The 288,358-nt window shown below is 42.8% G+C and overlaps 4 protein-coding genes and 1 long non-coding RNA gene across 10 annotated transcripts; 2 read left to right on the plus strand and 3 right to left on the minus strand.

Annotated features, from left to right (window-relative positions):
* Positions 1 to 26,320: 26,320 nt before the first annotated feature.
* On the minus strand, positions 26,321 to 44,676 carry PTPN9 (protein tyrosine phosphatase non-receptor type 9). Its single transcript, XM_075208266.1, has 13 exons — positions 44,396 to 44,676; positions 41,832 to 41,975; positions 40,390 to 40,479; positions 39,143 to 39,279; positions 35,708 to 35,813; positions 35,029 to 35,139; positions 32,892 to 33,214; positions 31,731 to 31,821; positions 30,628 to 30,697; positions 29,545 to 29,623; positions 29,316 to 29,466; positions 28,338 to 28,545; positions 26,321 to 28,157 (listed from the first exon to the last, which is right to left on the minus strand). The coding sequence occupies exons 1-13, from the start codon at positions 44,426 to 44,428 to the stop codon at positions 27,991 to 27,993; spliced, it is 1,710 nt and encodes a 569-aa protein (XP_075064367.1). The 5' UTR covers positions 44,429 to 44,676; the 3' UTR covers positions 26,321 to 27,990.
* A 31,872-nt stretch (positions 44,677 to 76,548) lies between these two features.
* SNUPN (snurportin 1) lies at positions 76,549 to 88,993 on the minus strand. 6 transcript variants are annotated; one of them, XM_075208274.1, is made up of 9 exons: positions 88,892 to 88,993; positions 85,785 to 85,943; positions 83,170 to 83,341; positions 82,961 to 83,065; positions 82,387 to 82,483; positions 79,790 to 79,887; positions 79,471 to 79,548; positions 79,309 to 79,389; positions 76,549 to 77,095 (listed from the first exon to the last, which is right to left on the minus strand). In XM_075208274.1, the coding sequence occupies exons 2-9, from the start codon at positions 85,940 to 85,942 to the stop codon at positions 76,841 to 76,843; spliced, it is 1,044 nt and encodes a 347-aa protein (XP_075064375.1). In that variant the 5' UTR covers position 85,943; positions 88,892 to 88,993; the 3' UTR covers positions 76,549 to 76,840. The 6 variants fall into 6 exon arrangements, with proteins under 6 accessions (XP_075064375.1, XP_075064379.1, XP_075064378.1 ...); XM_075208278.1 differs by lacking the exon at positions 88,892 to 88,993 and adding an exon at positions 88,832 to 88,877; XM_075208277.1 differs by lacking the exon at positions 88,892 to 88,993 and adding an exon at positions 88,645 to 88,825.
* Positions 88,994 to 121,276: 32,283 nt separating this feature from the next.
* Positions 121,277 to 136,861, plus strand: SNX33 (sorting nexin 33). The gene is made up of 4 exons (XM_075208273.1): positions 121,277 to 122,029; positions 130,367 to 131,063; positions 132,119 to 132,831; positions 134,005 to 136,861. Exons 2-4 carry the CDS (start codon positions 130,381 to 130,383, stop codon positions 134,256 to 134,258), a joined length of 1,650 nt encoding a protein of 549 aa, XP_075064374.1. The 5' UTR covers positions 121,277 to 122,029; positions 130,367 to 130,380; the 3' UTR covers positions 134,259 to 136,861.
* A 6,169-nt stretch (positions 136,862 to 143,030) lies between these two features.
* Positions 143,031 to 146,073, plus strand: LOC142152055 (uncharacterized). Its single transcript, XR_012691290.1, has 2 exons — positions 143,031 to 143,112; positions 143,148 to 146,073. It is a non-coding gene; the product is annotated as an uncharacterized LOC142152055 (long non-coding RNA).
* On the minus strand, positions 143,357 to 241,713 carry CSPG4 (chondroitin sulfate proteoglycan 4). Its single transcript, XM_075208267.1, has 10 exons — positions 241,632 to 241,713; positions 201,466 to 201,617; positions 195,663 to 199,229; positions 192,500 to 192,964; positions 190,677 to 190,853; positions 150,043 to 150,238; positions 148,682 to 148,813; positions 148,432 to 148,598; positions 148,163 to 148,346; positions 143,357 to 145,482 (listed from the first exon to the last, which is right to left on the minus strand). Exons 1-10 carry the CDS (start codon positions 241,702 to 241,704, stop codon positions 143,387 to 143,389), a joined length of 7,209 nt encoding a protein of 2,402 aa, XP_075064368.1. The 5' UTR covers positions 241,705 to 241,713; the 3' UTR covers positions 143,357 to 143,386.
* Between the last annotated feature and the right edge of the window lie 46,645 nt (positions 241,714 to 288,358).

Below are 288,358 nucleotides of genomic sequence, written 5' to 3' on the forward strand. Positions count from 1 at the left end.
TGAAAAATTTTGTTCACATGCTGTGTTTCATTAACCATTCACTGATTTTTAATCCTTTTCTATAGTTTGTGGTTTTATCCTTTACAATAGTTTTTGGTTGGTACTAAGTGATCTAATAATAAGGCCAACTGTTCGGTAGCATTTTCTACCTAACTCCCCCAACGTACATTTCGCTAAGCTTTATCTAGACGACAGCGAAATGTCTTTGGAACAATAAATATATCATTCTCTTCTTTAATACTGCTGCGGACTGAAAAAATATCATGAATAAATTACATAATATCTCTAACATACGAAGGTGAAATTCGTGGGGAAGACAGCATGTAAAGGGAAACTATATTTTGTCAAACATACATGTCTTTGATCTCGGAGGGACTTATCAGTCCCTGTAGGAAGAGGATCTTGTTATCTAGCAGGAGAACAATTTTGTCTTACCTGGAGGGCGAAATGAGTGAACACTAGGGCCACAGGGAATTTTTCGGAAGAAAAGAACTCTTCCCCCCTGTGGATGAGTTTGTCCAGCCCAGGACAGAACAAAACCTCCCCTGAGAAGGGTACGGAGGAGTCATTTTGGGCTTTGCATCTTCCTGCCAGACCTGCAGTAAGATGGTTTTGTGCGCGGCTACTGTGAAGGTAGACAAGTATACAGAACTGGATATGTTCCACTAAGGTAAGCAAATCCACCCTGGGTGTTTCCTTCTGCTCTTACCACCTCTCCACCTTATTTACTGAGGCCGCAGCTAAGTTGGGTATGAGGGAGGCCCCAGCGGCCAAAAAGATAGATTTCAGAGGAACCTCAAGATTTCAATCTGTGCTATCATTAAGGGTAGCAGTGTTAGGGATAAGGACTGTGGTGGTCTTGGACAGACGAGCCACAGTAACATATAAATGAGGGAGAGTTTCCAATTTCACCATGTCAGCACAAGGGAGTGAATACAGGAGCTATAAGTAAAGTGAAACCTGCAATCCATTTTTTCCTTACACAAAAGATTCTCCAACTGACGTGATGAGGGGAAATAAACAAACTGTCTCTTTAATCTCTTGAACAGCGAATAACCCGGGTTCACCAGCTCCACACTGTCCTGAATATTTTGTATCTTACGGGACTACACGCACTAAAGGCTCTACTCCCTGCATACTATCGGGATCACCTTCAGTGAACAAAGAGGCTTCTGGATCAGAATCCCCCACTTCCTCTTTCTATTAGGAGGAAAGGTCCAAACCAGAATTTTTCCAAGAGTGTCACGGGAACTAGGAGTTTTACCCAGAATTCACCAGGTGGAATTTCACTTTACCAGAGGCGCGGAGTCTATGAATATACGGAACTGTACAACTGAATAGGAAAGAGAATGTCAATGATATAAATGCAGAGTCTCTGAACAATGAAAACAATGGTAACATGGTAGACTGATGAGCAGTAATAAAAGGAGGAGAAAGTTCCAAAGTGCATTAGCACACAGGTAGCATACAGCAGACCAATATATGACAACTGGATAAAGTCTATGGAAGGACCAATCAATAATCCAGCAGGAGGGTCAGCGACTCGCAGCTATACTTCAGAGGCACTATAGGCTTTAGTCCTAATAGGTACCATGCAAAATAGTAGGGTAAGCTGCTCCTGACATATGTTCCCGCTGGTAAGTGTAAAGACTTGTGCAGATGCTGGTATAATACTAGATAGTGTGGAGCGGTCTGTGACCGGTAAGTCTCACCACTGATATGGAGAGACGACTTGTCCAGATGCAGGTATGTTACCAGGTAGCGTAGGGTGGTCTGCGACTAGCAAGTTGTACCACTGATATGGAGAGACGACTTGTCCAGGTGCAGGTATGTTACCAGGTAGCGTAGGGTGGTCTGCGACTAGCAAGTTGTACCACTGATATGGAGAGAAGGCTTGTCCAGGTGCAGGTATGTTCCACAGCAAACAGAGAGCACGAGTAGAAACCGGAAACGCCTCGGAGTCACAAGGGAATGAGAACCAAGGACTAGGGATGTGCACCGGCGACTTTTGAGGTCTCGTGTTTTGTGTTTTGGATCCGGATTTTCATTATTTTTGGGGTTCGGATTTGTCTCGCAAAACACTTGACGAAAGGTCTCGGTTCGGATTTAAGGTTTTGGATTCGGATTTTTTTTGAAAAAAACATAAAAAGTTTAAAAATCAAGTTTTTGGGCTTATTTTCACTCCTACGCTATTATTACCCTCAATAACATTCAATAACAAGCATTTCCACTAATTTACAGTGTATTCTGAACACCTCAAAATATAGTTATTAGTCCAAAACGTTGCAACGAGGTATCTTTCTGGACTGCGTAGAGGAGTGGGTCACCACAATATATATAATAAGAAAACCATCAACTTGTATGATTCGCAGCAATAAATGTACCTGGACTGCGTAGAGGAGTGGGTCACCACAATATATATAATAAGAAAACCATCAACTTGTATGATTCGCACCAATAAATGTATCTGGACTGCGTAGAGGAGTGGGTCACCACAATATATATAACAAGAAAACCATCAACTTGTATGATTCGCACCAATAAATGTACCTGGACTGCGTAGAGGAGTGGGTCACCACAATATATATTAAAAACCCTGAACTTGTATGATTCGCACCAATAAATGTACCTGGACTGCGTAGAGGAGTGGGTCACCACAATATATATTAAAAACCCTGAACTTGTATGATTCGCACCAATAAATGTACCTGGACTGCGTAGAGGAGTGGGTCACCACAATATATATTAAAAACCCTGAACTTTTATGATTCGCACCAATAAATGTACCTGGACTGCGTAGAGGAGTGGGTCACCACAATATATATTAAAAACCCTGAACTTGTATGATTCGCACCAATAAATGTACCTGGACTGCGTAGAGGAGTGGGTCACCACAATATATATTAAAAACCCTGAACTTTTATGATTCGCACCAATAAATGTACCTGGACTGCGTAGAGGAGTGGGTCACCACAATATATATTAAAAACCCTGAACTTGTATGATTCGCACCAATAAATGTACCTGGACTGCGTAGAGGAGTGGGTCACCACAATATATATTAAAAACCCTGAACTTGTATGATTCGCACCAATAAATGTACCTGGACTGCGTAGAGGAGTGGGTCACCACAATATATATTAAAAACCCTGAACTTGTATGATTCACACCAATAAATGTACCTGGACTGCGTAGAGGAGTGGGTCACCACAATATATATTAAAAACCCTGAACTTGTATGATTCGCACCAATAAATGTACCTGGACTGCGTAGAGGAGTGGGTCACCACAATATTATTAAAAAACCCTACACAGGTCTGAATTCCACCCGAAAAGTTTATGGACTGCGTAGTGTAGTGTTCCCCACAATATTATTTAAAATTTTTGCAGCAACAGTCAACGTTGTTTAATATCTGATACACCTCTATCTGGACTGCATAGTGGAGTGGCCCCGGTACCCAATTTGGTACCGGGGCCACAATACCTCCTCCAAACATGGTACAGACCATTCGTCATTGAGATCCCATCAAGTATGTTAAAGACAGACAGGGTCGAAGTGTTATTGGTTGACTTTGTAAACCAAAAAACTGTCCCTCTTGCACATAGTCGTGCAATGAAGACTGACTTTTTCATTTAAAGGCACCATCTTTCAAGTGTAGTGTTTGTAAGTCTAAATCATATTATACTTTTGGTAAAATTGGTTTATTTTGTTCCTCTTTATGGTAACTACTAATAGAATTAAAGTATTAAATAGAAGCGGCAGTTCCTCTTTATGGGAATTAGTAATAGAATTAAAGTATTAAATAGAATTAAAATATTAAATAGAGTGGTATAGAGTTGTAGTGTGGTATAGATAGAGTGGTCCCCACAATATAATAATAAAACCCTCAACTGGTCTGAATTCCACCAAACAAGTATCTGGACTGCGTAGTGGGGTGGCCCCGGTACCCAATTCGATACAGGGGCCACAATAAAATAAATACACCCTCAACTGGTCTGAATTCCACCAAACAAGTATCTGGACTGCGTAGTGGGGTGGCCCCGGTACCCAATTTGATACCGGGGCCACAATACCTCCTCCAATTTCCAAGTGTAGTGTTTATAACATCTTAACACTACACTAATTCTAGCACGTCAAAACTTCTTGTTTTAAATAATGACAGGACATTTAACTTTTGATTTAATTTATTGAATTTGTTGGCATTTTCTTTTACTTTTTGAACATGGCAAACGACTGTTGAATGGTCACATAATGCCAAAAAAAAAGTTGCAAGATGGAATTGTCCTTGGGCCCTCCCACCCACCCTTATGTTGTTGAAATAGGACATGCACACTTTAACAAACCAATCATTTCAGCGACAGGGCCTACCAAACAACTGTGGCTGAAATGATTGGTTTGTTTGGGCCCCCACACCAATAAAACAATTCATCTCTCCCTGTACAAACTAAACAGGCTCTACTGAGGAAAGATGTCGTCCTTATCCTCAACCTCTGATTCCTCTCCCCCTACAGTGTGTACTTCCTCCTCCTCACACATTATCAATTCGTCCCCGCTGGACTCCACAACCACAGTCCCTCTGTACTGTCTGGAGGGCAGTGCTGTACTTCATTGAGGAATTGATTATTCATTTTTATAAACATCATTTTTTCAACGTTGTGAGGAAGCAACCTCCTTCGCCGCTCACTGACCAGGTTCCCCGCTGCACTAAAAACTCTTTCCGAGTACACACTGGAGGGGGGACAACTCAGTTAAAAAATAGAGCCAGTTTGTACAGGGGCTTCCAAACTGCCTTTTGGAGTTCTACCACGTCACTACCTCTAGTTAATTTAGATTGCAAGGCTTGTAAATATAAATACTTTGAAGATAAAAAAAAGCAGGCTGCACAGACTGTGGAGCTAGAAAGTGAAATTAAATGGACCACGTTACTTTGGTGGCTATCTATGCCCCCCCCCCCCCCCCCGCCCTACACTTGTAGTTGAATATAAATAAAGCAGCCTGCATAGACTGTAGAACTAGAAATTCAAATATACAAAGAAATGGACAAAGGCAGTTTGGTATCTGTCTGCATCAGATCCCCTCTCCACTAGGAGTAAAACAGAAAACTTTTCAGCCGTTATATAATCTAGAATATAAATAGAAATTGAGAAAGGCAATTTGGTATCTGTCTGCATCATAATCATCAACATCCTCCTCAGCGCCAGCTACATCAATATCCTCCTCCCAGTGTACAACATTCACACCTTCATTAGCCAAATCTGTAACTGGACTGTGGGTGATCCTTCCAGCATATGCAGAGGGCGTGCTGCAAATGCTGGATGGAGTCACCTCTTCCCGTACAGTGATGGGAAGGTCAGGGTTCACAACCAACAACACCCTTGGACTCGCCTTGGGGATTTGTGATGTCATCTGTTTAGAAGGCAGAGTTCTTTGCTGTTTTGTTGTTGTTGCTGACAGCATAACTCTCTTACATTTTTTGTAGGGGGGGGGAGGAGGGCTTTGATCCTTAGATGAAGCTGGACCACTAGTCATGAACACGGGCCAGGGCCTAAGCCGTTCCTTGCCACTACGTGTCGTAAATGGCATATTGCCAACTTTACGTTTCTCCTCAGATGATTTTAAGTTTCTCTTTTTGCTATTTTTTGAGAACTTGGGCTTTTTAGATTTTACATGCCCTGTACTAGGAGATTGGGCATCGGGCTTGCCAGACGACGTTGATGGCATTTCATCGTCTATGTCATGACTAGTGGCAGCAGCTTCAGCATTAGGAGGAAGTGGGTCTTGATCTTTCCCTACTTTATCCTCCAAATTTTGGTTTTCCATTATATGTAGCACAAGAGAGCGTACCCCTAAGCCACACACACTCGGCAAAGCCTTTAAAAATTATATGCGGCACAGGAGAGTACCACTGGACTTTTACTGCTGAATGTGTGAACTTGGTAATATTGCAGTACCAATGGGCTTATATACTGCTGGATTGGCTTTGCAAATTTGGTTATAATTATTTTTTTTTAAAATTTTTTATTTTAATTTTTTTTATAACTTTTTTTTTATTTTTTAAAAACTTGGGAATAATGGGGAAATAACTATGCCCTTAGAAGCACAGAGCACAGGACACAGCACCACTGGACTGAACAGGACACAGCGCAGGACCCAGCAGCACTACTGAACTCAGCAGGACAGAGCACAGGACACAGCACCACTGGACTGATACTCCAGAATGTGTGAACTTTGTAATATTGCAGAACCACTGGACTTTTACTGCTGAATGTGTGAACTTGGTAATATTGCAGTACCAATGGGCTTATACTGCAGGACTGGTTGTGCAAATTTTGTTGTAATTAAAAAAAAAAAATGTAATTATTTTTTTGTATTTTTTTTAAATAACTTTTTTTTATTTTTTTAAACACTTTGGAATATTGGGGAAATAACTATGCCCTTAGAAGCACAGAGCACAGGACACAGCACCACTGGACTGAACAGGACACAGCACAGGACCCAGCAGCACCACTGACCTCAGAAGGACAGAGCACAGGACACAGCACCACTGGACTGAGCACAGCACAGCACTGCACAGAACTTAACTGAACAGCACAGAACTTAACTGAACAGCACGAGATATAGCAGGACAGAGGACCACCTAACACACCCTCCCTCTACCCTGATCAATGCCCGAGTGAAGATGGCGGCGACTAGCGGGGGAATTTATAGGATCCGAGTATCGCGAGATCCGACAACGGGATTATGAGTCAGAGCCTCAGTTTCAGATTTGAATTTGGCGCCAATACCCGGATCTGTCTCGGATCCGACTCGGATCGGCAACGTTCGGGTGGGCTCGGATTTCATAAATCCGAGTGCGCTCATCTCTACCAAGGACAGGCAACGGTAATAGAGTAACAGGTGCCTCAAGTAGTGAGAGGTGATTGATTGACCAATGAGACTATGAGCAAGGTTTTAACAGTCCGTGGTTTCTACACATGCGCAATCCTTGGTCAAGATGGCTGACGGCCGCGGCGTAGAACAGGCGCCGGCAAGAGAGAGACCCATGTCCCAAACCAGAGGCACTCACCGTCCGTTGAGTGACAGTACCCCCCCTTTTAAAGGTGGGCACAGAACACTTGGAACCGGGTTTGCCCGGATATTTGGTATAAAACTTTTTTAGAAGAGCTGGAGCATTAAGGTCATCCGCACGGATCCAAGAGCGCTCCTCCGGACCAAAGCCTTTCCAATACACCAAAAAACGAAGACCTCCTCTAGATATTTTAGAATCAAGTCAAAATCTGGAGACAAACTGTACTCCTCTATCCGAAACAATTTCAGACGGACATCCATGAATTCGAAAAATTTCTTTGATAAAATGATCAGCCACTGTAGAGGAAGAAGGTAACCCTATCAAAGGGACAAAATGAGCCATCTTAGAGAATCTATCGACTACCACCCAAATGGTATTACATTTTTTGCTGAGAGGAAGATCAGTAACAAAACCCATACTTATATGGGTCCATGGTTTGGAAGGAATAGGTAGTGGTTGAAGTAATCCCGCCGGTGTTCTACGGGAAGACTTAAATTGGGAACAAACATCACAAGTGGCCACAAACTCCTTGACATCTTTCCTAATAGATGGCCACCAGTAACTCCGAGAGAGAATCTCTAATGTTTTTCGTACTCCAGAATGCCCAGCAAAACGAGAGGAATGATACCATGACAGAATCTTCTTTCGAAGAAGTGGTGGCACAAAGGTTTTTCCAAACGGTAGAACATTGGTGGAAGAAGCAGATAAACTCACACATTTAGGATCAAGTATAGGACGATCAAAACAATCTTCAATATCGGAGGAAGGAACAACCGCCCGAGACAATGCATCCCCTTTTTTATTCTTGGAAGCAGGTTAGAAGGTTATAATTAAATCAAAGCGAGAGAAAAAAAGTGACCATCTTGCTTGTCGGGGGTTCATACATTGAGCTGACTGCAGATAGAGAAGATTTTTGTGGTCAGTAAATATAGTCAAGGGGTGACGAGCACCCTCCAGCAGGTATCTCCATTCCTCTAAAGCCACTTTAATGGCCAATAGCTCCTTATCCCTGATAGTATAATTCTTCTCAGCAGGTAATAGACTTCGAGAATAAAAAGCACAAGGATGGAATTTCTTTTGTACCGATCTCTGAGATAGAATGGTCCCTAGTCCAACATTAGAGGCATCCACCTTCAGGAAGAATGGAAGAGTCACATCAGGTTGTCGAAGAATAGGAGCAGTTGAGAACGCCTTCTTGAGGAACTGAAATGCTTAAAGAGCCTCAGGAGGCCATTGCTTGGTATTAGCACCCTTACGGGGAAGAGCCACTATAGAAGAGACAATGGAAGAAAATCCTTGAATGAAACGTCGATAATAGTTAGCAAATCCTAAAAAGCGTTGAAAAGCTCTGAGTGTAGTTGGCTGGGGCCAATGTAAAACTGCATTCACTTTCTCCAGATCCATTTCTAGGCCTACTCCTGACACAATATATCCTAAGAAAGGAATCTGGGATAATTCAAAGGAACATTTCTCCAACTTACAAAATAGTAAATTTATACGAAGTCTAGAAAGAACCTCTGCCACGTGCTGTCGATGAGATGAAATATCTTGAGAAAATAACAATATGTCATCTAGGTAGACAACAACACAAACATATAACAAGTCCCGGAAAATCTCATTCACAAATCCCTGGAAGACAGCTGGGGCATTACATAACCCAAATGGCATGACAAGATATTTATAGTGTCCATCCCTGGTGTTAAAAGCTGTCTTCTATTCATCTCCGGCCTTAATCCAAATTAAGTTATAAGCACCACGAAGATCCAGCTTGGTGAATATCCGAGCTCCCTTGATGCGGTCAAAAAGTTCAGTAATTAACGGAATAGGGTAACGATTTTTGATGGTTATGGCATTGAGACTTCGATAATCTATACAAGGCCTTAATGAACCGTCCTTCTTCTTAACGAAAAAGAAACCCGCTCCAGCGGGGAAAATGGACGGCTGAATAAACCCACAATGGAGATTTTCCTTGACATAGTCGGACATCGCTTGAGTCTCTGGTAACGAGAGAGGGTAAACACGACCCTTTGGAGGATTCTTACCAGGTTGTAAGTCTATTGGACAATCCCAAGCCCGATGAGGCGGAAGACGTTCTGACTGGGCTTTATCAAATACATCAGCAAATGAAGCATACTGTGGAGGAAGACCAGGCAAACAAGGTGCTATAGAGGATTTATTTATTTTCACGGGAACAACTTGAGTCAGACATCTATGATGACAAGCTGGAACCCAGGAAATCACTTGCGGAATGTTCCAATCAATTTGTGGAGAATGGAGTTGAAGCCACGGAAGGCCAAGTACAATAGGACTAGTGGTAACAGGGAGAATCAAAAAATAAATTTGCTCTTGGTGTAAGACCCCGATTTGAAGGGTTAAAGGAATAGTACGTTGAGTAATAATTCCATTGATAATTCGTGAACCATCTATGGCCATGACGGCAATAGCTGTTTTTAAAGGAGTCACTGGTAAGGACCACTGACACACTAGGGAACTTGAAATAAAACTCCCAGCAGCTCCAGAGTCCAGAAGTGCTTGAGTTGTAAAAGACCTAGTGGAAGTAGAAACAGTAACAGCAAATAAACAAGTTTTAGAATCCAAATGACATGGAGAGGATTCCAGGGACCCCAACCTTACCTCTCCAGAACAGGTTAGGGCCTCGCGTTTCCTGACTTTTTAGGACAAAAGTTCAGCATATGATTAGGATCAGCACAATAGATAGAGTTTATTCTTTAATCGTCGTTCCCTCTCCTCTGGAGTCAATCTAGAACGTCCCACCTCCATGGGTTCTATTGGTGGTGAGGAATGATGAAATCTGGATGCCAAGCGGACAGGTATTTTAGATAAAGACTCCCTTTCAGAATTTCTTTCTCGGAATCTCATGTCCACTCGGTTACACACAGATATCAAAGCATCCAAAGAAGAAGGTAACTCTTGTGAGGCCTATACGTCTTTAATCTTGTCAGCAAGACCCTGCCAGAAGGCAGCGATCAATGCCTCATTGTTCCATTGGAGTTCAGAGGCAAGTGTGCGGAATTGGATTACATACTGTGCTACTGAACGAGATCCTTGGCGTAATCGAAGAATGCTAGAGGCAGCAGATATAACACGACCAGGTTCTTAAAAAATTCTTCGGAAAGTGGAAATAAACATGGCACTATCCTCCAATAGAGGGTCATCTCTTTCCCACAGAGGGGAGGCCCATGCCAGAGCCTGTCCAGAAAACAAAGAAATTAGATAGGCCACTTTAGAGCGATGAGTAGGGAAATTTTGAGGTTGGAGCTCGAAATGAATGGAGCACTGATTGAGAAAGCCCCTACAAGCTTTCGGGTCTCCATCAAATTTTGAAGGAGTAGGCAGGTGTAGAGCAGAAGCAGTAGACGCCTGGGATGGCACTGGGAGCGAAGAAGACACTGGAGGATTAACAGTAGAGGATACATTTTGCACAGGGTCTCCCCGAGAAACTAGAGTCTGGAAACATTGAAGTAATTGTTGCTGACAAACATCTTGTTGTTCAATCCGAGTAACCAGGTGCTGCAACATGTCCTTAGCTGTTGGTTCTGATCCTGGGTCTGTCATGGCCTGTTCTTACTGTCACGGGCACTAGGAGTTTTACCCAGAATTCACCAGGTGGAATTTCACTTTACCAGAGGCGCGGAGTCTAACACAGTGACTGGTCTTCTCTAAGAACTCCCGCAAGAGAGTATGGTTTTAGCGGCTGCCACTGTGCAGGTCGCGGCCCTCTGGGAAGTGTGGTGAATATACGGAACTGTACAACCAAATAGGAAAGAGAATGTCAATGATATAAATGCAGAGTCTCTGAACAATGGAAGCAATGGTAACACGGTAGACTGATGAGCAGTAATAAAAGGAGGAGAAAGTTCCAAAGTGCATTAGCACACAGGTAGCATACAGCAGACCAATATATGACAACTGGATAAAGTCTATGGAAGGACCAATCAATAATGCAGCAGGAGAGTCAGCGACTCGCAGCTATACTTCAGAGGCACTATAGGCTTTAGTCCTAATAACAGGTACCATGCAAAATAGTAGGGTAAGCTGCTCCTGACATATGTTCCCGCTGGTAAGTATAAAGACTTGTGCAGATGCTGGTGTAATACTAGATAGCGTGGAGCAGTCTGTGACCGGTAAGTCTCACCACTGATGTGGAGAGAAGACTTGTCCAGGTGCAGGTATATTACCAGGTAGCATAGAGTGGTCTGCGGCTGGCAAGTTGTACCACTGATATGGAGAGAAGACTTGTCCGGGTGCAGGTATGTTACAAGGTAGCGTGAAGTGGTCTGCGGCTAGCAAGTTGTACCACTGATATGGAGAGAAAACTTGTCCAGGTGCAGGTATGTTATCAGGTAGCGTAGAGTGGTCTGCAACTAGCAAGTTGTACCACTGATATGGAGAGACGACTTGTCCAGGAGCAGGTATGTTACCAGGTAGCGTAGAGTGATCTGCGACTAGCAAGTTGTACCACTGATATGGAGAGACGACTTGTCCAGGTGCAGGTATGTTACCAGGTAGCGTAGGGTGGTCTGCGACTAGCAAGTTGTACCACTGATATGGAGAGAAGGCTTGTCCAGGCGCAGGTATGTTCCACAGCAAACAGAGAGCATGAGTAGAAACCGGAAACGCCTCGGAGTCACAAGGGAATGAGAACCAAGAACAGGCAACGGTAATAGAGTAACAGGTGCCTTAAGTAGTGAGAGGTGATTGATTGACCAATGAGACTATGAGCAAGGTTTTAACAGTCCGTGGTTTCTGCACATGCGCAATCCTTGGTCAAGATGGCGGACAGGCGCCGACAAGAGAGAGAGAGACCCATGTCCCAAACCAGAGGCACTAACCGTCCGGTGAGTGACAAGGAGCAGTCGGAAGCTGATGCTTCTGTGTTTCTGATGGGAATCCAGAATCCAAAATCCTTTCCAAGTATGAGACCTGCAGCAGATTCTTAGTCAATGCTGGTGTGTCAGATACAGCAAATGGAGGAACTAAAAGATCCCTGCAGGAGATCCATAAGAAACAAAAAATTTTTCAGTGATCCCAGGAGCAAAAGCGGGAGAGAGAGAGCGAAGGTGGGAGAGAGAGCGTGGAAGAGTCGAAGAGAGAGAGAGAAAGCGAGAGCAGAAGAGAGAGAGAAAGTGAACGGAAGAAAGAGAAAGAGAGTGGAAGAGAGAAAGCTAGCGGAAAAGAGAGTGAGAGCGAGTGAGAGAAAGTGAGCGAGAGAGTGGAAGAGAGAGAGAGAGAGTGTGAGTGGAAGAGAGAAGAGAAGAAAAACTAAAACAGATTTTTTATAAGTTAAGAGGTTTTGAAAATGCCATGAACTGTTTTCACACTATACTGTCTAAAATATGCAAAAAATTATGTATTTAAACTGTATTATCTCCTTTACGTGTCCGGGAACTATGGAAACCTTCCAAGGTCCAAAATATTTTCCACATGCATTAGCTTTGTTGGCATTGAAATAAAGCATTGCCCAGAAATTGATAAAAAGTATTTGAATAACAATAACAAAGCTTAGCATTCACTCAAAGCACTATAGAGAAAGTAGAAGCTGCTCAAGTTTTGCTGAATAGTTTGAGAGTAGAGAGCGGGAAAGAGAGTGGAAGAATGGAAGAGAGAGAGAGAGAAAGCGGAAGAGAGAGAGCAGAAGAGAGAGAGAATGCAGGCGGAAGAGAGTGAGAAAAGGAGAGGAAGAGAGAGAGAGCGTGAGAGAGAGCTAGAGCGCAAGAGAGAGTGGAAGAGAGAGAGAGCGTGGAAGAGAGAGATAGTGTGAAGAGAGAGAGAGAGAAGAAAAACTAAAACATATTTTCTATGGTAAGAGGTTTTGAAAATGCCATGAACTGTTTTCACACTGTACTAAAATATGTAAAAAATTATGTATTCAAACTGTATTTTCTCCTTTACATGTCCGGGAACTATGGAAACCTTCCAAGGTTGCCTGTTACACAATTTCACACAAGACAACTACCCCCGGACCAACATTATTGTGTGACAGGATCATTTAGCTTATGAGTCACCCTACCTTTGCAGTCTGGCTGGGCCAAGATGCAAAATGTATACTTAACCTCATGTGTCAATCTCCCATTGTCCCATAGATTGTAAGCTTGCGAGCAGGGCCTTCTCACCTCTTTGTCTGTTTTACCCAGTTTGTTTATTAGTTTATTACATTTGTCCCCAATTGTAAAGCGCTACGGAATATGTTGGCGCTATATAAATAACTGATGATGATAACTGATGATGAAGGTCCAAAATATTTTCCACATGAATTACCTTTGACTGCATTCAAATAAAGCGTTGCTCAGAAATTGCTAAAAAATTATTTTAATAATAATAACAAAGCTTAGCCTTCACTCAATGCGCTACAGAGGAAGTAGAAGCCCAAGTTTTCTGAAGAGTTTGAGAGTAGAGAATATATATATATATATATATATATATATATATATAAATGCCTAGTGGCGTGTATGAAAAAAAAAAAAAACAAGCTGCAGCGCCACCTGCTAGGCAGAGTTATACACTGACCTATATATTTCTTGAAGGAGAAGTGACAGTTGGGAGTGGTTGGTGGTTGCCGGGGGTGACAGTGGGGAGTTTTTAAACACCTTAAGTAGCTTGATGAAGGATGTGGCGATGAAGATGAAGGATGAGGTGATGGAGAAAAATGATGAGGTGGTGACATGTGGACAAAACCACGTTAAAAAAGGGCGCTTGCGTCGGGAAGTAACGCTCTTCCCGAGGAGGCCCGGGCTAGGTCCAAATGCATGACAAGAACCTTTTTAACACCTTAAGTAGCTTGATTTGACTAGAATGCATGAGTATCATGCACGGGTTAACATATATATATATATATATATATATATATATATATATATATTATATTTTTATCAGTTTCACCAATGGATAAAATCTTTCCAATAATGATATAAATTAGCATACCGTGAATGTTGGACTACACCTTTACTATGTTTTTTGCTTACTGTGAACACAAGCATGCAAAGACATAGCTACCAACTTTCTATTGTTGTCCTCCGGGAGATCCTGGAGGGTGGGAGGTGTGTGGTGGGAGGGAGGAGCAGGGCAAGACAAATCGCTGCATTTTGGCTCCACCCCTGCAACAAAACCTTCATTTTGTCGCAGGGTGGGGCCAATGTGTCGCGATTTGCAACAAATCGCGTCATTTAGGTTCCCAAAGGGCAGATTGCGGTAGAATTGCCTGTTCTCTTGGGAGCATGTAGTTAAAATAAGATGCAAAGGTTACCCTTATACTCATGAATCTGGTTCCTATGACTTTTTTTGTACAGTGAGGGAACTCACCATGTGATAAGCTTTCTTACCAATTTACCATTTTGTGAGTCACCTTCGACCTACAGGACATTAACAATTGGCATGGTTATAATTTAATAATACTATGGTTATGATCAATAATTGCTGCTATTTGTCATAGTGTATAAAGTAAACACACACAAATCACATACTAATCACATACAAAATAAAACACGGTGCCTCATTTATCAAACAAAAATAGGCACACCTGCAGTGCACCTACTTTTGAGGGATTGCCGATCCTGCTAGAAATGCGCATGGTAGAAAGTGTAAAAAACATAATTTCAAATTCTTGCCCATCAACACTTTAGCGCCAAACCAATAGTAAATTCCTTTTTACATTTTTCTACTACAGTACGATTCTTTCCAGCCTCATTTATCTTGTGAGTGAGGGGACATCAGAACTGTCTTTATTACATGTGTGATGATCATACATTTGAATGTTTATTACAGTAGCTAAAATATGCCGATAAAGCATTTTTCTCTACATCTGGAAGGTGCAAATGATTCCCAATAAAGGTATATGTCGGCACAATCTCAGCCACCTCTTAAGACATGTAAAAATCAAGTTCTGAATCACTTAAATCCATTTTCATTTACTTAATTGCCCATCAGGACAATTTCTCATTTTTGTATGTGTCTGGTGTTGCAGCCACATGTCTACCTAGCCTTTGTTTAGCAAAGAAAGCCCTCTATTCGCCCAGCTCCTCCCAGTAAAATTTTGCAGATACTGCTATTTTGGTACACACTATAAAAATAGGCGCATGATGTCACAAAAAGAGGATTTTTGTACTCACTGTAAAATCCATTGCTCTGAATCCATTTGGGGGACACTGCTTGGGTATAGAAGGTGTTGTCAAGCCTTCTCCCTCTCACCAATGCCCCCTATATGGAGACCTATCATTTTTTTAAACTAACAAAGCCCTAAGTATTAGACTGGAGTAACAATCAAACAAGAACCACACAACCAAACAACAGAACAGACAAAGGTGAGAGCGCAGTGTTCAACAAATGAATTCAGAAAAATGGATTTTACAGCGAGTACAAAAATCCTCTTTTCTCATTCTTATCATTTGGTGGACACTGCTTATCATCAAGGGGTTCCAAAACTGCCCCTTGGAGTGGGTACACTCAGACACTGCTGCGTACAAAACCTTCTCACCAAAGCTGGTGTCTTTTGAAACAAAGACGTTGAACCTGTAGAATCTGGTTAAGGTGTCGATGGAGGACCAGGCTGCTGCCTGACAGTATCAACCGAGGCTCCATTACTCGCCACCCAGGAGGCACTCACCAATCTGGTAGAGTAAGCTGTAATATCTCATGAACTGGGGTTCCCACTAAGATATAAACCTGATGGATGGTAGCTTTGATCCACCTTGCAAATGTCTGTTTCATTGCCGGCCATTTTCTCTTGTGTGCGTTGTACAGGACAATGAGGCTATTTGTTCTGCTCAAATAGGCCAATCAGTCCACCTAGACCTGCAATGCCGTAACCACATCCAACAGGAGCAGCAAGTCTTCCCTTCTGGATGTCAAATTAAAAGGAAGATGAGACGAAACTCTATAATCTTAGCACTTATGTTTTAACAAAGGAGTAAGATGCATTACTGAGATGGGGGCTTAAGTTCTTCCCCACTAATACTGTTGAATCATTTCAGCTGTTTGTTGATGTGCAGAAGTTTTTGAGAAAGCTTGCACTCAAAAAATTTTTGGTAAGTAAAGATGATACAACTGATGTAAGAGAACAACCACCTAAAAGGAGTACCTTCCGTAAGAAATCTATGTTAATTCCTACCTACTGTCACGGGCACTAGGAGTCTTTGCCCAGGATATCACCAGATGATGGACTTACCAGAGTAATATAGTTGGTACTATGGTTCTCTGGTAGCAGGGTGACAACGGAACAGTAGAAACAGCAGATGGTGAGAGAATGCTCGAGGAAAGTCTATGACTAGCAGCAACTGGTAATGAGTAGATGAATGTACACGAGGAACCAGATGGACAAGGAAACGTGAGGAAAGTCAGTGGTCTGCGTATAGCAAGTTGTACCGCTGTCTATAGTGAAGGAATGGAATCCAGGTGAAAGTAGGTAACGGGGAAGTCAGTGGTCTGCGTATAGCAAGTTGTACCACTGCTTATGTGAGAGGATACTTGAAACTGGTGTCACAGGGAACAGGAGTCAGTGGTCTGTGTCAGCAAGTTGTACCACTGCTATATATATATATATGTGAGGAGGGGCACGAGGAGATGAATGTAAAGCAGAGTATACACGGGGCACACAGAACTGGATCCCACGATGATATCCACAGTACAACGATAACTGACCAGCGCTGCTTGAAGTATACAAAGTCACAATAGCTATCCAGGCAATAGGAAACAAAGTCAATGATAACAATAGCTTCAGTGGATAGGAGGCTCCGGAGGAGAACACAACTCAGTCCAGATGGATATGCAATACAACAGCAAAGTCAATGGAAAGTATGCATACCGCGGTTCAGGAGAGCAGGCTGTCAGAGAGACGTGCAGGGATACCTGAACGACTGAAGGCCGGCAGGAGGAGAGACCACTGGAGGGTGGAAGCGGTAATCAGGTTGGTGCAGCGCACGGCAGGTAATCCAGAATCAATGAAGCAATACTCAGGAAGCAGTAGTAAGTGGAACTGGAAACATGAAGAACACGGGAGAGTTGAGGCTGTCTGGTATCCAGTAGTAGTGGTGGAGGCAGCGGAGAGAAGGCACGCTGAACACGGGAGAGTAGAGGCGGTCTGGAACCCTGTAGTAGTAACGGAAGCAGCGGAGAGCTGACACGATAAACACAGGAGCGTTGAGACGATCAGGAACTCTGTTGTAGTAACGGAGGCATCGGATAGGAATCAGCTGAGTGCAGGCACGATGAACACAGGAGAGTTGAAGTGGTCTGGAAACCACAATAGCAGTAAACAGGAATCAGCAGGAGCTGAATACACGAGGAACACAGGAACACCTTCAGAGGCTCATGGGGAATGAGACTCCAAGATCAGGCAACCAGGTAATGATCACAGGTGGTTTAAATAGGGAGGGTTGCCTGATCATCCAATCAATTAAAAGCAACAGGTACTGAAGGTTTGATAAGGGCTGCACATGCGCAGACCCTCAGGATGGCGGACGGCCACGGTTCCTGAACACAGGAGAAATAGCACTCACAGTCCGGTGAGTGACACCTACCTTAAAAAGGCCCATATGGAAGTCTTTGGAAATTTGGTGATGGATGAGATTAATTCTTCGGAGAGCAATAATAGGAAATTATATAACCTTACCAAGGAAGAGAGGTCAGCTATCAAATCCTTAAAAAATAACAATAATATTGTCATCAAACCCACTGATAAAGGCAGGTCTATAGTTATCATGAACAGATTGGTGTCAGGCGCCGCTCTCACACCATGTCAGGTGTCGGGAGCGGACGCCTGTCTTCCCCGTCGGGTCCCCGTCCAGTTGCCTAGCAACGGGGCGTACTTCCGGTTCGCGGTGCGCATGCACAGTGCGCGGGTCCCGTTGCTAGGCAATGTGTATCTGTCGGTGTGTATTTTTGTAAGGGAATTTAGACTGTAAGCCCCAATGGGGCAGGGACTGATGTGAGTGAGTTCTCTGTACAGCGCTGCGGAATTAGTGGCGCTATATAAATAAATGATGATGATGATAGGTGCACAGAACTGCTCTGTCATTTGAAAGACCAGAAATGGCAGACAATTAAGACAATTCTCGCAGATGCCAAAAAAAACCCCAAAAAAAACACAAAAACAAAACAAAAAGCACCTTCCAGATAAGAAATGTGAAATAAAAACATTCCAGAGGTTCGAAAGGCAGCATCTTTACCACCAAAAGGACAAAGTTCAGACAAAAAAAGGACAAACTGCCAAGACACTACCGGTGAAATAAGGGGTCAATTGCTCATGAAGAGCCCCCTGAAGTTCAGGTAAAGTAGCCATTTTTTATGGAAGAAGATGGATAGCGCCGATACCTGAATTCTGTGTCCAGGCCATCCTGTAAGAATGACAAGAAGCGAGTCAATCTAAAAGAAGAGTTGGGAGCACCTGCTTTCACACCAGCCTGTAAGTTTGACACACTGGTCATTTTTCGAAGAGAACGGTTTTCTGGCCTTCTTACATTAGTTCATAGCCTTAACCGCCAGCTGTGCCAATTCCTCGACTTGAGGTAATCTCCATGGTGGTTCTGCCACCATGCTTAGAAGATCGGCATACCATACCATCTTCTCGGCCAGTGCGGTGCCACCAAAATTACTGGCACTCCCTCCCTCTTGACCTTTTTCAGTACCAGATGTAGCATGGAGAGCGGAGGGAAAAGATACACTAGCCGGTACCACCAGGGATCAAAGCCCCTTTAGTCAGAGGTCCAGTGTCTCAGCACCCCAGGCGTGCAGGCTGGCATCCTTAGTCATGATAATCCAGTCCCACACCGGGAAGGGTCGTCGCCCTGACTGAGATTCCTCACAGAAGGGACTGACGTGTCTATGTTGACAATTTGAAAAACTGTGCTGCCAAATGAGGATTGGACCGCCACCACCTGGCTAGAATCTTGTTTTTGAATATTTGGGAGTGGAAGCGAACTACACCATCCTCCCCATAAGCTTCATGCAATGGAGGATGAAAACTTTTCTGAGAGACAAGGCCTACACCTGTGTCCAGAATACTCTCCTCTTGTAAAAACACCCTCTTACACCTAGTGTGGAAGAGGAGACCCAGAAATATCATGGGCTGGGCTGGGCTTGGCAGGACAAGACTGGGCTTTTGTTGGTTTATGACCCATCTGTGCAATACCAGCATTTCCGCCATTTTATCCTTAAGAGAGTTGCTATGACTGCCATAACTTTTGAAAATACACTTGGTGCTGTAGCCAGACCAAACGGTAGTGCCCTGAATTGGCAATGGGATGTGTTTACCACTGTAAATCCCATATTGGTATGTGAAGATACGCATCCTTAATATCCAAGGAGGCGATAAATTCATACCATTTCATGGCATAGATCATGGAGAGTACTGACTCTATCCTGAATTTGGCAACCCTCAAGTGTAAGTTTAGGGACATCTTGTGCAGAAACTGGACATGCTGCTCCTTCTGGACCAGGACAATCACCCAACCGATGACAACAGGGGCTGAATGGCCCCATGAAGAGCCAATCTACTAGCTCTGTTTCTGTCAGGATCTGCCTGCAAGCCCTTGCAGTGCATGCGGCTTTGCCTGGCATCTCCTGCCTCCTGGACTATCAGACTTTACTATTGTGTGTTTGCAGCAGTACCTCTATCCTCCAGAGGTGCTGCTATTGTGCCTTTCTTGTAGCATCAGGGGTTAACCTGTTCACCTATTATCCCATGCACCTGGCTGTGTTTCATTTATACCTGTTACTCCCAGCATATATTGCTGGTTATTGATGTTACACTCTGTGGTCACATCCTGTTATTTATTGTTGTTACCTCCTCCTGCTGTGCTCCTGGGTTTATGCTGCTTGCAATCTCTATATACATTCTGCTTACCTGTATTATCTGTGAACCTGGTATTTTCCTCTGCATTTCCCTGCACTTGCTGCCTGGAATCTTTCCATACCTCCTGTTTACCTACAACTGCCGTATACCTGGTAATTACTGCAAAGCTCATTATTACGTCTTCTGTTCATACTCTTCAGCAAATAAATATTGAATGTTTTTCACCTTATTCGTGGCTCCTTAACTGTATTCCTGCATTGATTCGTGACAGGTTCTTGGAAAGGAAATAGAAAATAAACCCTTTGAAGGTTGTCCCCAAGAGGTCCAGAATGTTTCCATTATGCCTATCACTCATGCATCTGAAGAACGGATCCACTGGTCCCAAAAGTGCAGGAGATAGGCTCCTATCTTGGAACATCTTGGGTGGCGAAGGGGACGGTCATTTGAATTGTTTGTCAACTGACTTGGAACCAGGGTGTCTGTCCATCCAAGTCTACCTCCCCTTTGAGGAGCCCCACGTTGTGCAAAGGACTGGCCCCTCTTGGAAGTCCCCTTGTTTTACAAACGAAGTGAAAGAACCAAATCTCTCTCTAGTCTTTGGTGTATTAACAGGAACAAAGGAGCTCTCTCTCTCCCCCCCCCCATGACCTGACCAATAATCTTGTCCAGTTCTAGGGCAAAAAGACCAGTCCCCTCAAAAGGTACGGCCTCCAAAGTCTGCTTAAACTCTGCATCTGCCTTCCAGGATCAGAGCCATAGAGTACATCTGGCTGCTACTGCTAAGGCAGAGGGTCTGGATAGACCCAGACCTGAATCAATGATAGCATCAAAGTACTTGGACACCTCCTTTATATGGTCCGCCAAAGGTGTCAACTCCAATCTAGGCATCCCAGAATGTATGCTCTCACTGAGTGTTCCAGCCCATTTTTCTATCGCTTTGATTACGCAAGTGGCTGCAACAATGGATCTGTACGAAGAGGCTGATGCAACATAAATTAATTTTAAAATCCCCTCGCATCTACTATCCATGCTTTCTTTTAAGGAAGCAGCATTTGGAATAGGAATGGTAGTGGATTTAGCAAGATGGGCAATGGGAGCATCCACTTTTGATGAAATCTCACATTTCTCTATGTCTGCTTCAGAGAAGAGGTAGGTAAACCTTCTCAGAAATTGAATCCTCTGCCAAGCCTCACCCAAGAGATTGGATAACTGTGTACTTCTTTTTCCTTTTCAATAGGGAAACTTTAAGAGCCACTGGTTACACATCCTAACGAGGGTCTGTGTGATCACTAACATTAAAACGTCAACCCCGTCATTTGGATGAATCTTCCTCCCAAGCAGTCAGGTCCTCATAATCTGAGGCTCATTGGCTGTTACTGTCTTCGTTGAGAGGAATGTTCTGATTCGTTTTCTTCTAACAAATGGACCTGGGGTGACCCTGATTCTTAAGAGGCTTGTTGTATGACAAAGTCTCTAACAGTTCATCCAGAGAGGAAGACACCTTAACCAGCCACTGAACCGACCTTTCCAGGTTACAGATCCAGAGAGGCTCCTACGCTACTGCAACTGGGTCCAGGACTTGTTGAGACACCTCTCCCTGAGAAGGGATATCAACAGAGCCCCCTAGGGAAAGAATAAGAAGAACAATGTACGTACTTCCAAAGGACACGCTGCATTTTTTTTCAGCTCCACAATGGACTGAGCCAGCGGCTTGGTCCAGATTGGCTCCATCATTTCTGGTGCGTCCCCTGCCAGACATACGTGGTCACTGGTCCTCGAACTCTTAAGTCACGCATCGGGCTTCTGGGTCCCAACGTTCAGTGGATAACTTTACCTGACATTTTGAACAGGTGAAGTTTAGTACAGATCTTCCCCCAGTAGCCTTGCATCTAGAAGTAGACAGGAGAAGAAATAAAAGGAAGAAACAATAGAATAGAATTTTGGACAAAGATTGATTTAGTATAAATATATATAGCACAAGTGTTTTATTTGAATAAAACAGCTAAATAAAATCAGTATTCAATCACAAGCAGGAGGAGTACATAGACAAACCCAAACAATTATATACTGCATATAAGCCAGAGAGAGTACAGTGACACAAACAGTGGTAAATGGGTCAGTACTCAATGTGCAAAAGCAGAGTGTACAGTGACACAGGTTGGAAAGTCAGTACTCAAGAGATAAAGCAATAGAGTACAGTGACAGCAAACAGGTATGACAAAGCTGCATAAAAAGCACAATACCCTGCAGTAAAAAACTTCCCACATTCAAAGAAGCGACCAGGCACTGCAGAAGCTATGGACAAGTAAGGAAAGGCGGGCTTCGTGCCCAGAAACCTGCTAACGGGGAGATGCTACCATTGGGGAAGAAAGTACCTCCTCCCTCAGCACCAGTCAAAGTATGGCGGCTCCTTACCATGCTATAATGGTCCATGATGTGGACTTTAATTACCACAGCCCCCTACCAGACTATTTCCCCGACGGCGCAATCCCACCTCTCATCTGCAGTGTTCTCCAAGAGAGCAACGCTAGTAAAAGTCAGAAAATAAACAAAAGAAAACCTAAAAAAAAAGTGCCCTACTCTGTGAGCACCAAGATTAAAACTCATGGGTCTCTGTACATAGAGGGGAGGAAGCAGGCCAGACAAGTTATTGTATTAGTGCCTTACTCACAGCACAGCACCCTCTATACCCCCACTGTAAGCAGTGTCCCCTAAATGGTGTGAATGACAAAATGTCATTATCTCTGCAGGCCTGCACTTTTGCACTTAAGTAAATGACCTTTACTGATGGGAACAACATTTTCCAAGGGGAGAGAATCTGAATACAAACCCCAAACAAATCAAAAGAAGATATACATAAGGTCAGATACATGAAAAACTTGCCTCAACACTTCAAAAAGCAAAATATAAAAACTTATGCATTTTTGTTTGTACAAATCTCAACAAACATAAGGACACAAAATAACATAAAACAGTTTAGAAGACACTGTCACAGGGCACTGAAACACAGATGCATTCAGGGTTAATCAGCTGAATGAGGGGTACACAGAGCTACTGAATGTCTTGTTAAAATACACTTGTTTTAGAAAATCCAAAATAAAATAATTGGAAAGGGAATATGGAAACTGGGGGGGATAGGCAATATGGTTCCGAGCTTTACAGAAGTGGAAAATGACCCAGCAACTGCATAGTGTACTTGTAATGGAGTAGCTGATGAAACTAGTGAATCTGAAAGATATTCTCCCACTTACTTTCCGGAGGGTATGATTCAAGAAAGCAAAACACAGGACAACAGTGTAGGACCTTAGGATGCAATGTGAACTGAAGCTTACTTACAACTGTATCCTGACCCAATATAGCAGAGATGGGGAAGGACAAAGACTACTTTAAAATAAACCTGCCTCCCAAGCAAAGAAATGGTCAGGAGCGGAGATCAGACAGATTGGTAAAGGAACAGAGAAGTGGTGGTCCAGGTAAATAAACAGAGTAACCTGAAAACAATTGGGGGCAATCAAGGCTTCTATAAAGTCAGTAGACAGGCAAGGTGGGAAACATAAATGACCAGGATAGAAGGAGGCATCAAATGCAAGAAGGCAATCCCAATTAGTTTAACATGACCACAAGGTAAGCTGAAATAAGCCATACAGATTTCTCCAACATGAAAAGACAAAATCACAATGGGGGACTTTCATGAATCCTGATAACCAGCAAAAGGTGATGTAACACAGAAAAAACATAATCTGTTATTACAAAGTTTGCTTAAAAAATATATACAAAATCCAATTGGTTGATATTACCTCTGTACCACTTTTTATAATAAAAAGTATACCAAAGGCATATTGTTGTTATACTTGACTACATGGCAAATCAATTCTATGGTTAGGAATTAAGGCCATAGTGTCCAACTCTGAAGGCAGAAAAAGGACAAGTTGTCAACTTTTTATTTATTTCTTTGGGGTATGTTATAAATTCTATGTTAACTTTAAGGCTTCATATTCTAGAATTTTATATATATATTTTTTTTCACTACTTACACTTCTTGGGTTAAAATGGAAGAATCTTAAAATGTTCCTATACAGGTCTTACTATAAAGATCCGTACGATATTGTTAAAAAGTTTATATAATGTAAAAATGTATTTTTATTCTTGTAATATAAGACTTGGAAAATGTTCAGCGCCAATGTTATCAAATATAAATTGATTATATGTAAACTTTAAATGTAATGTAATCTCAGATGAAAGACAACTTGGAATTCCCTTGTTCTTCCTTCACTGATCTGTAGTAGTCATGAAAAAAAATAAAAAAGAAACAGAGAAAACCGTTGTGCAACCTATTTAAGTACTAGTAAAACCAAATTATCAAATTAAAATTAAGTGATAATAATCAATCCAAAAGTGTTCTAATCTTTGTGAAATAAGAGTTTACTTGAAGCTCTATTATCAACCATCTTTAAAATTGGTGCATGTGAGGGTGTTTTTATCCCACGTATGCCACTTGTTGTCAAACACTAGAGGTGTTCATGAATAAACCTTTCAAATAATTTCTCATATGTGCCACTCAGGAACTTTTCATCATTGGAAATGTTACTTCAGAGTTCTTATTCATGGTATATCCAAAAAATAGATAAAGAGAGGATACTAGCGTAATATTGTTTTTAAAAGCTGAATTTATTACAATCTAGTAAACACTCACATAAAAAGATAAATATAAAACTGAAGATACATATGGATACTACTACCAGTGAAACAGATCAGATGAGCACAGTACAAGCAGTAAGTTTGATGTATTTATCCTGGGAAATAGGATTTTTACTCACTGTAAAATCTATTTCTCCGACTCCATTGGGGGACACTGCGGTACATTGGGGTATAGTAGGTGGACTAGTTTAGACACTTATAAACTTGTAAAATCCACACTCCTCCCCTACTATGCCCCTCCTCTGTCACAGTAAGCTCAGTTTTGAATAATCAAGCCAAGAGGAAAAGCCAACAAGGCAATAACCAAACAAATTAACAAAAATAGAACAGAACCATTTTCAGAGCAAAGGAAGTGTGCGCAGTGTCCCCCAATGGAGTCAGAGAAACAGATTTTACAGTGAGTAAAAATCCTATTTCCTCTTTCCTACTATAGGGGGACACTGCGGTACATTGCTGCCCCCTAAGGGAGGGATTGCTCTGGAAGGCTGTGCGTAGGACTTTGCGGCCAAAACACGCATCCGCGGATGCAAAGCCCTGCAACCTATAGAATTTTAAAAAGGTGTGGACAGACGACCACATTGCCGCTCGGCACAGCTGCTCCACCGAGGCACCATGATACGCAGCCATAATGCACCTACAGCCCTGGTGAAATGCACACTAAAGGATTTCAGCACAGGGTCAGATGCACGGACATAAGCAAAGTGAATGGTGGAAGTGATCCAGAGAGCAATGGACTGCTTCGAGGCAGGCTAACCACTCTTCTGTGCATCAAAGAGGACAAAAAGTTTGTCTTTCGAACAGAAGATGTACGATCAACGTAACACCGAAGGGCACGAACATCATCCAATAAAGGTAGAGTCTCATCTAAAGATGCTGAAAAAGGACGGTATGCTGATTCAAGTTAAACCGAGACACAACCTTCGGAAAAAAAATGATTGTTTAGTGCGGAGGACCGCCCTATCCTCATGGGAAACTAGGAATGGAGAATTGCAATAAAGTGCTCCCAGCTCTGACACCCACCTATCCGAAGCAATAGCTAGGAGGAATACTGTCTTCCAAGTAATATGACGTAGGTCTACTGAATCCAAAGGCTCAAAGGGAGGTCTAATTAGAGCCCGCAGCATGAGATTGAGGTCCCATGGTTCCATGGGATGAACAAAGGGTGGCTGAATGTGTAATATACCCTGAAGGGGAAGGAGTGTGGATTCTACAAGTTTATAAGTGCCTAAACTCCTAGTCCACCTACTATACCCCAATTTATTGCAGTGTCCCCCCAATGGTAGGAAAGAGAAACTGTGCGTATAGTATCCCATCAGTTTTCTCTCAAAGTTGTCCTGCACACTTAAAGCTCACTCGACACGTTTCAACTGTAGTGCAATCCTTTTCAAGGTAAGCTTAGCTTATTAACATTTTCCAAATCTTATATTATTACATTTGTGGTGCTAGATTTGTGTATGATCTAGAGGGAAAAGTGCTTGGCTGTCTTTTAATAGTGGAGCGCTGAAGACATCTTACAATTTTATGGTTAATTATTTTTATTCTTGAATCTATGAGAATATATCTTTTAAAAAAAAATCTATTGTGTGCAAGGCAAGTTAAGGAAACAAATGTACAACACATTTTAATAGAATGTGATATAAAATTGCACAGACATTCAAATATATATTTTTTTACGTTTTCAGATTCCTCCATCTTTTCGAGAATATAAAGAGACCTACGTAACAAAATATCCATCCAATTAAAAAAATAAACTCAGATATTTTTTTAATCTGTACAAAGCATAAAAGTACTTTACACATGAAGCTTTTTGACATACCATTATACACAATATTGATGACATGCTGTGGAGAAAGATTTCAATGTTAGAGATGACAATGCTGGTGCTGAGCATTCTGGTCCAGGTGGTTAGGTGTTGGGATGAGTGACATATTTGGTCCCCCTTTCTTTCTTTGCTGTCCCAATACCAGCTGAAGCTACATTTAGCATGACAAAGAGGTAACTTTACTGTTTCACAACGATTGCAACATATAGATATGCCAGGTGAACGTTATACAGACCATACTGTCATCTACTGATGAGCATGGAAAAAGAAGGGCACTGCTGAGCCAATATAGATTATATCACATATTCGGCTCCTGGAATTGGTCCATGCAATAAAATACTTTTTATTTTCTTCTAAATTACTGCACCATGGAATTTTGTACTTCATTCACATAATTTGCTGTGTGAACAAAGTGAAATAAGTTGATTTCACATTTTTAATAAGGTTTAAAATATAACTGCAATGAACACATACAATCAGTTGTCAGAGTTCATCTTTTTGGGGAATGTACTTTTTGGTGTTTTAACGATCATAGGAATATGTTGGTCTGTTACATTCAGAAAAAGAGATATTTGCCCCTTTCCAATTAAAAAAAATGGCACATAGATTATTATGTGCAGATAGATAGATAGAGAAACAAGTTTAGATGCCTGTACATTTATATACAAGTATTAGGACTAATGAGGACTGTAGACTGCAACAGGATAGCACAAATCCTGTTACAAATCAACCGAATTGTCTCAGTCGTCCTTCCTTACTTTATATTTGCATCTTCCACATGAGTATTTCTCATGGATGGGTCATCTCATTGGCCCAAGACACATGAACTATACCAATACAGGAGTAAATACAATCTATAGCTTTTATGATTTGTATGATCTAATCATAACCAATACAAAACATCATATGCACTGTATGCAATTATGCTCTTAGCGAGAGTAGTTTTATGTCCTCGTATATATTACAGTAGGTAATAGTTGGTTTGGGGGTAATGTGGAATGATTGACTGCAAAAACTAGTTAGGACATATCCTTATGACTAGCTGTATTTAACATGGATTAATATGGATTTCTAACTCATCCTTCTGGAGAATATACCATGTCTGTACAGTGAAGACTGAGTATGTAGCACTGTTGCCTTTCACTCTGTATGACAGTTTTAGGGCAATAATACATTTATAGGTTGGATATAGTAGGTGTGTGATGAATATACTCTATATTGTTGCCTTATTGTAATTGGGATGGCTATATACTGTCCAAGTTTATCTTGTGTGTTTGTACACATGCATATATTTAAACAGCTGTATAATATCCCTATGTTAATTGAGTATATATTGGGTATGTTTTGGCTGTATCCCGTTGTGGGTTACTTGTATAGTGGTTATGTGAAAGGTGCATAGACTATAATGCTGCTGTGCAATTCCTAGTTACAGTCAGATAGTATAATATTATTGCTTTTTCATTAGAATCATCAACTGGGATGTCTTTCTGCTTTTGCAGTACCCAGAGATAATGAAGGCTCCTGCAGCCCCTTATGTTGGTCCTCTGTTCCTTCGTGCAGGAAGTGGCACTTTTGGGCACGCCAAGGTACAAGTGTCAGCTAGCAAAGTGCTCTAAGACGGCCATGTGACAGAAGTAGTACTGCTCTGGAGTCTGTATACTCAGTGCTCTCTGCTTGCGCATGCTTCTGACGGTCTGCTGGATGTTCAGGTTTTCTACATCTTCTATCTGGGATAAACAGATATCCAGAGTACAGAAAGTACCTGCAGGGAAAACAAGATTCGTTATTATTTTTATTACTTTTGCAGTATTGTGTTTGCAGTTATATTTTATCGTACTTAAGCACCCATAACCGTCCACTACCATGTATTGTTTTACAAGATTCCTTTCCATTTCATGCTTCCATCATCCAGACACTGTGGTGTTAGTCCCAGCTAACGTACCTGTCCTTCCAATGCCTGCACTGCAATGCACCACAATGGGAGGGCCACCTGCAGGACCTTTCCATTTGTTTCCGAGCTCAAGCACCAATCTTCTCTGCTCCTTCTTCACAGCATCTCTAAAATTAATAAGAGCAGCTGCAGAACTGGGAACCCCAAAATCTGGCCAGCTCAGGAACTGCAAATGGCTGATCTTCCGTGTTTCCCGACCCTGGAAAATGGGACAGAGATGTGAGCAGTTGGGTGTGTTACAAAGATGATGGGAGAAGACAATCTGGGGAAAAAAAGTGATAGGGAAGTAGTAATTGTGGATTTTAAACAATTCATGATTTTATTTATTTACTCCCTTCATTTTAAAAGGGTCAAGCACAGAGTACAGAAATGCGTGTACAGCTGGAACAACCTTATTTTCCTTTAGTTTTTATTGTTAAGTTAAAAATAAATATAATTCATAGGGGGGTATTCAATTGTTAGCGAGTTCGCTAAAATACTCGCGCTCGAAAATTACCGTTAATACAGTAATATCTTGCTGGATTTCAGCTCGCAGCTCCCTGAGCTGCGAGCTGAAATCCAGCGAGTAAATTGCCGTATTAACAGTATTTACGTGCAGATTACCGTATTACCTGTAATATTTTTCGAGCGCGAGTATTTTAGCGAACTCGCTAACAATTGAATACCCCCCATAGAATCCAATGGAACAGAGTCCATATTACAAAAATGAGCAGAAGAGAATACACATAAATAAAGAGGCTTTAAAATGTGTTATGTCTGATTTAGAAATTATTCTAAATAGAGCATTAAGAACAACCTTATTTTGAAGCATACAGTGGAAATGCCTCATATACCCGGGGGCGAGACCATAGTCCAGATCACATGAAAAAAATGTAATCATTAAATATACATATATATTTTGGGTATTGTTTTTAGAATCTTACGATGGTCTATATAACATACAGACACACAAACACAAGGTAGCAATACCTGGCGGATGCTGAGCTCCAGAGTGCTTTTTCTGAAGTGCTGATGGTTCTCGGTGGCTTTGTTTGTGACAGTCACAGAGCCATATAAAGCTACAGACCCAGGAGAAAGAGGCCAATACTGACCACACTTTCGATGGCTGCCCTCTTCAACTCTGCACAGGAAAAGATTATTAACAAGCAGAACCCAAGATCATGCAAAGCTCTTAAAGATATTATCCCAATTAACTCACCGTGTTGTCATCACAATAACCAACACATTCTGTTCCCAAACCATTTGCCAGAAATCTTGGAATGTATTCTCCATAGGCCCTGGGCAGAAGAACAGATTATAATATTCAGATTATAACAGTAATGAAAATATAAATATAAAATATATTACATATGATTCACCTCCATGTCTCCAATAACACAGAACTCAACACCACTACCATCACCACACTGCACACCCATGCTGCTCCCCCCACATTACCAAACCAACCCATGCTGCCCCTCTACCCGTCGTCACACAGCACACCCATGCTGCCCCTCTACATGTCGTCACACAGCACACCCATGCTGCCCCTCTACCCGTCGTCACACAGCACACCCATGCTGCCCCTCTACATGTCGTCACACAGCACACCCATGCTGCCCCTCTACCCGTCGTCACACAGCACACCCATGCTGCCCCTCTACCCGTCGTCACAGCACACCCATGCTGCCCCTCTACCCGTCGTCACACAGCACACCCATGCTGCCCCTCTACCCGTCGTCACACAGCACACCCATGCTGCCCCTCTACATGTCGTCACACAGCACACCCATGCTGCCCCTCTACCCGTCGTCACACAGCACACCCATGCTGCCCCTCTACCCGTCGTCACACAGCACACCCATGCTGCCCCTCTACCCGTCGTCACACAGCACACCCATGCTGCCCCTCTACCCGTCGTCACACAGCACACCCATGCTGCCCCTCTACCCGTCGTCACACAGCACACCCATGCTGCCCCTCTACCCGTCGTCACACAGCACACCCATGCTGCCCCTCTACCCGTCGTCACACAGCACACCCATGCTGCCCCTCTACCCGTCGTCACACAGCACACCCATGCTGCCCCTCTACCCGTCGTCACACAGCACACCCATGCTGCCCCTCTACCCGTCGTCACACAGCACACCCATGCTGCCCCTCTACCCGTCGTCACACAGCACACCCATGCTGCCCCTCTACCCGTCGTCACACAGCACACCCATGCTGCCCCTCTACCCGTCGTCACACAGCGCAGCTGTTCCAAATTATATGACATATATGTAGGCGTACTTCAAATTACCTTGTGTACCAATGTACATATCCTTCTGTAGATATCCGTCCATAAAACTGGCGTTTATATAGTCTGAGCGCTAAGGGATAAAGGCAGAGCTATAACTCACTTGGTACAGAATACTCAGATATGTTTACACATTGTTTTTCTAGATCAACTTGACGTCTTAATGAGATTATTGTTGCAATGTACCATATATTGGTCCAGCAATTTTATCACTTTAGACAGGAATTAAAGCAAACTCGTCCAACATTTCTGTGAAAGATAATTAAAAGGGACAATCCGCCCTTTCTAAAGTACTGAGCATTGACTTCATATAAATTGGATTCACATTTCTCAAAATGTTCAAAGGCAAAACTATTTTTAAAACATAGCAGATAAACACTGGATAAAGATGTCAAGTCCCTAGAAATATTTATCCATAGGAAGTCTGCATATTTTTATATTTATACATTTATGTACTGCACCTCACAAAACAAATACAGGTATTGGATATTTTGTCCAGAAATGTGCAAGGAAAAAAAAAAGGTAAGCAATGCTACTGTTCAGTAATAAAGTACATACATACAACATTTTAGATAGACATGATCCTCAGGTGCCACCTTTAATGTCTGTGATCAGTCATTCTGTACACTTTACACATGGTGCACTGAATTGCTGAATAAAAACCAAGCAGTCTAGAGAATTCCATACATGAATACATTAAAGCATTGTTTGCAGGGAATGTGCATCTTTGATACAACTAATGAGGCATTGAAATCATGACAAATGAACACTAAGCCTGCACTTTTAAGGCTCAACCCTTGCCATTCTTAAGGAAGATTTAATAAAGGTATATATTGCTTTAATATTTTATTTTATTTCTAAAAAAGAGCCAAAAATCCAAAATCTGAGTTATGCTGTACTCATAAAAAAGGGACACAGACATATTATTTTGTTAGATTAACTTTTAAAATCCATACAGTAAAAGAATATAAATTTAGTCTCTGTCATAACCAGAGCCCAACAAGCAGCTCACTATGTTCATCTGTCTACATAAAATACAGATCACAAGTGTGTTACTTAAAAAGAAAAAAAAAAAAATATATATATATACACATATATATATTTACATCATGCCAGTTGACACGTTTTAATTTGACCCGTGTTTGGTCCAGGCATGGGACATCCCCATAACGATTTCGATCACGGTTCACAGCAGCTCTTAACAGAGGTGAGAGAGAAAGGTTATGGTTATTGCAAGAAACACAACGTTTTCTAATATGGCCAAGAACTAAAATGATAAAATATTGGTACATGTGCTCATTTTCTTGAATAAGTTGGTTAAATATAGCATACAAGTAGCTTCCAAAATAATCATCCTGATAAGATCAGCCTATAACCACAGAAAACATGGAAGCATTCGCAACACATTAACGGTGCATGGCCATTGAACAATCAGACCTGTTCAAAAAACCTGTCCATCATCGTAATTTATTTATATAGCGCCAGAGAATATTTGTCATTTACATCAGTCGGACCCCTTGGAACTTACAGGCTAAATTTCCTAACACACAGACAAGGGTTAATTTTGTAAGCAGTCAATTAACCTAACAGTATAGTGTTTCGGAGGTACCCAGGCACCCGGAGGAAACCCACACAAACACAGGGAGTACAAACATACTCCCTGTAATCTAGAGGACCAGCAATTGGATCAGTGTGTGTTGTTTGCTCACTTTTGAACAATCTAATAACTGTGTTTGTGACTGGTATCCACAGATAAGATTTTACTCTTCCAATTGGTCAAAATAGAATATGTATTTGCCAGGGATCAGATTGGTTGGTTAGTGATCTGTCTGATCAAACTGGTTATGAATTTTACCCTTTCAACATACAACTGGTCTGTGGTTGTGTGCTCATATTCTGTAACCAACCATTTGGGGGGGGGGAATTCAATTGGCCGCGTTACTTGAAAAAGTAACGTGGCCTGCGCACTATTACCCTTATTACGGTAATAGTGTGCGTAAATACTGTTATTACGGTAGTTTTAACGCCGGCTTTTTGTTCGCAGTTCCCTGAGTAATAGTTTTTACGTAGCGGTACTTCGGGGGGGAATTGAATTCCCCCCTATATGTTGTTTTTCTTCAGACTAAAAAGTCTTCTGTGTGTACCTCCAGAAACTCAGATAAATCCTCAAATATGTCAAATAGAATACCATACAATGACATGTACACACATCATCAATAAAACACATTCAATCTGCTTCTCCAACATCTATACTCTTGCACACTTACAGCGACACCGTGAAAGACCCCTCTGGTTCCTCATTTCTTATTGCTTCGTACTCCTCACACACTCCGCGTTTCCCTAAAGAGCCAATGTGTTCCTTCAATTGAGCCAATGTCATGCTCCCAGGTAAAGGCCTATGCATGCTCCCTCTCTGTCCTTTTTCTAGCACCAGTACCACCTCATCCAGGGGATCCGGTTTCCCTGCACGGCCAGGGAGGAGAAGGCAGTTCCAGGAGCCAGGGTCCCATGGAAGTAATCCCCCTAGAGACTCAGGAAGACACTGTGGAGGTAAGTGCTGGAGAAGTTCACTCATGCTCACCATATGTACCTGCAGAGATAGAAAAAGGTTGCAGACAGTACATATACTAGAATAAGGGGCATTTTAAAGTATGTATTATTTTAATACAATAACTTGTTAAATTTTTCCATTCCAGAAATGATAATTATCATGTAATTATGACTCTGTAAACAAGGCAAGGGAATGTTTCTGTTTTCAGAATAACAGATTAGGTGTAGAACGGCACAGGGGATCAAACCTCCAAATGCAAAATATTGTGCTAAGCAATGTTTCATATTAAACACATACACTCACATGTAGTCGACAAACATTAGTCACTTAGTAGGACACTAGGCCACCAGGTGCAGCTAATATGCATCATAGCATTGAGTCAGGAGGGATGTAGCATCATTCTTCCACAACAGTTACTCAAATGACTACTGGGCGACGGTGGTGGAAAACATTGTCTGAGGAATTGTTCCAGGATATCCCATAAATACTCGATTGGGTTCAGATCTGGTCACTGAAAATGCCATGACACCTACTCATCAAATCATTGGGTAACCGCTAATGTTCTGCGGATGGGGGATTGTTATCCAGGAAGACACCCATTCCATCAAGAAGAAATGCTGTAACATGGGGTGAACTACCATTAAGTAGAGAAGAGCACTTTGCTTCCTCTCTTGCACCCAAACCATGCCGGGAAATTTCACCCCATAACATTATGACACAGGCAGAATTCTATATTGTTGTAAACAGGCACTCAAGGCAATAGAGTTCTTTAGGGTGATGCCACACATACACTTATCGAGAACAAGGCGAAGGATGATTTATTCAACCATGCCACCTTCCTCCACCCTACAGTAGTCCATTGCTTGTGCACTGACAAGTGTGTTAAGCGGTTTATGCACTACAACCTGTGGAGTTGTTTTTATCATACTGGTTGCCCACACTACAGCTTGAAATTTGCAGTCAATCTGCAGTTGCTCACTGGTTTTGCACTTCAAGTTAATGAACAGATATCACTATTCCGTAGTGTCCGCTCCCACCCACTGTTGCCCTTGGTGAAGATGCTTTACATGCTGACATGACCTTAGAGACAGTTACTTGAAAAACAGTTGAGACGTCTTAGCCACTGAAGTTCTTGCCAAATGTACCCCAACAATCACTAATCTCTCAAAATCACTGATAGCCATGCTATACTTAACTATAGGCAACCAAGACAGTACAGCACCTTTATACATTACTCGGACCATGTTTGGTTGTCAATTGCTTTCAACATACTTTGGTGTCCTTCTTTTATCCACATATTTCCACTTTTTGTACTCTACCAGTATATACTGAAATGTATAGTGGGTGCAGGAAAGTTATTAGAACACTTATAAATCCTTTATGCAATATTCACTCCATGATCATCACTGCATAGAATATATTTTACTTACTTCACACTTAAAGCCATGGGTATTTTGACAACTTATATTTGTTAAAAGATGTCAAACAGAGCTAAGTTATCTGATGCACTCTGCAATTCATTGATTTTATCTGTGACTAATGCGAGGTTTGGGTTCCCAATCATTGTCTCTCCTAGCAGTCTGTATTCTTGGGATTGTGAAATATGTAGTTTCCATTAAATTACACGGCTTCTAAGATTTCCACTTTGTTCAAACTGGATCCATATAATAAATAACAACTTATTCAATATTTTACAAACTTACCTATGCTCCTGGGAGCTGCCCAGAAAAAATTAAAACGTGTAGTCCGTAGGTAGAGTGAGCCATGGTAAATATATCAGCGACGCATAGCAGTGCTTTCTAGATATCGGACATTACAGATTAGTTAGGCTAACAACAGTACAGTGCACTTACCCTCTCTCTTAGCTTCTCCTTCAGTAGTAAACTGATAATGGAATAGGGGACTCTGAACCAGACCGGAGGGGAAACGATGTATACTTTCTTTAGACGGGCAGGAAATGCTCCCTAACATAAAAACACAGATATTGCTCACGTACAGATAACAGGGGAAGCAATCTCAGCAGGTGGGGCAATGGTGTTCAGTAAGCTTATGTCAGGCTGAGTAGGAGTTTGCCAGTATCCTGAAGACCACGGTGCAGAAAAGTAAAGTACAAGATGTGAGGTGCAACAGGGGATGGAAGTAATGCAACTTCCTCTCAGTCTGTCAGGAAATTCAATGTCTTGTTTACAGGGTTAATGTGGACAATGTGATATGTACAGTCAGATGAAGTGAAGCTTGAAGTAGGACAATTTAGTTTCTAAAAATCAGGAAGTTGGAACGCCCACAAAACAAAAACGTTTCCCTGGCCATAAATACCACCCCAGAGTTGCAATTACAGAAATGTATTTCCACTATTCCTAATAGTGCAAGTGCACCAGGTGTCCTAAAGAAAATTAATATTTTTAATTAAGGATCGACTGTGGCAAAAACAATGACTTTCCTGGGAAAACTGGGCCACCCAGGAGCCCTAGTTCGGTGTTGGATTAATGGGATGTTCAGCAGGGCAAATGGATGAATGGAGAATACACTCACCCTCAGCAGGCTCAAGATCTTCTTGCTTAATTCCAGCTCAAAGTTGCTGTACTGACTGCCCCCCATATCATAGATAAACACCAGGCCATTTCTCTGTGTGTCGACACTGCAGCGAGAGTGCACTATGCTAGTCTAGAACTGAACACATACTGCTTGCTCGGATATTGACACACTAATCACTCACATCCCCAAGCTGACAATTCTGAGAGGACATTTTAGAATTACATGCTGGTATGGGAGTCCAATAGTTTAATATGTACAGGTAACTATGAAAATAAAGGAAACACTTTCATTACAAGAATATTGAAAACAAGTTTTATCACAGATGATTATGGTCCAATTGTGCTTAGGGTCATGTATATGCAGTGCAGCCCAGTTGCCTAATAATTTGTCTGCCATGACCAGAGGAAAGGAGTAAATGTTTGGCAAGAACTATGGTAATGAAGACTTACTAAACTTACTAACGTTTCATAAGGGATAGTGGCCAAGTTGAAATTGGCATGGAAGACTGAAGGAAAGACATTACAGGGTAGGTAGAGGATGAAAGGGATTTGGCACAAGTAGAGGGAAAGTATAATGTTCACATCCCTCCAATAAAGTCCTAGACATTTAAGCAAAGGGACACTGAAGACGCTCTGGGGGGGTTATTGTGGCCCACTAGCCTAAAAGACACTTTAGGTTTCCTTTATTTTGGTAGTTACCCGTCAGCCCATTCTCCAGCCTTAGTAGCCATACTTTGTAGCATGCCCTCATGAATACATCATGTTACTAAGAAGTCGGCGAGGCCAACAGAAGCTTGCATACATTATAAAGTGGACACAGATACCAAAATATAGTTTAGTATGTAAACAAAACAGACACATTTTTTTTACTTTGTATCCCATTTTTCTTCCAGCAGAACAGGGTTCTTCCTAATGTTGCATCCAAATTATTGTGGAGCATGGCACCAGTTACTGCGCATTATCCAGACAGGGCAGTTTGGAGACGCACTCCTCACACTGGGCTAGAAGCAAGGAAACTTACATGTGACACTCAGGTCATCACAAACCTAAGACAGGTCAACAGGGACCGTTGGGTACACGTGGTGTAACTCGATTAGTGGGTCCTGGCTGCTCATTCCTCCACACCTCTATAGTTTGCTATGCCTATGCATCTTGGGAGTTTGCAAGGGGCTCAAATCTACTCTACAGTATATCAATGTGAAGGTCAGACAATGCTTACAAATGTCAAATCCGTAGTTTGTTTAGGACTGTAATGGTATTATAAGAAAATAAATATTATCAATGGTAACGGAGTCCCTGAGATATTTGTCTAATGCCGAATACGTGTTTGGTTTTCACTTTGTGTTAAACTTGTTTAATGCTCATATTAATATTAGAAAAATTACATATTAACAACAGCATAAATAAATGTATTCTCCTGTTATTAGTACGTGTTCATTGTCTCAACACTTAAAAAGTCTACTGAGAGAAGTGCTTACATCCAAACAGCACTGCCCAGTGAATGCAGAGGCCAAAATGTCATGCTCATTAAAGGTCATTGCACATAAGCACTTTATATGTAGAGCTTTACCAGCCAACAAAACACTCTTGGTAATTGTTTTAACATTTAAATATCTGTTTAAACAACTTGCATGGTGTCATGTGGCCTATTTCTACTCTTCGCTTTAAAAAAATTAAAATAAATAATAATAATAATAATAATAATAATAATAAATAAAAATAAATCGCTGCATGCAGCCTTTACAGCCTCCAAGTGAAGTTCTTCAAGTATTTCTCCTGCCACACAAGTAAATAACTGCTGCTCAAATACGGCACAGATATTATTTGTATGTGTCTCCATGTTAGCAAGGAACAATATAGAGTACTTTTCCCTGGCTGTTTCTGGAACACCAGCCCTAAACAAAGCATCATATCTCTACTAACACCACTACTACAGTGGGAAGACACCACTGCTGTGCTGATTATTTTAATATGAATTAATATACCACCTCTTTAATATGACTGCTCTTCTGACCATTATGTGAATGGGATAGGGAATGTATTTGCTGCATCTGAATAACTGGCCTTACACAGCAAATAAAAATGCCATTTATAAAATCATTGTATTACTGACTAATAATAATTTAAGGGTTATAAATAAATATGTTTGTCATGCTTTCTGTTCTCACTGTGCACACGTTGCTACAGGCAGGTAGTGACTCACAGGTTTGACCAGACACCTTATATCACAGCAGCTCCAACGACTGCACTCAGCTATTTGATCCAACTCAGACCCCATTAGGACACTCTCCTAAATATGTGGGAGGTTTTATCTCTCTGTTTTATATTGTGGGGGTAATAGTTTCTAACAAAGTTGCAGTGGAATATCAGGTGTCACCGAATACTGTGGATCATGTATGTAAATTTCAATTTTGGGGTCCAACAGCGTTTAAGACATCTCTAAGGTGTGTACTGAGTGCACCAATAAAGCAATTCAGGTGAAAAAAATAAATAAAAATACAACTATAGGATCTCTAAGGAACATATATGGTGGTCTCATACGCTGCTAAATCAGCAGCCTGGAGTGATTTCTAATATCAGGATAATTGCTACAAGTTAATCTCATTAAACACAAAGATCCACTAAGGTTTTAATCTAGAAAACTATAAAAGGTGCCAATTAATTGTTGTTATTTGTCTGGGTGAGCTATATGGGTTTCCTGTTCTGTATACAGGGGGTACTGCTTTTGTGTATAGTGACTTATAATTATAGTTGGTCTTCTATTACGGTATAAATTTATGTGCAAATATAAATACTGTTCTAGACACAGTCTTCCAGAAATTAGAACCCATGTATATTCTAGTAGTCCATGTAGCTTTGGATTGGTATTTTAGTTACACAAAAGAAATCTTTACTGATTCTTAAAACCTTAACATGATTTGAAGGGGCCAACCGATTGACATTAAATTATTTTACGACTTTTACTATTGAAAGGGCCACTAAACCTAAAATGCGTAGGGTAAAGACGTTTTTCAGAATCACGCTAGTTTTCTTGTCAGTAAGGCTAGTGGAGGTCATTGCGTCTCTGAGCCTACAATGACCGATAACCAGAACTCATTCTGTGGCAGATGGGATACAATACAAATACAAGTGCTTCAGTTCCCTACACACAGTGCAAGTCCCGGTTTGTGGGATGAACAGATATTTTGAGAACGCAGCCTATAAGTTATCTAGGACCCAATACGTCATTCCATCACTAGTTCCTAATGAATGTATATGCCACATTCCCATGTATATTGGATCAGCCGACTCCACTGTGTAGAACCGAGGTGCTTATGGAAACTGTATTATTTATATTTGTCAATGGGTTTGCATATTAGATGTATTTGTATTTCAGACTTGTGGTCCTTTAATATATCTACTATAGAACACGCAGTGTACAATCTGCTCTCACCTCTCCACCGCGCGGTCCAGGAGGTAGAAGAGGGCCTGCAGTACCGTGTGCTGCACCTCTCTACTGTTCTTTCTTGCTGGGTGGTGAAGCTTGGCAGTGAAAATGGCAATGGAGGCTCCAGATGGGGCACGTACACTCTGGGGAAGTAGAGAGGAATTGAGATATTACTGGATAAATAAAACGTATTGGTGATTGCAACATGAACAATTTTGTGATCCTTGTCATTGTAGGTTTCCAATATGCAATACATTGTGGCGTATAAACCGCTTCAGGGCGAAGGACAAGTGAGACTCATACTTAGCACACAAAGGATTCAAAAGAAGTTTAAACTATACTTTGCCGTTAACCACAGCTATTTTCTGTTGGTGGTCAATGAGGAAGGGGGAGGAGCTTAACAACATTGCTGTGATTATGTCATTAAACCCCATCTCCTTACACACCGCCTACAGAAAAATAATGAAGAGCCAGGGGACTCCCCTCTTTCAAGTAAGGAACCCCCTTATCAGTTATTGTCTGGTGATCACAAAAATACCCTACACTACACAAAGCTTTAATAAGTTCAGAGAGGGGGCTATTATGCAGATCATTCAAGACTGTGGAAACTAGCAAAAAACAACAACATAGTTTTCAAATAAAATCTGCACTAGAAGAAAATGTGCAGAATTCTGCTTTTTGGAAAGATAAGTTGATGCCAAGGTAAGAACCACAAAATATTTCTTGGTGGTTCACATCCTTATCAAAGGGCATATTGTGAAATAAATCACCAAATAGAAGTTGGTTCTTGAGGCACTCCAGTCCACTAGTAATGTATAATGTAATGTAAAAACAATTTTATTAAATAATATATTTAAAACAATTGTTGTCTAACCAGAACTCAAAGGTTGGCGAACATTTTAAAATCCAAATATGTGAAAAGGTATGAAAAATAAGTGTAGATAGAAATTTCTTTTTTTATTTTTTTTTTGTTTATATTGGGTCACATCCGTGCAATATAATTTTTTTTAAAAAAAAAACCACATCTTTTTGGCCAGTGTGGTAACCATTTTTTTTTATTTTTTTGCAGCAACAAGAGGTATATGCAAACTAATGGTATTTATGATAGTCTTCTGGGGAAAAAAAACAAGGTTAATTTGTGTGGGTGCCACACAAACAAACTACCGATATTGATGTTGGAATGTGACCAATCTAAAAAGTGCCAAAACAGGCTGAGCTGAGTGAAGTGGGTAAACTATAAATACACCTCTCACCAGCACAGTAAACTTGCCACTCAACAGCTCAGACAGCAATGGTTCCTGCAGGGGATTCAGCTGGACAATCCCTTCTCTCTGGCGCGTCTCCTAGCAGACAGACATATACATAGTAGTTGGCAAAAGTAAACCACAAGTAGGTAATACAAGCATACTATAAAAATAGCTAAAAAAAAAATAAAAATGTATTATGCTATACAGAGTATATGTTCTACAGCAATGTTGTTATATACGCAACATCTACACAAAACAAATAACACTAACATTAAGGGGGGTATTCAATTGACGGCGTGATCGCCGAAAATCGAGCGCTCTAAAAATATTACCGTTAATACGGTAATTACTCGCAATATTACCGTATTAACGGTAATATTTTTCGGGCGTGAGTATTTTAGCGATCTCGCTCACAACTGAATACCCCCCTAAGAGTTTTACTTTTGAATCATGGTTAAATTCATGCAGAAGATCACCTTGAAAATGTTTCATCATTTGCAAAGACCCTTAAAGTGTGCATGTAATAGAGAGGGCAGCAACTGTGTATTGAACCAATATTTATGGGAGTTAATTCAACAGTAAATTCTAACATCACAGAGGCACCAGTTCCTAGGGAATTGGCATACTGCATATCTATTAATACTGGGTCAGAAAACAAAAGGGCCGTCATCTGCCAGCATATGAGTGAAATGCAATAAATGTGCTCTCATTAGAGCATCCATACCAAAACCATGCAGCTTCTGAACAACATGTATCTCAGTAAAAATTACAAGTAACATGCATTAAGTTGTTCTCTTCTACCTCACATATGCTCATCAACACTTTTTGATTTAATACCTGTATAAAAAATTACATGCATGCCTCTGCCAGGTCAACAATAACATATGACTCCCGTTTATGAAATGCAATCTTTCATTCAACATTCCAAGAGTCACTAGTCTGGGTTAAGCAGAGTAGGTAACGCGTGCTTACTCAACACAAAGGCATTCTTTAATGTATGGGAAAGGTAACACACCTTAATGAGGCTTATGTAATAAGGAACTACAATGTGCACAAATGTCATGTGACCTATAGCAACCAATTAGATTATAACTGCAGTTTTGTAGAAAATGAAAGCGAACATCGTCCTGGTTGCTACAGGTTACAGTAAACATGTACATATTGAACTATGTTATTAAATAAGCCCTAATGTGTACATTTGCCTCATCACAGCCAGTGCTCTGTGCAGGAAACTACAACAGTGACTTCCACAAATTACACCATCAGCCTGAGAAAAGTGGCAGCAAACACAACACCCAAAATTGTGACATGAATATTAATTTTGTTCTCAATCTGTGAGAAATAATTTAAAATTCTTTGGAATGTATCACAACTTATTAGGGAGATGTATATACATACAGCATATAGCAAAGTATAAGTAAGGCAACTGTGACAGTATCGCTCCTTACTCTGTATGAGTGGAACAGTTCAATTGCTCGCACAACATCAAATTTTCTTGCCATCAGAAATTTCACTGCAACATCCCAGGGGAGAGGGGACACGGAGTGGAAGGAAGTCCAGGAATTCATCTCCTGCAGGAACCGCTGGGTGGCCTGAAAGCAGGGATAAGTAAAAATATCACAGACTGGAAAGGCCAAGGAATGACACAGCAGAGTAAATTAAATGAGGAGACAGGAGAATGGATGTACAATTGCAGAACTGAAAGTATGAGGAAAAACAATTGGAAGTTGTGAATATCTTACTTGTTAACCTTTCCAGCCCTACCAAGTGAAGCTGGATGAGCCATGATTACATGTAGACAGACAGAGCCCTTTGCACATGCGTAAATAGTCAGATTTTGCAAACATACGCATTTTTTATGATGGGTAAATATTCCCACTTTAGGTTTTATGCACAAATATAAATGCAATATAATGTAATATGCATGTTTATTTTTAATACATGTCTTTTTAAAGGTAGGATTTGGGCACATGCCACACAGGATTTGAACATTTTGCATTTAAATTTAGATATGCACATCAAACTATTGAAACATACTTCATGCATATTTATAAAACACGGACTTTAGGATAAACCTGCATTTTCACGGTCCTAGGGTTACGAGTTTGACTTCCAAACAAGGCCTTATCTGTGTGGAGTTTTTGGGCTAGATTTACTAAGCTGCGGGTTTGAAAAAGTGGGGATGTTGCCTATAGCAACCAATCAGATTCTAGCTTTCATTTATTTAGTACCTTCTACAAAATGAAAGCTAGAATCTGATTGGTTGCTATAGGCAACATCCCCACTTTTTCAAACCCGCAGCTTTTCTCGCCACTTTTGTCTGGATTTCCTCCCACACTCCAAAACATACTGGTAGGTTAATTGGCTTCTGACAAACACTAGTGTGTGTTTGTTGTAAAGAATTTAGAATGTAAGCTTTAATGGGGCAGCGACTGATGAACATACATTTTCTCTCTACGGACCTGCCTGATTGGTGGCACTACATAAATGAGAATGATAAGAATAATGATTTATATACATGTGAATGAGCTAGGAGATGGCAATGGCATGTACAAAAAGCATAACTTTCCCATGAAGGATAGATAGGCTTGGATGTGCCTGCAGGGAGAAAGAGCAAGAGAATAAAACACATTCTAAAGATTAACATATTGGTTGATTACTGCCCAGTGGGAAACTATAAGATTTAGCAGATTGTATACACACATGGTGGCTAAATCGTCTCAATTGCTGCAGTCTGTCTTAGTTGCAAGTCACTTCTTTTTGGTTGCCAATGACCTTGGTACACATGCTGATGTGTGTCACTGGACGGCTGGATATTCTTTTATTATAATTCATTTGACTATTAATAGTTTGGGGTGGGTTTCAACTGGATAGAATAGTTGGGAGACTGGCCAAAATATATATTATACATGACAACTTGCAAAACTTCTCCCGGTGAGAGAAAAGTCATGTGACAGGGGTTAAGAGGGGGCGTGGTGACTTCACTATAGCACCCATTGTAAAATGCTGAAATTCACGGCAGTAAATAACGTGGGCAGGGCTTAATGACACAATTAAGCCCCGTCCTCACCATTTAATGCCGTGACCTTCGGCAAATCCAGGTTTGCCGCCCGGACTCCCCGAAATTCGGGGAATTCCCGGGAGAGTAGGCAAGTATGAGATGTATGAGATTTATTAATCTAAATAATATACATGAAATAAGTGAAATATTGATTCTTAAATGTATTGCAATCACAATCTCTTAATCCTCTGCAGCATGTTATGAAGGAGGGGATTCTCTGACAGATAGCAGAGCAGCTTTGCATAAATGAACTGTGTGGATTGGTGGATTCATAAGCCAGTGAGTTCATAACAGCTACAAGTGCAGTCTAATCATTTTTATCTCTATCAGATCCTGTCAGGAAACAGTCTTAACCATCCATGGTGGAGAGGCTTTATATATCTAACGGAGTAGGAAGGTAATATTTCTACTTTTTTAATAGCGCTGCAGTGGAAAGTTAGGCTAACGTTGAACAATATCATTTATCTTCATGGCACGTATTTGAGGATTTGGTGTTTTTCTGCTATTTTTGTGTTTTTATTTAAGGGTTACAGTGTTCTCTGAAGGTTATTTAATAACAATCTGCAACTGTGTAGTAGACCATTGCAGACAATAAGCAGTTGCAATAACTGATTTAAATAAATAAATAAAAAAGCAATTAGCTGACTGCACTTTTTAATGCATTGCATGCTGTAACTTTGGTCAGGACAACACTAAAATGAATTTTCTAAAGCAAAAACACTTCTTTCTGCCACTTAAAATGTAGAGACAGCTTGGATTATATTGTTAGGAGACTGTCTAGGAATAATGAGTTAATTGCATTAGAAATAACATGTTTCAGATCTTGCATGGACAGTAGTACATGGAAATTTTATTTATTATATCTAAACTCATCACGTTCTAAACAAGACCAGTTTTACATTCTATGTAACCCTCTACATGCTACAATGTAACAGATGCACCGGATATTACCTGCTCCTCTTCTTGAGTCAGAGCTTCCGCCATGGCTACTGCTCTTACTGCACAGCTCCTACTACAGGCTGGGGATCCTGCGAGGCCTGCCTTGTGACTAGGCCTGGCTGGCAAACATATACAGTGGTCACAGATGAGAAAGCAAATGATTTGCGGGTAGGCTGCAGTAAGTACACCCCCACAAGAAAATAAGGAAGGAAAGCTCAAGCAGAAACTATAATATCAACGGGACATTTTCTGCCCAGGGGTGGGGGAAAAGGAAGCGGTCATAAAAAATAGGGAGAGATGCAAAAGAAAGCCACAGGCGCCCTCTAGTGGCAGCCGGTAATACTGCAAGAGAAAGAAAAGTTCCATATTTTAACCTCCTTGTTGTCACCACAATGTAAACGTAAAGTATCAGAATTTACAAAATGTCTGACGAAGAAATGGGAAATACATTTTTTGCCTTTGAATGTTACTGAAAATGTTAATGTGTGACCTAAATCAATTATTCACCGGATTCTTACATTTTACACAAAGTGAGAGACATCTTGAAATGATAAATGGGCAATATATTTTAACCTAAATCAGTTCTAGAGTCAGGATTTTTTTTCAGTGTGGCAGCTGACATGATGTTCTCTCTCAAAGGAAGATATTGTGTTGTGTGTGAGAACATCCCATAATTATAGTGATGCTGGTTGTCTTTACATGTTTTTAATTGATATAAACAAACAAAAAGTAGTTAAAAAGTTTGCTGTAGTGTAAGTGACTGCTGTCAGTTTATTTGTTCTTCAACACAATGAGGCCAGTTCAATTCGGCTGTGTTATTCTAGGAATAACGCGGCCTGCACACTATTACTACTAGTATGATAAAAGTGCGCAGTATTACCATTAGTACAGTAATTTCAAAGCTGATTTTTGCTCGCATCTCTCGGGCCAAAAGTAAAAATCTGGGTTAAAATTTCTATATTAAAGGTAATAGCTCAGTGATTATATATATATATATATATATATATATATATATATATATATATATATATATATATATATATATATATAATCACTGAGCTGACTAATATACATGATGTAAATGGCATTTTTAAACTAACTGTATCCAGTATGCTCTCTTCACTGCTTTGCAGCAGGTTACCATGTTAGGATAGAGGTGTTTATCTACCTAAACTGCTTAGACCAGTGGTCAGGGAACAGGGGTAAATTACCCCAAATGGGGTAAACATGAAATTCCTGGGGGTAATGCTGCCGATTCACATGCTGTCAGTTGGATTGTAGACCCCTTTAAATGTGAAATTGCTGTTGTACCAGAAGAGCCTCAAGGGTTGGCAGAGGCATTTCTTGAGCTTCGATGCAATAATGAAGTACGTATTGCATTTGAAAACAAAGCAGATCTGTCATATTTTTGGATGTCAACAGCTGCAAAGGCATCAAAATTGCACATGAGGAGGCAGTCAAAAAGGTGCTGCCTTTTGCAACAACCTACCTTTGTGAACAAGGATTTTCCACTCTAACAAACATAAAAACAAAGCAGAGAAATCGATTGGACGCTAAAGACTGTATCCAAATTGCTCTGACATCAAAATGCCCCAATATTGATGATCTCGTATCAAAAATGAAGCAACATCATTTCTCCAAAACCTGAAGTTTTGAAGTTGAAGCTTTCAAAGAAATTTTGAATAGATTCAATAAAATTTTGAATTCCAATAATTAATAATATATGATTTCCTTCCTTTCAAATCAAGGGGGTAACGTCGGTGTATCTAAATATATTTTGGGGTAAAAGGTAAAAAAAAGTTCCCTGACTCAGTGGCGGTTCAGTAAACTTGCTTTGCAGATTTGCACAGTGTGGATTGGTTGATACATATACAGGGGCAAGGCCACTGATGTCAGAGAAACTCTGTCTCAGCACATTTACCTGATGTCAGATGCCATTAGGACACTGTCCTAAAAATGTGAGAAGGGCTTTAACTGACTGTAAAAAAGTGAAAAAAATACTTAAAAACAATTTATTGATCCCCCCCCCCCCCTTTATGGAAGCATGTAACAAAAAAATACTCAGTTGCCACTTTATTAGATACACCTTCCTATTAGTCCCCTTTGTCCCCATTCTGATGTTAAGTTAGAACAACTACTGAAATTCTTGACCATGTCTGCATACTTTTATGAATTCAGTTGCTGCCACATAATTGGCTGATTAGATACCAAGTATACCCAATGAAGTAGTCAGAGTGTATATAATAAATTCATATTCTAATGAGTATAAGCCTGCACATCAATAGGTTGTACAGAGAGTCATTTACAGAAGATCTTTAAGTTTTGGTTCACAACTCATTTGATTCCTTGTATTGCATTCTTTTTACACTTTTATAACATTGAGAGTCTATTAATTGCAGTTTGTAGGGAATGATTGGGAGCCACACAGGTATTAGAAGCCTCCATCATATTTAAGATAATTGGGGGGTCGTGGTGGAAATTTTTCATACCAAATTGTGTGGTGAAAACCTTTCTAAGCTTGTTCTTTAGTGGAAGGGGGTCAATGAAGCTCTTCCACATCTCAGAGAAGTTTTGTGTCTGCTTTTTTTTTTTTTTTTGTAGTGATGCTTCCAGCCAATCCATTCTAAAGACAGTAAAAAAAACCTTCTCTTTAAATAATGAAATAGCTGGAGGGATGTTTTGAACCCATATTTGGAGCACACTCTTCTTTGCAGCTGCAGAAACTGCCAAAAATAGTTGTTGTTTTTTTTACCACATTTAGAAACTTTTGTGCATGTTAGGATATTTTGGGCATGAGTGGTACTCCACCACCCCAATAATGTATCAGAGCGGGTACACGTATGCTCTGTGATATTCAAGAACAGTTCCACATATGTAGCTGCTGGGAGAAGTTTAAATAAGTCCTATAGTGACAGAAGGAAAGTTTTCATCGAGAATGATGGTAAGTTTTCCTTCCTCTGTACCATCCAGTGTTTCTATGTTATCATGTAAGAATGTATACTGGAGAGAGATAGTCTTATGTGTTGGTGGTTTGTTCAAAAGCAGCAAGTCTAATGGATTGGTCCAAGGCTCATGAGATAGGATTTTTGAGACAATGGGCGTTAATCCAACCATGGAACTCTAGTGTCTATGCCGTTCTCTTGGCAATGCGCCCTTAGCAAAGTTAGAGTCTTGATTAAGTGATCATCCAGGTCTGGCATAATCATCAGCCCTCTGGAACTCAGCTGAACAGCCATGAATGCCATAATTTTTGTGAACACCTGTGGAACTGTAAACATAGGATTTGATGGCAGGTAAGAACCACTTGGCCCACCTAGTCTGCATATCTTTTAACCTATAGTAACCTCAAACCGTTTATGATCCTTAAGCTGGGTACACACTACACTGTTTTCGTCCAATAATCGGCTGAAACAGCCGACATACGACCGCTCGTTCAAAAGTCGGGTCAGTGTGTACAGTTACACGATGGTCGAAAGTCTGCCCAAATGGACGATTATCGCCTCATTTGGTTGGTCGTATCGTTTAATATTTTCGTTCCAATCTCGTTTCCGCTGTGTAGTGTGTATAAACTTCCGACCGATCCACAACAGTGAGTACGAAATTACAGTCATTGCTCACGACAACATGGCTGTAAAAAGTCGCTAAAGGGACGTCCGCTCTTCCCTTTATCGTCCTAGACAAGGCTAGTGTGTATGCAGTCCATGGACCGAGCGATAGAATCATCGATCGCATGTAAAATCGCTCGGCATAAAAAGTTGGTCGAAATTTCTGTAGTGTGTACCCAGCTTTAGTGCTATATTTACTAAGTGGATCCTTGGTGCTTTGCAGTCGTTTTTTAAAATGGCAATTTAATTAAAGACAAAGGCAATCGGGTTTGTCAGATGAAGCCCCGCCAGTCCCTTTCTCCAGCATATTAGGAAAATAAAGGCAAATACAGAGTACACAGTATGAAAAGGGAAGCAAGTACAGACAGACACAGAGCCCAGCATAAAAATATGCAGAATAGCTAGAGTTACTTCCCTGTAACTGGGGAAACATAGGAGAGCAGAAGCTGCTGGACAGTATCTTTGTAGACTGAATTTCTGCTGCGTAGCTGAAATCAATCGGGAGAGGCATCATGCGCCTCCTTCCCAGGGCCCCAGCACATTGGCAGCCACCATCCTGGAGGACAGCCCCCTTGTGCGGCAGCAGTGCCTAGTCCTTCCTCCTGGTCTCTCTAGTGCTGCTGCACCCACCCGATGGCATAGTGACAACTCAGGGCCCCGGTCACTACCTGTCCTGCTCCAGTAGTAAAGGGGGCCCCTTTGGAGACATCCAACAGCAGGAGCTGCATGGCAGCTAAAGGAACCCTCCACTGCCAACTCCAGTTCTCCAGCAGCCTAATACACACCATGTGCTTTGGTCACTCCAAAATAAAATTGTTCTACAGGATGGGAATATGGAGGAGCGCAATACATTTGGAATATTTAAAGTGCTAATGTCCTTGAGGAGACTAGATCACCCTGGTCCAATGACGACCATAGGATGAGAGAGAAAACTAGCCTAGTATATTCTACAGGATCATTATTATCAAATGGCTGTTATAGGTCTGTGTGTTAAGCATTCTTGCAACAGCTAATAAGCCCCAGTAATGCCAGAAGGGTTACCTGCTGTTTCGCTAAATCACAAAATCTTATCCAATTTGCTCAACCACCTATGTGGCCAAATTAGACCATGATCTTGTCGCTTGTCTCTCGCCCCAAGCAGGGAGTTGGGAAGCTTTGTGTCCAGCTTTAGGCTAACCAAACAAAGCAATTTGTGGAAATCTGGTGTTCAGCCCAATCTCCAAACAACTGGATCTATACCTATAGGGCAGATCATTAATACCGCTTTCATACTGCCGCCCCGGCAATATCCCGGGTTTTTCAAGCCGGGTTTTTGCCGGGGCTCGGAGCGTCCCAGCTCAGAAACACCATTCATACTGCACCTTAGACCCGGGAATTTCCCGGGTTGACTCCATTCATACTGCACAAGTCTGTGCCCTGGCAATTTGTGGGAGTCATCACCAGAGCAGTTTTCATTGGCTGAAAAATGATGATGTCATTGAAAGGTGACTGGTTTTTTTTCTCTTCCTCCATCCAGTGTGTCATAATTAGGGATGTGCACCGGCGACTTTTGAGGTCTCGTGTTTTGGATCCGGATTTTCGTTATTTTTGAGGTTCGGATTTGTCTCGCAAAACACTTGACGAAAGGTCTCGGTTCGGATTTAAGGTTTTGGATTCGGATTTTTTTTGAAAAAAACATAAAAAGTTTAAAAATCAAGTTTTTGGCCTATTTTCACTCCTAGGCTATTATTAACCTCAATAACATTCAATAACAAGCATTTCCACTAATTTACAGTGTATTCTGAACACCTCACAATATAGTTATTAGTCCAAAACGTTGCAACAAGGTATCTTTCTGGACTGCGTAGAGGAGTGGGTCACCACAATATATATTAAAAACCCTGAACTTTTATGATTCGCACCAATAAATGTACCTGGACTGCGTAGAGGAGTGGGTCACCACAATATATATTAAAAACCCTGAACTTTTATGATTCGCACCAATAAATGTACCTGGACTGCGTAGAGGAGTGGGTCACCACAATATATTAAAAACCCTGAACTTTTATGAATCGCACCAATAATTGTACCTGGACTGCGTAGAGGAGTGGGTCACCACAATATATATTAAAAACCCTGAACTTTTATGATTCGCACCAATAAATGTACCTGGACTGCGTAGAGGAGTGGGTCACCACAATATCTTAAAAACCCCGAACTTTTATGAATCGCACCAATAAATGTACCTGGACTGCGTAGAGGAGTGGGTCACCACAATATCTTAAAAACCCTGAACTTTTATGATTCGCACCAATAAATGTACCTGGACTGCGTAGAGGAGTGGGTCACCACAATATCTTAAAAACCCCGAACTTTTATGATTCGCACCAATAAATGTACCTGGACTGCGTAGAGGAGTGGGTCACCACAATATCTTAAAAACCCCGAACTTTTATGACTCGCACCAATAAATGTACCTGGACTGCGTAGAGGAGTGGGTCACCACAATATCTTAAAAACCCTGAACTTTTATGAATCGCACCAATAAATGTACCTGGACTGCGTAGAGGAGTGGGTCACCACAATATCTTAAAAACCCCGAACTTTTATGAATCGCACCAATAAATGTACCTGGACTGCGTAGAGGAGTGGGTCACCACAATATATTAAAAACCCTGAACTTTTATGATTCGCACCAATAATTGTACCTGGACTGCGTAGAGGAGTGGGTCACCACAATATATTAAAAACCCTGAACTTTTATGATTCGCACCAATAATTGTACCTGGACTGCGTAGAGGAGTGGGTCACCACAATATATTAAAAACCCTGAACTTTTATGATTCGCACCAATAAATGTACCTGGACTGAGTAGAGGAGTGGGTCACCACAATATATATTAAAAACCCTGAACTTTTATGATTCGCACCAATAAATGTACCTGGACTGCGTAGAGGAGTGGGTCACCACAATATATTAAAAACCCTGAACTTTTATGATTCGCACCAATAAATGTACCTGGACTGAGTAGAGGAGTGGGTCACCACAATATATTAAAAACCCTGAACTTTTATGATTCGCACCAATAAATGTACCTGGACTGCGTAGAGGAGTGGGCACTGGGCACCACAATAAAATATATAAAAAACCTTCAACAGATCTGCATTACACTACACATACGGCTGCTCCTCCATCCTCTCCATCATATACATGTTGGAGTTTTAGCGTGTGACAACCTCTTGTTTTTGATAATGTCAGTGCATTTTGAATATTTTTCAATTTGCCCCACACCACTGAATGTACTTTATCTATGATACGCAATACGCATCTATCTATCTTGACTGCGTAGTGTGGTGGCCCCGGTACACAATTTGGTACCGAGGCCACAATATAATTAAAAAACCCTCCACGTGTCAGAATTCCACCAAACAAGTATCTGGACTGCATAGTGGGGTGGCCCCGGTACCCAATTTGATACCGGGGCCACAATACCTCCTCCAAACATGGTACAGACAATTCGTCATTGAGATCCCAGACAGACAGGGTCAAAGTGTTATTGTTTGACTTTGTAGACCCAAAAAACTGTCCCTGTTGCACATAGTCGTGCAATGAAGACTGACTTTTTCATTTAAAGGCACGATCTTTCAAGTGTAGTGTTTGTAAGTCTAAGTCATATTATACTTTAGGTAAAATTGGTTTATTTTGTTCCTCTTTATGGTAATTAGTAATAGAATTAAAGTATGAAATAGAATTAAAGTATGAAATAGAATTAAAGTATGAAATAGAATTAAAGTATTAAATAGAATTAAAGTATGAAATAGAATTAAAGTATGAAATAGAGTGGTATATAGAGTTGTAGTGTGGTATAGATAGAGTGGTCCACACAATATAATAATAATAAAACCCTCAACTGGTCTGAATTCCACCAAACAAGTATCTGGACTGCATAGTGGGGTGGCCCCGGTACACAATTTGGTACCGAGGCCACAATATATTTAAAAAATTGGGCATCAACTGTCACCGTTGTTTAATATCTGATACACCTAAATATGGACTGCACAGTGGAGTGGCCCCGGTAGTAAATTTGGTGCCGGGGCCACAATACCTCCATCAACCCTCTAAATCCCACTCCACTGATGGCGGACACCGGGCGCACGTCTAACACCAACATTGCAGTTACAGCCGCAGTTATACGCTTTGCAATAGGGTGACTACTATCGTATTTTGTGGTCATGGCAAACGACTGTTGGACGGTCAATTGTTTTGTGAAAGACTTAGCGGTCTTACGACTTCCCCTCTGGGAAGATGACCGACTAACAGCAGCAACAGCAGCAGTGGCAGTAGTAGGCGTACCGCTGCAGGATTCCTCGGATGAATCCCGTATTGAGGAGGACTGTCACGGGCACTAGGAGTCTTTACCCAGGGATCACCAGGTGTTAGGCTTACCAGAGCAATGTAGATGGTAATAGAGTACTCTGGTAGCAGGGTGATCACGGAACAGGCAATGGTAGATGATGAGATGCTCAGGAAAGTCTATGACTAGCAGCACTGGTAATAGGGAGGTATTAATACACGAGGAACTGTATGGACAAGGACACGTGAAGGTAGTCAGTGGTCTGCAATAGCAAGTTGTACCACTGCTATAGTGAGGAGGAATATCCAACAGCAACGAGGAGGTGATGAGAGTCAGCGGTCTGCGGATAGCAAGTGGTACCGCTGTCTGAGTGAAGGAATGGAATCCAAGTGGAGGTATCCGGGTAGTCAGTGGTCTGCGATAGCAAGTTGTACCACTGCTATGTGAGAGGATACTGGAACAGGTGATACAGGAAACAGGGATCAGTGGTCTGCCCTCAGCAAGTTGTACCACTGAATATATATGTGAGGAGGTGTACGGGGAGAGACTGCAACACAGGATGTACACGGGCACCTTAAACACGAGCCACAATAATATGCACAATATATATAAATGACTGCACAGGTCTGCAAATATAGAAAGTCTCTTGAAGTAATCCAGCACAAGATAACACAGTCAATGATGGCAATAGACTCAGCGGATAGCAGACTCCAGAGGAGAACCAACACAGTCCAGCAAGGTATGCAATAAACCAGCACAGTCAATGAGAAGTATGCATACCGTGGTTCAGAAGTAGGCAGTCAGATAGGAGTGCAGCGATACCTGAGCGGCAGGAGGCCGGCAGGATGAGAAGTCCCTGGATGGATGAGGAAGGGTCTAGTGGGTGCAGCGCACAGGTAAGCAGACCAACAGGGACACGAATCCACAGGAATCAGCAACGTGGAACTGGACTCATGGAGGACCCAGGAGAATGGAGATGATCTAGCAGAGGAGTAGCTGATGAGATACGAATCCAATGCTGACAGGAGGGTAGAGACCAGCGGGACACAGGAAGGCGTGGAGAGCGGATCAGCAGCGGATGGACGATAGCGCTGACAGCAGCAGCAGGACTCTGCGGACACACGGAGGTAACCAGTAGCAACCAACAGGTACCAATAGCGATGGAACACGGGAGAGCAGAGTAGACCAGGAGCTGTTGATCACGAAGAGAAGCAGATGGTAAATAATAGCAGCAGTCTCGAGGAAACACGGGAGAGATGAGATAAGGCTGAGGTGCACAGGAGCAGCGGATAGAAATCAGCTAACAGTCACGATGGTGAACACAGGCGAGTTGCAAGCTGGAGACTGTAGTGCACGGAGGCAGCGGATAGGAATCAGCTAACAGTCACGATGATGAACACAGGCGAGTTGCAAGCTGGAGACTGTAGTGCACGGAGGCAGCGGATAGGAATCAGCTCACAGACTTGATGATGAACAGGTGAGTGGATGTGGAGAGAAGGCTGTAGTGCACAGAGGCAGCGGATAGGAATCAGCAAACAGTCACAATGGAATATGATAGCGTTGAAGTGGTATAGAAGACTGTAGTGCACGGAGGCAGCGGATAGGAATCAGCAAACAGTCACGATGATACAGTTGATGGTAGAAGTGGTATGGGAACCACAGTAGTAGAAGTGGTTTGGAAACCACAGAGGTAGAAGTGGTTTGGAAACCACAGGAATCAGCAGCGCTGAATACACGAGGAAACATAGGAACACCTTCAGAGACTCATGGGGAATGAGACTCCAAGATCAGGCAACGTGGTGTTGACCACAGGTGCTTAATATAGGGAGTGTTGCCTGATCTGCCAATTGAGTTAAAGGGACATACACTGAAGTATAGGAAAGGGCTGCGCATGCGCAGACCCTCAGGATGGAGGACGGCCACGGTTCCTAAATGTCCGGGAAGAAGCACTCACAGTCCGGTGAGTGACAAGGACTCAGTCTGGCTGCTGACTTGGGCTGCAGGACTGAATCTGATGGAGATTGTGGAGGAAGTTGACGAGGAGGGTGTTGCTGGTGTGTATCCAACTGGACCACGGGATTTAGGTGTCCCTGTACCGATGAGGGTCCTAGCCCCAGTTCCTGAACTAACCACTGAACTATGAAGGTTATTCAGGTGACGTATAAGGGAGGATGTTCCTAGGTGGGCAAGATCCTTACCCCTGCTTATTTGAGCTTTACATAAGCTACATATGGCCATACATTGGTTGTCTGGATTTGGATAAAAATAACTCCAGACCGAAGAGGTGCATTTTTTGGTCTTCTGACCAGGCATGACGATGGGCTTTTTCATCCCATGGACATCAGCTGTTTCCCCCCCTGGTGCCTCATTTACAATAACCACATCACCATCCTCATCATCAAGTTCCTCCACAGCGCCAGCTACATCATCAATAGCCTCCTCCCGAGCCACCTCTTCCCGTACAGTGATGGGAAGGTCAGGCTTGACAACCACCAACACCCTTGGACCCGCCTTGGGGATTTGTGATAATTTCTCTTTAGAAGGCAGAGTTGTTTGCTGTTTTGTTGCTGACAGCATAACTCTCTTCAATTTTTTGTAGGGGGGGGAGGAGGAGGAGGGCTAAGATCCGTGGGTGAAGCTGAACCACTAGTCATGAACACGGGCCAGGGCCTAAGCCGTTCCTTGCCACTCCGTGTCGTAAATGGCATATTGGCAACTTTACGTTTCTCCTCAGATGATTTAAAGTTTCTCTTTTTGCTACTTTTTCTTAACTTGGGCTTTTTGGATTTTACATGCCCGGTAATACGAGATTGGGCATCGGGCTTGGAAGACGACGTTGATGGCATTTCATCGTCTATGTCATGACTAGTGGCAGCAGCTTCAGCATTAGGAGGAAGTGGGTCTTGATCTTTCCCTACTTTATCCTCCAAATTTTTGGTCTCCATTATATGTAGCACAAGATACTGCAGAATGTGTGAACTTGGTAATATTGCAGTACCAATGGACTTATACTGCTGGATTGGTTTTGCAAATTTGGTTATAATTATTATATATTTTTTTATTTTTTATTTTTTTTTTTTTTTTTTTAAAAACTTGGGAATAGTGGGGAAATAACTATGCCCTTAGAAGCACAGAGCACAGGACACAGCACCACTGGACTGAACAGGACACGGCACAGGACCCAGCAGCACTACGGAACTCAGCAGGACAGAGCACAGGACACAGCACCACTGGACTGATACTGCAGAATGTGTAAACTTTGTAATATTGCAGTACCACTGGACTTTTACTGCTGAATGTGTGAACTTGGTAATATTGCAGTACCAATGGGCTTATACTGCAGGATTGGTTGTGCAAATTTTGTGGTAATTAAAAAAAATTAAAGTAGTTTTTGGTATTTTTTTAAAAAACTTTTTTTTATTTTTTTAAACACAGGGGAATATTGGGGAAATAACTATGCCCTTAGAAGCACAGAGCACAGGACACAGCACCACTGGACTGAACAGGACACAGCACAGGACCCAGCAGCACCACTGACCTCAGAAGGACAGAGCACAGCACACAGCACCACTGGACTGATACTGCAGAACACAGCACAGCACTAAACAGCACTAAACAGCACAGCACAGCACAGCACTAAACAGCACAGAACTAAACAGCACAGAACTAAACAGCACAGAACTAAACAGCACAGAGGACCACCTAACACACCCTCCCTCTACCCTGATCAATGCCCGAGTGAAGATGGCGGCGACTAGCGGGGAATTTATAGGATCCGAGTATCGCGAGATCCGACAACGGGATTATGAGTCAGAGCCTCAGTTTCACTTTTGAATTTGGCGCCAATACCCGGATCTGTCTCGGATCCGACTCGGATCCGCAACGTTCGGGTGGGCTCGGATTTCATAAATCCGAGTGCGCTCATCCCTAGTCATAATTGCTTTTAATGCACACTTTTTCAGTGAAATAAAAGCAATTTTCTCCAACAAACTCCGATTCTGCTTCAGCTTGATCTGCACTCCACCATCCACTATTTCTCCTAAACTCCTTATCGAATCTTCCACGGGCTCCCACCGATGACATCATCCTCCAGAGACAGGGAGACAGCCAATCAGCTTGTTTTCTGTGCAACCCGGGTTGAAAAACTCGGGTTGCACCATTCATAGTGCAGGCAACTCGGGTCCGACCCGGGAATTACCCCTCGATAAATCCCGGGTTGAAGATCCGGGTTTTTAGACCCGGGATTTTTGACTTGTACCATTCATACTGCACCAAGACCCGGGTCGTTTGAGCTTGCCCCGGCAAAAACCCGGGATTTTGGTGCAGTATGAATGGGGTATAATTGAGCCATTGTAACACAAGGAACCCTGTGTTACACATTGGACAAGGACAATATACATACCGGCCAATGGGAGTCATCGGCAGACAAGATTTTTCTCCCTAACAGATCAAAGCAGATATTAATTTCCTAAAGCAATCATTTTATAGCCAAAATACCTCAAGAATAACCACGTTTATTTACCGTAGGGGACAGACTAATTATGCAATTGGAAAGTATTCCTAAAGACACTTGGAAATAGGTTCAACAATAAAGTTAAATGAAAATGCTCTTTTTTGTTTTCTTATTTATCTGCATGATCATTTCATCTCATACTTACTATACCACACATCTGTGTCATCTTCAGTTTTTAAAAAACAAATAAAATAAAAATAAATAAAAATAAAAAGCTGCACAACCCATTTATTGGGACAGGAATGACACTAAAATATTTCTGCTCTTCTCAATCATGCAACACGTTAAGCATTTCTCTGCAGATCTAAATACTTTCAGGCAATGGTTTAATTGATATTTGTAGATTGCATCTTTCAAGTTGTAGTGTAGACATCCACCTATTATGGGTTACAGAGACATGCAAAACACATATTACGTTATAATTTTTTAGAAAATGTATTAAACCTAAACAACTTTATAGTACATTATATGCTGAAGTTACATGACCTAAATGTCACCCTAACGCTTTTTCATTCAGGTAATCATCTATTGCACCAGGATACTGCTATACAAGGGGGTACCCAAAAGATGCCAGAATCAATTTATAAAAATTTTTGTATTTATTTGCAGATTTTAAAACTTCAGTCACCTGCAAAGAACTCTCCACTTGAATCAATACATTTATCCAAACGTTTTTTTCCATTGCCTAAAACATTTTTTAAACTCATCGTCGTTGATGCCTTTTAGTACTTTTGCCTTTTTTGTTTCACCTCTTCAATATCAGCAAAAACGTTTTTTTATGGTCTTTTTTTCATCCGAATAAAGTCGCACGGGGCAAGATCGGGTGAATACGATGGGTGAGGCAAAGGTATCATGCTGTATTTAGCTAAAAATTGCTTAACACACATCGCTGTCCGGGCAGGTGCGTTATCATGATGGAAGAACCAGTCACCTGTTCAAATCGTGACGCAACCTTTTCAAAACTTCCAAATAAAAACTTTGGTTGACTGTTTGACCCTGGGGTACAAATTTTGAGTGCACAATCCCTCTCACATCAAAGAAACAAATTAACATTTTCTCTGTCCTACCACTGGGGGACACTGCGTTACCTTGGGGTATAGTAGGTGGGTCTGGAGTTAGGCACTTATAAACTTGTTTGTTTCTCTGACTCCTCCCCCACTATGCCCCTCCTCTGTAGCTGACTTCAGTTGTTGTAAGTGCCTTCTGGAGAAAGGTCACTTCTGTATAGGCTCCTGCCTATACTTAGTTTAGCAGTAGGTTTTCCTGTTTTTATTTTTCTTTCCTTTTCAGGTGCAGCGCTGGACTGAAAAGACCCAGAGGAGTGAATAGTCCCGGGGATTACTTCACTCTGAGTTCCAGCGCAGGTAAGCAGCTCTTCAGCACGCTTCCCTCGCACCTCTGCCGGCAGTCATCCCCTAGAGAGAACGAGCAAAGGGGCCATGTTTAATTTGTTTTAATTATGCCTTTAAAGGCAAACTTTTCATTTGGGCCATTTTTTATTATATATTTGGCCTTATATACGGCCGCAATCAGATATGCGGGCGGGAGTGAAGGTGTCTCCACCTCTCCTCTCCGCCCGCAGACTTGCCGGCAGCCTCCCCCCTCCTCCTCTGCCCCTAGACAACGAGCAGTGGGGGAGAAGGACAGGCGTCGCGCTCTGTGGAGGCGATGAAACTGTCAGTGAGACCGCACACACACCCTGGGCACGGCAGTGCGGCGGTTCTCACTTTCCCCCGGCTGCAGCCATATTCTGTATATGGGCTAAGCGGCGGTGAGCAGGGGCAGACATGTTAGGAGAGGGGAGTGCACCTCCCCCTCTCTCTCTCCCTAATGGCGCGAACGGCGGCCATCTTGGATCCGGAGCGCACACACATCAGTGCATGCTGTTCCTGACTGCCTCTCTTCATCTGGTAATGTTGGATCGTTTTTAATCATATTTGTAAACGATTGTCAGCCTACTTGCCACACAGTCAGGACTTTTATTTCAGGATCCTGTGACTGCTGTATATATTATAGGATTACCTATTTGACAATATTGGTAGTTCCTATCCTCCTGTGACATATTTTTCTTTTAAGGCAGATATACATTGATATGGGAATACATAGCTGTATGATATTCCATATGGTGACTGTGAATGGAATGTTTCCATAACTCTGGTAAAGGGAGTTCTATATATATAAAATCCCTTTTGTTATGTATAGCCTCAGTTCCACAAGCATTGTGGCTGGGTAACTTTTATACAGTTTTCCAGATATGCGGTATGTCTCAGGAATTACCTAGGGGGTAATAAACACGCTGTTTTATATGCTCTACATTATTTATGTGGCACAAAATTAATATACAGTGTTATCCCGTGGTAGGCTGGTTGGTCTGTATTGCAATATGTATATATGTATATATATATATATATGTGTACATCAGGAGCTGTGGCTCATCTGATATATACACGGTTTTGATTACATGGTGTTGTGGTTTCTATTTCCATAATAGCACATATATATATATTACCTGTTTAAAATATAGAACAGATTTATTCGGTGTCTCTATTTATTGCTGTTATATCAGCCTACAATCAGTGACTCCTCCAGGAGTAGATTACTCGCTGGTTGGCACACTCTGAAATTGTTATATATTTATGTGAATATGTGTCTTCAAAGTATATTGTTAGACAATATTATTTCCTGTTACTTTGCCTACCGTTTCCTTATGTTTTCTGACGGATCAACTGGGAAATAGGAGTGACATTATATATGTGCGAAATGTAATTTTTGAATTATTTTTTCCACAGCCTAGCCCGAATGCCTCGGCACAGACTGCGGGGCTAAGGTCTACAAACAGGGTGCTCCATGGCCTTATCTGTGTGGAGTTTGTATGTTCTCCCTGTGTTTGCGTGGGTTTCCTCCGGGTGCTCCGGTTTCCTCCCACACTCCAAAAACATACTGGTAGGGTAATTGGCTGCAATCAAAAAAATTGACCCTAGTCTCTCCCTCTCAGTCTGTCTGTCTCTGTGTGTGAGTGTGTGTCTATAGTAGGGAATTTAGACTGTAAGCTCCAATGGGGCAGGGACTGATGTGAATGAGTTCTCTGTACAGCGCTGCGGAATTAGTGGCGCTATATAAATAAATGATGATGATGATGATGATGATGATGATGCTCCCATTTCGGTGTCGGCTGTTTTGCAGAAACAGGTCTGGTCTAAATCACTGTCACGTCTGTTGGCCAAACACATTAAGGTGATTTTTAAGTTTGAAATGGTACGTGAGTATACCCTTTTTCATGCTTCTACACATGTTTACACTGTGCTGGTTAAGCTCCCACACAGCTTATATCTGTCCGCTAACACAGAAGCGGCATTACGCGGTTCAGGTATAAAACCATCCGGACAAAGATGCTGTTGTTCACCATCTTTCACAGATGGAGAGGATTTTATCTTTGACTGTTGCTACAGTCAAAATAAGGATGTAGTTTATTCCTCACCAGAGGATGTCTATTTCCATCTTGTTTTTACTATTAAGAGGAATATTCTTGCTGATTACACTTACGAGGTGGATAATCGCAGCTTAAACTGTACAGTTTTCGCATTTGCAAGACAAACAGTCTATACTTGGTTTTCAACCTAGGTTTTAGTGACACCCTAGTTGGGAAAATGTTTATCCTCATATCTTAAACTCGGTGTCTGTCTTTTCTCAAAGACCAGGTAAACAGTAATAGGCTGGGTAGGTTTTCACCTTCCCTAACTCTCCAGAGTCAATACAAGGGAAGTAATCCCTGTTGGTGACAATCCTGTGGCTTTTCAGTTCGCTTATTCTGCTGTCCCCGGCGGGAGCAGACAAAGAAGTCCTCCTACACACAGCAGGGGCTGGTAAAGGATTTTATCTAGTGGCTTTCAAACAGAAGAAGTGCTCTAGCCTTTATTCACATTAAGGGTTAATGGGGTGGTTTGTATTCACCCAGCAGCATCATAACTGGTAGGCATACAGCTATTCAGCTATGATATCTCTAGTTAGCCACATGCTCACAGGACTACGTTCCTATATCGGAACTCTCAATTTGCTCTATTACAAAATGAGTATCCAAAGGCTTCTGGCGGTAGGTGTGCTTTCTTTGTTTTATGTCAGCGACACCAGGCCATGATGTTTACGTGTTCCATCCGTTGATCCTCTCTGTTGATCTGAGGTCAGGGTGCCACATTCCGAGTCAGGCTTAGCCTTACAGGGGTGGTTATAGTTTATGTGCTGTGGAAATCAGGTAAACATCCATAGATTTGTGGACATTCCCCGAAGGTGGAAGTTATTTATTACACCCAACGCTTAGCTTACAGCTAGACGTTTTTCAGCCAGAACATTATACTTGCAGCCTCTCAACAAGAAGCAGAACTGCATTATTGGGTTCACAGGTGATCACTTTGAGCCTACCCAGCTTTTCGCTTGTTCAACCACACTAGAAGCGTTGGCTTATGCCTTATCTTCTAGTTCGGGGTTTTCAATAGCTTCCTACCAAAGAACACACTCATTTCTTTTCTACACAGTTCCAAATTGCTCCTGGTAGAATTTCCTTTTGGTTACAGGAGTTTCTGTTTTGCAAAATAGGATACCAAGTTTCTACTGGTATCTTTGGTTCTCCTTGTTCGTAACATCTCCCATGTCTCAACAGGGAGATTCTTATCAAGGAAGGCTGATTTCATGGCTTTGGATGTGCATAGCACCCCTTTGCCCTAATTCACTAATTTTACCTTTTGGGTGGTGCTTAGTCACATTGTTTTTATTAGTGAGTCAGTTGTTCTTCTTGGACAGAGGGTCAGAAAACCTGTAGAGATTCGGTCTCAGAATGCAGTGCTGTTGCATATTGGTAGCACTTATGCAATTCCCGTATCCTAATGCAGGATAGGGGTCGACCTGTGTATGGTCGGAGGGGTGTTCCTTGTGCCATCCTATGGGCCAAGCTAGACCAGCTTATTATTATTATTGAGGGCCAAATGCCTTATCAATCAATCCTTTAAAAGGTAGAGTGGGTCACCTCAGGGTAATACCTTTGTGCTCTCCTGGTTAGGTCATAGGGCTCTCTAAGAGGGAGCCCAGGTTCTTTTCACATGTTAACCTGTTTTCTCTATCGGCTCTCAATCTAATGACCCTCAGGTGGATTTGTCCATAGCCAAGTCGGGTCTCCCTAGAACTTAGGGGGTGTACAGGTGATTCACAGCTCCTATTTACTCGTGGGAGTTCAAGAGTTTCTAGGAGGGGGCGCATCCCAGGTAGTCTGGTGGTCCGCCGTATGTCTCGCAGAGCAGTGTTCTACTGTTTTAGGGGACTTGTGTTGTCGTGCCTCTTTTCCCGTTTTCAGAGCGGCCTCATCTCGTAGTTCGGCTCTTTTTGTTTTCATCATCTGGTTTGACGTTGTGGCATCGGATGGCTAACCTTTTCGGCCATATAATCCTTGCAGGGAGATGGTTGCTACCTTCAATTCAGCAGTTGAGATTCTTCCTCCGCTGTTTTCTTTGGGCTAGAAAATTATATTTGGTGTAAATTTCTGGTTGGTTGTAGATTTCCAGGGAGTCTAGTTCTCGTCATCAGGGGGCTTGCTTTGGCCTCCAGCGACTCTGAATTAGTTAAGCTGTTAGCTCATGGTTTGAGTGCTTCCTGGTATATATGTCGGGCTTACGTTGTTAGCTCTCTATATGAGTGCTCCCTAAGATATCGCTGAGTTAGTTAAGCTGTTTGCTCATGAAATGAGTGCTCCCTTGTTTATCTCTGAATGGTTTAAGCACTGTATCAGTGCTCCCTTAGATATCACTGAGTGACTTAAGCTGTTGCATCAGTGTATATGGTGGTCCTTTGTATATCATTGAGTGGATTGAGTTGTTAGCTCAATGCAGGCTGTTCTCTTGGATGTCACATCTCGTAGGGGATTTGGGGCGAGAGTGTGTATGGCTCTTCCTCATTTATTTTATCGGAAACTTAGTGGCGGTTCGAGACATAATTGGTTATGACAATTAGTGCCTGTATTCCACTGACACAGAGATTGTAGTTCATCAATTTTGTGCCTCTTCTTTTTGTGTAACGTTTCTTCGACGGGAGATAGTTTGTGCTTTTGTTCGCACAGTTCCTGTTAGAGAGGCTAAATGGGCATTCAATTCCTAACGCTAAAGAGCGTAGGGGGGACAGGGTCTAGGTGGTCTCTTGCCACTGCATCATGACCAACATTCTGTCTGTACCCCTCTGCAGGTTCCAGTGACTTTTACAGTGCACTTTCCAGGAGGGTTGCAGCTTTTTGTACGCCACAAAAGCGTCATTCAATGGCGCAGTTGTACAGAGTGGCAGCGTCTGTTTCTGCTGCATATTGTTTCTTTGTTGCATGCCTTTGCATTCACAAATGCAGGGTTTTGAACACAAAACATTGCGCACAGCCGTTCCAGAGCATTCCCGCCCTTGGACACAGCTTTGGTAGCTCCCCAAGGTAATGCAGTGTCCCCCAGTGGTAGGACAGAGAAAAGAGGATTTTTACTCACCGTAAAATCAGTTTCTCTTACTACACTGGGGGACACTGCGCGCCCTCCCTTGCTCTGAAAGTAGTGCTATTTTTGGTGTTGCTTTCTAGATTGCTTCTTCTCTCTTCCTGGCTTGGTTATACAAAACTGATGTCAGCTACAGAGGAGGGGCATAGTGGGGGATGAGTCAGGGAAACAAACAAGTTTATAACTGCTTAACTCCAGACCCACCTACTATACCCCAAGGTAACGCAGTGTCCCCCAGTGTAGTAAGAGAAACTGATTTTACGGTGAGTAAAAATCCTCTTGTTTTCACATTTGACTTCACTTGTGGTTTTTTGGGACGAGGAGAAGTGGGAGTTTTCCCACTGGTTTGATGGCTGTTTTGTTTCTGGATCGTAACCGTAGCACCAAGATTCATCTCATGTTATGACTTTTTAAAACAAAATCGGTAAGTTTCCAAGTGTTCCTTTAAAGCACGGCACGCAGCCAGGCGATTGTCTCTTTGGTTAACGGCGAGCGTGCAGGGCACAAATTTTGCTGCAACTCATTTCATGCCCAAGTTCTCATTTAAAATTTGCTGACAACTCCATGGAATCCCAGTCCACTCCACGAGTACATCAATGGTCCGACGGCGATCTTCCAGAATGGCTTGACGAATTTTCATCCCATTTTCCTCTGTTCAGGCGGTCCAAGGACGTCCAGAACGAGCTTGATTGTCAATTGACATTTCACCTTGTTTAAAACCGAAGAACTATTCGTAAACTAGTGTTTTACTCATGACAGCTTCCATGTATGCTGTTTGTAGCATAACAATAATTTTTGCTGCATTTTTTCCCAAAAAGAAAACAGAATTTCACAGCAACACGTTGTACGTGTGAATCAGCCATCACAAGTTAAGGTGAAAGACTGAATAACTCGTTGACAAAAGAAATCACTGGAGTCAAATGCTACCTTCCTCCCGCAATGTCGGCAGGTATATTGGCTCAGAAGGGTTCTGCAAACATTCAACTAGCGGCGAAAGCCCATACTATAAGTTCCCCGCCCTCTAGAACATGATTCTGGTTTCTTTTGGGTACCCCCTCGTACCATTTTGCTAAGGTCCATTCCACAAATGTTCCCAGCAACTAGAGGGCTGATGGAGGGCTGCAATGCTGACGTTACATGGACTGGGGGTGCCAGGGCCCACTAGTAAAGCCAGTTAAAGGATAGACTGCTAAAAATGATGTACAATACACATTTTAGACATTAAATACACTTGCATCCACTCCCTCTGATGAAGTTACGTTCTGTAATGAAACGCGTTAGGGGTCTAGAGACAACAGTCTAGTTGTCCTCATACTATTTCTACCTACTTTTTGCAGTTTCATAAATTTTTTGATCATCATCATCATCATCATCATCAGTTATTTATATAGCGCCAACATATTCCGTAGCGCTTTACAATTGGGGACAAATGTAATAAACTAATAAACAAACTGTGTAAAACAGACAAAGAGGTGAGAAGGCCCTGCTCGCAAGCTTACAATCTATGGGACAATGGGAGATTGACACATGAGGTTAAGTATACATTTTGCATCTTGGCCCAGCCAGACTGCAAAGGTAGGGTGACTCATAAGCTAAATGATCCTGTCACACAATAATGTTGGTCCGGGGGTAGTTGTCTTGTGTGAAATTGTGTAACAGGCTAAAGGTAGTGAGGTTAAGATGGTGGTTGAGGAATATTATACGCTTGTCTGAATAGGTAGGTTTTCAGAGAACGCTTGAAAGTTTGTAGAACAGAGGAGAGTCTTATTGTGCGAGGGAGAGAGTTCCATAGAGTGGGTGCAGCCCGAAAAAAGTCCTGTAACCGGGAATGGGAGGATGTAATGAGGGTGGATGAGAGACGCAGATCTTTTGCAGAACGGAGTTGCCGAGTTGGGAGATATTTTGAGACAAGAGAGGAGATGTATGTTGGTGCAGCTTTGTTGATGGCCTTGTAGGTTAGTAAAAGTATTTTATATTGGATTCGGTAGAAGACAGGCAGCCAGTGTAGAGACATACAGAGTGATTCAACAGAGGAATAGCTATTTGCAAGGAAAATCAGTCTTGCCGAAGCATGCAAAATAGATTTTAGGGGTTTGAGTCTGTTTTTGGGAAGACCAGTAAGGAGGGAATTGCAATAGTCAATGCGGGAGATGATTAGTGCATGAATTAAGGTTTTAGCAGTGTCTTGTGTGAGATATGTGCGGATTCTGGAAATGTTCTTTAGATGTATGTAACATGATTTAGATATAGAGTCAATGTGGGGAACAAAGGATAGGCGTGAATCAAGGATTACACCTAGGCAGCGAGCTTGTGGGGTGGGATTTATGGTCATGTTATCAACAGAGATAGAAATGTCAGGTATGCTCTTGTTGGCGGGTGGGAATATTATTAACTCTGTTTTAGAAAGATTAAGTTTGAGTTGACGAGAGGACATCCAAGATGAAATGGCAGAAAGACAGTCAGTTACACGGGACAACACAGATGTCGAGATATCAGGAGAGGATAGATAGATTTGGGTATCATCCGCATAGAGATGATACTGAAAGCCAAAGGAACTTATTAGATTTCCAAGAGAAGCGGTATAGATAGAGAACAGCAGAGGACCTAGCACCGAGCCTTGTGGTACTCCAACTGATAGGGGAAGCGGAGCAGATGTGGCTCCAGAGAAATTAACAGTGAAAGAGCGATTAGAGAGGTAAGATGAGAACCAGGATAGAACTGTGTCTTGAAGACCTAGGGATTGCAGCGTTTGTATGAGAAGAGAGTGGTCAACTGTGTCAAATGCAGCCGAGAGATCAAGGAGAATTAGGAGAGAGTAATGGCGTTCAGTCTTAGCAGTGATCAGATCATTAACAACCTTGGTCAGCGCAGTCTCTGTGGAGTGTTGAGAACGAAAGCCTGACTGAAGAGGATCCAACAGGTTGTTTGCGGAAAGAAAGCGTGTGAGGCGAGTGTAGGCAAGTCTCTCTAGAAGCTTGGAGGGGCAAGGGAGCTGAGAGATGGGACGGTAATTTGAGAGAGAGTTTGGGTCGGAGTTTTGTTTTTTTAGAATAGGAGTAATCACTGCATGCTTGTATAGTGATGGAAAGATGCCAGTAGAGAGTGAGAGATTACAGATTTGAGTTAGAGGTGAAATGAGCACAGAAGACAGGGATCTACCAATTTGCGAGGGAATAGGATCAAGAGGACAGGAGGTAGAGTAGGAAGATAAGAAGAGCGTAGAAATTTCCTCTTCATTTGTGGGGTCAAATGAAGAGAGGGTGTCAGAGGGTAGTGGGAAGGAAATGAGCTGATGGCTTGTTGAGGAAGAGGATACCATTTCTAGTCTGATCTTATCAATCTTGTCCTTGAAGTAGGTAGCAAGATCCTGAGCACTGATAGTAGATGGAGGGTTCGGGGTGGGAGGATTGAGAAGATGATTAAATGTATTGAAAAGGCGTTTGGGGTTAGAAGCCTGAGCATAGATAAGAGATCATATGCCTAATTGACGGCTTTCTTTTCCACTGACAACATACAAGAACCGATACTCTTGGATTCATCTGGCATTATATGGATGGCGCTTTTCATCGGATTCTCTCCGTTTTCCTGATCCTATTCCTCACCACCCACTCTTATTACCATCGAGAAGGGTGTCAGGAGGTTATACAGCCTTTTTATGAACCAAGGCTCCTGTGAGCTCTCATATTCAAGCTCACCGCTCAGACACATACAAAGTTACTACCCGCTACAATTTGAAGGGCTCTGCTTACCATCTGCAGGAGATCTTACTTTATATTACTAAGGATTGTACTCCCATGATTACATTGGATATCCGATGAGACAGAGGAGATAAATCTCCAGTAGAGCTGCACTTCAAGCGGGTGTGTGGAGCGACATATCATTTCAGCTAAGACTGAGTAATTAACATCCACTATCTATGTTTGCAGGCAATTTCTTATATTGGGATACAGAGCGGACTTTATATTTATTTGGAATAGACACCAATAAAATAAGCAAGTTTGAGCACAATGCTCACGATTATCTACGCTCTATATAGAGATACACATGGACACTATATGACTATTATACATTGAGACGTGATCTATTATCATTGGTGGTTTAATGATTGTGGCAATTATTGGCATTATCCTTTTTTTGGGGAATTTGTTCAACTAGTCTTTTTTATACGTTTTGACCACAATATAAGCTACATTGGAGACAGCTGTCATCTTATTTAGTAGCATGGTGGTTTTTTTACAATACACATGAGCTACGTTTTTTACATTATTTTTCTAGATTGTTACTATGTCACTGTGCGCGGTGATGCAGTTCATGCTAATCTTTATCCCCTTGAGTATGTTTTAGTGATAGCATTAGTAGGTATTTGTACATTGTTTATGATTGTATGTCAATAAATTTACCTTATGCGACGACTCGTGATTCTATTTACCATATATATTTTTAGATAGCCAGACCAGTAGCGCTGCAAACGTTCCCTTTTGGTTCAAAATATTAATATATATCTTTGCAATGCTTTTGATATATCAGAAGGAAAGAAGTTTATATACGTTCCTTACCTATAATATACTAGAAGGGTGTTGAAGTCGTATAATTGGAAGAACGAAAGTATATTGGTTTAATATTGGTTTGCCGTGCGTATTGCGAAGCGTACGCCACGTGTTACGTGACGTGGTGCGTTCGCACGGTAAAATACGCACGCACACACTCGCATTACAACAGTTAGTTATTTATATAATTTCATATTGGTTCTGTTACACTGTAATTCAGGAGCAGATAGTATTCGGTTTATTATTAGTCTATATATATATATATATATATATATATATATATATATGTTGATTATATGTACATTGTAGTGTTATTAAAGGTTTAGGTAATAGGAAAGGTGTCATGCCTGATATCATATTGAAGCCCTAATCATCAGCAGCTGTCCGGTGCAGTCGGCGAAGAGATCGCACCTTGCATACTTTAGTTATTGATATTAGAGAGTAAAACCTTTGTATGATACTGGCTATGAAAAGGAGCAGACCCCCTGGAGAGAAGACCCCCACCTTTGGATTCCTTAGATTGAATCAACCTATTACCTGTCTGGCCTGGACCCACCCAACGTCTGGACCTATAGAAACAATCTACGTCATCTCTATTGTTCACAATGAAACACTGACTGTATATATATTAGTTGCATCTCACTGGGGCCTCAGTCAACTCTGACACAATATTCTATACAGAATATTGTCCATCGGGTCCCGTGGGTGCGCAAGCGAGCGCAAGCGATTGCATTGGTATGTACTTTATCTTTTGGTATTGGCTGTGCTGTACTGTACTTTATCATGATATAATAATGTATTGAATTATTGACTATTTACATCTGTTAAAAATAAATCACTTTGTGCTTTGGACACACATTCAATTGATTGGGCAATGCTTATTTTAAAACGATAGAATTACTTTAATAATTTGGGGGCTCGTGAGTTAGGAGTTACGTTACCGGCAGGTATGCAACGCTTACGATATTCGGTTCCTCAACAAAGGGTGGATGGACGGACGCGTCGTATAAAGCAGGAAAGAACGTAATGCGTCTAATACCTGTGGTTCACTGTGTGTTGCGAAACCGAATGTCCGTTGTTGCATAGACTGAAGGAACGCTAATTAGAATCTAGGGACAAGAAAGAAAAATGTTTCTTTTTATTGTCGTTTTAATGGTTTAAAGTGTATTGCATTGCTGTGCGTATGTGTACTTCCTGCTGTGCGTACGCAAACTTCCGGTAGATTTGCCACGTGGTTGAACAATTGTTTTGATAGTTATTATATGCATAGTATAATTACTTGTGAAAGCCTCTGAGACATTATTACGGTTGTTGGGAACTTTCAATTTTCTGCGCAGAAAAGGTGTATAGTGTGCGATTTTGTAACGTAGATACACTGTTTATTGTTGAGGTGCTCAGTTGCTGTCTGACGAGGCGGATTGCCCAACTGAAGGACGGTATACAGGGCAGGTATACCGAATGCGAAAACGAAGTTTTCGCAAAAGCGCTACCAATAGATCGCAAGGTTTGCTAATAATTAGTATTGGTAGGCAGTGCGATCCGATCGCACCGTTAGTGCGAATTGGTGAAGCAGCTAGGAGGAATTATACTGGAAAGGCAGGTTGATTGTATTAACTTGCGCTCCCAGCGATAATAAACTCAGCAGATTTTTGTGGTTGAGCCAGGCTATCGAGGAGCTGATAGCCCTTGGGGCCCACAGTGATATTTCTGTATTAGGGATCCTCGCCAGGGGCGAGAAAAGCGAGTGAACGCGGCTAAAGGAAATACGTTCACCGAGCATTATAGATCTCTAGCGGTGAGTATAGCAACAGAGTTGAAATTATTTAGTGGAAAGAACAGAGCATTGCGGTGTGTCTGTGTTCCGGGTAGAAAGTATATTGTGCAACATGGGTGCTAGGCATACGCTAGAGATTACCAATTTACTGCCTAAGGAAGGTCTTATTGAGTCAGCAAGATTTCTCATGTGTGCAAAATATGGTGCATACGCAACTGTGTATTGTGACACGTGGGTCGAAATGACCAAAGATTGTGATAGGCCTTTCCCAACAACAGGGAGTTTTAATGCAGAGGTGCTAAATACCGTAAAAGATAAAGTACGGTTGATTAAGTCAACGAAAGTGAGAAATGCACATAATCATTGTTTAAAATCGTGGCAAATGGAAGGTAACACGTGGCAGAGCAGCGAACGCACAGCGGAAGTGAGTGTAAGGAAAAACACGTGTTCAGCGGAAGTAAGCGTACCGGAAACAAGCATTCCGGAAGTGTGCGTTGCAAAGCGTGGCGAACTGAGCGCAAACACGCCCCCGATAAATTCGGTCGGGGCGGGAAGTACAGCCAATACCAAAAATGTAAAAACTGTAACTAGTAACTTGTATGTTGTTTTAAGTAACGTTAAAAGTAATGTTTCAGGACAAAGAAGAGGAACGGTCCCACCAGCAGGGGCAGCTGCTGAAAGTGGTGAGAGTAATGAAAAGGTTAACACAGGGGGAGACATCCATTTTACTGCAGCAGCAATTTCAGCAACTAGTTTCAGTGATTTGGTAGACTTGCATCCTGTCTGCACAGCAGCAGTTCCCAATGGGAAAGCAGACAGGAATAGTGATGTTCCCTTAAAACATGTAGCAAAGCATGATCCATGCACTAGGTCTGAAACATTTTCAATTTTGTCTGATTTCCCTGATCCTAGGAAAGATTTGACCAAATGTCAGCAGTTTATTAGATATTATGGTAATGTGTATGAGCCAACTAATAACGATTGGCGAGTATTATTGAAGACCTGTCTTCCTCTCAATACTGACATACAAAAGTTCATTAAGGATTGTATGTTGGAGGAGGATGAATCCTTAACCGAGGATGATAATCAGGACAATATTAGACATATAATCACACAGTTGGCCACATATTTCCCAGTGATAGTGGACTGGAGTAAAATTTTTAGTATCCAGCAAAAAGATAGTGAAAATGCAGCAGACTATTTTTGCAGAGCTTTGATAGCAATGGGCAAATATACTGGGGTACCAGACATAAAAGATAATGTACACTACAGAGAGGTTGCTGTTAAAGTTCTAATGGATGGCCTCAGGGAAAACTTAAAAAGAAGGGTGCAAACTTCATTACCATACTGGAAAGGAACCACTGTAAGTGCTCTCAGGGAGTCAGCTATAGAACATGATAAAAGTATAAACAAACAGAAAGAGACACTAAGTGATAGGGTAATGATGATAAGTATCCCAGCACTAGAGGGACTGCACACACGACCACCAGAATACAACCCACATAACAGGAAACCCAGAATAGTGAGATGTTACAATTGCAGAGAAGAAGGACACATTAGGAAAGATTGTAAAAAGGAAGAGAAACAACACGAGTTGAGGAAGTGTTTTCAAGGCAATAAAATAGGACACCTAGCAAAACATTGTGAAGACATGACAGGGACGTGCTTCTACTGCCATAAGAAGGGACACATGAGTAGGAACTGTGTAGAGAGAAGAATGAATACCTGGGTTGGAAATCACATAGACATCCACAAAGGAGGCGTACACTTCTCTCAGAGGTTCCCCTTTAATTGATTGCACACTCTGTAACAACTAATATTCTGGGGGAGAAATATAGCCGACTCTAGAGTTAATCTGTGGTGAGCATTAAGGTGCAAAATGTAGAAAGAAACTTATTTTTTTTTAAAGTAATCTTTGTTGATTTTGTTTGTTCGTTTTATGTTGTCACATGTTTGTTTTCCTAAATCGCTAGCCGACGGCAAAGAATAGAAATGTTTGTTTTGTTTGCTGTTTTAAGATAACTATCTTGTTTTTCTTTTCACAGATAAAAGGGACACAAAAGAAGTATAGACAAGTGTTTAAAAGGGGTGAGATAGAGAAATAGAAGAATTACTCTTGAAAGACTAATTAACAATAGACAATTGGAACACTCTTTTGTTTTAGGCTGCAGTGACTCATGATAATTTGTTTGGCTGAGAATCATTATCCAACAATGAAGTATGTACATACTTTGCTCCAAATATCGTTTTATGTATTTCAGAGAAAATATGAGTCACTAAGAGTACATTTTCAAATTTCTCTATTATAAGTTAGAAAAGTCCGTTGAAAAGGTATGTAGTCAATGAGATACCGAGTTCTTAATGAACAAATGACGGACGACACTGGATTGCACTGTTAAGAACCCCTAGTCAAGTATGGGGAGGGGTCATAGTTAGCAAATAGCTAAGGGGAACAGTGGAATGAATACAGCCATTTCCCCATAGAGTCAGAGTCCAATCCAGCTGTCATTTTGTTGTAAAAAAAATCTCCCTTTCTACATGTATGTTTGTATTCAAACCTTTGTATTCCCATCATTCATTGCTTTCCTATTTCTCATTCTTTACACAAACGCTGCTCTCTCGCTCTCTCGCTCTCTCGCTCTCTCGCTCGCTCTCTCTCTCTCCTTCCCTCTCCCCCCCCCCCCCCCCCCCCTCTGGTAGAGATAAAATCAGTCTCAACAATGGAGCTAAAACATATTTTTATGTTTTTACATAAGACAAATTCAGAGATACATACACTAGATTGATATGAGTTACAGAAACAGTCAGGGGTTTTGTTTTCATGTGTATAGAAACTGCTGATTTTAAGCAGAAAGGTTCTGTTGTGGAAATACGATTCATGTGTTATAGATTGCATATCTGTTTTGTTTTTTTGTTTTGGCTCGTGCCTCCTGTACAAAAATGTGCCTTTTTATGGATGCACAAAGGGTGGAGACAGGAGATTGCTAGAGGATAGGCATACAGATATGCATCTCTGTGTAGAACATTATAGTAGGATTTTTACCACAAGATACGACATAATGTGAAACCCTAGAAAATGTAGAATTTTCATGTTTTATAATTTTCACTGTTAGACAGGCATGTACTGGATACTGTTATATCTGAAGAAAGTGTTATAGAAAGAGACCTCTTTGCCTTTCCCACTTAGTCAAGTAGCTGAATATGAGGTACTGAGAATGACATGTGAGTTAGCAGAGGGAAAATCGATTGATATACATTGGTCTTTAGCATTTTTCTAGTCTAGAGGGCGATGTTGAGGTGACTGAGAAATCGTTTTATAGCAATACCAGCACATGATTAGGACACTACATAGAGGACTTTATACAGTGACACAGTTACCAACTGAAGTAGCTGCTAGTAAGGTCCACACTTACACGCACAACCATACATGGCTGTCACACCAGGGAGAACATAGCTGTCAAATAGACAGCAGGGTTTTATGTGACAGCTAACAAATCTATGTTTTGTTTTGTTCTTTGTTGTATTGTTTTAGTTTTAAAAAGGTGAACACACACACACATGCACGCATACACATATTGGTTAATATAGGAAGATTTGTGTTACCCGAGGGATAAACTGTCTGGAAGGTGAGGAGTCTGGTGGACTCTGGAGAGATGGACAAGGTAGACCAATAGAGCCATCCCATATCCCTCCTGCTGATGGGTTTTCCTCCAGGTAAAACAAATACACGTCATCCAATTACCACCATGCAGGATCCTCAAGTATACACAGGTGTACCAATGAAATATGTCTGGGTAGAGGTGTATTGAAATGTGTCTAATGTATTACTGTATCATACTCAAAGCTTTTGTTATTTAATGTAATAGTCCTAGAGTTATAATAGATGATAGGGGTATTCATGTTATTGATAATAGATGTATAAGGTATGAGTAGTGGTAACAAAGCACATACTTTCAGTTAGCCATAAACCAGTGTGAACATAAAGTAGTGGTACTCGGTAGAATGAATTGAATAGAATAAGAGTTGGAACTTGATTGAAGTGCCACTAGTCCTTTCCCGCTACCAAGAGATCACCCCTGGGCAGACTCCTAACCTGTCAGTTTTTGAAATGTTCTTGACCCCTCGTGAGATGAGATTGTAACTGGGAGGCTAGGTTAGACCTTGAGAGAAGGTAAATAGTGAGACAGCAACCGAGAACGTCCAAAACACTGTTTCCCGAAAGGTCACACTAACTGTCAGGATGTTGGATCAGGAGAGTAAGTTGTGGAGCGGTAATTTCTTAAGCTTAGGTTATTTGCCAGACAGGTACCAGGTGTAGGCTACCAGCCTCACGGCTTCAAGGGTAGCAGAGACACACTGGTGCCCATACCACCCACTGCAGAGGGGCCAACACTCAGAGAAGGGTCCAAGGGCACTCATGAGTTTGTACTGGAAGGCCTCGAATGCAGTTAGTAGCACCTGAGCCAAAGGCTAAGACTGTTGTCCAGCATGAAGTTGTAGTTTTTCCTGTTTTGTGTTCTCTCATTTCACTCTCTTCTCAGGACGGTTAATTCTTTTGATTATTAGCAGGTGACAGAGACTGGTTCAGGTAATGATAAGGAGGTAATGGGGAGGAAGAAGTTAGTAGCATAATCAGTCCAGTCAATTACTCTATTCAATTCAGGGGTAAAGGAAAATTTGGAAACCTTGGAGCTTGGAGAAAGTGCGAGGGGCTATTGTCTGAGTAGCATTACGTCCGTAAGTACGGCGACCCCATGGTTAGAAAAGAGACACACCCAGCGATGCCAGTCCAGTAATATTCGGACTTGAGCAGGCATCCTTGAGAATGATTATCATTCTTGGGAGGGTAAGGTTTTAGACCAAACAAAGTGCTGGGCGTGCTCACACGTGCCTCAGTGATTATATCAAGTAGGATTAGTTCTCTTTCCACTAAATATTCTTGAGGTACCTGAACTATGGGTGGGAGGTCACTAGGGGAAAAAGTAGGACACCTAGGTCCCTTAGTCTGAAGTCTCCCAATGCTTTGCAAGCCGATCACTGTTACATCTGAGCATTGAGAGACTGGGAAGAACGAACAGACAATAGCCCGCCCACAAGGGTTGATGAAAAGAACTGGTGACATTATTAGATGTGTGTATATTAACGCAAGCTGAAGGAGATTGCATATGACATTATTGATAGACATAGGATGATGCTATTGATGAACATGAAGTGTTTAAATGTATTCTGAGCTTAAAGACATGCGTTGGACAGAAGAACCTGTTAAACTTGAAGAACTGTAGTAGAGAATTCTGTATAGCTGATACACGTTCTACTGTACCATGTACCTTTCCAAATAATGTATTAAGTGTTTTATTGCACCCTTGAAGGGCATACAAAAGGTTATCTCCAAGCTCCAGAAGTGTACAGTTTATAGTAAAAGAAGAAGTCGTTTAGAGGATTAAGACTCTCTCTTATGATAACTTGTTTAGATCTACAAACAGCGTGGACATACACCAAGGGGGATTAAACGTGGTACTGAGATCCTGCTTATAACATCTTTAAGGTGATAGTTTATTGTACTATCAAAGGGTGGACTGTTGAAGTCGTATAATTGGATGAACGAAAGTATATTGGTTTAATATTGGTTTGCCGTGCGTATTGCGAAGCGTACGCCACGTGTTACGTGACGTGGTGCGTTCGCACGGTAAAATACGCACGCACACACTCGCATTACAACAGTTAGTTATTTATATAATTTCATATTGGTTCTGTTACACTGTAATTCAGGAGCAGATAGTATTCGGTTTATTATTAGTCTAATATATATATATATATAATGTATATGTTGATTATATGTACATTGTAGTGTTATTAAAGGTTTAGGTAATAGGAAAGGTGTCATGCCTGATATCATATTGAAGCCCTAATCATCAGCAGCTGTCCGGTGCAGTCGGCGAAGAGATCGCACCTTGCATACTTTAGTTATTGATATTAGAAAGTAAAACCTTTGTATGATACTGGCTATGAAAAGGAGCAGACCCCCTGGAGAGAAGACCCCCACCTTTGGATTCCTTAGATTGAATCAACCTATACCTGTCTGGCCTGGACCCACCCAACGTCTGGACCTATAGAAACAATCTACGTCATCTCTATTGTTCACAATGAAACACTGACTGTATATATATTAGTTGCATCTCACTGGGGCCTCAGTCAACTCTGACACAATATTCTATACAGAATATTGTCCATCGGGTCCCGTGGGTGCGCAAGCGATTGCATTGGTATGTACTTTATCTTTTGGTATTGGCTGTGCTGTACTGTACTTTATCATGATATAATAATGTATTGAATTATTGACTATTTACATCTGTTAAAAATAAATCACTTTGTGCTTTGGACACACATTCAATTGATTGGGCAATGCTTATTTTAAAACGATAGAATTACTTTAATAAGGGTGACTGTGGTTTGATACCATAGCAATTTTTTAAAATTTTTGCCTATGTACTTTTTATGCTATTTCACCAATAGGCTGAGCATAGTACTCAACTCATTTCACAATGGTCCATTATTTGTTTGTCCTACTTATTTTACAATTATAGTATCCCCTGCTCACTGAACTCCAAATGTTTGGCTGAAATAAGAAGGACATGTCACCAAACCCCAATCGGTCCAGCAATAGTATCACATGCAGCCTATATCTTGTCACCTACAAATGAGATTTATAAATGAAATGTTGCTGTATGGGTTTAAAGAAATCTCAAAACCAGGTCTGCTGGTGCTGTGGTGTTTGAGAAACAAGAGGACAAAGTCTTGACAAACATTTTAGAGAACATAAACAATACTTACAGATTGCAAATTTAAAAATAATTGAAAAACTCCCAGTGTGACAGCAGATATAAAATGTAATTTCTTATTAAAACAGATTTATTAGAACATGTTTAATTTCACAAATACTATATAGATGTGCACAGTCCTGACAAGTTTCCTGTTTCGTGTGACAGTACAAGATGTCTTTTTCCTGAAGAAGGCCACAAAGCTGGGCCTTTAGCAAGCTACTGACCTAGTTAGGGATATTTCTACCATACGGAATAGCAGCTATTACTTTAGCAATCCCTATATGTTTTGAAAGCATTAATGAATAGTGAATTCTATTCTGAAGCAACTCCTGATGCCAGTCGCACACATTTTTCAATCAGATGAAGGGACCGTGGAAAGATGTTCCAGTTCATAGCGTCCACCCTCTGCTGCTCCCTTTCCTCCCTTCTTGTGTTCTAGAATTTGACGCATTTGCTCTTGTGCATACGCTGGCTTCTCTGCAAGGGGTCCGGGTGGGGTGGGGAAGCCTAAGATTTCAGGTGCCATGTAAGGACGTAGCCATCCAACCAGTGGAGTACTACCTGGAGTGTAGTGGGTGTGCTTATGGTAAAATAAAAGACCATCCACCTAAAAGTGAGGGGAGAATAACAGAAAAACAGAGACAGAAAAAAAAGTGTTACATTACCCTCAAAATATGATATTGTGTGAAACATTCTTTTGACTACTTTCATACCTAATGACACAAAGGGCATTCACAGTCGGACACACTCAAGTGCCTTTATGAACATGTATTTGCAGAAAGTACAAAGAGGGACAGTATATCTATGTGGCATAATGCTGAGTAACTACATTTTGGGCAGACCTGGAATGATCATTGGCCTCCTTACCACTGCTTGGTTGGCACTGTGATGCACTTACATGCAAATGAAGAAAAATCATATTTTGTCTTGTGGGACGAGCTATTTAAATGAGCTGGAGATTGACCATATGTTAAGCGGTTCCTAAATTTACATGGTCCCACTGCACTTTTAAGCTACAGAAAATGACCAGAAATAAGTATATTTCATTAGATTATAAACCCATTGCACCTCCGTAGCACAAACACTGCAAGAGCAATGCGCCATAAAACCACATAAAAAAACAAAAACATAAATGGAAAAATGCAAAATAAGAGCATCCTAATTCCCCTTTATCTAAAAATAAAAAAAGTGAAACAGGCAGCCTTTTAATACATAGTTATCCCTAGTACAACAATACCAAATAACAGTACTTTATTCAAGGTATGACACAGTGACTGGATGGACTTACTATGCCATCTTACTCCACCATGTTTTTTGGTGGTTTTCAGCAATAAGTCATGACGGACTTCTACTGGGACAAACTTAGCTGAGACAGCCACTCACCGACTTTGAATGTCCACTGCACAACAATGTTGAAGGAAGGTAATATCTTCCACTACCACCAGGGTCCTTCACCAGAATCTGGAACTGCTTAAACTTGGGCAACATGGAGCTGTTACAGCACCTCTTTGCTGGGTGCTCTGGCTAAATCTTTCCTGACCACTTACTATGGATCAGTACTGGGTAGCTGGCAAAGCGCTAATTAGAGAGTGCTAGAATTAGTGCAGGACAGCCAGGGAGTGGAGTGGATTTAAGTGTGAATTTTAATTTGTTGCTCACAGGAACAGAGCAGGGATAGGTGTCATAGAAACAGAATCTGTTTAACAGTATTTGGATTTGCACTTTTATCACAAGAAGGTTGCAGTTTACATAGGCTATTAGGCTTCATTTTATATTATTTTTTTTATTTTTTTTTCATAGACCCGAGGGTTGAGTTCACCAGCCTCCTTAACCAATCCAGGCTGACCCTGAGGTTAAGGTGGTCAGACCTCTTGATACTGGCGACTCATAGGCTCTGTCAAGGGGTCTAGCACCTCCTCAAGCTCCTTGAGGTTGGGAGCCAGATCCTGGGGATGCTTCCAGGTTTAGCAGAACCTTTACTTTCCCTACTGGAACCCACAAGACCACTAGGAGGTTTTTTTTTTTTTATTATTATTATTTCTGTGCCATACTGCACCCAACTAATAGTCTCCCAGATTGTTTGGGTCAGGGCAATCACAAGGACATGTTAGTTTTAAAAATATATATTTTCACAATGATATGTTATATATGCACATGGGTACAGTTTACCCATGTGTGTAATGATTTAGCCGGAAAAAAAAAGGGACAGTATAGGGCTAGGAAGACACATTTTGATTGAGTAACATTTACACATTCTTGCAATGTGTAAATTACATCCACTAGGAATGTGTGTCACACAAACTGCATGACCTGGTCTCATGCTTGGGTGGTGGTGATGGTGGTTAAGTAGGGAAGGAGGTGCTTTTTTTTTTTTTTTTTTCTTTAATATGTATTTTTAAGAACTTTATACGTTTTTTTTTTTTTTATCACTTTTAAAGATTTTATTTTATAACTTTTGCAGGCCCCAAGTGAGGGTAGAGTGAGATAAATCTTCCCTGCACACTAACAAACTTACTATATCTGCTGCCAATCTGGGTCTAAGGTAAAACTGAATCTAATCATTTTAGTGGCAGGGGAAATGTAATCTGGATTGCCATTATTGTGGCCCCCCACACACAAAGGCTACTGAATTTACATTTTTGGAGTGATTAAGGTTTATAAGAGACTGTAATCACCTCTTAAAATCTATTATGCTCCACAGAACTTCTATCATGGAGTTCCTATTCTTTAAAATACTGTTACAAGGTGCTTGTCTCAATTTCCACATCTGAATCCCTAATATCTTAATTTTGCATGAAAATAACAAAATGTGCACTATACCTTATACGGAAAGGTTTGCGTGAGAACATTCTGTATGGAATCAAGAGAGCAGGGGAAATTCTGCAGACCCACAAACTTGAACTAGATGAACAGGAAAAGAAAAAAAGGATGAGGAAACAACTTATTAACTGTATAATTATCTCTGGCACTCGTGCTACTCACTGGGTTACACTTGGAAGTATTACAGAGTTCATCTTGTTCTTGGAGCTTTGAGTCAAGCCAATAAAAGCGAAAATCAGTCTACGAAAAGAGAATAGGTTTCAGTTTTTAACACATTCAACGCAATCAAACTTATGAAAATTCACTAAAGATCGCACTTTAGTGACTGGTTAATGCTAGATTTCTTTTATCTACAGAAGGACACAGACATATGCAGAACAATCAGAAATAAATGGGAGACTTCGGTGGTTAATCTGTCCTTCCTTGCCTACGATCAATAATACATGGCCTGGCTAATATTGTCCAAATATACACCACTCACTTGGCAATCATACACTGGGTGCCCTCTCCAACACATGACATCTAATACATAATATGTTCGAGACTCCTCATTGTATATACAGTCGAGAATTGTGTAATCTGCAAAACACAGAAAATAATTTGGCATAATTAAGCTGCCATCATTTCTTCACCATAACATAACAAACAAATGCAGAAGTAAATATGCAGGCAGGGTGGGGCAAACAAATGTCAAACAACTAAAACAAATGTCTATATATTTCAAAGATTTTTTATTTCTATGAGGGGCAGAGAAGCCCATCATCTCAATTTACACAACATATCAGACGGACCTGCAAGGGATTTCCAATGTCTAACAAGGAAATCACAAGCGCTCACACTTTATACAAAAAAGCATATAATGAAGAAATACAAACCCTCTGCTGTTGTTCTCTGGGTCATTGTCAGGTCCTCAAAGCATACAAACAAGGAAAACACTTATCATGGAACAGTGCTAGATCGTATCTATATAGTATATTATAAATATTAATAAAAAAAAATGACAACATTATTTGTAACAAATGAATAATAAAAGGATTTTTATACTTACTGTAAAATCCATTTGGGGTACACTTCACCATGGGGTAGAGAGGGCACTGTGCTGGGAGTAAGGCACTCCTGAAAGTAAGAACTTTTCTGCCCTGCTCCTCCCCTCTATGCCCCCTTTATAGAGACCATTCTGTTTTGTTTTTTTAAACTATGAAAGCTCCAAAGGTGGGACTGAAATTACAATCAAAGAAGAACCAACTCAACAGTGAAGAAGAAAAAGGGATGGGAGCGCAACGTCCCCCAAATGTATCCAGAGAAAAGTATTTTACGACAAGGACAAAAATGCCTCTATTCTCAAGCATCCCATTTGGGGACACTGCTCACCATGCAAAGTTTTCCAAGCTGCCCCTTGGAGCTGGTACTATCAGAGACTGCTGCTGCCCATAAAAGTTCTCGGACAAAGCAGGGGTCTTTTGAAATAAACACATTGAAACTGTAGGAATTGGCAAAGATGTGGATGGAGGACCAGGCTGCTTGACAACTGTTCAACTGAGACTCCATGACGTGCTGACCAGGAGGTGCTCACTGATCTTGTAGTGTGGGCTGTAATATCATCATGACTGGACATCCCTCTGAGATACAAGTCTTACTAAGGTAGCCTTAATTTACCTCACAACTGTCTGTTTCATTGCCGGCCATCCTCTCCTGTGTGTCATACAGGAAAGGGGGCTATCTGTTCTATGCAAGGAGAACAATCTGTCTACATAAATCCTGAAAGCCCTAACCACATCCAACAGGTGGAGACATTCTTCCATTCTAGATGGCAGGTCCTGGCCTAGAGCAGGGATAACAATATCTTGGTTTAAATTAAATTTTGACAACACTGTGGGCTGATAAAAAGCCTTGATGAACAGAACAGCTCTGTCAATAAGAAAGACAAAGGGCTAGATTTACTAAGCTGCGGGTTTGAAAAAGTGGGGATGTTGTATAGCAACCAATCAGATTCTAGCTATCATTTTGTAGAAGGTACTAAATAAATGAAAGCTAGAATCTGATTGGTTGCTATAGGCAACATCCCCACTTTTTCAAACCCGCAGCTTAGTAAATCTAGCCCAAAGAGTCAATTCAAACAAACATCTCAATGAAGCAATGGCCAGCAAGTAGGGACACCTTCCAGGTAAGGAACTTGATGAATAGATTCCAGAGGCTCGAAAGGCGGTTTCTGTAGCAATGAAAATGACAAAATTCAAATCCCACAGAGCTAGCAGCAGAACACAAGGCGTTTACACATGAAGACTACCCTCTAGAAATGTCTGGACCAAAAGAAAGTAGCCAGTTTTCTCTGAAAGAAGATGGATAAACCAGACACTTGGACTTTAAGTGAGGCTAATCGCAAGCTATCCCTGTAAGACGGACAAGGTGAGTGCCAATTTATAGGAAGAAGTTGGAACTCTTTTACTTTCACACCAGCCTATGTAAGTTTTCCACACTCTGTGGCAATTTTTAGATGAATCATATACCATGATCTACTCGCCCAGTTTTGTGCTACCAGAATTACTAGGACACCCACTCTGTTGGCCTTCTTCAGTACCTGAGGTAGCATGGGAATCCGATGGAAAAGATATGCTAGATGGTACTTCCACTAGGAATGCCTGGTTCTTGCACAGTACAGAGCAACCTTGTGGTTCAGTCGAGAGGCCCTCATGTCGACCCCCGACCCCCGGCTGAACCCACCTCTCCACTTTTCAAAGCTAGCAGATTTAAAGCTGAACTGTAGACAATGAGCAGGGAGAATACCCCCTCCCCCTTCAACAACTAAATACTTAGTTTTAAGATGTGTTCTGATGTAACCATTCTAAATTGGAAAGACATATATTTTAAAAATAAAACAACAATAAAAATTAACATAAAACAATAATCCAATTCCTTTTGTAGATACTGCAGATACTTTATGGCACCTTAAATAAACATTTTATTGATTTATCTTAAAAAAGATTTTTAGATAAAAGATAAGCTGTCATTCAATTTAGGTGATTGTCAAGGAATCAGACACACTTCTTCACCCACTAACACACACAACAATTCCCTCACCTTTGCCACTAGCACTGTTCTTCCGGTTTCCTCCTGGTAGCAGTGATGGAAACCTGTTCACACAATATCCACTTTTAGTATAAGCTGCGGTGGAGCCCTATAGTGGTTTAAGATAAATTTTACCAACACATGTAATCTCATCAGCAACTGTAAGGAACATTAAGGGGGAGTTCAATTGTCAACGATGAGCCACCAGAAAGTACCTGAACATCACGAATTTTCCGTCGCATCTCTATGAGGTACAAGGTAAAATCTGTAATGTTACATCTCTGCGGATTGTCTTCACAGCTGTTCCGAAGGCACTCTGCGGCACATTGCTAACAACTGAATTCCTCTCTAAAGTATTTAATTAAATGAACTGTTGAAAAATGGTGGCTTGCAATGTCTCGTTAAGTACTTGCAGTAACGAACCAATCACAAAAATACAGCACACGTGCACTTCACAAGCCGGGTGCGCATGCTGTTAACATTTATCTGAGACTGCACTCTATCAATTTAAGTTCACTAAATTAAGTTAGTGCATTAAGGGCATTTTTGTTTATTAAATTGTATAGTAGGTATGAAAGTAGCTCACCCGAGATGCAACAATCAAGGAACGCTTTCCAGTGGGACAAACTACAAGTAGCCAGAGATCAGTCAGGTCTGGAGGAATTTCTATTAACCACTCGGAGAGCATGAGCTGGAAGAGACCAAGAAATGTAAAGAGGAAAAAACACATATAGACAAGAGAATAATAGCAAGAGGTGAAATGAAAGAAAGGATTGTGCTCTAAACATAAATCACCTGGTTAGCATAATGTTTGGGTAATTTCTTGCCAGGATCGACATCCATGTCTTCCTCTGCATCCCCCACTTCATCTTCTGTTTGTTTTTCCTCATCTACCTTCTCTTCATCTTGGTCTTTCCAGTCCCCGTCTGCCAAGCGCCGGGCATGGTTTACATAATCCAAACGTTTCCTGTACATGCAAAACTGATGGACGTCTTTATCTACTCCTTAGTAATAAATGTCTTGTTTTATTGATCATGTTTATGTAGGTAAACAGAATTCACCATCTACATGGCTTAAGCTCCCCACATTCTGTGATCCAGTAGCTCAATATAAATCATGTTCAACCCAATTTTGATTGGACAGGTTAATTGTTTTAGGACTGCAAGTAGCAATTCAGATAAAAATTGTCTATCGAAATCGTAATGTGTGGGCAGCTTCATTGTTTTCTTACTGTTTCTACTTTGTGTGTCCATTGATAGGATCAATAATGTATGCAGGTTTTTACTTAAAATTTCCCCATCGGATCTTCTCCCTTTACCATCTTTTTCTATGCTAACAATGAAACAATTATGTATATATCTCCACTTAGGCAAACAGAGTAAGGCGTGTAGTAAGAAAAATGGATTCTTACTTACTGATAAATCCTTTTCCTCAGAACCAAATGGGATAATCAGAATCACTACAGGGCACTTCAAGAAACAAAGCTGGCTTCTATCCCCTCTGCTTAACCCCCAAATAAAGGATCCAACGCCTCTAAAGGGCAAAATAGACTAAAACTTAGCTACCAGAATACAATAGTCAGAGAGGCTAATTTGAAAAACGTACAAGATGTGCACAGCAAAATGTTTTGGATTTACACTGGTGCATTAGAATGGTTTTGTACTTTTGTATCAACCAATTTCGAAGCCTTGCAAAAGTTTTTACATTTGAAGCAGGTTACACATCATACAAGCCTGCCCCCCTCATAGTACATCCTAATTGTCTCTAGTCCCCGATTCTTGTCTTTCTTCTAGCCAGAATACAGGAAATATGGAGATATTGCCATCAATGAATACATTGGACAATATGGTGATCCACAGAGTTGCGAAATTATCATTTCGGAGTCAGCAAGGAATATTTTTGCCCTTTTAATACAAAATAGACTATGCTTTATTAAGGGACGGGTGGTTGCCTTCCTATTGATCAACTGAGGTTTCTGAGTTTGAAACATTGACCAAACATTTTTCAATCTAAATAACTATGTAACCAGGGCCAAAGTGAAAATTTAGACGTGCCAGTATGGAAATTTAGAAGCGACAGTATGAAAACTGTAATGAGAATGTAAGTTAATGGAATTTTACAATGAAGGCAAAAGGAGATGTGGCAGTATGTCATACCACCATAAACATCCCCACTTCGACCACTGTATGTAACTATATAATCATGTGAAAAAGAAAGTACATTCTCTTTTAAATATGTGTTTTACATATCAGGAAAATATCAGGACATCTACTCCTAACATTTGAAAAATCTAGTCTCATGCGACAAATAATCCATAACTTATTATTTACTCAACAAAAATAAGCCAAAATGAAGAAGCCATGTGTGAACAAGTTTGGTAACCAGGAAAAAAACAAACACTGCATTCCAGTTTAGGTTTAAAAAGTTGCATTTTATCAAAACACAAGACCTCCGGAACAATATTCTCTGGACAGATTAGAAAGTAGAGTTGTTTGGTCGTAATGCATAATGCCATGTTTGGTGAAAATGGAATACAGTATATCACCACAAGACCTGGGTGCCTAGAAAGCATTGAGCCCACCATGTTCTCCTCTTTATAACAGTGTATTCTAAAAGAAAAATCGTCCAACAATTGAAGTTTAGCTGAAAATGCAACAATACAATGATCCTAAACACACCATTAAATCTACAAGAACAAAAATATGGTTTTGGAATGGGTAAGTCCAGACCTCAATCCCCATGATATGCTATGATAGGACTTTTAGAGAACAAAGCGTAAATGAATACCCTCAAACATCACTGAGCTGAAGCTGTGTTGGTCTACAAGCCACATACACGATGTAAGAGACCGATAAACTCATACAGAAAACGATTAAGCCATAAGCTACTAAGCCATGGAGTGAGTGTACTTTTTCACAGTTTCTTCATAGTGGTTTATTTTTTATTGAATAAAGTACAATCTGTTATGTGCGATTTGTCACATGAGATTACATTTAGCAGATTTAAGAACTTAGCGAAGACTAAATGATTGTTAAATAAGTTCAGAACTCTAACATTCTGTGTCTTATTTAAATACAGGAATTGCAATGCATTTGCGCGGGCGCAGCAGCTCTCTCGTTTTTGGGGTTTTTTTTGGGTAGGGGAAACCCCCCACCCCCCCTAAAAATCCTGCATGCACCCCTGTAGAGCCTGATCATTGTTTTTGGATTCTCTATCCTAGTAAGTATGAATAAAAAAAATATATATAATTTATATTATTAATAATTAAGGTGGTATAAAATTTGGCTGAAAACTTTAATTACACACAGATGAACAATGCAGTAGAATAGTGGCCTCCATTACTGAAACGTCTACTATAAAGGAGACCCTATTTAATGTGCACCAACACTCAACAATGCTTCATCACTCACGCTTTTTGTACTTCCAGCAGTTTTTTTCTTCGCTCACTCTGCTCCAGAGAGCTATATTTGCCTTTGTACTGAGCCAATCTTGGGTGGGGAGCAGAAGGACTGTTCAGGTGTGAAGAAACAGCGAAACTTCCGGCAAGGGCTTCTGTGAGGGCGTCCATTCTGAGGCGACAAAAGCAGGCTATGAATGGTAAAGTGTGACAGGGCAATGGTCTGGGGGTCCTCTTGAACAAAAAGACAAACGTGATAAAAGTGAAAATAAAATTGCATAATATATATGCTGCTTATACAAGTATAAACACTTCATCGTCATTTTTATTTATAAGGCGCCACAAACCTCTGTAGTGACAATCAGTATAACAAAGCATACAAAAATTAAAGCTGAAATAGAAACAGAATAAGGACATAAAAGACAAAGAAGCAGCAGACATAAGACAGAGGTAGAGAGCCCCCTGCAGGTGAAAGCGTACAATGCTGAGTCCATGGGAGCTAGTGACACAGAATGGAAGTTGGTAGTGCCCAGAGGGAGTACTATCAGGTGCAGGTAGGATAGGCTGTAGTCCAAAAGTGGGTTTTAAGAGTGCCGTTAAAAGATAGATGGTTGGGGGAGAGTTCCATAAGTGGGGAGCTCTATGGGAGAAGTTTTGGTGACAGGAATGAGAGGTGGTAATCAGAGATTAAAAGAGGTGCAGATCAGAGGCAGATTTAAGAGGCAGGGTTTTTTGTGACAAGGCCAGAGATGTATGAGGGGGAGGCTTTGAATGTGAGGGCGAGTAGCTTGGATTGGATATAGGAGTTTATGGGAGCAAATGTAGGGATTTGCAGAGTGGTGCCGTGGATGTGGAATGGTGAGAGAGGAAGATAGGTTTTGATGCAGCATTTAGGACGGACTGTAGTGGGAATAGACAGGTGAAGGGAAAGCCAGATATGAGGAGGCTGCAGTAGAGAGATGATGAGAGAATTAATAAAGGTTTTGGGACTGTCCTGAATGATTAAGGGGTGTATTCTGGCAATGTCTTGAAGGAACAGGTGACAAAACACCAAGAGGGACTGGATGTGGAGATGAGCTGAAGTTAGAGTTAACGATAACACCAAGGCCGCGGGCATAGAAGAAAGTGTGATGTTGTAAATAGTGAGGGACACTAGATGGGTGGTAATGTGGTAGTGACACTGGGAGGGAGGAAAATGTTGAGTTTTGTTTTTTGTTTTAAATCAAGATTTTTTTGTTGAGAGTTTTACAATACAAATAACAGATAATGAATAACACCCTCTGATGCACCATATCTAAAGTCTGAAACAGACAAATATGTGGCGAGAGCAGGAACTTGAAAAATCACCTTACACAGTTAACATAGTAACAATGATGAATTGGAGGGGATCAGGGCACCCATTATTGAATACGACATACAACTTAGTACATGTACCCAAGAGGATGGCAGCAAAGCAACAACAGTCCAATATGAAAAACAACAAATCATCATCATTTATATAGCACCACTAATTCCGCAGCGCTGTACACATTGGAGCTTACAGTCTAAATTCCCTAACATTCACAGACAGACAGAAACACAGACTAGGGTCAATTTGATAGCAGCCAACTAACCTACTAGTATGTTTTTGGAGTGTCGGAGGAAACCGGAGCACCCGGAGAAACTCGATAAGGCCATGGTCGGGAATCGAACTCGTGACCCCAGCGCTGACAGGCAGAAGTGCTAACCACTAAAAATATACAGGGAACTGAGAGAGGCACCAAGGATTCTCAACTAAATGGTCAGGTAGCAGCAGGGAGTAACCGGGTGGTCTCAGGAAAACACCTCTACAAATCCTCTGCTAGCGACTGCACCGTTTATCTAGATCTAGCCCACCTGAACCATAACTTGAAATATTTGTGCATAGCATTCCGAGACCGATAGGTGTATCTCTCATGGCCTACAGCCTTGTTAACCAGCCCAATCCAGTTATGGAAGTTGGGGTTTGCTCTAGTCATCCAGTATACAGCAATTCGGTCTTGGTCAATACAAATAAGTTAGTGACATATTGGACCAAACATTTATTGAGGAGCGAGTCCAGGCCAAGTCCACACATACAGGTTTTAGGAAACAGTAAAGGGGCTTTGATACCCATCTTCTGGATAGCAGACACCACCGACAACCAAAAAAGCTGAACCCCTGGACAGTCCCAAAGTAGGCAAAATGTTGAGCTTTTGTACTGTTGGGACATACAAGTGAAGTGCCAGTTGGACAGACAGGATAAGAGAGTGGTCACAGGAGAGGTAGATTTGTTGCCTGCATAGAGGTATACAAAGAGAAATGCAGAGGGCCACTAACAGAAAGAGGCAGTGGAGGGGATATGCCTGAAGTAAGCACTGAAGGAGTATTCATAAAGCTAGGCAGAGAACACAGTGCCACAAAGGCCAAGGGAGGGAATATTTCTCTAAACAGTGAATTTTGATGTCATCAATTTAGTGTTCAGTAGGGAAACATGTGTATGATAAGAAATAATGCACCCCCACTGGACATTATTACAGAAATTAGAAGACACCAGTCCCCAAACTCCTGTGACTCCGAATATCCATATAATTTAGTGATGAGAACTGTCCCACATTTGGGTTATTTTTAATATTTTTTTTTGTTTATAGTGTGTGTGTGTGTGGTAGGTACATAGTTCAGCTTAACTTGGCTAGCAAGGTTGCCCAACCTTACACGTATTTTACTGACAATAAATGCAGCTACAATTTTTGCGGTCACTTTTATGTAAACCCAGAGTATTAAACATGAATATGAGAACATCCAGTTGATAGGTGAAAGGGTGTTAATGATTGTGAGAGGACATTATTCACAACCCTGCACTGAAACAACATTACCTATGCCTGTCAGTATATAGAAATGCCTTATTACTAACTATACTGCCGCTGGAAATCACGTTGGCTGAGGGCACTAGACTAGAGCTAGGTGGAGTATGGACAATGTTGACAAGGTAAGAGCATTGCTAGAAGAACCAAGCAGGTATGTGCATAGATCTTCTGAGCTGCCTGTCCGGACAGCTCATACCAATAGGCAGGAGGTACTAGCAGCAGCTCTCTATCTCCCACATGATAACCAGCAGCTTACCTTGTGACGTCACTGTGCCGGCGCCAGGAGCCGCCTGGTGGAACCGGAAGCGACAGATCGGAACTCAGCCTGTCACGTGACTGCTAGCAGACAAATCATAACAATGTAGAACGGTGGCCCCATTGTATCAGTCACTTGGCGTTTATTAGCGATTAGTAAATGATCATAGTTGGTGATATACTGGGGGTAAAAATAGTTCATACTTCTCTTTCTTTTGGCGGGTCTTATTTGAATGCAAATCCGCTTGCCTCCTTTTATAGTGTATCGTCCCTGTAATTATCATACATTATTATCTTTTATTTGTTTAGTAGCGATATATTACACATACCTGTACAGCTAAGCCATATTCATACCACCCCTGCCCCCACTGGAGTTTACTGTCTTTTATTCCTAACAGACATTACAATTAGAGGCAATTAACATACAAAGGTTTGTGTGGATAAAGTATTTAACTATCTCCGACTTGTCTGGTACCTAAAAGGTGTTTCCTATACTGTTTAATGATGTTCAGGAGGAATACAGTAAGGGCAATTTATTATTGTGCAATACAGCTAGTACTGAACCAGTCACTGCAGGACCTCCAGTTCAAATCTCCTTAGACCCTGAACACAGGGTAAATTTATCAAGCTGCTGGTTTTTAAAAGTGGAGATGTTGCCTATAGCAACCAATCAGATTCTAGCTATAACTTATTTAGTACATTCTACAAAATGACAGCTAGAATCTGATTGGTTGCTATAGCCAGTATCTCCACTTTTTTAAACCAACAGCTTGATAAACTTTACCCCCATGTGTCTATCAGAGGCGGATCTAGAAAATTATTTTACAGGGGGTGATTTAGGGGAGAGGGGGTTTAGTTCCCCCCCCCCCTTTTTGACAGCTAAATCTGCCTACAGCTGCACACTATGTGCAGGTCCGTTCGCCAGAGACAGGCAGGGAGAGTGTGCTGCCCGGCTGCTCTGATTGGTTTTAAACCACAATCTATGCTAGAGAAGTTTGGTGCCCGTGGACAGTATCGTCAGTTAAAAGCTCAGTGGCATTTACTGTTTATCATGAAACCATGCATTTATTTCACAGATCCATTAAAGGTGGGAATGATATCCACCCTTCTGAAAGGAGATGCTGTAGCTTGGCAACCCCCTACCTGACTTGCATTATGTAAGACCTTTCTGCAGCTTTTGATGATCCTTACCCCCCACAGTCAAAGCTACTAAAACCCAGTTACGACAAGGTTTGAGATTTTTTTTTTCCAAATACTAGGGTAAAATAAGCCTTTATTTACGGAAATGGGTGGAAGACACTCACTGAAACCCTGCAGCTAGACGTAAGTTTCATTTGGGTCTTGATTAAATTAAAGATAAGCTGGTAGGTATGAACTACCCTGAAGAATTGGAGGAATTCATTGCGCAGTGCATTACTATGGACACATCTGCCACCTACTCATCTTACCATCCTAGTTTTTGTATCATTCCAGAGCCCATTGTGACTGAAGAACTCATGCAAATTAGTGGTGTAGTAATAACCTCTGCATGTACTATGCTAGTATAGAGCATTTTCTGCACTAGTGCCCTTTGTGTGAGAAATCCTCCCCTTTGTCCATCTCCAGCCTGCAGTTGCACAGTGCTATGTTTCCTTGCAACACTACAAGTTGCACCTCATAACCACATGATAATTATCCCAGCCATCATTGACTTTGGATCTGTGGTAAACTTTCTGGACAAAACTTTTGTCGAACTACATAAAACTCCCTATTGGTCGGAATGCTCTTCCTGTTCCAGTACATGACCATTGAAGGGTGTCATTCATTGATTAGTTAGCATGGAGACCCGATAAATAAGTGTCATTGCTGCTACAAGTCATCAGGAGTTCTTGACACTCAACTCAAATATCATTCATTCCTCATTCCCTGCTTCTTCCCTGGCTGTCAGGCCAGCAATCAGCTCTGCACATGTGCAGGTAATCATCTCACCTGTGTTCACCTGTCCCGCTCATCCATTGGTTACCTCTCATTTATAAGGCTCTTCCCTGCACCTCTCAGTGCTGGTTCTTCTCGTCAGACTCCTGGGGGTAAATGTATAAAGCTGAGAGTTTTCCAGCGGGTTTGAAAAACCAATCAGATTCTAGCTATCATTTATTTAGTACATTGTACAAAATGACAGCTAGAATCTGATTGGTTGCTATAGGCAACATCTCCACTTTTCAAACCCGCTGGAAAACTCTCAGCTTGATACATTTACCCCCTGGTCTGGAAGCAGTGGATGCACTATGCTGCTGCAATCACCTATTACCTGCTCCACTCGTTAGTGGCAACTCCTGCAGATCATCGCTACCATCTCTCCAACTCGCCTATTACCTGCTCCACTCGTTAGTGGTAACTACTGCAGATCATCGCTACCATCTCTCCAAGTGTATTGCTGCAAATCACCTATTACCTGCTCCACTCGTTCGTGGTAACTACTGTAGATCATCGCTACCATCTCTCCAAGTGTATTGCTGCAACCCACCTATTACCTGCTACACTCGTTAGTGGTAACTACTGCAGATCATCGCTACCATCTTTCCAAGTGTATTGCTGCAACTCACCTATTACCTGCTCCACTCGTTAGTGGTAACTACTGCAGATCATCGCTACCATCTCTGCAAGTGTACTCCTGCAAATCACCTAATCACCTACTATCTCTCTGTGGACTATCACTGCATCAGCTATCAGCATCACTCAGTTATCCTACTCATTTGTGGCTATCTAGTGCCTACATTCTTCTCTTTACTAGGTTCTCTATCACCACTCACTAGGAACTCCCCTAGAGGGCCGTGACCTGCAGGGTGGAAGCTGCCAAGCCCAAATTCCCTTGCGGGAACCTCTGGTGAAAACCTTCCACTCTGTTAGATTCCGTGCCTCTGGGTGAAGTACCATCAATCCCAGACAGAACAGAAGGATCCCACTCATCCTAGTGAATCCTGACAGTAAGAACCAGCCATGACGGATCCCGATAGAGAACCTTCAGCTAAAGATCTACTCCAACATCTTGTTGGAAGGTTAGAACGTCAAGATACTATACAAGTGCAAGTATTACAATGTTTGCAATCTCTGGCCACCCACTTGGACAGTCTACAAGTAACTCCTTCACCTCCAGCCACAGTTCAAGTTCCGACTCAGCCTCTTGTATTCGAGGCATCTCCTGCTTCCTCCACGTTACGCCTCCCCACTCCTACCAAATTTGATGGGGACCCTAAGTTCTGTAGGGGATTTTTGAACCAATGTTCAATTCAATTTGAGCTCCTTCCGCAGAACTTTCCTACCTGTAGGTCCAAGGTCGCCTACATCATATTCCTATTATCTGGACAAGCGTTAGACTGGGCTTCCCCTCTCTGGGAGTGGAACGATAACCTCCTCAATGACTCCTTTATCATGACTTTTCGGAAGATCTTTGAGGAACCTTGTCGAGTTATTTCCGCAGCTTCTAGTATTCTCCGGCTACGCCAGGGCATACGTTCTGTGGCACAATATGTTATTGAATTCCGGACCTTGTCTTCAGAACTTCAGTGGAACGAAGAGGCCTTGGTAGCCACCTTCTGGCAGGGCCTTTCTGATAAAGTGAAGAATGCCCTATCCTCCCAGGAATTACCTGCTACTCTTACCACTTTTTCTTTACGTAAATCCCTTCTTTGGCTCCCTATCCATTTCAAAATTTAGTTCAAGATCCTTACCCTCATTTGCAAAGCCCTTACATCTCTGACCTTGTCTAGAGGTACATACCTACCTGGCCAGTCCGCTTTGCCTCTGACCTCCTCCTCAATTCACCTCTCATTTCCTCCTCGAATCCATGCCTCCAAGATTTCTGCCATGCTGCACCTAATCTTTGGAACTCTCTACCCCGTCTCACTGGACTCTTCCCCCTACCTTCAGTCCTTCAAACACTCACTCAGAACTCACCTTTTCAAGCTCGCCTATCCTACCATCTCCTAACAATTTTATCCATCACCACATCTTCCTTCCCTGACATATCCATTTTCTCCCAGTTTGCCCTACTGTGTCTCACCACCTCTCCCTCTAGAATGTAAGCTATCGCAGGCAGGGTCTTCTTTACCTATTGTCCCACGTCTGTCTACTGACTCCCTTGTTTGTCCTGTCACATCTTTTGCTGCACTTTGTGCGAGTCCCCATATCATTACTCACAATCATCCTTGCTACTCACATGAATTACGCTACAGAAACTGCAGCGCCTTATAAATGAAAAAAAAATAATAATAATAAAACAATATAATCAACTTTAGCAAGCAAACTATTCTCTATTATAGCTATCATTAAGAATGATCTGACCTCTTGGGATAAACTCATAGGTGGTATCAACGGTATCAAAATAATTTTTTCACCTTGATTGCGCTATCTCCTTCAGACTCCCCCTATATGTATCCTCCACTAGACCTTTAAATTGTTGAGGCATCTAATGTTTCATCTCAACTTTTTTATTGAAACATTTTACCTTCCCGACGTTTGGCAAAATAAATGATCCCTTCCGAGGGATTTTATCAATATTTACAACAAGCATTTCTACCAATCTGTGTTCTCTAACATAACCAGTAGACCCTTAGCCTCTTTTGCAGCGCTAATCTCTTCCATATATTTCAATTTCGTTATTTCAAATGCCTACATCAAAGATTCTCATGAGGAAAAATAGGAGTCTGATTCCCCTGATGAATTAGATAGGAAAGACTGGACTGACATCTGGAACAACTTGGCAAGCAGCTCTATTTGCATCAAAATGAGAGTAAATGCCTATAAGCTATTTTATCTCTGTTACTAGAATTCATAGAATGCTTCCTTCATCCTCTGATAGATGTTGAAGAGCATGCTCGCTTAGAGGTTCCTTTTAACATATTTGGTGGCAGTGGCCTAAGCTGAAGGGATTCTGCACTGCAGTTCATTCATATCAATATCCCATTTCCTCTTTCCTCTTCTGGTCCCTGAGGCTACTGTCCACCTAAATATATGCACAAAAAATGTGTATCCCTGGGTCCATATTATATGTATTGCGAGTCCCTGTTTTAGACCTCTTTAAGCCTGGAGCGGTGGAACGGGAAGGAGCATAAAAGCATAGTGCGAGTACAGTAAAGGCGTGTCCACATAATTGCACTCGACACAGAGGTGGACACAGCTGCAGATACACCTGTCAGGTGGCATATCTGTTGTGGGGGGTCTACTCCTGGAGCAAAAATTCATGCTGATGATGATGCATGATCTGGCAGCCATGGGTATGCTGGCACTTGTAGTTATACAAGCACCAGCATAAACAAGCAGCTTATTGCTACCCGCGCTGCTCATGCCCTCACGCAACTGCCAAAACCCCTCCAGACTATGAGTACAGGTGTTCAAATCACTGTGTTTGTGTAGGGGAGGGGGGAGCGGACACATTTTGAATTGCCCGTATTGTAAGATATGTGCAACATAAAATAAACGTAAATATTGTTTTTTTGTGCAACATATTTTACGTCTGGACTTTTGACCAAGTGTGTACAACTCTAAACGAGCTTCATGATCTCTGCAACTACATATCAGTTAGTTATTGTTGGTCACCTCGCCCCCTCACATCTGGCAGTCATGAACAAAATATGGCACGTATACCATACTTCCCAACTCTGCTGGAATGTCTAGGAGACTCCCGGATTCCGGGTAGGTCTTCTGGACTCCCGGGAAAGTATGGCAGCCTCCCTTATCACTGGGAAGTGGGCAGAATTAGATCTAAAATTATTTGGCCCCACCCCCGCTGTAAAATGACGCATTTGCGTCATTACATCATGAGGGTGGGGCTAAAATGGTGTTATTTGCATAGCCCCGCCCCTGAAACGGCACTTTCCCAAGGCAGATCGAGGACGCTGACTTCAGAAAGTGGACAAGTATGACGTATATAAGATGGAGAACATGATTTGCATTTCTAAAAATACCATTATCATCTCATACAGGGACATGTCTTCTGTATTTGCCACCGCTTTCATTTGGTTGGAATTTATTTGTTAATCAGGTTGTCTCTGGTTCAGATTTTATACTTTTAAAAAAAATTATTATTATAAAAAAATAATTCTAGTCATATCATATGTTTGCAACATATTGAACATATTTCTACGTTGCAATGTTACAGAACATCTCACATTTGTTCAGGTATTAGTTATTAGACTATTTAACAGTTCTTAGGATATGAGAATAGTTCATTGTAACTTGAAGGTGAACATGTCATTTAAATATCCATTAAAACCCTAAGGTAATGGATACAGAGTTGATCCTAGACACAAATATGCTTAATACTTGAAAGGGAGCTTCTGTAGGAGAAAAACAATGATAAACAAAGTCACAGACCTTTGGATTGCAAGCTCTTGCTTATGACAGTGTTTTGTACCCATGTTTTGAACATACTTATCAGCATTTGATATTTTCCCCTCCCCCAGGGCCGTCTTACCCATTGGGCACGCTGGGCAACTGCCCGGGGGAGCCAAAGATAAGGGGGCTGCACAGGTGGGGCTCTGAAATAATTTAGAAAAAAGACAAAAAAACGTACCTTGTGGCGATCCAGCTCCCTCTCTGTCCCCCCCTTCGTGCTGCGCTCGCACTGAATGACGGACGTGACATCATCACTCCCAACATTTTTGGTGAGGAGCGCACCGAAAGGAGCCACGACGTGACGGAGAAACTGAAGAAGAAGAGAAAAGGGCGATAGAAAGGTAATTGAAGGGGGAGAATAATGAAGGGCATAGTATCTGACACAGGGGCAGGGGGGAGGCCAGACGTATGATGAAGGGGGACGAAGAGGAGCATAATGGAGATCACAGTGTCTGATACAGGGGCAGATCAGAAGCATGATGAAGGGGGACAAACAGAAGCATAATGTCATAATGGAGGGCACAGTGTCTGATACTGGGAGAGACAAGAAGCATGATGAAGGGGGACAAACAGGAGCATAAATGAGGGCACAGTGTCTGATACTGGGAGAGACAAGAAGCATGATGAAGGGGGACAAACAGGAGCATAATAGAGGGCACAGTGTCTGATACAGGGACAGACCAGAAGCATGATGAAGGGGGACAAACAGGAGCATAATTGAGGGCACAGTGTCTGATACTGGGAGAGACAAGAAGCATGATGAAGGGGGACAAACAGGAGCATAATGAAGGGCACAATGTCTGATACTGGGAGAGACAAGAAGCATGATGAAGGGGGATAAACAGGAGCATAATGGAGGGCACAGTGTCTGATACTGGGAGAGACAAGAAGCATGATGAAGGGCGACCAACAGGAGCATAATAGAGGGCACAGTGTCTGATATAGGGAGAGACCAGAAGCATGATGAAGGGGGATAAACAGGAGCATAATAGAGGGCACAGTGTCTGATACTGGGAGAGACCAGAAGCATGATGAAGGGCGACCAACAGGAGCATAATAGAGGGCACAGTGTCTGATACTGGGGGAACCAGAAGCATGATGAAGGGGGACAAACAGGAGCATAATGGAGGGCACAGTATCTGATACTGGGGGAGACCAGAAGCGTGATGAAGGGGGACAGACAGGAACATAATGAAGAGCACAGTGTCTGACACAGGGGCAGACCAGAAGCGTGATGGAGGGCACAGTGTGTGAAATAGGGAAGACATGAAGGGGACAAAAGCAACTGATGTGGATGTAAGGGGCATATGAGGGGATCTGATGGGTATGCAAGGGGCATTAAGTTAGGTTTGATGGCATGTGGAGTGGTGTTATGGGTATGTTGTCCATTTATGACTTTTTTTTTTTATCCCCGCTTCAACAGTTCCCTCTACAGTGAGTGTGAAAAGACTATATATAGCTCTTTGAAACCTCCCTCCCTGGATTCAGCAGCAAGGTAAGAGTTGTACTAATTTGGTGATAATTGTGAACATTTTAGCATTGTTGGATATTTTCTTTTTCACTTAGCAAGATATTGTACATTATGTTATATTTTGTATATATGTGTATATGGTATGTACGTGTGTGTGTGTGTTTTTATACTGTGTTTATGAATATACACACATATAATATTATTATTATTATTATTATTATTGTTATTATTATAGTTTATAATAATTTTGTTTGTGTTGAACACTTGATTAATAATAAATAATTGATAGTTTATAATAATTTTGTTTATAATTAAAAAAAATGTTTATGTGGATTTATGTCTGTAGAACAGCATGTTTTTTTAATGTTTAAACACTGACTTTTTTTTTTGCAGGTAACAATAAAGATAAACCTTATTTTATCGATAATTTACATTTTTATCCCTATGAGTGGTTGTGTAGGTAGGGGTCCCAGTGCACTGCTTTGCCCAGGGGCCTATAATGTTGTTAAGATGGTCCTGCCGCCCACCACAGAGGGGAGGTCAGCTGGCAAGTGTTGGAGGGAGCGTGGTGACACTTATCGTCACACTGTAGACCTACCCCTGTCGTCAGTAACTGTGTTGTGCAGCGTGCGCGGTGCTTCACAACATGAGTCGGGAGAATACCTACTCTTCCAGGAGTCCAGGAGTACTCCCTGAAATTCAGGAGCCTCCTGAACATTCCGGGAGAGTAGGCAAGTATGAATTTTAATTAAGCCTCAACTTAAACTGAATACATTTTTTATATATAATGTGAGACCTGAGATTCTTAAATTACCTTATAGTATTTACCCAATTAAGAAATATCCAATTTATGAATCTTTAATGTCATACTAAGCATTTTAATGGTAAACTATCAAATAGTTCATTTGGAGCAATTATCAGGTCACCTGAAAGTACTGCCATCATTATATATCAAAATCTATTGCAATTAATAGTTATTTCTATCACCTACACTTCATCAAAATGACCATAATCATACATCATGTATTGTGAGGCCGTCAGTTGTCCAAGGTTGCTTTATGAAGTAGGACTTTCTGCAATGAAAGAATCAAGGACAACGATTGGACCATGAAAAGCAGAAAGCGGAAAACAAACTGAGATGTCGGTATAGATGTTGGAGAAATGGCTGAGTGGAAAGGGAGGAGGTTAGTTTGTGGATGGTGTAAATATTAGTGTTGTGGACAGTGTCATATTGACTATGTGTGGGTAGTATGAGTCACTTGGAGAGTAGTGTGTGGCGAGGGAGGAGCAGCATGTGTGTATAACTTGTAACATGTAAGCGTGTAGAGAAGAGAATAGTTGAATCTCCAGGGGGACTTCCTGGCTAGAGGAGGAAAGGATATTTCTAGCCCATGGATTTGGGAAATGTTTACAGAAGGTAGACGTGTTTATTCGGGAGGGCAGTCATTTTACTTCCCTTTAAAACTAAGTTGTTTAAACTTCTGACTGTGATATACCACTAGCAAGGATCTAACTATTCCCTGCATTTATATACATGTGTGTATGTGATGCAGGTCAGGCTCAAGAATTATATCTCTAATATTTCCAATGTACATATATGTGTGTGTGTGTGTGTGTGTGTGTGTGTGTGTATATATATATATATATATATATATATATATATAATAGCTCTCTAGGGGGAAGATATGTAATGAAAATTACAATAAATGAAGGATGAAAGAAGCATCAGAATGGATTGCCTGCTTTTAAGCTCTTGCTGTACAGTGCAGAGCTGTCAAATGTTTCTCAGAAATGCAGTTCTTACCATTTATTTCTTATTCTCTTGCCTATATATATATATATATATATATATATATATATATATATATATAAAAATAGTAAAAGTTATATTCAAATTAAACTCACTTAATATGACATTATGGAAAGTGTTATGCTTTAAGGTCCACAGAGACAGTATTGTGTGTGACCTGCGTAAATGCATTGGCTTAGCAACGAAGTGTCCTTGGAAAATATTTTGAAATGTTGGCAACTATATGTAGTGCAGTGCACAGTGTATACTGACTGCAGTGCTGGAACACATCCTTCCATATAATACTCAGCAGCAAGTGAACTGGTGCAGGGTGCTTGTTGCTCTCAAGTTTGTAATGCTTCCAGCTTCCATAATGGGCTTTAGTTCTTAATTATAATTGATACACCCATGTATATATATCACGAATAGGGTGGTCATGTGCCTCATACTTTGCGAAATGTCAATATCATTTCACCCATGCTTGATTATTATAACACGAATAAGTAGGGAGTTGAGGCATAAAGTGTAATTAAGGTTATATGTAAACTAAAAGAGAACTAATAATGCTGCAACTAAAGCTTTTGGTTGGGTATACAAAATACTAAAACCAGGGCCTTTGTATCACAGGCATCTATCCTGTAGCTGTACTATAGAATTTGCTGGTACAATCCAGAATATGTAGTTTCTGCAATAATTGAGCATTGCCTTGATTGTATTATGCAAATAATTGGCATTTAACTTAATGGTTCCTTCAGATGTGAGGATACCCATATTATCTATGCAATTTAGTGCCCATGTGTGATGCTATATTTGGTGAAAATCACTCACAAGCGGGGCCGGTGCAAAGTTTCTCGGCGCCTTAGGCACAATTTCAAACTACCGCCCCCAACACACACCAAATACCCACTTCCCAGACCCTCACACACTTCACTTTTGTTAAAAAAAAAAAAGATAAGCCTTACCTCCTCCAGCGGTCTGGATGCAGTGATGTTTCATATAGAACGCTGTCCAGAGGCAAACACAGAGTTTCTAGAGGGGAAGTATCCAAATGTGAGATATGGGAACAAAAAACTTTTGAGAATAATTTTGAGCACACTGTCCCCCCTCCCCCGCTTGACCATGTCCACCCCACAGCACAATTTTGTGGTTTCCTGTATTCATCTCCAAGCATTAGGGTATATTAATAATTATATAATTTGTACATATCAAAATGTATAAAATAAATCAGAACCCAAAACCCTAAATCAGAACCAAAACCTTTCGTCAGGTGTTTTGGCAAAACAAATCAGAACCCAAAACCTCAAGCTAATCAGAACCCAAAACACTAAAAGTGCCCGGTGCACACCCCTATTAATTATTGAATTGGGATGTTTTAATCAGACCTATTGCCAGAGATGTATAAAATCAAGACATGCACAAAATACGTCGTTCTGAAGAGCTCAGTGACTTCAAGCGTGGTACTGTGATAGGAAGCCACCTTTGCAATAAGACGGTTCTTGAAATTTCATCCCTGCTGGATATTCCATGGTCAACTGTAAGTGATAGTATTAGAAAGTAGAAGTGTTTAGGACCAACAGCAACTCAGCCATGAAGCAGAAGACCACGTAAACTCACAGAGCGGGGTCAACGACTGCTAAGACGCATGGTACGTAAAAGTTGCCAACGCTCTGCTGATTCCGTGGCTGAAGAGTTCCGAACTTCCACTGGCATTAGTGTAAGCACAAAAACTGTGCAGTGGGAGCTGAATGGAATGGGTTTCCTTGGCCGAGCAGCTGCATGCAAGCCTCACATCCCCAAGACCAATGCCAAGCGTCGGATGGAGTGGTGTAAAGCACACTGACACTGTACTGTGGAGCAGTGGAAATGTGTTCTGTGGAGTGACAAATCACGATTCTCTGGCAGTCAGATGGGCGAATCTGGGTTTGGCGGATGCTAGGAGAACGTTACCTGCCTGACTGCATTATGCCAACTGTGAAGTTTAGTGGAGGAGGTATGGGGCTGTTTTTCAGGATAAGGGCTAGGGCCCTTATCTCCAGTGAAGGGCAATCTTAATACTTCAGCATACCAAGTCATTTTGGACAATACTATGCTTCCAACTTTGCGGCAACAGTTTGGGGAAGGCCCTTTTCTATTTCAAAATTACTGTGCCCCAGTGCACAAAGTAAGGACTACAAAGACATGGTTTGCTGAGTTTGGTGTGGAAGAACTTGACTGGCGCGCACAGAGCCCTGACCTCAACCCCATTGAACACCTTTGGGATGAACTGGAACTGAGATTGTGAGCCAGGCCTTCTTGTCCAACATCAGTGCCTGACCTCATAAATGCTCTACATTGTGCACAATTTCCACAGAAACACTCCAACATCTTGTGGAAAGCCTTCCAAGATGAGTGTAAGCTGTTATTGCTGCAAAAGAGGGTGCAACTCCATATTACAGTATTGTAACGGATTACTGGATACACTACTAACCTTGATTAGCGCTGGCTTACCTGAGGTGCGGAGTCTAACGATCTCCCCGGTATTCGCCAAGAACCGCCGCAAGGCGGGATGGGCTTTGCTGCCAGGAGTCGCAGGTCGCGGTCCTCAGGTTTGCCTCAAGATGTAGTACAGCGGAATAGGAGCAGGATGAGAATAGTCGGACAGGCCGGGTTGGTACACAGGTAGGCAATGCAGACAGATTCGGGAGACAATCTCAGAATCAATCAAACCGGATCAGTACACAGGTCACCAAAACAGATGCGAAGTCAGCTAGCCGGGTCGGTACACAGAGATGGAAGATAAACGTATAGAGGAAGGAGCGTCAGACAATCCGGGTCAGGAGCACAGGCAATCAGGGAGGTCAGCAAACCGGGTCGGTACACAGGGAAAACAGAATCCAGAAGGGTCAGAAAGCTGGGTCGGTACACAGGAGATCAATACACACAAGGAGCTGAAACCAGGAGGACACAGGAATCAGGAGCCAGGAACAGGTAAGTTGCTCTGACACTTCTAGAGTGTCAGAGCGCTGTTTAAATAGGAAGTCCAGATTTAAATTCCCCGCCCAGATCTGGCGGTCATGTGACCGCCGAACCCGGAAGTGCGGCTTCCGGGTCCGACGGAGCGGCGGGGGAGCGAGGAAAGGTAAGTATCGTTACAGTACCCCCTACCTTAAAGGTGGACTCCGGACACCTACACAGTTTTACAGGGAAATTTCTTATGAAAAAGTTTGAGTAGACGGGGGGCATGAAGGGCAGCTGCTCTTATCCAGGAGCGTTCCTCAGGGCCATATCCTTTCCAGTCTACCAAGAACTGTACGGAACCTCTGAGTTTACGAGAGTCTAGGATTTGTTTCACCTCATATTCACCCTGATTTTGAATAATAACAGGAGGAGGAACTCTGGAAGGAGTGGAAAATTCGTTATTAACCACTGGTTTCAGCAAGGAAACATGAAAAACATCTGGAATACGAAGAGAACGTGGTAATTTTAGTCTGAAGGCTACTGGATTGATGATCTCGGAAATGGAAAAAGGACCAATGAACCTGGGAGCAAACTTTTTGCTGGGAACCTTTAAACGAATGTTCTGTGTAGAAAGCCATACTTTGTCCCCGATGGAGAAATTAGGACTAGCTCTTCTCCTTTTATCATAGGCCTGTTTAGAGCGAGTGATGGCCTTTCTAAGGCTTAATTTGGTTTGTTCCCAGATGTGGGAAAACTTGCGAAATAATATGTCCACTGCTGGAACCTCAGTAGAAGAAATCTGGGAAAAGGTGGGTAATCTGGAATGACAGCCATAGAGAACAAAAAAAGGAGAGTTGGAAATAGCCTCGTGGAAATGGTTATTATGGGCAAACTCAGCCCATGGAAGGAGATAAACCCAGTTGTCTTGATTGGCAGAGATGAATATTCTCAAGAATTTCTCCAGCTCCTGGTTAGTTCTCTCTGTGAGGTCATTAGACTGGGGATGATATGCGGATGAAAAATCGAGTTTGATTCCAGACTCGTGACAAAAGGATCTTCAAAACTTGGATATAAACTGAGAACCATGGTCAGAGACAATGTGATGAGGACAACCGTGAAGACGTAATATCTCCTTAATAAAAATATCGGCCAAAGAGGAGGAAGAAGGAGGACCTTTCAGTGGAATGAAATGAGCAGTTTTGGAAAAACGGTCTGTGACCACTAGGATTACTGTACAAGACTTGGAGGAATCCGTAATGAAATCCATGGAGATTTGTGACCACGGGTATTCAGGAACTGGCAGTGGAAGCAAATGGCCATAAGGTCTCCTCCTAGGAGTTTTGTGTTGGGCACATAAGGAACAAGAAGACACAAACCTCCTTACATCCTCTTGTAAGGAAGGCCACCAGTAGTTGCGAGATAGCAACGCCAAAGTCTTGCGAATGCCAGCGTGACCCGAGAAGAGGGAATGATGAGCCCATCGTAACAGTTTGATGCAGAGAGGAGCAGAAATGAAGGTCTTGTCTGGGGGACAGCTTCTCTTGAGATGTGTTGCTGCCAAAATTCGGCTAGGGTCCAGAATAAATTTATTTTTCTCCAATGGTTCTGAGTCAGCAGGATCAAATGAGCGGGAAAGAGCATCCGCCTTAATATTCTTAGATCCAGAACGGAAAGAGATGTTGAAATCGAATCGGGAGAAGAATAAGGACCATCTTGCCTGCCGAGGATTTAGACAGCGAGCAGTACGCAAATATAGCAAGTTCTTGTGATCGGTGTATATAGTAATGGGAAACTGAGCACCTTCTAGGAGATGTTTCCATTCAAAAAGAGCCAATTTAATGGCCAGGAGCTCCTTGTCCCCAATGCCGTAGTTCCTCTCAGCAGGTAGGAGGCGACGGGAAAAGAAACCACATGGACGTAGTTTACCCATAGAATCTCGTTGAGAGAGAACTGCTCCTTTACCTACGGAGGATGCGTCCACCTCCAGAATGAAAGGACGGGAACAGTCAGGTTGTTGGAGGATGGGAGCCGAGGAAAAGAGAGATTTTAAGGTAGCAAAGGCCCGAGTAGCTTCCACAGACCATACTTTGGCATTCGCAGACTTCCGGGTCAGGGCGGTGATAGGAGCCACAAGAGTAGAGTATCCTTTAATAAACTGGCGGTAATAATTGGAAAAGCCTAGGAACCGTTGTGTAGCCTTCAGACCAGAGGGTCGAGGCCAATCTAGAATGGCCTTTTACTTGGTGGGATCCATTTGCAATCCTGTGCCAGAAATGATGTAACCTAAGAAAGGAACCTGTGTTTGTTCAAAGGTACATTTTTCTAGTTTGCAGTATAAATGGTTTTCCCTAATCCGAGACAGGACCTCCAGGACATGTTTGCGATGCGATACCAAATCTTGGGAGAAGATGAGGATATCATCTAGGTAGATGACCACAAACTGATACAACAGGTCTTGAAAGAGTTCATTCATAAAACCTTGAAACACAGCAGGATCATTGCACAACCCAAAGGTCATGACTAAATATTCAAAGTTACCGTCCCGGGTGTTGAAGGCAGTCTTCCACTCATCTCCCTCCTTAATACGCACCAGGTTATAGGCTCCTCTGAGGTCCAATTTCGAGAAGATGGTAGCCCCCTTAATCCGATCAAACAATTCAGAGATTAATGGTAAGGGGTACCGATTCTTTACGGTGATGGCATTTAGACCTCGGTAGTCGATACAGGGGCGGAGGCCCCCGTCTTTCTTTTTCACAAAAAAGAAGCCTGCCCCAGCAGGGGAAGAAGATTTTCGGATGAAGCCCTTTCTCAGAGTATCGTGGACAGAGTCCTCCATAGCCTTGGACTCGGGTACAGAGAGGTAACACTTTGCCTCGAGGTACTGGTTTACCAGGAATCAAGTCGATGCTACAATCCCAAATTCTATGTAGAGGGAGTTTCCTAGCTTCTTGTTCACGAAAGACATCGGCAAAGATTTGATAGGGCTCAGGAAGAAGGGCCAAGGGTAATCTCTTGTGGCATTTGGAATCTCCTCGAGGAACCACCTTAGAAAGGCAATGAGAAAAACAATGTTGTCCCCAAGATAAGATATGACCAGATTGCCAGTCAATATTCGGGGAATGGAGACAAAGGGCTGACTGAGAAAAGGTATGATGTCCTGACTGTAAGGAAATAGGGATGGTGAGACAATCATTATTATAATGGATTGAGGGAGACTGAGAAAGGAGGCCCAACGATACTGCTCCCGAACACGTCAGGCCTTGTCGTTTCCCGGACGTTTGGAACAAGAGTTCAGAAGGTGACCGCTCTCTCCACAATATAAACATAACTTATTACGAAATCTCCTCCCTCTCTCTTCGGCCGATAGGCGGGTCCTTCCCAATTGCATCGGTTTCTCAGGCGGAAGAACAGGTGTTTGGAAGTTAGGAACTAAACGGATCATACTGCGTCGAGACTGTTCCTTCTCAGAATTACGCTCCTTGAAACATAGGTCAATCTTAACGCAGAGGGAGATGAGATCATCCAAAGATGCAGGGAGTTCTTGAGACACCAGCTCGTCTTTGATCCGATCTGAAAGACCCTGCCAGAATGTAGCCACAAGAGCCTCATCGTTCCAACGGAGTTCTGAGGCCATGGTGCTGAAATGTACAGCATACTGACCCACGGACTGGTTCCCTTGGCGGAGACGCAACAACCCAGCAGCGGCATTGGAGACCCTTCAAAAACCTTTCTAAATGTGGACAAGAAGGTGGAGAAATTATGCAGGATAGGATCATTCCGCTCCCATAACGGGGATGCCCATGCCAAAGCTTGACCAGAGAGCAGGGATATCACATAGGCCGCTTTAGCCTTCTCAGAAGGGAAATTCCCCGGCAACAGTTCAAATTGAATGGAGCATTGGTTCAGGAATCCTCTGCAAAGTTTAGGGTCTCCATTAAATTTAGGCGGATTAGGTATCCGCAACTGGGAGGAAGAAGCTGCTGCTGCAGAAGGGGGGTCCGGAGCCGCAATCACTGGTGCAGGAGGTTCGGTGGCCACTAAGGTGTTCTGAACAACGTCCAGCCGAGTGGATAAACTCTGGAGGAATTTTAAAAGATGCTCTTGGTTCGCCTCCTGTTTATCCATTCTTCCCACTAAATGCTCCAGTAGATCTTTAGCCGCTGGATCCATGGTCAGAGCAAACTGTAACGGATTACTGGATACACTACTAACCTTGATTAGCGCTGGCTTACCTGAGGTGCGGAGTCTAACGATCTCCACCAGTATTCACCAAGAACCGCCGCAAGGCGGGATGGGCTTTGCTGCCAGGAGTCGCAGGTCGCGGTCCTCAGGTTTGCCTCAAGATGTAGTACAGCGGAATAGGAGCAGGATGAGAATAGTCGGACAGGCCGTGTTGGTACACAGGTATGCAATGCAGACAGATTCGGGAGACAATCTTGGAATCAATCAAACCGGATCGGTACACGGGTCACCAGAACAGATGCGAAGTCAGCTAGCCGGGTCGGTACACAGAGATGGCAGATAAACGTTTAGAGTAAGGAGCGTCAGACAATCTGGGTCAGGAGCACAGGCAATCAGGGAGGTCAGCAAGCCGGGTCGGTACACAGGGACAACAGAATCCAGAAGGGTCAGAAAGCTGGGTCGGTACACAGGAGATCAATACACACAAGGAGCTGAAACCAGGAGGAGTGCAGAAGTGCGGCTTCCGGGTCCGACGGAGCGGCGGGGGAGCGAGGAAAGGTAAGTATCGTTACAAGTATAACGTCATTACAGTCCCTTTTGGTGTAATGGTCAAGCGTCTGAATACTTTTGTCCATATAGTGTATATTGTGATAATTGCAGCTTTGCATATGCCTGCAATTGCAGGTTTTCAGTTAACTCTGCGAATTGGGGACCGATTGAAATCAACTCTGCTTCAGTCCCTAATCTCCTGCATTGATTATTGCAATTACCTTCTTACTAGTCTACCCTTAACCAAACCTTTCACAATCTATTTTGAATGATGCGGTGTCACGATTTTGACCTAATCAGGAATTAGGAAAATAATATATTACTGTAGTGCAGCCACTGGTTTCCTGAAACAACACCTCTACAGTGAGTAAACCATGTTGTCTTCTTTGTCTTAGTATCATCATCATCACCATTTATTTATAGGGCGCCACTGATTCCGCAGCGCTGTACAGAGAACTCATTCAGTTCAGTCCATGCTCCTTTGGAGCTTACGGTCTAAATTCCCTAACATACATACAAAGACAGAGAGAGACTAGGGTCAATTTTGATAGCAGCCATTTGTGGTAACCGTCAATGTGGCGCTTCACTCAATTAGCAGCCAAATATGTATACCTGAAGATCCACTAGTACTTCAAAACATTCACATTTAAATCACACATGTGTATACATACATATGGCGCTGCCTTTACGCACAATAGATATGGAAGATGGTGGACGTGTCTGGTGAGATCTTCCAGACAATATCTGCGGGACGCCCTTCACCCACACTGTTAGATGATTGTAATTGGGCAACCACAGTACATTCCTTAGCGATTATCTGAAACACACAGTATTTTCATACCCAAACAAAACAGCGATAATAGTGCAGACTATTTAACATGGGTTTGTCCAACACCATATAGCTATACCCAGTAGAATCCCGTGTGCAGATATGTTAAAACGGCACCCTAATTCGTGACGTCTCCCCTTCGGGTATATGCTTACTCCAACATAGCTGTAAACACGCCCTCAGGTATTGAGTGAATTCTCCCTCGTTTTCACGGCTCTCATCGACAGAATTTCTCACCCAGAAAAAATAAAGAAAACAATTCTAACGTAGTACCCTTTAATTAAAACAATATGGGTAAAAATGTGTACAGATGGACCCGTACCAGAGCAAGGGAATAAAATTGCATATAACAATATGACTGTTTGGCATCAAGGTCCTCTCACCACCGCCAACTCCACCGATATCCTCCACTCTGTTGGGTCTCTCTGTCATCCGGTTAAAACCAACGCGTTTCGACTTATAAATAAAGTCTTTCTCAAGGTATATATAGCTCCAGTCTGATGGTCCTTTTATATCCATGTTCGATGTAATGTGGATACCAAAGGGAGACTTGGATACTTCCTGTTCCTCTCACTTCCAGTCCCGCCTCCTTGCCATAGCGAGGCGTGAACAGCATCGGAGTATTCATACAGCCGCTTTACTAGCTAATACAGAGTGTATACTATTCTATACATTCTAAAAAAATCTGAAAACATATGAAAAGATCATCCCCCATGTGACATGATAATCCTGGGAGAATTATTGTCGCCCTCAGGAAAAGAATAAAAGATAAACAAGATACGTATATTAGTCATTATGCAAGCACCATGTTCACATATTCCTATGCATGTTCACAAATTTGTATACATGATGTGAATGAAATATATTTTGAAAGGTGGCATTTATAAGAAACATTTTAGCTCAAAGTCAGCATTATGTCCTTTAGGGATGAGTGTATCTAAATCATAGATCGATCTCATCTCTGACTTTGATAGCATCGATAAGATATCTTTATGTTTCCAGCTGGATTTAATTTTTTGTAGCCCCCAAAAACCTGTCACCTCTTTAACTGAACATGAATGATGTGTCTTAAAATGTTGGGACAATGCATGTGTTTCTAGGCCCCTTCGAATATTATAGAAATGTTCCCTTGTGCCTATATACACCTTCTCACAACTGCATTTAATGGCATATATTACATTGTTGGAGTTGCATGTTATAAACAAAAAAGAGATTCATATCAAGAAGTTTATAACATGCAACTCCAACAATGTAATATATGCCATTAAATGCAGTTGTGAGAAGGTGTATATAGGCAGAACAACCCGTCCCCTTAAAATTAGGTTAAGGGAACATTTCTATAATATTCGAAGGGGCCTAGAAACACATGCATTGTCCCAACATTTTAAGACACATCATTCATGTTCAGTTAAAGAGGTGACAGGTTTTTGGCGGCTACAAAAAATTGAATCCAGCTGGAAACATAAAGATATCTTATCGATGCTATCAAAGTCAGAGATGAGATGGATCTATGATTTAGATACACTCATCCCTAAAGGACATAATGCTGACTTTGAGCTAAAATGTTTCTTATAAATGCCACCTTTCAAAATATATTTCATTCACATCATGTATACAAATTTGTGAACATGCATAGGAATATGTGAACATGGTGCTTGCATAATGACTAATATACGTTTCTTGTTTATCTTTTATTCTTTTCCCGAGGGCGACAATAATTCTCCCAGGATTATCATGTCACATGGGGGATGATCTTTTCAGATGTTTTCAGATTTTTTTAGAATGTATAGAATAGTATACACTCTGTATTAGCTAGTAAAGCGGCTGTATGAATACTCCGATGCTGTTCACGCCTCGCTATGGCAAGGAGGCGGGACTGGAAGTGAGAGGAACAGGAAGTATCCAAGTCTCCCTTTGGTATCCACATTACATCGAACATGGATATAAAAGGACCATCAGACTGGTGCTATATATACCTTGAGAAAGACTTTATTTATAAGTCGAAACGCGTTGGTTTTAACCGGATGACAGAGAGACCCAACAGAGTGGAGGATATCGGTGGAGTTGGCGGTGGTGAGAGGACCTTGATGCCAAACAGTCATATTGTTATATGCAATTTTATTCCCTTGCTCTGGTACGGGTCCATCTGTACACATTTTTATCCATATTGTTTTAATTAAAGGGTACTACGTTAGATTTGTTTTCTTTATTTTTTCTGGGTGAGAAATTCTGTCGATGAGAGCCGTGAAAACGAGGGAGAATTCACTCAATACCTGAGGGCGTGTTTACAGCTATGTTGGAGTAAGCATATACCCGAAGGGGAGACGTCACAAATTAGGGTGCCGTTTTAACATATCTGCACACGGGATTCTACTGGGTATAGCTATATGGTGTTGGACAAACCCATGTTAAATAGTCTGCACTATTATCGCTGTTTTGTTTGGGTATGAAAATACCGTGTGTTTCAGATAATCGTTAAGGAATGTACTGTGGTTGCCCAATTACAATCATCTAACAGTGTGGGTAAAGGGCGTCCCGCAGATATTGTCTGGAAGATCTCACCAGACACGTCCACCATCTTCCATATCTATTGTGCGTAAAGGCAGCGCCATATGTATGTATACACATGTGTGATTTAAATTTGATAGCAGCCAATTAACCTACCAGTATGTTTTTGGAGTGTGGGAGGAAACCAGAGCACCTGGAGGAAACCCACGTAAACACGGGGAGAACATACAAACTGCACACAGATAAGGTCATGGCTGGGAATTGAACACATGACCCTAGTGCTGTGAGGCAAAAGTGCTAACCACTAAGCCACCGTGTTCACGTTTTCTTTTGTATCATGTGGACAGTCTGGTGAATGTGCATTGTTTACCTGGGGAAGACATGGCACCAGGATACACTATGGGAAGAAGGCAAGCGGGCGGAGGCAGTGTGATGCTCTGGGCAGTGTTGTGCTGGGAAACCTTGGGTCCTGACATTCATGTGAATGTTACTTTGACACATACCACCTACCTAAACATTGCTGCAGACCAAGTACACCCTTTCATGGTAACATTATTCCCTGATGGCAGTCACACTGCAAACATTGTTCAGGAATGGGTTGAGGAACATGACAAAGATTTCAAAGTGTTGATGTCACTCACCAGACTGTGAGTGCTTCTTCCCGTATGTTTAGGAACCGTGGCCGTCCACCATCCTGAGGGTCTGCGCATGCGCAGCCCTTTCAAAACCTTCAGTACCTGTTCCTTTAACTTAATTGGCTGATCAGGCAACACTCCCTATTTAAAGCACCTGCTGTCCATACCTCGTTGCCTGATCTTGGAGTCTCATTCCCCATGAGCCTCTGAAGGTGTTCCTGTGTTTCCTCGTGTATTCAGCACTGCTGATTCCTGTGGTTTCCAGACCACTTCTACTCCTGTGGTTTCCAGACCACTTCAACTCTCCTGTGTTTCATCGTGACTGTTAGCTGATTCCTATCCGCTGCCTCCGTGCACTACAGTCTTCAGACCACTTCAACTCTCCTGTGTTTCATCGTGACTGTTAGCTGATTCCTATCCGCTGCCTCCGTGCACTACAGTCTTCAGACCACTTCAACTCTGCTGTGTTTCATCGCGACTGTTAGCTGATTCCTATCCGCTGCCTCCGTGCACTACAGTCTTCAGACCACTTCAACTCTGCTGTGTTTCATCGTGACTGTTAGCTGATTCCTATCCGCTGCCTCCGTGCACTACAGTCTTCAGACCACTTCAACTCTGCTGTGTTTCATCGTGACTGTTAGCTGATTCCTATCCGCTGCCTCCGTGCACTACAGTCTTCAGACCACTTCAACTCTGCTGTGTTTCATCGTGACTGTTAGCCGATTCCTATCCGCTGCCTCCATGCACTACAGTCTTCAGACCACTTCAACTCTGCTGTGTTTCATCGTGACTGTTAGCTGATTCCTATCTGCTGCCTCCGTGCTCTACAGTCTTCAGCTCATCTCAACTCTTCCGTGTTTCCTCGAGACTGCTACAACTGATTCCTATCCGCTGCTCTCCGTGCTCAACAGTTCCAGCTCAGCTCTACTCTCCCGTGTTTCATCGTGGCTGCACCTGCTGGTTGCTATCCGCTCCCTCCGTGTACCTGCAGAGGCCTGCTGGCTGCTACTCCTCAGTTCTACTCGTGTCTGCAGCAGCTGATCCGCTCTCCGTGCTTCTCAGTGTTCCTGCTGGTCTCTACTCGCCAGTCTGCATCGGATCTGCGCCTCACTGCTTTCATCTCGTCTAGACCATCGCTACTCTTCAGGGTCCTCCAGGAGTCCAGTTCTACATACTACTGCTTCCTGAGTAATTGTTCCCCTGCTGGTCTACCTACCTGTGCGCTGCACCTACTTGATTACCGCTTCACCCTCCAGGGACTTCGCATCCTGTCGGCCTCCAGCCGTTCAGGTATCTCTGCACTCCTGTCTGACAGCCTGCTCCTGAACCACGGTATGCATACTTCTCATTGACTGTGCTGGTGTATTGCATATCTTGCTGGACTGAGTTGTTCTCCTCTGGAGCTTACTATCCGCTGAGACTTTTGCCATCATTGACTGTGTTATCTTTTGCCCGGATAGTTTCTGTGACTTTATATTCTTGCAGTGCTGTTCGTCATTACTATATTGTGCATGTCATTGTGGATCAAGTTCAAGGTGCCCGTGTATCCTCTGTATTGCAGTCTCTCCCCGTGCTCCTCCTCACATATATATTCAGTGGTACAACTTGCTAACGCAGACCACTGACTTCCCGGATACCTTCACCTGGATCCCATTCCTTCACCCAGACAGCGGTACAACTTGCTAAACGCAGACCGCTGACTCTCATCACCTCCTCGTTTCTGTTGGACATTCCTCCTCACTATAGCAGTGGTACAACTTGCTACCGCAGACCACTGACTACCCTCACGTGTCCTTTGTCCATTCAGTTCCTCGTGTATTACTACATATATATTACCAGTGCTGCTAGTCATAGACTTTCCCGAGCATCTCTATCATCTGCTGTCTCCTGTTCCGTGATCACCCCGCTACCAGAGTACCATATTACCACCTATACTGCTCTGGTAAGCTTATCACCTGGTGATCCCTGGGTAAAGACTCCTAGTGCCCGTGACAGTAAGATCAGGCCATGACAGACCCAGATACGGAACCTACAGCCAAAGAGATGCTGCAGCATCTGGTCACCCGTGTGGAGCAACAGGATGCTCGCCAACAGCTGTTACTTCAATGCTACCAGTCGTTAGCCTCCCAAGGAACATCTGGACAGACCGTTACAGCTAATGTTGAAGCTCCTGTGCTTTCCTCCGTTTCCCCAGTGCCATCCCAGGTGTCTACAGCTCCCACGCTTCACCTGCCTACTCCGTCAAAGTACGATGGAGACCCCAAAACTTGTAGGGGTTTTCTCAACCAATGCTCAGTTCATTTTGAGCTCCAACCTCAAAATTTTTCTACCCATCGTTCCAGAGTGGCCTATCTTATCTCATTGTTTTCTGGACAAGCTCTGGCTTGGGCCTCCCCTCTGTGGGAGAGAAACGATCCTGTATTACAAGATAGTGCCAAATTCATTTCTATGTTCCGAAGTGTGTTCGATGAACCAGGTCGTGTGACCTCCGCTGCTTCCAGCATTCTTCGTTTACGTCAGGGTTCTCATACAGTAGGCCAGTACGTCATTCAATTTAGGATATTAGCCTCTGAACTTCAGTGGAACACTGAAGCATTAATTGCCGCCTTCTGGCAGGGGCTCTCCGATAAAATTAAAGATGCACTGACTACCCAAGAGCTTCCTACGTCATTAGATTTGATCTCTCTTTGCCATCGTGTAGACATGAGGTTTCGTGAAAGAGAATCTGAGAAAACAACTTCAGTTAAAGCACCTCTTCGCTCAACCCCTCAATTTCGTCCAGCTTCACCTTCTGCGATTCCCATGGAGATAGGACGTTCCAAATTAACTTTAGAGGAGAGGAGCCGAAGAGTAAAGAATAGACTTTGTATCTATTGTGCTGATTCCACACATATGCTCAGTTCTTGCCCTAAGAAATCGGGAAATGCCAGGCCCTAACTAGTTCTGGAGAGGTGAAGTTAGGGTCCCTGGAGTCCTCTCCATCTTCTACGAAATTAAAAGTCTGCGCTTTTGATGTTACGATTTCCTTTGCTACCAAATCCTTTGAGTCGCAAGCACTGATTGATTCTGGAGCAGCAGGAAATTTCATTTCTAAATCCCTAGTGAATCAATGGTCCCTACCAGTGATTACTTTGAAAACACCGATTACTGTGACTGCTATAGATGGATCACGTCTCATCAATGGTCTCATCACCCAGAGTACGTCTCCAGTAACGCTTCAGATTGGTGTGCTACACCATGAAGAGATTTCGTTTTTAATTCTTCCTGTTACGACAAGTCCGATTGTCTTAGGCCTTCCATGGCTTCAATGTCATTCTCCCCAGATTGACTGGCGCACTCCTCAAGTTACGTCTTGGGGAGCTGAATGTCATCATCGTTGTCTTTCTCAAGTCATTCCTCTTAAAGTACAGCAATCTTCCATCTCATCTTCCTCACCGGGACTCCCTCCTCAGTATGCTTCATTTGCCGATGTTTTTGATAAAGCTCAGTCTGAACGTCTTCCTCCTCATCGTTCATGGGATTGTCCGATCGATCTTCTACCTGGCAAGACTCCTCCTAGGGGTCGGGTCTATCCACTTTCGTTACCTGAAACTCAAGCTACATCTGATTACATCCAGGAGAATCTCCAGCGAGGGTTTATTCGACCTTCCACCTCTCCCGCTGGAGCCGGGTTCTTCTTCGTAAAAAAGAAGGATGGATCACTACGCCCCTGCATAGATTTTCGTGGACTCAATGCCATTACTATTAAAAATCGGTATCCCATTCCGTTGATCACTGAGTTATTTGATCGCATCAAGGGAGCTCGGATCTTTACCAAGTTGGATCTTCGTGGTGCCTATAATTTAATTAGAATCCGGCCCGGTGACGAATGGAAGACAGCGTTCAACACCAGAGATGGGCATTATGAATATCTAGTAATGCCTTTCGGGTTGTGTAATGCCCCCGCTGTTTTCCAGGGCTTCGTTAATGAGATCTTTCGGGACTTATTATATGTATGTGTCGTTGTCTACCTGGACGACATATTGATCTTTTCACAGGACCTGCCTTCTCATCACCAACATGTGGCAGAGGTCCTTTCCAGACTCCGGAAAAATTCATTATTCTGCAAACTAGAAAAATGTTCATTCGAGTTGCCCCAGATTCCATTTTTGGGGTATATTGTTTCCGGAGTTGGCCTAAAAATGGATCCAGAAAAGGTGAATGCTGTATTACATTGGCCCCAGCCAACTACTCTTCGTGCTATCCAGCGTTTTTTAGGTTTTGCCAATTACTATAGACGCTTCATTCAAGACTTCTCGTCCATTGCATCTCCTATTGTGGCCCTGACTCGTAAAGGGGCCAATACTAAGCAATGGTCATCCGAGGCCCTCCAAGCCCTTCAATTTCTTAAAGAGTCCTTCTCCTCTGCTCCCATTCTTCGACAGCCTGATGTGACACTTCCCTTCTTCCTAGAAGTAGATGCCTCTAATGTGGGCTTAGGAGCCATTCTCTCCCAACGCTCGGAGCAACAAAAATTCCATCCTTGTGCCTTTTACTCTCGGGGTCTCCTGCCTGCGGAGAAAAATTACACTATCGGGGACAAGGAGTTGCTGGCTATCAAAGTTGCATTAGAGGAGTGGAGATACTTATTGGAAGGAGCTCGTCACCCTGTGACGATTTTCACGGATCATAAGAACTTGTCATACCTACAGTCTGCCCAATGCTTGAATCCTCGTCAAGCAAGATGGTCTCTTTTCTTTTCCCGTTTCGAATTAATCATAACCTTCAAACCAGCTGCCAAGAACAAGAAAGCTGACGCTCTATCTCGAGCTTTTGTGACGTCCTCTGACGTTGAAGAGGTTTCCAACCATTCTATACTAGACCCCAAATGTATCTCGCTGGCTGCTTCTTCCACTAAAGTGCTACCATTTGGGAAGACCCTCGTGCCTCCTACTCTTAGGAGGAAAATCCTTTCGTGGTTCCATTCTTCTCGTTTTTTCTGGACATGCTGGTGAACGCAAGACTTTTGAGATTCTCTCTCGAAGTTACTGGTGGCCCTCGATGAGGAGAGACGTCAAAGAGTTTGTTGCTTCTTGTGAATTGTGTTCTCAGTTTAAATCCTCCCGCAGAACTCCAGCGGGGTTGCTGCAACCACTACCCATTCCGTCCAAGCCCTGGACCCATATTAGTATGGACTTTGTTACTGATCTGCCATCCAGTAAAAATTGTAATACTATTTGGGTAGTGGTAGACAGATTTTCGAAGATGGCTCATTTTGTCCCTTTGTCTGGTTTGCCTTCCTCGTCTACTCTGGCTGAACATTTCGTTAAGGAAATCTTTCGTATTCATGGATGTCCGTCTGAGATTGTGTCAGATAGAGGAGTACAATTCGTTTCCAGATTCTGGCGGGCCCTTTGTAAAACCTTGGGCATACGATTAGCACTCTCATCTTCTTACCATCCGCAATCAAACGGACAAACTGAACGGGTCAATCAAGATCTCGAGACCTTTATAAGGATGTTCTCATCAGCCAATCAAGACAACTGGGTAGAATTGCTTCCTTGGGCTGAATTCGCTCATAACAACATGTACCATGAGTCATCGTCCAAAACTCCATTCTTTGTGGTTTACGGTCACCATCCGTCTTTTCCGGAATTTCCTGCCCTCCCTCCCACCCAAGTTCCTGCTGTAGAGACTGTTTGTCAGACCTTCAAGAATATTTGGTCTCAGGTCAAAACCTGTTTAAAGAAGACATCTGCCAAATATAAGTCTTTCGCAGATAAGAAGAGGCGGGCTATTCCACCACTGAAAATTGGAGATCGTGTCTGGTTATCTACCAAAAATATTCGTTTGAAGGTCCCATCTATGAAATTCGCTCCTCGTTTTATTGGTCCATATAGGATCATTCAAGTGATAAATCCAGTTTGTTTCAAACTTCTACTTCCTAAGAACCTTCGTATTTCCAATGCCTTCCATGTGTCCTTGCTCAAACCTCTCATCATCAACCGTTTCTCGGCTCCTCCTTCAGCACCTCAGCCAGTTCAAGTTCATCAGGAGGAAGATTTCGAGATTACTCATGTATTGGACGCAAAAATTTCGCGAGGAGTTCTCCGTTTCCTCGTTCATTGGAAGGGCTTTGGTCCTGAGGAGCGTTCATGGATCAAAGCTGAAGATCTCAACGCCCCAGCTCTTCTTAAGAAGTTTTATTCCAAAAATCCGGACAAGCCCGGTTCCAGGCGTTCTGTGCCCACCTTTAAAAGGGGGGGTACTGTCACTCACCAGACTGTGAGTGCTTCTTCCCGTATGTTTAGGAACCGTGGCCGTCCACCATCCTGAGGGTCTGCGCATGCGCAGCCCTTTCAAAACCTTCAGTACCTGTTCCTTTAACTTAATTGGCTGATCAGGCAACACTCCCTATTTAAAGCACCTGCTGTCCATACCTCGTTGCCTGATCTTGGAGTCTCATTCCCCGTGAGCCTCTGAAGGTGTTCCTGTGTTTCCTCGTGTATTCAGCGCTGCTGATTCCTGTGGTTTCCAGACCACTTCTACTCCTGTGGTTTCCAGACCACTTCAACTCTCCTGTGTTTCATCGTGACTGTTAGCTGATTCCTATCCGCTGCCTCCGTGCACTACAGTCTTCAGACCACTTCAACTCTGCTGTGTTTCATCGTGACTGTTAGCTGATTCCTATCCGCTGCCTCCGTGCACTACAGTCTTCAGACCACTTCAACTCTGCTGTGTTTCATCGTGACTGTTAGCTGATTCCTATCCGCTGCCTCCGTGCACTACAGTCTTCAGACCACTTCAACTCTGCTGTGTTTCATCGTGACTGTTAGCTGATTCCTATCTGCTGCCTCCGTGCTCTACAGTCTTCAGCTCATCTCAACTCTCCCGTGTTTCCTCGAGACTGCTACAACTGATTCCTATCCGCTGCTCTCCGTGCTCAACAGTTCCAGCTCAGCTCTACTCTCCCGTGTTTCATCGTGGCTGCACCTGCTGGTTGCTATCCGCTCCCTCCGTGTACCTGCAGAGGCCTGCTGGCTGCTACTCCTCAGTTCTACTCATGTCTGCAGCAGCTGATCCGCTCTCCGTGCTTCTCAGTGTTCCTGCTGGTCTCTACTCGCCAGTCTGCATCGGATCTGCGCCTCACTGCTTTCATCTCGTCTAGACCATCGCTACTCTTCAGGGTCCTCCAGGAGTCCAGTTCTACATACTACTGCTTCCTGAGTAATTGTTCCCCTGCTGGTCTACCTACCTGTGCGCTGCACCTACTTGATTACCGCTTCACCCTCCAGGGACTTCGCATCCTGTCGGCCTCCAGCCGTTCAGGTATCTCTGCACTCCTGTCTGACAGCCTGCTCCTGAACCACGGTATGCATACTTCTCATTGACTGTGCTGGTGTATTGCATATCTTGCTGGACTGAGTTGTTCTCCTCTGGAGCTTACTATCCGCTGAGACTTTTGCCATCATTGACTGTGTTATCTTTTGCCCGGATAGTTTCTGTGACTTTATATTCTTGCAGTGCTGTTCGTCATTACTATATTGTGCATGTCATTGTGGATCAAGTTCAAGGTGCCCGTGTATCCTCTGTATTGCAGTCTCTCCCCGTGCTCCTCCTCACATATATATTCAGTGGTACAACTTGCTAACGCAGACCACTGATCCCTGTTTCCAGTGTCACCTGTTCCAGTGTCCTCTCACATAGCAGTGGTACAACTTGCTAACGCAGACCACTGACTTCCCGGATACCTTCACTTGGATCCCATTCCTTCACCCAGACAGCGGTACAACTTGCTAAACGCAGACCGCTGACTCTCATCACCTCCTCGTTTCTGTTGGACATTCCTCCTCACTATAGCAGTGGTACAACTTGCTACCGCAGACCACTGACTACCCTCACGTTCCTTTGTCCATTCAGTTCCTCGTATACTTCCACATATATATTACCAGTGCTGCTAGTCATAGACTTTCCCGAGCATCTCTATCATCTGCTGTCTCCTGTTCCGTGATCACCCCGCTACCAGAGTACCATATTACCACCTATACTGCTCTGGTAAGCTTATCACCTGGTGATCCCTGGGTAAAGACTTCTAGTGCCCGTGACAGTTGACTTGGCCTCCAAATTCCCCAGATCTCCATCCGATTGAGCATCAGTGGGATGTACTGGAAAAACAAGTCAGAACCACAGAGGTCCCACATCACCATTTACAGAACTTTAAGGGTCTGCTGCTGATATCTTGGTGCCAAATACCAAAGGACACCTTCAGAGGTCTTGTGGAGTCCATTTCTTGATGGGTCAGAGCTGTTTTGACGGCACGAGGGGAACCTACACAATATTAGGCAGGTGGTTTTAATGTTGTGGCTGATCGGTGTGTGTGTATATATATGTATATATATATATATATATATATATATATATAGAAAGGGGCAAATTAAGTGGAAATTTAGTGTTAGTATATAGATAAACACACACAGATATATAATATATGTGCTGAAGCACATTGTGGCAGTTTAACTTGCTCTCCCATATGCTTGCACCCTCTCACCTTTACTCCCTCTTGTGTCTGTGCACTATGCTTGACATCTTGGAAAAAACAATAAGGGAAATCTAATATGACAGACGACAGTGTGCAGACTGGGAAGCTGCAAAATGAAACTTGGCTGCAGGCAGCACCAAAACTGGAATTAAATAAAAAGCACACAACATAATAGTGTTACAGTAGATATCATTTGAATAAGTTCAGTAAACACATTAAACATACCACATATTGTGCAAAATCCGGAACTGTCAGGATGCCGGAACGAGTCAGCTTACTTAAAGCGCCCTCTGCTGCTTGGTGTCTTGAGTGAAGCTTGTTGTGTTTTCTCTCCCTATATAGTGCATTCTGTTCTGCTACACAGATATGCTCTCTGTAATATGTGGAACAACGTTTGTACATATTGTACTGCATATATATTGTATTGTGTATACGTATTTACATATACATATATATATATGCACATATATTCATATATACATACACACACACATATATATATATATATATATATACACACACACACACACACACACATTTATATAGACACACACACATAATATATCTATATATATCATAGCTATATAGTCTAGTTATCTGTTCTGCCTGCCTGACTTTATGTCGGGATAGAGCGCTGGGTGCATTACCCATCCATGCCGACTGCCAGAATGGGTCTGACGGTACACTACCCATCCATTCTGACTGCCGGGATGAGCTCTGAGGACCTCAGCCATCAATTTCAGATGCCGGAATGGATGTCTCAATATTTCAGCCATCAATCCAGGTGCCAGAATGGATGTCTCAATATCTCAGCCATCAATTCCAGGTGCCGGAATGGATGCCTCAATATCTTAGCCATCCAATCCGGCTGTTAGAATTGACAAGTGCCGGAATGGGGGTCAAAGTACCCTAAACATCCATTCTATCTTCCAGAATGGAGCTCCAATTACCTTAGCTATCCATTTTGGGTGCCAGAATGGGTCTGCCAGTAACTTAACCATCCATTCTAGCTGCCGAAATGGAGCTCTGAGGATCTTAACTATCCATTCCAGAATGGAGGTCTGAGTACTTAAGCCATCAATTCCAGGTGCCGGAATTGAGGTCTGAGTACCTTAGTCATCCATTCCGGCTGCCGGAATGGGTCTGCGAGTACCTTATACATCCATTCCGGGTGCCGGAATGGGTCTGCCAGTACCTTAGCCATCCATTCCAGCTGCCGGAATGGAGCTCCAAGGACCTTAGCTATCCATTCTGAGTGCCAGAATGGGTCTCAAGAAATCCATAACTATCTATTACAGGTGTCTGAATGGGTCTGCCAGTACCATAGCTTTCCATTCCGAGTGCCGGAATGGGTCTGTCAGTACCATAGCTATCCATTCCGGGTGCTGGAATGGGTCTCAGTGTTCCATAGCCATCCATTCTAGGTCCCGGGAATGGGGTTCTGAGTATTTTACCCATCCATTCCGGCTGTCAGAATGGGTCTGCCGGTACATTACCCATCCATTCCGTCTGCCGGAATGGTGCGCCGAGGACCTTAACCATCCATTCAGGCTGCTGGATTAGAGCTCCAAAGACCTTAACCATCCATTCTGGCTGCCAGAATAGAGCTCCAAGGACTTTAACCATTCATTCCGAGTGCCAGAATGGGTCTGTCAGTACCATAGCCATCTATTCCGGTTGCCGGAATGGGTCTCAGTGTTCCATAGCCATCCATTCTGGGTCCTGGGAATGGGGTTCTGAGTACCTTACCCATCCATTCCGGCTGCCGGCATGGTGCTCCGAGGACCTTAACTATCCATCCCAACTGCCGGAATGGAAGTCTGAGTACCTTAGCCATCCATTTTGGTTGCTGGAATGGGGTTCCAAGTACATTAATCATCCATTCCTGCACCCAGAATGGATGATTAATATAAACAAAACCATGTGTATAAATCGCAAGACAAAGACATCCATTCCGGCACCTGGAATGGATGACTAAGGTACTCGGAGCCCTATTCCGGCAGTCAGGATGGATGAATATTATACTCTGAGCCCAATTACGGCACTTGGAATAGTTGTCTAAGATACTTAGAGCCCAATTCTGGCAGCCGAAATGGATGACTAAGGTACTCAGGCATCCATTCCGGCACCTGGAATGAATGGTTAAGGTATTCAGACATGCATTCCGGAATGGTTGGCTAAGATATTGAGACATGTTGGAATGGATGGCTAAGATATTAAGACATCGGAATGGATGGTTAAGGTACTGGTACATTCATTTCAGCAACTGGAATGGATGTCTGCAGACAACATATCTGTGTAGCAGAACAGAATGCACTACACAGGTAGAGAAAACACAGCAAGCTTCATTCAAGACACCAAGCAGCAGAGGGCGCTGCAGAGAGCCAAATCATTTCTGGTGTTCCGGCAATTCCAGTTTTCACCCACACTCCAAAATATGTATTTTAGTCATTACAAATAACTTTTATATAAAGCGTTGAAACCTGGTTTATAATTTTCATTACTGCTAATCTGTGTCATAAAAAAGCCAAGGATTGTGTAGAAGTGAAAACATAGTGCTGTAGGACGCTATTAGCAGCACCTCCTCTGGGAAGGAGGGACGACTAAAAGGAGGAGTTTAGCACAACACAGGGGTAAGAAGGAGCAGAGGGGGGTTGTTGTGGGTCCAGTAAGATCCTAAAAGATCTTTTATCCTAAAAAGAGATCTCCCATCCCCCCAGGTTGTAGGACTGGCTTTGTCACACCCTCAGGCCACCTCCAGGGTGAAGGTAACACAGCCCTTCAGCCTGGTGTGAAACTCGAAGGAAAATGTAGAAATGCTGCAGCTCTCTCTGTCTGTCCAACTTCCAAACTCCCTGAATCCACAGGATCCCAAACACCTACATGGAGGAGGGCTGGCAGGGCGCTGACTGAAGACGTATGATCCTGGTGGCACATGGATAGTCCCTTCTCTGTCGTCTTGTTTTCTGCAAACGGAAATAGGTTTTTTTTGTTTTTTTTAAGGACTGAATTCCTGAGGTTCTGACTCCTTACATCACAGGGGAAGTTTGACATGGTTTTTTTTATCTGTAATCAGCAAAGTAGGATTTTACTTGTTTCCTGTGCATCGTGATCGTATTCCAGCTGCTGCATGAGAAGTTTATTTCCCTTGGAAATTCTAAAGTTGATTTCTTTAACTTCTCTTTGGTGAATGATGGATGATTCTAGTCCTTTATAAAGTGGGTTTGATATGTGAAAGGAAATTCTCCACGTCAAGTCTTTATGGATATAGTGGATCTTTACTGAATTATTACAATATTTGGCCTCTCTGCTGAGTCTGAGTTGAATCTCCAGGCGGATAACACTTGGGGTGAGTTCCTGTATTGTTTTGTTTGTGTTGGGATCTGTCCTGTAAACAGTGCCTCAGTGTTAGAGTTGAAATTCACGTCATACCTGTTTTTGTAACTAATAGTCCTTGGAAATATATTCACTCTGGTTTTTAAGTGTGTGTAATGCACTCAATTGTGTGTGTGCATTCATATAAATAATGTTAAAATATAACAATAGAGGGAGATTCTGAGAAAAATATCTAATTATTTTGCTTAATGGGTAATTATGCATATGTTGCATTGTGATTGGCTGCAGGACAGATTAAATTTACTATTAGCAGGTTTAGAAATGTTAAGGGCTGTAATAACTTGTCATTTAAACATAATAAACATTTAATTACTGCTTGCACCTACATATTGAATGAATTGATTAGCAATGTCACACAATGTATGCAGGTCCTACTAGTATAGGAGACTGACAAATTGCAAATAGTAGCACATGCAAACAATCTTCAGTGGGACTCCTATCTGGTCACATATAGGGGCTGCCAGTACCCCTTGTCTCAGTCCAACAGTGGGCTATCTTGAGCTGGGTCACTGGGCTACTTGTATTTTTTTTCACCCATAAAAATGTTACTAATAGGCCGCTGTGCTGAGTCTGACTTTCCCAGGCTAAAATTTGCCGGCCAATCCTTGGTGATCCTGGCAAACTGTAGCCCAATATTGCTAAACTAGTGAGATGCCCAAGAGTGGTCTGAACAAAATTACTTGAGACATTTTTGGCATACCCATAGAGCCCATCAACGAGTGACCATTGTTGGCCTGTTTATGGGGTCATCTCCCACCTACACTAAGAGCTCATCCCAAGTGCCAAACAGATGGATAGAGGCAAATTGGAAATGAATGCTAGGGCTAAGTGCAAGGATCAGCTTGTGTGTGGACAATTAGAAATGGTTACCCAGTCTAAGTGATGTTAAGAGGGATGTACATGGAGAGAAGTAGGTAAAATTGCGCTGCTCACAGGTGGAAATGCAGGCATGGCGGAGGTGGTGCAACAGTGCATGTGAACTAGGAAGTATGATTTCATGTTAGATTTAAAGAAATATCTTCACTCAGTTTGAGGACTGTAAATTTGGATTATCCAGAGGTTAACAGCTTGAGAGAAGTTTATTACTTGAGTGTGCTGTAGGCATGGTGGAGCACCAAGTAAGCAGTTTCGTGAGAAGTAAATATATTTTGGAATATAAGGAGTCACTTTTGGACATCCCCCTTTATCTAACCTTTCCCCTTTACGTGAACCCAAAAGCCAGAAAGTGCTCGATCCTGTAAGTTCTCACGAACAGGGACCTTGTTCTCTCGCATCCGGACCTCATTTGTCAACCTTGTATATACTTATGTAAGATTTGTATGACTTGGTATTTTTGTGGCACTTTACAAATACACTATGATGATCACACTATTTCCCTGGAACACCAGTGCATTGCCGGCCATCCTAGGATTTACATTAAAACTGTTATGAGCTTTGGATTAAACTAGTCTGCCTCTGCAGAGAGCCGCATTGCCAGCTGCTTCAGGTAGTGGGTGGGTTTGTAGGTATGTATTATATAACTTTCTTTTCACACAACCACCTCTCGTTTCTTTTTATTTTTGTTCTTGTCCATATGTAAATTCTTTCAGTCTTTAATTATGCTGATATAAAAACAATGAAGTATAAATTCTTACATGTAACTATAAAGAGCAAGTAAACCAACTATTTAGTATCGGTACATGTGAGAGGCTGCATATTACTGAGCTGAATAATGTATATGAAATAACTAGACTGTGCAGCAGGTTGCCATGTTAGGAAAGACACACAGTAACTGGCAACCTGAGAGACCTGCTTTGCAGAACTTCACTCTGTGGATTGCAGCAGAATGTCAGGGTAGAGTTCTAGAGTATTCCTGACTCAAATGTGTTAAACATTGAGCAGAGCCCTTTAATACAATTTTTATTTTAAATTCTTCAATAAGAAAAATTGAAGTGGGCCCATTGACACGAGAAACATAATAGCCCTAACTTCCATGGCATGGAATGGGCTATGTAATCGTTAACAATTTTATGGGCGTCATTTTGGAGCAAAAAAAAAAAAGAGCAAATTTGCACGTTGGCAAAAACATATTGTACTGCAGACAGATGTAGAGTGGTTTGAGGTGTGTCCTAGTTCAGCTCAAATTGCAGTGTAAAAATAAAGCTGTCTAGTATGTGTGTGCTACATGCAAAAGCAGCCAGTATATTCCATGTAAAATGCATTTGCACCCCTTGCATTGCAGCCAACACGGTTTGTCCAGAAGTAAATTTGCTCCTTTTTTTTTTTTTTTTTGCTTCTAACTCTCTAAAGGAGGCCCTATATGCCTTTTAGTTATTGAATGAAAGTGTTTGGAAGGTCACAGTAAGCATTCACTAATATTTTATTGGACTAAACAGACAGTAGGTACACATTGTGAGATATCGCCATCGGATAGCATTCATACAGACATTGATCACTTTTATCATATCCCTGGTACCTTAGTGACCATGGCAGCACCATTATACAATAAATAAAAGACATTAGAAGAAATGCTGAGAATGTAAACACCACATATCATACAATACTGGATCCCACGGAGATCAAATTTCAGAAAACCAAGTGGTCTTACATAGAAATTACCATTTTTCCCATGGATTAAATGAAACCTTTTTATTAAGAATCTGAGGATTGCCCAGAGATGAATGCACCATCCCATCTTCTCTGTTCCAATGTCAAGAATACAGAGGGCTCCCACCCCAAAATGGTCAAAGCTACCATAAGGAGTCTGGGCCTTATTTAGTTTTAGGAGCAGATCCAAATAAAAGTTGGACAAAACTTGTTGCTCTGCAAGAAGTGCTAATTAATTGTTACTTTGCATGTATGGAGAATAATGGCATGCTTTTGCATGCAGCACACAATACTTGACTGCTTTATTTTGACACTGCTATTTAGAGTTGAGCAAGGATGTGTCATCCATCAAACTCTAAATCTGTTTTCCCATTTTAAATCTCTGTATAATTTTGCAAAGTCGCTCCGTCTAGCTGGATTTACTTTTAACTCTAAATGAGGCTGTCTATGAGGGACAGGACTATCTAGCAAGAAAATCACTAGGTCTAGTTATATCTTTAATCCAAAACTTAAATTGAGTCTAGTAAAATTAGCCCACTGGTAAGGATCCCCAAAAGTGAAATGTTTGCGCTTTCAGAACAGCACATTTTATGCATACTTGCCAACTCTCCCTGAATGTCAGGAAGACTCCCTGAAATAGGGTTGATCTCCCTCACTCCCTGAAGAGTCTGGCATTCTCCCTGATGCTGAGCCAGTACAGGACGTGGTTGGCTTCGCCATCTGTGGCATAATGACACAATTCAGAAATTGTTTCCTATGTATGTATTGATGCCTTTGGAGGTGGCCATTTTCATGGAGACCAAGATTGAATCAAAGACTGACAGGTAAGGCAACATGACTTCAGTAATGGAGACAGAAATGTAAAAGACACTTCAGTCTCTGGAGATTCATTAGCTGCTTTTCTTTAACGCATAGTTGCCTACCCGGGAGACTCCCGCATTTCTGGGAGACCTCCCGGGAGAGCAGGGCAATCTCCCGATTCTCGCCCCAGCAATAGATAAGTGGTGGGGGTGGGGCTTAATGACGCAAATATTGTGTCATCTTAGCCCCGCCCATAATTGTAATTGGCCAAAATTGTGACAATCATCTAGGTGGTGGGGCCAAAATGATGCAATTCGTCACCTCCCCTGGAATCTCCCTGCAGCCAACGAGGAAAAGTTGGCAAGTATGATTTTATGCAAGTGACTAAGTGTAAAATGCCAATGATATATAATAGTATTTTCTTTAATTATAAAGATAAACTTTAAGCTGCAGTCTTCAAAATTTAGCCCCATTCCTCCTTTCAAGTGGCAAGTGATGGGCCACACCTCCTGTGGCGCAAATTGCCACCTTAAGGCCTCCCGTCCCACCCACTTTACTAGTGGGCAGGTTGTGGGAAGATGACCTACTCCAAGACCTTCAGATAGAGCAGGCAAGTATAATTGTATCTTATCTGTACTTCCACCAGCATGTCTCTCCCATTGGGACATATAATGCCACTTAAGATCTATATTTGATACATAGCATTCCCCACATGAATTATGTTCTGTTCTTTCAGTGAAATAGGTTTGGGCAATTTACCAGTGATATAGCAATACAACAATAATTATAAAAAATGACAGGTAATATGGTGGTTATTAATGACTGCAGTATTCCTGGTACATGCGGAGCCATGGTCCTCTCTTTTTCAGCTTTGTACTTGTTCCATAATGTAATGACCCCGCTTGGAGAGGAGCGCTCTCTAGTGGAGGTAATAGAGAGGACTGCAGGGGGAAATCACTACAGAGAAACAGCTGGTATGGGGGAAAGAAAATAGGATGGAGACAAAGGGGTCTCTTGGTCATATGTATGTTTAACATAAAGTCTGTGACATAAACAATACTCTCAGATTTTCAATTAAATGTGAGGTTTAATCCACACTAGTGTTGAGCATAAGCAGTATGTGCCAAAGTTTCAGCCCTCTAGTGACCTTTTTCAGAGGTAGTGACAAAGGTCACATGTAAAAATTATACACACATACTATAAATTAAATATATAAGATAGATATTTATTGTGGTATACATTGTTTAAATCAATACATTTGCTAATATAGTTATTGCCAATATTCCCAAAGTGAGTTTTTTCTCTCCAGTGCTGGATTGATTGAATTGTTAGTTTCCTCTTGGGACAAAAATTGATTTGGTATAGCAATGCTGGTAAAACAAATGCTGGGTGACCTTCATCAGGACCAGAAACGAAGCTCAGCTTCTTACAAAACATCTAGGTGATAATAAATAAGTAAATATCTTTGCAAATGAAAGAGATTTATCTCCAAATCAGAATGGCAACATCGCTCTTCTTCTCCCAGGAAGAAGCTGGATGGATGTAGCTGAAAAGTTTCTCTAAAAATTTAGGATGTGAGGTTTGGCTAAGATGGATTTCCTGTAATAAAATATACTAAGCTTTATGTTTGCGATAGGACATAACTAAGGTCCTACTCTTTGGGAAATTGAATCCCTTGACATTATGCAACAGAAAAAACATATTATTAGTATGCATCAACTATTCACACATTGATTACCCAATCATATTGATTAACCCTTGGTGCTTACAAAGCTCCACTACCTGGCTGATAATAGATTGGTCACAGATATGAAACAGTATAACAAAACAATAGTACTAAAACTTTAAACAATCTTAACAAGGTTTAGGGGCATAGTGCCACCTGATAGTTTCCTTCACTTGAAGGGAATGAAAAGAGGAGGCCATTTATTGTGTACTCAAAATACAAATGGATGGGAAAGAAAACAAAAAAAATATTTATATTGGGAGTCCCAAAAATGAACCAGGCTTTTATATCACACATTCCACCCACTCAAGGCAAGTTAAAACAAAGGTATCCACAAAAGGAAGTTGGGTATTTTCAACCTGCTCTATAGCCGCCTTCTTGGCAGAGAGGCTTTTCTGTTACCACCCAGGAGCCACCTGCTATCCTGTCTGTGAAATGTCATCCAATGCTGTGACCTTAATTTGCAGCTTGAGAACAAGAACTTAATACCAAGTGCAATTCCGTTGTTATTCATAATTGGAAAGGAAATCTGGGGTTTTGCACCCTGAAGTTACAATGTATGGCTTCTAGTGCCTGCCCAGACAGGATCCTGACAACCAGTAGTCAGAATACCGAAATAAGCATCTCTTGAACTATTGTCCTTCTCCAGGTTCTGTCGCCATATTTGGTCTGGTTGAAAGTCGGGTCCATATTCCATAAGCAAATTGAATATATACAGGAACAGTGGTGGAAGTACCATTGGTGCAGCGGGTGCAGTGCTCCGGGGCCTATGGAGATAATGGGGCCCACTGCATGGCAGATGCGAAGGTTTGGGGGCCCCAGTTCTCTACTCCCCGCCTACCTGCAGCGGGGCCCGCAGCGTGCTAGTTCCGCCTCTGGTCTGGAATACCTTTTACTCTGATTATTTCTTATAGACTGGTTGTCTACATTTTCCTAACATTTGTAAGCTCATGCTATTTGTCCTGCAAATAAAGTACCATTTTGTACAGGTTATTATGAGAATATCAGCTCCACCTGTTTGTTCTGTGTGTGTCTCTGAGTCTGCCAAGTCCTGCCACCAAGGTAGTCGCTGATCTCTAGATCAACTTTCTCTGCAGCTGTAGGTGGCATGATTGTGTTTCTCACCTGTTTTTTTGGATTTAATAAATCGTGGACATGGTGATGTGAGCTCCAAGGTTAAACAGCCATCTTGGCTTGTACTACACTTGCACCCCCCTCGCCCACAGCATTCGTCAGTGGTTCCTACTCTAAATTGAATTGCAGCTCTTTCCTCACCTTTTGCCTTTTTCTCTTTTTTTCCCCACTCTTTATTATGTTTTTTTACTTTTTTATTATTATTATTATTATTATTATTATTAATAAAAATGTCCTAAAATTACCCCTCCCCCAAGAAAAAAGAACTAGCATAATCACATAGACAGTAAAACACTATTTATTAGTAATCATTTGAATGATGTAATTGCCAGAAGCAATATCATCATTTATTTATATAGCACCACCAATATATTTTTGTGCATCCATTACAAAAGTAGGGAGCATGACATGCCTCTGGCATGGAAATTAGTTTTATGCATTTATATATTTTTTAATTTTGTGCCTGTGTCAATAATCATTGAGCGTATTCCTTTACTCTGTTAATAGTGAATAATTATTAGCTGTTCTACTATACTTTAGAACAGGTGTTGAAAACCAAAAGTGACATTGAGCTGTTGAATAGAATGTCTTCCTGTGCACAATCAGATCGCTTACATACAGATTAAATGGATTGTGCATTTTTACTTTATTTTTTAGCATAAAACTGGCACGTTCAACTGTTTGCTCAATCCACACATCATGCTTCCTTTTAGGTGCCAAATACAAGGAAAGAATCGTAGGAATTTATTCATGCTTGTGTTCTTAATCCAGATGTTCAGGATTTCAATCTTAAGAAAAGGATTGTTCTGAATTAAACTTTTATTTTCCCCCTAAATGTGAAATTTGCAAACAGGACACTTACATTTGTATTGGCAATATGGGCATGCACATAGTGAGTCACACAGTCTGCATGGCTGCAATGCAACTAGTTGACATTCACAGTTAAAGGTCAGGCATTTGTGGCATGCACGTAAATTGCAGTTCTGCATCTGTAATTCATGTGTCCAGATATAAATGGCTGATTTTGTAACACTAATTGCAGCAGAGATTAAATGTGATTTAGTTAAGCACTTTAGAAGCACAACTGTAACAGTCGTTAGTGGAGCAATTTATTCTATGCAGAAGAAGGCAATTTTCAGACAAGTACCATGCATAATAATATCTTTTGCCTTATGGATAAGTTTGTAGGTGGTAATTTGTAATGCTATAGCCACTGTACTGTCATGTCCTGTGGAGGATATGGATGTTATGGTCTTGCTGTGCAGGCGCTGAGAATGTTGCTGTGTATATTTGTTTTTGCAGTAATTCTTGCTGTAACGGTACTCCAACCTTTTACACTGATATGTACTCTGGGAAACAAAGGTCCACACCCAACAAAAGCTATTAGACAGAATATTTCTCAAACAATGAAAAGTACATTTGCACTAGATACAATATAAAAATAAATTCTAAGAATTGCATGCAGAGATGTCCATCCACACAGCTGATGAACATATTGAATAGATACTGAAAAGACCAAATGATCCATATAATATTTAATAAAACCTTATAAGCAACTAATTCATTCTGACTCAAATGACAATTATATTTTACGTTCCCAATGTCCATCGTATTATTTAGTTGGATTATACAGAATAGTTCACCCACGTGTTTGAATCCATTAAACGCACTCTTGTTGTTGAAGTTTCCAGGGCTGGCTGCAGCTACTGACCTACCAAGAAATGGGGAAACTTGTTACTTCCTCACATTGAACTAACATTGGCTAGTAAAAATAGAGAGAAAAGCAAACCACGTAGTTTTGAACATGACTGAAACTCTGCTTTGGGGACTGTTGTCTTTGTGAACCCAAACTAAGAGTGGCAATATCGTACAAATGACAAGGAGCAATGTGGGAAGATATATACATTTGTGTTTGGTCTACATATAAAATTAACCCATCTGTCAATATTAAACATAAAGGAGCACTGAAAATTGTTTATGAACAGTTACATTGTGACCTATGTTACTGGAACATGCAGCTAACATATTCCATTCATGTTGCAGTATTTTTCTTCATCATGGCATTGAAAGCTCGAGCCCTATACAGCTTCCAGAGTGAAAATAAGGAAGAGATCGATATCCTAGAGAATGAGGAGCTGCGTCTTTTGAGTGATGTTTCTCTAGATGGATGGCTTCAGGGAACAAACAGCCGTGGTCAGACGGGGCTCTTTCCAGCATCCTATGTGGAGATCCTTCACCAACCCCGCTCTGGTTCAGTCCAAGTAGACTTCCCAACACCCCATACAGGCCACACAGATGGCACTCATCATGGGAGTTATGATGATGATGAGGAGGATGATGATGATTGGGATGACTGGGATGATGGTCAATCTGTGGCAGAAGAACCCAGTGGGTCAAATGGGGTTCCACACAATCAGCCACAGCACCACTATCACCCCAGAGCTGAATATGCGCACCGACCACGGCCACATCTAGAGCGTCAGGACAGCGTGGCCAGTTCAAAGAGGGGAAGTGTGGTGGGGAGGAATTTGAATAGGTTCTCCAGCTTTGTAAGGTCAGGTGTGGAAGCCTTCATACTTGGAGATGTCCCCCAGCTAGCTAGAGTACCTGAAAACCATGTCATTGAGATGGGACCCATGGGGCCACAATGGAGATCAAGTCCTAACTCTTTTGGTTGCTCTGTGGAGGAACCTACTAAGCAAACAAAGTTCAAAGGAATTAAGAGTTATATCTCTTACAGGTGAGGAAGCATGTACAAACAGGAATGTGTGTCATGTCATATCTGTTAGCATAGTGAGTGAAATCTGTGCAGTGTGGAGCAATGTACAGAACTGTGTGTACGCACTGAAAAGTGCTTAAACCAATGTTTGCACATAGTGCCCTATGTTTATCTGTGTTTATTTTTTGATCACTGTTTATTTTTTGTGTGTGTGTTGGGGGGGGGGGGGGGGGGGTTGGGATTTCTTTTTTGCAAGGAACACGTGTGTTGATTACACAGTTTGTACTAGGGGGAGCATGCATTTTCAGTGTAGAGCCCAGAATTATATGTGGGTGTGTCACATAGACAGTGGTCTGCAGTTTGCTTTTGCATTTTTCTTGTAGATAGTTTTCAGGTCACTGTGTCAATTCAGGGAGTTAACAAAGGGTGTGGGAGGGTGTTATTCCAAAGGAATGGTAGAATTGTTTTTCTGTCACTCTGCAGGTTGAGCGACATGTTTCATCTGTTTCTCTGAACACTTTTTCAGCTAGTCCTGGCCACATGCTGTGATATTACAGCCAATATTGGGCAATTGGCTTGATATCAGAGCTTGTGTATCCTGGAAATTACTGAAATGTACAATAAGTTTCCGACTGAAATCGATCACATCAAGGCATGTTATTAAATCCAGTCAGAAGATGACTGATATTGTCCTCTTCTGAATGGATTAATGAGCCCCGGTAATTGCAGAAGTCATGCGGCCACTTTGCCCAACAGCTTGGGAGGTCATCTTTGTCAAAATAGTATAATTCTCCCACAAACTGGATCTGTCCATGAGACCTTAAATGACCAACCTCGGTGTCCTATGTTCTCAAGAAACATCTTTGTCCATGTACACTGATGGTGGCTTACGTGAATTACATATCTTGCATTCTTTATAAAGTTATAATTGTTATATTTTCCAGCCATAGATGGCAATAATTTATTTACTTTATAGTTTCCTTTTTTTTTTTTTTTTTTTTTTTAAGTCATTATCACTACTAACTATTATCATTTGTTTTCTGCTGTCTCTCACTACTACTCATTCCATTCTTCAGGCTTACTCCGGGCCACACAGTCTCTCCTGTTTACCGGCGATACAAACATTTTGACTGGTTGTACAACCGCCTCCTGCACAAATTTACTGTCATTTCTATACCCCACTTGCCGGAGAAGCAGGCCACAGGACGCTTTGAAGAGGACTTCATCCAAAAGCGTAAGCGACGGTTGGTCCTATGGATGGATCATATGACCAGTCACCCTGTTCTTTCACAGTATGATGGTTTTGAGCATTTCTTGACCTGTCAGGATGAAAAGCAATGGAAAGCAGGCAAGAGGCGTACAGAGAAAGATGAGATGGTGGGTGCGAGCTTCCTGCTGACTTTACAGATACCTTCCGAACATCAGGACCTTCAGGATGTGGAAGAGCGTGTGGATGCCTTTAAAGCTTTTTCAAAAAAGATGGACGAGAGTGTCCTTCAATTAAGTAGTGTGGTATCTGAACTAGCACGTAAACATTTGGGAGGCTTTCGTAAGGAATTTCAGAAGCTTGGAGGTGCTCTGCAAGGTCTCAGTCATTCCTTCCAGCTAGACCCACCCTATGGTTCAGAGCCATTGGTCGGAGCTATCTCTCATACTGGACGCACCTATGAAATAGTAGGTGAGATGTTCGCTGAGCAGCCAAAGAATGATCAATTTAGGTTTCTTGATACACTGTCCTTGTACCAAGGTTTGCTGTCCAACTTTCCAGACATCATTCACCTACAAAAAGGTATGTCCTGAACTTATATTCAGTAATTGGGTTATTTTGCTCATTATTAAGACACTGTTTCTACAGTTATGCTATGATGAACATTTAAACTGATAAAGATATTTCACATTGAATTCCATTCAAAATCTAGAATTAGGTGGTGTTTACAAAGTTACGAATAAATCCGAGGCCTTCCCTATATTAGTATTATTATTAGTAGTGGTAGTATTATCCTTTATTTATAATGCGCCACAGAATATCTGCAGCACTGTATATTATACAGGCAATTGACCATACAGGGTAAAACAGAACAGTGAACGAATAAACCAAGACTCCAAGGGCTCCAAGCATAGCAAGTACAGTGAAGTTGGAGGAGGAGAAAAGCTGTAAAGACAGGAGGGAAGAGGGCCCTGCTCATAAGAACATACTAAAGGGGGGGTAAACAGACCGCAGGCACAGGAGGGAGTCATTAGAGGGGAACAGGCTCAAGAAGAACGCAAACGTGGGAGGTGAGGAGAACAAGCAAGGAGATGGTTAGGTGGATGGCTGGTAGGCTTTGAGGAACAGATGAATTTTAAGTGGTTGTTTGGAGGTGCACAGATTATGGGACAGACGGATAGAGCATCTGAGGTTTTTTCCAGTGGAGGGGGACAGCCCGGGAGAAATCTTGAATTCTGGGGTGGGATAAGGTGATTGGAGTGGAGGAGAGGCGACAGTCCTTGGCCGATCGCAGGGAACGGGCTGGAGTGTTAATGGAAAGGAGGTTGGACATGTATGAGGAAGTGGAGTTGGAGAGGGCCTTGTAGGTGAGTGTAAGGAGTTTGAAGAGGATTCTGTAGGGGAAAGGGAGCCAGTGTAAGGCAAGGTAGACAGGAGCCGCAGAGGAGGAGCAGCGTGAAAGGAAGATAAGTCTCGCAGCCGCATTGAGTATAGAACTAAGGGGGACGAGGTGGGAGTGGGGGAGGCTGGTGAGAAGAATGTTACAGTAATCAAGACTGGAAATAATGAGTGCATCGATAATGGTTTTAGTGTCATCTTGAAATAGGATGGGCTGGATGCTGGTGATGTTGCGTAGTTACTGCTGATTATATGAACTGTGGCAGAATTTGCAGTTGATATTTAAGTACTGATAAAAAGAAGACAAATGATATCCTCCTATCTCACTTTTTGTTCCTTTGTGACTGCCTCCCTCAGGAGCATTTGCCAAGGTGAAGGACAGCCAGCGCATGACTGATGAAGGGAAGATGGAACAAGAAGAAGCAGATGGAATGCGGAAGAGGTGCCGTGTAGTGGGTTTTGCTTTGCAAGCAGAGATTAACCATTTTCACCAGAGGAGGCTGCTGGACTTTAAACAGGCAGTCCAGCATTATTTAAAGGAACAAATTCTATTTTATCAGAGGGTGAGCCAGGAACTGGAGAAAACTCTACATTTGTATGATAACTTGTGACTTGGACATGATTTATCACGTTTGGCTGGGAATTTGAGTTGGCTTTACTATTTGCCAGATGCTGTTTTGGCATTGCCCAGTGAACCTGTTCTGATAAGTCACCATGTCTTTCTTCACTTCCATGTACGTAACAAGGTGCCTTTTACAATGGAAGGGACAGAGTAGAAAGTATGAAGAAATATGAGTTATTGGAAGAGTTTACAAATGGAGATCCTGTTATGGAGAAAAACGGTGATTGTTAATCGGTGTTTATATTGGTAAATGTATATGGTTTACAAAGTGCTGCTGCGCTATGAAAGCACAAATACATTGGAGCTTTATTATATAATTCCAGGGAGGCTGAGGGTTCACAGACAAAGTGCTTGGATGTTACGTTTTGTTAGAATGTAAAATAAATATTGTGCCTGTTATGTGCACACAGTGGAGTCCGCCATTTTACAGACTAAACCAATATTCAGCCTAACTATTCACTAAGATACAGTCCCATTACTGGCACGGAGAGATCCTTTGTGACTTCACTTATTTCTAGTGACTTAATAAACTGCAGTCCATGAATATTGGTTCTGCCAGTAAAATGGCTGCCTACACTGTGTATAGGTTACAGATGCACTTTAAATTCCATTGTAAACTAAATTACATTTTGAATGTTATAACATTTCTAATATTGTATTCATGTGTTGTTTTTTTTTTTTGCATTACCTTTTGTTTAGTGTATTTTCATTTTTAGATAAGTGACCAAGGATTATATTTTTCTGCTTCACTTCAGCAGACAACGCAGAGTACTCGGATACCATGTCTCGTCTTCATCGAGCAAAGTGTTTTGGTCTACTAAAGTTACTAAGCAGCAGCGGCTTGGGTCACATTTCAGTAACTAGTCTCATCGTTGCAGGCTTCAGTAAGCAATGACCCCAGAATTAAAGGGTGCGTCTGTGTATGCCGTGAGCAGGGTGGAGACTGATTCTGTGTTTGTATAGATTTGCTTGCATACACGCACACTCTGTGTGCCCTAGAGGGAGTTATGTCACCCATTAGGAATGTAATCCATTCAGAGCAAGGCAATGGCAAGTAATACTTCCACACAACATTACACAGCACCAAACAGTTCTGTAAAAACTGAATTGTTACACATCATTTGTGTAGAGGCAGGAAGATGAGATCAGTATAGGAACCTGAGTGCAAGCTTAAGGTACCAGGTTAGTACACTGTGTGGTCAATTTGCTGAGTTGTTCCCATACAGTTTTTGAAATGTTTGGTACAGTTTGCCTAAAGTGTTTTGCATACATCAGAAATTTATTTATTTCTATGTTACTATTATATGCAATAACAAAGCTGGTAGAGTGTGTTCTTATGCATACATGTGCTGTAGATGTGCTCTTTCCAAGAGCTAGCATACTGCATGTACAATGGCTGTAAAAAGTATTCCCTTTGGCATTTTTGTAATGTCAAATCCAAAAAATCTGTAAAGCATTTTCTTAATAGCACACAATATGTCAGACCATTATTTACATAGAAGCACCTTTAGCTGCATTTAAGACTGTGTATATTTGAGGGAGTCTCTGCCAGCTTTGCACATATGGACACCGCAAATTGTGCCCATTGTTCTTTGAAATATTCCTTGAGTTTCATCCGGTTGCATGGAGACTGTTGGCAAGCAGCAATTTTAAAATCGTTTCAGTGATTGTCGATGGGTTTGAGATCTGGCTTTTGATTGGACACACCAGGATATTCACTTTTATGTGATATTTAAGTCACGTCTGTGACTTTTGCTATCTTCTTCTAGATCATTGTCCTGCTGAAATTATATTGTGCTCTTTATTTTGACAGGTTTTAAAGTCTCTGAAGCAGACAAGTATTCCCATAACAATATGCTCCCGCCACCATCCTTTACGGTGTGGACAGTGTTCTTAGGATGATGCATAGTGTTAGGCTTGCGCCAAACATAGCACCTAGCGTTTAGGTCAAATAGCTCAATCTTGGTTTTCGGCAGACCATGGAAATGTCCTTCACTTTGTATATGGGTCTTTTTTAGCAAACTGTAGCTAAGATTTCATGCTTCAACATTTCTTTTTGCCACCCTTCCATAAATCACTGATTTGTAAAGCACTTGGGGCTTAATCTTGTCCCATGCAAAGTTTCTCCCATGGAAGAGTGTAACTCTTTAGAGTTTCCATAGATTCCTTTGTGGCCTTTCTAAGATGTTCTAGAAAAATTCATAGTTCTGTCACATTCTCTCGTTTCTTTATAATGGACTTCACAGTACTCTGGGCAATCTTACACCTTTGAAATCTTCTTCAATCCTGTCTCTGGTGCTTTTCAGTAATATTTTCTCGGATTTGCTTTGCATGTTTTTATCTTCACGATGAAGCTCTTATTTGGAAATGCATTAACCAACTATAGGACCTCTCACAGAAATCTGTATTTATTTTTAAATTAATCAAAACACTTCAATTCTGCAAAGGTGGACTACCTTCCATTATATGACCTCTGAAGGAAACTGACACCAAATTTGATTTGGTTGTATCCATGAAAAAGGGGTAGATACATATGCAATAAATTGTCTGTATGTTTGTTTTTATTTGCAATTAAAGAAAGCTTTAGATTTGTGGGTTTTATTTTTTATTTGACATTTAGATTATTTTCTGTTGACCAGTGGTAAAAATTCACAAATAAATTTTAATTCCATGATGTAAGAAAATAAAATGTAAAACCTTCCAGAAGGGTTGAATAGTTTTTTATAGCCATTGTATGTTGGATAGTTTGCAACTGTCCATATTGTAGATCCAAAATCCAATGTTCTTTCTCTACCTCTTTTGGACCCATTATTTTGCACTTACTCGTTCACTGGCTCTAAACATATTGGCTAGCTCCAAAACTCAATATAACTGTATCCACATAGTATATTTTTTTGTAAATTAATGCTTTGTGGTGATTGAGTAGTAAGCATTTCTTTCATATTCTCTTGCATTCATGAGTCTGGAAGTCTTGCGTTGGTAGATACACCAACTGCTAATATTCTTTTACATTCGATGAACATACATAAGATGTTACTTGCAGGGGCTTGTGTTTTCTTTTGTGAGCCAATGGTGTGTGTGTGTTTGTGTTTGTGTGCACGCTGCTAGTGTGCCATTGTTACATGGAACCATGCATCAGAATGCTACTAACTGAACTGTGTTCATGTCTAAGAAACATGTACTTTTGCAGCATGGCAAGATACTTTTGTGATAGACATGCTGCATCTAAGATTCGAATTTGGGTTTGTCAGAATACCGAGGGTTCTTGACAAAGCTATGTTCCTTTAAACTTAGTCGAATAGGTGGAATTCAAATTTTTAGCCTTTGTATTATTGTAAGAACTCTAGAACACAGGTCATATAATTATTGGGTTCATGTTGACAACTTAATTTTAATATTGAAATTAAAGTTCTCTGTATCCTGGTAGTGTATTTTCTCAGGGGGTAGCATTTTACTCAGGCACTTTTGCAAGGTGCATGTGTAGGTTGATATTGTATTCTTGTAAGGCATTCTTGACCTGCTAGGGCTTTATCAAATACCAGGGTGTTCACATTTGCTTTAACCCATACCAACTTTTCAGGTGTTGGCTTTGATTTTCTGAGCTGTGCAAGAAATGACATGTGCAGTATTATTGGCTACTAGATGTTGCATCATATTAGGTACATTGTGTGTGAGGTAGTAGAGTATTGTGAAAGGTCTTGCAGAATGAACTGCACTCTGCCAGCGCACACAGGGGTGTGCCTAACCATTCTACCACCTGAGGCTACTTCTGAAATGGCACAGTTGTCATTCCTTACACAGACATAAAGGACACACATGTCTCTTGTATCAAAACACAAACAACTTTCACCTGAACCCTACAAAAGTAATTAATTTAAAGAAACACACTTCCATATTGCAAAAGTACACCAGCAGTTTACAGATTAGGGGTCCACCAAATCCATAATAGTATGTGAATTTAAGAAACAAATGTTCCACTTTTTAGCCTGCATAGCTGATTATCCTCTCCCCTAGTTAACCCACCATTACCCATACAGAGCTGCCAGTCCAGCCCCTGCATTTAGAGGCAGCGCTATTGGTGATGGAAGTCTAAATCCATCTGAGCTATTCCAGCAGCTTTGAGGGGTTGTGCAGTGTATGGGACACCTGATTGGTTTTGTTGTGTCTCTTGCCTAATAAAGTTTGGCATATACTAAAAACCTTTATTGTAGTGTAGGCAGCAACTGATTGGATTAACAGTGGCTCCTCTTCAATAAGGTGGCACATACTAAATGCCCGTTGGCTCGGATTGCTCTTTTTACTGTCACCAGGCCTGGATGCAGTGCAGATAATGGTTTTGCTACATAATTTGGGAGTAATGTTTATAATATGGCAACCTCCTTAATGACACTTTTAGCGCTCTTTTAATGACTTTTTTTTAGATCTGTGGCAAATACCATCGGGTGAAAAAAAATCATCTAAATATTTTTTACATTTATTCTGAAAAAAAGGGGCAGGGATTTTTTTTTTGTATTTCAATAATGTTTTATAAACGGGGGATTTTTACATAGGTCTATGAAACAAATATATAAAAGCTGTGCAATATTACTAAACATCGTGCCCATGGATGAGAACCACATCTGTTTAAACAAATGATCTCCATTGTGTAGATGTGTATATAATTTCATATTTTCTGCCATTTCCCTACATTTTGTTGTCCCCAGATCATGCTGTCTTAGGCTGCTGCTCAACTAGATAGACTGTACATATATACATGCTTTATAAAGGTGTGCTTCACAGCAGCAGTGTGTGCTATAAATGTTGGTATCCGTGGAATGTGACCACCCCCTTCTCTTGGCACACAGCAACATCTGGAACTATGTGCTCTGTCTGTGTCTTTTGTTTGTCCAGTCCCTCCCCTTGTAGAATAATTAAGCCACATAAGGCTACTGTCTTGTGGGGTCATTCCCAGGCTGTTGGAGGAGGAATATATTTCATGTATAAGACGGGGTCTCTATCTTCTGTGCATTCATTTGTCTGTGAGACATGCCTTCATCAACAGGGATATTTCTGTCTTTTCTAAAAATATCACCCTGGAGGTTTTCTGGCCCTTTCAATGCCATGTTTTTCTTTTTACATTGGCCAAATGCACAGTACAACTTCTCTCCTAATTGATTCAGTATCTGTGCTCTTTTACAGCTGTAATATGATCATACGCAGTGGTTAGTACCCTTTATCTACCTAGAGTGTGTCCTATGTAACGCACACAGCTGAACCTGTCAGTCTGCAATGTATCCTTGCAAATTATATTCAAATGCTGGAATATGGCCATATACACACACGTGTTAGGGAATAAAGTGACCACGTAACATATACATGGTGACCCACAGTTATTATATGCCGTGAAAACATTGTATATGCCAGTGGATCCCAAACTTTCTCAGTTGGAGGCACCCTTAGGCTATCCATAATGTTTTTAAGGCACCCCTAAGCCAAAATAATTACCAAGTTGCACCCGCCTTGCTTATCACCGGCCCTAGCCAGGGTACCCCAGTGAGACTGCTACGGCACCCCAGGGAGCCACAACATATATGCTATATTTCAGGTGATATCAAATACAGATATGTTTGAGAAGTGGTTAGTAGAATAAAAATGCACTAGTACATAACCCTCAAATATTTTTAACTGAAAACTGTAAAAACAGTGACCGTACTTGTTACTTACACAATTATTTTTTTCTTATGGACAGGTGACATTTAAGTTTTTATATTTCAGAACTGTAGAAAAGTCCTTACTGTCTACTCTTATTTTTCTGCATGTGCTTCTGTACAGACTTACAAGTTACCACTGGATGATGGCGTTGATTGTGGAATAAGTCAGTATGATGGGTGGATGCTATAGATGTGGGATAGATAGCTGTAACAAATGGTGTTTGTACATATTTTGATCCTTTTAGCCACACAAAGGGGCAGATTCAGTTGAGTGTAGTGCCCCTGAACATCGCTGCCTTGATTAAGCTAAGAAATCTATGTTAATATTTTTTGCTCGCCTCTGAGAGGCAAGGAAGCATGAGCAGAAATTTCTGTAATAACTCAACGCAACATGTCTCCTAAGAGCTATTTATTAGCAGGTGACGGGAAGCACACTAATGGACACCTACCCCAATGTTATAAAGAATGCAAATTGTAAAATTAGTTATCCCATCATAGTTGGTCAACTGGAGGAGGTAACAATGAGCACTGCATTACAAATGCATAGTAAATACACACCTTAAAGGATAATTCCTAAAATAATTATGTAAAATGTCGCTGTGGGTTGACTTTAGTAAGCTATGCAGTTCTACTTGCTTGGATTCTGGTATTTCCAACAGCTCAAGATCTGTATCTTACATTCAATTATCAGCTTCTTTTGTAAAGTTGCTATCTGTATTTGTACATGTGATGTACACCACTTTGTTTTTTGTTCTGCAGTTAGGAAACTATGTAACTTATTTATTTTAGCTCAGAGAGTGAAGAACAGTTGTCATTTTACTAGAATTGCCAGTCAGTTAACCATATAGTGCTGGTTGAAGGTTATTTATTAACATAGGGTAAATATGCATCTACCCATAGCAACCACCAACATTTGCTTTCATTATCTAACATGCACCAGTTCAAAGTAAATTAACGATTGGTTGTTGTGAGTTACTGCAGTTTTAAACCTCATTAGCAAATAACTCTATGGGGCAAATTCAATTAGGGTTCCGGTCCGCGGTAACGCGCGTTACGGCGGAAAGTGTGCGTTATTGCCGGTTTTACGGTACCGCAATAACGTGGATTTTCGTACGCAACCCTATGGGCTGCGAATTAATTGCGGTAACGTGGATTAAGTTCGTGGCGCGATCCCGTGGACCGGAATTGTAATTGAATATGCCCCTATAAGTTTTATCACCTTCATTCTTTCACCTTTAATAATTTCCAGCTTGTTGGGATGGGCAACGGAGTACTATGCATTGGAACACTATATACTTCATATGTACGTTTAAATATACCATTCATCTTGTTTAGTTTGAGTGTCATTGCAAAGGCCATTCAGGTTACCAGAGATTCCTTCAGTGGAACCCAAACCTACCCTGGCATGGCTGATACATGACGGTGTTCTCCCCACCACCTATTTCCCGAGTGCTCTACCAGGCTGGTTTTACTTGCCACTGGCTTTTGGAGCCCATCAAGTCCTGTTATAATAGAATAAACCATTATTTCTCCTCCTATTAGTGCTTGTTCTATGTGAGCACTACCGCCAACAGTGTATGTTAGACCACTGACCACCATTCTGACCAGTCCTGGGAGGTGTGGGCAATAACCTTCAACATTTTTCAATATTATTGCAAAATATTACAGTGCCCCCCACACAGCCGGCAGAATTTTCTGGGGAGAACACTGCATGAGAAAATATATTAGTAAGATGAGAGGACACTATGAATCTGAGTTGAGATATAGAGTAATTGGGTGAAGTTTGCACAGACACAATTCTACAGGTCATCCAGGAAACTGCAGGCACAAAACGGTGCCCTCTACTCCCTCTCAATCTTCTATGTCTCAGCTTTCTTTTATCTGTGATATTCTGCTTTATTACTAACAATTTATTTTATTACATTTGACAGACATGGCATATTGATGAAATCACAGATTTTTGTTTATGAAAAGGGGAAACAGGACTGATGAAGGTGCAGAGACAGTATTGTTATATGTGTCTACAATACATATAAATAGCAGATATACAGAAATTGAGATGACAAAAAAATGATCTTCCTGTACCGTTGGCAGCATACACATATCCCCTTAATATTGGGCCCTGAAAACAATTAAAGGGTGAGAGACGTTACTATATTTTTTTCCTATCCAAAATGGGTTTAGCAGCTTCCTGAGCTGCGGGAGGGCTTCTAGAAAGTCTGTATGATCAAATTTTATATTGAGGTAGTTTGGAGCTTCTCCCAATTCAATATATATTACTATACTTATGTCTTAGGTAATTATGGTGATCCTTTCTGGGGTATTTTTTTTCCAGCTTTACAGTATATTTATAATTTCAATGTATGAGAACCTGAAGAGCTTACACTCATATTTATACCTGAGACTGACACATGCACAACAACATGCAAGGCTGGTATATAGGGAAATTGCTACAGTGTGATAATACTATAGGGGTGAATGTCTTGTGAAAGATACTTGTTGTTTTAAGTGGTCGGATCTGATGTGGACCAAATCTTGATCAACAGACTAGCAGAGACACATTTTATAAATCTTTCCATAATTTCTATAGATCTCAGCAAATACTAGTTTCCCAGATCAGCCAGTAACATCCTTGAATTGGACTTCTTGTCCTGTAAATTAATAATATTTTAGATTGCATTGTTTAAAAGGTTACTTTGGGTGCCATGTAAGTTCATTGCCTCAATCAATAAAATTAAAGGTATGACCCATGTTACAAAGGCCATACAGGGAAAGAATCCTGAACTTAAGAACTGTGACTATAGACCTGCAAATTCACAGAACGTATTGAGAGTTTGCATACAGGGGCACATATTATGAAGTAGTAGTGTCAAAGAACAAGAAATCACATGAAGAAATCAAGAATAAACCTTCCGAATACATCTGTAACATATGTACAAAAAATATTTGGTCAGCATTGTGGACAGGGTCAATCTGGTGCAGACATGCAACCTATGTGTTTGTCTGTCCAACTAAACATAAAGCCCTGAATAGTTTTAGTTGCAGAGGCAGATCAGTCAGGGCTAATCCTAATGATATATGTTGTCCAATGTACCTCCAATATATCCTCAGGAAAACAAACTATGAAACTGTGCCCCATATTAAATTGTCCAGGTACAGGGAAGATGTCCTCGTTATAATTAGTTCAGTTTCTGGGGTACACCTGCTGGATGATGCTTGGTCTAGTCCAGCTTGATTTAGTTGTGAAAACAAAGATTTGAACATCTTGAATATGTACTAAAACAGGCCCACACTGCGTTGCTTTGAAAAAGAAGAGAAGATTGCTGAATATGGGAAACAGTACTCCCACTTTGTTCTCCATCCTGAGTGTTGTTGGGAGGAAATCCCCCGCATTAAGTGCCTACCCAGGAAACATGCCTTTTTGCATTCACACCCAGTATTGGCTGCCAGTTTGTTTATTTCCTCCAGCACCATTGCCTCTATGTCCTCCAACCTCACAAAGAGGGATATCCCTTTCAGGCTCAGTTGGACGAAATGTTTGCCGATCCGTGGCTCCATTCTCAGTCTTAGCAGCAGAAGTGGCTGCTTTTTGGACATGATGCATTCCCATCTTTTTCCTGCGTACAAAATATGCTAGAAGAAGAAGACCAATTGCAACTAAAAGCAATACTAGACAGACAGGAAGTATAATACTGTATACATGTGCACTCATAAAACCAAGGACTGTAGTGTCTTCTGCTGGACTGGGTGAAGTGGATTCATTCATACTGGAACTGTTCAAGAATACATCCTGTGTTAGGGCTTCTGATGACATCCAAAGATCTGGTGTCAAAGTATTAGACTTTGTAGCATTGATGGATATGTCTGGATATGTGGTAGGGTCTAGTATTGGTGTCAATGCTGAGTTTCTTGGTACCCAATTTATAGTAGTAATTAAATCAGTAGTAGAAACTAATTCTGTTGTGGTTTCTAACTGTGTTGTTGACTCGCTGCTTGCGGATGCTGAAAGAGTGGTTGGCCCAAGACTTGTAGAGTGTGTGTGAGTTGTGAACATCATGCTTGTGGATTCTAAAGTCGTTGTGGATAGGTCTAAACTTGTTGTGGTCTCCAAGTGCCCAGCAACTTTGAGCAGGGTGGCACTGTAGGAGTGGGAAGAGTTGTAAGGTACAGTACTAAATCTCACAGTAACATTTGCTGGAGGTACTTGATGGGCACTGAGCATCAGTGAAAGCCGGTCACTTCTTATGTCTGTTCTACCTTGCTCATCTTCCCATAACTCCACACCAATAAGTCCACTATCGAGCTCCATTTGTGTAAAGACATTAGTGCTTGTTCCCTCTCCTCTGCTACCCTGATAAGGGAATTTCACCAACCTTCCTCCCCTTGGCTGGCGAAGAACTATGAACTGAGGGACACTATTTGTATATTTACCCAGTCCACCTGCATCAACAACATCTGCCCCTAGCTTAATAGTACATCCTCTTGGCCATTGTTGCCTATCTCCTATGTTCACCATAGCTGATACTACTACTGTCACTTTTTCAACAAAAATTTCCTCACCCTGATTGGAGATGGCAAGGAATTCAAAGTCATCTTGGGTGGATAAGAAACTGGTGAATTCATAGGATACTTCACCTTTATTTACCTGTTCCCATAGAAACTCTGACCTTGTTTCCTGACCAACTACTACCTGGCCATACAATGGCTTCCTTGTCATTTTGTACAAAAATGTATGTGCTATTCTGCCCAATGTCGGTGATATATCTCCTACTGTAATCTTGGCCCTGCCGGATGCCTGTTTGACTTCCAGAATAGCCTGATGGACTGGGAGCACCTTTACAGGTAGTGTTCCTAGAAGAGGAGTGTACTTTCCATCGGTAACATTAAATCTAATTTCACCTGAAACGGCAGTGGAGTTAGCCAGGAGGATGATCCTTGCATTGACAAGATCGTCTTGTGTGAATTGTGAGACTGGCATAGCTTGACTTCCAACTGTTTCCACTGATATGCCCACTGGTAAATCCAGTATGGTATAAGCGATCTTATCAGGGGAAGATAGGGAGTTGCCTAAAGATAAGTGATCTTGAGTAAGTGAAACATATGAGCCCACTGCCAGGTGTAAGTTTACCTTTGGTTTATGTATAATGGGAGGTATCAGGGGTAGACTAGTAAATGTTATGTTAAAGGACTCATTGATCAAGATACCATCATTATGATTGGGTTCTGGTAAAGCCTGGGATTTAGGCCATAGTCGGGCCGTGAACTGGAAACGGTCCTCCATACTGCCAGGTTTTGTATGGGTAAAAACCAGACTTCTGTTTTCCAGATGTGACTGTAAGAAATGAGCATTGTGTGGGTTGAGCGTGGCACCATCAAGAGAAAGATGGCCCTGTGAAGGGAAACTGGTAACCAAGAAAACCACGTCATGAGAGATTCTTGAGACAGTTGGATTTGTTAGAAGGTTGGAAGCATCAAGGGAGTTAAGAGTGATGAGTGAAGAACCACCTTGCAGGATATGAAGACCTGTATAAACATAAAAATGGTATATAAAATACTAGAAATCATAGCAACAGGACAATTATCACATCTTGACCATATCTAATAAACCCTGTGTGGTATTTCCAAGATTAGTTTTTTTGCCTACACCTGCGTACCTACAACACACTGCTCCATATTGTTCTGTTTCTGTGATTTTTTTTTTCTTTTACTATACAACAAGCTGAACAGTTGTTGCATTAGTTTGTGGGGAAACCTAGAATAACAAGGAGTCCAATGTTAACTAGGATTATGGAAGGAACAAGATGAATTGTGCATGGATTAAAGCTGGGATCTACAGATGCAACTTAAAGTAATGTTTACACGCTTTTATTAAGTTTAGTTTACCCTTTTTATATTCATGAAGAATTCCCTACTTGAGATATGTGCGAGAGCGGTGGGTAGGGGTAACAGGTTTATATTGTTGATATTTGTGTATTCAGCTGTACAGTGTGTAATGGTGTAAGTCCTGCAAGCTCCAGTCTAACCTGCATACATACAGAATGTTCTACTGCATAAGACATTTTATTCTAAATTACTTTTTTGGTTGAGTAGCAAATAAAGACTGATGTGTTTCTATTTTGATTGATCTGATACAGTGGCGCATGCATGAGAGGTTTCTGGGTCTCCAGAAACCCCCCCTCCGCTAACTAAGTGCCCACCATAGTGGCACTGTCCTATACAGCAGCCGCGGCGCTGTCAAAGAAGCGTCCGCGGCGGTGCTATATTGTATACAGCACCGCCGCGGACGCTTCTTTGACAGCGGTGCGGCTGCTGTATAGAACAGCGCTGCGGAATACATGCGCAGCAGCTCTCTTGCGGGGTTTTTTTTTTTTGGCAGGTCCTGACAATCCTGCGTGCGCCCCTGTGATAGTTATGTTGCTATAACACACATAACTAACTGCACCATTTTTCACTGAGCATATCACTAATACTTGCACACATTTTAAAGCAATGTGTAGAGATACTTTGCTGTACAACAGGTGAATCTGGGTGTGGAACACTTTATACTGACCTAGGGCACTTACCCCTCAGTCACTTGTGGCATTTGGATATAATACAATTCAGTTAAAGTTTAAGAACCCCTCTTTATTACATATGAATATGTATGATAACTAAACACTTGGGCTGACAAACTGCATTTCAAGATGTAAACATTTTGGTAATCAGGCTAACTAGTGTGCTAATCAAATTGCCTCTCCACCACTGGTCCTCTTCTCTAAACGGAAATCTCAGCCCTATAGACCGGTGAGAATCAGGGAGCCAATGATGGAGTGAGAGTGCAGCCTAGTGAGTGACATGCTGTCTATCCTTATTGACAGGTTAATGGATGCGGGAGAGGAATTTATTTTCAATGTTTTCATGAGTATCTAATTCAAATAAATTACAAAAATAAAAATAAAGCTCCAGTGGCGACAGGTCGCCTTAAAGACAGCCTAAAGGTGAAACATCAACTTAAATAGATATGATAAGGTAAATGGACTTATAACTAGTTTTTATATGAACTCTGAAGTCTGAAAGTCAAAACTTTTCTACAACACCCCCTCCCAAACTTCATGTTGCTTGATGTGAGAGAAGGAAGCTTTACCACATCTTGTGAAATTTAGGATGCATGAGACACTTTAACAAGCAGTAGTTCTGTTGCTTGATGTCTGTAGTTAACGTTAGGGGCCTGCCCAAAGCGATAGAACTAGGTAATGAGAGGCCCAGGAGCAAAAACATAGTGGCGTTTTTAAGATACAAGGGGACTAAAGATACAATTAAAATAATAATAATAACCATAAAGGGACAGTATAAACTGTAAATTGACAGAGCCTGTACATAGACAATACATATCGGTGCACTCCTATTCAAACAAAATATACCCATAGTCAGAGATGATCTTATAGAGTCCCTGCCAGCCACAGTGACTTCTCCATGTAGTTACCCAGGTATCCCAGTGGTCATCTCAAACCTCTGATATGTCGCAAAGTGCCCAGTGGACGAGGCCCAATACTAAGCTGCAAACAGAGCTCGTGACTTACTATTGCCCCATGAGACCACAACCTGTTTCAGGCACCATATTAGAATGGTCAAAACACAGAACTTGCATGGATACTTGTGTCTTCCTTGGAAGTCATGGCCCGCAAAAAATAAAAATAAAATAATGAATGCTGAGCCATCAGGAGCTGGCCTGCTCAAAGGTAGTTCCTGCTAGTTAAGCCCGTTGCCTGGTCCATGCCTGAAGCTTGAATAATGCAAAGGATAGGGTACAATATTGTAGAAAAGGAGTTCTTACTCTTATGTGCTGGGGCTTTTATTAAAAAAAGAATCAACCATTTTAAAAAAGCAACTAGATCACATTGAGGTTAAACTTTGTTATATTTCCAGTTTAATTTCTTGACTTGCACAGTCTAGCAGACTTTAATTTTTCATTTTAAGGACTGCAAAACATGCCGAGAAATTAAGTTATTTATGCTAAATAGCTTATACCTCTGTAATATGCAAGACGTTTATAGAAAGATAAAGGGACACAAAAAAACTAAAGTTTGCAGTATATGAAGGACCAGGCAATCCTTGGTTATCATTGTGCAATAATATGTAGTATGTTCAAGTAGTTGGTTGTATGCCATTGGCAGATAATTATTCCAGACTTCATTTCCCATAAGTGTGCTTCAGTGAGTCTTACCTGTGTTCTTCCAGAGATGTGTATGCAGCTGTGGACATGGACTCTGGAATGACACTGTCACATTCATGATATACCGCGGGGACACTGCATGTGGTGATTGTACATGGAATGAGAAGTTATCCTGAGCAATCCAAAAAGGGGCCGGAGTTGCAATGTGCTGGTAAAATATTAAACCTGCATCTACCTGCAAATAAAAAGGAAAGTGCTGAAAGAGTCTAAAAGGGGTGAGGAATTGGCTAATTTGTGTACAAGGACATATATCTACTTACCTCTGACTGACTGAAGTTAGTCAATACTGCCCCCTCAATGTTCCCCCCTCGTATGACCTGACCAATCTGTGGAGGATAATCAATGTAATACACCAACACAGGCTGGATGTCCTTCCTTTCATTTGTCACTGCGCTCAGGTGCTGACTGGTGATTTGTTGTAAGGATCCTGCCACAAACATAAAACACATTTAGAGCATGTGTCTGTAGAGAGGATACCCTACTGTACATATGCAAATAATTGCCACTTACGTGGACACGCTATGAGGTTTTCCAAAGATCTCATGCTGACTGTGATAAGTGTGGCTTGGATGCGGAAAAAGTGCTTCTCTGATTCATTTTCTCCATCAGAAACTATGAAAAAGAATCCGCCATCCAACTCTCCTGAGTGGGGAAAATAAAGTATTCGCTAACCAAAGTAGTACTTTTATTAAGCTATCAATCAGTTTATTGTCCCTATCTTCCCTTCCCTGTTACAATATTCACACAGTTCCCTTTCCAAATAAGTTTACGAACATCTTCCTAACCATTCATAACTTGCTTCTCCTTAACGTGCTCCAAGCATTCATTCAATCTCTGGTCTATCCCTCGCTTTCATTTCCATACCCTCTTGTTTCTCACTGTCATCCACTCACCTACCTCCTGACCACACTCCTCTGCTAAACCACCTGATCCATCTATCATCCACTCACCTACCTCCTGACCACACTCCTCTGCTAAACCACCTGATCCATCTATCATCCACTCACCTAACTCTTGACCACACTCCTCTGCTAAACCACCTGATGCATCTATCATCCACTCACCTACCTCTTGACCACACTCCTCTGCTAAACCACCTGATGCATCTATCATCCACTCACCTACCTCCTGACCACACCTCTCTGCTAAACCACCTGATGCATCTATCATCCACTCACCTACCTCCTGACCATACTCCTCTGCTAAACCACTTAATCCATCTATCATCCACTCACCTACCTCCTGACCACACTCCTCTGCTAAACCACCTGATCCATCTATCATCCACTCACCTACCTCCTGACCACACTCCTCTGCTAAACCACCTGATCCATCTATCATCCACTCACCTACGTCCTGACCACACTAGTCTGCTAAACCACTTAATCCATCTATCATCCACTCACCTACCTCCTGACCACACTCCTCTGCTAGACCACCTGATCCATCTATCATGCACTCACCTACCTCCTGACCACACTCCTCTGCTAAACCACCTGATCCATCTATCATCCACTCACCTACCTCCTGACCACACTCCTCTGCTAGACCATCTATCATACATTCAACTGCCTGCTGGTCCTCTTAACTGCTGAAACATCCTCTACCAGCTCTCATTCACTTACCTACATGTCACCCACTCTCACTTGACTCCCCTTGCTCTTATCTGCCTAGCTACCTACTCCCACGATCATCTGCTCATCGGGCTGCTACCTGTTGTCATCCCCTAACCTGCCGGTCTCTTACTCCTATCTGCTCAGTTACCTGCCTGTATTTTTATCCACCCATCCATCTGCTGCTCCCCACTCTCATCTGACCATTCAACACGATTGCAAGACACATAAGCTGGTTCTGATAGTTGACGTCCTCACCTCTGTGCACGAACTGCACAATTCCTTCTTCCAAATCTCTCTGTGAGAAACTGGAACCTCGCCCAGGGACTCCACTGACAATCACTTCTCCATTGGATGGGGGAAAGAAGGAATATACCAGCTCCCTGGGCAATGAGTCAGCATCAATAGTAAGCAGGGCTTGTGGGGTAATAACTGCAGTATCACCTTCCAATATCTAATGTGGCAGAAACAAATCTTGTGTCACATTAAACCTCCGGTACAAACACACAGCCATAAAAATATCACGTAATTTGTAACACAGGATAAAGGCATACATTTTATCATTTTTAATGCCACTCCCACAATATATTGACTTTTTTTTAAAGCACACATATGAAAAAATATTCTTCATATATGTACACTTTTATTTTTACTAAAATAATGCCTTGTATAATAAAACCTTCCCGTGTTCTTTTGTGTAATCTACTAGTGATCTCCTATAAAACCCTGCTAGCATGTTTCCTGCCCCTCCCATACCTGTATGGAGTCACCTTCTTCTCTCAGGGCTCAGATTCCCAGCTCAGTTTTCATCAAGGGCTCACATGACTTGTAGCAGGTGGATAATTGATGGAAAGGTGGGAGGGGAGAGGCAGAAGCCTTCTGAGCCAGTAAACAAAGAATAAGCGCTGTATACACACCAAGCCAGATCTGTACACATGGTTACAGGAATGGTGATTAATTGTGCACAGTAAGGGCGTGTACACCTGGGCTTCTGGCTTAAAATAATAAAATGTAAGTGAATTGAGCTTTACTGCACAAACACACCAAAATAAGGTTGAGTGTAACTGCCTTAAGATATGAGAATTCTGAGGCACCAGAGTATTGCATAATATTATACAAGTAATAGCTGTGTAAACCTGGAATGCTGAATAATACACACAATGGAAGTCTCTTGTAATTACACCTGCGGCATGTTATTATTATTTATTTATGTTATGATATTTTGCTTTATCTGGGTCAATACACAGGTTTGCTTGTCTTTTGCTGATGCTATATTCAGTGCAAGGTAGTCTATTTATTATCATATGGAGATAGATCTGCTTTTCTATCACCTATCACCATAATGTACACAGACAACCTCGCAGAAGCAGCTGCGATATTGGCCCAGATCGGTAAGAGTTAACTTACCAGTTCGCCGGCCCAGTCTCAAGGGATATGCGTGTGCATGACCAGACTAGCGGGCCATGCATGCGCAGTCCTGGGCTTTCAGTTCAACTTAGTGAACGGAAATAAAGTTAAAATTAGATATAAGTATTAATATATATACAGTGTGTATATATATATATATGTATACACACACACACACAGTATATATATATATATATATATATATATATATATATATATATATATGTTTATATTTATTTATATAGATATTAAATATAATGTGCATTGAAAAATTGGGGAAGCTATCTTTGGTGAGACACGAAATGTGAAGATGGCAAAAACATTGGTTTTCGCAGGAATTAGGGTTTTTCTGCCCTATAATAAATAGACCCCAAGGTGCGATCATTATAGCTTTAATGGCTGTGCAGATTATTGATCTCTATAGACAACTGGATGTCAATACACATTTCCTGTGACATTTTCCTGAAAGCACTGACATCTCTCTTGCTATAGAGATCAATGATCTCTATTTGTACAAAAACATTAAGGCTTTGAGCCACGCATACAATGGGCACAAAACCCTCCATCACACAGTGAGTTTGTTTGCAGTTTGTCATACTGGATTAAACGGCAATTACATTAAGAAACAGTTACACCTACAATGAAAAAGGCTTCATATATCTATTATAGTATTTCATGATAGAAAAGAGGTAATTTTTGTTATAACCACACTGCGTAAAGCTGGTAATGTGGAGGACTTACCTGGCCGGGGCCGTCGTCATCCCTCGGGCGGCGGTTCCCTCAGTTCAGCCGGGACGGTGAGCCAATCAGGGCTCACCTCCCGGCCATTTCAAAAGGCAAAATGGCGGCGGACCAATCCGGGCCCGCCATGTCATCACGTGGCGTCGCGTCGACGCTACGTGATGACGTTAGCGCGGCGCCGACTATTTAAGTCGGCGCGCGCGCCGCCATGTTCAGTTCGTCGGCGGGGAGAGCAGGAAGAGGACGTGTCGCGGAGAGCTGCGGGATCAAGACAAGAAGAGAAGACAGCGGAGACCAGCAGTGGCGGTAGAGAGCCCTTGTTAGGGCTAAGAGCGCCTCTGCTGCCTGAAGACCGGCGTGATCAAGACAAGAAGCCGGCGGCAGAGCGTGGAAGCAGCGGCAGACGGGGAAGGAGTCCAGGAGAAGCTCCCCGAAGACAGCACCAGGTAAGGCCTTGCCAGGCAACTCCTCTCCCGGGCCCACGCCCGCAGCACATTCAGTAAAGTCGGGCACTAGGCCCGTGGGCACCGTCGGGTACAAGGCCCGTTGGCACTAACGTAGGGGCACAAGGCCCAAGGACCTGGGCACTAGGCCCCAACAAAGTTAGTGGGCCAGTAGGCCATAGTATTGATGATAAAGGGGACAAGCCCCTATTAGTTAGACAGGGGGCGTGAGAGCCCCAGGTACAAGGGCACAAGGCCCTTAGGTAGTTAGTGGCCTAGAGGCCATAGAAAGGCCAGAGGGCCTGGTTAGGGGCTGGTAGCCCGTAGGCTATTAAGGGCACAAGGCCCTCAGTCAGTTAGGGAGGCCACAGGCCTCAGGCAGGGGCTAGGACCCCTAGGTAGTAGGGCATAAGGCCCTAGTGAGTGGGCTCAGAGCCCTGAGTTAGAGAGGGGGCTGAGGCCCATGAAACAGAGCAGAAGGCTCTGTGTAGCTGGGCAGAGACCCATGGTGTGTAGGGCATAAGGCCCTGGTGGTGTGTGGTAGAGGCGTGAGGGCCTCGTGAGTGTAGGCGCGGTCCTGTGTGAGGTGAGCACACGTAGTTAGGGGGTACAGTAGAGCGGAGGCTCCTGTGGTGCTGTAGCAACCTGCTGGTTGGCTAACAGCGGTGTGCTCTGGTAAGTAGCGTGCAAAGTACTGTATACTGTATTTATTCTGTCTGTGCGGCGAGTATAGTTTACATTACGGTATTTTGGGGTGTGCTACATAACTGTGTCCAGGGGCAAGACGTCAGGCCCCCATTAAAGGTAGGCTCTTGTTACCTGTGTTTCCTGTGCTAACCCGTGTTGTGGGGACAAGTGTAGTTACCAGCATACACATAGTCAGGGGAGAACACACGTAGTTTCCCTGTCCCTTAGGTCCCCGGGGTCACACTGGTACCCAGAGGGGGTGGCTGAGTGAGTCGGTGGCAGTGCAGCACACCTTGAGGCAGTTCCAGGGGCGGCCGTGGTTCTGATCAAGGGTCCTCAAGGCCGGTTCCGTGCAGGTGGACCTGTGGTTCCGGACGTAGGGACACGTGTGAGATACCCGAGTACAGGCAGTCGGGCGGTTCAGTTCGATCGGCTGTTCCGTGCGGCAGTCGGCCCGCGGGTTAGTGTGCTGTTCTACTGAGCCTCAGCCGGGCTTAAAGAACCGGTCCTTAGGGTCCGTGGGTGACCCCATAGCAAGAAGGCAGCTTCTTGGTACGACCTGGGTGAGGGGGTTAGGAACCGCCCTCCGGTTTAGGCTGTGAACACCGGCTGGTGTTCCCCGTAGCGTGTAAGTGAGCAGTTCCGTTAGTGCACCACACCTAGTTAGTCATAGTGGTTTGACTTAGTTGCGTTGCCGACCATTAGAACGTTGTTAGGGTCGGGTCGCTGTTGTAGTCAGTCCAGTTTTGTGGGTGCCATCTTAGTCTCACGGAGAGCGTAGAGGGAGGCTGTGTGTTCTTGTCATCCGCAGGAGTCGGGAAGGTGCAGGAGAACCGGATCGGAAGTGGGAGTGTCCCGGTGAGTATCACGCTCGATTCCCCCTTTCGGTTAGGCCCTCACCGGCAGGTGTGTGTGGTACTTGAGGCGGGATTAGTCCTCGGACTAGTCTTGGCCTTCAGTGCCTGTAGTCCCCCGCGTCTTGGCAAGAACAAAGTGAGGAGGCGGCAAGTGAGCTTGGACTGACCGTGTCCTTGTTCTTTGCCGTAGTCTCGGACAGCCCTTACCTGGTAGGCACGGCCGTAATCTCTGTCTCTTCCGTAGAGGGACGTGATTGGAGGTGGCGGGTTGCGGCTGCGGATCTGCTGGGATTGGATCGCAGCTGGGATATTGGAGGCGGACTGGAGGTGACCATCGTTTACAAGGTAAGTTCTTTTGTGTTGCGTCTGTCCCTGTCTTTCCCCGCAGGGGGCGTTACATTTTGGCGTAGTCGGCAGGATTCGCGTTCGTGATGACGGATTCACGACCAACCACGCCTCGCGCCGAGCGCAGCCCGCCTAATGTGATGGCTGTGGGTGCCGCGTTGTCCCACCTGCCGAAGTTCGATGGAAAGAATCTTGCTTTCGCTGACTGGCAGGAACGGCTGCATGGCACTGCCCGGTTGTATCATATCACCGGTGCCATGAAGGTGGAGCTGGCTCTGAACGCCCTGGAAGGGGATGCCAGAAAGACGGTTCTTCTTCGACCCAAACCAGATAGGGACACCTTGGGCGCCATCTTCAAAATCTTGGAAGAATTGTACGGTGACACCTCCTCTGCGGCAGTTCTGAGGAAGAGGTTCTTCGGGCGTGTGCAGAGGGAGGACGAGAGTCTGACCCAGTTTGGCAACGCTCTCCTAGAATTGGCGGGAGAACTCTGGAAGAGAGACCCACGGGGGTCGGCCGCCATGGGAGACTCGGATGTGCTACTGCGAGACCAATTTGCCCTGGGGCTCTGGAACGTGCCGCTCCGGCACATTCTACTGGACAAGGTGCGGGATCAACCTAACCTGGCGTTCCAGGAAATACAAGCGGAGGCTGTGTCCCGGGATAGAGATGATCACTACGGGCCTTATGCGGTAGCGCCCCAGCAGGTCCTGCTCACCAGTAGTCCGTCCGAAGCAGAGGCCCACCCGTTGGAGAGTTGTGTGAAAGATCTAAAGGAAGCTCTCTTAGCCATGAAGGAAGAAGTCGCCCAATTGCGGCAGGAAGTCCGTCGGCCGAGGGATCGCCGAGGTGAAGGGGGACCTATAGAGGAACGTCGAAGCGCCCCCAGGTCCCAGCAGGGCCCAAGACCGGGCGTTCGCTGCTGGAGATGCCAACGCGTGGGACATTATGCCCGTAACTGTCCCGAACCTCCAAACCAGGCACCGTTAAACTAGAGTCCCTCGCAGTGAAGGGGCCACCCGCGGGGGAGATGGGGGCAAACCCCAACTTCACCAACTCTGCTGATTTGGTGGGGGAGTGCCCTACAGTAGTAGCCACGTTAGGGGGTAAACCACAGCAGTGCCTGCTGGACACGGGGTCTCAGGTGACCACTATGTCGGAGCGGTGTTTCCTGGAAAACTACGCTCACCTGCAGAAGAGCCGGGCCCAAACGTGGATTAAGCTGACCGCCGCCAACAATTTGCCCATCCCTGTCGTGGGAGTAGTCTGGTTGGAAATTGAAGTATGCGGACAGACCTTGGGAAAGAAGGGCATTCTGGTGGTTGGTGGAGAAGAGCTTCGTCATGGCCCGGTGATCCTGGGGATGAACGCCCTACAGAATTTGGATCAGGCCTTATTCCACGCCAAAGGGCCTCGATACTGGAGAGAGTTGGACGTACCCCGGCCCGTGCAGCGGGTTTTCCAGAGGATGGTACGACGGTGTGATGAAGAACCGACTGAGTCGGGACTGGAGCTCCTTGGCTACCTACGGACCAACTATCGACAGACGGTCGAAGTACCCCCTGGTCAGGAGGTGCTGCAATATATGGAGGTGAGGACAAACCGGAGATTAGAGGGAAGAGTGGTGTTGGTGGAACCGGTCAGTCCGGAACGAACGGCGGAAGGACCGCTTGTTGCCCGTGCGTTGGCCAGGGTACATCGAGGAAGGGTACCCGTGCGGTTATGTAATGTGCAGGACCATACTCAGACGATGGGTCCTGGTACGACTGTCGCTCGAGTTATCGCCGTGGAAGCAGAATAGATTGGAGATGACCGGCAGATACTTCTCAAACCCGCGTCAGAACAACAAGGGGGCTTGGCGGTCCAGGTGGAATGTGACGATAGCCTGTCCCGCGAATGGAACGGCAACACCATTTTGGAACAAATGGATGTTTCCTTGGAAGGGATCGAGCCTCGGGATGTTACCCGTTTACAGCAGATATTGTGGGCCAGACAGAAAGTGTTCTCCCGAAGTGAAGAGGATTTTGGGTACACGGAGGAACTGGAACATAATATCCGTACCGGAGACAGTCTGCCCATTAGGGAGAGATATCGGCCAATCCCGCCCAAGTTGTACCAAGAGGTCAAGCTGATGATTAGGCAGATGTTGGATAGCCACGTGATTACCGAAAGTAAGAGCCCGTGGGCAGCTCCTATCGTCTTAGTACGGAAGAAAGATGGCGCTATCAGGTTCTGTGTGGACTATCGGCGGTTGAATAGCTGTACTGTCCGCGACGCGTATCCATTGCCCAGGATTGAGGAATCGCTAGCTGCGCTAGGGAAGGCGAGATATTTCTCCACTCTGGATCTTGCCAGCGGATACTGGCAAGTACCAGTGGCGGCAGAGGACCGGCAGAAGACGGCCTTCATCACGCCAATGGGTCTGTTTGAGTTCTGTAGGATGCCTTTTGGGCTCACTAATGCTCCCGCCACCTTCCAACGGTTAATGGAGAGATGTCTGGGAAACCTGAACTTCGACGCTCTTCTGATCTATTTGGATGATATCATCATCTTCGCTCCCACGGTCAAGGAACATCTGGATCGACTCGACGTCGTCCTACAGCGCTTGGAGAAATTCGGCCTGAAGTTGAAGCCGCGAAAGTGTCATCTTCTGAAATCTCGGTTGGAATACCTGGGACATATTGTGTCCCGGGATGGGGTGAGCCCCACTCCGGATAAGGTTTCTGCGGTGTTGGACTGGAAGATCCCTCGAACGGTGACGGAACTGAGAGCATTTCTGGGGTTAGTGGGCTACTATCGGAGATTAATCAAAGACTTCGCGAAGGTGGCTGGCCCGCTGAACGAATTGTTGAGGGGAGTTGCCACTACGGCTAAGAATCAAGCCATAGCCTGGGGAGACGCTCAGGAAAAGGCGTTCACGACGCTCAAAGAAGACCTGACGACGGCTCCGGTGTTGGCGTACGCTGACTTCGAAAAGCCCTTCGTTCTGTATACCGATGGAAGTCTCAAGGGCCTGGGGGCCGTGCTAGCACAAGTCCAAGACGGCAAAGAACGGGTCATTGCCTACGGAAGCCGGAGTCTGCGGGATTCAGAAAGAAACCCCGATAATTACAGTTCCTTTAAGCTGGAGTTGCTAGCAGTGGTTTGGGCAGTAACCGAAAAGTTCACGGAATACTTGACCGGCGCTGAGTTCGACATAGTGACCGACCACAATCCCTTGGCCTACTTGGGCACGGCCAAGTTAGGGGCGCTGGAACAGCGCTGGATGGCTCGGTTGGCCAAGTTCGGATATAAGATCCGGTATCGACCCGGAAAGGCTAATGGAAATGCGGATGCGTTGTCCCGTTATCCCCTGCAAGGGCCGGAGGGGCCTAGTGATGAGGACAGAGAAGGGGAAGAGATCCCGGATCTGACCCAGTTGACATCTCCTGTTTGTGCTCTGAGTGTGCCCAAGACGACCGTAGATTGGGCCGAACGGCAGGCTCAGGATGCTCCATTGCGGTGTGTCCGCCGATGGAAGCAACAGGGACATTGGCCCTCTAGTGAAGAACGGCGTCGACTGTCTATAGCCGGACGACGGCTATTGCACAGATGGGATCAACTGGCAGTGAGGGAAGGGGTGCTAGTTCGCCGAGCCTACCTGGAGCAAGAGCTCCGTCCTGTATGGCAGGTGGTGGTGCCTGAGTCCATGGCGCCGGACTTGGTACTGGAAGCCCATGAAAAAGGCGCTCATCTCGGGGCGGCCAAGACCCATCAATGGCTACGCAGGCAGTACTGCGTACCTGGCGCCAAGGCGTTGGCGGAAGAGGTCTGCTGAGCCTGTCCACGATGTGGGGTAAGTAAGGCTGGGGAGCAGCATGCGCCCGTGCAAACCATCCAGACGGGGCGACCCTTGGAGCTGCTTATGATTGATTACGTCCTGGTTGGGGAGTCAAGTAGTGGTCATAGCTACGCGTTGGTCATGACCGACCACTTTACGAAGTTCACCGTCGTCGTGCCCACACGAAACCAGACTGCGGAAGCAGCTACGCGCGCCATTGTGGAGCACATCATTCGGAGATATGGGTGCCCGGAGCGGATTCACTCGGATCAGGGAGCCTGTTTTCAGGGACGCCTCATGGAGGGTCTGTGTGACACTTATGGGGTACAGAAGTCCCGGACCACTCCTTATCACCCTCAAGGTAATGGCGCCTGTGAAAGGTTCAATCGGACCTTGCTGCAAATGCTCAGGGCTCTGGAGGCTGGGCAAAAGAACCGCTGGCCGGAGTTCGTGCAGGACTTGGTGTGGGTATACAATAACCGGGTACATAGTACCACCGGTTATACCCCATACTTCCTTTTGTTTGGGCGGCCTGGAAGGGAGTGGCGTGATTTGGAGTTGTCCGTCCCCGAAGAAGCGGACAGTTGGACTCCCAGCGGCTGGGTGACCGAGCAGAGGAGGAAGCTGAAGATTGCCGGGGACGTGGTTAGGGGGCAGCTACGGTCCAAAGTCCATCACGGACCAACCAACAGCAGGGCTTCCCCCTTCGTAGTGGGTCAGCGAGTACTGGTAAGAGTTAAGAGGCTGGGAAATAAACTCAGCGATCGGTGGGAAGTGTTGCCACATGTAGTGCAACGGCGCATGGCTCCTGACCTTCCTTTGTATGAGGTGGTTCCTGCGGAAGGGACTGGAAGACCGCGGGTGCTACATCGGAATATGTTACGTCCCTGTGGTTTTCTGGATTTGCCTTCCGACGTCCAGGAGAGAAGTGAGCCAGATCTTATACCCGCCCCGACGGGGGTGGATTGGTGGGCACCAATGACCACCGAAGACGTTGTTACTCCGGATGCTACTCCAGTGAACATGGACCTTCCGACACCGCCGCTTCAACCTAGAAGATCGCAGCGACCGAACTGGGGCCAGCCTGGAGAACGTTATACTGACCCGGATTTCGTGTGGACCAGGGTTTTGTCGGCAGGGACTGCCGACATTAAAAAGGGGGGAAATGTGGAGGACTTACCTGGCCGGGGCCGTCGTCATCCCTCGGGCGGCGGTTCCCTCAGTTCAGCTGGGACGGTGAGCCAATCAGGGCTCACCTCCCGGCCATTTCAAAAGGCAAAATGGCGGCGGACCAATCCGGGCCCGCCATGTCATCACGTGGCGTCGCGTCGACGCTACGTGATGACGTTAGCGCGGCGCCGACTATTTAAGTCGGCGCGCGCGCCGCCATGTTCAGTTCGTCGGCGGAGAGAGCAGGAAGAGGACGTGTCGCGGAGAGCTGCTGGATCAAGACAAGAAGAGAAGACAGCGGAGACCAGCAGTGGCGGCAGAGAGCCCTTGTTAGGGCTAAGAGCGCCTCTGCTGCCTGAAGACCGGCGTGATCAAGACAAGAAGCCGGCGGCAGAGCGTGGAAGCAGCGGCAGACGGGGAAGGAGTCCAGGAGAAGCTCCCCGAAGACAGCACCAGGTAAGGCCTTGCCAGGCAACTCCTCTCCCGGGCCCACGCCCGCAGCACATTCAGTAAAGTCGGGCACTAGGCCCGTGGGCACCGTCGGGTACAAGGCCCGTTGGCACTAACGTAGGGGCACAAGGCCCAGGGACCTGGGCACTAGGCCCCAACAAAGTTAGTGGGCCAGTAGGCCATAGTATTGATGATAAAGGGGACAAGCCCCTATTAGTTAGACAGGGGGCGTGAGAGCCCCAGGTACAAGGGCACAAGGCCCTTAGGTAGTTAGTGGCCTAGAGGCCATAGAAAGGCCAGAGGGCCTGGTTAGGGGCTGGTAGCCCGTAGGCTATTAAGGGCACAAGGCCCTCAGTCAGTTAGGGAGGCCACAGGCCTCAGGCAGGGGCTAGGACCCCTAGGTAGTAGGGCATAAGGCCCTAGTGAGTGGGCTCAGAGCCCTGAGTTAGAGAGGGGGCTGAGGCCCATGAAACAGAGCAGAAGGCTCTGTGTGTAGCTGGGCAGAGACCCATGGTGTGTAGGGCATAAGGCCCTGGTGGTGTGTGGTAGAGGCGTGAGGGCCTCGTGAGTGTAGGCGCGGTCCTGTGTGAGGTGAGCACACGTAGTTAGGGGGTACAGTAGAGCGGAGGCTCCTGTGGTGCTGTAGCAACCTGCTGGTTGGCTAACAGCGGTGTGCTCTGGTAAGTAGCGTGCAAAGTACTGTATACTGTATTTATTCTGTCTGTGCGGCGAGTATAGTTTACATTACAGTATTTTGGGGTGTGCTACATAACTGTGTCCAGGGGCAAGACGTCAGGCCCCCATTAAAGGTAGGCTCTTGTTCCCTGTGTTTCCTGTGCTAACCCGTGTTGTGGGGACAAGTGTAGTTACCAGCATACACATAGTCAGGGGAGAACACACGTAGTTTCCCTGTCCCTTAGGTCCCCGGGGTCACACTGGTACCCAGAGGGGGTGGCTGAGTGAGTCGGTGGCAGTGCAGCACACCTTGAGGCAGTTCCAGGGGCGGCCGTGGTTCTGATCAAGGGTCCTCAAGGCCGGTTCCGTGCAGGTGGACCTGTGGTTCCGGACGTAGGGACACGTGTGAGATACCCGAGTACAGGCAGTCGGGCGGTTCAGTTCGATCGGCTGTTCCGTGCGGCAGTCGGCCCGCGGGTTAGTGTGCTGTTCTACTGAGCCTCAGCCGGGCTTAAAGAACCGGTCCTTAGGGTCCGTGGGTGACCCCATAGCAAGAAGGCAGCTTCTTGGTACGACCTGGGTGAGGGGGTTAGGAACCGCCCTCCGGTTTAGGCTGTGAACACCGGCTGCGTTCCCCATAGCGTGTAAGTGAGCAGTTCCGTTAGTGCACCACACCTAGTTAGTCATAGTGGTTTGACTTAGTTGCGTTGCCGACCATTAGAACGTTGTTAGGGTCGGGTCGCTGTTGTAGTCAGTCCAGTTTTGTGGGTGCCATCTTAGTCTCACGGAGAGCGTAGAGGGAGGCTGTGTGTTCTTGTCATCCGCAGGAGTCGGGAAGGTGCAGGAGAACCGGATCGGAAGTGGGAGTGTCCCGGTGAGTATCACGCTCGATTCCCCCTTTCGGTTAGGCCCTCACCGGCAGGTGTGTGTGGTACTTGAGGCGGGATTAGTCCTCGGACTAGTCTTGGCCTTCAGTGCCTGTAGTCCCCCGCGTCTTGGCAAGAACAAAGTGAGGAGGCGGCAAGTGAGCTTGGACTGACCGTGTCCTTGTTCTTTGCCGTAGTCTCGGACAGCCCTTACCTGGTAGGCACGGCCGTAATCTCTGTCTCTTCCGTAGAGGGACGTGATTGGAGGTGGCGGGTTGCGGCTGCGGATCTGCTGGGATTGGATCGCAGCTGGGATATTGGAGGCGGACTGGAGGTGACCATCATTTACAAGGTAAGTTCTTTTGTGTTGCGTCTGTCCCTGTCTTTCCCCGCAGGGGGCGTTACATTTTGGCGTAGTCGGCAGGATTCGCGTTCGTGATGACGGATTCACGACCAACCACGCCTCGCGCCGAGCGCAGCCCGCCTAATGTGATGGCTGTGGGTGCCGCGTTGTCCCACCTGCCGAAGTTCGATGGAAAGAATCTTGCTTTCGCTGACTGGCAGGAACGGCTGCATGGCACTGCCCGGTTGTATCATATCACCGGTGCCATGAAGGTGGAGCTGGCTCTGAACGCCCTGGAAGGGGATGCCAGAAAGACGGTTCTTCTTCGACCCAAACCAGATAGGGACACCTTGGACGCCATCTTCAAAATCTTGGAAGAATTGTACGGTGACACCTCCTCTGCGGCAGTTCTGAGAAAGAGGTTCTTCGGGCGTGTGCAGAGGGAGGACGAGAGTCTGACCCAGTTTGGCAACGCTCTCCTAGAATTGGCGGGAGAACTCTGGAAGAGAGACCCACGGGGGTCGGCCGCCATGGGAGACTCGGATGTGCTACTGCGAGACCAATTTGCCCTGGGGCTCTGGAACGTGCCGCTCCGGCACATTCTACTGGACAAGGTGCGGGATCAACCTAACCTGGCGTTCCAGGAAATACAAGCGGAGGCTGTGTCCCGGGATAGAGATGATCACTACGGGCCTTATGCGGTAGCGCCCCAGCAGGTCCTGCTCACCAGTAGTCCGTCCGAAGCAGAGGCCCACCCGTTGGAGAGTTGTGTGAAAGATCTAAAGGAAGCTCTCTTAGCCATGAAGGAAGAAGTCGCCCAATTGCGGCAGGAAGTCCGTCGGCCGAGGGATCGCCGAGGTGAAGGGGGACCTATAGAGGAACGTCGAAGCGCCCCCAGGTCCCAGCAGGGCCCAAGACCGGGCGTTCGCTGCTGGAGATGCCAACGCGTGGGACATTATGCCCGTAACTGTCCCGAACCTCCAAACCAGGCACCGTTAAACTAGAGTCCCTCGCAGTGAAGGGGCCACCCGCGGGGGAGATGGGGGCAAACCCCAACTTCACCAACTCTGCTGATTTGGTGGGGGAGTGCCCTACAGTAGTAGCCACGTTAGGGGGTAAACCACAGCAGTGCCTGCTGGACACGGGGTCTCAGGTGACCACTATGTCGGAGCGGTGTTTCCTGGAAAACTACGCTCACCTGCAGAAGAGCCGGGCCCAAACGTGGATTAAGCTGACCGCCGCCAACAATTTGCCCATCCCTGTCGTGGGAGTAGTCTGGTTGGAAATTGAAGTATGCGGACAGACCTTGGGAAAGAAGGGCATTCTGGTGGTTGGTGGAGAAGAGCTTCGTCATGGCCCGGTGATCCTGGGGATGAACGCCCTACAGAATTTGGATCAGGCCTTATTCCACGCCAAAGGGCCTCGATACTGGAGAGAGTTGGACGTACCCCGGCCCGTGCAGCGGGTTTTCCAGAGGATGGTACGACGGTGTGATGAAGAACCGACTGAGTCGGGACTGGAGCTCCTTGGCTACCTACGGACCAACTATCGACAGACGGTCGAAGTACCCCCTGGTCAGGAGGTGCTGCAATATATGGAGGTGAGGACAAACCGGAGATTAGAGGGAAGAGTGGTGTTGGTGGAACCGGTCAGTCCGGAACGAACGGCGGAAGGACCGCTTGTTGCCCGTGCGTTGGCCAGGGTACATCGAGGAAGGGTACCCGTGCGGTTATGTAATGTGCAGGACCATACTCAGACGATGGGTCCTGGTACGACTGTCGCTCGAGTTATCGCCGTGGAAGCAGAATAGATTGGAGATGACCGGCAGATACTTCTCAAACCCGCGTCAGAACAACAAGGGGGCTTGGCGGTCCAGGTGGAATGTGACGATAGCCTGTCCCGCGAATGGAACGGCAACACCATTTTGGAACAAATGGATGTTTCCTTGGAAGGGATCGAGCCTCGGGATGTTACCCGTTTACAGCAGATATTGTGGGCCAGACAGAAAGTGTTCTCCCGAAGTGAAGAGGATTTTGGGTACACGGAGGAACTGGAACATAATATCCGTACCGGAGACAGTCTGCCCATTAGGGAGAGATATCGGCCAATCCCGCCCAAGTTGTACCAAGAGGTCAAGCTGATGATTAGGCAGATGTTGGATAGCCACGTGATTACCGAAAGTAAGAGCCCGTGGGCAGCTCCTATCGTCTTAGTACGGAAGAAAGATGGCGCTATCAGGTTCTGTGTGGACTATCGGCGGTTGAATAGCTGTACTGTCCGCGACGCGTATCCATTGCCCAGGATTGAGGAATCGCTAGCTGCGCTAGGGAAGGCGAGATATTTCTCCACTCTGGATCTTGCCAGCGGATACTGGCAAGTACCAGTGGCGGCAGAGGACCGGCAGAAGACGGCCTTCATCACGCCAATGGGTCTGTTTGAGTTCTGTAGGATGCCTTTTGGGCTCACTAATGCTCCCGCCACCTTCCAACGGTTAATGGAGAGATGTCTGGGAAACCTGAACTTCGACGCTCTTCTGATCTATTTGGATGATATCATCATCTTCGCTCCCACGGTCAAGGAACATCTGGATCGACTCGACGTCGTCCTACAGCGCTTGGAGAAATTCGGCCTGAAGTTGAAGCCGCGAAAATGTCATCTTCTGAAATCTCGGTTGGAATACCTGGGACATATTGTGTCCCGGGATGGGGTGAGCCCCACTCCGGATAAGGTTTCTGCGGTGTTGGACTGGAAGATCCCTCGAACGGTGACGGAACTGAGAGCATTTCTGGGGTTAGTGGGCTACTATCGGAGATTAATCAAAGACTTCGCGAAGGTGGCTGGCCCGCTGAACGAATTGTTGAGGGGAGTTGCCACTACGGCTAAGAATCAAGCCATAGCCTGGGGAGACGCTCAGGAAAAGGCGTTCACGACGCTCAAAGAAGACCTGACGACGGCTCCGGTGTTGGCGTACGCTGACTTCGAAAAGCCCTTCGTTCTGTATACCGATGGAAGTCTCAAGGGCCTGGGGGCCGTGCTAGCACAAGTCCAAGACGGCAAAGAACGGGTCATTGCCTACGGAAGCCGGAGTCTGCGGGATTCAGAAAGAAACCCCGATAATTACAGTTCCTTTAAGCTGGAGTTGCTAGCAGTGGTTTGGGCAGTAACCGAAAAGTTCACGGAATACTTGACCGGCGCTGAGTTCGACATAGTGACCGACCACAATCCCTTGGCCTACTTGGGCACGGCCAAGTTAGGGGCGCTGGAACAGCGCTGGATGGCTCGGTTGGCCAAGTTCGGATATAAGATCCGGTATCGACCCGGAAAGGCTAATGGAAATGCGGATGCGTTGTCCCGTTATCCCCTGCAAGGGCCGGAGGGACCTAGTGATGAGGACAGAGAAGGGGAAGAGATCCCGGATCTGACCCAGTTGACATCTCCTGTTTGTGCTCTGAGTGTGCCCAAGACGACCGTAGATTGGGCCGAACGGCAGGCTCAGGATGCTCCATTGCGGTGTGTCCGCCGATGGAAGCAACAGGGACATTGGCCCTCTAGTGAAGAACGGCGTCGACTGTCTATAGCCGGACGACGGCTATTGCACAGATGGGATCAACTGGCAGTGAGGGAAGGGGTGCTAGTTCGCCGAGCCTACCTGGAGCAAGAGCTCCGTCCTGTATGGCAGGTGGTGGTGCCTGAGTCCATGGCGCCGGACTTGGTACTGGAAGCCCATGAAAAAGGCGCTCATCTCGGGGCGGCCAAGACCCATCAATGGCTACGCAGGCAGTACTGCGTACCTGGCGCCAAGGCGTTGGCGGAAGAGGTCTGCTGAGCCTGTCCACGATGTGGGGTAAGTAAGGCTGGGGAGCAGCATGCGCCCGTGCAAACCATCCAGACGGGGCGACCCTTGGAGCTGCTTATGATTGATTACGTCCTGGTTGGGGAGTCAAGTAGTGGTCATAGCTACGCGTTGGTCATGACCGACCACTTTACGAAGTTCACCGTCGTCGTGCCCACACAAAACCAGACTGCGGAAGCAGCTACGCGCGCCATTGTGGAGCACTTCATTCGGAGATATGGGTGCCCGGAGCGGATTCACTCGGATCAGGGAGCCTGTTTTCAGGGACGCCTCATGGAGGGTCTGTGTGACACTTATGGGGTACAGAAGTCCCGGACCACTCCTTATCACCCTCAAGGTAATGGCGCCTGTGAAAGGTTCAATCGGACCTTGCTGCAAATGCTCAGGGCTCTGGAGGCTGGGCAAAAGAACCGCTGGCCGGAGTTCGTGCAGGACTTGGTGTGGGTATACAATAACCGGGTACATAGTACCACCGGTTATACCCCATACTTCCTTTTGTTTGGGCGGCCTGGAAGGGAGTGGCGTGATTTGGAGTTGTCCGTCCCCGAAGAAGCGGACAGTTGGACTCCCAGCGGCTGGGTGACCGAGCAGAGGAGGAAGCTGAAGATTGCCGGGGACGTGGTTAGGGGGCAGCTACGGTCCAAAGTCCATCACGGACCAACCAACAGCAGGGCTTCCCCCTTCGTAGTGGGTCAGCGAGTACTGGTAAGAGTTAAGAGGCTGGGAAATAAACTCAGCGATCGGTGGGAAGTGTTGCCACATGTAGTGCAACGGCGCATGGCTCCTGACCTTCCTTTGTATGAGGTGGTTCCTGCGGAAGGGACTGGAAGACCGCGGGTGCTACATCGGAATATGTTACGTCCCTGTGGTTTTCTGGATTTGCCTTCCGACGTCCAGGAGAGAAGTGAGCCAGATCTTATACCCGCCCCGACGGGGGTGGATTGGTGGGCACCAATGACCACCGAAGACGTTGTTACTCCGGATGCTACTCCAGTGAACATGGACCTTCCGACACCGCCGCTTCAACCTAGAAGATCGCAGCGACCGAACTTGGGCCAGCCTGGAGAACGTTATACTGACCCGGATTTCGTGTGGACCAGGGTTTTGTCGGCAGGGACTGCCGACATTAAAAAGGGGGGAAATGTGGAGGACTTACCTGGCCGGGGCCGTCGTCATCCCTCGGGCGGCGGTTCCCTCAGTTCAGCTGGGACGGTGAGCCAATCAGGGCTCACCTCCCGGCCATTTCAAAAGGCAAAATGGCGGCGGACCAATCCGGGCCCGCCATGTCATCACGTGGCGTCGCGTCGACGCTACGTGATGACGTTAGCGCGGCGCTGACTATTTAAGTCGGCGCGCGCGCCGCCATGTTCAGTTCATCGGCGGAGAGAGCAGGAAGAGGACGTGTCGCGGAGAGCTGCTGGATCAAGACAAGAAGAGAAGACAGCGGAGACCAGCAGTGGCGGCAGAGAGCCCTTGTTAGGGCTAAGAGCGCCTCTGCTGCCTGAAGACCGGCGTGATCAAGACAAGAAGCCGACGGCAGAGCGTGGAAGCAGCGGCAGACGGGGAAGGAGTCCAGGAGAAGCTCCCCGAAGACAGCACCAGGTAAGGCCTTGCCAGGCAACTCCTCTCCCGGGCCCACGCCCGCAGCACATTCAGTAAAGTCGGGCACTAGGCCCGTGGGCACCGTCGGGTACAAGGCCCGTTGGCACTAACGTAGGGGCACAAGGCCCAGGGACCTGGGCACTAGGCCCCAACAAAGTTAGTGGGCCAGTAGGCCATAGTATTGATGATAAAGGGGACAAGCCCCTATTAGTTAGACAGGGGGCGTGAGAGCCCCAGGTACAAGGGCACAAGGCCCTTAGGTAGTTAGTGGCCTAGAGGCCATAGAAAGGCCAGAGGGCCTGGTTAGGGGCTGGTAGCCCGTAGGCTATTAAGGGCACAAGGCCCTCAGTCAGTTAGGGAGGCCACAGGCCTCAGGCAGGGGCTAGGACCCCTAGGTAGTAGGGCATAAGGCCCTAGTGAGTGGGCTCAGAGCCCTGAGTTAGAGAGGGGGCTGAGGCCCATGAAACAGAGCAGAAGGCTCTGTGTGTAGCTGGGCAGAGACCCATGGTGTGTAGGGCATAAGGCCCTGGTGGTGTGTGGTAGAGGCGTGAGGGCCTCGTGAGTGTAGGCGCGGTCCTGTGTGAGGTGAGCACACGTAGTTAGGGGGTACAGTAGAGCGGAGGCTCCTGTGGTGCTGTAGCAACCTGCTGGTTGGCTAACAGCGGTGTGCTCTGGTAAGTAGCGTGCAAAGTACTGTATACTGTATTTATTCTGTCTGTGCGGCGAGTATAGTTTACATTACGGTATTTTGGGGTGTGCTACATAACTGTGTCCAGGGGCAAGACGTCAGGCCCCCATTAAAGGTAGGCTCTTGTTCCCTGTGTTTCCTGTGCTAACCCGTGTTGTGGGGACAAGTGTAGTTACCAGCATACACATAGTCAGGGGAGAACACACGTAGTTTCCCTGTCCCTTAGGTCCCCGGGGTCACACTGGTACCCAGAGGGGGTGGCTGAGTGAGTCGGTGGCAGTGCAGCACACCTTGAGGCAGTTCCAGGGGCGGCCGTGGTTCTGATCAAGGGTCCTCAAGGCCGGTTCCGTGCAGGTGGACCTGTGGTTCCGGACGTAGGGACACGTGTGAGATACCCGAGTACAGGCAGTCGGGCGGTTCAGTTCGATCGGCTGTTCCGTGCGGCAGTCGGCCCGCGGGTTAGTGTGCTGTTCTACTGAGCCTCAGCCGGGCTTAAAGAACCGGTCCTTAGGGTCCATGGGTGACCCCATAGCAAAAAGGCAGCTTCTTGGTACGACCTGGGTGAGGGGGTTAGGAACCGCCCTCCGGTTTAGGCTGTGAACACCGGCTGCGTTCCCCATAGCGTGTAAGTGAGCAGTTCCGTTAGTGCACCACACCTAGTTAGTCATAGTGGTTTGACTTAGTTGCGTTGCCGACCATTAGAACGTTGTTAGGGTCGGGTCGCTGTTGTAGTCAGTCCAGTTTTGTGGGTGCCATCTTAGTCTCACGGAGAGCGTAGAGGGAGGCTGTGTGTTCTTGTCATCCGCAGGAGTCGGGAAGGTGCAGGAGAACCGGATCGGAAGTGGGAGTGTCCCGGTGAGTATCACGCTCGATTCCCCCTTTCGGTTAGGCCCTCACCGGCAGGTGTGTGAGGTACTTGAGGCGGGATTAGTCCTCGGACTAGTCTTGGCCTTCAGTGCCTGTAGTCCCCCGCGTCTTGGCAAGAACAAAGTGAGGAGGCGGCAAGTGAGCTTGGACTGACCGTGTCCTTGTTCTTTGCCGTAGTCTCGGACAGCCCTTACCTGGTAGGCACGGCCGTAATCTCTGTCTCTTTCGTAGAGGGACGTGATTGGAGGTGGCGGGTTGCGGCTGCGGATCTGCTGGGATTGGATCGCAGCTGGGATATTGGAGGCGGACTGGAGGTGACCATCGTTTACAAGGTAAGTTCTTTTGTGTTGCGTCTGTCCCTGTCTTTCCCCGCAGGGGGCGTTACAGTAACATATATACAAATTTTGCCTGGACAACCATTGTACAGTATGCGGCTCTCTAATCATGACTGATCAGAATAGAATGGATTAGATCAGACGCCATGGGCAGACCTGGGAGTGCTGAGTTGTTATATATCATAGTTGTCTTGAAAGACACCACAGTGCTATGCAACACCAACAGTATGGAAAACAGGAGAAACATAAAACAGGGCCATAAAGGATAGACAAAAAAGGGTAGGGAGGGCCCTGTTCGTGAGAGAATTTATAATCTAGTGGCAATATTGTGACTCAGTCATTTGTCAGTCACCTGAATGACTCAATCTGTGCAATCTGATCTTCACATCTGATGAAAATGCTCATTGACATGTTCAATCAGATTGCAAATTGTGTCCAGCATTAAGTATTTTAATATGGGTCAGGCAATAAATCCCGAGGACAATATGAGCCTGAATGTTCTCACTGGACATGAGGAAACTTTGTGACTTTGTAATAATAGACATGTCCAACGTGTCCATCCTGTGTGTGTCCAGTGAGCTGTATGCTGCATGATATATGGTGATGTCACAGTCACCAATCATTAGCATACTCACCAGTGATAGGTCATTAAGGACTTCATATGAGTGCTTTGGGAAATCTTTCTCATCACCTTCTATATGGAACTGATGGCAAGAAAAGTGTTCTGAAAATACTGTCTGCTGTTCTCATGGGCAGTCGTGAACACTGCACTATTATTGGTTAAGGTCTGATCTGTGCCTTTACTCCCTGTGTGAACAACAGATGTGTGAAGGCTCAGGCATGCATGATCTCTGCGCCCGCAATATTTGTAGAAAGCTTTTCTTGTTTCTTATTTCATGCGGAATGCAATATGAGAAAATAACACCAGGGTTCTTGTGTGAAAGAGACTGAAGGGTACACATTCACGGGTGGCTTGACATACGCCTTTGGTACATGGCATCGTAACCACCAGAAGGATAAGGCAGTTTGAATACAAGTCTAAGGGGCATATTTAATAAAGCACGATAGTGCTTTTAACAGGTCATTAAGGTGTCCTCTGCAAATTTATTAAGGGTGCATCGCAGCAGATATCATGGATATCTGCTGCTTTGCATTCCTCTTCGTTTTTGCGAGCAGTCACCATTCAACAGAATGGTGACTGCTCCTGGCCGCAATCTAACAAGTCCCAAAAAAACATTTTTTTCGGGAACTTGTCATGTTAATGTACGCCAGCTGAAGCTGGCGTACATCATCGGAATTGAAGAAATCTAATGCTGTCAGCTCTGCTCTTCGGAGCAGAGCTGGACAGCGCATGTGTGGAGGGATCACATGATCCCTCCCTGTCACTCAGCGCGCTCTCTCTGCAACTATCGTTGCAGAGACAGAGAGGGGATCTGTGTGCGCATGTCCAGTTCTTGGAACTGGACATGCGCAATTGAAGAGTGAAGAGAAGACCTGGAGACAGTGCTTCCGAAGAAGGGGGTAAGTATGATTTTTTTTATCACTGAAACAGCAGTTTTTCGGAAATGCTGTTTCTGTGCAGGGCTGTACATAAATGTGAGAAATAGTTCAATCCTTATCATTGCGATAAGGATTGAAAACTACTTTTCACTTTATGTGAATATTGATATAAATAGTGGTGAATTGATCATTGCCAAACGTAGTTACAATACTCATTTTAACAATTGTGAAACCTCCTATGAAAGCAGCAGTTGCATTTTCGGTTCATCCAGTATTTGTTAAAGTCGCTGAGAATTTTATCTCAGTGTTTTGGTAAATGTGCATCATCCATTGACAGAAGGACTATATACAGGACCAATGTTAAACTGCCGAGTCTACATTAGATTGAGGGGTCTATTTATTATGACCCTGCGTTATGGAAGATTTCCTATTATTGCCTATTGCAGGGATAGAAAATCTTCTATTGGACAATTTAAGAATAAGAGGTCACCAAGGCAGCTAGGCCATGCACAGTCCCCCGGTGATACTGTCGGCAGCGGTAAGAGCAGTTTTACCGCTCACAAGGAAGGTATTATTTACTGCACAAGTTCTAAAAATAAGTGTAGGTTATCTAAGGGTCTTACATGATGCGCCACATGACTCTCTATTGTGCCTGCTGTAAAGGAAACCTTTATCTGTATACTGGATATTGTATCATTCATGAAGAGATGAGTGATCAAACTATATGTGCTGAAAATGCTTACAATTTTAATGATCTTTTAACTGAAAAGATAAAACCAGCCAACTGCCTTATATGCACAGAAAGATATAGGACATGTTTGACTGGTTTATTTGCTAATTATATATTTGTTTATGCTGGGAAACTACTTTCTAGTCTGCATTGCTGCTTCACAGCAAAAGGGGCGCTGGCTTCCATGGTAACCACAGTGCAATCTGTGTAAAGTTTGTATGTTGTCCCCGTGTTTTCGTGGGTTTGCTGTGTGCTCTGGTTTCCTCCCACAGTCCAAAAACATAGTCCATACTTACCTACTTTTAAAACCTCCCTAGGTCATGTGACAAGTGCATAACGGGGGACAGGGCTTAATGACACAATTGTATCATTAAGCCCCTCCTCCATCAAGACCCCAGAGGATGTCGACTCTTCCGGGAGTCCAGGAGGACTCCCCAAAATTTGGGAAACTCCCAGAAATTCCGGGAGACTAGGCACAGTCGGTTTAATTACTTCTGACTAAATTGACCCGTCCGTGTGTGCGTTTGTCTGTCATTAGTAGAAAATTAGATTGTAAGCTCCGCTGTGGCAGGGACTGATGTGAATCAGTAAGCATATACTTACTGTACATGGCTGTGTAATATAGTGGTGTTAGATAAATAAATTATAATAGTATTTTTCTTAAAATATATTTGGGAGACCCGAACTGGGATATGTTTTGGGTCAGTAAGAATATATCTTGTTATCTTCTATATATTATTGGTTTATTTGTTCCAAGTAAATATAATATCTAATTATGCCTTCTATATTGACAAATGTACTACAGAAGCCACCTCATCTAAAGAGAAAGGAAGTCAGCTTTGATATATTCACACAGTACACACCAGCTCACTGCATTAGTACATGCTTTAATAAGGAAGGAGCACCCTTTCAACTTTGGGTGTCACCCTTTTACATTTTTCATGAAGAACTTGATTCTCTTTTAAGTTTTTTTTTATCCTCATGGTTTACCACCGCTAATCCACCTTTTTGTCTATGTCTCCATTGATTGTATGAATGGTGTAGTTTATATGTGGATGTTGTATGTAATATAGATAAATATAGCCTGGTTAACCAAAACTGCACTTCCATCATGTATGGGCACCAAAATAAGATGGATATATAGGCCTTATGCAAGATGATATCTACACAAAACAGATACTATAAATATACCATGTAGCTATTTAAGCATAAAGAAATATGTGCTGACGTTTTCCTTTTTACAGCCTCTGTGAACTGTAAAACAACGTTTCCCATCTCTCTGACAATTGGTTTCCATTGGGTGTTATCAATATTTATTTCTTAACAAGCTTGATAAGCTAATGAAATGCTTCCTGCTGAAACAGAATCTAATTTTATAGTCCTGTTAAAATGGTGACAATATCACAATAACAGCAACTACTTTGTAGTACTAGAGTTTTGTTTTTATTGCACAAAACACACAAGTTGCGTACAGTTGTTACCAAGGAAATAATGAAACCTCTTGCTAAGCAACATGTTTTGTGTGTCTTCATACTCCAGTGATTCACAACCAATGTGTCAAGACACAGGGACTGCTACACACATGAAGGGTCACAGGTATCACATATCTCTTATGAAGTGAGATTTTGATTGTGTACACATTTATTATGGGAGGGGCATAGACAAATGAACTGGTCAGCTTAAATCAAGATAGTGGTATTCTGCATCATCATCATTTATTTATATAGCGCCACCAATTCCGCAGCGCTGTACAGAGAACTCACTCACATCAGTCCCTGCCCCATTGGGGCTTACAGTTTAAATTCCCTAACATACACACAGACTAGGGTCAATTTTGTTAGCAGCCAATTAACCTACTAGTATATTTTTGGAATGTGGGAGGAAACCGGAGCACCCAAAGGAAACTCACGCAATTACAGGGAGAGCATATAAACTCCTCACAGATAAGGCCGCGGTCAGAAATTGAACTTATGACCCCAGTGCTGTAAGGCAGCAGTGCTAACCACTTAGCCACCGTGCTGCCCTAGGCTGGAACCTGGTGGATATCGGGTGAAGTATGGCACAACGGAGAATAATACACCACTGGTAAACACAATAAGCTACACTTTCCATTTTAAATGGAGTTCTGGTTACTTGGACAGTTGGTTTGTATATATGATTAATCTCTGATAATGTTGGGGAATGGCTTTAATAGATAAAAAAAAAAAGACATATTCAAAATAATAACGTAACCACACACCATTCAGTTTACCAACTGATCATAATGCAATATTTTAAAACACCTTGTAGGGATACTTTGCTGCTGAGCCAATGCATATAAGCACCTCATGCAAAATACTGTCCTGTCAGACTTTAGAGCACTATAAGACCATCATGTAATATTTCCATAATTTTATTACAACATACTTTTTTGCATTAATAATTACCAACTTGTAAAGACCAGAGAATGAACATAGATAACAGGAATTGCATGAAATAGGCATAAAACAAGGAATTGTATTGTGCAGTTGGTAAATACTGAACGTTTCCAGAAAAAAATCTCTAAAACCTAGGGCTGTCCCCAGAAATTAAGGGCAGTTGGCAACTAATTATGAAGTAGAACTTTTTTTAGACGTGTAGGCAACAATAATTTCATCCTTATGATTATTATCCTTTAGGCACCACAAGAGTTCCGCAGCGCCGTACAATGCACAAACAATAGACAGTACAGGGTAAAACATTACTGAGCAGCAAACAAAAATACCAACACTTCAGAAGCTCCAGGCAGGCTAATGCAGAAAAGATGGAGCAGAAGAGTAGGTAGGGACACACGAGGGAAGAGGGCCCTGCTCAAATGAGCTTACATCCTAAGGGAGGGTGAACAAAACTCAGGTACAAAAGGGAGCCAGTTGACGTAAAGGGAGAGAAGACGGGACGGGAGGAGGGAGGGGAGAACGGGTTAGGTGGAAGGTTGGTAGGCATTTAGGAACAGGTGGGTTTTTAGTGCCCGTTTGAAGGAGCTTAGAGTGGGAGAGAGACAGATGGAGCAAGGGAGGTCATTCGAGTGAAGGGGGGTTGCACGGGAGAAGTCTTGGATTCTGGAGTCGGAAGAGGTAATCAGAGTGGAGGATCATGTTTAGAACCTGCCGCCTGCATGGAGTGAAGGTAGCAATTGTGTGGACTATATCATCTAATATTTCATGCCTTAGTGATGTGACTAGTAACTACCGAATGAATAGGTTGCATGCCCATGAATATTAGTTCAGCAATACCAGCCAGATGTAATGCCATTTAATATAGTGCATGCGTGTGGTATTGAAGGGGTGGTTTTAGGTAAGGGGACTAGGCATGCTCCAAGTGACATGACGGCACGCCCATGCAGCGTGGCAGTACCACTTTCTTTTTTTGTTGTCCTGGTTTGGGACAAAAAAAAGAAGAGGTTTTGGTCAACCACACAGGCACATACAACTTATAGTACAGTCTTCACAAATGAAGAGCAGAGGATGATATTTTAAAAACATACAAATCATACTTACCAACTTTTGAAATTTGTCTTCCGGGAGACTGCCGGGGGAGGTGGGCGTGATGGGGGGTGGGGCTCCAAAATCGCGTCATTTTGGACCCGCTGGTGAATCGCTGCGTTTTGGATCTAATTCTGCCCACTTGGAAGTGGGCAGATCCGGGAGATTGCCACACTCTCCCGGGAGTCTGTGAGACTCTCGCAAAATGCGGGAGTCTCCCGGAATGTTGGAAAGTGTCTATAATATAAATGTCTAGTGGCGTGTGTTAGTCTGTCTGTCTGTGTGTGTGTGTGTGTAAAAAATAAAACCAAGCTGCAGCGCCACCTGCTGGGCGGAGTTATACACTGACCTACTAAATTCTTAGTGTGTGTGGAAAAAAAAATTCAGAAAGGGCTGAAATTTGGTATACTAAGATGTTTTTAATTTGTTAATTTAATTTGTTAATTGTTAAAAGTGTTTATAAAGATTTAAAAAAAATATATATATATTTCTTGAAGGAGAAGTGACAGTTGGGAGTGGTTGGTGGTTGCCGGGGGTGACAGTGGGGAGTGGTTGGTGGTTGAGGCCTGGGCTATGGCCCAAATGCATGACAAGAACCTTTTTAACACCTTAAGTAGCTTGATTTGACTAGAATGCATGAGTATCATGCACGGGTTAACTTGTAATACAAATATGTATTTTACAGCATACAGTGTTTCCTACTCGGCTCCAGTCCCATATCTTTCTGCTAGATGACCAGACCTATTTCCAGTGTTTACCTATATATAATAAAATGCATTTGAGACCTGTCTGAGCAAAAGCCGTTAATGTAAATGACATCAACACTAAATATAATGCATGCTTGTCTGCAGCAGAGCCAGGGGATAGTTTGTTTATTGCTCCAGCACTCCCACTGGTGTCAGAGTGTCAGTGAGTCAAAAAGAGAAAGCAAGAGGAACTACACACCCTTCCTAACCGAGTGAGCGGTAAGAGCGACCCCTAGTGGTGATGTCAGGATTTGATCCTACTCCTATTTCCTTCTATTTACGCTGGTGTGGTAAGAAAAACTGCGTCTAGTATTTAGTTTGTAAGTATTCTTTCTAATAAATGATTCAGTTTGTTGGGTTACTGCCAAGGGCAAACACCATTGGCTGTACAATGGAACAGTAACATAAGAAATCCTCCCAGAAGACAAGAAGGAGATTCTATAAAGATGTTGATCCAAGCACACATTTGTAAAGTTGTGGAAACTAGACTTAAATAAACAGGAACCAGATGTGAATGGATATTTCAAATAACTTAATACAAGTAATGAAAGTAAGCAATGGCAGCAGTTTAATTACACAGTAACTCTCTTTTCAGCATAAACTAAGACCCCTTTGTTATTTCTATTTTTATGGGCAGCATGGTGGCTATTACATCTGCATTACAGCACTGGGGTCATGAGTTCAATTCCTGTCCATGGCCTTATCTGTGTGGAGTTTGTATGTTCTCCCTGTGTTTGCGTGGGTTTCCTCCGGGTGCTCCGGTTTCCTCCCACACTCCAAAAACATACTAGTAGGCTAATTGGCTGCTAACAAATTGACCCTAGTCTGTGTGTCCCTCTGTGTGTGTGTGTATGTGTGTTAGTGAATTTAGACTGTAAGCCCCAATGGGGTACGGACTGATGTGAGTGAGTTCTCTGTACAGCGCTGCAGAATTAGTGGCGCTATATAAATAAATGATGATAAGGCTTTCTGCTTGCCACAAAACAGTTCTGGGTTTCAGCATCTACAATCCTTTTCAACTACAGTCTCTTTTTTTATGGGCCAAGTAGCAGGATAATCAGTCCGTGTGTGGTCAGCGTTAGCGACATCAGTCATTTTGCTTGTTATGGAGCAATCTGCAGCGTTATTTTAATAGGCTTTTTGCCAGGAAGTGCCCTTAGGAAAGACTCCTTTCCAACAATCATAGTTGGCTAGATGTACATCATATATTTAGCTTTATCCCAAGGAATCACAAATTCCCAAATATTATTTATTAACCTTTAAACATATGCAGCGTTTCACAGAGAATGTGTAATTATTCACCTGACTCCACAAATATGCATAACAATCAGAAGCCAACAAATTTCATGGGACCTCCAACTAAATGGCAAGTTACGCCTGACAGCCAAAAAAAATATCTGTAATAAGTGATCTGTATGTTTATCTAACCCCCAAAATAAAGCCAACTGGAGTTAGGAAGAAAACTTATTAATTAATATCATGGTTAATCTTGCACCAGATCATTGAACCACCAAGTATGCAGAATGATACCTTTTTGCAGAATGAATAGCTGTGCCCTTCCCTTATTGTTATTATATTATTAATTAGTTATTTGTATGTTATGCAACACTATACTGGGTTTATTGTACACTCCCTTTGCATTCATATGTGTATTTTCTACTAACAATAAAATACTAAATAAAAATAAAATAATATAACATGTATATGTGTATTACACAAGTGACATGAATATATATAAAATATCCAGTAAAATATAGTCAAGTCCATAAATATTGGGACATCGACAGAATTCTCATATTTTAGCCTCTATACACCACCACAATGGTTTTGAAATGAAACTAACAAGATGTGCTTTAACTGCAGACTTTCAGCTTTAATTTGAGGGTATTTACATCCAAATCAGGCGAACAGTGTAGGTATTACAACGGTTTCTATATGTGCCTCCCACTTTTTAAGGGACCAAAAGTAATGGGACAATCGACGCAGAAGCTATTTCATGGAAATGTGTGGGCTTTTCCCTCGTTATTTCATCATCAATTAAGCAGATAAAAGGTCAGTTGTTGACTCTAGGTGTGACATTTGCATTTGAAATAAGATCCAAAGAGCTGTCACTATCAGTGAAGAAAGCCATCATTAGGCTGAAAAATCAAAACGCATTACTCTGAGAATGTATATCATTACATTCTCAGAGTAGTGATGTCACTCTTGTAAAATCTAACTGGTACCTGGAGAGTATTGTCACATGACTCATTCTGATAGTGTTCCATAATGGCATGTATAACCGATGGTGAAGGGGCAACACTTTTGCCTCTGTAATGAATTTTTTTAAAATTTGAACCCACTGTGCTACCAGTAACTGGAAGGGAATTCACGGATCACTGTCCCAGAAACTAGCCTCACTAACCAGATGCTGACTGTACAGAAGGACAGGACATGAATCCCAGTCAGTGTAGTAGCAGAATGTATAAGAAGCCACTGTCAGGGTCAAAAGCAAACAAGCAGAAACAAGAACAAGTCATGTCAGCATCAGAGTCAGACACAGGGCCGCTGAGAGGGGGCGGGTACTAATTACCCGGGCCCGGGCATGTCAGGGGGCCCGTCCCGGGCCCTTGCACCGACGTTTTGTTTTTTTCAAAACTACATTTTATTTATTTTTTTTGCGGCGGGGGGGAGGGGGGGGGGGTTGCTCAGTCGTTAAAAAAAACAACCATACTCACGTGATCGCGGCACCGGTGTCCCTCCTCTCTGCTGCTCTGTGCTCCATTCAGACTGAATGCCGGGTGTGACGCCATCATGTCACGTCCAGCATTCAGTCAGTCTGGAGAAATGGAGCACAGAGAAGCAGAGAAGACCAAGAAAGAAGAGAGAAGAAAAGGTAAGTGAAGGGAGGAAAACAGGGGGAGGGGGGGGCACAGAGGGGTTAAAAAACGAGGTGAGGCACAGAGAGGTTAAAAAACGAGGGGGGGCACAGAGGGATTAAAAAACGGGAGGGGGCAGCATAACACAGAGGGGTTAAAAAATGGGGGGGCGGCATGGCACAGAGGGGTTAAAAAACGAGGGGGGGCATGGCACAGAGGGGTTAAAAAACGGGGCAGCATGGCACAGTGGGGTAAAAAACAGGGGTCAGCATGGCACAGTAGGGTTAAAAAACGGGGGGCAGCATGGCACAGTGGGGTTAAAAAGGGGGGGAGGCATGGCACAGTGGGGTTAAAAACCGGGGCAGCATGGCACAGTGGGGTTAAAAACGGGGGGCAGTCATGACACAGTTAAAAAATGGGGGGGGGGGCATGTCACAGTGGGGTTAAAAAACAGGGGGTTGCATGTCACAGTGGGGTTAAAAAACGGGGGCAGCATGGCACAGTGGGGTTAAAAAACGGGGGGCAGCATGGCACAGTGGGGTTAAAAAGGGGGGGAGGCATGGCACAGTGGGATTGAAAATGGGGGGGAGGAGCAGCATAGTATAGTGTGATGAAGGGGAGCCAGGTGAAGGGGGCAAAAGCAGCATGGAGGGCGCAGTGTAATCATAAGGCATAGCGATGATGAAGGGGCACATTATTGTAATATTGGAGCTGGAGGAAGGCCTAATTATTAATCGTGGGTGGTATTGATTTAACGCCAGGGTTGTTTGGAATTATCTAAATGTAGCCTTTTTTTCCAAATAAGGCCCCCAGCATTCCAGGATCCAGACAAACCGCAACTAAACAAACCTGCAGCCACAGGTGGTGAAAGAGAGAAGAACAGGTAGGAGAGAGCAGGACAGTAGGTAAAATGTTGTGATTCTAGTAGGGACAATGGCAATTTTTGGTGAGTGTTGTGCCCAATGTAAGGTGCAGGCCAAGACTGAACTCTTTGTGTACACATTGCATTCTTTCTATACTACACTGTGGTGCTAGATGTCCTGAAAGTCAGGAGTGCTTGGACATATGTGACGCTCCAGCGAATTGAGAGCCTAGTGATTTTGATGTGTTAGCCACGCCCCAATGGCGCACAGCTGCTGCGGGAGAGAGGAGGCTGCTGGGTCCCGGTGCCCTGCGGATTGGTAATGTTCTGTGTTCTTTCCTTCTTTTTTATATGGCTGGCCCATGACAGAGGAGTTAGAGGGATCGTGATAGCGGGGCAGAGGAGGGTGACAGCAGGGAAGAGGAGAGGCAGAGGAGGGTGACAGCAGGAGAGTGACAGTGGGGCAGAGGAGGGTGACAGCGGGGCAGAGGAGGGTGACAGCAGGAGAGTGACAGCGGGGCAGAGGAGAGTGACAGCGGGGCAGAGGAGAGGCAGAGGAGAGTGACAGCGGGGCAGAGGAGAGTGACAGCGGGGCAGAGGAGAGGCAGAGGAGAGTGACAGCGGGGCAGAGGAGAGTGACAGCGGGGCAGAGGAGAGGCAGAGGAGAGTGACAGCGGGGAAGAGGAGAGGCAGAGGAGGGTGACAGTGGGGCAGAGGAGGGTGACAGCGGGGCAGAGGAGGGTGACAGCAGGAGAGTGACAGCAGGGCAGAGGAGAGTGACAGCGGGGCAGAGGAGAGTGACAGCGGGGCAGAGGAGAGTGACAGCGGAGCAGAGGAGAGGCAGAGGAGAGTGACAGCGGGGCAGAGGAGGGTGACAGCAGGAGAGTGACAGTGGGGCAGAGGAGAGTGACAGCGGGGCAGAGGAGAGGCAGAGGAGAGTGACAGCGGGGCAGAGGAGAATGACAGCGGGGCAGAGGAGAGTGACAGCGGGGCAGAGGAGAGGCAGAGGAGAGTGACAGCGGGGCAGAGAAGAGGCAGAGGAGAGTGACAGCAGGGCAGAGGAGAGTGACAGCAGGGCAGAGGAGAGGCAGAGGAGAGTGACAGCGGGGCAGAAGAGAGTGACAGCAGGGCAGAGGAGAGGCAGAGAAGAGTGACAGCGGGGCAGAGGAGAGGCAGAGGAGGGTGACAGCAGGAGAGTGACAGTGGGGCAGAGGAGGGTGACAACGGGGCATAGGAGGGTGACAGCAGGAGAGTGACAGTGGGGCAGAGGAGACTGACAGTGGGGCAGAGGAGAGGTAGAGGAGAGTGACAGCGGGGCAGAGGAGGGTGACAGCAGGAGAGTGACAGTGGGGCAGAGGAGGGTGACAGCAGGAGAGTGACAGTGGGGCAGAGGAGAGTGACAGCGGGGCAGAGGAGAGGCAGAGGAGAGTGACAGCAGAGCAGAGGAGAGGCAGAGGAGAGTGACAGCGGGGCAGAGGAGAGTGACATTGGGGCAGAGGAGAGTGACAGCGGGGCAGAGGAGAGGCAGAGGAGAGTGACAGCGGGGCAGAGGAGAGTGACAGCGGGGCTGAGGAGAGTGACAGCGGGGCAGAGGAGAGGAAGAGGAGAGTGACAGCGGGGCAGAGGAGAAGCAGAGGAGAGTGACAGCGGGGCAGAGGAGAGGCAGAGGAGGGTGACAGCGGGGCAGAGGAGGGTGACAGCAGGAGAGTGACAGTGGGGCAGTGGAGAGTGACAGCGGGGCAGAGGGGAAGCAGAGGAGAGTGACATTGGGGCAGAGGAGAGGCAGAGGAGAGTGACAGCGGGGCAGAGGAGAGGCAGAGGAGAGTGACAGCGGGGCAGAGGAGAGTGACAGCGGGGCAGAGGAGAGGCAGAGGAGAGTGACAGCGGGGCAGAGGAGAGTGACAGCGGGGCAGAGGAGAGGCAGAGGAGAGTGACAGCGGGGAAGAGGAGAGGCAGAGGAGGGTGACAGTGGGGCAGAGGAGGGTGACAGCGGGGCAGAGGAGGGTGACAGCAGGAGAGTGACAGCAGGGCAGAGGAGAGTGACAGCGGGGCAGAGGAGAGTGACAGCGGGGCAGAGGAGAGTGACAGCGGAGCAGAGGAGAGGCAGAGGAGAGTGACAGCGGGGCAGAGGAGGGTGACAGCAGGAGAGTGACAGTGGGGCAGAGGAGAGTGACAGCGGGGCAGAGGAGAGGCAGAGGAGAGTGACAGCGGGGCAGAGGAGAATGACAGCGGGGCAGAGGAGAGTGACAGCGGGGCAGAGGAGAGGCAGAGGAGAGTGACAGCGGGGCAGAGAAGAGGCAGAGGAGAGTGACAGCAGGGCAGAGGAGAGTGACAGCAGGGCAGAGGAGAGGCAGAGGAGAGTGACAGCGGGGCAGAAGAGAGTGACAGCAGGGCAGAGGAGAGGCAGAGAAGAGTGACAGCGGGGCAGAGGAGAGGCAGAGGAGGGTGACAGCAGGAGAGTGACAGTGGGGCAGAGGAGGGTGACAACGGGGCATAGGAGGGTGACAGCAGGAGAGTGACAGTGGGGCAGAGGAGACTGACAGTGGGGCAGAGGAGAGGTAGAGGAGAGTGACAGCGGGGCAGAGGAGGGTGACAGCAGGAGAGTGACAGTGGGGCAGAGGAGGGTGACAGCAGGAGAGTGACAGTGGGGCAGAGGAGAGTGACAGCGGGGCAGAGGAGAGGCAGAGGAGAGTGACAGCAGAGCAGAGGAGAGGCAGAGGAGAGTGACAGCGGGGCAGAGGAGAGTGACATTGGGGCAGAGGAGAGTGACAGCGGGGCAGAGGAGAGGCAGAGGAGAGTGACAGCGGGGCAGAGGAGAGTGACAGCGGGGCTGAGGAGAGTGACAGCGGGGCAGAGGAGAGGAAGAGGAGAGTGACAGCGGGGCAGAGGAGAAGCAGAGGAGAGTGACAGCGGGGCAGAGGAGAGGCAGAGGAGGGTGACAGCGGGGCAGAGGAGGGTGACAGCAGGAGAGTGACAGTGGGGCAGTGGAGAGTGACAGCGGGGCAGAGGGGAAGCAGAGGAGAGTGACATTGGGGCAGAGGAGAGGCAGAGGAGAGTGACAGCGGGGCAGAGGAGAGGCAGAGGAGAGTGACAGCGGGGCCGAGGAGAGTGACAGCGGGGCAGAGGAGAGGAAGAGGAGAGTGACAGTGGGGCAGAGGAGAGGCAGAGGAGAGTAACAGCGGGGCAGAGGAGAGGCAGAGGAGGGTAACAGCGGGGCAGAGGAGTGTGACAGCAGGAGAGTGACAGTGGGGCAGTGGAGAGTGACAGCGGGGCAGAGGAGAGGCAGAGGAGAGTGACAGCGGGGCAGAGAAGAGGCAGAGGAGGGTGACAGCAGGAGAGTGACAGTGGGGCAGAGGAGGGTGACAACGGGGCAGAGGAGGGTGACAGCAGGAGAGTGATGGGCAGAGGAGAGTGACAGCGGGGCAGAGGAGAGGCAGAGGAGAGTGACAGCGGGGCAGAGGAGGGTGACAGCAGGAGAGTGACAGTGGGGCAGAGGAGGGTGACAGCAGGGCAGAGGAGGGTGACAGCAGGAGAGTGACAGTGCGGCAGAGGAGAGTGACAGAGGGGCAGAGGAGAGTGACAGCGGGGCAGAGGAGAGGCAGAGGAGAGTGACAGCGGGGCAGAGGAGAGGCAGAGGAGAGTGACAGCGGGGCAGAGGAAAGTGACAGCGGGGCAGAGGAGAGGTAGAGGAGAGTGACAGCAGGGCAGAGGAGAGGCAGAGGAGAGTGACAGCAGGGCAGAGGAGAGTGACAGCAGGGCAGAGGAGAGGCAGAGGAGAGTGACAGCGGGGCAGAAGAGAGTGACAGCAGGGCAGAGGAGAGGCAGAGAAGAGTGACAGCGGGGCAGAGGAGAGGCAGAGGAGGGTGACAGCAGGAGAGTGACAGTGGGGCAGAGGAGGGTGACAACGGGGCATAGGAGGGTGACAGCAGGAGAGTGACAGTGGGGCAGAGGAGACTGACAGTGGGGCAGAGGAGGGTGACAACGGGGCATAGGAGGGTGACAGCAGGAGAGTGACAGTGGGGCAGAGGAGACTGACAGTGGGGCAGAGGAGGGTGACAACGGGGCAGAGGAGGGTGACAGCAGGAGAGTGATGGGCAGAGGAGAGTGACAGCGGGGCAGAGGAGAGGCAGAGGAGAGTGACAGCGGGGCAGAGGAGGGTGACAGCAGGAGAGTGACAGTGGGGCAGAGGAGGGTGACAGCAGGGCAGAGGAGGGTGACAGCAGGAGAGTGACAGTGCGGCAGAGGAGAGTGACAGAGGGGCAGAGGAGAGTGACAGCGGGGCAGAGGAGAGGCAGAGGAGAGTGACAGCGGGGCAGAGGAGAGGCAGAGGAGAGTGACAGCGGGGCAGAGGAAAGTGACAGCGGGGCAGAGGAGAGGTAGAGGAGAGTGACAGCAGGGCAGAGGAGAGGCAGAGGAGAGTGACAGCGGGGCAGAGGAGGGTGACAGCAGGAGAGTGACAGTGGGGCAGAGGAGGGTGACAGCGGGGCAGAGGAGGGTGACAGCAGGAGAGTGACAGTGGGGCAGAGGAGGGTGACAGTGGGATAGAGGAGAGGCAGAGGAGGGTGACAGCAGGAGAGTGACAGTGGGGCAGAGGAGGGTGACAGCGGGGCAGATAAGAGTGACAGCAGGGGCAGAAGAGGTGACAACGTGACAGAGGGCAGAGGAGGGGACAGCATGAGAGAGGGCAGAGAAGGGGACAGAGTGCAGAGGAGGGGACAGCATGACAGAGTGCAGAGGAGGGGGACAGCGTGACAGAAGGCAGAGGAGGGGGACAGCGTGACAGAGAGCAGAGGAGGGGGGACAGCGTGACAGAGAGCAGAGGAGGGGGGACAGCGTGACAGAGGACAGAGGGGGCAGTGTGAGAGAGGGCAGTGTGTCTGGATGCTGGATGCAGAGGGGGCAGTGTGTGTCTGGATGCAGAGGGAGCAGTGTGTCTGGATGCACAGGGGGCAGCGTGTCTGGATGCAGAGGGGGCAGAGTGTCTGGATGCAGAGGGGGCATTTTTGCATACAACTAAATAAGTATTTCTGTCCTGACCTAAATACTTATTACAATTTTTTGACCCAACTATTACTAAAACAGGACTGCTCAATAATTATATTGGAGGGGTGCCTTGAAAAAATTTGGAGACTCTAAGGGTGCCGCGAACTGCATAAGTTTGGGAACCACTGCCTTAATGTATGATAGCAGTAGAAAAGACTGTATTGGTTAAAGCACAGTGCAGGAAAAGTGCATGAAAATGCATTAAAAATACATCACTAAACGCATGTTAATTTTATTTGTTTTCACCCTTTTTCCCAGCACATATGTATGAATGAGCTTTTACTGTTCTTAAATTGTTTTTGATGTTATTTTTACAAACAGTGATTTTAAAAGTTCTATTTGTTACAACTGAATAACACTAACATAAGTTCATAAGGTGTCTACCAAGTGTGCTTTACAAATAGATGTGTTACATACTTGTCATCATGAGGGTTTGTTGCTTGGAGTGAAAAAGAATATTATTTATGACCAGTGAAATAAAACAAAAACATTTAAATACTTAAATTCTATTTAGGAACAATGGTGACATCTAGTGGCTAAAGGTAAGTTCTACATACATTCCTTTAAGCTCTATTTTATCATTATTTATATCTAAAATTTGTTGAAATCCAAATGCCTCTTTATAAACACTTCACAATTTGCAACTTATTATTAAGTGTTTCTCTTTGTTCATTTAACCTTGTCAGAGGTATAAGTGCATCATAAAATATTGTAATCACTGTACATATACAGTTTGTACAAATACCATGGTTTGTCCTACGGCAAATGCACTAGACTGTAAATAGTAAAATTATGTTGGTACCTTTCCAACTGAATGCACAACTTATTTTAATGAAAACATTTATACATCTGAACACATGCACACAATGGGCCTGGTTCTTTAAGGAAAGTAATGCAAAAAAACTTTTCACCTTGACTCAACAAAATCATGTCAGAGTGTAAGGGGTGCAAATTAGTTTATTATTTTGCACATAAGGAAAATACTGGCTGCTTTTTCATGTAGGACACAAATACTTGATAGATTTATTTGTACTCTGAAATTTAAAGTTACATGCCTTACACCAACTATAAATCTGTCCTTACATTTAAAATTTACCTCCCCCTCCAATGCAATATGGTTTTGCCAAGGTGCAAAGTTACTTATTTTTTTTTTGCTTTACTCTTCTTAATGAATCAGGCCCATCGCAGTGTCGGATTGGGACATGAAGGGCCCACCGGGGAAACCAATGACTGGGGCCCACCTAATACCATAAAGTGCTGCAAAGGGGGTGCTGGTGCACTCAAGACAGGAGGTTATCATTTTAGACATATACACAGGCATAACTGTGTGCACTATTGTTAGTTGCATGCAGTTCTGCCTTCACGAGCAGTATAGTGTGAAGCAGGAGATACCTCCCAACTGTCCTTGTAGTTGGACCAAATCCTGAATAAGCAAGACAGCCACAAAAATTCGGGACTGCCCCACCAGATTCAAGACAGTTGGCAGACTGTCCTGGTCTCTCCTACCTGTTCTTGTCATTTCACCACCTGTGGAAGCTGGTGTCTTAGATCAGTTTCTCCTTGTCTGGAATGTTGGGGTCCTATTGAAAAAAAAAAAAATGGGTACATGAAATTTAGAAAACTCCAACCATCCCTATAAAATCAACAGCAACCACATTTAATAATTAGGCCTCTATCCAACATTAAATTAATAGTATTCCCATTTAATAAATTAACTTATTACTCTCCCTACAAACAGCCCCAGCAATAAATTAACAGCATTTACGTTTAATATAACCATTTCCCACGACCATCCCCGGCATTAAATAATTCATATTCACATTTAATATCCCTCCTAACCAAACTCAGCCCCACATTCAGTTAATAGCAGCAAACCACCCCAGCATTAAAGGTCCTGTCACCCCATCTTAATTTAATAGGCTCCACTATTAAATTAAATAACCCACCAATAAATTAAATTGCCCCACCATCACCCCACAAATAAAATACCATCCATTAAATAATTAGCCCCCACCTAAACTCCACCATTAAATTTATAGCCTACCTCCCACCCATGTACTATTAACACAACCCCACTCCTTTCCCTCATATCACACATTATATAAAAAAAACCACTTCCTCACACATTATGGCAACCCCCTCCCCTGTCACTCACACAAATAGCAGGGCCCCCCTTCCCTGTCACTAGCACAAATAGCAGGGCCCCCTCTTCCCTGTCACTAGCACAAATAGCAGAGCCCCCTCTTCCCTGTCACTAGCACAAATAGCAGAGCCCCCTCTTCCCTGTCACTAGCACAAATAGCAGGGCCCCCTCTTCCCTGTCACTAGCACAAATAGCAGGGCCCCCTCATCCCTGTCACTAGCACAAATAGCAGGGCCCCCCCTCCCTTGTCAATCACATACATAGCAGGCCCCCTTTCCTGTCACACAAATAGCAGCCCCCCCCCTCTCCTGTTACTCACACAAATAGCAGCCCCCCCCTGTCACTCACACAAATAGCAGCTCCCCCTCCCCTGTCACTCACACAGATAGCAGCCCCCTCTCCCTTGTCACAAATAGCAGGCCCCCCTTTCATTCACACTTACCTTATTGCTGGAGCCTCCTCTCTGTGTCGCTCCATGCTCCCTGTACAATCAAAAGCAAAACAGGAAGTAGCGTGCGTTCCACGGTGGAACACACGCTACTTCCTGTTTCCTGTTTAGCGAAAGTGGCTGGTCCCTGATGAGGGATCAGCCACCCACTGCCACACTACCCCACTTTCCCCCACGTGACACCTGGCCCCCAGCCCCCACTGCCACCAATTACTCAAGGGCAGAAGAATCATTTTTTTTAGCCCCGCCCCATTACAGAAGAGGGCGGAGCTATCTAGCATCAGGGCCTACCGGTGGATCCCCCGACCCCCCACCTGCCCAGTCCGACGCTGGCCCATAGTGCCTATTTTAGAGTTGGACCCAGTGGTCCAAATGGAAATTTAGAAGTAGTGATATGGAAAATGTAAGTAAATGGAATTTGATAGTCTTACAATGAAGTCAGTAGGTGAAGTGCCAGTCTATATTGTTATCATTTACTTTTGGGCCTCACTGATTTTCCATTTAGCCTGTCTAATTGAGGCAAGTGGACCTACCATAAAAACAGAAGAGACTAACAGTATAAAGTAATAGTCTGCTTTTGAGAAAAAAAATAAAATAAATGTAAAAGTTCATTAAAATGTATTTTTTAAATACAATCTCTTACATAACTTGACCCGCTGGATAGAGAGACTCTCTAGTAGAGAGTTTTTAAAATGTACCATGCTGATGTTGGCCCAATGACATGGTGGTCGGGAAGAAATACTTGTAAAGTACGCCCACCATTTGAAAAGAGTAGGGTGCAGGTTTTTATCAGATACACATACATTTAAAGAGCAAATAAATGCTTGTCACTTTTGTAGGATAGGAACACAAGAGACAACTCATAGTGCAGTACTTCATTACAGCATATAAAAGAGTACAGAACATTGCATACTTGTAAAAGGCAAATTAATGTCGTAGTTGGGTATTAGTTCACATGTGTCAGGACTCTGGATCCCCCTTAGGTTATTCTTATATGTTAGGGGACCTTAATATCCTAGAACAAAACGAGAGGCCAAGAGGGCCATCCGACTGTAGTAATTAAAACAATAGCGATTGTATAAAAAACAACAGTAAAAGCTTATTTGTTGTCCCAATGTATGGTGTCCTTACAAATAAACTGTTCAAGTACTGGAGCTTCAGTAAGCTTCAATGGAGAAGGGACTGATGTAAATGACTACATATCCTGTGTATAGTGCTGAGTAATACCATTGGTGCTATATAAATAAACAATAATACATGTGTATGTGGGGGTATGAATACTCTGATTAATGATATAGGGTTAGATTTACAAAAAATCGTTTGGTAGCTATCTTAAATCGCCACACTTCACCGGTGATTTAGGCTGCGATGTAAAATGCCTGGCGATGTGTGGTGGATTGAAAACAACTAAACCGCCGGCGGTTTGGTCAAAACCGCCATAAAATAGCCTTGTTTTTATACCTGCTTCTGATTGGCTTGATAGCCCAAACATGCTGTTTGAGCCATCTTGCCATTCAGAACATAAAAGGAGACATCATTGGCTTATGGTGGAAATCATTATTTAATGATTAAGATGAAAAAATAATGTCTAATTAACTTATGGAGTTAAATTTTATTTTTCATTATATTAAGGTGGCAATATTATTGTATTATTATATTTTAGGGGCACTATGTAATGTCACATGTGTGCATCATAAATAATTATATCTACCATTAACAATAAAATAATACTGCCCAGTTAATATAATTATATATTCATATTCTCCCCATAATATGATACAATAATAGTTTCCCCTTAATCTAATGAAAAATAAAATTAGCCTCCCTAGTAAATCTGTGTGTTTGTACTTCCATCATGTTAAAAATCGGGATGGCGATTTGTAAAGTGGTGGTTTGTAAAACTGTGGTTTTCAGCTTTTTAACTGACGGTTTGGCCTTTGGTAAATCCGGCGGTTTTAAAACCACCATGAAAAATGCCGAAAACTGGCGGCTTCATCAAACCGCCCTTTAGCAGAACTAGCCCATAGCATTGCTAAGACAAAAACAAAGAGAAGGAAAAAACAGATGGATCAGTGAACCCTATGATCAGTGTACAAAGCTAAAACTGAAAATGGGTAAGGAAGTGATGTAAGCCATAAGACTAACTCTTAGACTATGTAATGAAGCGTACTCCTGTAATTAACGTTTGAGCAGTATTGGAATGTTACTGTGAAGAAAAAAGAAAGCTATGACTAAGCACTGCATTAACCCCTATGGTAGGAAGGAAATGAAAAAGGATATTATCATATATATATATATATATATATATATATATATATTTTTTTTTTTACTGCAATTATTAGCTCATGCTACAACAATCTAAAGAGTTATAGGCGTTGGCTCCATCATTGTTTTAGCGGGCCAAAAATAGACATTTACATTTATGGTCATATATTCCTGTACATGGTAAGGGGTTGTCTGACAACGTCGGGAAGATATGGGCTGCATAGTAATATAACTCTAAGGGGTAGAGGAAATAAGCTGGTTTACATGCATATATTTTATCTGTTCTTGCTCTTCTCACCTACGGGTCTCTTTAGTTCCCCGATATTGAGCATGATAATACTCCAAGAAATGGAATATATTTTTAAAATTACACCATTCCATTCCTCCTTCTTTCATGCCTATATTACTTTCCTATACAAAGTATAGGGTGGATGAGAAAAGAGCCATTCAATGCATTGCAAGTGTTCTTTTCATTCACATGCAATGATTAGCTCTTGTCTCCATCTGTGGTATTCAAGCAAACTAGCTCAGTGAGAACCTTATCCATTACACCAAATTAATAACGCAAAAGAAAAACACATTTTCAATATACATTTCAATTTAAAAAAGTCTCCCCAAAACTCTTGTTCACTTTATTGCTCCAGGCCTAAGCTGACTAGCCCGGTGCTCACTATAACAAACCACTAGTCTGTCAGTGTAAGTCAGACACAAAAAGCAGCATACTTTCCCCTTCCCAGTCACTACCAGCCCCATGCTGAAAACACATATTTTTAAATACGTTTTAATTGAAATAAAAACTCCTTATTCTGTTTATAGTCTAATGCTGACTAGGCTGAGCAAGTTGCCACTGGCATAAGGGCCCACTCTGCCACCTCAATAGTCCCAGTACACTCGTAAGTGGTCCCTAAGGCCCTTGCTCATTATAACAATATAATATAAATAAGGGAAAAAGCTTATCCCTTGTCTTTTTTGGGTTATTTGTCATTTTTATATATTTTTTAATATATCTTTGTTTATTATAAATGACTTGCAAATCTATTATTTGAGCTGTGAATGTTTTCGTACACTATTTTGTTTGGAAACTTCAATAAAACATTTTTGATTTAAAAAAAAAATAAGAGGGGAAAAAAACACACATGGGTGGGAGTCGACAGGAATGACAACTCTGCAATAGCACGAGGTACAAGCTGCTAGAAGACTCCAGACATGATTATATAGATAAGTAGAAATGAACCGTTTTACCATTTCGGGGAAACAAGGAGGAGCTACAAGGTACCCAGGGAATCGCAGTTGTTAACGTGATGCCAGGGGTCCCAAACTCTGTGAAATGTGGGAACTGTATCATGGAGAAAGCTCGTTATGTATTCCATTGAGGTTGTGTGCCAGATTATATTAAGAACAGCATTCCTGGAAGGTTGGGAAGCTTTCTTCCAATCACTAGTGATTTGGAGTTTTACAGCATTGCAAATGTGGCACATTAGCTTATCAGATGATAAATAAACGGATCAGATTGGCTGACTGAGTAGATTGTATGTTTTTGCATGGATTACTGATGCCTCCTTGTGATCACAAATAGCACATGAAGTGAGCTGGTTCTATATGATGGTGCTGGGTTTGTTAAGTAGTTTCACAGTTTGCCTGAACTTACCTGCAGCCCATTGTTGAGGACAACGAGAGGCTTCTCATCGTTTACTGGCTCTACCATCACACTGACTGTTACTGGCTGGCTGTGGTGGTTTACATCTGAAGCATTGGCCATAATGGTGAAACTGTCATTCCTAGTCTTACTGTCATCATGTTCATAAAATACTCGGCCTTGGTCCAGCTGGAGAGAAATGCGTAGAGTTATAGGTCTATAGTTATAGCTGTTGTACTGACATATATCACTTTTATATCAGTGTAAATATAGTATTTAAAAAATATTTCTACTTGAAGGATGGAACGTGGTCAACATTTCCCCTGTTAGTTTTCTATGGATGTTTTTGCGTTCCTTCTTTAACCTGTGGCTTGTGTACCCCAAGAGCTTCCTCAGATGGATTCAAGGGCTACTTTAATGTATTTAAATTTAACTCAAAATAACATTAGGGGGTACTTAAATAAATTTGCACACATTAGGGTAGATTAAAAAAATAAATATCACAATTTAGGGTGTATATGGTGAACATTTACCATCACATAGGCGTACATGTTAAAAAACATCCAGCCACCATTACCTACAGAAACTGACAATACATCCTTTGTTCTTAAAGCCCACACGACCTCAGACCAGATATCACCATTCATGGTGACCCTACTGCCACCTAGGGGCACCTTTGGGCAACTACAATGCATAAACCCTGTGCTCATAATTACACAAATCTTCTCCTGTCTCAAGCTTAGTTTTTCCTACCAATCAGTCTCCGCACACATTTTTTAATTTCCAGACCATCTTCATCCCCGATCTAACTACCCCCTAACCATACCATGCATTCACATCCAACCCCTTAGCACCAACACAGGTACCTCCAATCAACTATACATTATTTCCTATCACTCAACTACACCAACATCCTATATATATTTCAATCCAATTTACCACTAATTTCCACCCTTTGTAAATGACATTTATTTCCCCCCCACATTTATTCTACTACATAGTGGCCACTAATTGTTCAGTTTTCAGGGCATATGTACACGCCATCATCTCATGCCTAAGAAAACCGCATACACCTTAGCAGACTTTTGATTATTTTGTTGTTTTATTTTCTATATTTTGTTTGCATTTCTCATTACAGAATCCGCACTTCAACCTGCACAGAGATCACTACTGCCCTGCGGAAACTACCTCCTGAATAAGAAAAAGTTGTGGACTGGTGCCCCTTGATGGCACACCCAGCGCACATCAAAGTGCTCACTTCTGCTCCACCCTCGAGAGCTGCCTCCGCAAAATAAAAGTACTCCTTGATGTGGAGAGGTGGAAAAGTCTTCAGAGGTCCACTGTTCTAAAGTGTAAACACCACAACGTCCTATGGTACCAGCCCTTTCAATCAAATAAACGTTTCAGGTTTTCTCCTACAATAGCCTTATTTATAGCTTAAATAATCACAACAGTGAGGGGACCTCAGGACTTTTTGTTATTACTTGTCACTATTGTGTGTGGGGAGCTTTTTATTATATAGCTCAGAATTTCACTATAAATATGCTTATCTGCCAAAGTGTAACATGGAGGAATAAAATAGATTTCATCAATTTGATGGATTGTAGAAAGGAACCCCCAAGAATGAGGGGTGTTAATTCACTGTACGGCTAGTTTTTAGTTAACTTTTTCCAAGAACAAAGAAAATTATATTGCTAACCCAGACCTTCTACGTGATTATTGTAAAAATATGTTACATGGAAATTATAAGCTACAAACATAAATATCAAGACAGTGTGTTTCAGTTGGGGTGACTGTTTGGCTACTGCGCAGTTTGATTTGATTTAAAATCTTACCTCATTCCAATTGAAACTTCTCAGATCCCTCTTCTCTGCATCAATAATACGACCACTCTTTGGAGCTTCCAGTATTATAAGTTCTAAATGGAGTCCCAGATAGTAGTCACTGGGAACTTGTAGTATGCTGCTGGACAGGACAGTTGTCCCACCCTCCTCCACCTTCAGTTCATTGGCTAACAGTGGGATATGAACAGATAGAATCTCCAGGGGGACCACTATCTCTTGAGTTGTCCCTCCTGCAGACACCTCTAGTGTCATTCGGTCAGGTAGCATTTCTGAGGCTGAATGTAGGTACAGGATCCTTCCTTTGTTAATATCCTCTTGGGTGAACGTATGTACAGAGTCCAAACTTGGTGACCCATCAGAAGATAGCTCTCCACTAATAGAGACCAAGTACCCAAAAGATGGTGGGTCTGTTAGACTGTATGCAATTTTATGAGGGAATATGCCCTCCGCAGACACCTGTGAACACAAGGTCACTTGGTTTTATAAGTTTACTTATCATCATCAGTAGAATACAATAGCTTTTATGTAAATTTTAAAGACAATTGAATTTCAATATTGGACCTTGGTATAATACTAATAAAGCTTGTTTTCCAGTGAGCAGAAAATATCTAAAATACATAAAGGACTCAATTTAGAGTTGGACGTATGTGGGGCACACAATTCTTCTTTGTTTTACAGTGTGAGTGCAGTGAAATTAATTGGATTTCTCCAGATACCAACAACACAAAAATATACAGTGCTATATAAACCAAAACAAGCATTAAATCTAAAATGATATCTATTAAAAAAGTATCTCACATGCAATGCATAAAATAACAAAGAAAACAAATCACAAATATAAACTGACACTAAATCTTTTTTTAAAAAAAAACCTTATATAATCAAATACCAACACATGAGTAAATATTGTTATGTAGATCCTACAAATGACATAAATCAGGCGACAATTCTTATAATTCAGGAAATAAATATCCAAACATTAAGTAGGATATATTACCCTCTGTATACTGTGGCCCACAATAATAAAAAAAACAGTCAATATATATTCTTATAGTATATGTGTAGCGGCCCAAACATAGCAGATTGAATATGAAAATCCTGCTATTACTCTGGAAAAAAAGTAAGTCAAATGCCATAAAGATATTTGTAACCTCCAATGAAACACCCACTTTTTTAATGTGGCCACACAAATAAGCAGACTTCATGTGTAAAACTTACGCCTGTCAGGTTGTCGATGATCTGAATATATATATCTTACGACACATGAGGATTTCATAATTCATTCAAGTTCTCATTCTGCCAGCCGGCAAGTCTGAGAGACGTCTTCGCAGTTGCAAGCGGTCAGCTGTTAGCCACCCACCAATCCACAAATCCATCATTTGTGGAACATATACATTCAGATCATCTGTAATATGAGACTGGTTATTTGTGAGGCCACATTAAGAACTTGGGTGTTTCATAAGTGCGTTTGAGCAGTAGATTGTGCTCAAGTCTAAATGAGGCCCTAAATGTTTATAATTAACTAAAATTTTCAGTAAGCTCTTCACTGCATTCCCTTGTTGAAATGTCTAAAGGGGGTGGAGCGTCTCTAATGAAAATGCAATTGGATTCAAATGCAAATCCATAACCTGGGGAGGGGAGTGTGTGGGGGGAGGTCACAACATTTCTATCAATAATTAAAATTTGCTTGCTTGCTTGCTCCGCTTGCTGTTTAACATACCTCCCAACTGTCCCGATTTTGGCAGGACATCCTGATTTACCGGCCACAAAGGGTGTGGGGCTTAACAGAAAAGCTGGGGTGAGTTTTACCCATATTGGATCATCTGTGGGTGAAGTTTGGGCTGGACTGGGGTATGGCTTATTTTGTTTTGATTTCGGGATTCTAAATGTTGGGAGGTATGGTTTAAGCTTTTTTTAACCATATGAGTAAGTTATTGGCTATAGGTTTTTCTTTTTCTAAGGAAGCAGAAAACACTATGGGGTCTATTTACAAAGCACCGCAAAATATGAATGAAACTTTTCAATCCTCATCGCATAGATGCGGATTGATAGATTTCTTATGTTTATTAAAAAATCAACACAGGATCACATGATCCCTCCACACATGTGCTGTGCAGCTCTGCTCTTCGGAGCAGAGCTGTTTTCAGTGAAATGTTTCAATTAGCGTACATTAGCATGTTTATTTTTTTTCAATTCGGCTCTTAGTAAATAGCGTTACCGAGCAGTGCCCACACACTGTTATGTGGACTGCAAAGCAGCAGATATCTGCAATGCAGTCATAGTATATAACAACATTTGCGGTTCAATCCCCGAAAACTGATGTTTTCGGGGATTAAACACACTTTTTAGTTTAATAAATAGGCCCATATATCACATTTTTCTTTTAAAGTGAAAAGTGCATTTTAACTCAATATTCATTAAGACGAAGCTCACCAGAATGATTATATTGTTAGCAATTGACACAAGATCTGTTCAGTAATTATGTACTTTAGTATACTAAGATTGCACATACACATTTTATAACTGAAAAATGGCAGGTACTTGTAGAAATGTCCAGGATTTTTATACTTTTAGAAATCATGTTGGTGGCTTTTTGGCTTATTTTGACGAACAATAGACTGTCAGAGCTACCAGCTATTGTAGGGGAAGAGAAAAATGTGTGCTATATGCTTTTGCTAAAGTATATTGTTTACTACAATATAATTTTGTTTCACTTTGATTTTTCGGTGACTAAACAGATAATAATTAAAGCATGGACTTTTATAAGCACTAGAAGATGTTAGATTGTCATCATTCACCACCTGGAATTTGGCACTGATTTGACCATTGTAAGAAAGTGGACTGCTGTCTCTATTATTGTTTTTTTGTGATCAGTCATTGATGTGTAAATGTACAAATAGCCACTCATAACCAAAGGATTGTTTAATGCAAAATGATTTCACAGTAATAACAGCTAGAGCTGCCGATTGCTGAGAAATCACGACACCCCTTTAGCCACATATAACACATATTTATGGCCTTACACATGTATGGAAGGGAAACATAACAGACATCCCATGATCAAAAGAAGGTTGTTGTTTTTCCTCAACACTGGTTACAAGCATGTAATATATTATAAACAATCATTTTCAGTGTGTTAATGTAACAAACTCACCATAAGATACTCCTTCTTGATCTCTGCTGCCTCTCCCTGAAAGATGTAAACTTTCTCATTATGTATGACATTTAGAGTCACAGGTGGAGAATTGGAGATTACTTGTACTTTGATGTCACCCACTGCCACCACCTGGTTAGCCTCGACTGAAATCCTGAAATGATCCCTGTTAATCCCCTCTCCACGGTGCTGATAAACTATTAATCCATCTGCCAAATCTTGTTGTGAAAATGTATCTGTGAGTTTTCCTCCCTTCAAAACTTCACCCCATCTTGGTTTAGTACTGATGTAATACTTAACTTCATCTTCTGTACGTAAATCCAAGTTGGTCTCCAGTTTGAGACTTGCGGCTGTCAGGGTGCCTTTCCCTCCTGAAAGCACATTCAGAGTGGTAATATTAGCAATATGGATGTAAGGGTCAGAGGCTTGGACCTCTAAAATAGTGGTAAGATGATGTAGCCCATCAGACACCCGTAACTGTATATAACCCAGGTCAGGACCACTATGCAGAAATAGAATTCTGTGTCTTCTGAGATCCTCTTGTGTGAATCTCACAACTACGAGTGATGGGTCATCCAAAAATACGATTTTCCCAAATGGTACTCCATACCTAACTAGTACTATCTGTGAGTCTGTTGATCCTGAGTCTGGGTCTAAGAATGCAATATCATTGGTAGTTAACAACTTCTGTCCATCACGAACCACAGTGAACACTTTCTGCACTGTTTGCAAGGGGGGATTGTCATTAACAGGCTGAATAGAAACTCGGAAAACTCCTCTCACCACCTCCGATTCTTCATCCTCTCCTTCTCCACTGATATCAGAGGCACTACCTTCCTGCTGCCTAGAGGCTACAAATGGTATATCATCCTCTGTGGTTTCTGAGCCATCATGCTGGTAAAAAATAAGCCCATCAAAAATATCTTCATTTGTGAATTCTGTTATTCCTTCTTCTCTAGGATCACCGAACTGTGGATTTCCCTTCCGAATTAACATCCCATATTGAGGGCCATCTATTACTTCATAAATGAAACTAGAACTGCTACCGCTTTTTAGAAAAAGATGGTCTGGGGTTATTGCCTCTTCCCCACCCTCTAGTACATGCAATAGTTGATTATTAAGTTGTGGAGCATCTGGATCTGCACCAATCAGAATTTTGTATGTGTGGACTGGGGATTTCTTGCTGCCGTATAACACTTGGAATTGAAACTCATCTTCCATATCCTTTGAATTTTGGACTGTAGCTGCATAACTGACTCGCTCATTCCCCAGGTCTTCCTGGGTAAAATGAGAACCTTCCATAAGCCTCTGTCCATCAAATAGCAAATTTCCTTTCCTGGGAGTTTGAGAAATCAAATATGTAAATGATGCCAGCTCATGGCCCTGCATGCTTGTGTCTACCTGTAGATGCTTTTCTGTGAGATTCACTTTACGTTTCCTTCCCACATTTAGAGGGATAATCCTCATCATCTGTACACTTGACCTCTTCACTTTGACTCGAAATGTGTTATTACTCAGTACTTGTGTTTCTAGTTTCAGCTGGATTTTAAGATCTTCACTTACCTCTTCCTCTCTAAGTTCTGCAACTGTACTGAGATACCTTACACCAGCTGTTTCCAAGTCACTTTGCCTGAAAGCCTCTGTTACTTTCCAATTGTCTTCAGACACCAATCTCTGTACCACCCCTAGACTGGGGTGCTCAACTAATTGATATATGATTTCTACTCCTAGTTTATCTGCATTGGTCACTACAGGTAGGTTTGAAGGACTAATTAGTGCAAATTCTCCCTGGGATACAACTATTACTTTCTGAGTTATGTTCATTTGAGTCTCCAGCACTAAAAAGCTGACATGTTCTGGGGAGCTTCTTGATGTTCCATCACTGGCTTGAATTGTGAGCTGAACCTGTTGTCCAAACGTATGAATAAAGACCACTTGGCCTTTTTCTAAATCCCTGCAGGAGAATTCACTAATGGCTTCTCCAGGCTTGTGTTGAAGTTCTACATTCCCTCCTTTGGAATTTCCAGTGACAAAAATGATGAGCAGGTCACATGGTGTATCTGAGTCTGTGACCTTAATAATATCCATTGTTAAAACCATCAATCCATGCGATAACATCCCTAATGTATTCCCTTTAGGAAACTCTATTACAGGTATAGCTGTTGAAGCAGAAATATTTATTGTAAGATTGTAACGTTGCGTCTTTCTCAGACACTCAGGAACATTTATGCTATTGGCCAGTGACATCTCTAAAATCAGTTGGTCTTTATGAGACTCTGACCCATCATGAACATATCGCACTCTTTTATTGCTGACATCTAGCAACGTAAATTTCCGTCTGGCTTCCACGCCAGGGATCTCAATCTCCAGTTGTCCATGTTGAGTCTTACCAACAATGGTGAACACTATCTGAGATTTACGTATTCCAAATTTGGCCAAGTCAATTGTGGGTTGGACATATTTCCACTCCAAGACAGAAAAGCCTCCTCTTGTCACTGGCAAGGGCTTAGGACTCAAGAGAGAGGTTGAGTTCGGATTATTGGGTTCCAATTTGCAATTGTCAGGAAGACTTCTAAAAATTGTAGGCCCTGTAGTAGTGGTGGGAGGAACAGATGTAGTGTCTCCTTCATATTCAACATAGTCATCATACTCATGACAACCATCTGTAACATCTTTAATAACCAAAGCATCCTGTATTCCCCTCTTTATGTTGTTTATCTTAAAGTCTGAGAGGCAGCCAGAGAAAGACTTATATTCCATGTCATCTATGAATATCTTACCAAGTGGACCTTTCCTAATCTTAGTTAATGTGATCTGATCCACCCCTCCAAGATAAAGATTGCCATAGAAATCCCATTTTTGTCCCAGACTATCAAGAGAGACCTGTGAGGAAGTTTTGTCCACAATAATCTGAATTTTAGAGTTATCCACAGAAATTTGAACAGTATGTGGCCGACTATCACTTATGTACACCATGTTTTGAATTTTAACAGCAGATACCCCTGTATCCAGTGTTCCTTGCAGGTGACCTCCAGCAATCTCAACATATAAGTATGCTCCCTGTGGTCCAGATTGATAAATGAGGGGTGCGCGACCTGGTCTGGAGGTCTCAAGGGTTATTTGAATAGATCCATGTGTTTTGATATCCCAACTTGGAAACTTTACATATGAATGTGGTCCCAGGAATCCAAAAGACAATGCAGAGTTAGTCAGGAATTCTAAATGGCAATTTTCCCAATTTCCATTCAACTCTACTTGAGGAAGATTTCCAGAGAGTAGGTCCGTGTTATCAAATTTGGCCTCCAGGATACAGCCATGAAAAGTAGGAATGTCCTGCAAATTGTGTGGAATGCTATTTCCACTATTTCCACCAAGAAAGATGCTATGGTCTATGTACAGCTTCTGTGGGGGCCATGGGAGGTCCATAATACTGGTGAAGTTGTTGAGTGTTAAAGACATCTGGGATTCCGTAACCACTAAATCTAGTTTGTGGGTCTCACTGTTTTTCAGACTCATCGATGTTGGGGAGTTCAAAATGGATTCTCCTAAACCTCTTTTCAAACGGGTCTGTAGAAAAAAACAATAGGACATGTTACAATGCAAAGGACTTACTATGTTTGTACATTTTATCTTTATGTGTGTGTGTGTGTGTGTGGGAGAGGCAGTGAGGGTGGGTGGTTGTGCATATGTATGTAAGTACATACCAAATTAGACAAGAATACATGAAGTGTGCTATGCTGTATATATTCTTCCCTGACTTAGATTAGGTTGACTATTTCTTAGCAGATTATTACAGTAAGCTTGTTGGGGTCTTCCAGTTATATCATGAATATCAAATGTATCTGCTCTCATTGTAGATGTTTTTGTCTGCCTGGGTATGTAAAGATTTTTCATAAGGAGAGCACAGATGGTGAAGTGAATAATTGCTAAGTGCTGTTGGGGCGGCTTGTAGCTTACATTCTGAGTATACTTATGTATATTCAGCATGCCTCATCTATCAATTTACCTATCGATGTTATATTGAAATATCTGTCTATCAAATGTTTTTGCATAGTGAAAGCATACATGACACTGTATCAAAATCTAAAATGTACATTAGGTATGGTTGAAAAACAAATATAAGAATAGAAATGTGCCCATATGCACTACATTACAGCACGTATGACAGAAAAGTTTGTCTGCAATGCGTATATAAGCTGTGGGTATTTGTGTGCAGAACAGTGTGTGTCTGGCTTTAGGGTTATGTGAGCCTGTGTGTGCTTGCATGGACAGATGGGGGTAGTTAAGGATAATTTCTAAATCCCACAGCACCACATCTGGTTTTAATTAGTATTATAGGAAAATACTGCTTTATACCGGAAGTTTGTGTTTGTATGTGTGAGTGTGCGTCCCACTGTCCTGCATATATTTGCTAATATAAGTGTTGGAACCTTTTTTGTCTCTGCTTCTGGAAATGTACTGTACATCCCGGTGTCTCTCTGTATTTTACTTAGTTGTTTCAATGACATATTCTCTATTTATAAGTTCTTTGTAGTTATTTACGTTACATCTCCCTGTCGCACCACTTAAATCCTTTACCTGCTGCGTTTACTCTGTCAATGGTGTGCCAACCTGTACTCATTTAGTGAGTCAAGTCTGAGAATCACTGCTGTATGCTCTCTATCCGTCAATCATAACACTGTATGATACGTAAGGGCTTGTCAAAAATGTTTCTATCTTTATTAATGACAATTTTTCTAACCGTGATTTTCTGTGTTTTCACTCCGTGTCTGTATATCTGTGATCTCTGTATCATTCCCACTTTCTGATATCTTGCTTACTTCTTTTAAGCCCCATACTTTCTATAATTCAATAGCTCCCAACTGTCCCGATTTAGAAAGGCCAGTCCTGATTTGAGGGGATTGTACCAATGTACTGTGGAATGAGGACCTGATTCCCAGACAATTGTGAGATGTGCCTGTAATGTTAGACCTTGCAATACTGTACCAGTGTCAGGTGTGCTTGGCTTTGATGGGGTGTTATTAGAGGAGGAAAGAAGATGTTAGAAGTACCCTGCGGGTTCTTTTCAATGAAGCATCACCGGAACTGTGCCATGATTTTATTATTTATTATTATTCTTATTTTAGTTTACTCTATTTGTTACAACATTTATTTATATGCTGCACAAAAAGTGAGATTATGTGCTTTGTTCCATATATTATATACAAAATAACTTCTTTGATTAAAGGGGTTTCAACAATAAGAAAATTTGTACATGCCCTAGTGCAGTTTGTATTAAATACTAATTGGATGAATAGTTTATCTTGCTTCCTGCTGTGTTTTTCACCAAAGTCTTTAGAGCACATCGAGTTGTTTATTTCTATTGACCTTGGGTATACCATAAAACTGCTCTATCTATTGCATGGATAGAGTGTCACATCCATGTGCAATGAAAACAAACAACTCTGCTTCAGATCTAATGGCTTTCATGAAAAAGAAAATAAATCATAAATTGTAACAGTTAAATACATCAAATAAAGTTTTCTACGTGACCCCTTCCACCCAATAAAAAATTATTTGTTCAAAAATGTATTATTGCAGCGGCCTGGGCTGGATTCATTTATTAGGTATGCTGCTTTAACACAAACATGTCAGTTAATTAATCCAGCAGAGGTTACTGCAATAATAAATGATGTGGCAAAATTGGTAGCAGAGCATTTTGTACTGGTTGGAAGAGGTCAAGTTTAAGGGGGTCTGTCCACCACCAATGTCATCCCCCAGTCTAGGATGCTAGTCTAGGATAGTCTAGGATGCTATGTCTCACCCTAATGGTCCCATTGACCAGCTCCAGTAGCAGATACTGGGTTTCACCAGTTGCAAGAAACAGGAGACCAGAACTTTGAGAAGAGATGAATGTCATGTGCAGGCTGGAGTCCATATTCCTCTGTGGGTCAGGTTTCCTTGTCTGGTGCTGTCCTGTAATAGTGAAAGAAAAACAACATATTAAGAAGTTATTTGTAAGTGTGGCCACCGGTGCTGCATCCGACATCGACAGCTCCCTGCTTCTCTCTGCTCTCTGATCCATTCTGACTGTTGGGACATAATCATGTCATGCCCGATAGGCAGCGAGGATGGAGCAGGTAGCAGAGAGGAGCCAGAACACAGAAGAAAGGAAGAAGAGGAAGAGAAGAAGACAGAAGAAAGAAGGTCATAGAAAGGTAAGTATAGAACAGAGGGGTAGAGTGTGATGAATGAGGGCAGAGGGTAAGGATGGAGTGGGCACAGTGTGAAGAATGAGGGCACAATGTGATATGAAGGGTTGATGAATGATGGCACAGTGTACTACAAAGGTGGCACAGTGTGATGGTGGGGGTACAGTGTGATATGGAGGGGGCACAGTGTGATGATGGGGGTACAGTGTGATATGGAGGGGGCACAGTGTGATGGAGGGGGCACAGTGTGATGGTGGGGGGACAGTGTGATATGGAGGGGGTACAGTGTGATGGAGCTTACCACAGCCGAGATACCAAGTAAAAGTTTGCATCTGAAACTACTTTGTTATTCAGCATTAATACCCTCACCATACAGTGGTCCAAACCTGAATAAGTCATGTATATTAATTTGAAAAATTGGCAAACATATGGGCCAAAACTAGACTGTTTAGGGGGCATGGAGTTACAGAATGTTAGCAGTACACCATTTCACTCGACCTCACTGACAGACACAGTGTATTTTTGTAAGCAGCTATAAAGGGTAAATACAGACATTATATATATATATATATATATATATATATATATATATATATATATATATATATCTATCTACTATATAAATGCCTAGTGGCGTGTGTGAAAAAAAAAACCAAGCTGCAGCGCCACCTGCTGGGCAGAGTTATACACTGACCTATATATTTCTTGAAGGAGAAGTGGCAGTTGGGAGTGGTTGGTGGTTGCCGGGGGTGACAGTGGGGAGTTTTTAACACCTTAAGTAGCTTGATGAAGGATGTGGCGATGAAGATGAAGGATGAGGTGATGGAGAAAAATGATGAGGTGGTGACATGTGGACAAAACCACGTTAAAAAAGGGCGCTTGCGTCGGGAAGTAACGCTCTTCCCCTGAGGAGGCCTGGGCTAGGCCCAAATTCATGACAAGAAGCTTTTTGACACCTTAAGTAGCTTGATTTGACTAGAATGCATGAGTATCATGCATAGGTTAACTTGTGTGTATATATATATATATATATATATATATATATATATGCTGAGATTTATGTTTGGGTTTTATACTTTTATTTACTATACGCATTTATTTAGTACTGTTGCAGGAACACATATCCGATTTATGAATAAGCTTTACGTTTGCTACATGGCAGCTAATATCACAAATCTCATCTCATGGGTCCATGTGGTTATCCTTAAGATGATCCCAAACAAGCATTTTCAGAATCCTTAGAAACAGGCAGCATTCTAAATCTGGAGTACTGGCAAACTGTGCTTAGTGAGACGTGTGGTTTTCCTGTCCCTTCATATTGTTTTATCTCTTAGAATGCTGGAAAGACTCAGCATTCAGCAAAGCATTTGTAACACCTCCCTCAATCTTATTGGTTCTAAGAATAACTTAATGTCTACGCAAAGATTTTAAAACCTCTTCAGAAATGTCACCTTACTTCTGCTGAATGAGTGTTGTTTCAAATATTCCCCTTTGTTTAAGGTCAATGAGGGGCATCAGGCGGCCCTATGACCACATGCGGCCCTATGACCACATGCGGCCCTCCGAGCCTTCACCTGCGGCCTCCAGCTCCTTCCTGCTTTATTGTCAGATTTGCTTTTTATAGATTGTTGTTCTTGTTTAAAATGTCTGCTGATATGTTCTTACACATAGGTGTCTCTTTCTTTGATTACATGCATTAATGGTAATGTGCTGCCCTTTTATAGGTTAGAGGGCCACCCGTACAGCCCCTGAAGGGTATCATTTTCACTCCAGTCATTTAAAGGAAAAGATCAGCTGGGAACATCAATCCCTACCTGGATGTCTAGATTACTACAAGAGTGAGAAGACAATAATTACAGAAACTGTCAGGACAGGGTATTTTTTAGATGGAACATTAATGTTCCATGAAGAACAGATACATATTATACTCTTCATGATAAATCCGAGCAGCTTATGAGTATGTAACATAAATACATGTTTTACAGATACACATGAAGTATGTGTGAATGGGTTCATGCACATATTTAAAGCTATATGCTACTTTCTAAAATGCTGTATGGTAAGTGATAAGAATAATAACAATGACAAGGACACTTCGAAAAACCTGTGTTTTTCATCACATTGTACTCAAGGGCAAAACCAGCAATTAATGGATCCCATAACAACGTTTGGAGTGTGGGCTGGGCTGCATTCTACTTATCACTCCATAGGCCCTAGTTGTGTTGTTCTGAGTTTAAGCAGGGGCCGGGCCATGTGCAGTATAGCCCCATTTAGAGTTTCAGTTTCACTATGATAAGAATTATCATAGTGGAACTGAGAGCTCAAGCGAGACATGCACCGGCATGTTTCTGGAGCCGATGGAAGCGCATCATTGGGCCCCAACCTCTCTGCTGGGTCCCACAGCAGTCACATGGGCTGCTATGCCAGTAGTTACTTACACGACTGCATTTACAGATGTGCATAAGACCTGATGGGGGAATGTTTACCCAGAGCCGGAACTTAAAATTTTAGCGCCTGGGGTGAGAAAGAAAACTGCCGCCCCCCTAGCCCTTAACTTTAACCAAATGCAGGGCCACCTTAACTACTTTATGGGTCCCCGGGCAATGCAGTGTACCGGGCCCCTAAAAAAAAAAATATAGATATATATATATAAATAGTGTGTGTGTAAAAAAACAATATATGTAAAAAAAACCTGATTATATATATATAATCACTTTATTTTTACATATACATATATATATATATATATATATATATATATATATATATATAGGGGCCCCCTTAACTTACCTTAAGTCCGATCCTCTTCTTTTTTCCGCGCCGCTGAGTCTCTTCTGCCCTCTTCCGTGCTGTGGTTGCAGTGAATGTGACATCACGCCCAGCATTCACTGCGAGCACAACATGGAAGAGGGGACCAGGGAGGGAGCCGGATCACCGCTGATGTGACCGCAAGGTCCCAATGGAAGAGACAGCCCTGACCAAATGAACCTAAAATATTCATAAATTCCCCACCTTCAGCATTGCGCCCTGGGCGGACGCCCCTATCGCACAGCCCTAATTACGGCCCTGTGTTTAGCATTCATTATATATGCAAATGCCTTCAGCATGCATATTTCCAAAATATGCATTTTAGACATGCATGATAAGGCTTTAGGTCTGTGAATTATTCCTATAGAGCCAACATATGGTCTGTGTAGCTTTCATAGTTGTCCATTGTTTTGTGTTTGCAGTGAAGGCCCCAGTTAGCACAGGTGTGCCTGTATAATAACTGATAATGCCACACTCCCTGCAATTCAATGTATAAGAATGGCTTACTAAGTGTTTAAAAAAAGCCAGGAAACTGAAAACGTGTTATTAATTTGTGACATCTTAACATCTAATTATTTGTTTATTGGGCTTTCTGTAGTGGAATGTATATAATACTGTTACGGTACATTTCAGAAACAATAGGGGGCAATTATAAAGGCGCCACTTTTCAGATATGTTTAACACTACAATTCTGGTATTAATCTGTGGCAAAAAGTGATCATATTTATACAGTAGAAGCACCTACTTATGCAATAACTACATAGACAATTGAGACTATGTATGATAAATCACTTGTATGTAATACAGTTCTCTGAGTTTGTTCCTAAATATTACATGCAAAAACAAATATTTACCAATCACACTTCCATGTTGCAAATTATTCTAACTAATTAAAGATTTCACAAACATTATAGTTTGAGCCCTCTAACATGTCACCAGAATTGATTTTGCTTTGTCTATTTTCGAATAACTTGTGCCCCCTGTTTTCTAACAATCTGCTTGTTGAAAGCTAGATGGCGTGCCCGCCTAAACACTGTATCATGCAATATGTCATAGAGATTGGCAGACAGCATTGCAGACACATTCCCTTTCTTGGCCACAGTACAGAGAAGTGGGTTGTATGAGATATAGTGCAGTACTAAACTACAGTGTCTGGTGATGTGTGCTCTCCTGCACACATGCCTACTCTGAATTAGACTTTAAAAGCAAAACTGTTGGGAGCTGGGCATAAGTGCTCTCAGTGGGTCTCATGTAGAGTTAAGAGCAGTTTGCGGCCGGAATGTTCACGTAACACGTGGGCCATAAAATAGCATTTTCTTGATTATGTTGGGTTTCACGAATCTTAAGAAAATACCTGGAAACAGGTGTATCTGGAGATGTGGCCAACTCAGCATTGCTTTACTTCACACTTACATGCCCCTGTTCCACCTTCTAAGGAGGTGTGGGCTGCAAGTGCACCTTACATGAAACTACATTCCTGCCATGCGCAAAGCAGAACTGAAAGGTCTTGAATGTTGGGCATACGTTTCATCTTTACATGAGCCCTAGAATGTATGTAGGAAAAGGACAAATGTAAAAAAGTGTATTTACATGCTAGGTTCAGTCAGACGCATCTACAGAAGTGTGTATAGTTACGCCCCATGATAGCGCATGGTATAGAGACAGTTTTGGAGTAAATACTAAAGTCTCATTACCCTAATTTTACATAATTAATAATGTAATGAAGTGTCAAACACATAAGAGTGAATAGTATTTTTGAAAGTGTTATTAAAACATGTGAAAAGCACATTTTCAACATAAAACGTAATTAAATACAAATACAAAATATAAATTAAATAAATGCTAACATCTGTTGTTTTATCCTTTAAAACTCATATGGGAATCTACTTTCCTGCAGCAGTCCAAATGCAAACGCCAATCAAGTAACACTTCATTTAATCTAGACACAACGCTAATGAATTAAGTACTGTCAGCTGGAGGGGTCAATATGCAATCAGTCAATCACAAGCAGCAAGATCGTGCTCCAGATTGTCATCATCATCACTGTTGTACCAGACCTCCAGCACCTACAAGAGGTACACCTCCTAGAAGTCATATCTGCAGATGAGGCAACATCTAATTGGGTCACAATTATGTGAACACACCCTTACTGTACTTAGCCTACACCCAGAGCCGTAGCTTAGAATTCTAGTGCCCTGGGCGAGAAAGACAAATGCCGCCCCCCTAGCCCTCAATTTTAACCAAATTAACCTAAAATATTCCTAAATTGCGCCCCCCTTCAGCGTTGCGCCCTGGGCGGTCGCCCCTATCGCACAGCCCTAATTACGGCCCTGCCTACACCCACCTCCCCTTGCCCACCTTCGTTCCACCTCTTCAGACATATGCAGATGCAAGTCATCGATATGCATACACGTGTATACAGCTGCATTATTTGTGTGTATACAATATACCGAATTGCGTATCTTATGCAAAAAAACAGACATAAGTACAGCTTTCGTAGAGAGTCATGGTAGCAGCCTCGGGTTCTTTGCTATCAGGCGCACTAGCTCTTCTGGTGCAAGAAAAGAGTCACTCTGGCAGTTTGGGTTCCCTGATATTTGAGATGATGCAGAGGTGGTGGAGGCACCCATAAAGAGGTGTATAAGAATCCACAAACTACCTGCATCAGACATGTTATGGGACCCTGACCCTCCACTATCTAATGCTCAGTCAATGGGTTTCTGCCTCCATTCTCCTCCTCAGATGATGCAATCACACAACTTCCCAGGTCACTGTCTCATGGTGAACAAGATGAGCACATTCATCATCTGAAACACTTACTGTCTGATTGGCTACACTTTGTGCTAATCAAGGATCACTCTGAGACAAATAATTGGCAAAATTTTGGTCACCACTCTATTAAAAGCTTTGGAACGTGTAGTGGGCAGATAAGTGACATGCAAGGCTAATATATAACATTTACCAAATGTCACCCAGTTCTATTGAAAAAAACTAGGGTCTGTCCTGCCTACCATGTAGGCACCACAATAATGTCCTCCTGTCTTGACCCCCCCCCCTTGATTGGATACCTGTAAAAAAGAAGGATGGATTTCCCTGTCCGACCCGTCCCCCTTTCTTACCGCCACTGACATTGCTACGCCTGTAACCTCCTTTCTATCTTTGACCCGTTAAAAACTGGGGACATCACACATGAGCAAGAGCTGTCCTGGATGAAGATTGAATACAATCTCTGCTAAGATCATAGTAAAATACACCTTAAGATTTGTAAAGAATGGACTTAGCATTTCTTCATACAAATTTGTAATTTACAAATCCAGTGAGAACATTTCAGTCTCAGTGTGTACTGTGTTTAACAGTGGTGCTAAGAAAATTTAATTTTATAAAGACGATGCCAGTTAATTTTGTCTTTACCTGCATTTTTGGGGGAGCAAACTATAGGATGTGGTGCATTCAATGCATTTGTATTTTAAACGTTGATTTTATATATCATATCAGTGGTGCACGCAGGCGGGGGGGGGGGGTTTCTGGGTCTCCAGAAACCCCCCCTCCGCTAAAAAGTGCCCTACAAGTGCCCTACTGTAGTATATAGCAGCCGCGGCGCTGTCTAAGAAGCGTCCGCGGCGGTGCTGTATTGTATACAGCACCTTTGCGGACGCTTCTTTGACAGTGCTGCGGCTGCTGTATACTACAGTGCAGCCGAAACGGCGCTGCCGCGCATGCGCGGCAGGTCTCTAGATTATTTTTTTTTCCGGGGGCGGAGGAAACCCCCCCCTGACAAATCCTCCGTGCGCCCCTGCATATAAAGTACACTTTTTCACCAATGTATTAATTTTCCAATAATTCTGTTATTTAGCTTGTAAAAAATTATCAGAAATTTAAATGAATGCACCGATTTATGAAAAGGAGATGGCAGCATTCCGAAAATGGGGTGTTAATGTGCACGTGAGAGTGATTCTGCATATTTCAGGCTGTTAATATGCATATGTTAGTAAGTGTGTGTTTGTGACTCATGAGCTACAACACAGAACCTCTTTCAGTTCTGTAGGAAAATATTATTTCAGCTTTTCCTGCTTTTAAAGCCTCTTGGGGGATGCCATGCAGTGGGATCCCACACAAATTGAAAAATGCACTGATACAAACAAGAAAATTAAATAAAACAGACTTTGCTGCACAAACACTTCCACAGAAATTCAGTAACATACACTGGAAAGTGTATAAACACAGAGAAGCTTAAGGAGGTCCTGTGATTAGTAAAAAGGGTGGTGTGTGGTGGTGCCATGTGATTAGCTAAGGATGCTGTACAATAAGGTAGTGTGACTGGTAAGGAGGGTTGTTGATGGAGCAGAATCATTTCTATAGAGCATGTGTGTAGCTGCCGTTTGAAAACTAAAGGGTGCTATGTAGGGCTGGGCAGCTCTCTGTTACTATATTTGGATATATAATAGCCAGTGTGTTGATGCCAATTTTGATGATTCAGTGTCCGGGAGACTCAGTAACTGGGGAAACCGACCACATCAGACCTACAGAGTTTTACTCTGCGCTAAGATGTGCAGAACGTTGCTCTATTAACACGTTCACACAGAGCTGTTGTGTCGTTTTCTCAGTCTCCCGGTAATCACCCAGCCTCATGCAGTTCAGCTAACCCTTCATTCTGCTGCCAGTGATCTGAAGCGTTGACCCTTATCACAAGGAGCAGGGGAGTAACAAATACAACAGGTCCTGGAGATCCAGGGTACAACCTCAGAAGAACGTGGCAGATCTAGCTTTACAATTTGGTAGACGAGAAAGACCCCCCTTCCCCCGTCCCCCTGTGAAGCTGTTTAGATGTTATGAGGCCAGCAGTGCGGTTGTAATTATAGTAACTAAGAGCATTCTGTCATTGGTTATTGATTCTGCAATTCTCGTTCAGTGATCTCCAGCAGCCAATCATATATTGTAATAATGGGTCCATAGCTAAGCCAAAAAGCATTGCTGCTTTAAGCAATTACTTGTCATAGCATTAACTCGTCTGACAGCATCAGCTCATTAACCCAACAGCTGCCGGAGTGCTGTTAAATTGTGCTTCCATAAACATGCCCCTTTCCATTGCTCCATGATTCATGTCCTTATTGCTGATACTAAGCAGGTCCCTCCTCAGGAATGAAAGACGTTCAGCTGAAAGATGGAAAATAGTGCTCCATATAAATAGTGAAGCTGTGAGATCACGACCATTGCTAGTATAAGGAAGCCGTCACATAAATTCTTGCGTGTACAAGTGGTAGTACATCAAGAGGCTCTCACGTGTGTAAACGTCTAGACATCATTATTCTTCTGTATTGCTATGTTAGAGTAATGTGGTCTTTTTTTTTCCAAATTTTCACTGAATAGTATAACTAAACTACAGAAATACATTTCTTATTAATTATTGCTATTGTACTGTGACATTTTTTGTATACCTTTTTGCTTAGCAGGAACATAAACATTATTTAATTTGTTGCTGCAGCAAGTCGCAAGGAATTCAAATACTGGCACGATAGCTGCCTCCAGAGCCGTAACTTAGAATTCTAGTGCCTGGGGCGAGAAATGTCTCCCCCCCCTAGCCCTTAATTTTAACCAAATGAACTTAAAATATTCCTAAACTGCGCCCCCCTTCAGCATTGTGCCCTTTACGGTCGCCCCCTATCACACAGCCCTAGTTACCGCCCTGGCTGCCTCAGATTGGTCAATCAGGATAACAGGCGATCTACTGTGGGCCCAATGTCACTATAGACATTGTCAATATATATCACTAAAACAAAAATAGCACTTACTAGTATTACATTATAAAGTGTGTGTGTGCTCTATGTATTAGCAGTGAGTCCATACAGCAATATTATTTATAATAATGTATCATGCTCTGGGACAACTGTTGATGTGTCATTCCAGTTAATATGCGAACAGTTGCCTCTGTTTATTTCTGTGACAATATAACACAATAAAATAACATAATTTGGGTGTACAGTTGTTATGATGTGGAAAGCAGAGATGGTCCTAGGCAGCCTGATTATGGGTTTAGGCTGCTCTAGGCTAATATGCACGTAGCACCCCCTCGCCTGCCAAATTAACAAGCAGTTGCTTAATTTAAAAGCCGACTTCCTTCACCCCCCTCCCTCTCAAGCAATGTTTATGTTCCCCATATTTTCCAAAAACTCAGCATCACTTGGTTTTTTAAAAGGTTCCCATAATCTGTCACTCATTTTGTTTTAATCAAAAGCAGAATGGAAGTATGAACAAGTGCTACTGAGGGTGAAGATGTGCATGGGAAGAGGGGCGTTGACAGAGCCGCCATCAGGGGGGTACGGGGGGTACTGTTGTACCGGGCCCGGGCTCACCAGGGGGCCCGGTACAACAGCTCAGCACAGACTTACCTGGGGCCCGCCGCTGGTCTCCGCTATTCTGTCTTCAGCCTGGCTGTCACCGTGACAGCCAGGCACCAGGATCCGATCGCAGGGGTGGAGCATTCATTCCCCCTGCGATCATGTGCTCTGCCTGTGACAGATCACATGATCGCAGGGGGAATGATTCCTCCACCCCTGCGATGGCACGTACTGGGCCCGATTTTTTCTGAAGGCAGCCCTGGGCGTTGACATACCTGTACCTGTCGCCATCCTTATCCTACACTCTTATCCTGAAGCGCCTGCCCAAGGATGACTCATTGTCTTCAGCCTTCACCATGGGAATTTGTTAAGATTAAAACCTTACTACATTTTTCTTTCTGGTTTTCTTTTTACTTTGCACAACAACTACTCTTTTATATTTTTAAATGATTTTCAGTTTGCACCTTTCCCTGTTACAGTTTTGTACCCCCAAGAGTGTTGCTCCCCCTAAAAGCCTTGTGCCCTAGGCTGCAGCCTGGTTAGCCTATTGGATAATCAGCCATGGGCCTAGGGGGTGACTTTGTAACTACAAATTAACTAATTTGCTCTGGGCAAATTGTAATTTTGGAATATTAAATACTGTTAGAAAGAAGACTCCTTCAATGCTGGAAACTGACACTAATATTTGAAACAACCCATATTATATAATAAACACTAATGATAAATATATCAAATAATAGTCAATATACCATATTTTATATGTTATACATTTCTTTATAAGTTTGGACAGGGCTTGCAGTTGCTGGATCTGATTATGTGGAATTATACTGAGTTGTATAAGAATTAGACCTTTCCAATGTTCCTCGTGTTAGCTGGTAGTTACACAGCTAAGCTGATTCCTCTCTCTTATTTATAAACACAAATTGTCTTATAATGACCTAAAATGGGAATACATTTCTTTCAGTATGAGACTAAAAGTCTGATTTAGAGCTGCATGTAAGTGCATTAACAAGATGTGAATGTGCCTCTTGGTGTAAAAGCGATGCACTTGCACGTATCTTGCACTTGGTGATTTCCACTTGACTGGGATAAGAGAGATGTTGTTAACATGCCTCAGAAGTTACTGTTTTGTATTCAGAAATCAGATTATTACATTTATCAGAGAGCCTGGGGAACATTTTCCTTAGGACATTGGGGATATATGTACCATATTGAGTTTCTAAGACGATTATACTATGGGATGATGCCTCAGTGTATTAAAAGATTTTCGACCACTGACATTTTTCGTTCTTGCCGATTGGTACAGAGGAGTTCACACTGTGTTAGGTCTCTTCCCAAGACATTATTTCTATGAATTCTCAATCGGAAGTGTTTCAAGTTGGGTGTATGCCCAGATTTCACTGTCGTGATGTGTAAGATCTTCTTTTAGAGTCCGGTATAGACTTGTTCCCTCACTGTCCACCAGCTGGCAGACATGAATCCTCACCAAGCACTAGTTTCTCAAAGCAGAAGGAGCTATACCTGGTGGGAAATCCTGATGCTTGTTACAGATCAAGAGTCCATGGGAATTCTTGATGTTTGTGGCAGATCAGGAGGATTTCCATAGGTCTAGCTAGATGTTGTTCTTCTTTAGTAATCCACTGCTTGAATCTAATCAAATGTGTCTACTCCATGGAGTATATTTACTAAAATGTGGGTTTGAAAAAGTGGAGATGTTGCCTATAGCAACCAATCAGATTCTAGTTATTTATTTAGTACATTCTACAAAAGGGCAACTAGAATCTGATTCGTTGCTCTAGGCAACATCTTTCCTTTTTTTAAAAAAAAATCGCAGTTTATTAAATATACCCCCATGACTCTATTGAAGAACTCTGATAGTATGCTAAAATAAAATTGGTAAATCTAACCCTCCTGCTTTTTTGTATCTATAAAATATTTCATGTCTGAAACAGGTTTTTTTTATCCTCTGTATCTCCACCATGAATCTCGCCAAAGCTTCCATACATAGAATAAATGTTAAGGGAAAGAAGAATTGTTGGTGTGTTAGAAAGTGAAGCTAGGGGCATCAAGTCTATCATTTTTTGGTCTTGTCTTAGCTTCCCTGCCTGGGAGAAAAGTCCACTAGGTCATTGTCCAATAAGTCTGTTAACATGGATTTTAGGCGTGTGGCAATCATTTATAAAAGTAGTTTAATATCTAAGTTTAACACTGAAATGGGTCTATAGCTCAAGCACTGGACTGGACCTTGCCCTCTTGGGGAATAACCATAATATGGAATTTGGGGTAGCTAAAATTCCATTTAAATCTTGCAGGAGGATAGAAGAGATTTGCTTATTGAAAGTCCTATAATATCAGATTGTGAACACATCCGGGCCTGTGGTCTTCCCAGTGGGCATTACATCAGTTGCTGCTTTAAGCTTTATAAGCGTAAAATACCTAGTTATGCTCTTATTCCATCTGCAATTGATGGGTAATTTGTAGTAGCAAGATACAAGTCTATGTGTTGGGATCTAGTCTTGTACTGGGAGGGGGACGGTGGTTATGTTAAGTTATACAATTTAATGTAACATTTATGAAGTATATTTAAGAAAATGTAATACTTTAAGCAAACATGTAAAAGTAAATCAGCACATTGCTACTGTAAGACTATGAGATGTACATTGTGCTCTACCACTTGTGGTAACCACAGCCTTACTGTGGTCTGTGGAAAATTAAATCAGCTTTTATCAAATCCATAATCAGCAAAAAATGTTGTTGTTTACATTCATTCACTGTTTTTAATTATAAATCTAGAAACCAGCTGAGATCTGCAATATAATGATCAGCTTCAGCTATCCCTTTGTTAAAAGGATAGGTTACTATTGTCGCCATCAAACTCCAGGACCCTTTAGCTATAGGTAGGTGCTCTCTTGCTCTAATGCTCACACACTAGCAGAGTGGAATACATATTTATTATAATGATCTGCATTGTCCAAGTATAGTTAAAGACCTTATGGCAGCACAAAGCCAATGGACCTAATGCAGATTTAGACGCAAATTGGGCGTAATTTAATCTAGACATTTTTATGCAAACAAAGGTGTATTTCTGCCCATATGCTTAGCCGTACACATCGCAAGCTGCGTCTTACTCCGCTTTAGCAGCATATGCACCAGTGCAAAAATGCCTATACAGAACTCCAATCTGCCCACAAACGCAACAAAGTCACACAAATAAAGGTCGGCTGTTTGCCGTAATGTAGCCGCGAGCAATCAAGGAAGTGTTGTCAGTTGGAGAGGTGAATCTGCAATCGGCCAATCAGAAGCGAGTGGGCAATAGTGTCAGTTGTCATTGTTATCAGAACACCTCTAGCAGGTGCAAAAGATACGGCTGCATTTGCGTAAATACACCTTACTGTATTCAGCCTATTTTAGACCGCCCTTTCCTTCTCTGTCTCACCTCTACAGTCATAAGGAGTCTCAAGTGTCAGATGCGCACAAGTCTGCATGCTTTCTCTTTATCAGCATGCTCAGTGCAAATTTGTGTATTTTATGCTACGCAAACCGTCTTCTACTCTGCATCAGCCCCAATATGGGTCACTGGCTTCATCAGGCTCAATCACTTTTACATACATTTCTACTGGCATTATTCACATGTTAAAAAAGCACAATGGATATTGATAGGCTAAGAATACTTCTCATTTGTCCAGGTTTTGGCGGGACTGCCGGATTCATGGACCCTAAAAGGTTCAGGGCTTAGGGAGAAGCATGTGAGCAATGGTCAGAAAGGAGGTGTGGACGGCCAGAATAGGGCGGGTCTGTGTGAATTGGGAGTGACTCAGCTTATTTTTACTTACCTGTACCAACCAACATTTGTTGGGTGATACAGGTAAGTAAAAACATTTGCAATTATAACATAGACTTTCCTGACAGATCTTATGTGAGTGAGCTCCCTTCAAGCCAAGGTGTAACACAATAGCCATATTGAGAAATGCATCAAGTACGAGGCCCACATGGACAAGGAGTTCAGTGTGATTCTGGTCCCTAAGGCTAAGGGCATGCAGACAATCTGTGTCTCCATGTTAATAGCCTAGGGACCTCTGCGCTTTTACGCTGCTTCTTCCTGCACATAGCAGGCACCATCAGTAATAAATTACTGAAACAAGCACAGCTTTGCTAATAGAACTTAGCAGCTGACTTATCAAGGTGTTTTTAAAATAAATTGAAACTATTTTTTATAGTTTTTTGTTTTTTTTTAATAGTGGAAAAAACACCCAAATCTGGGCTCTGCACACCGGCATTTCCTTCAGGAGTATAAGGATTTATACTCCTGAAGGAATAAATGAAAGTTTTGTAAAATATTATCAATTGCATAGGCTTCTACACATATGTCCTAGACAGATTCAGAATAGTGTCTAGCAATTATCTAAGGTTCTACTCTTGACATCCCAATTATCTTGAAGGAGATTAATTCCGCTATTGCATCCTCTGCAAATAAAAGGTCACCCGGGCTTTTCAGCCTTCCAATTGAATTTATAAGTAATGTACAGACTACCTGAGTTCATACTAAATTGAGCTGTCTGATGGTGCCATTTCCAAACATATGTTTTCCCATAATCATTGAAGTCTTAATCCTTTGTTCTTCCAAAACCTGGTAATACATATTGTGTCTCATATAGAGCTATATCATTGCTGACACGTCTGGTAACATTTTTATCTGCCAAATAATTACCTTTATTATGCCAGGAAAAGCTACATCCTTTAATATTAGGGGTGAATGTTTGAGAATATACAGTGCCCTCATGAGGACCGGGATTAAGGAATATTGGTGTCACTAAAGCAGATGACTGTCCACACTTTAAAGTAGAGATGGGCGGGCTCGGTTCCCTGAGAACCGAACCCACCCGAACTTTGGGTATCCGAGTACCGAGCCGAGTAGGCTCAGTACTCTCCCGCCTGCTCGGAATCCAAATAGAGGCCAAACGTCATCGTGACGTCGTCGGACCTTGGGGCTCGGTTCTCACGATACTTGAAGATAATAATTACCTGCCTCCACAGCAATCCATCGCCATTTGACAGAGGGAGAGAGCAGGGTGTAGTCACAGGCCTAATTAGAGCAGGGACAGAGAATACAATATTCTGATTCCAATTGTGCTAACAAAAATCGCTAGAGAAGAGAGGAGGATAGAGGGTTTTTGTTTTTTTTTCAATATTTGGCACTCAAAGTGCTTTTTGGGTGTCCCTTATTATTTTGCCTAAATATTTCTGGCTGTCAAAATTACTATCTGTCAGCAGTATCTACCAAATAATTTTTAGCACTCCCCAGTGCTTTTGGGGTGTCCCCCATAATTGTGCATAAATATTTCTGGCTGTCAAAATTACTATTTGTCAGCAGTATCTACTAAATAATTTTTAGCACTCCCCAGTGCTTTTGGGGTGTCCCCCAAAATTGTGCATAAATATTTCTGGCTGTCAAAATTACTATCTGTCAGCAGTATCTACCAAATAATTTTTAGCACTACAAGTGCTTTGGGCTGAGAATGGATTCAAAGCAGTCCACATATGAGCAGAATGAGCAACCAGGTTCCGTCACCAGTCCTGATGTTCGTGTTCCCAGTATGTCATCTGGGCAAGGCGATGTCAAACTACAGTGTTTCGAATTCAGTCCAAAAAACAAAAACCCAAATTTTTTTTACTGTGTTGAAGCGAAAAAGAAATGTTACTGAGCAAAAGTTAAGTGCCGATAAAAAAAAAATTGCCAACATGCCATTCTACACACGCAGTGGCAAAGAGAGAATGAGGCCTTCACCTTTGGCTATTAGTGGCAGATCCCAAAAAGTTACCGAGCCTACAATTGGTGCACAACTACTGTTACGCGTCAAAGCCGAGCTGCAAGATAACAGTAAGGCATTAGAGGAGAATGTTTGCTCTGATTCACAAATGACACCAATCCCTGTGGAGAGTCCATCCAACAGTGAAATGTCTAATTGTGAGCATTCTGCTGATGTGTGCCTTAATAGCCCGAGTGTAGCCGGTGATACCCAAATTGAGGATGCCACTTTGGAATTAGAAGAGGATGAGGGGGAGATTTGTGTAGGCGACAAGGGCGCTAATGAGGATGTTGATGAGGATGAGTTTGTTTGTGTAAGTCCTGCACCAGTGGCAGCAGTTCTGGCACGTGACAAGAAAAAGGCCATTGTCATGCCTGGGCATAAAACAAAAAAATCCACTTCTTATGTGTGGAATTATTTCTACCCAAATCCAGACAACAATTGTATAGCCATTTGTGGTGTATGTCAAGCCACAGTCAGTCGAGGGAGGCACCTTAACCATCTTGAAACCTCGTCTATGTTACGCCATTTAACGAGAGTTCATGGTAAAGTGTTGGGAAAAGCTGAAAGTTCTTCCCAAAAAATTACAAGCACTCCATCATCAGCTAAGACCCTCCACTCACCGACATCCCGACGGCTACAAAATACACCCACCACACCATCCTCATCAATATCCTCAGTAGCGCTCGGAGTTAACCCGGCATCCCACTTATTAAGGTTGGATGACTCCTGCACTTTTATTGATTCCTCTGAAGAAAGCGTTAGTCCCACTGCTGCTGCTGCTGTTGTTTCTGCTGCTGGGGGTGAATTGTCAGCCCAGAGGCAGGTCAAGAAAATAAGCAGTCCTACATTTCAGCAATTAACTGTGAAACAATCATTTGCTAGGGGAAGCAAATATGACAGCAGTCACCCAGTCGCCAAGCGAATCACGGACGCCATGGCTGCAATGTTAGTGTTAGATCTGCGTCCAATCTCCACAATAAACGCAGCTGGTTTTTCACAGTTAATTGAGGTTTTGTGTCTGCGTTACAGAATTCCATCGTGATACCATTTCTCCCGTAAAGCAATTCCACAACTATACCAAAAAGTGTGTAAAAATGTAGAGATTGCGCTGAAAAATGCCATTCTGCCCACTGTCCACTTAACCACAGATATGTGGACAAGTAGAAGTGGCCAAACCAAAGACTATATGACTGTGACAGCCCACTGGGTTGGTCATTCACCTTCACCAGCAGGAACAGCAGCAGCATTTACACCACTACGTAACATTTGTCACAGGCAGGCCACTCTTTGTATCACCGGCTTCACTAACAGGCATACAGCTGACAATTTGTTACGCAAACTGAGAGATGTGATTGATACATGGCTTATACCACTTGGACTCTCCCCAGGGTATGTTATTTCTGATAACGCCAACAATATAGTGCGAGCATTACAGCTGGGTGATTCCCATCACATTCCCTGTTTTACTCACACCATCAACTTGGTGGTGCAGAGCTTCCTACGAAATAACCGTGAGGTGCAGGAGATGCTTTTGGTGGCCCGTAAAATCTCAGGCCATTTCAGGCATTCAGCCACAGCATGTAGGAGATTACAGCAGCTCCAAGAGCAGTTTAACTTGCCCTGCCACCAACTTAAGCAAGAGGTGGTAACTAGGTGGAATTCCACCCTGTACATGCTTCAGAGGATGGAGGAACAGCGCATAGCCATCCAAGCATATTGCACAAGCCATGACATTGGGAAAGGAGGGGGGATGTATTTCACTCTTGCACAGTGGGGAATCCTTTCAGTGCTGTGCAAGGTGCTGAAACCATTTGAAGTTGTGACGTGTGAGGTGAGTACAGACTCTGCTAGTTTGAGCCAAGTCATTCCTTTAATTAGACTATTGGAAAAGCAGCTTGAGAAAATGAAGGAGGATCTGAAAGCAAGCAATTCAGCAAAGTATGTTGGCCTTGTCGATCAAGTACTTCATTCCCTTCACAATGGTCCTCGAGTTATTAAGATCTTGAACTCGGATCAGTACGTTTTGGCCACTGTGCTTGATCCAAGGTTTAAGACCTACATTTAATCTTTACTTGTAAATGAGCGAGATGTGAACTTTTGCAAGGAGCTATTGCTCAGCAAGTTGGCCGCTGAACTGGGCCTCGGCTTGACGACGTGTCCTCCTTCACTTTCTCAAGCTGCTGCTGCTCGTAAAAAATGTAATTTCCCAAAAAGAAGCAGGGAAGACGCAGGGGGCAGACCAGAACAATTTAACATCTGGGCTGGTTTGAAGGATTTTTCAAAAAAATGTGTCACTTTGCCCATAACTCCATCCAATACGAGTATAAACATGCAAAGGATGGTGGAGGATTACTTTCAAGAGGTAGTTAATATGGAACTGTCAGACAGTCCCTTTCCTTACTGGGAAGAAAAGCAGGCCATTTGGAAACCGATGTACAAACTTGCTTTGCAATACTTAAGCTGCCCACCCTCCAGTGTGTACTCTGAACGAGTGTTCAGCACAACAGGGAACTTAGTCAGTGATCGCCGTAGAAGGTTACTTCCCAAAAATGTGGAGAAAATGATGTTTATAAAAATGAACTACATCTTCCACAAGGAAGGCCTTCACCATCCAAGACATCCAAGCACTGACTGTTCTCTAATGGCGTATTCAAGCGGCGATGAATTGATAGTCTGTGATGATGACGTACACACTGATGAGGGTGAGGATGAAGCTGAAGATGATGACAATAACATCTTTTTAAAACTTTCTATGTAAGTGTAGGGTGCAATCTACCCCCAAAGAGGAAAGGGACTTGTGGCTTTTCCATATCACGTACCGTCTTGAAAGGCTGCTGTTTGGGCAATTTCTCCTTAAGTGTAGGGTGTCATAGACAGAGTGACCCCAAACTGGCTTTGTCCATTTCTCTTAATATTGTACAGTCTATAACGGCTGAATTTTTTTATATTTTCGACAAGTGGAGGGGGGCCTAGAGAGCCAGAAACCAAACTGGCTTTGTCCATTTCAATTAATATTGTACAGTCTATAACGGCTGAATTGTTTTGTATTTTCGACAAGTGGAGGGGGCCTAGAGAGCCAGAAACCAAACTGGCTTTGTCCATTTCAATTAATATTGTACAGTCTATAACGGCTGAATTGTTTTGTATTTTCGACAAGTGGAGGGGTGCCTATAGAGTCAGAAACCAAACTGGCTTTGTCCATTTCAATTAATATTGTACAGTCTAAAACGGCTGAATTTTTTTGTATTTTCGACAAGTGGAGGGGGGCCTATAGAGCCAGAAACCAAACTGGCTTTGTCCATTTCAATTAATATTGTACAGTCTATAACGGCTGAATTTTTTGTTTTTTTAAACAAGTGGAGGGGGCCTATAGAGACAGAAAGCAAACTGCCTTTTTCCATTTCTTTACATATTTAACTATAAGTGTAGGGTGTAATATACATCCAAAGACGATGGCTGCATTGCCAATATGCATAGATGGAGCGGAAGACAATCTGTTTTGTGTGTAGAATAAATGAAGGCCTACCTACTAGGAATTAAACTGTTTTTTTTGATAATTTATTAGCTTTATAATTAGATTACTTATCTATGAAACAGGTGGAGCACTAAATTGGGTTATTTTAGGCCCAAAAACATTGATTTTCCAACAAAATAGCAAAACAAAACCAAACAAAACCAAAACCAAAACACGCAATGGCGGTTTTGCAAAATCAAAACCAAAACACGACGGTAATCCAGATCCAAAACCGAATACAAAACCAAAACACGGGGGTCAGTGACCATCTCTACTTTAAAGCTACTCTAAGGCCCTTTGGATTTTCGTCAATGGAGAGACATGCTATATAAAAATCCTACCACTGGAGTATGTGCTAATGGGAGGATACCAGACCCCTTTCCACTGGCTAGGAATCCCCTTTATTATACGTAATAGCTAAAGAACCTTTGGCAGCACATGTAAGATTAGAACATCTGTATAAATTGTTTGCAGATGTCAAACTTTGAAGAAAAAATAGGGCTTAGGCTGACGGTATGATATTATTCCTGGGGGACCCTGCTGCATACTTACAAAGTAGTAAAAGGCTACATTCTTATATCTTCACTGAACTGGGACAGTATATGAGACAATCCTGTGTCTTTCCTTATAGTTTTGGTCTACCTTCTGCATTAATGAAACATCTACTACTTCAACAGATACATACATTCACCTATTTGAGGATCCAGATTACTCAGGAACCTTTCTCCTTTTATTTTGAAACTATATATGCACTATTTTCCCTCATTTGTAGGAAAATACATATGTGGTCCTGGTTTCACCTTATGGTACCTGGCCAAATGAATTTGGAAGAAAGCATTCTGCTTATTTACTGGTATTGTACTGTGCACATTTTGCTCATTTGTAAACGTTTGTCTACAATATATGGTTTGTTCCCCCCCCCTTTATACCCCTGCTGCTTGTTACCATTTTCTTTCCCTCCTTTATGTTCTGTACCCTTAAGGCCTGAAACATTAAGGAGCGCAAAGCAAAAGAAAAGTGTAACTTTGCACCTTGGCAAAACCATGGGGCATTGAAGGGGGAGGTAGATATAAAATGTGGGGACAGATTTATAGTTGGGGTAGGGCATGTCCGAGATCAACATTAAATTTCAGTGTAAAAATAAAACTATCAAGTATTTGTGTGCTACATGAAAAAACAGCCAGTATGTAACTTATGTGTAAAATAATAAACTAATATGCACCCTTTGCATTGTACCATGGCTTGTCCAGGATCAACTTTACTCTTTTTTTTGCCTTGCTCTCCTTAATTACTCAGGCCCTAAATGTTTACAAATGTTTCTCAATAAAAATTATTGATGATTTTGCTCCCTAAAATATTATAAGATTTCAATTATCAATGAATTTGTCTCGAGTTCTTTAGAAAATGACATCTCTCATCACACAGAATCTGGTATATGAGCTACTTAAAGGTAACAAGGGACTTTCCAAAAACCCTCATACAGCAGGGGGTAAATGTATGAACCATCGGTTTCTGCTAGTCGCCGGAAATCGGCGACTTTGCAGGGGAAATTTAAAGCGGCAATGACTTTTAAAATCGACTTGCAGAAACCAATAGTTCATACATTTACATCCAGGACTCCAAAGTTTGAGATCGGATTAATTCCTGGCTGATTGAAAATACCATGATGGTTTTATATACTGTCTATATGTAACTTTTGGGTTCTTGGCGATTTCTAAGACCATCATACTGTCTGATGTTCAGATGCATTTGCTATGACATCCATTTTTGGGAAGATGGCGTCTGTGTTCAGTGTTCTCCAGTGGTAAACAAACATTCTCACTGTAGATTAGGGGACTTCAGCTTTTTAGGAAATGGCCTTATAAACCTTCCCAGACTGATGAGTAGTAACAGACCTGAATGCTCCAGTCTAAACTACCAAAGGTTCTTTTATGTAGAGGTGACAGCAACTGATGATCAAATATTAAAACACACTTGATTAGCAGCACCTGGCTCAAATGACCTTCTTTATTGATTTGGAAGCAGTAAGGGCAGGGCCAGTACAAGCACCATGTTTGCCCTAAGCACCCCCTCCTCCTTGGGTGCCGCCACTCAGGCACTGCTTTTACCCTGCTGTGGCTTCTTCTTCTCCTCCGCCAGACTGGTAGTGTGCGCTGGGCTGTGACCTCATAGCCCAGCATCATACTCCCAGCGTATCACTGACATGTAGTGATAGGCTGCAGCAGGCAGCTTCACAGGTAACATGCTGCCAGCTCCTCTGTGTCAGCGGCGTACTTATTTTTTCATACATGGTTTCTCCATGTTGGCTTAAGTTTTGATGAAAAAAATAAAATCTGTTATGGGTTGTTAGTCACACAAGAAATAGGACTACATGATAACAATATATTTGAAAATTAGAGTAATTGCTTTATAAATAATAATCAGAAATGGGGTGCAGTGTGGTAAGGCAGACGATGAAGAGTTAGAATAGAGGTTATAATATTGGGGGAAGTTGATGGATATATAGAATGTGCTGCAGGGCTATGGGGTAGGGGACAGATAAATAATACATATGAAACAGGAATGGGAGCAGATTTTTGATCTCAGATGAATCTAGTCCCCTATATCTGTCTACTTCTGAGATAGTAAGATTGTAATGTTTCTGCTTTCCTTTCACAGTTGTTGGTAGCTGATGTCTCCTGGGTCTTCAAGCACTGACAATGGCTTTAAAGTATCGCTGATTGTGTTATCCCAGGATTTCTTTGAGATGTGATGTTACTGTGTCTGCTGTAACTTTCTGTAGCTTGGCAATAACAAAATATCTGCTACAGTAATCCACTACATATAGGAAAGTCTCCTCATTCTACGTGAACGGGTCTGATCCTAGAACTTACCATGACTGTTCTGGGATTTCTCAAGGCATCAATGGCTCTTTGATGCTTCTGTTTTGATTTTAAATGTTGTCAATTTGCTATAAACATCTCAATGTCCTCATTTATGTCTGGCCAGAAGACTGCATTATGCTGTTCCCTAATGATTATGATACATTTTTACCAATATATCACTGCATAGGCACTCAGGAATCACAAACCTGAAAGGCTGAAATGCATAATTATGTGCCCACTTGTCCCTGACAACAATATTCCACTTTATTTCCTTTACAGGCTATACTCATAGCTTGTTTCTTTTTCTAGTTGTTACCTATTCTATGGCTTTGTATTTGGCACTAGTCACTGGAAGGTGGGATATAATTGCATGTACTTCCAGAACTGATTCCTCCTGTACATCCTTTCTGGGAGAATGCCCTGGACAATGTGACTGCCATGTGGATGTCTTTGCCTTGTTTGTGTTGCACTGAGAAGTCATATTTGTGTCATTTCTACATCACCCTTTGCAGGCTTGGGTAGGGGTTTTGAAGTTTGCACTTTGCGTGTGGCCTGTTTTGTCCACTGTTTTGCACCTATAAATGTAATTATGTAATTTCCCCTTCCCTTCAAATTGTGCAGAATTAATATGTGTTGGTGTCATGGATGTGACATACAGGCTGCCGTCTTTCCTTCCAGAGTGATCTCTGCCCCTGCCTTGTTTCTGGTGCATCCACTTGAATCATATCATTTTTTTTTATATCAAAGTAACTTAAAATTGGTCTTGTTTTCTTGATTATAAGTTCTTTGACAGTTTCAAAAGCCTTCTGCGTGTTAAAATCCCATTTCCATTATGTGTCCTTTTAGAGTAAGGTACACAGTGACTAATCCCTTACACAACTTAGCCAAATAGCTGAACATACTTAGCAGAGTTTAGAGTTCTTTCTGGTTTGTTGGTGCGGCATCTCCATAATTGATTTTATTTTCTTTCTCCGTAGTTTACTCACTTCTGCACATAATAAGAAAATGTCTGTTTTCAGCATTTGTGGGATGTTTGTTTTAGAGCAACTTTGTAATGTTTTGACCCACAATTTTTGGAGTATGTGTTGTCAGTATTGTGTGCTTTGCAAGTCATCTAACCTCTGCTTACTTTGTGCGTCCCACAACAACATGTATTTCTTGTGCTACACCGTCCAATACTCTTCTAGTTTTTCCTGCCTTGTACTTAATCCCATTAATATAGAATTTTTAATCGTATTGTCTTATACCTCTCAATGTTGGGTTCTCCAGCAGTGGGATGGGGGCGTGGCCACGGCATGCTTTTGTATCGCTAGGCTGCCCCTTCTGCCCAAATAAGGTGTAACAACCCATACTTTTCTGTCTAATGTACAGCTGCACTGCTGGTGGAGGTGAGGGGAGATCACACCCCCTCTGGATCCACCCTTGTCTAGTGTGAGACACAACTCCTAACAGTGCTGGAAGTCAGGACAAAAGTCCTGACTGTTGACATAGTGGGATAATCGCATCAAATAGGTACAGTCCCACCTAACTTGGGACAGCTGGGAGGTATGACTTGGTGGCCCCAACAAAATTGTGCTATAAGTCTCCTAAATTACTTTCCTGGCTGTACTAGAAAGATTTCTGAGGATTGTAATAATAGTTCAAATTATCTATTAATATGTCTAGTTTCTCTTTGTCTGTTCTATGCCACTATATATGTACTACGCCAAACCAAGGTTACTTATACTCTGGTGTTTTGCAATGCGGGTTTGGTCTTTTAGTTCCAAAAAATATATGTAAAAAATAAATAAATTATAATTTCCCAGTTTTCTAATTTAGAAAACTGCTTTATTTAAAAAAAGCATTTTTTCTATGAATATCTTCTGGCAGTAGTGTAAGGAGGCTTGTGTCGGTATACTTACCTCATGATCCTTGTTATATTGTCTTCCCAATGCTATACACAGGGAAGCTTCCCTCAGAGAAGTGCGGTTAATGTCTTCACTAGTGATATCATGCCATAGCCTTTGATAGATAGGAAGAAGCTCTATCTCTGGTGTAATCACCCATGTCACTTTTCATAAATAGACCCAAAAGAGAGGGATTAAAAAGGAAAATTACAGGGTTCAAAAGAGAGAAAAATTTATAAGAGACTGAGAGAAAGTGTTAGTATTGCAAATAATTTTAAATGGTAGATTTATGAAGGCGAGGAAGGTTGAGGAAATTCAACTAATTATATGGGGAAGCTATAAGTGATAAAGCTAAATAAAAAAGTTGGTTTAAGTCAGAGCAAGTATTGTAGTAGAGAGAGAGGAAAATAAAGATGAGAGAGGAGATTAGAATACCGAGTTCGACGACAGTAAGCTACCAGGCCTATAGGAAAGACTTCTGCTATAACGGTGAAAGTGTCCAAAGGTTACCTAACTATTACCCATCAGGAGCAAATCTACCCAGAAAAGAAGGACAATATACAACATCTTCATTCTGGAGCTTTCAGGAACAATTATATGGTACCACTGAATGTCCCGGCCCAGTGAATTCCATTGAAAACTTATCATCCATAGACATTCAGACTGCATTTAATAAAATGAGACTAAGAAACGCCTGTTACAAATAAACATTAAGGGTTATTAACCCTTTTTCAGCAGTATTCAACTGAACTTATTCTTCCAATAATGCTATTGTGAAGTATTAAAACATTGTACTTGCCCATTTACTATATAAGTATACATAGATGGATATACATTAATTGTTTTCATTTTGTGGTTTTACTACTGTAGTAAAGCTGTCTTGTTCCTCTATGCAGACAGGACGGCATGTTGCCCCGGTAACTCAAGATGAAGCTGTGGTCAGTCCCTGCAGTGAGTATGAGCTGGGAGGTGAAACAGGAAGGAAGGGGAAAGCAGACAGAGGTGTTGCCAGACTGAGGTATGTGTGGTGTCAACAAGGGAAGGAGAGAGATCTGAAAGTAGAATATGCTGGAAAGACAGAGTGCACCAGCTGTCACAGAGTCCGCAGAACTATAAAAGAAGCTGCTGGGTGTAATGTAGCATCGGAGAGTCTTGTAGCAGGATTCCGGCAGAGAACCAGCTTTAACCAACGTTAACTAGTTAATTTCACAACCTATTTAATATTGCCAGGACTGTGATTATTGTGTTAAATCATTGTTGATTTACATTGTTCACACTGTGTGTAAGTGAGTTGTGGGAGAGCTTTGGCGCCAGTGAATGCATGAGTGGTGGCCATCTTGTTTGTTCGTTATTACTAATCACCATACTTTTGCCTTACCCATTATCCCATACAGAATCTCCCCCATATTTAAATCTACCTTACCCCTTTACTTTCCCCAAAATAAACACCCAGTTGATTGTTTGTAACCACAGTGTGTGGTCCATTATTATTCAGAGGATAAGTGTGGTCAGGTACAAGAGGCTTCCCGAGTCAACCCCTGGTGGATTCAGTCACAGTCGGCATTCCACCATGCTGTGTAGAAGGCTGGGTGGAGGCACTGAAGAGAGAGAGTAAGAGACAACATTTCACCGCCCCTTTCAGAGTGCTAGGGAAAGGGGTGCATTATCTGAAAGTCCAAAAAGTTATAAAAATCCATCCTAACTCATTCATAATTTTGGCTAATCTAGAATTTAGGGTCCTAGGGCCTGATTCATTAAGGATCCTAACTTAATAAACTTCTTATTTCAGTCTCCTGGACAAAACCATGTTACAATGCAAGGGGTGCAAATTAGCATTCTGTTTTGCACATAAGTTAATACTGACTGCTTTTTCATGTAGCACACAAATACTTGATAGCTTATTTGTACACTGAAATTTAAAGTTGATATTTGTGATACATGAAAAAACAGTCAGTATTTAACTTATGTGCAAAACAGAAAACTCGTTTGCACCCCTTGCATTGTAAGATGCTTTTGTCCAGGAGACTGAAATAACAAGTTTCTTAAGTTAAGATCCTTAATGAATCAGGCCCCTATTTATTATTATTTCCCCAATTGTGATGATTAGTATGATTTTTTGTATTAAACAAAATAAAAATAACCTGCATTTATAAAAAAATTTTTTGCAGAGGCAGCTGTGTGTTGCTCAGCTGAATGAACGATGCTGGCCCAGAGCACTAATAGTTAACTTACTGCTTTGCAGTCTCCATCGTTCTGTGCATGCGTATGCCAGCTTGCCAAATTGAGGGTTTCAATTCCATTTTTGCAGAAAAAAATTAAATTAAATAAAGTGTTACAAAACACAGACACGTAACCAACATTATATATAATATATATTGTTTATTTTGATTTTTTTACTACATTTCTAAACCATATATAATTTATTTTAATAATGAATGTTATTTAAACATTACTGCATTACAAAAATGTATTAATGCTTTTGTTCTGTTAGCGCCGTCCTGGCATTAATGGTAAACCTTTTGTTCTACAAAGATAATGAGCCTTATCATACTTTTCTGACGCCATTTGGACTATTTCACCCTTTCATAAATGCCCTAAATAAGACCCAGGTGGTCTTAACCAGAGGTACAGATATCACATCCCACCCCCCCAAACTGCAGGCCTCAGTCTCATTGCATGTTACTAGTGGGGGTACATAAGAGAGATTGTGGAGGGATAAAGACAGAAAGGGCTGATAAACTCAGCAGATGATTTGATCAGGAAAGAAACAGCAGTATTAGAGAGAGAGAGAGAGAGAGAGAGAGAGAGAGAGAGAGAGAGAGAGAGAGAGAGAGAGAGAGAGAGAGAGAGAGAGAATTTAGAGTGAGGAAAATTCTGTCATCTTTCCAGTCGCTGTATCAAAATAATGCTGAATTTATTGAGGCTGATGATTTAGTCTTTCCTCCCTCCCCACTCCAACCCACACACACACACACACACACACACACACACACACACACACACACACACACACACACTCTGATTCTTGCTCTCCTTCTCTTTCCATCTCTAACAGCCTCCTCTCTTGCTCCCTCCATCAATCTACCTCTTTCTCACACATCATTTCTCCCCAGTAAAACATCATTCCCTAGGGAGTCTCTGATTAATGTTTTGGTATATTTTTAGCTGGGATATACTATATGGGAAAAGGTTAAGAACACAGTGATGAAGGGAATAAAGGAAGGAGAGGAGGGGGAGTGCAGAGGAATGAAATACAAAGAATGAGTGAATGGTGAAGGAGGATGCTTAGTCAGTCATTGGCAGTGTACTACTGCTCCCTCATCCTGGTCTCCCCCCTCCCGCCCCTAATTTCACATTCCCACACTTTTCCTTAACCACGGTCTTAGTTATTCTGTATTTAATTAAATAGATTGCTAATTCATCCTAGCCACAAAGACCTCCCATGGGATGGGAAAAGATGATGCTGTGGATTGAAGGACAGAGAGCAGAAATAGTAGGATGAGATGTTCTAAAGAGAAATGAAAGAGGTGGAGTTTTAGTACATTCAGGGAAATGTAGGGAGTGTGTGAGATGCCATGTCACTGTGTTGGGGTGTTGTCTAAAAGCGTATGGTGTCTGTACATATCTATAACCCGCACACCACAAGCTGCACACTATGCACATAACTGCTTCTAATTAACCACACACAAACACATTATAGTTACCATCCCCATACTGATTTGGATTAGTTTTAGGTGCATTTAAGGGGCAAACTATATATAATGCACAAATTCATGGACAAAGCATAAACTTTAAAGTTGGATACTTCTCACATGTATTCAGAATGGAGGTTATTTAGAGAGCTCAAAATATCCACTGCGCAGTGCAAAAACCCTAGAATATTGGGCCCCATGTATATGTAAGCGCACCTAGGAGGAAATATATCAAAGTGTGCTTTGTGACAATCGACAGTTTTGGGAAATATTTTTGGAGGTGTTGAAAACCACAGATGTATGAAAAGGAACACCGCTGGAAAATCATCTTCTTTCAAAAGCGTCACATTACAAATCGCCACCTGACTTTTAACCATGATCAGAATACAAAGTGGGAAATGTATCTAGCAGCAGTTTTACAAACTACCGCAAAACCACCAGAAAAAATACCAGAAAAGTAGAGGTGGTTCTGATAGGCAACATTGCTCAAACTGCATGCTGTGTGACTTATCTTTCATAATATAAGAGGAGGTACCATTATCTTAGGAATTATGAGTTGAGCATTATTTATTGATTGAAGGGGCAAAATAATTTTATAATGAACCAATGAGGGCAAAATTATTTTCTAATGAAATTAAGAGGGCAATATTATATTATAATGAATTAAATGTGAAATATTATTTTACAATATTAGTTTATAATGAAATAAAGGTGCAATATTATTTAACTGCTAATTGGGGCAATAATGAAATATGACATACAGAATCACTTATTTTTCATGATGAAGCACCAATAATACTGCACATTTGTGACACTACAATCATGCACATCATGAAATAATAAGTATTGCGCCATCATTATTAATTATTGCCCCCATAAGCAGTCAAATAATATTACCCCCTTAATTTTGCCAATTTTAGTTTAACCCTCCAAACTGCTGGATAATACATCTGGTCGTTTGGAGGTGCTTCATTTCTCCCCTAGTCTTCTGCCTAGATGCATGGGGATAGAGTGCAAGATGGCAGCATATGCAGAGGAGCAGTTGTTTGCAATGGCAGAAAACATACTTACCCACTCTCCCGAAATGGCTGGGAGACTCCCAAATTCTGGGTAAGTCTCCTGGACTCCCGGGAGAGCAGGCCATTCTCCCCTATCCTACTCTCTTCTTATTAAAGTGGGCAGGATGGGAACCTCCTTGACGCGATTTGCTGTGAATCGTCTCATTTTGGTCTTACCTCCCCATGCCAAAATTACGCTTTTCATTGCGTTGCAGGGCCAAAATGACACGAATCATCACGCCCCACCCCATACTGTCCTCACACTTCTCCCGGAGGGGATGAGTAAAAAGTTGGCAAGTATGACAGAAAGGAGGAGGTGGGTACAGAGTTGACACTGGTGTGTCTTGATATGTGGAATAGGGCATTTACAAGATTTACCTTTCTGAGAATTTAATGAAAAAAGAGTGGAGGGGTGGAGAGTGCGGATTTTTAGGGAAATTTCTCGCTGTGGGGAACAGTCTTTTACTCTACATAAAAGGACTTCAATTTTATACAACTCAGATCTGGTCTATACTTTTATTAAGACTTAGTGCTTCCATGCTGGACCTTGGAGGGAGAACAATTCTAGGCACACTCTGAAGTATGTAAAAAAAATAAAAAAATAAAAAATAATAATAATTCACACACAGAAAATTTCTACCTGTTATTAAGACAGTTTTATGAATACTTTAATATATAAATGAGGCTAAACAGAGCAGTACAGAATTTAGGAGAAGAACTGAAAATGTTTACTTTATCGAATGGGATGTTACTAAAAATGTATGTGATTGTATTTACACTTTTGCACAGAGCACCTCTGAAGATTTTTCCCCATCATTGAACACTTAGTTGAACTTCTAGGTTGCAAAGACACCTTCCAAGGGTGGAGAGTAAGTGTCCCTGTTGTAGTACTGGGTAAATCAATTTACAATGTGCACTAGGTGAGTTTTGTAGTTGTCCTCCCATGAATATATCATTTGTGCTCATATGAACCTAAAGTACATGTCTAAAGCATATGCTTGTGCAGGATTTTGTGTGCCCATTTTGTGGGCACATTATGAAGCTCTTGCTGAGTTGGGCAGACACTGGAGGGGCGTGCAAATGCAGACCGAGTACCGTCAGTTTGTGCTTGTGTAATTGTGAACTGAGGCAGACCCACATGCATATATGCCTGTTAGTAGCTATATCAATTGTAGGTGTGAATACATTTTTCACTATCAAAACAAGTGTTAACAAACTTTGCTTGTGCTTATGACCTGGATGGGTGTATTTGGGTGTATGTATGCCTGATGTAAGACTGGCTCATGCTACTGGAGCAGAGCTGGAGACATCCTGAGATGCCTATACCTCAGCATATGTGTATAAAAACACTATTTTTATGTGCAATTTTTATTTAGCTTATTTTTGGAATGCATATGCGTCAAACTCACCTTCAGCTCCTATGCATTTATATACTAAATATTTATTTATATAGAACCTTTTATAAAGGTGTATATAAGGGGGAATGTGTATATATAGTCTGCTTCTCACTTCCCCTCCCCACTGTCCGCTCTCTCTCATCCCTCTCTTACACATCTCTATAATTTGTGTCCAATTTCTGTCCCTCAGAGTGAAACCAAAAACCGTACAGGAAATGTTCCCACACACATAAACTCACATAAACTCTCGCACGCACACACACACACACACACACACACACACACACGCACACACACGCACACACACGCACACACATGACAGTGCTCAAGGCACCACATGTCCTTACAAACAGTAATAAGGAGACACCCAGACAGTACAGAACACAGCACACACAGGGATCATTCCTGCAGACACAGGAATAAACAGAGGAACAGACATAGATAAATACTCTTCTTTAATTAAACAATCACATTTTCAGAATCCTTTCATAAATCAAAGAAGAACGGTTGAAAAAATATCCATCTATCACCTGCACCCATTACTACACTGGTGAACACATTTATTTATTTTTTACCCCATATTGTAGTAAAAGCAAATGTATATGCATTACACATAACACTTTCAGCTGCTATGTTGAACAATTTTTTTATCAAACGTTCATACAGTAAATTAAGATATCGAGCCTCGCTTATCAAGGATAAAACGTCCAAGGTGCAAAACAAAATATTCTTTGGTGGTGCCATGCTCTTAAATTTGCTCAAGTGCACCTAGATTTCCCTCTATGATCATGCATTTGCGGAACAAGGTGGCGGTGTTTGCAGAGGAGCGGAACTGTGCACCAGCAGATAGGAGGACTTGGCTGGAGTCATGCCGCTCCTTTTGCGGAGTAGTGCAAGAACTACAAGATTATTAAAATGAGATAGAAAGCTGGAGAGGGCACATTTCATGGGGCATACCTTGCTACCCGAAAGAAGGCAGAGTTATTTCCACTTCACAAAAAGACCTGATTTCTATACCATCTCTGAACTGGCGGAGATCAGGTTTCTTCATATACTTTTTGTCCTTCCAGTTACACTTTGTAACTTCTAGGCACACAATGTTCAATGTAAATGAAATCTTTGAATACACAAAGATGCCACATAAAATAAAGACAGTCCCAATGTCCCATCATTAATTTAAATGAGGCTAAACTAAACAATATTTTTGGAGAAAATTGGAAACAATTATTTACTGAAAGTGGTGCTTGTAAGTGGTGGGAGGATGGACTCGATGGGACATTGACATTTTTGCCCAGAGTGCATATTCAGATTGTTCCACCTCTCTGCACACCTAACTGCACAGTAGAAATGGTAGGAAAAGCAAGACATTATCTACTGTGCAGTCAATGTGCATGAAAATTGAGGTCCACTATTATCAATCCTGGAAAGTGATTTGTTTGCGGTAATGAAGTTGATCTATACAGTGAAGTCTTCTACATTTAAATCTGCTTTCTCGGTACAATACAAGGCTCAGGGCCAGAGCAAGCCTTGGGGGCACCCTAGACAATGCCCCCGCCACTCTGACATGGCACCATCACCCTTAGGCATTGTGCACCTACCTCACTGCTTACCTTAGCATGCAGGAGGTATGGGCGCATACTCTGCTCCTCAGAATGGGAGTGTGGGTCTTGAGAGGTATTTCCTTCACATCAGCGGCTGGCGCTTCCAATGGGGGCACCGGGGGGCATTAAAAACACTGGATGAGTGACATCATGTCACTCAGTGTTTTAGGCGCCTCATAACTATTGGCACCCTAGGCCACCATCTAGGTTCATCTAATGGTCGCACCAACCCTAGATGGGGATACAAGCTGGTGTATGGTGGGAGTGAGCTGATGAACAGTAGAGACACTGGTTAGTGTATAATGAGAAACTCCGTCTGGTGTGCAATGGGGACACAGGCTGTTATGTGATAGAAGGAGAAGCTGCTGTGTCATATGGACACAGACTGGTGTGTGATGGGGACACAGACTGGTGTGTGATGGGGACACAGACTGGTGTGTGATGGGGCACATACTGGCGTGTGATGGGGACACAGACTGGTGTGCGATGAAGCACAGACTGGTGTGTGATGGGAACACAGACTGGTGTTTGATGGGGACAGAGACTGGTGTGTGATGAGGCACAGACTGGTGTGTGATGGGGACACAGACTGGTGTGTGATGGGGACACAGGCTGGTGTGTGATGGGGTACAGGCTGGCGTGTGATGGGGTACAGGCTGGCGTGCGATGAAGCACAGACTGGTGTGTGATGGGGACACAGACTGGTGTGTGATGGGGACACAGACTGGTGTGTGATGGGGACACAGGCTGGTGTGTGATGGGGTACAGGCTGGCGTGTGATGGGGTACAGACTGGTGTGTGATGGGGACACAGACTGGTGTGCGATGAAGCACAGACTGGTGTGTGATGGGGACACAGACTGGTGTGTGATGAGACACAGGCTGGTGTGTGATGGGGACACAGGCTGGTGTGTGATGGGGTACAGGCTGGCGTGTGATGGGGTACAGGCTGGCTTGTGATGGGGACACAGACTGGTGTGTGATGGGGACACAGACTGGTGTGTGATGAGGCACAGACTGGTGTGTGATGGGGACACAGACTGGTGTGTGATGGGGACACAGACTGGTGTGCGATGGGGACACAGACTGGTGTGTCATGGTGACACAGACTGGTGTGTGATGAGGCACAGAGTGGTGTGTGATGAGGCACAGACTGGTGTGTGATGGTGACACAAACTGGTGTGTGATGGGGACACAGACTGGTGTGTGATGGGGACACAGATTAGTGTGTGATGGGGACACAGACTGGTGTGTGATGGGGTACAGGCCGCTATCTGATGGGTGTGTAGGTTGGTTTATTACCAGGGTGCAGGCCGGTACTATTACCTATGGTGCAAAGAAGCATATTGGGCATATGCTGGGTTAGGGTGTTGTAACAGTAATTTGATGCTTATTGTATTATTTGCCCAGGCCTGATGTAAAGTAATGATTTATTTTCTATGGGGATGAGGAAGGGAGCATTGTTGTTTTATAGAGAGGAATGGACTAAAAGTGACTTTTGTAGTGCACAATATGGTAGAAGGCTACTGGAAATATATTTCATGTTGTACTTGCAGGAGGGACTTCTATTTATAGGTATGAAGGGATTTATTTTCCAAGAGGTGGGATGTGACGTATTTTCTAGTTATGCCCCCTGGCAGCGGAAAATGAATGGGCAAAATGCCCTACATTCATAGAAACTGCAATAGAAGATTTAAATGCTATGCAGGGGGTGAAGAGAGCAAGGTCCCGGACAAGTATAGACTTAGAAGACAGGGATTCGCAGACAGAACTGGAGAAGATATGGATAAACCCTGTAGTAGTGAAATTAAAGAAGAGCTGAAATTATTTAATATGGATATGCTACTCAGGGACATATATACATGTATGGGGAAGCATCAACCTTCACTACAGTTCAGAAATTCCTCTTTGAAGATCGTATTAAGGTTTTCCCGTGCACCAGGTAATTAAAGATTGAATTCATAAAGAATGGTATCAAATGGAAAAGTCTACCAGAAAGGATTAGAATTCATGTATCTCTATCTCCTCATCTCACTTATACCTCAGATATGTAAGAAGTTATAAGACTGGCAAACATTACAGCAAACAAGGTGGTACCACCAAATCCAAACAACCCTTTCAGGCTAAAAGAGGAGAGATCAGGTCAAAAGACCTTGTAATGCCTATGGTCTGGCTAACAGTCCCCACTGACACATGTGGGTGGCAGGATCACAGAGTAGGCGGAAAAATGAACACATAAATTAGTCATGAGAGCGAAGAGATATCATGTGACAATTTAATAATAAAAAACAGCAATTTACTAGTAAGGTGAGATTAAACCGAATTTATATATGGAGCACAAAACTAATTTTACGTTAATCTGTAACACAAGACTTTAATGTATTTATCATGCTTTACCCAACAAGTACAGATGTATAATGTACATATATTCACCTACAGTATATTCCACTCCTATAAAAAATGGTGTTGCTGATTTAGAGTTAGGAGCAAATCCAGCTAAGAACACATTTTATGCTGCCGAAGGGGGAGTGGGGATATAAAATGCTCAATCTGATTTGGAGTTGTGAGAGGTGCAGTTAATAAGTACAGAGCTGGCCATTATGTATGTGCAACATGCAAAGGCAGGCAGTATTTGCCATGCAAGAAAATAATGTTTGAATTTCCACCCCTTGCAGTGCAACAAGGTTTATTTGGCTGCAAATTCTGCACTTGGGCAAATTTTGCACCTAACCCTAGTTTCTAACCCTTATTTCTAGCGGACTCACAAGGCCCATGACAATCTGCTCAAAGGAGACTTGCACAACAGGTATGGGTCAGAGGTAATCATGTTTAGGCCACACCCAGGAGCCTGCCACTGTCAGACACAATTGGTAAGTTACTCACGTTGCAACAATAAGTATAGCAGACAATACTGTGTCACATTGCGTATGCGCAGTGTGACTAATTTTTACACAAGACACATAATTATGCAGCACAAATCCACTGGCATCCAGCTCTAACTAACTCCTATTAGTGCATTTTTCTAGATGACCAAAAGTGGAGGTATATTGATTAGTGATGGACTCGTTCTAAAAAAACCACACATGCTACTTATTATTTCACCGAAAATGCTAAAGGAGAGCATAAAAAGCATGTGCTGTTGGTATATGAGTGAAGACTTGAGAACCAGTTGCCTAAGCATATACAGAAACGGGAATCTCAATCCTATAGCACCAGGGCCTGATCAGCCAATAGGCTGACCAGGCTGCAGCCTGGGGCGCTGGAGCCAGGGGGGCGCAACGTCACTGAGATGTTTGTTTTTTTTTCCCCTAAATGTGGCAAGCGGAGTCATCGGGACCGCCCCTGGTCTAAAGGAGCGGTCCCGACTGTCACTATCACATGACAGGCAGTCTGGCAGCGATCGCTGCTAGCTGTCTGACAGTGTGGCCGCGGGCGCTTCTTACTCTGGTCACGTGAGATCAGGGCTTTCACATCTCACGCGACCACCAGAGTAAGAAGCGCCCGCGGCCACACCGACAGGCAGCTAGCAGCGATCGCTGCCAGACTGCCTGTCATACACAGCGCTGAAGAGAGGACTCCACAGCAGGTAAGTCCGTTCTAATGTCTCGGGGGGAGGGCCGGCAGATGGCCAGGTGAGGTGGCTAAACGGGGCAGGTGAGGTGGCCGAAGGGGGCAGGTGAGCAGGCTGAAGGGGGCAGGTGAGGTGGCTGGAGGTGGCTGGAGGGGGGGGGGGGGGGCGCTACGGCTTAAATAGCCTAGGGCAGCCGGAACCCTTAATCGGGCCCTGTATAGCACAGTTGGCTATATAATTATTTAGAGATTCAGAGGCATGGACACACCGTGCATTAATTTAGGATAATAGAAATGATGATGAGTTTTTGTAGAGTTAGTCAGAATAATATGAGATGATTACAGGAGCAGTTAATAAGAAACAGTTATGTGCCCATTACAGGAGCTGATGTGGAGCGTAGCTCTGGGGTGTAGTCACAGGGTGTGTAAATGATGTGCAAAAACAGATTTTCAACCGCCTCAATCAAACCTTTCAAAGGAGGGTTTCTTACAGAAAGGAACATTTAATGTCAGACGTGTGGTGCGGCGTCACACAAACACAGACCCCTCTGTCTGCCGCACTCACTCCCAGACACACCCAGATGGAAAAAGTGATCCTGCAGCAGGACCAGAGATTCAATGTGGCCTGTCCCCCCACCCCACACACCTCCTACAACTGCCTGTCAGTGAGATGTTATGAATGAGCAGCAGGTCAGTAGTTCCCAGAAGCATTGACCTCTTAATCAATAAAACATGTTACTGTCAGTGGGGTTACAGTTGCTTCTACTTGGCACATAGGAATTTAACTGCTAAAACTGTCACTGCCGTTGAGTTAAGTTTAGTAACTCAGAGCTATGATATATGGCAGGGTTTTCACCACCAGCCTTCCATTTCCACGTAAAAGTCTTTTACACTAGAACACTCAGGACTTTAAGAATTTTAGAATTTGCACATAATTAAATGTACTACATTTCTGCATAGTTTACAGTCAGTAACTAATAGGTACACATAGCCCAGACTTACATTTTTATAATTGATAAAACTTTACATAATTCAAGACTATCTAGATAATTTTGATGTTTATTTACATAACTACAGAATGACCCTGAAATGGGTGGAGCTAAACGAGGAGCGGGCAGAACTTAGTCAGGTAATGGGTTGGGTGGAATAGATTTTGAGTGGAAAGGGCTGTGCCTTGTACAGATCAGACGCAAAGCTTATTATGTCCTGACTTTGCCTGGGTAATGGGTAAATGTTATATGTACCTTGTTTCCAGATAGAAATTGAACTCACTGTGGTCAATAAGAGCCAAAAACATGAACAGATTGTGGAATACAGAAGAGAGTTATGCCCCAATATTTCTAAACAGATAAGTAATACTGAAGCGTATGCTATAAACTAATTACAGTTGTCTAAAATAATTGACTTAGTACTATACTGTGATTATATGATCTTATTCAAAAATACATGCCTGCCACAATACAGGGTCTCCTAGGACAGGTCTGATTTTCTAAGACCAAAACAGGTGGATCTCTTAGAAAGCGGCGTGGTCTCACATAAATGGTTATGGTTTAGCTGGAGATTAGAAGTGTGACCTATATTGTCCTTAATTCCCAGTCGTTAATATTGGAAGGTATGAAAATGGTGTTACAAATATCAGTGAAAATAATGTAAAGGTTCATCCATTCTTTCATTTGTCCATATGCTTTTCCCGTGTTGCATTGGACACCATTCATTTATTGAATGGAAATAATATGCATTAACTGATGAAAATACATTGTATTGGGAAAAGCTTAATGATATGCACTTTTCTGTCAAAACGGGAATGTGAATGATTCTACAGAAATCAACATTAATAAAAATATTATTATTATTATTATTATTATTATTATTATTAATAATAAAAATATTATAAATATTAATAAAATAGTGTAAATAGTGCACATTTACTTCAACGCATAGCAACAAGATATTAGGTTGCATTGGACTAACAACACTGGACTTGCTAAAAGCTATCTGATAGTTTCTATGGGTTAAAGCACACCATTGCTTTTACATCATGCTATTAAATAAATACGCTTGTGTTCTATTTTTGCTATATTTTTTCATCTAATTTACACACTGCCAAACCACAAGGAACCTGGGTAGGTGTGAAATCAGCCTAACAACATATTCAATGGACATCAGACCCATAAACATCATCGCTCAACTTGACATTTGTACAGAAACGGTTTACATCTTAAAATGACTGTAACCTTCCAAAATGATCTAGCAAATGTAGTATTCTGGTTTATTTAACTAAAATTTGGCATAGAGTTTAGCAAGACCAAAAGAGTAAAAATTGTGTTAGAGATTGATGAATACACCATTGTTAAATTTCTTTAAATGCAAAACACACACCTTCCAGTTTGATCCATTAAATCAAAAGCTAATAGTAATTAAAAGCTAATAGAAATGAGTGTGTATATAAGAGAAAAGTATAGCGAGAAACCAGTTTGTGTCACAGTTAAAGGAATAATGGAGAGATAGACGGGCATATCACAGAGGAACAGGTGTGGGATAGCTGTATGTCTTATGCAGATAAACACAGGCTTTCTGGTGTATTGCAAATTAATGCATATACATTTATACATGAGCTTGTCCAAGTGCTCAAGATCCATTCAAACGCATTTTGTTCAAATACAAGCCTATTGAAAGTAGGGATGCACTGACATCTTCTACTACAGATGTGAGCAAGTACCATACCAAATCTGATTCCCAGCAGGATTATAATGTTCTACTTTTGACTCCTATTTTGATGAAAAGGTGTGTGACAATGGCTTACCTACAACTTTAGCTGCCCTGTTGCACAAATGTCACCATGCCCCATCCCCCATTCACACGTAAGCAGTATATGGAAGCACAAAGCAGTACGAATCGATACAGGACATCACAGTATTTGGTAGGAAGACATAGAACAGTAATTCTATAGGACATTAAAGGACAACATAAACAGTGCATTATGGTCTAAGGAGAGAACTACATGTTGTTTTAGCTCCCATGGGTGGCTAAGAGAACAGAGAGACATGGATGGAACAGAGACAATACGCCTGCGCACTGAAGCCATTACAGACATTAGAATAGTTAAGAAAAGCTGCATATTTCATGCACTTTTCTAACATGACCAATTTCATCCACTACACAATGGTCAGATCTTCTTCTTCCCACTTATATTATGGTTGGGATCAACTGGACTGAATTAACTAAATACTATTAGAAAAAGGGTTAACATCAGTGAATTCATTCAGCTCAGATTACTGCAAAATAAATACATATGAACAGTAGGAGAACTAATTGTTGGAAAAAGTTCATTTAGCAAGGTAAGGTCTTATAGAGAGTAATGGGTGAGTGATTGCTGAACCTGATACAGAGGAGAATATATACTATATATCTGCATACCTGCTACTATTCCAAGTGGCCATGGAGGACCACTTAAGATTTGATTTAAAACGAAGCTGTTTATATTGGCACAGCTTTATATACAAATTATCCTAAAACATAGTTCACTCTATATAATTACAAATGCCACAAAGAACTAGGGAAAAAATATCCAGGGAAGTTGTTGTTAACAATTTAGTAGCCAAACCTAGGTTGTTGGAAGCCAGCAAAAGATCTGTACATCAGACCAAACAGTGGGACAAATTGGAAAGGGATTGTGGTCTGAAAGGTAAAATGTATTGCTGAAAGAGGAATAGATGGGAAGTAGGTGTAAACTAAGATAGCAAGAGGAACAAATGACATATAAAGGGGGGAATTCAATAACTCTATTACCGTTATTACGGTAAATTTAACCCGGCATTCTGCTCGCAGCTCAGGGAGCTTCGAGCAAAAAGCCGGCGTTGAAACTACCGTAATAATGATATTTAAGCTCAGTAATATCGTAATAATGGTATTTGAGCGCAGTATTCCCGTAATAATGGTAATAGTGCGCAGGCCGCATTACTCTTTACAGTAGCGCGGACAATTGAATTCCCCCCAATTGTGCATCTATTTTACAGGGAAGGTTCTTGTATCTTTTAGAGGGAAGGGCAACAGTGGTTACAGTTGATTCAAAGCAGTGGATACAAAGAAGAGTGGTAGGTTACTGTGTAATTATAGAATTAGGAGGCAAGTGGCCGATCTGTGTGCATTTTAAAGGCATAGTAATAGAATGAAAGATGCCGTATATTGAGAAATACACAGGAGTAGTCTTAAATATGACAGAGAAGAAACAATGAAAGCAGTATTATATTATCCAAGTACTTGATTACAAGGTGTATAAGTTAAAGAAGCAGAATGAGAGTTAGCTCAGCTGTATAATCTATATAGAAAATGGACCAAGAAGAAGCTGCTTGATGTGAGAATCAATGAGGAGTCCCTGATTAATCTGTATGTGATCATGAGAAATGATGATGAGTGTATGTATTGCTGGGGTCGTGTTAGACTAAAGAATAGCTAATAGTGATGCGCGAGGTCACTGCCATATAGAAAGAGAGTAGAAGAAGCAGAGCTGTATATCTTACAGATAATTTCAGTAAAATTACAGATAATTGTAAGTGTGGGATAACAGTTTATGCTATGGATTGGTCAGAGTGAATGATAGCTGTCAATATTTTTAGATGATTCATACAGAAATAACTGTGTATAGCATTCATGAGTCACGTATCTTCTACTGGGAAACAAGCAGCAAGAGATAACAGTGTATATGTTATGTGCTATGTTACATAGGGAACCTGTAGCAAGGTGAGCGAGGTAACGGCTGAACTCATACTGCAGATTAAGAATGAGCGATGGAGAGATGAAATCACAGTGAGGTGTCTGTGTATAGAGTATAGAAATCAGAAAGCAGTCTATTACAGGAAAGCATAGTAAGAGATAATAACTGTGAATGTTATATAGAGAGTGATGTGAAGCTGGGTACATAGAGAGCACATGAGAAGACACTGAAACATTTCACACTGAAAGAAATGTAATGGGATCTCACAGAAAAATGGGACCACAGTGAAGAAATGTATATGTTATATAGTGAGTGGTGTGACAGAGATAGCAGGGAAAAAATGCAGCTGTGCATCATATATACAGTATGAGAGAAGCATAGGAGCAGAAGCTGTAAAACTTGCAGAGAGAGAAGCTGAGACTGTGGTGCGCGCTGTGCAGAATGAAAAGAAACTTTCAATCAACTTTTGACTGCCTAGAAGTTCCTGAACACACAATTCCATTCTGACCTCCCTAGCACCCATCATTTACCTTCAGATCCCATGTCTTGCAGGGCTCCCCCCAGTAGAAGCAGAAGCAGCAAGCAATGTCCTTCAGCCATCATATTGCTACTTCTAACTGCAGACACAGAGTGAGTGTGTGAGGGACTCAAGTTACACTGGGGTCCCACCCTGTCTGCTTAACCCATACAATACACACCGTATGCACAAGTTTGATGTAACTCTTGACACATACTGCAGCCGTTTTACATTCACAATAAGCTGTGTGTGAGCCATATAGAGGACCAACTGTATAACCTATAGATAACTGTTTGGCTGCCTGTGTCTCATACTGACAGATATATGTGTATTAATACAGGACACTGACAGTTGTGTACATATAATAACACATGGCTGTAACCATTATAGATCATCATCAACATTTATTTATATAGTGCAAGCATATTTCGTAGTGCTTTACAATTGGGGACAAACACAGTAATAAACAATACTAGGTAATACAGACAAAAAGGTAAGAGTATACATGCATTTAAATTAGAGATGCTCAGGTTCGGCTTTCTAAAACCGAGCCCACCCGAGTATAGCCGTTCCGAGTAGGCTCGGTACTTTCGGACACCTTGAAACTGAAAACGAGGCACAACGTCATTGTCGTATTTTGCAAGTTTTGGACTCTATAAATACCGACCTCTACGGAGATCCAGCGCCATTTCACAGAGAGACACATAAGGTTTAGCAGGGTTGTTGGCAGTCTCCAGTGCAGTTGGGCAGCGTCATAGCCAGAACAGAAAGAGTAGGGGTGGTAGTGTGCTTCAAAGTCTCCAGTGACATTCTACTGTGCCACAGCTCACCCAGAAACAGGAGAGGTGCCAGGGTTCAGTGCTGAAACAGAAATTGTAATAATAGGGCTGGCAGTGTTCTTTAAAGTCTCCAATAACATTCTGCTGTGCCATAGCTCATACAGAAACAGGAAGGGTGGCAGTGTCTTTGTCACTCTCCAGTCACATTGTTCTTGTCACTCACCAGTAACATTGTTCTTGTCACTCCCCAGTCTCAGTACCATTGGTCAAACATAAACAGGGGTAGCAGTGTTCTTGTCACTCTAAAGTCTTCAGTCACATTGTTCTTGTCACTCTCCAGTCTCAGTCACTAATCCCTCTACGTCATGTGCTAAAGCCTATGTTCAGGTGCGTAGTGGTTTTAAGTCAGGGAAACAAAAATGTAAAAATAAGCTTGTACCTTTTTAAAGAAAAAAAAATCCTCTCTAATAAAGGTGAAAGTTTACTGTAGAAAAACATAAAGTTGCCAACATGCCATTCTACCCAAAATATTAACAAGCATACCAGCATCAGGTAGCTCCCTTCTCTCAGCTAGATCCCAGCACCTGCAATCTACACTGTCATCATCCTCCCCCTCATCACTGTGTACATCATCCTCACACAATACTAATTCATCCCTGCTGGAATCCACTATTACAGAAGTTTCTGTACTTTGATGTAATTGCCAGTAATGGCCTTCCTCATGGAATTTGTAGTTCATTTTGATGAACATCATCTTTTCCTTATTATTAAAGTAATTCTATTGTTTTCAAATAAGCATTGCATAGGCGATTGTATTGTGTTTCCAACGCACAAAGTGATTTTTTTTAGCAGATGTAAATAGTTAACAATTCAATACATTATTATATTAAGATACAGTACAGTACAGCCAATACCAAAAGATACATACATACTGCTGTGCTTTGCATGCGCTTCGCTACGCTTCCACGGGTCCCAATGGACAGTATATCTGTACTATACTGGTCAGAGTAGACTGCCGACTGGGAGCGTAGCTATGGATATATATACAATCAGTGTTACAGAGAGAACAATGTAGATGACGTGGCTTGCTTCTATAGGTCCAGACTTAGGGTGGGTCCAGGGTAAACAGGTCATAGGCTAGTTCAAACTAAAGAATCCAAAGGTGGGGGTCATCTCTCCAGGGGATGTGCTCCTTTCTTCCCGCCTGACTCTCCAGTTACAATTAGTCTATTAGCATTTTATGGTCAGTATCATATTAAAGGTTTATTCCCTAACATCAATAACTAGAGTATGCAATGTGCGATCTCTTCGCCGAATGCACCGGACAGCTGCTGATGTAAAGGGGATTAATATGATATCAGACACATTTCCTTTAACCTGAACCTTAAATAACACTGAGGTGTATATATAATCATAGCATATAAACTAATATTAAACTAAATACTATCTGCTCATAAATTACTGTGTAACGGAGCCAATATGAATATGAATTACATAAATAACTAAATGTTGTAATGTGAGTGTGTATGTGCGTATTTTACTGTGCGATCGCAATATGCCAAGTGTAGCGTGGCATACTGAGTGCAATCAACCAATAAGACAATATCAACCAATATACTTTCGTTCATCCAATTATACGACTTCAACATCATTTTTAGGAAGTATCCTCCTACGCCAATTGCAGACAAGGTTCTCGACTGTGCTGAAAAGTCTTTCCGAGTACACAATGGAGGGTGGGCAGCTTAGGTATTGCAAAGCGAATTTGTCTCCAAATTGCTTTTTTTTCCTCCCAGTATGTAAAGGGACTGTCTGACGTGTCTATTACTATGCTGTCGTTAAAATAATCCTCCACCAATCTTTGGATGTTGATAGTAGGATCAGTTGGCGCTACGGCAGAGGTGCCATGATTTTTGGCCAATTCTTTTAGACCAGACCAGATGTCAAAATGTCGGGCTGAATCATCTGCATCATCCTTGGGTCTCTCAGAAAAGCTTAGTTTTTTCCTAGCAGCATTAGCCTGAGAAACTGAAGGAGGGGACACCATCGTGTCAGATACCACTTCAGTTGTCAACTTGCTCACCAGGAGCTCATTGCATCTCTTGTAATCTGGGACAGTGGGAAATAAAGAGAAGACATAGCTCTTACACCTAGGATCAAGCATAGTTGCCAAAATGTAGTGATCCGATTTACAATCTACAGTGTAGATTGCAAGTGCTGGGATCTAGTTGAGAGTAGGAAACTAGCTATTGCAGGAATGCTTATTTATATTTGGGTAAAATGGCATGTTGGCATTTTTGCTTTTGACATTTATGTTACAGAGACTTCTGTAATGGTGGTTTCCTGCGGGAATGAATTAATATTGTGTTAGGATGATGTACACACTGATAAGGGTGACAATGAGGCTGAAGATGATGACAACAACATCTTGCCACTGTAGACTTCATTCATTCTGTTACCTTAGCTGCTTTAAGCTTATTATTAGCTTGTTTTGTGGGGGGGTCCAAACAAACCAAGCACTTCAGCCACAAAAGTAGCACTTCTTGTCGTTGAAGTGCTTGGTTTGTTAAAGTGTGCATGTCCTTTTAATAATCCATTATAAGGGAGGGTGGGAGGGCCCCGGAGGGTGGAAGGGCCCCAAGTACAATTCCATCTTGCACCACTTTTCCTTTCAGCTACCTCTGTGTGCCAGTGTTACCTACATGTGCTATAAGTGCTGAAGTTTGTTTTCAAACATCCTTTCAATTGCTTCTCTCTCATATGTGTGACCACATACTTTGTTTTTCACTGGGTTCACCATCTCCAACTGAGTTATAGGAGTGCTCTGGGTGACGGCCATCTCCTCATCTTCATCTTCCAAATCTTCGTCTACAGGGGCCGGTGACACACCCATTTGTTTTCTCAGGTCTCTTAGCTGTTCTTTAAAGTGGACATATTTATCATCCTGCCTCAGGGCCTCCTCTGTATTATTCTTCTGTAGCGCAGTGTATCTCTCGTGTACAAGCTCTCTTAAATCCGGGATCTCATCCAGTGGGTCACGTTTTAAGTATGGTCTCCTCAACTGCATCTATATATTTGGTTTAAATCTCTGTTCATTGCAGCATAGTCCAATATGACAGATTCCAATGCTGCCCACATGTTCCGTGTCACAGTCTGTCTGAAGCAGATGTAATGCCACTCCAGTTGTAATATCCATTCCTGTGTCTATATAAGTTTTGCAGTTCTTCAGGGATGAGAGGGAGGTATCCAGAGAGGAGAAGAGGATTAAAGATACAGCACGAGCAGACATGGTTTAATAATGAAGAGTTCATTGACAGCACTGTTGGGCTTAAGGCAGCTAAACTATTGGTAGCTTGTTTTGTGGGGGCCCAAACAAACCAAGCACTTCAGGCACAAAAGTGGCACTCCTTGTTACTGCAGTGCTTGCTTTGTTAAACTGTACATGTCCTTTTCAATACATTACATAAGGGTGGGTGGGAGGGCCCAAGGTCAATTCCATCTTGCACCACTTTTCTTTTCTGCCCCTACTGTGTGTCAATGTTTCCTAGATGTGCCATGAACTGCCGTGTGTTTGTGTCCTTGCTCTCTCGCTTAGCCTCCAGCCAACTCGCTACAGTCTTTGCCCGAAAGTGGATGAAAATAATATTGTGACCTGTGAGGTGGTCAAAATTGACTGCAAATGACTGGAAATTAGTGTTATTGAGGTTAATAATAATGTAGGAACAAACAAATGAGCAAAATTATGTGATTTTACCATATTTTAGCTATTTTTCTAAAAGATACAGATCCAAAACCAAAACCAAAACACCCGAGGGCCATTTTGCAAAAACCAAAACCAAAACATGAACTTAATCCAGATGCAAAACCAAAACACGGGGGTCAGTGAACATCTCTAATTTAAATATATGTTAAATAGCCACCAAACACTCATGATTTTGACTTTTCTGGTCTCTTTCTGAAAGAAAACACAAAAAAATAATTTAAATGAAAAAATACATGAAAAACATCAAGTTCAATCATTAAGTTTGTGCTAGTCCACACTGACTGATCTAAAAGAGGATAACAAAACTACTTATATCAATTTCCAATTTACCAGACATGACTGAATCATTTCATCTGGGCTCCAAGAATAAATTACATATTGGATTGCTTGGTTTATCTAGAAAGACTTACACATTTTTTTTTTAAAGGATGCATTTTTATTGATGCAAAGTAACACTACGTTTGTGGTATGCATCACCTCATAACCATCAATCAAAAGTCTTTTCATGTGTGTATATAATGTATGTCATAAATAAATCTGAGCATCCACACTTTTTAGGACTACCCAGTCTACCTATGACTACATGACTTCCCAGTTTGCAGATATCGCTTTTGGTCAATTGTCTCTTTTGAAATTCTAATAAGACCTTTTTGTATTCTGGTGACAGATACTTTACCAAATATCAAAGACCTTGTTATTTTTGTACATGACAATAATTTGCTTGCTTTGGCAATAGCTGCTTGTAATTGTTTGTTAGTGAATTGGAAATTACCACTGAACATATATAGCCTAATTTAGAGTTGCATGTATGTGCATTTGCATAACATAAAGATACATCTTGGTGCAAAAATGGATGCACTGTGCATGTTCACAACTTCCTCCTGTATTACACAAACCTTGTTGACATGGAGTGCCGTATAGTAAGGATTTGCAGATGAAATTTAAGCACGCCCCTTTGAGAGCCATCTTATATTGAGTGACACAAATCTTGAAAACTTTATCTATGAGATTTAAATTTTGCACCTGTATAAACCAGGTGCAAGTTTTGGAGTTGATGATGATGGTTATATCTTTTCTCTAGATGCACCAATGCACTATACACAAAGTTGCATATATCTTAAGATGAAAATATAGACATGGAAAAGAAAAGGTATAGGCGCACTTGATACTTAAACAGGGCATCTTTATGTTCAATTCTAATTCAGGACCTAAGTGTTGTATTTTCCATCCTAAATGCACAATTTTACATTTGTTATCATTAAATGCAATCTTTGGGCACCGACATACTTTGCCTGGATTGTTCTGGGTCTGTGAAGGGTGATTTTCTATTTTGATGCAAAGGCCATCTAATTGACTTTGCCTCCGTTTTGCCCATTTATGTAGTGGGGGAACTAGGACCAAAATGGAGGGAATTCATGACACAGGTGTTTTGGAGTTTTGAATTAACTGGATCAAGATGACGCTCATAGCCAAGCTTTTTTCATGGCGGTTCTTGTGGCTATAACTATGTGCCCATCTCGGTATTTGTTGGCCTGTACTAAGGAATATATGAAGACTGTTATCATTGGGTCTGTTGATAAACCGTTTGGGAACACAGAAGAGATGAGAGAGTACATCTGTTGACACAATGGAACAATTTTTGAAGAGTGTCTAGAGGGCTGTGATAAGGTGGGCAGGGAAACACTGAGAGAATGGGCTACTGCACTAATCTGGAGGCATTGTTGAGAGCTAGTATCTGATCTGGAGTAGATGTCCCATTTTGGGATGTTGAACCTCTGTTATAGTGAAGAGATGCCTTCTTCCACTCAAGAGTTAAGGTTGAAAACTGGAATCCCTATTGGCTGCTTGAGGGAACCAGAATAAATCAGACACAACTATGGTTTTGATGATCCTTTGTTCCATAACCTGATGGGAGAAAGACCACATGTAGTTTGGTCAGGTATGGAAACAGTACAGCATTTAGCAAGATCACATAGCATCAGGCCCCCATATTTCTTGGGAAGGACTAATATATATCTCCCTACTCTTGTGGTTTTCCATCATTGCATGGAACACATCAAAGCTACTCTACATAATACTCCTAATAGCTTAAAAAGAACATAGACACCATGGACAGATTAATATGAGGCCTAACCCAATTGAATACTATCAGATTCTTTAGTCCCAAAACTCACTAACTGCAGGCAGCGCTCCCCCCTGTCCTCCCGCATCCCATCCATTTGATTTCTCTCTGCATGTCTAACAACAAAGAACGATTGTGTATCCCAGTTTGTTTAATGCTAGTATAATATTATACTTTACTTGTCTTACCTATGTTATTAGTTACAACTGTAATTTTATTCATTTGTGCATGTTGATTGTTTGCTTTAAACTGTTATTTCTTAAAAAACAAATGAAAAGTTTTTTCAAAGACAAGGAAAGAAAATCAGTGGCTGGTAACTTCCGTGACAAATAAATTGGAGCGAAAATAGGGATGGACCTAATCACATACAATAGTTGTGGAAAAACATTTTAACTGTAGCAATATGGCCCAGCCAGGATACCCTATGAGCCTATGAGTACTGATTGGTTTGCATGAGAATAGGGGTATAGTTTGGTTCAATATATAATTGTTTTGGATTGCCAGGTGAAGGGATTTTGGTTTGCAATGTTTTTGTCACTGGTCATCATTGAAGTGGGATATTCAGGGCCTGCTTGGTTTAGCGCCACTTACAGGGAGAAGTGGAGTCTAACGGAACAGAAGTTGTTCACCAGCGACCCCCACAAGGAAGTGTGGACTTAGCAGCTTCTGTACGCAGGATGCTGTTCTCTCCATAGGCAACAAGCAGGGCCCTGTGGAGTGTGCAGACTGGATGGAGATGCAATAGGTAGTAATAATCGGACAGAAACACTGGGGTACAAGTATACTAAGCAGCAGAATGTCTGTGTAAACAGAGAGAAGAAAGGTAAAGGCAGCAATGTAAAAAGGTCCAGGTAATGCTGGGAAGCATGGTAGCTGGAACAGGTAGGTGTGGAGTTCTGCAACAAAGATGTACAGAGATCCAGGTATGATGGCATCTGGGTGGCTGGATCAACAGTGATGTGAGAGATAGCAGCAGAGATACACGGTGGCCCAGGTGATGCTGGGAAGTACGGTAGCTGGAACAGTTAAATGTAAAGTTCTGCAACGAGGATACACAGAGGTCCAGGTATGTTGGGAAGCAGGGTGACTGGAACAATGGTTATTTGAGAGGTAGCAGAAGAAATACACGGAGGTCCAGGTGATTCTGGGAAGCACGGTAACTGGAACAGCTAAGTGTAAATTTCTGCAACAAGGATACACACCAGGAAGTTGGGCAGCAGGACGAATGGAACAACTGCATAGGTAAGGAGCCAAGAGTAGACACAACTTCACGGGTAGAGAGACTCAGAGAACTGGCATAGGATGAATGAACCAGGTGTTTTAAATAAAAGATGGGTCTGCACATGTGCAAAACTGATTTAAAAAATGGCGCTGTCCATAGGTAGCTGCAGCGTTCCCACGCCAAGGAGGAGCGAAGGAGGGAGCCACAGGTAAGAGAACTGGAGCCCAACTTAGCCATCAGGGGGTCCGGTATGTGATCATTTTGACTCTGGCCTTCTGTGTGTATATGAAGAGCTCTTTGATTTTACTTGTGTTTAGTTTTAATAGGAGGCTCTGCCATATAGCTCTAGTATGGCATGTACAGCAAACAACAAAGTCTCCAGCTAGTTACAAATAACATCATCCACAAATAAACAAATTTTATGAACCAAGCGTGACTGAAGTGGATGAGGAAAGTGCCATGATTGCAACTAAAATTCAACCCCTGAACCTGGATTTCTTGAGCACCTGGAGCATGTAGGTGGTTAAAGTCCTTTCTGCATCTTTGGACAGCAGTATGCTGCCAGCACTGATGATGATACTTCTGGTGCCTGATGGCCAAATAAGTACCCTACATGCTTGTTAGTTATCATGAGGGGGAGAATTTGCTTAGTCAATTGGCTATTGGCTACATATTTTTAGGTCTGTACACAGAAAAGCACTTAAGCAGTGGTTTTGTCAAGTTGAGGGATCTTTCCCAAGCTTACAAATTATTATGATCTGAGGCTTGGATTTCTGGAGGAAAAGCACAAATTGCTGTGCATGTTTTATGAATGGAGGATTCGTTTGGGAATAATTTGTGACAGATGATTGTGTAGAATGTGTCTGGAAAGACATCAGGTCCTGGGGCCTTGGCTTTTGGTAGTACTTTGATGATACTTAGACGATTTTAGCAACATCTCAAGGTACATTAAGGCCGTTCAGGTCATCTACAGAGAGGGGCAGCCTAATTTTGGAAAAGCATAAATTATATTTGTATCAAGATTGGGGGTAGATGCATCTCTGATAAGGATATAAATTTGGGTGTGATATCAAGTAAATTCATTTGTTAGTTCATTCTCTTCAGGGGCGCACGGAGGATTGTCGGGGGGGGGGGGGGGGGTTCTCCCCGCCGACCGAAACCCCCCCCCCAAAAAACCACGAGTTTCGCCAGCGCTGTCCTATACAGCAGCCGCGGCGCTGTCTAAGAAGCGTCTGCGGTGGTGCTGTATACAATACAGCACCGCCGCGGACGCTTCTTTGACAGCGCCGCGGCTGCTGTATAGGACAGTGGCCACTTAGTTAGCGCAGGGGGGGGGGGTTTCTAGAGACTCAGAAACCCCCCCTGCGTGCGCCACTGCTCTTAGCTGTTAAGTGAGTGGATTCTTATTTCCTTTCAACAACAAAGCTTATACGTCAGGAGACCCTTTTTTTTTTTTAAAGGCTCTATCTACATGTTCTAAAGTGATGGTTCTAGTGTTATAAGTTCTGGAATTAGCACAGGGGGTATTGTTTAATACCTCTAGCTTTCTGGCTTTCTTTATACGGGCCTCTGCCTGGACTGTGCCCCTTAAGACAGCCTCCTTGAGTCGGTGGCAAAATAAAGGCCTAAGACATTGTGGGGGACTCACCTGGGTAACAGAGGCCCGGTGAGTCACTCCAGCATGCTTCTGGGTCCAGTTGCTTGTTCCCGTTTGAATGTTTGGCTCCTCAGCAAGCCAATCTGGGATCAGCGCGTCATCACGCAGCACTGTGCCGCCGCTGTGTAACATTGGTGCGTCAGTGGCTGTTTAAGCCACTGCCTGCAACCAATTTGACGGTTAGTCGGCAGAGACAGAAGAGAGAGGACATTGTGGGATGTCCAAGCCAGGAGAGAGAAGACACAACGTATGATAGAGGAGAACAGTGGCAGGGAGTCCTTGTAAGGGCTGAGAGCTACCCTGTTCTAAAGACTTCAGACAAGCAGATAAGAAGATGCCAGAATCACTATCATCAGCGGCTGAGTGTTGAGGATGGTGGCAGCATGGAGAAGAGCGGGGAACACACTCGAAGACTTCCAGATTCAGGTAAGGCTCCTGTGGACATTCACTCTACCGGGCCCCCATCCGTATCTCTTTCACTCTTTCCCCTCCACAGCGGGCACAAGGCTCGAGCCACATACCAGGCACAAGGCCCGAACCGCAGATAGGGTTGCTGGACTAATAGTGATTGAGCTCAAGGCCCCTCTGAATAACTGGGAACTAGGCCCCTTTGAGCAATTGGGCACAAGGCCCCTTCAAGTAATTGGGCATTAGGCCCCTCTAAGTAATCGGGCACTAGGCCCTGGAGGTAACTGGGCACAAGGCAAGAGGGACAGGCCCCTTGTGCATGTTTTGAGGCACCAGGCTCCTTGTGTTTGCGTGTTGGAACACCAGGCCTCTACCGTGTCTGTGTGTGGAAACACCAGGCCCCTGATATGTGCATGTGTTGGAACACCAGACCCCGACCTAGCGACCGCTAGACGCTTGAGTGGCAGAGCACGAGGTCTTTGAATAGGTCCGGGAAGGGCACAAAGTCCAGAGTCCCAAAGTGACAGATTTAGAGGCCTGAGGTTCCAGGCAGCATGCAGAGGCCTGAGTCATAGGTAGGTGCCGGCGGATACTGGTGGCCCAGGGCAGGTAGGAAGTAGGAGGATTGGGAGCGGAATTCAGCTGACTAAGGCCCACAACTGGTCTGCTCTCCTGAAGTGTAGAAGGTGACTATTTGTGTGTTAGTTTCTTTTCTGAGGTAGCTAGGGTTACTCGGACCCCAGTAGCGCCATTGAGCAGTAGTTTAACCCTCATCCTTAGAGACCTGAAGTGCTCACTGTATCTGGTGAGTAGACAACAGGAATAACCAGCGCAGCACAACCTTTGATTACGTTCCTGCAGCTTAGGCTGTGAGTTTCAATTTGGGGGTGCACAGATTTGAATTCCAGCAGCTCAAGCTGGTTTGCTCCACTTCTGGTCTGTGTATTCCGTAGGGGGTAAGTTAACTTGTGCTGAGTTCCAGCAGTGTCCACTGATGGTTCCAGGCAGGTTTTCCCCGCCTTGTGGACTGTTCTAGACTGACCCCTGGAGTGCACACTTCATAGGCGTTGGAGAAACAGCCTTCACAGTAACTCCTGGGTGGTAGTTGGGTTGGGCCACTGTTAGGAACAGAGAAATATCACAGCAAGGTATCCAAGACATTCCCCTAGAGACCAGAAGTCAGGCCTCCATCAAAGGCCCCTAGTACACCCTTTATCTGGCAGAAATAACCCATCCATGTATTTATGTGTGTAAAATCTTGGACAAAGAGGGCATATGGTGGAGTGTTTATTTTGATAAAAGTTTCAACAGTGTGACTGTTTTTATTTAACAGGTTTTTTTGTTGCTGGTGCACTGCAGGTTCCAGCCTATCCTGAATGATGCCAGGGCATTCTAGTTTTACAAGTGCCAACATGCTCTGGTAGCCATGGGTATGCTAGAAAATTGTAGCTTTACCAGCAATAGCATACCTATGCAGTTTATGTCTACCAAGGCTTGTTGGGGTCTGTATTGCTGATAATGGCTTTTGTAAGGGTACCCCATACTGTTCATACCCTACAATTGTGGCTACCAGCCTAGTCTTGGAATGCTGGTATCACTTTTGGATGTGTGAGTAGAGTTTTTAGTTTAAATTATTATTTATTTCATCTTTTTTTATTCAACATTAAAACATCAGTCACCATCATCAATGTAATGATGATGACTGGTATCTCTACAACATGATGATAAGCTTTAAACGGATTTTCATGCAGCAGAAGCATTTAACATAATATGCTGAGACACAAGATGTGTACGGCTCTCCATGTGGGTGGATATAAGCCTGCTTTTGTTTTCAAATAGAAATTTACTCCTGTTTTGCATCCATCTTTAGATCAGTTAACTTGAGAAGCATCACAACTGAACTATATATTACAATGACACTTTATAAGCCAATACTAGAGCACAGATTTAGTCCAAAACTAAAAATGACAGCTCTGGGACCAGAAACACTTCTACTCTTTAAATAGAACAAATATTTATATAAAAAAAGATGTTATCTATTAATATAAAGGACACATGAAGATATTTGCAAGCATTTTGCTAACAGTATCTGTTTATTTCCATCATCGGAGTGATTGAGTGTTTTCCTCTGCCACATTTTCAAAGGAATTAATTTTGTCTATTTGAATGACTGCTCACTAGCGTGTTTTATCAAAGGAGATGAAGTGCTAGATATTGATTGCATAGGAATTTTATTAGACTTATTCAAGAGATCTTGTGTATGTCACTAAGAGACAGCGTTGTGTCTCACATATGCTGGCATGTTGTAGGAGATAAGTATTGAATTCATACACAACCAACTGTAGCAGAAAATCTGAGGATTTGGGCTTTTTAGAAATGTTAAGTATTCTGACATCTGGTGCACCAAATTGGCAATTGTTTATCAAATGTGATGTTTGTATGATTATATTAATAAAGAACTTCTTTTTTTATATATAAATATTTGGTTATTATGTGTATTTAAAGAGTAGCAGTATCTCTGTTCCCAGTGCTGTAATATTTAGTTTTGATTTATTTGTTTATAGGAAAACAACAGATTTCCCATACTGCAGCGAGACCAGTCACTAATCACTCAGATTGAGCTAAAATTACTGTGTGCCATTTGGAGTTTTTTTTTCTCTTAATCTGTGTTGTACAGATTAAGTCCAACCTTAAAGAGCCATGTTTATCATAAGGCAGCGGATAGCAGTGTTAGAGCTGGACTGAACTGGAGCTGTGAGGTCACTTGCTATGCAGATAATCCTATACATAACAGGGCTTCATATTCTGACACCCACCATTGACCAGTTACTCTGCACCTGCAGGAGGGTCTAACTGTTGGGGTGGTGGCTTGGCAAAATGTTCCATTCAGCAAAAGTCAAATTTATGTAATCCTCTTTTAGATTTATTCACATAAGAACTCTAAACTAATCTTCAATCCCTGCTGTGTAATCTCTTTAAAATCATATCAGCCGTTATATACATTGTGACATTCCGTCCTAAGATTCCACTACATACTATACAATCTCAATACATCTACAGATTCATCACTCCTATTTAGCTATCATCGAATTTTGACCCAATCCACCCCCACTTTCTCCAGCAGTTTCTATAAACAGTTTTGCCCAGTTATCCACTAACTTTTTAGTATTTTCAGGGATGTCAATTTAATCTTTGACCTATTTCAGTTTGGTTCCATCAAACTCATCCCACTCAATTAAAGTCACAAATGATCTACCCTGAATATTCCTGAGCCTAACTGCTAACCTGTACACATCCAGATTCTACACCAGCAGTTACTAATCACTGATTCATATGATATCCTGGAATGGTATTTGAAATTATTTAAAGTAAAAGGCCAACTCAATCTTTGCATATTAGATATGATATATAAATAGAGTTAAGTGTCCAGTTTATTAATCAGTGATGACATCATACTGTCAGACAATACTATTTAGATGAATGTAGACCATGGATGTAGGAGATTCAAGGGAAGAACAAACAGGACAAAAGATTTAAATGCCTGAATGGCAGCAGGCATTAACATATTATGGACAGCAACAATTTTAATGCATCAATGTGCCACCATAACATCCAGCCAATGGCAGTACCATGGTCAGAAACAGTCAATACATAAAACGCGGTGATGAAAGTACTAAAGTACTGAATAACGGGCAGACTATAGTCAGTCAGCTAAAAGCCAAGTGTGACGGTCTTCATACTTTGTCACATGGGGGGAGAATACCAACAAATGTTTCATTCCAGTCAGATAATGCTTTGAGCAGATATCCAGATAAGGGACACACAATAGGAGTGTTACTCTAGTTGGTGTTATGCAGCAGTATGTAGAGTTAGATAAATGGAAAAGCAACACGCAGAAACTTACTCTGCTGGACCAAAAACTGTGAGTCCTTCATCTATACCCGCTGAGTAAGATTTAGCATTACCTCTTTATAAGCCAGCATACACTGTAGTGGAAGATATAGCAGTTTTAAAATAAAAACATCTATACATATTAACCCTGGTTTTGGGGTAAAACCACCATAAAAGCCACAAGGAGAATGGCTAACCAATATACTAAATAAATTACATTTAACATAAGTAACATATAACAGTGTAAGAGGGTGGGAATGCGTTTAGTTAAAAGCCAAAGGAGAGGCAGACGGCCTCAAATTAGGAAAGAGAAGGCGTCATGTGGCCCCCAAAATACCAGTTTGATATGTGTCCTGTAAGCTGTCTTAGAAGAGGGCCTCCACCCGCTGCACTCTTTCAAGTCTGTGGGAGGAAAGCAAAAGAAAGATTCCCTGGCTGCTGATCTTGGTAATATTTTTAGAAGAGGTTAGAGAATAAAGGCTTGAGGGCACTACAGAAAGAGCATTTCTCAAATAGAAATGTGTTTTAATATTCCAGTACAAATCAAGAAGAAATATGTTAAAGAATATAGTTACATAGATTATATCTATGCAGGTGAGCATAGAGGACAGGTGCAGGAAGTGTCTGCCAGAAAAGTGGGAGGAGTTACAGATGATAAAATATATTTTGTAGCTGTGGGTGGGGCTATTGATACCAAGCAAGGTGGCAGACGTATATAGAGGCGACAGTGTGGAGCTTAGGTGTAGGAGTCACCATATGTAAATGTGTTATGATTTTTACTGATATAATGGGTGATTGTGAATAAATAATATTTTACCGCTGAGAAGCCATTCTGAGGGCACTGTCTTATGAAACGGTTTTCTACGTATGGGAGCCATGCAATGTTAGAATGCAACCTATTATATCATGTTTTAGGAATAGATTGTCGTTTTAAGGAGTCTCCAATACCACCCTAACCTACAGCAGATTACCCGAGATTTAAATTGCCCAGAAAATACAATGATTGCACTTTATTTCTGATTTAATCCTAACTTGAATATGTTTGCTTCCTTCCAAATCCAAGTGCATGAGATCACTGAGTTACCTGGCCTCACTCCAGGCAACCGCTGGAACAGTCCATGAAATTGTTAACTAATACTATAAGAAAACCAAATTCAAAGTAGCAAAAGCACACAGTGAAATGACACACAGTACTGTCTATTCCATATAGCCTAGTAATTGCACAGTCATGACATCTAGTTGCCTATATCTCCAATACCTTAGTTTATTCTGTACTGCAGCTTCAGGTATCATATTGCAAGACTCTGCTCTATGTAGCATTGCCTCTTTCCTTGACTGCCATGGCATACGTCCAGTAGCACACACAGAGTCTCTTTATGTTCAGGATATACATGTACTCATGAACCTTAAGGATTGTCTCCAGTCCCAACCTGAATTCATATGTACGTGGGGGATGGGAGACAAGGAAATCCTTGCAAGCAAAATGGAAATTCCTTAGGTGTTATAAACAAGAATATTTTTGCTTTCCCGTTTGTTGACATACAGCCAGAATTATTTTACATTTATTTTAAGTAGAGCTTTGCCCGCAGCTCTTTAAGCACTGATTAAATGCGGACGACCATAGCTACTATTATCCCGTCCTTCATAAATATTATGGCTGCCTGAAACACACCTGGTTGTTTAAATGTTGCAGTTCTAATACATAAATAATGTCAGTAGTTTATAGTATATTGTACATTATATTGTCATACAAGACAGTATACTGTACATTATATTCTCATAATTGGTGAGTAGCGATGTAAAAATATATAACGGCTGAGTAGTGGCATCGTTACATTCATTGACAGCAAACAATTTGGAAAATTGCCAAAGAGGAACACTTCAGATTTACTATTTAAAAAATGCATGTTTTCTCGTTATCATTGAAAGGAGTAACGATTGTCTCAGCAGATGCACAAATGATCATAGAGTACAACATGCTGCTGCAGACATGAGAATGCAATACAGTATCATCGGGGAAGCAGCGATATCAACACCTGCTTTGGCTGACTGGGTGGTCATCCCTCAATATGCTACTCAAGACTGGATGTTTTTTCCCCATTCTTTGCAATGATAAAAACATCAGCATGGTCTGTTTAGCAGTAATAGGCTTTTTCTCAATTGGGAATACCTTGTAATGACATCGCTAAACAACATTTCCACAAGAGTCCAAAGAGACTGCGCTAGTGCTTTTCTCATGTGTTTGGGGCCCTGGCTTAGGTTTTGAATCGGTTTGGTGGACTCTAGTTATGCCATTATAAGGCAGCACGGTGGCTAAGTGGTTAGCACTTCTGCCTCACAGTGCTGGGGTCATGGGTTCAATTCCCGACATGGACTTATCTGTGTGGAGTTTGTATGTTCTCCGTGGGTTTCCTCCGGGTGCTCCGGTTTCCTCCCACACTCCAAAAACATACAAGTTCCCAAACTTTTGCAGTTCGCGGCAGCCTTAGAGTCTCCAAATTTTTTCAAGGCACCCCTCCAAAATAATTATTGAGCAGTCCTGTTTTAGAAGTAGTTGGGTCCAAAAATTGTAATAAGTATTTAGGTCAGGACAGAAATACTTATTTAGTTGTATGCAAAAATGCCCCCTCTGCATCCAGACACTCTGCCCTCAGGCACTCTGTCCCCTCTGCATCCAGACACTCTGCCCTCTCTCACACTGCTCCCTCTGCCCTCTGTCACGCTGTCCCCCCTCCTCTGCTCTCTGTCACGCTGTCCCCCCTCCTCTGCCCTCTCTCAAAATGTCCCCCCTCCTCTGCCCTCTCTCACGATGTTCCTCCTCCTCTGCCCTCTCTCACGCTGTCCCCCTCCTCTGCACTGTCCCCCTCCTCTGCCCTCTGTCATGCTGTCCCCCTCCTCTGCCCTCTCTCATGCTGTGTCCCCCTCCACTGCCCCCCTCCTCTGCCCCTCTCATGCTGTGTCCCTCCACTGCCCCTCTCACGCTGTGTCCCTCCTCTGCCCCGCTGTCACCCTCCTCTGCACCGCTGTCACCCTCCTCTGCACCGCTGTCACCATACCCAATCTAGAGTAACGACTACATTGACATACTCCCCTTATCTGACATAATAGGAATGATGAGGGGAGATAGAAAGGAGAGCTGCACTGCAGAATGACAAACTGAAAGTGGACTGCAAAACAGACACAAACTTCAGAACAAAGGAGCAATGCACAATGCAAAACAGAAACAAAGTTCAGAGTAAGTCATGTAAGGATCGACCCTCACCCCCCCCCCATACTATCCCATGCATAGAGTGGGGCTGCTTAAACAAGGAATCCCCCATCTGACCTCCCTGGGACTAGGGACCCTGCACCAAAAACCTCCCTGGCAGGGCACAGCTCCAGGGGCTCACTGATTTTGAACAGTCATTCCAGTCAAATAACTGTCCAGGTGCCCAATGGCACTGGCTGGCACTTGGATTCCAGCCACTACCTGTAGTGGAAGTGATCGGGTCCCCCTCACGAGGGGATGCCACGTTAGGAGAAGGTACCTTTCGCTGTACCTCTTCTGCTCACTCAAAGCATCCCACAGACACCAGAGATCTCCCAGCGCACAATGAAAACAATGTCCCCCTCCGTTGTCACGCTCCCTCTCACTCCTCTGCCGTGCGCCAGACATAGAAAAAAAGAAAGAAAACAGAAACTTGCCAATCCGCCGGGCGCCAGGACCCAGCATCCACCTCTCTCCCGCAGCTGTTACTGACGTCGATATTCAGTGACAGCTGCGGGAGAGAGGAGGCTGCTGGGTCCCGGCGCCCGGCGGATTGGTAAGTTTCTGTGTTCTTTCTTTTTTTCTATGTCTGGCCCGCGGCACCCCAGTGACAGCGACGCTGCACCCCTGGGAGCCGCGGCTCACACTTTGGGAACTGCCGTACTAGTAGGTTAATTGGCTGCTATCAAAATTGACCCTAGTCTCTCTCTCTCTTTCTGTCTGTCTGTCTGTGTGTATGTTAGGGAATTTATATTGTAAGCTTCAATGGGGGCAGGGACTGTTGTGAAGGAGTTCTCTGTACAACGCTGCGGAATCAGTGGCGCTATATAAATAAATGGTGATGATGATGATGATGATGAACATTTTAATACACAGGGAGAATGCTTCTATAGACAGATACTTGGAAGTCAGTTAAGGATTTTATTCATACAAAGAAGAGAAAGAGACCATGTGATGGGAGAGGGAGATAGGTCTATTAGGAAGCCCACACTCAAAACAGGAAGTTGTCATCGTCGAGCGCGTTCCACCGTGGAACGTATGCGAACTCTGAATTTCTCACTGTGCTCACCGATTCATCTGTCATCATAAGGATGATGGCCGACGAACCGCAAGTATAGTGACTGTTATTCCATTACTCTACTGGATAAACAAAATCTATTCACCACTGACTTGTTTTTAGCGGAAACTGTGCATCCACCACTCTATAATGGGCAAAGTATTTTATGAATATTAATTGGATGGACTTTTACGGTTTTCATCATTTTTAACACCCTTTAATTTCAATTGTATAATTGTTTCTTATTCACCTGTTTATTAGCAGTTGTAATTCTATTGCTCCATATTATGTTTTGCCTATAGTTAATAGGAAGCAATTTTTTTTGCCAATAAAACATTTTAGCTTTTAGACATATACTCTCAATTTAATATCTATCAGTACAAATACTACACTTTATATTTGTACTCTCTGTGCAGGGCCGGATTGGCCATCGGGCACTTCTGGCAAATGCCAGAAGGGCCGATGGCTAGTTGGGCCGATCCAGCGAGGCAGGATGCCCGACCAAGCAGCGCAGCTCACTGCCCACTGCTCGGCGGACAGTTTCAATGTGATATCCGGCCAGTAATCACATGGGACGGCACCTGTCACGTGGTGCGTGTCCTATGTGATTACTGCCCGAACATCACATTGAAACTGTCCGCCGAGCAGCGCAGTTACAAGGTAAGTGTGTGTCTCAGTGGGGGCTGGCTGGCGCTGTGCTGAAAATATCATAATTCCTCCCTGTTCCTTTCTCTAACCTGTGCCCTCCTCATTATCATAGCACTTCAAGACTTTTTTGCCAAAAATTATTGTAGTAATATTTTATGTATTGAGTTTCATACTGTATATTAGTATATGTGTGGGCCATGTACATATAGTGCATGTGTGTGGGGCCATGTATATATAGCGCATGTGTGTGGGGCCATGTGTATATATAGTGTGTGTGTGGGACCATGTGTATATATAGTGTGTGTGTGTATGTGTGGGGCCATGTGTATATATAGTGTGTGTGTGTGGGGGGCCATGTGTATATATATTTAGTGTGTGTGTGTGTGGGGGGCCATGTGTATATATATAGTGTGTGTGTGTGGGGGGCCATGTATATAGTGTGTGTGGTGGTGTGTGCGCGCAGTATTTTAATATAATATGTGAGGGAATGGAGGTGGGAGGTAGGCTATTTAATGGTGGAGTGTAGATGGGGGCTAATTATTTAAGGTGAGGTGAAGGAACCTTTAATTTCATGCTGGGGTGGTTTAGGGCTATCAATTGAATATGGGGCTGATTTTGGGGAGAAGGGCTATTTATTAAATGTGAATATGAATTATTTATTGCTGGGGATGGTTGTGGAAAATGGCTATATTTATTAAACTTTAATGCTATTTAATTTAGTGCTGGGACTGTCTGCAGGGAGGGAAATATGTTTTGAGTAAATGGGTATATTGTTAATTTAATGTTGGGGCTGGTTGGAGGGAAATAGGTCTACTTATTAAATGTGAATATTATTATTGTGGGGACTGGAGGGAGGCCTAATTATAAAATGTGAGTGCTATTGTTTTAACACCTGGGCTGGTTGGAGTTTTCTAAATCTCATGTACCCCATTTTTTTCAGAATTGGGCATCCAATATTCCAGGCAGTGGCGGATCCATGGGGGGGGGCGATCGCCCCCCTAGCAGGGGCTTGCTGCCGACGGCTGCACACTGTGCAGGTCCGTTCAGCAGTGACAGTGTGCTGCCCGGCTGCTCTGATTGTGTTTTAAACACAATCAGAGCAGCCGGACAGCACACTGTCACTGCTGAACGGACCTGCACATACTGTGCAGCCGCCGGCAGCCTTAGAAATCAGAAAGGGGGCGGGGCTTAAGTCGCCCCCCCTAAACTCGCCCGGGGTAGAATAAATGTCTAGATCCGCCCCTGATTTCAGGATCAAGACAAGAAAGAACTGAGCTAAATAAACCAGCTGCTACAAGTGGTAAAAGTGACCAAGACAGGTAGGAGAGAGCAGGACAGTCTGCCAACTGTCCTGAATCTGGTGGGACAGTCCTGAATTTGGGTGATTATCTCACTTAGTCAGGATTTGGTTTGACTGCAAGGACAGTTGGGAGGTATGTCCCGCTTCACAATGTACTGCTTGTGAAGGCAGAGCTGTGTGCTTCTAACAGTAGTGCACACAGTATTACCTGTGTATTTGTCTAAAATGATAACCATGTTACATAATAGGGGCCCTGCTGTCTTAAATACCCCGGGTCCCCTGAGCCTTAATCCAGCTCTGGTTAGGGGAAGGGAACTGATAGCTGCTCTCAGTTCCCGGACAGGACACAGCCTGCAGAGAAAGCCGAGGATCTCTAAATATCACAAGATCTGGTAATCTCGTGAGACAAAGAGCTTCCCTGCTCACTCTACAGGAAGTTCCCACCCTTATGGATGTCAGCACCACCCGAAGCATCCCCAGTAGAATGGGGATGGCGTGATGTGGTTGGGAGGGCATGATAAATGTAATGTTTTAATATAATGTATGTATCAATGCCCCATGTTGGCCACACCCACAACACAATGTGGCCCTTCAGTTTTTTTCATGCTGGTACTGAGTTGGGCCTGTGTACTTGAAATGCCAGGGCTGATTTTTAGTCCCAGTCTGGCCCTGTCTCTGTGTAACAATAGCGCAGGATCAACCTTCTAACTACTTGTACTATTGACAAGTTAGGATCACCTGTAAGATCTCTAGCTGCTGGTTACACAGGTCATATGTGGACCAGTGCGCACCAATTATTAGTTTTATCCACTACAACTATATTATCTATAGTAGAGAGTACATTGTCCTTTTTATAATACTCAAGAGTTCTTCAATCCATATACAAAGTTTGTTGATATCGTTTTGGAACACTTGATTATAATGTGGCTGGAGACTAGAGGAGTGGACCCCAAAATTGTTACATTGCCTGGGGCCCCATGTGGTCGCTTGTGATTTCAAGTGCATTTTGTTTAAAGTGTGGAGTTATATTCAGGAAGGAATGTTGTGCTGAGAGAGTGAGATAAATAGAGGAATTAATCTGAGCGCTTATTGAAGGTGATTCGCTTTTCTGTCTGTTTATAAATTGTCTTTTTTTTCCTTTTCTTTTTTTTTCTTTTCCCTGTTAGAGCTAGTGAGGGTGGTTAAATTGCATTATTTGATACAGCTGATTAGTGCTAGCTCTATTTAACAGGAGGTGGTAAGTTATTTCATTGAGCTTGTGATTTCAACTACATTTTAATTAACTGCATTTTGTTTAAAGTGTGGAGTTATATCCAGTAAAGAGTTTGATCCAAAAAGGGTTGAATCTTGGAAGGAGTAAGGAGTATGTCATTATATTAAGCATACTTGCACTCTCTCCCATATTGTCCAAGAGTCTCCCGAATTCTGGGCAGGTCTCTTCGGACTCCTGGGAGAGTAGGCAAGTCTCTCATAACCTGCAAATTGGTAGCCAAAATGACGCGATTCGCTGTGAATTGCGTCATTTTGGTTGCATCCCGTTACAAAATTATGATTCCGTTGCGGGGGGTGGGGCCAAAAGTGACACAATTCACCACTCCCCGCCCACTTCCACCATCTCACCACACCCCCTTTCCAGGATCTCCCGGATGCCAACTAAAGAAATTTGGCAATTATGATATTAAGCCAGTGTTTAGTATACAGGAAGTTATTTACGAGAGTATTGGTGATAATATAGAGGCATTGTGGTTGGAAATATCTAGGGGAGAAAAAAGTTCAGAGAAGTTGCTGATAGGGACATGCTATAAATCGCCAGATATTAGTATGACTGAGGAAGCTCAACTTCTACAGCAAATTGAAAAGACTACACCAGGGGTCGGCAACTCCCGACACGTGTGACAGACGTAGCACGCGGACCACTTCTGTCTGAAATGCCAGCGCTGCAGCTGTCTCACTAAAGCAGCGTTTCGGCCATCATTCGCTGCTTGACTGAAACGGCTTCCGGGTTTCTGGAGAGGAAAATGCGTGTCTCCAAAGGTAAGTAAGAGGGGTACTTAAAATTGAGGGGCACATCTATGTGGCATACTATGACTAGAGAGGACAACTATGTGGCATACTATAACTAGGGGGGACAATTGTGGCATACTATGACTAGGGGGGACATCTATGTGGCATACTATGACTAGGGGGGGACAACTATGTGGCATACTATGACTAGGGGGGACAACGATGTAGTATACTATGACTAGGGGGAATAACTATGTGGCATACTATGACTAGGGGGAATAACTATGTGGCATACTATGACTAGGGGGAATAATTATGTGGCATTCTATGACTAGGGGGAATAACTATGTGGCATACTATGACTAGGGGGAATAACTATGTGGCATACTATGACTAGGGGGGACAACTATATGGCATACTATGACTAGGGGGGGACAACTATGTGGCATACTATGACTAGGGGGAATAATTATGTGGCATTCTATGACTAGGGGGAATAACTATGTGGCATACTATGACTAGGGGGAATAACTATGTGGCATACTATGACTAGGGGGGGACAACTATGTGGCATACTATTACAAGGGAGGACAACTATGTGGCATACTATGAATAAGGTGGACAACTATGTGGTATACTATGAATATGTGGGACAACTAAGTGGCATTCTTTAAAGATGGGGGGCAACTATGTGGCATTCTATGAATTAGGGGCACAACTATGTGTCATGATATTAATTGGGGGCACAGCTATGTGGCATTCTAAGAATTATGGGCACAACTATGAGGCATAATATGAATTGGGGGCACAATTATCAGGCATGATGTGAACTGTCACACTACTGTGTGGCATAACGTTTATCTGCCGGTCCCAGAACTGTTAATATGATATTAGCATCATAAAATGAGACATTATATATATATATATATATATATCCTATTGCCACACCTGGACTAGATTTTAGCCGGCACACTGATAGAAAAAGGTTGCAAACCCCTGGTCTACACAACTAGGTCAAGTTATAATTATGGGGGATTTTAATTATCTGGACATTGATTGGATCACCGAGACTTGTGGTACAGCTAAGGGCAACAGGTTTCTGAGCACTCTAATAGATCATTATATGTCCCAAATAGTAGAGGAACCAACTAGAAACCGGAATATACTGAACCTAGTAATAACAAATAATGTAGACATAATATCAAATATTCAAGTAAGGGAGCACTTGGGAAACAGTGATCATAATATGGTCTTATTTGAAATTAGTTTCCAGAAGCAACAGTATAAGGGACCGACTAGGACTATAAACTTTAGAAAAGCACATTTTAATAGCTAAAGGAGTCTATAAAGTGCATAGACTGGGACGCTTTTTTTTAGGGAAAAAATACATTACAAATGTGGGCTGTCTTTAAAATGTTTTTCGAAAAGTTAATTCCTATGGGAAACAAATGTAAAAGAATTAAGTCTTGTCACTGAGTTAGGGTCAGAGGACTGCCCGTACAGCCGGCTCACATGATATTACCTCCCAAGAGGCGCGAAGTCTAACTGTGAGGGAGGTGTTCACCAGGGACTCCCGCAAGGAGGTTTGGAGTTAGCTGCTCCCAGACCACAGGTCGCCGCCCTCTTAGGGGGTGATGAGTGAGGCTGTATTGAAAACCAAGATAATAACTGAAGATGGCATGGATGAGAAGTAGCTCAATGACAGAGACTAAGAGGCAGTTTACCAGGACAATTGTAGAGCCAATGTATTGAGAGTAAGGAGCATCAGGCGAGTATGCAGGTTATACTGGAGACTGGTAGCGATGATCTGCGGGTAGATGTGCTGGAGACTTAGAGAACAGGTAGCAATAATCTGCAGAGCGTTACCACAGGTTAGTGGAGTAGACACAGAGGCTGTGATGATCTGCAGATAGATGTGCTGGAGGCCTCAGAGAACAGGTAGCAATAATCTGCAGAGCGTTACCACTGGATACTGGAGTAGACACAGAGGCTGCGATGATCTGCGGATAGATGTGCTGGAGACCTCAGAGAACAGGCAGCAAAGAGGAGCCAGGGAACAGGAAATCTGAACTGGAGAGTAGACCTGAAGATCTATCAGCTTGGTAGAGAAGCAGGCGCTTTAAATAGACAGAGCTGACAGACAATTAACCAATCAAGAGGATGCAGGAAGTATTGAGCAAACCAGGTGTGTGCAAGCTCAGTTCAGACCAGCAAGTGAATGCAGGAAGATGGAAACAGGTGAGAACAGTGACCATAATGCAGGTTTAGCTGGTGCAATGTGTGACAAGTCTAAAGCAATGTGGCTAATTAATAAGGTAAAGGAATAAATGAAAAGGAAGAAGCGTGCATTTAAATTGTTTAAGTCTTAAGGGACTGAGGAGCCCTTCTGTATCTACAAGGAATGTAATAAATTATGTAAAAAGGAAATTAGATTGGCTAACTTAGAAAATGAAATACAAGTTGCAAAAGTCAGTAAGACAAACCCTAAAAAGTTTTTTTAAGTATATAAATGGGAAAAGGATTTAAAAAGACAATATAGGACCCCTAAGAAGTGAGATAATAAGGAAAAGGCAGAGGTATTAAACACTTTCTCTATTTTAGTATTTACTAGAGAGGAACAAATGGTAGGAATAATACAGAAAATGGAAATGCAACCGTACCATTAATTAACTTGGCTGACAAAGGAAGAAGTCCAAAGGCGACTGAATAAAATTAATATAAAGCTCCAGTTCTAGATGGCATACACCCAAGGGTACTTATGGAGCTAAACTCAGAAATAGCTAGACCGCTAGTCTTAATTTTCAGAGATTCAATTTAATCTGGCAAAGTACCAAGGGATAGGTGAATAGCAGATGTGGTGCCATTGTTTAAAAATGAAATCAGATCAGAACCAGGGAATTATAGACTTGTAAGCCTGACATCAATAGTGGGAAAACTACTGGAAGGTATATTAAGGGATCGTATAAAGGATTACTTGGTGCGTAATAAGATTATTAGTGGGAATCAGCATGGATTTGTGAGGGATAGGTCATATCACACTAATCTAAGTTAAAGTGAAGCCTTAAGCTGAGGGCAATTAAAATATCGTGTTATAGTTGACAACACGAGCCCTTAAGAGTTAAATAGTTATCACTGCCAGCCAATCGTAGTTAAAAGGGGGAGGGGATAGTAAAGGGATAAATCACACTGGGGGAGTGGGCTGGCCCTCTCTTGGTTCCTGGTCTGCGGATAGGAAACATCTCCAGAGATAGCTAAGGATTTGTTTTTATTAAAATATTTTCTGAGCTTATATTCATTCTCTTTAATCTTTGCCTTTAATTTCCTTTTATCGCCTGTCTTTTATTTGGTTTTTGTTCCCTGTCACCGATATAATTCTCATATCCTCCTCCGTTTTTGTTGTTTTTCTAATTTTATCTTTCATCTCCATTTCTTTTATTTATTTAACTTTGTTATTCATTGTCTCCCTTAATGCTTTAAGTCTGATTTTTCCTGTCAGAATTAGCTTCCCCTTTACAAGTGTCCGTCCTGTCATCAGCTCCCACCGTCACCCTCCCCACCCCCTTGCTTTGCCCACAGTCATCGCCCCATAGTATAAATTCCCCTCTCCAGTATTAATAGCCCTGTCCCATTACTTTAGTCATGTCCCGTTCCCGCCGTCAGGTGCCCCCGCCAGCCCGTTATTTGGATAGCGGTGATGCCGCGACCGCTGTTGTGGCGGTAGCCCCGCCCCCCTCAGAGAGTCCAGCGGCCATCTTAGAAGTCCCTGCAAGTGAGTCTGTTAGCGCGCGAGGGGAACCTCGCGACGCTGCAGATTCAGGGCCTATTATTTCAGCACCTGCACCGGAGCTTAATAGAAGTTTCGGGCGGCAGGTGCATAATAGAGTATCTAAAGGGAGGAGAGCCCACGCACCGGAAAGGGCTGTGCCCCCATCTTCAGCTGCACCACTGGGTCAGAGGGGGCGAAGGGGGAGGAGAGGTAGAACCTCCTCCCTTTCAACCACTAGGAGTAACAGTTTCAATTCCTATTCACAAGTAGGGAATGATGCAAGTGTTAGTACAGAATCAAACCTTAGTGGTAACAGGTTTGATGCGACCTCTATAAACAGGGATGTAGGGCCAATGGGTGGTTTTTCCTCAAATAATTCCCCTCATATTAATTTGGGAGGTGATCCCATAGTAAATATAGATTCAACTGCTCCTATGAATCAAATCAGTATTAATCCTGCATTTATGCAGCAACATGTCCCTTCAAGATTACCACCACTTATGCCAGAGGGGTGGTCGAGAGACAGAGGTCGTCCATGTCACGCTGGCGGTTCCCCTGCGGCTTTAGGTGTCCCCAGTACATACGTAGCACAATCTCCCCTTCTTTTTTCACATGATGAAAGAAATTTGGGCCAGGTTTCACACACATCCCATAGTTTGTGGCAGGGATATCAGTCTTTATCAGAAGATGCCTCTTTTAGGCCTATTAATGCCGACAATGCTGGGCCTCAATACGGTTATATGGCAACACACTCAAGGAACATGCCATATACGTTCACGCAGAACCAGAGTAGATACCCACCGCCATCATTGCAGAATATGCAACCATTGAATATATCATCTGCCTGAACCCTCCCTTATCCGCCCCCCGTTTCACAAGGAAATTTTAGCACAGGGTCTCAGTGGTCAGCCCCCTACCCACCACAAGATAGAAGACTACCATATTCTTATCCAGACATGGCATCTCCATTACAAAACGCAATTCCACAGCAAAGTTTTAATCAAATTACGGTTCAAATGGTGAGAGATAATACATTGTCACAACCACCAGCCCCGGGTTTTCGAGTTAGTAGGGGATTTGAAGTCCCTGTACCCGCGTCACTCAGTAGTTCTGGTCAGGTAGGGGTGTCTAGATCAGAAGTAGTACCTGTGTCTAATGTAATTTCTCATTCAGTAACACAGACAAGTCAAGGAGGTGAATTGAGTTCGTTAGGAGGATTGGGAGTAACGTCGCAAGTCGCATCGGTGGAAGAGGCACTACAAGCAAGTGGAACAACTGTCAGTGCGCATCAGGACAGCTCATCACAACAGAGACCGGGGATCTCGGGTACTGCAGTCGGTGAGAATAATGTTTTAATTATGCACCAGTCACGAACTCAGACACATAGTCCCCCTATGTCATCTACTGATGACGATTCGTCGGATGACGAACAAGACTCGCGCAAGCTCCTTAGTTTGTTGAAAAATCACTTGAGTCACCCAGCTAAGATAGCGTCCGCGTCAATGACTCCATGAGCTGCGTTAGGTGGCCCCATGGTACGCTGTGGCAATACAGCGCTGTTAACAGGTGTGAGGCCATGTATGAAAGACCGAATTAGAAAAGGTGCGTTTGTAGATATGTTTTCACTTACAAAGAAAAGTAAGAAAGAGTTGGCCACGGCTTGTGCTAAAGGGGGTATCGGTGAAGAAGCGTATCGCTCCTTTAATAATTGGGTTTCAGGATACTGTGTTTTTGCGGCATGCTATTTAGATACCAGACCGGCAGCCTTAATTGACGTATGGCGTTATCTTCATTTGATAACTGAAATGGCAAATAAGGATGGGCATAATGCGTGGAGGAGATATGATGAGAGCTTTAGAGAGAAGGCTGAAGGGCTAGATCGGATACCATTTGAATGTAAAGATATGGAAACTTGGTCAGAACTTATGCGCCCTTCGGGTGGGGGTCAATTTGGAAATGATAGGTATCCAGGAACTGGGGGGTATAGTGCCCCCCGTAGAAAGCAGAATAGATGTTTTGCTTTCAACAATTCCACCTGCGGCAGAGGAGAATCATGCAGGTATAGACATACCTGCGCGATTTGTAGAGGTGCCCATTCAGCAAAGGATTGTACAAGGAATACAGCGACCCGTGGATGGGGTCGCGGTATGTCAGGAGCTGCTGCGCAAGGCTCCTTCACCAGTTAATTTGGATTGTTTATATAGATGGTTGGGTTTCTTTCCAGACACCCTGCATGCCAAATTTCTCCACAACGGTTTTACTGATGGTTTTAGGTTGCCTATTGTTGGACTGGTGCGGTCCAGTGATGGCCGGAATTTGAAATCAGCGTCTCTCCTTCCCCAAGTATTGTGGGATAAAGTTAATAAGGAAGTCATCCTGGGACGTATGTTAGGCCCATTTAACTTACCTCCTTTTGCGGATTTAATATTGTCCCCTGTTGGTGTTGTGCCAAAGAAAACGGCAGGAAAATACAGTTTAATCCAGCACCTGTCTAATCCCCCGGGTTTTTCAGTAAACGATGCCATTGACGAGAGACACAGTTCAGTAAGCTATCAGTCTTTCGAAGAGGCTTTAAAACTTGTTAGATCATTTGGGAGGGGTGCGCTTTTAGCTAAAATAGACGTAGAATCAGCATTTAGATTGCTTCCCCTTCATCCAGAATCTTTCAGATTCATGGGTTTTAAATTGCAAGATGGCTACTATATCGATCGCTGTCTTCCAATGAGATGTTCAGTGTCTTGTGCATATTTCGAATGTTTTAGTTCCTTCCTGCATTGGTGTATACAAGCAGGAACAGGCCACGTTGGCCTGGCTCATTATTTGGACGATTTTTTATTCATTGGCCCAGCCGCATCCTCAGTTTGCGCAGATGTATTGTTTTCGGCAAAATCTCTTTTTGCCGTTATGGGAGTTCTAATAGCCCATGACAAAACTGAAGGCCCTATTGATTGTTTGCCTTTCTTGGGTATAGAAAGCGATACTACAGCAGGATGTTGTCGTCTACCCAAAGAAAAGATCGATAAGTTAGTTTTCGTTATCTCAGAAGTTTTAAGTTCAGACACAAGTCCTTTGAAGGGGTTACAGTCATTGTTAGGATTATTGAACTTTGCTTGCAGAGTCATTCCGATGGGAAAGATTTTCTGCAGAAAGTTGCAATTAGCTACCGCGGGTTTAACGAAGCCCCATGCTCGGCTTCGTTTAGCCATGGACATCCGATATGACCTTCGGATCTGGTCCATATTCTTAAAAGATTTTAATGTAGTTCGGATTTGGCAGTCTCCTATTGTATCTAGTTTAGAATTAGAGCTCCATACAGATGCCTCCGGAGCTCACGGCTTAGGAGCCTTTTTAAAGGAGAATGGTGTGCTTCCCCTTGGCCGATAGAATGGAGACAAAACGGTTTAGTAAAAAATCTTTTGGTATTGGAATTATTTCCAATAGTATTGTCCCTTGAATTGTGGTCCAATAGTTTGTCGGGCCAAAATGTAATTTTTTGGTGCGACAATTTAGGTGTCGTCCAGGCCATTAATCAACAAAAGTCAACTTCGTTACCTGCGGTCAATCTGTTGCGCAGACTGGTACTTTTGTGCTTAAAGTTTGATATCTCTTTCCGGGCTAAGCATGTCCCAGGAATAGAGAGCCAGGTAGCCGACTTGTTATCTCGATTTCAATGGAGTCGATTTAGAACACTTGTCCCACACGCTAATTTAATTGGAATTCCTTGTCCTCTTTCCGCTTGGCAGATGGTCGAGTCGGTATAAAGGACTTGGCGGAAGCTTCATTGGCTTCTTCTACTAGACGATCTTATCGTGCTTCATGGCAACAATGGCAATTATTTCTGAACACATACCCGGGTGCTTTGCCCTCAGTTCAGAATGAACTCATATTAGAATTCATGTGGAACAGATATTTGCAGGGTGCTACTAAATCTAATATGGCTTCTACACTTGCTGGCATTTCCTTTATGGCTCGCTTGCATGGGTTTCCAGACCCAACAAAAGGATTCATGATTTCTAAAGCGTTGAAAGGTTGGGCGAGGGAACGACCAGTAGAGGCTGACACTAGGCGTCCCATTTCCATTGAAGTATTGAAACAATTGGTAGAGGCACTTGCATCAGTTGCTTCCAATCCATATGAAGTATTGTTATTTAGTACAGCTTTTTGTATGGCCTTCCATGGGGCTTTTAGAATAAGCGAACTTGTGGCAAGGTCTAACACCGATATTGGAAATGCTTTATTGGCTAAGCACACACATATTAATTCTACACATGTTTCCTGTAAGTTGACCCGATCAAAAAACGATCAGTTTAAGCCTGGACAGTGGTTCAACATATGTACACACGAAGATTCAAACATTTGTCCGGTGATATTGTGTTCAAAATTTTCTCTGATTCGTCCTAAAGGAGGGGATATGTTGCTACTGCATGCAGATAGATCACCGCTTTCTAAATTTCAGTTTAATGCCCTATTTAAACGTTCATTAAGCTATATCGGATTAGATCCGTCCTTGTATGGTACCCATTCATTTAGAATCGGGGCTGCTACAGCTGCAGCTGAGAAAGGTGCTTCCCCTGCGGACATTTAGGCTATTGGCCGTTGGAAATCCAAGGCCTATAAAACTTATATTCGCCCGCAATCCTAGTTTAATAGGCTTTTGCCTCACCAACTCGTTAACCCATGGCTATGCTGCTTGTCGTTTTTAGCAAGGGCATGAGGGGATTTTTTCCCCGTTTCTCCTGGATAAAGGCCTAATTGGCTATTGGCCTCCGGGGTGTCTCGGTTTTTTTGTCCTTCATATGGGCTAACTTCCCCTACCCTCCCCCCCCCCCCCCACCACATTCACGTGTCACGATTAGATTGATTATTAGCGGCCTGTGCGGCTGAGTTAGTATTTTCGGTAAGGATTTCGCTTGGTTATTATATACAATGACATTAGTCGGATTAGTAAAGCGATCCTAGAGTTAAGACGGACATGCTTGGTCTTGTATATTTAACGAACTTTCATTTAAGTATGGGATCTGCTGTTGTATGCAGAGATCAGTTCCCTTTAACATATTAGATATTTATATTTCCCACATGGGCATAGTGGCATAAGGTTCTTTGGTAAAGCTGTCCGGTCGTTAATGATTTCGCTTGGAGTGACATTTCCAAGAATACTAGTGGGATTGAGAGTAAACCGATTCTAGATTAAGACGGACTCGCTTGGTTACATGAATTAAAGAACTTATATATAGAATTGATCTACTGCTGTGTGCAGGGGTCAGCCCCTTCATTTAACTTACTAAATACTTACATTGCTCTAATTGACATAGTTATTAAATGGTTCTAATAAGTGAAACATGTTTCTTTGGTTATAGGTGCTCTGAACAGGAAGACAACCATATGGGTTTTAGGCCACTCATATGTTTTTTGGGCAGAAAAACACAATTTGGCCTATGATTGGGCATTATTTCCCAGCCCAGTAGCTATAAAATGGGTGGGAAAAAGGGGTCATAAATGGCTTTCGATTAAAACCCTACTTGAAGAAGAAATTAATAGTCACGGTTCCCCTGATATTGTAGTGATGCATGCTGGAGGTAACGATTTAGGGCAAGCTAAATCACTAGAATTAATTATAAACATGAGGGAAGATTTTAAAGCTATGCATGCGAAGTGGCCAGAGATTAAATGGTTTTGGTCACATATTATTCCACGTCTCAACTGGAGAGTTACAATTGCTGCTCCCAAAATGCAGTCCATACTAAGAAAGACCAACAAAGCGGCAGACAAAGTAGTCCTTGCTTTGGGAGGTACAGTAGTTTCACACCCATGGATATCCGTAAGGGATACTCAATTTTTTCGCCCTGATGGGGTCCACTTAAATAATCAGGGTTTAGAATTGTTTATATTGCAGATTTATGGGCAGTTAGTTTCAGTGGTCAGGGGTTCATATGGCGGGCTGATAACCCGTTAAAGGGTTTCAGCGGTGGGCAGGAGAGCGGTGCAGTCAGTGACTAATCGAAGGTGCTACCGTTTAAGGGCCGCACGTTGCTGAACCTTTCGCAGTAACCCGACTCTTGGTCCTCTTGGGCGGAGGGTCCCTTTGCTCGCCTTGAGCGGGCGCATTATTGTGAGTCCAGAGGGGGGCTGTAGCGCTGACGCCAAGTTTAGCTCCGACCAATGTAAAGACTTGGGACTCGTAAAGTCTTGGAACAGTGGTAAGTGAGGTTTACAACTGTATTGGTTTCAAGATTAGTTGTTAGCTGACTGCGTTGCTCTCGCCGCCATGACAGTTCAAAAAAATGTCATTAATAAACTGCGACCCCTTACCAAATATATATACTGTGTCTGTGTGGTTATTTTAGTTAAGTATAGATAAGAATTTAACAATAAAGGTTATAAGTTGTGTCAAGGTATTAACACTGAGCATTTTATTAGTTTCTACGAGGAAGTTAGTGGGAACTTAGACCATGATAGTACAGTAGATATGGTCTGTTTAGATTTTGCAATACAGTGCTACACAAGAAGTTGCCTTACAAAATAAGGGAACTAGGTCTAGCAAACAACATTTGTATTTGGGTCAAAAACGGGTTGGAGAATAGGGAACAGAGAGTTGTGATAAATTGAACATTTTGTAATTAGTCAAAAGTTTTAAGTGGTGTACCTCAAGGTTCCATGCTAGGGCTACTCTTTTTTAATATATTTATTAATGAACTTGATGATGGTTTAGAGAGCAAAGTTTCCATTTTGCAAAACTTTGTAAGATAATAAAATTAGAGCAATATGTAGTTTCTCTGCAAAGGAACTTGAATAAACTAGAGGATTGAGCGGCCAAATGGAAAATAAACTTTAACATAGATAAATGTAAGGCTATGCACTTAAAGATCGAAAGAAAGCATGCAATTTATAAAATAAATGAGATACATTTAGGGGAATCTATAATGGAAAAGGATTTGGGAGTGCTTGTAAACAGTAGACCTAGCAATAGTGCTCAATGTCAAGCAGCAGCTGCAATGGCCAATAAAGTATTGGCATGCATAAAAAGGGGCATAGATGCAAGGGAAGACAGTGTAATTTTGCCACTATATAAATCGTTGGTAATCTTGAATACGGAGTACAGTTCTGGGCACCACTCTACTAAAAAAAGGCATTTTGGAACTAGAAATGGTTCAGAGAAGGGCGACAAAATTGATAAAGGGTATGGAGTCATGTAGTTATGAGAAAAGGTTAGATACTATTGGCATGTTTACTTTACAAAAGAGGCATCTTAGAGGGGATATGATTACTATGTACAAATACATTAAGGGACACTACAGAGAACGTTCATGGGATTTTTTTACCCCAAGGATTGTACACAGGACACACAGTCACCCCCTAAGGTTAGAGGATAGGAAGTTTCACAACCAGCAAAGGAAGGGGTTCTTTACAGTAAGGGCAGTCAATATATGGAATTCACTGCCAGGGAAGGTTGTGATGGCAATTAAATATCATCAACTATTTACATAGCGCCACTAATTCCGCAGCGCTGTAAAGAGAATGCACTCACATCAGTCACTGCCCCATTGGAACTTACAGTCTAAATTTCCTAGCATACACACACAGACAGTAAGAGAGAGTAGGGTAAAGAGAATGCACTCACATCAGTCCCTGCCACATTGGAGCTTACAGTCTAAATTCCCTAACATATGCACACACACACAGACAGACAGAGAGACTAGGGTCAATTTTGATAGCAGTCAATTAACCTACTAGTATGTTTTTTGAGTGTGGGAGGAAACCGGAGCACTCAGAGGAAACCCACGCAAACACGGGGAGAACATACAAACTCCACACAGATAAGGCCATGGTCGGGAATTGAACTCTTGACCCCTGGGCTATGAGGCAGAGGTGCTAGCTACTAAGCCACTGTGCTGCCTATATGTTTAAGAAAGGGTGAGACACATTTTTAGCAGAAAAGGGAATCAAGGGTTACGACCGTTAATTCAAATGAAGGGTAGCAGTGGATCCAGTGAGAAATAGGACTGCAATATTGGGTTAGGAGGGATTTTACTCGCTTGAAACAGATTGGCAGTTGCTTCATCCGGATCAATTTCAAATATAAGAGAGGGATCGCAAGAGATCCAAAATAGTTTTAACTTGATGGACTGGAGCCTTTTTTCAACCACATCATTTTTTTTTAAAAAAAACAAAACTTTTACGTAGATTGAGCTTTTTCCTGCATTACCCCACTGACCATTTTAGATATATAGGTTTACTGAACTGATAAATCCAGTGGCATAATCAATTGAAACTGACAGTGAAGTAATGCTGCTGTTTTGCTATAAAAGTATAAAAAAATAAAAAATTAGATTTTATATATACACTGCTTATGTTTTGACATCCATAAATACATTTTATAGCAAATGTAGACCACCCACACGAGGCATTTTCCATTGAACTCTACAGATGTCCCGCTAGGCAAAGTGTTGTTAAAAGCTACCAGGGTCTAAATATGTTTCACCATACTTAAAATACATTTATGGATCTGAGTAAGTACAAGGTACAGAGGTACTGGTAGGTTTAAGATGGAAAGGTGCAGCTAGTAAAAGCAGGAATGGTTTGACCAATTAATTTATTGCTTCTAATCAAGATAAAAAATGTCTGTGTTGGGAAAACGTGCAATATAAATATAACCTAGATAAAAGTATTAACTATACATATGAATTTATGTAACTATAAATCCTATAACAGAACTGGATTACTTAACTAAAAATTCTGACACATCATTCCAATTATTAACTGATGGAACTATAAGGGCTGGCTTAATATGCACTATATATAGTTTAATAAATAGTAGTTATGATATGTATAACCAGGGGTGGATTGGGAACGTAAAGCGGTCCCTGTCCCTGTATGCGTGTCTGCCCACTGTGTGTACTAGTATATTTGTTCCTGGTATATGCATGCCCAGTGTCTGTACCAGTACATGTGTACCTAGTGCCTGCGTGCCTGCACCTGAGCATGTGTGCCCAGTGTCTGTACCGGAGTATGTTTATCCTTTTCTTGTCCCTTTTTCCTTCCCTACATGTCGCTGCTGGTGTCTTTAGCTCAGTTGCTGCTTGTCTGGATCCTGGAATATTGGGAGTTCTATTTGGGAAAAAATGTGTACATGAAATAAAAAAAACTCCAACCAGCCCAGGCTTTAAAACAATAACAGTCACGATTAATAATTAGGCTCCCTCTTGCACCAACATTAAAATAATAGCATTCACATTTGATAAATAGATCTATTTCCCTCTAACCAGCCCTAACATTAAATTAATAGTATTCCAATATAATGAATAACCCTATTTCCCACTCTCCAAACAGCCCCAGCAATAAATTAATAACACCTATGTTTAATACATATAACCATTTTCCACAATCATCCCGGCGTTAAATAATTCATATTCACAATAAATAAATAGCCCTCCTCATCAAACTCAGCTCACACTCACAAACTATATTAACAGCCCCCCCTCCCTTCCATCCCTCAAAACTTTATATTAAGAACCCACCCCCTCACACTCACACACAGCTTCATGTCCTACCATCCCTCACACATTATATTAAATATTACATAAAAACAAGGCAAAATGTAATTTCCAGGAAAATAAGGAACCAAAACACTTGTTATGCAGGAGGTGCGTCATTGCACTTCCGGCAGAGTGTACATTTGATAGTGGAAGTGCGTTACTGCAGCTCCTTGGTACATGTCTTTTGTACTCATGGGGATTACACACCTGCTAGGTAGGTGTCCCAGTGACTCATCTATGAATCGCTGAGTTTGGTTGTTATTAGTGAAAACCCGTTTGTGTACTTCCAGTTTTGGCACTTCCGGTTTATGCATATCAGGGTGGAAAGCATATTGTTTGGCGAGCCTCATAGAGTATACAAAGAGCCATTGCTTCATATATTTTGCAATGATATGCCATACTTGCCAACTCTCCAGGAATGTCCGGGAGACTCCCGAAATCCGGGTCGGTCTCCCGGACTCCCGGGAGAGCAGGCAAGTCTCCCGCATCCCGCAATTCCCTGGCCAAAATAACGCGATTTGCGGTGATTCAAATTTCCGTGATTGACCACGCCCCGCTCCCTTCCGCCTTCTAGTCATGCACCTCTTTCGGACTGCACTGCCTGAAAGTAGGTAAGTATGTGATATGCGGACTATCACATTTTGATGAATCATGTAGCTGAAGACAATCGAATGGGATTGCATAAGAAGTCAGGTAGCTACATGTGTTTTGTTTTTGTTTTTTTAATAAAATCTTTATGTAAAGATAAAAAATGTCTGAGTACCAAAACTAACGATACAAAGTTACATAGACAGCATGAAAGGCATATGAAAAACATACATTATCTGACATGATACTTACGAGTGTGTAGCTAAACAATGACCATGTCATAACATTTGAAAAACATGTTTTTTTTAATATCTGTCTTTTCTGTTGTTCTATGTGGTTGTCTTGACAAAGGTCAAAATGTAGGACCGAAACGTCGACTTATAATATGAGATATGGAATTGAATTAAAAGCAAATGTAAACAGAAAGGGTGATTGTATCTTTTAGTAAACTGCCATGTATTTTTGCGGCTACTCTGTCACTATTTTTAGCCAGCCAGCTCTTTGCAGACTTTGGACAAAATTACAGAAAATTTGGACAGTTGTAAAGAGATTAGAAAATAGACTGTAAATGACTATAAATGAATGTTAATGCTATAAATATTAATATAGGAGCAAAACAGATGAAAATCACATAATTTTACCTATTTTTCACAATCTTTAATTAAATCCATGTTTTTGGTGCAAAACCTGTAAAAAACCCAAAACACAAAGATGTTTTACATCCAAAATCAAAACACAGGGGCAGTGCATATCTCTAGAAGATATTATCCCAAAAAACAATCTTAGAAGTTCTCTGTAAGTGGAAAGGATAGGACCCAGTGTCGGCACAAGGCACAATCGAGACATGCAGCCGCGCAATGCGCAGAGACCTAGGGGCTCCCCACTAAACGCACGGGGAGCCCTGTACAGTCTGACATGGTGGTCAGACAATGCCTTGCTCACCTTCCATCATCTGCAGGTGCCATAAGCTCTGAGGCCCTGTTACCTCCTTCTCATTGTCTGCTGTAAGTGATGTAATCATCACGTCCTGACAATGTCAGTAAGCAGGTTTGGCTTCAGAATTGACAAAAAAATATTTCACAAAAGAGAAACAAAGAAATACCAGGGCCTCTCAGGGATGTAAATGTAATAATACAATGCAATTTATTATTATTATATACATATGTATATTTATATCACACTGTTCCTCCCCTTAATCACACTGCTAACCTTTTCATCACACTGCTGCCCTCTTCATCACACTGCTGGCCCCTTCATCACACTGTTCTCTGTTCTTTTCTTACCTCCTTGTGACCTTCATCTTTTCTGTCTTCTTCTCTTCTGTCTTCTTCTCTTCTGGAGTAGCTCCTCAACAGTGACGACTCAAGACATGTGCAGAATGATGAATTGGGCAGCGGTATGATGAAATGGGCATCAATGTGATGATGGAGGGGACCAGAGTGATGATGAAGAGGACCAGTGTGTTGAAGGAAAAGAATAGTGTGGCCCTGGTAGTTCTATGTTTCTCTTTTGTGAAATATTTTTCTTAGTTAAAATTCTCTTCCCCAGTTAATAGAAGTATAATTCTTGCACAGTGTGCTGCTAGACCTGGGGCCGACCCTGATAGGACTTGAACGAGACAGTAAAACTGAATGGAAGTTTTGTCAGGGAACTGTGTATTCAAAAGCTGCACTGTTGAAAACATAAACTTCAGCTTGTACCTCTGCTGTAAAATGAGATTCAAATCTGCACCAATGGTACTAAATAGGGGACACCATACTTTTAAACTAGTGAACAGTTTATATGTTCTATTGCTCCTATTCTCATAAGAATGTATTCATGAAGGTGGCAATAATTATTATTTCAAGATAGGGTCACCAAATATAGTGTACCCTTGTGGCACTAGAAATATTAGAATGTACATGGGCACATTTTTATACATATTAAATGTTTAGCTGTAGTGCTGATACATTTTGTATGCCTCTGTAGAATAATGCTACCATCAACGGTACATTTTCCATTCCTATAATGTGGGCTGGGCAAATCTCTTTATCGGACCTACTTTGAAGGCGCCCTGGTACATTTCTACTACAAAGGTGTCTTGAATGTGACATGCATATTATACTTTTTTGGCTGGGTCTGGGATTTCTTCCATGGATTCAGATACCTTACCTATATGGTAGTCTGTAATCAAAGTTAAGAAAAATATATATTTTAACTATAGCCTTTGTGTCTGTTGTTGTTGTTCCTTCTTATTAACAATAATTCAGTATTGCAAAGCCATAAAAGTACAGCTGCTCATTATAGTGGGCACACGGTTGCCAATTCACCCATAAATAGTTATGATACAAAGCAAGGGGTTAGGTTCTGTTCCCACACACCCCCTCCTGTACAGATTGACAATTCCAATGTATCAAATGCAAGTTCAGTCCCGTCCCCCCCACCAGTCACTGGAGCCACAACCCCACAGTCTTTCAATCTGTGAATGCCCCTGCAAGGTTACAACCACTCATGCCCGAAGGGTGTTCGAGACACAGGGGCCGCCCACTTTCCTCTGGTGGTCCTTTTGCAGTGTTGGGTGCCCCCTCGCTGCGGATGCACACTCTCTCCTTGTTTTTTCACAAGATAATTTGTTTCTGGGACATAGCTCACACCCGCCTCCAGGGGTCTGCACAGACCTCATTCCTCATTTGATAATTCCTCATATAGGCCAGCAGGTATTTGTAACATTCTACCTTACCACGAGCACACGGTTATGCAGCCAGGAAACATGCCATATCCTCCACTACTCAATCAGGTACAGTATATGCCCCCACCTTTGCAGAATGTGCCCCCAATTAAATCCCCAGCAGCCTGGCCGGCCCCTTATCCACCCCTGCTTCTCAAGTGGAACGGAGCGCCTTGCCACATTGGATGGCTCCCTACCCCCCTTCCGATAGAAGCATGCCCCAGGTTTATTCTGTCGCTCCATCACCCATGCAAAGCCCATTTCACCCTCAAAGTTTCAGCCAGATGCCTGCTTCCTCTTTTGTGTGCGACGCACTGACCCATTCACCAGCTCCTGGCTTTCAAGTTAATACGAGACTGGATGGTGTTGCTCCTCCCTCACTCAGTGGTTTAGAGCAAGTTGGTGTTTGTAGGTCAGATGTTTTGTCTCTACCTAATATATCTTCTCGTTCAGTAATGCAGGTACAGCAAAGGGGAGAAACGGCTGCGGCTGGAGGAAGCGTCTCGATATCACAGTCTACACCGGCGGCCAGCGGAGAAGAAATGGTGCAAGTTAATATCACAACAGATAACGTGCATCAGGATAGCACCTCACAAGTACAAGGGATTCTGATTTCCATAGTTGGTTAGAATATTTCTTTATCTACACAACAGTTGCACACACATAGCGCCTCAATGTCATCTACCGATGATAATTCACTGGTGGAAGCTCATGTGTCCTCCTGGTGGTGCTCAATTAGAAAGCAAAAGGTTTCCAGGAGCTGGTCTGCGTGGCACCCCCCGTAGGAAGCAAAACAGATGCTTTGCTTTCAATAACTCCACCTGCGGCAGGGGGGATTCATGCAGATACAGACATATCTGCGCAATGTGTTGAGGTTCACATCCCGCACGGGATTGCACCAGGAATACAGTGGGTACCAGGAGAGGTCATAATATGCCAGGAGCTCCTGCGCAAGACCCCTTCCCCAATTAGATTACCTTCATTATACAAATGGCTTGGTGTCTTTACAGATACCTCACACTCCAATTTTCTTAAAGAAAGATTTACACACGGATTTAGGCTTCCCATTTCCAGACTGGTGCGGTCCGGTGATGGCCGTAATTTAAAGTCTGCCTCGTTGTTTCCCAAAGTGGTGTATTGCAAAGTGAATAAAGAGGTTGCCTTGGGACGCATGATTGGTCCTTTTGAGTTTCCCCCGTTTTCAAACCTAATATTATCCCCTGTAGGGGTAGTGCCAAAAAAGTGGCAGGTAAATACCGCTTAATTCAGCACCTATCTCACCCCCTGGGTTTTTCAGTGAACGATGCCATTGATGCGAGACACAACTTAGTTACTTATAAGTCTTTCGAGGAGGCACTGGTCCTAGTTAGATCATATGGTAAGGGAGCGCTTTTAGCTAAGCTGGAAGTCGCCTTTAGGTTTTTAAACTACAGGATGGCTATTATATTGATCGCTATTTTCTTGTGGGCTGTTCGGTATCTTGTGCCTACTTTGAGCGCTTTAGCTCCTTCCTGCATTGGTGTATACAAGCAGGAACGGGCCAGGTTGGCGTAGCGCATTATTTGGATGATTTTTTGTTCATGGGCCCGGGCTCATCTACGGTTTGCTCGAAGGTTTTGTTTGCGGCAAAATCTCTTTTGCCATTATGGGAGTTCCAATAGCTCATGACAAAACTGAAGGTCCTGCTGTTTGCTTGTCTTTCTTGGGTATAGCAATAGACACCATTGTAGGATGTTGTCGTCTACCCAGGGAAAAGATTGAAAAGTTGGGGTCAATTATTGCAGAGGTTCTTAGCTCCAACACTAGTTGTTTGCGGTGGATACAGTCATTGTTGGGAATTTTGAATTTTCTGCAGAAAATTAAAATTAGCCACAGCTGGGATAACGAGGCTGCTTGCACAGCTTCATCTAATGACTGAAATCTGAGAAGATCTTCGGATTTGGGCTACATTCTTGGCGTACGTATTTGGCCGGATCGTATAGTGTCTAGTTTGGATTTAGAGCTTCACACAGATGCTTTTGGAACTTTTTCAAGGTGAATGGTGCGCTGCTCCTTGGCCTATGGAGTGGCGGAAAAACGGGCTAGTAAACTAGTAAAGAACCTACTGGTACTAGAATTGTTTCCCATAGTGTTATCCCTTGAGTTATGATCCACTTGTCAGGTCGGAACGTAGTGTTCTGTTGCGACAATCTCAGGGTGGTTCAGGCCATTAATCAGCAAAATTCATCTTTGTTACCTGCGTTTAACTTGCTGCACAGATTTGTGCTGTGTTCCTTAGAGTTTGATATTTCGTTTCGGGCAAGGCATGTACCGAGCATAGAGAATCATGTGGCTGACTCGCTATCACGTTTTCAATGGCGTCGCTTTTGGTCATTGGTGCCTCACACTAAGCTAATTGGAATTCCCTGTCCCCTTTCTGCTTGGCAGATGGTCGAGTCGGTATAATGGGCGGAATCTTCCTTGGCATCATTTACGAGACAGTATTATCGGGCCTCCTGGCTGCAATGGCATGGAGTTCGTACTCTGGAGGTCAGACTGATCCCATTGTAGACTTCATGTGGAGTAGATACTTACAAGGTGCTTCTAAGTCCAACATGGCAGCTACCCTTTCCAGTATTTCTTTTATGGCGCGGTTGAATAGCGTTTCAGATCCCACCAAGGGCTTCATGATCTCTAAAGCATTGAGGGGCTGGGCAAGAGAAAGCCCCATTGAAGCTGACGCAAGTCGCCCCATTTCAGTTGCGGTTTTGAAGCAATTAGTGGTAGCGCTTGCGGGCGATTGAATCAGATCCATATGAAGTACTTCATTTTAGCACTGCTTTTTGTCTGGCTTTCCATGGGGCGTTCAGGATAAGCGAGCTGGTAGCGCGATCTTGCACTGATATAGGAAATGCTCTATTAGCAAAATATACACATATTATGCTCATGTTTCTGGTAAGTTACCCCGCTCAAAAACTGACCAATTTAATAGAGGGCATTGGTTCAATTTATCCGCACAAGATGACCCGGCCATATGCCTGGTGGTATTGTGCAAAAAATTTTCATTGATTCGCCCTAAAGAGGGAGATATGTGGCTATTACATGCTGATGGTTCCCCTCTTTCAAAATTTCAATTGAATGCATTGTTTAAACGTTCTTTAGTTCACATTGGCTTGGATGCGTCTCCTTATGGCACCCATTCCTTTAGAATTGGGGCGGCCGAGAGGGGCACGTCCCCCTCTGACATACAGGCTATGGGCTGTTGGAAGTCAGAAGCCTACAAGTCATATATACGCCCACATCCCTAGTGTAGTTGGCTGTTGCCTCGCCTCTTCAGTAACCCAGGGCTATGCTGCTTGTCGCTTTTAGCGAGGGCATGAAGGTATTTTTCCCATTTCTCTCTGGATTAAGGCCTGATTGACTATTGTCCTCCGGGGATTGCTTTTTTTTTGTCCTTCATATGGGCTACCATTTCCCCTCCCCCTTTTCTATTTCCCCTTAGTCACGATTATTAATATAATTAAATAACAGCTTGTATGGCTGGAACTAGTCAAAATCAATTCTAAGAAGTAAGTGTTAAAGCATTCCACGTACGCGAGATACGCTTGGTTTGTTTTCATTATCAAATATACATAATTGTCGGTTTTTGGTAAAGCGGTCCTATATGTAAAGGATTACACTTGGTGGGATATAATCTCTGACATGCAGTCTTGGAGGATAAAGCAGTCTTATGGTACATCTGGACCTGCTTGATATTTAAGCCTTCAATATTTCATTGTTATAGTTATCATAACCTGCTGTTGTTTGCAGAGTTCAGGTCCCACTATAGAATCCACTGATCTACATCCGCTCAAATGAGAATGGTCATGTAAGTGCCCTAACGAGTCATATTCTTTTGGTCTTAGGTACTCTGAACCGGAGGATTAACATATGGGTCATGGGCCACTCATATGTTTTTTGGGCGGAGAAACATAACCTCGCCTATGACTGGTCCTTAATTCCTGGCCTGGTAACAATCAAATGGGTTGGAAGAAGGGGACTGTTATGGTATTCGCTCATGCCCCTACTGGAGGATAAGATAAGTAAATGTGGCCCCCCTGATATACTTCTAGTGCATGCTGGAGGAAATGATTTAGGTCGATCAAAATCCTTAGACCTAATTATACATATGAGAGAGGATTTGAGAGCAATGTATGCTAAGTGGCCCACGATTAAACTGTGTTGGACACACATTATTCCCCGTTTTTACTGGAGAGTCCCCATTTCTGCTCCGATCATGCAATCTATAATCAAGAAGACTAATAAAGCTACAGTAAAAGTCGTTAGTGCCTTAGGAAGTTCAGTGATAGCTCATCCGTGGATTACAGTAAGGCACAGTCATCTTTTCCGCCCTGATGGAGTTCACTTAACAAATCATGGGTTGGAGTTTTTCATTTATCACCTTTACAGGCATTTAGGGTCTTTAGTTTGTGCTCTGTATGGCGGGATGGGAACCCGTTAATGGGTCCCAGTGGTGGGTAGGAGAGCAGTGCAGTCAGTGACTAATCAAAGGTGTTTCCGTTGAATTGGCCGTACATCACTGCCCCTTTCGCAGTAACCCGACTATTGGTCCTCTTTGGTGGAGGGTCCCTTGGCGTGCCTTTGTGCAGGCGCATCAATGTGAGTCCAGAAGGGGCCATCGCGATGAAGCCAAGTTTAGTACCGGCCAATGGTAAAGACTTGGGTTTCATAAAGTCTTGGGACAGTGGTAATTGAGATTTACTTTACGCTGTATTGGTTTCAAGATTGGTTGTTAGCTGACTGCTTTGCTCTCGCTGCCATCAGAGTTTAAGAGCTTAAGAAATATGTTATATTAAATAAACTGCAACCTTTTTGCTAAATTCTATATCTTTAGTCCGTGTGGTTATTTTAGTTAAGTATGGTTATTAAGAATAACACAAAAAGTACTGGAGCATTTTATAGACTATCATCCTTATAACCCCTAGTATCCCAGTGTCACACAAGACAACATTGTCATTTTAAATAAAGCATAACCTGCACTGTTTTTCTGTTTTTCAAATCCCTAATATGCTCTTGTGTGCACCCAACATTAATAAGGTAATATAAGAGCTTTAATTGGATTTTGAGCGAGAAAAGTTTTATGACCTTTTTGGGTTTTTCATTGCACATGTAGGGTCTGATTTAGTAAAATGAATGTAAATTGCATTTTATTTAAAAGACACATAAATCGGGCATACGCACATCTGTATTCAACTAAAAACAGATCTGAAGATAGGTCTCTTGTTGAATATGAATCTAGGTACGCTCTGTTCTAACAGACAATAATACACTGCAGGACACGTCCAACACACTTGGAATGTAAAATCCCAAAATAATACACAGGGAAAAAAACAAGTATACAATCATTATCACCTGTTGATAATATATTTTATGACAAAATTGTAACATTTTTGTATTTTCCATTTTTTTCATCTATTTATCATGATGCTTTTAATGTATACTGTAAATAAAATGCATTTTTACAGTTGCTTCTGATTGTTAACACATGTTCTAGAATTTATATACAGCTGTCTTCACTAGTAATCGGGACTTACACCCAAACTGTAGCTGATACAGTTGATACGACAGATAAACAAATATGCCCAAGGCTTGAATATGACATTGCTGCCTGCCCTCGAGCTTGGCACGCCCTTACTGAATATTTACTATGTGTATATCAAATTCTCCTCTCCGTTCCACTCCTAAACTTGTAGTGGTCCTGTGCGTTCGAAGATGAATTGGATGTTGCTGCATTCACTGCTGTATAGTCTGGTTCTGGGCATGCGCAGAGATTTTATGCAAAAGATGACACTTATCGGCATTACGTTCCTTAATGAATCAGGCCAGTAAAGTACATCAAAAGTAGTTTATTCTACTGCAATTGTGCCCAGATGATGTAATTGCATCAAATGCATTTAAGATTAAGGTGGCTCTTGTTGCACACAGTTATGGACTTCCTGGGCCTGATGCTTAGTGAGTCGTACGCCTGGTTGCGTAGTGTAAAATACACAAAATTGCAGTAAATGTATGGAAAATTATTCCACAGCAGTATTTTACCATTGTATTTTCTTACATCATAGAATCAATATGGATTTTTGGGGGGATTTTTACCACAGATTAACACAGAATAATTTATGGTATTTGACAGAAAATATCTGTAAAACGTTTCTTAAATAACTACAAATAAAAAAAAGTCAATGTAGTTGATTTCATAAGTACCCCTCTCCACCACCAACCTTTACTAAGATGAACCTATTGTAAATAAACCCTGGCACAACCCATTGTTTTTAGAGGCCACATAATTGTTTGGAGCCCACCCTGGAAGAACAGCTGAAACTGGCGAGCTCCTTTCAGGGTGAAACAGTTTGTAGGTGGCTGTCTCTTCAGCATATATCGTTCTCAGGCTCATACTATAGAAGTTTAACGTGAGTGCAATCATTTAAGGGGTTTGTCCACAATACAGTGGAGGCGCCATTCTCACTTTTCACTTTTAGTTTTCCTTTCTTCCCTGATTGGAAATATTAATGCTAAAGTTGAGGTGTAGGCACATACCTGACACTGAGTAGAAGTGGTGTGATGCCTTAATACGTTCCCTCATAGTCTCACTATAATTAAGTATTAAACCCGTAGTGGAGTGGCAATTTTGTTTGGACATACTGCACCATATTTTGCTTTTTCTGTTTATCATTTGTATATTCTGGGAATCAAGGACCTACGCTACTAAAAAGAAATCCAGTGGAAAACAAGGAGTTTACATTAAGAACCTTTAAATTTTACATATATAAGGATGATGGACACATAAACAATATATATAATATAAGGAATTGAACACAGCTAATTCATTTGTCTGCATACACAGTTTTCTGTGTTTTGACATAGTATTTCTCTGAAAGGTTGTTATATATGATAAATATTTAGTCCATTGTTTACCTAACATTTATTTAACAGAAGTGGTATAAGTACATAAGGCATAACAGTCAGAGTCCCCATTAGCACTACTTATATTGTTATTCCATTGTAGGTGGGATTCTGTTTCACACAGTATTATGCTCTGAATATCACATGGGTAGCGCAATGACTGAAAGTTCTGACAGATAAATATATTTCCCAGAAGTTATTACCCTTTGAAAGGAGCTATTTATTTACATGTATGTAGAATGTGTATTCTGTATTTTTTTTTTTTTAAAGATTTTATTTTTGCAAGGGTCAACAAAAAATAACATTCTGTACAGCAATGAGTTATAAACAGTTGAAGAGAATACACATGTATTAAGACATACAGCATCTTATTAGAAAAGAGTATGAATAAGGATGTTGACCCGATTTTTGTGTATTCTGTATACGTGTATATGGTCCTTATATATTTATATATAGATGTAGTTGGGCATACTATAATGGGTATAATGTGTTGGTTTCAAGATGCTTCAAGAGCATACGTAACATTTCTATTTCTGTTGATAACATGACCATAAATCCCACCCCACAAGCTCGCTGCCTAGGTGTAATCCTCGACTCACACCTATCCTTTGTTCTCCACATTGACTCTATATCTAAATCATGTTATACATCTAAAACACATTTCCAGAATTCGCACATATTATTATTATTATTATTATCATTTATTTGTTAGGCCCCACAAGGTTTCCGCAGCGCCGCACATAGTACAAGCAGTAGACTATACAGGGTATAACAGTACAGAACAATAAACAAAAGTACCAATACTTCAGAAACTCCAGGCAGGCAGATGCAATAGACACGGAGCAGAAGAACAGGTAAGGAGACAGGAGGGAAGAGGGCCCTGCTCATGCGAGCTTACATCCTAAGGGAGGGTTAAACAGACCAGGCACAAGAGGAGCCAGTTTGAGGGAATGAGAGAGAGGGGAGAATGAGCGGAGGAGATGGGGGTTAAGTGGATGGTTGGTAGGCTTTGAGAAAGAGGTGAGTTTTGAGTGCACGTTTGAAGGAGCACAGAGTAGGAGAGAGGCGGATGGAGCGAGGGAGGTCGTTCCAGAGAAGGGGCTGCACGGGAAAAG

The sequence above is a fragment of the Mixophyes fleayi genome, chromosome 4 (assembly GCF_038048845.1).
Source record: "Mixophyes fleayi isolate aMixFle1 chromosome 4, aMixFle1.hap1, whole genome shotgun sequence".
NCBI lineage: Eukaryota > Metazoa > Chordata > Amphibia > Anura > Limnodynastidae > Mixophyes > Mixophyes fleayi.

Coding starts and splice junctions, on each gene's coding strand:
- PTPN9 (XM_075208266.1), bottom strand. CDS start 44,428: ATGGCGGAAGCTCTGACTCAAGAAGAGGAGCAG. Junction 30,698..31,730: donor AACGTGTCAACTGGCATGAT/GTAAATATATAT, acceptor TTTATCCCTTAG/CGCTCAGACTATATAAACGC. Junction 28,158..28,337: donor TGCAGGCATTGGAAGGACAG/GTACGTTAGCTG, acceptor TTTTCCCTGCAG/GTACTTTCTGTACTCTGGAT.
- SNUPN (XM_075208274.1), bottom strand. CDS start 85,942: ATGGACGCCCTCACAGAAGCCCTTGCCGGAAGTTTCGCTGTTTCTTCA. Junction 82,484..82,960: donor CCTTGATTGTTGCATCTCGG/GTGAGCTACTTT, acceptor AAACCACTATAG/GGCTCCACCGCAGCTTATAC. Junction 79,888..82,386: donor GAACAGTGCTAGTGGCAAAG/GTGAGGGAATTG, acceptor TGTGTTTTGCAG/ATTACACAATTCTCGACTGT.
- SNX33 (XM_075208273.1), top strand. CDS start 130,381: ATGGCATTGAAAGCTCGAGCCCTATACAGCTTCCAGAGTGAAAATAAG. Junction 131,064..132,118: donor AAGAGTTATATCTCTTACAG/GTGAGGAAGCAT, acceptor TCCATTCTTCAG/GCTTACTCCGGGCCACACAG. Junction 132,832..134,004: donor CATCATTCACCTACAAAAAG/GTATGTCCTGAA, acceptor TGCCTCCCTCAG/GAGCATTTGCCAAGGTGAAG.
- CSPG4 (XM_075208267.1), bottom strand. CDS start 241,704: ATGATGGCTGAAGGACATTGCTTGCTGCTTCTGCTTCTACTGGGGGGA. Junction 201,618..241,631: donor GCAAGACATGGGATCTGAAG/GTAAATGATGGG, acceptor TCACTATTACAG/GACAGCACCAGACAAGGAAA. Junction 148,599..148,681: donor AAACCTCATAGCGTGTCCAC/GTAAGTGGCAAT, acceptor TGTTTGTGGCAG/GATCCTTACAACAAATCACC.